Raw genomic sequence first — 234350 nt, forward strand, 5'->3', positions numbered from 1 at the left:
CGGTGAAATGACGAGGATGACACCTGAGTCCACACACCCCTCTCCACACCTCACCAGCTGGAGGATGCTCGGCTCTGATGGATTTAACGTGCAACAGACCCCCTTACACGACGGTTCTTCGGTGGAATCGGCTCTCGAACCTGAAACCCTCACGACCCAAGATCTTACCACCAGACCATCTTAATACCAGAGTGCAACACAATAGAACATAATACTTAAATTTTAACATATTAATATTAATAAAAATGAAGAAATAATTTAACTTCATTATTTTCATTTATTTAATTTCAACAAATTTATTTTCTTATTGTTCGATGCATGTTATTATTAATGAAAAGGAAAAATAAGAATAGAATTCATATGTATCACTTTTTTGACCAGAAAAAAAAATTATTTATTTAAACTTATTCTAAGCAAATAAAAAGTCTTTAAAAAGGATAAAAATGAATGGGGTCAGTGTTATTCCAAGTCAGAATATTCCAAATGATTAAATGTATTGCATAAAATTTTCCAATTTGACTTCTGTTGTTAGAACAGTTTTGCATTTAATTTAATGCAGCAATTACAATTTACTATTATTTCACCTCTGCATAAGTTTCATGAATTTAGTAATATTGGAAACAAATATGTCTAAACTTATTTTTTTAACAGTTTCTGTTCTACGCTTAGGATAAGATAGTGAAGGACCTGTAAACATATACCCGTTTTGGCCTTAAATTACTAGTTTTAAAATGATCTCCATATATTCAACATGTTTAACCCTTTGTAAAGCAATGGGAAGTATGTTTCCCACCAAATTCATCTATCTTTGGGTGAAGTTATGTAGATTGGCTTAAGTTCTGACAAATTTTTCAATAAGACAGAAACTTAGGTGCTACAGTTCCTTGTCTCACACAAAATGGTGTGGCTTGATTTGTTACTTAATTATTAACTAACACAATAAATAAATTAATCAAATTAAATTTATCTGATAAGTTAAATAAATCACTTTCCTTAAACCAGTCTCATTCCTAAAAATATTTTACTATATTATGACTAAAAAAAATTGCCTTTTAAAGAGTTAACATGATTTATGTTTGGAATATTTAAGTTCTTTTTTATCTCTGTTGTGATCCAATTAGAATAACCTGAATGTTTCTTTTTCTTGCGTTCAAACCGTTCCTTTTTTAGTCATCAGTGTTTAATTTCAGGTATATCATAAACCCTCTTTTTTGTAATTTTCCAATCATATATTATTTTTTTTTCTTCACACATTTTCTTATTTAAAGAATCTTTAAATCAATTATGGAAATTGACACTTTTAAAGAGCAAGACAATAAGGTTTTAGAAAGTAGGACATTCTTTTTGTTTGTTTTGTTTTATTTATAATTTTTTTTTCAAACCAAACGAAAATTTGGAATCAAATGAAAATTAAATCTACATGTAATGAAGTTACAAAACAATATTTTAACAACAGATTACCGCCATAATAAATATTTTTTAAATTTAATTTACTGAAGATAAAGCAAAAACAGCTGTTTATGGCACGGTATATTTTATATTTATAACAATTTGAAATTTTTCTGATATTCAAAATTTTAGATTCATATAATGTATTATTACTCTTGAAAAACTCTATTTCATTAAAAATGTGCTTCATTTTAAAACATGATATCGCCCTTCATTTTTAAAAATGTTTTAAATAGTTTAAATAATTTCGTTGTGTCTTACAATGCAATCATTTATTACCAAGAAAAATGTTATTTTATTCCATTTTTATTTTGGGAGTTTAAGATTAATAAACTGAAACTACTAATCGATATTTTCAGTATATGCATTTTTAAAAATTTGGAATTTGTTCTTCTAACAATGCTTTATTTAATTCCGTGACTCGAATAACCTTGGCCTATTTGATACATACTGATACATTGTTTACCAGTTTCGGTTAAAAGTAATATTATTTTTTTTACAAACGACATTTAATAAATGAACCTTCAGAGAAATATATGTGCTTGTATAGAATTAAAAAAATCCTTCAGATATTTTACATTCAAAACATTTTCTTCGTATTACAATGACACGAAGAATAAAATAAAAAAATATATAATATAATAATAAAATAATTCATACGAATCTAAATTTTATATTTTACTAAAGTTAAGAACTGTCAATACTTTCGCCTAGATTGATTGAAAAGTAGGTGATATTTTTAAGTATAAATAAAAGTCAAATTTTTCTTCAAGGAAAATTTTATTGCAACCTAAATTATGAATTTCTTTCGACATACTTTTAACATTTTTCACGCAATTTCTTGATTTTATTTACACTGAACATTTCATATTTAGAAAAATATCCCATTGTGATTTCATATTACAATTTATAATGTTCAATTTAACATTGAAAGATATTTTCTATAGAACGGAATAAACGATGTTCAGATCGTGCCAGCAATGGCGGCTTTTTCATTTGGGCTGCAGAGCCGTGGCAGCTCCTGAAAATATTTAAAAAAAAGCAAAGTTCAAATTTTTAAAATTTTTTTTTACTTTGCGAGTTCATAGATTTCACTTATTTTTTCAGTCTGAAAGTTCGATTATCAATAAAAATGGCAAAAGTAATTAAAAGTATCAGAAAATGAATCAACAAGCAAATGAAACACAATTCGGAGCAATTCATCTAGATATTCATGTAAAACTACTGAGCAAGCAACTAATTGATTGATTAAAGAATGAAAACAACTCTTTTTTTCCTTTTGAATTTAGAAGAGCTGGAGCTGCTATCAAAACAGACTCTTTTTGGAAAACTGATCTTTTTTTTTTTTTTTTTTTTTTTTTTTTTCACTCTCATCCAAAGTTCGCTTTCATTCTCTCGGTTTTTATTCCTATCTCGCTTCTAGGCAATTTTTGAGAGTTGACTTCGATTCTTGTTGCCTTGATAGAAACACGTTTGCTTTATTGAATATTCATTTTCTTTTGAAAATTGGATAAAGGCTGATCTTCCAAAATAAAGGTAAATGGATAATTTCCTAATATATTTATTATTGAGATGACATTTTTATGAGAGATCAAGTATTATTAATTTAAAAACGATGGACGTCACAGTTCATTCATTGCACTTCTTATTTGATATTCATTTTTGGACGAACAGTATCAAGCTGATTGGGCAAAGATAGAAAATGTGTGTGGGGGAGGGAGGCTCTGATTTTTGTATTTGTTTAAATATCACTTCAACCTTTACATAATTTTTTATGAATTAAAATATAAGGAAAATATCATACACCCGTTATTATTTTTTATGCAATAAACATAATTACAGATATATGATGTATCCGTTATACGTTTGAAATGCAACACGTTCCTTATGTGAACTTGAAATTTTTTTTTACGCTGCTTATGGATAAAATAGCATTTTTTTTAAAATTTCCAAACTTTTGATAAAAATTTTTATGGCATTATTAATTTCTGAGCTGATTAGATGCCATTGATACCAGGCCTGAAAAAAATGGTTGTAGTAACAAATTCATTTAATGTTCCTTCAAATTTTAAAGAATTTTCTTTTTTTAACGTAATTATTACAAATAATAGCACCTTATTTCTAGATTTATAATTAAATCTAAATTATTACAGGACGTATCCAAAATATTGATTTGTTTTCGCCTGTTTATTAATTGCCTGTTATATTGACTTTTGCCTGTTTACATTTCCAATTACCTCACGCTAAAAACATATCTTTCTGTTGTTGAATTTTTAGAATACATTTTGCTTATTTTGCAATTGTTTGTCCGTTTGATGCAATACGCAATCTATTTTCTATCGTCTGTTCTTGCGCATTTTAACACCAGAAGCTCAAAATTATTATATATCTCAAAGAAACTTAAACATCAACGGATTTTGTCAAATTTTTTTAAAACTCATAGGACACTAAATTTAAATGCTTATAAGTTTTGAAAAAGAAATGTTTTTTAAATCCTTTTGATTTTCTATACTTTAGTAAACATGTGCTCGTAAAAGTAGTTTTCGATCTTCTATATTGATACAATAACATTTTAAAATATCTTCATATCCCTTAGGTAAATTTTATAGAATTAAAATCCCGTCTTGAAGTTACAGTAGATCTGCTTTATAGACATATCTTAGAGCTTTGAACCGTTGTCAGATAACGATGACGATACCTAAGCTAGTATTGCTCTCTTCAAATTTTAAAACCCATAATATCAGCCAAAGAATTTTATCTTCTCTGATAGATTTAACTCACATCAGTCCTTCCTTCAGAATATCCAGTACGATGGATATTCTGAAGTTTTCGATCTTCTATATTGATACAATAAGATTTTAAAATATCTTCATATCCTTTAGGTAAATTTTATAGAATTAAAATCCCGTCTTGAAGTTACAGTAGATCTGCTTTATAGACATATCTTAGAGCTTTGAATCGTTGTCAGATAACCTTGACGATACCTAAGCTAGTATTGCTCTCTTCAAATTTTAAAACCCATAATATCAACCAAAGAATTTTATCCTCTCTGATAGATTTAACTCACATCAGTCCTTCCTTCAGAATATCCAGTACGATGGATATTCTGAAGTTTTCGATCTTCTATATTGATACAATAAGATTTTAAAATATCTTCATATCCTTTAGGTAAATTTTATAGAATTAAAATCCCGTCTTGAAGTTACAGTAGATCTGCTTTATAGACATATCTTAGAGCTTTGAACCGTTGTCAGATAACCTTGACGATACCTAAGCTAGTATTGCTCTCTTCAAATTTTAAAACCCATAATATCAGCCAAAGAATTTTATCCTCTCTGATAGATTTAACTCACATCAGTCCTTCCTTCAGAATATCCAGTACGATGGATATTCTGAAGTTTTCGATCTTCTATATTGATACAATAAGATTTTAAAATATCTTCATATCCTTTAGGTAAATTTTATAGAATTAAAATCCCGTCTTGAAGTTACAGTAGATCTGCTTTATAGACATATCTTAGAGCTTTGAACCGTTGTCAGATAACAATGACGATACCTAAGCTAGTATTGCTCTCTTCAAATTTTAAAACCCATAATATCAGCCAAAGAATTTTATCCTCTCTGATAGATTTAACTCACATCAGTCCTTCCTTCAGAATATCCAGTACGATGGATATTCTGAAGTTTTCGATCTTCTATATTGATACAATAAGATTTTAAAATATCTTCATATCCTTTAGGTAAATTTTATAGAATTAAAATCCCGTCTTGAAGTTACAGTAGATCTGCTTTATAGACATATCTTAGAGCTTTGAACCGTTGTCAGATAACCTTGACGATACCTAAGCTAGTATTGCTCTCTTCAAATTTTAAAACCCATAATATCAGCCAAAGAATTTTATCCTCTCTGATAGATTTAACTCACATCAGTCCTTCCTTCAGAATATCCAGTACGATGGATATTCTGAAGTTTTCGATCTTCTATATTGATACAATAAGATTTTAAAATATCTTCATATCCTTTAGGTAAATTTTATAGAATTAAAATCCCGTCTTGAAGTTACAGTAGATCTGCTTTATAGACATATCTTAGAGCTTTGAACCGTTGTCAGATAACAATGACGATACCTAAGCTAGTATTGCTCTCTTCAAATTTTAAAACCCATAATATCAGCCAAAGAATTTTATCCTCTCTGATAGATTTAACTCACATCAGTCCTTCCTTCAGAATATCCAGTACGATGGATATTCTGAAAAATCAAATCTTAAACTTCCCTATTTCGTTTCTGAAGTCGAGACCTTCCCAACAGATCACTGTCACATTTTGGGTTTATGCTCTGGTTATTGAAAGAAAATTACACGATGCATAGATGTGCAGATTTGTATGCCAAAGAGAGAGAGGCTTAATACTTTAAAATAACAAACTTTTTGAATTATGATAATAAAAATCATATGATATCATTACGCTGTTACAGTATTAGCATATTGAAAGTCTGAAACATTTATTAGTAAAAAAACATTTATTTAATTATTAAAAATTAAAGTCTTTTATAAGATTTAATATGTAATATTTCTAGTTAATACAAGTATATAAGTCCCAAATCGGAATTAATAAAAGCGACGTTTATTATTCACGTTTCTTTATTATGGCACAGATTTTCAGTAGGTGAATGCGATCATTTTTAATTCTTTTTTATAACTCCTTTTTTAACTTTGATAGCAGTTTTATTCAACTAAAATATTTTGGTCGATTTCAGGCTTTTATGAATGTTGGACTTTTTTACAACTAAAGTAAAATATTTAATATTTTTCTATCTATAGTGGATGTTATCACAGAATTAAGAGACTTTTTTATAATACAGAAATATGTTTTAATTTTTAAAACAAGAAGCATCAGTTATGCAGTTCTGAGGAATAAAATAAATCCAATCTGTTATTGTTCTCGCATTATGTTTTCCAAATCCATGCGAATGTATTTTTGAATACTAGAGGGCAGCACGAGCGTTTTGGAATTTCGAGAGGGGAAAAAAACATTATTGATAAAAACATTCCTTAAAATGTTGATATATTTCGAAAGTAATCGCTTTATACCTTCTTTTCGTTCCTGAACAAATAATACTTAGAGGAAAAAATATAAATTTGAAAATTTTAATATCACAATGAAAACGTAATATTCTCGTCGAATTTATTCTGCTTCTGTATTTAATCTCGTATTATACAAATTATTAATAAATAAATATAAATATACTAAATTGTTTGGAAAATGATTTTGATAATATAAGGTGGAATTGTAAATCTACAAAAACCTAGTGATTGCATTATGAAAAATAGGCATCAAGGGAACTTACTAATGATAGCTTAGCTATAGGATGGGAAAAGTTATGGATGCCCTCATAACAAGGATGTCGCAGCGAAAACAGAGCAATGACTCCCTAATTACAGATTTTTTAATCCAAATATATGAAAAATAGAGGGAAAAAATTCAGTATTTAAACATTTTGCGTTCCAAAGTATGCGTATTATGACGCCCTTATTTTAATAACTAGAGAATATTTACTCTCTTTTCACCATATTTTATTGGAAATTTATCTAAGAACAAAACTTTTATTTTAGTAATTTTGATAAAAATACATATTTCCATTTTCTTATTTTCCTAAGCACATCATGTAATAAATAATTATCCTATTATCAAAAAATGCCGAATAATGTCCTAACGATATCTTCATGATATTGTACAGTATTCGGAATATCCAGTTTAAATCGTAAAGGATATTGCACTATTAGGGTAAAGTAAACAAAATTCTTGAAAAATTAATCAGAGTAATTTTTTAATAATTTCCTTAATGAGAGATTAAAGCATAGATAGATTATAACGAAATAATAAAAATCGAAAAAATATAACATTAAAAATCAACATTTTCAGGACCTGTCAAGTGGAATATAAGCAGTTAAATGGATAATCTATACTCTATTATATTAAAAATACTTAAATAATTCTACTTTAATTCATTTAATAATGATTTTAATTTAAAAACACATTGAAGACCTAATATTTTAAAAACTCTCATTTTTCTTACAAATTTATTTTTTTTAGCAACTCGACTAAAATCATTTTTTTATCGACCAGCCAATGGACCTAAATAGTTGCCTAGTCTATCTAGATGGACATCGGTCACTGAAGATGCAATTGAACAGTGAAATTAGCTATATAGCTGCATGTTAAAGTATAAAGAAATCACGGAAATCTGTTTTTCGTATACTATTTATTTTAAGAATAAAAACTATGATAAACTGCAACATAACACACATATTTTGGTCATTCTATCTTAAAATATGTATTTTTTTTATTTTTATATATTTTTTATTGTAAAATATTTTAGTCATTGCTAGGAGAAAATATATGATATGATTAGTTGATATCAACCTTATATTTTTCTCATGAAATGGCAGTGAAATCGTATGAAATAAAATTAAATAATTAATAAAATGGTAAGTTACGTCATTCTAATTAGATATGCTACTGCGCAGATAACATTTCGAAAGAAAAATACTTTAATGAACAATTTCATTAAAACTTTGAAAATTTGGAGCAAAATATTCCATTTTTTTTGCTTCATCGTATATGAAGAGAAAGCATTTTAATTTTCAAAGCTTTCAAGCTCAAGCATCTAACCAATCTCCAAGTTAAAAACTTTCCTGGGTTAAAAAAAAAAGCACATTTTGGGAATCATGTCTGCTTCTTGCTGTGTCTCTCTATGAACGCAATAACTTCAAAACGCGCTGACGGTGACGGATGAAATTTGGTACATCAACCTTGAACCAAATTTGTAGACTTTTTTTTGATTTTGAAAGAAGTCCATTTCGAGAAAATCTGCCTATCCAGCTCTCCGAATTCAAGTAAATAAGATAAATACGAAATATAAAGAGTTAGATAAAATTTGGTACACAACTTCAGAATATAAAATACGAATCCGCATTAAAATTGTGGGCAAATCCCTCAAGGGGTTGACCATCTGCCGATTTGTACTTTCGCATGCATCTAAAAGCAATAATTCAAAATCATAATAGTTCAGATAAATGAAATTTGGTATACGATCATAAGTCTACAGTTGCAGTTCTGAGACAAATTTTGGCTTCTATATATCGGAAAAAATGTGTCTGTCCAAAATGTATGCGAGTTTCTGGTTCTTGTGTATTAATCGCATGCCAATGATTAACCACCAAAATTCCTGCGCAAGATGCAATTAAAATGCTAAATTCAATCAAAATGATAAATCTTTCGTTTGGTTCTATTCACTCGTTTCATGCTCCAGATTTCTTTATTATACTACTAAGCACATAACACTCATGTGGTGTGAAAATAAAAATCTGAGCATTCATAGCGTTCATGACCTTCCCTGAAGTCATGAACAATTTTATACGGAAGGAAAGGGGATAATAACTTTATTAGAGATTTTTTTTTGTTATAAACTAGATATCTCACTCAAAAATTACAAACGTATTTCCTTGTTTGACCACATTGTTTTAACTGTATCATTGTTTCAACTCTATCACCATTTATAATAGCTTAAGCTAGAAACGAAGAAGGCAGTCAGTGCTTCTCCTCTGGATATGGCATTCCATTTTATTGTGATATGATTCTGCTAAAGATCATAATGATAATTAGCTTTTATGTTATGGATTATATACCAATTACAGTTACGTTTACATTGAAAATATAATCATTCATTTACATGTTATGAATATACCTTACATTGCCTATTTCTATAGAAATTTCAGTGAAGTAAGTTTGCTTCTTCACATTATATAGTTTTTTTATAAACCCAGGGTGCCAGCTAGGTATCATTGACCACAACTCTCACCACAGTCCCTCCAAATGCTCTTTTTGCTTAGTGAAGTACAAAATAGGATATTTAATAATAAATAATATAGCATATTTAATAATATAGGATATTTAATAAATAATCATGCATTTTAAGAAGTTTCGAACTTTTGATTCAAAACATCATAGCTAATGATTGCAATACCGGTTTACCGGGATACCGAATACCGGTATTTCGAGCCATTTGTACAATTTCGTAATACCGGTATTCACAAGTTTAAATACCGGTTTTTCGGTATTTACTAGAAATTTTTAAAATTGTCTCCTCTATATGTTCAGGTATCGCGAAACATAGCAAAATAGTATACGTTTTTGTTTTTATGTCTCCCTAACGGGCGAAATTAATTAGCTAATTAATGGCTTAATTAATTGCTTAAATCTAAATTAGCGAAACATGGATTATCCCTGAAAGAAAATATTGTAACCATAACGACTGATGGCGCAACAATTATGAAAAAAATTTAGAAGTAATAGATGTATTATACCAAAAAAATAAAGAACAGAAGAATCCAAATATTGTGGATATAGAAATTTCGGATTCCAACTTTGAAAAGAGTAAGAGTGAGAGTGATATTGACAATGAAGATAATGACAATATAATTGTTGAAGAAGATATTGCTAATGAGGATGAAATATTAACCTATCAAGAAATGCTTCCTTTAATTTATAAAGTTCGAAAAATGGTTAAGATATTTAAACGTTCCCCTATAAAAAGGGACATATTACTAAAATATATACTAACTGAAAATAAAACAGAATATATGTTAATATTAGATTCTAAAACACGTTGGAACAGTTTACTCCTAATGATGGAACGATTTTTGAAACTGAGAAATCCAATACAAAAGCAATAATCGACTTAAACCTGTAAATTAATTTTTCAGATAGTGAATTCGACTTAATATCTAGAACTATATCAGCTCTATTTCCAATAAAACTGACTATTGAGGCATTATGTCTGAGAGATTCTAATTTATTAACAGCTAATGCAATAATAAATTTCATGTTGCAGTCACTGAAAGAACAGCACACGTCACTATCTGAAGAATTATATATTACATTGAAAAATTGCACAGAAGATAGGCATACCGAAATAGAAAATGTCTTATGGTATTTACATAATTATAATGATTTTAAAAATGAAAAAGAAGAAAAGAAAATAACCAATTCAAATCTGATTAAGTTTACAGTAAATTTTCTTACAATTTTTTACCCACAAACCTATCCACATTCAGAAGAATTCGGTTCAATTATCGAAGATTATGATGTCACTACTGTCGATAGTGAAAACTAATTGTCTCTTGAACAAAAATTAGAATGAGCGATAAATAAAAAAAATTAAACGAACCAAAATACAATGCAGAAATCAGCTATATCCAAAATCCTTTGACGAGAAATCCATTTATTTTATTTGAAGATAAGGGGTTTAGAGATAAATACTTGGAAAAAGTATATCGCGCATTGCTAACAGTACCACCAACTAGCGTAGATGCCGAAAGAGCGTTTTCGACAGCTGGTAATTTTTACATAAAATTACTTTTCAGGCTTAATGACAGTACAATTGATGCATTATGTTTTTTAAGATCACATTTCAAAAATTTGTGATAGTAACACAGACTGAATTTACACTTTTTATTTACACTTTTTTTGTGATTTAAATAAATAAGATGTTTCTTTACTTTTTTGTGATTATATACTGTTATAATTTATAAGTTACAAATTATTTTTTGTGACATTTACACTCTATAATAAAACTGGCAAGTAAAACAAAGAAACACCTGTGTTTTCTTTCTTTTTCTAAAATTTCTAATACCGGTATTAAAACCGGTATCCCGGTATTAAGATTTAAAAAATACCGAATACCGGTATTGATATTTTGGTCCGGTATTGCAACCCCTAATCATAGCATAATGACATTTTAGGTTTGACTCATCTTGCCCTACATTTTTTTTAAATCATTGGATATCGGTCCATTCAACGAGCGAATGTATAAATGCAATATCTAAAACAATATAATTTATTTTTTTTAAAAATGTGCTTAAAACCTTTTTAAAACTTATAAAAATTAGAGAAAAGCGTTGAACTGATATAAAGAAGGCGTCACTAAATATTTTTTTTGTATTTTAAAATAATATAAAAAAATTTTTATGCAAATAACACTCTATAAATATTGAGTGAAAAATATTACCTACTTCATTTGCCTTTAAATAAGAATTTGGGGAAAATGTTGTAAATTCCTTTTTTAACGAGCAAATTTTCCTCTTTCCTGTTCTGCAAAGATTACCCTTTTAACAAAACTCTTTTATAATGTGATTCCTTACTAACATGTTTTTCATTTGTACTAACATGAATATTGGAATTCAATTCCATTCTTAAAACGATTCAAGGCTTGGAAAAATTCTGAGTCACCACATTGAAACTTTCATTTCAAATTTTTTTTTTATGCTAAGATGAATGTGCCATTTGAACTTGTTGAATTTTAAATCCCTTTTTTCCATGGATTTTAAAGTACATGCATTTTAAAACTTTTTTAGTTCACTTATACACATATTAAAAATATTAAGATCAGGTTTTTGCATTTTGTTATGTATAATAAATTTACTTATCTTTCGGTATCCGTGAAATTTGATATGCCAAAATTAAATATCCTTTTACGGTCGTTGTTAAATCAGTAGGTCAGCTTTTATTAATTCAGAATTACATATTCTTTTACAAAAAATAAATTCAGGATGCAAGATTATCGTGAAAATGCTCGGAAAATGAAGTTATAATCAAAAAGAGAATGGTTTCGTTTCATTTATTAAAGCTAAGTAGCCATAAAAAAATATTTTGCTCATAACTAGCTACCTTTGGCGACCAGTTGTTTCATCATTATTAATTGCTGCTGCTAAAAATTTCATATTCAATATTTTGTGTAAATTGGTCTTAGTTACTTCTCAGTAAAATGTTTTTCGATTTCAAATTTTTTAGCGCCATAGGCATAAAATAACTCTAAATGGAAAAAGAAGTCGAAACTATATATATATAAATATATATATCTTGATCATTAAAAATGATTAAATAATGCCAGTATGAAATATTAGTACCAATAATGAAAACAGTTTGAGTTTTGCTTCAAAAATGAAATATATTGTTACAAAGTAAGCTTTAAATGCTTCTTAAAAGTCCATTTAAAAAATAATAAGTGAGATATTCAAAAAAAAGTGAGTATTTAAAAGAATTTTCTTGATTATTAAAATATAATAGTATTTTTTTATTTTTGCTAAAATATCAAAAATTTTAATAAAGAAGTAATTTTTTCAACATAATACCTCGAAAAGTTTTTCATATTTTGTAAAATTCTATGAGAGTTCCACATTCACTAGTTAAAGCGGTTAATAAACTCCACTACTCGCGTTTCTATAAATAACTTCTGAGTCGCTTCTAAATTAATCACAGAAGACCTTCAGATGGGATTCTAATCCTTTCGTTTGAATCTTTGAAACAACTATTTACTTTTGAACCATTCTTTTTCTAATCTGATTCATTATCCTTCACTGCCAATCTCAAATTACCTTAATCACAATTTTCCATTCCCTCTCATCTTTATTTTTGTAGTCAGACTATTTATACTCTTTTATACATTTTTAGAAACAGATCGTGAACAATTAATTATTCGCATTTGACAGAAATAATAGTCTTTAAAAACCCTTAAATATTTAACCTGATTTTTATATTTGTTTAGGCAAATACATAAAAATTTATTTTTAATCTTTTATAGAAACTGGAAATATTTAAAATTAGTTTAAATCGCATTAATTTTTATTCATTATTCTCTTTTTTTTCATCTTCTTTTTTGGCAGTGCTTTTTTCTACATTCGTTCACTGCAGACGATTTTGAACTAAAAATATGAAAATCTCAAGATCAGAATTTTAAAAAATGGAAATAAAATCTGTTTTATTGAAAATAGTTTTTTTAATGAGTATACTGAAGATTTTATGTATTACCAAGAATTAAATTATACCGTTGAGTTCGTCACCAAATGAAAATGGGGAACATTCTGAGAAGTGAGTACATTTTAATCAAATTACGCTTCTAAATTCAGCATTTTCAAAATAATATAACCATAAGATCATAAATTTATTCCATATTTAGAGAATTAATAATTGTTTTAAAACATAATATCACTATTTTAGATGATTTTAGAAAATTTCAATAGTCATTAAAAGATCTGCTAGTCAATAGATACTTTTTGGACAGACATTGAGAGTCTTAAAAATAATGGAACAGAACACTTTATAACTCAAGCGATTCTAATTCTACGAAGCGAAGAATAGCTACATTTTTCTTTCGTTTAAAATGTTAGAATGCCGAGAATAAGTTTAAACATCTATAATTAAACCAGGAAGCTGCATAAAATTAGATTTTTAAATGTTTCAACAATATGTTATTGTTTCAACAATTGAAGTTAAGAGCATTTTTCCAATTCACTGTATACGTATGTATAATGTTTTAAATATATTAAATATTGTATCAATACTGGAATGGATATTTATTATATAAATTACAGATATTGTTTAATGTTGTAAAAAATATACTTTGGATTGATTAAAAAAAAGTTGATTCTGAAATCTGATCCCTTGTTTTTCTTTTATAAATAGTATTTGAAGCCATATTAGAATAAACATTATTTGAATAAAATAATATTTATCTTTCATATTATCATAGGGTCACTTGATGTCACAATAGTATCATAAACTCAACATTAGAATTTATTGTCTCTTTTGATTTCGAACAGTTTGCCAAATATTTATATGCTTTTTTAAAGACTAATACTCACAAGCATATTCATGATTTGTTGTGAATGTCGTGTCTTTTTTCCCTTTTACAAAATGTTGTAGTGGTTACTAAAATGAAATTGGCGAGATACAATTGATGTGCATTTCGTGTGTATGAATAAACTACTTGTAATTTTCAATTGGTGGTTCCTCTTTTACAAATCTATTAACTCTTTAACTCTAATCTCTCTAAATCTATCTCTCTTAACAGTTAAAATCTAGTTTGAGCTACTTTAAATTTAATTACAGATAATTTCGTGCTGCCATCTATTACTACAATATTAACTTACCAAAGTTCGGTTGTTCGATATATGATGTTTAAAATAACTTGGAATGTAAAACTCAAGCAAAGGTCATTTCTTAAAAAAATATAGAAATCTTTTCTGATTTTAAATGAACTATTGATTTAAAAAGATTAAATTTTATTTATCTTTTTTATTTTTAATCCATAGCTTCAGAAATATATCAGTTCTCAAAACTTTTACAAGCAGAGATTCTAAAAATTAAATTTGTATAGTAAACTTAAATTAATTCAAATAAAAAAAAATATAAAGTTATTTTTTAACTTAAACTATTAATTTAACTTAGATGAGCATCGCTAAATTTTTGTAAAAATGTTTGAAATATATATTATAAACTTTGATATAAATTTTCTCATTACATTTGCAATATTTTAAATTATTTTTGGATTAGATATCGGACTAATAAACGTTTAGTATTTTCTTATGCTTTTTATTTGATATTTTTTAATACAAGTTCTTTCTTGACAAATAATTTTCATTATATTTTTTCAATGCGATTGTCGTTTTTGGTTGAGAAAAATACTAACACTTATATTTTAAAAGATATTTATATATTTAGGTTTAAAGAAGATGTTTGTTAATACTGAAACTATTTTATTTGTATCTTAACCCTACAATATGAAACATTAATTCAAAGTCATAAAAGAAAAATATCTTAACTATTTGTAATTATAACTGTTGGATACTAAAAGAATATACGCTCCATTATTGTCCATTAAAAAATTGTTATACTTAGTTAAATTGAAATAAACTTAATAATTAATAATCAATTGTATTATAAACTAGTATTTACAATGGCCGGACTGAACTAAATAAAGAGAACGTTTAAATGACATACTTTTACAAATTTAAAATTGTTCACGCATGTCGTTGAAAAGAGGGGATTTAAAACTTATGTGATTTTAACAAACAAAAAAAGTGTTTTTTCGATTTTCGGCGGCGATACTGCGAAAAAATGATAATCGCGTCTCCACTCAAAAAGAAACTATTCATCTAAAAGTCATTATTTTAAGAGCATTTCTTGAGTTCTCACTTCTTAGAATTGCGAAATTAAACTCGTTAGTCAGAGTGGTGCTTTTTTCTGCTATTCCAGAATGACTAATAGGGAAATGTTTCCGAACAGCTGCAATGTAAGCAATCTTGAGAAATCTATTAGTTCCTCGTTGTAAATTATATTCTTTTCCTTTTTTTTCAAAAATATTGTTACATCAAACATGATTAATTTATTATACCTTTCCAAGTATTTAAATATAAGATAATTAAATATATCGTAGGATTCATTTTATCTGGAAAATTCTATAATTCTAAGTATTTTATGAAACACTAAATTCATAACGCTTGCAAATGTAGAACTAATTTCAGAAGATTCTTTGGAAGATTTATCCCAACAGCTTGGTAGGGAAGATAATTTTATTCAATAAATTTTGATTACATATTTTAATGAAAATGATTGCATTTTTTAAAAAAAAATTCATATCACATATTTTATGATATTCATTAAGATTTAGGTTTTCGACTATTTCTTAGTATTTTCTAAGAAATAAAAAAAATTCTTTAAAAGAGAATTTTTTACTTGTTCAGAATCATTCATACACGATTTTATTAATTAAGTAATATATTTATAAATCCTCTCAACTAGTCAATACTAATACATCCAAGATTTGTATTATATTAAAATATGTTGTTTAAATTTTATGTAATTTTGGGATTATGTAAACTGTGAAAACCAATCAAGATTATATTTGCTTTCAAGTTGGGCTGTTTAATGCAACTGAATTTGAATTCTTTTACTTTCTCCGAAAATTAATTTAATTCATTAAATTAACTTTTGTATTATTAAATGAATTTCAAATGTTGGAAAAATAAGCAGGAATATTTTTAGTTAGAGCAAAAACAATTTTACAAAGTTCTATAATAATTCTAAGTTCTTATAATAAATTTATTTTATTAAATTCTTATTTAAAACTAGCCGCCTTTGGCGACCAGCCGGTTCGCCAATCTTAATGTTCGTTAAAATTTTAATAATTAAATATTTTATGCAATTCCAACTTTAATAGATTCTTCAGCAAAATATTTTAAAACTTCAAATTTTGATAGTCATATAATTCACTCATAATATTATAAAGGCCTTCAGTCATAACGTGATATGTATCTCTCTAATTTTCTGTTACCCCTCGTAGAATTTATGCTTTAAATTAAAGTGTAAATGATTAATCTGCAATTAATATAATAATATTTTTTACTGAAACAAAGCATTTTTTAATAATATGATTACTGATAATAGAGTCACTGAGCGTTTAAACTTTATGGGCACTAAAGAATATCTTTCTTAATTTATGTAATATCTCAAGAATTTGTCAACAAAATTTTCTCAGATTCATCATGAACAGATCGATTCATTAACAATGTTTCATTTTAAATGCATCAAACACTAAGAAAATAAAATGAATCGTTTAAAATAATCGGTCTAAAACAGGTTTAAAAAAACTACTTAAAAAACAATGTACTTAAAACTATAAGCATATCCAAAAGCATGCAACTAACCTAAAAATAATTTAAATCATTGAAAACAGGTTTAAAAAACTACTTAAAAAACAATGTACTTAAAACTATAAGCATATACAAAAAATATATAACTAACATAAATAAAATTTACTTACAAAAACATGCAACTAACCTAAAAATAATTTAAATCATCCGTTGATAATGGTTGTCATGACAACAATCGGAACACTGTGCATGCAGGAATTTTCTTCGTCTTTTACGGTAACGCAAATGCGTGAATTTTTCTACGCGAGTTGGGGTAACGCTATGCAGATTATACATTTTTAATTTCCTTTATTCTGTGTTATTTTAATTCAAAAGTACTTCAGAATGAATTTGAAACATGGATTCATTAACAATGTTTCATTTTAAATGCATAAAACATTAAGAAAATAAACAGAATCATTTGAAATAATCCGCCGTAAAATGTTAACCCTAGCCCTATTACTGTTGGGAGAAAAATAAACTGAAGCCTTACTCATTTGGCGGTGGGGAAAATGGAAGATTATTTTGGCGGAAAAGTTGGCGGTGGGGAAAATGGAAGATTATTTTGGCGGAAAAGTTGGCGGTGGGGAAAATGGAAGATTTTTTTTGGCGGGAAAGTTAGTTTTTAATTAATAATTAAAATTCTAATTAAAATTTCAAAAAAAGGGACCCAGGTGCACACTCCCGACCTCTAAGGTATACATGTACCAAATTTGGTAGCTGTAAGTTGAATGGTCTGGCCTGTAGAGCGCCAACACACACACACACACACATTGAGCTTTATTATTATAGATGTTCATTTTTACTATTTATCATATTAAAAATTGTTATGAATTTTTAACTTTCAAAAAATGAACTGACACTGAAATAACATGACCTCATTTCGAATTCCTGTATATTGCTACAATCTTTATTCGTAGAATTTTCCATTAAAAGGAAAACTTTTAAGATCAAAATAAAAAATGTGGGTATATATTAAAGTGACATATTTGGTTAATATAAAATTATCTTATTATTTCCTTCCATATTTTTTCAGTACTGAAGCATTTTTTTGTAAATGAAAAATCTAATACCATTTGGAATATGCTCGTATAAAATGACCTTTAGACAAAGGCAATAGGCAAAATATTTTTAAATTGGTGGTAATAATTTGAACAAAAAATTAAAGAGCTAATTAAGAATGAATCCAATGTAAATCTTCTTGTTATAATAAATAATGTTTTTTTTTTTATTTACATAAGCTATTTGAGACTTTATTATCTGAGGTAAAAGTATTGCAGGAGCCTTATTTTTGAAGCCCAATCTGACCTGAACTTCAAACCTTGTGAAAGAGAAAGCAGAATTTGAAGCTTCAATTTTTATAGAAATATAAAAAAATTTATTTTATGCCAACTTTTTTTGTAAGCAAATAAAAAGAAATCAAAATTAAAATCAATATATGCGAAATTTAAAGATTTTTTTTGGTTTCCAAATTTATAAGCAAAATGAATCGAAAAAAGGCAATGCTTTATCTTAAATATCAGCCTGGCCCATGTCCAACACATTTAGAACTATAAACCTGACCGATTAAGGCGCATAATACTGATCAATCCGAAGCGGAGGCCAATCTTAAAATCACTGCCGATTTGATTTTCCGCCTACAGCTTCTCGTATATCTCCACTTTTTCCTTTTTCTCATCCTCTTCCGTTTCCTTATTACAACCCTTCTGAATCAACCTCATTAATTGACTCCCTTTCATCGATTGCACGGCTCAGGGGTAACAATCGCCCTCTGTGTGTGTGTGCACCCCGTTCGATCCACTAATAAACAGAGTCGACTAATAATCCGAGCACCTCGACAACAACAACAGAGCTGCAAAGAAGATCAGAAGAAAAGAAAGAAAGCGAAAGGCAAAACGGCACAGCAAATATTTCGAAAACGAACTCGTGTTGCGGGCTACTATTTATACACATCGTCTTCCGTTTCCCCTTGTATATTGTTCTCCCGCTTCAGACGCGCGAGGCTGACAGGAAGAAATCTCCCGGCACCGTCGTCTGACCTTCCACTAACTCAACTCTCTTCTTCTCTGCAAGCAGCTGAAAATCCATCTTCGGCAAGGATCACTGAAGAGAAGAAAGTTTTTTTCGTTCCGGTGGCTCTATGGCCTATCAACAGGTGTCCTTGGAGCTCGTCCGGGATGGACAGTGCACCCCCTGGGGGTTCAGGATGACAGGGGGAGCGGATATAGGGACGCCCCTCGTAATCCAGAAAGTAAGTGGTTCGTAGTTCATTAAGATAAGTGGTTTCTTTTATCGATTTGAATTGTTCACATGGTATGTGTGAAAAAATGTAAAAAAATATGAGTTTTATGAGTTATGAGCATTAATAACGATGTGAAAAATGAGAGATTTGGTCCGGTTTTCCTTAAAAGACAATGTGATCAAATGACTACATTAGCAGAAATTTTTCTTATTTTTCTTATTTCTGGATATTTTAATTTTTTATCATTTTAACTGATGTTATTCTTTCTTATTTCATACAAAAATACAACAAGTTCAAAATTTTGAAATTTTATAAACTGTTTAAGATAAAATAATTTTGATAAATTTGAATCTCCGGACATATCAATTTTTGAATACTTGAAATCATACCTACCTATGGGCTGCATTTCTAGTGTTATTAAATTCAATGAATTAAATGAAAAAGAATTAAAATAAAAACATAAATTACTTTGTTGAATGATGTGAGAAATACAATTTTTATTGAAGTTTCTTCTCTTTGATTGATCATATTACTCAATCGATTGTAAATGGAGAATGCTATTGAATAAAATAGGAATTTATTTTTTATAATGGAATTATTTTATTTATAATAGAATTATCGAATGATTATTTCCATCCAAATTATTCTTAAAATTGCGAAAAAAAGAAAAAAAAGAAAAATGTTAATCATTAAAAATACAAAAGATAATTTGATTCAAAAATTAATTTTACTCTCTATCGATTATTTTCTATATTTGTATTTCTATCTATTTTATAAATATGAATTGTGAAAAAAATAGAAATAAATAAGTCTGTATAAAAATAACGGTTTAATTTCCATTTTTCCTTATTTGCATAAAGTGTGAAATGCATTTTTTTTTCCGAATGCAAATTGTTTTCTTTTAAAACTTTATTTCTTATTCTTAAGAAGTATATCTTAATTCCTGAAACATAATTTCAAAATATGTATCTGCAGTATCATTAAAAATATCAAATAGTACTCCTATCGATATAAAAAAAAATCATACTTCGAAATATTTATATTAACACGTTTTGAAAATAAATATGTCAATGAAATTTGACGTTTAAGAACCATTTGACAATATCTATTTTGCCTAGAAAACTCTCATTAAAATTTTTTTACAGATTTAATTATCTAACGTTTTACAAATTCGACAAAACTTATGTAGCATTAACTTTTTATCTTTCATTAAAATTTCGAAAAATTTGAGATATCTGTTCGCAATGGCGTTGCAAGCGGGAGTTGGAGGGTCACGCCCCGGGAGTCCGTCCTGAAGAGCTGGAATAAAGTATCAATTATTAATCTGACATTAATATCAATTTCTTGAACTGAAATACCTGAAAGGACAATAAAATTATATTATGCCCAGACGATAACTATATCTAATAATTAATTAATTTATTGATAATGATTTGGGTCGGTAAAAAGATATTATGTCCCTCTTTAAGCCACTGCTTATAAAGTAAAAGAACATAATTTTACACTAAAATATATTGATCATTAATCTCTTGGTGTATTATTCTGTTTCTTTAAAAAACGTATCTACTGTTCCTTAGTTGATACAGTAACAGATTCACAATGAATTGTTATGATTTTCCTTTGATACTTTATATTTTCATTGATCATTTCGCAACAAAAATTCTTTAGAAATGATCTAAAAGATTTTAATAATATATATCAAAATATATGTTATTGCATCATAATATAACTCAATTTCCAACATTTTAACCAAATTACTTTTTTATATAATTGCAAACACTAAAAAGGCGTTATAAAATGTTGACATGTTCTCTCTCTCTCTCTCTCTGTTTGTCTATCTTTTTTTTTTTTTTTTTTTTTTTTTCAAAAAAAGTTTGAATACATTTACATTGTTTGTTTCAGCAGCTTACATAAATTTAGATTTTTTTTTTTAAAAAAATTTAACAATATTTTTTGTATTGATCCGTGATATTTTTTTCTTCCTTGGAAAGATATAATTCATGTGGTTGGAGAAATAAAAATTGAAAAATTATATTTAATTTGTTTATTGAGATAAGAGAACGACCATGAAAATAAAATGAATAGTTAAAAAAATTATTTTCATTTGTGAACATAAGATGAAGATGTAAGTCGTTCTTTGTTTTCGGTTCTGGATTGAAACCAAGAAAGTGACTGCTGACATATAGTGAACAGCTGATGTAGCTGAATTGATATGGAATAGAATATATATATATATATATATATATATAATGTAGAATAGTTTTATATATTCGTATTTTTAAACTGCTTCAAATAAAAAATCAAATGAATTAAAATATAATAAATTTAACAAAAAAATGTAAAAATACTATTGAAATTTTGTATCTAACGAAATACTATCTAAAAGACGAATGTTCTTTTCAAATTATTTTATTCATTTTTAATTCAATTTACTCTTTAATCAAATTAATTAAAATTTTTAATTCATTATTCTAAATATAATGAAACCTTAAAACAGCTTTTGTGCTTAAATTCTGCACAAATAAGCACTATTCGTATGATATCAATACTTGTTTAAATTAATCGGTTAGCTGATAATTCGATTCTGAAAAGATTAAAATATTGCCGTGGCATCAAGAGTACGCTAGCGAACAAAATTTCAGAACCGTAACGTATCAGGAGGAGAATCTAAAATCAATTACAGAATTCTAGTTTTATTAAAGTGAAATACTTTATATTAAATAAATGTACAAAAAATGAATATATTTCAACTATAAGCAATTACTATTTTATTTAATTCCTTAATTTGTTTAATAAAGGAAAATTCATTGTTTTAAAAATTATGATAAATTGTAAAAAATTGTAAATAAATCATTGTAATAAAAAATAAATTTTAAGTTAAAATGAAAATATATATGGTAATGATATTTGATGCAACTATTCCCAAAAATAAAAAGAAACTAGTGGACTAAAATAAGTGAAAAGGAATTAATTTTTAATTTAATATCCTTAAATAAAGTAATTGTATATGAATGGAAAACAAAGTTCTTGGATTTGAAATATTCATCTTGTAATGAAAAATAAATAAAGTATAGAACTGACGACTAAAACATTCTAGGATAATACTATATAAATCACATTAAAATAAAAGTGAGATTTCAGCCAAAACATTGTTTAACACTGGACTGGAAACTCGAATCTCCGTTTTAAATGAAATCCTGCCTCTGAAAAGAGTTGGAAAAACACCTTAACCTATCCACGCTATCTGCTAACATAGACAGCTTGAGACATTGTGATGCAAACGCCATCTGTATAGGGTTTACCGTTTCAGTTCAGGAGGTTATTATTAAATCTTTATGAGCTTTACTGATTATACATGTGAGAAAGTTGAATTAAAGTAAAAGGTTCAATAAAAATAAGGTTGGTTAATATAATTTTTTGTTGACAAACTGATTAAAACTATAATGATGTGGAACAGGATTTAACACTGGACAAATTTATCCTGAATGTTTCCTTCCTATTGAAATTTGCACAGTATGGGACAAATTATTAATATAATTTTTTAAAAGATGTAAGAATTTTCTATAAAAATATTTTAATAAGTAAAAATTATATTTAGTAATCTTCTAAGCTCTTAATATATTTCAAAATTTCTAAACAAGCTAGTCTTAAATCAGTTTTCAACTTGACTCCATGTCAAATCTTAATAATTTCATTTTCATTCAAAGGTTAAAATTACTTCCAACAATTTATTAATTTTAATTCGCAAAATAATTTTGAATCCAAATTTATTAAATTCTTTTTTTATCAGATGGATCATGATTAAGGAAAACACTTATTAATCTTCCCCAAAGGTCACATAATATATTTATATGTGACGCTATTTTAATTTAAATGATAGAATTGCATTTTTACTCGAATCGGATTTCCAATTTATTTCTCATTTCTGAATTTCAAGACTGCAGTTTCATTGCAGTCAGCATGAATGTGTAATAATAATTTATTAGAAATTTTTAGCTTAAAAGAAAAAAAATGTCATGTAGAGATTATATTTTAAATCATATATAAATTTGAAATCTTTGCATCTTAAATCCAATAATGTATATATTTTATAAGTACCGTTTAGTGTTATGTTAATTGAAATTAATTATTATCAATTATTAAATGCAATAATGAATGTATTCTATAAGTATCGTTTAGTGTTATATCAATTGAAAGATGGGTGATTATCAATATGAAAACCTTTTTGTTTTTATTTTTTGCCTAATATGTATATTTTTCCACGCAATTTAATTATTCAGTTATTATATTTCATAAATTTGTGATAAAAAGTTAATTTACAGTTCTCAGTCACCTTCCTCTTTAAATCTGATGAAAATGCTTATTGAAAATCAAAAATCAAATCAATCAATCAATTACTCTAAATCAAAATTATGTTTAAAATAAGAAAATATCCCATCATTAAACGACTGATTATTGTTGAACACAACTTTTAGCGGTTATTAATACGAATGATATGCTTTTACAAATCTTCATTTAATGATGAAACACTAGAGACCTGCTGAAGCATGTTGCTTAAGTATATTTCGTATTTGTTTGAAGTGGCGAATGATTGATGCTTTTCGTTGAAGTGTGGGAAATTAATGACTTGTGACCCTTTCGAGATTAAATGAGGTCAAAGGTATTTATTTGAAGTTAGCATTGTATTCAACCGCTGGCAAATGATACTAATGTTTTACTGTCCTTTAATCTATAATTTGTGAAATGTAACGACAAATGACATTTCTATGATATTTTTAAAAAAGGGTTTTCACAAAAAGGCTCATTTTAATGTTATCTCATTAAATAATTAGATAAGAAGTTGATAAAAATCAACTGTCCGACAGAAAAGAAGACGCATTAATTCAAGTATGGTCCACTTCATCCTTAATGAAAGATAAGTATGGTCGGTTAATACTTAGAAGTCTAGTGGTCATAATGATTTTTGAGTGGCTAGTGGAAATTGGCTTTATATCTCAATCTAACTATGCCTATAATCGGCTTCCTTTAGAAGAAAAATAGAGCGGTTAATATAATATATTCATAGTAAACATTATTCGATTACTTACGTTTTTATTTATTTCAAACACAAATGTGGGTCAATAGCCTTCAGAAGTTCTGCCATATTGCTTTTTAAGTAGATGAGATACACAGACTTAAATATTGTAAAAAAAATAATGCATTAAAAATGAATAATATCGTATTACTCTGAAAAATATTCCTTTGACTAATTGTATATAATTTAAAGACGTATTTGTAAAAGCTATTACCGTTTCTATTATTTTGAAATTATTTCGGTTGAAATTTCCAAAAATTTCTTTAAAATCTTTCCGACTTTTTTTCGTTAATTTAATGTAAATACATTAAATTTTAGTGGTTGCAACGAAGAGTTCCATTAATTAATTTTTTCTTAATTTTTTTCATAAATTGCATGTGATAAATGGGAGAAAATATGGCAGTTCTAGTTCTAGTTTTCTTTCAAACAGTTTTCCTTAATTTCTTGCTTCCTCTAACAAAAATACACATTAATTCTTCATACTGAAAAAAATAGAGTGAAAATAGCAATATTTCTTGCAATTAGCACAAAAAAATGAGAAACATTTAGCATAAATAATGTTACTGCTTTCACAGTAGCGAGGAGAAAAATGGCTTACATCAGTATTTAATATTAATAACCATATAAATTACTAGGAAGGCTTCCTGTTTTTTTTTAAGAAAAAGAGAATAAATGTAATGTCATTGTATTAGACGATCGTACGAATCATGATTAATAATTAGATGATATACTAATCTTTGTTCAGTACTGTTTACAATTTGTGATTCGTCATTTACTTTTGAAGATGTCTATCTCCTGATTCAAAAAGCTTAAATACTATATTTCAAAATAAATAGCCAAAGCAAATTCACTTTTTACAAGTTTGATTCATTTGATTTTAGAAAATAAAATACTTGACAAAATATTTGATGGAAAATTTTCAAATGATTAGGAATTAATAAAAATAAGGGAAAAGTAATCTCACAAACTTATATATAAATCAAATTCAATTTCCAAAACTCGATGTAATAAATAAAATGATTTTTTAAATTTATTACATTAAAATATTTTATATGAAAAAATTAATTATAATGACCATTTGGCAAGTAAGGGATAAAATTTCTTCAATAATTAATACATCGGTTAATTTTAAATGTTTTATGAACTCAAAATCAAATAGTTATAAACTTTAAATAACAAAACAATAGACAGGAGTATTCTCCCCTCAACTTTCTCGTATTGGCAAACAACATTTTCTATTTCCACTTTGAAGTGTGTCGAAGAAAATTTTGTATGCATAGTGTAGTAACTAATTGAATTTAACTCAGTTAGTTACTCTTTAAACTAATTAATTAATAAACTTTTAAACTAACTGAGTTAAAAACGATAAAAATCTACAAATCTAATAATAAAACTATGCTCCGAATTTCATCCATCTTTATGATTGGATTTTTGGATACTTGCACATGAATGGACAGGTAAGTATCCCTATGACAAATATGATCTAAAATTAGATAAAAATCTACAGTTTTTTTTTTTTGTGTGTGTGTGTAAACTTTCGTTTTTTCATGACATTTCATTTGTTAGCCTCCTAGGCAGACTCATAATTAAGCCAGCAGGGGGGGGGGGGCTCAAACTTTCTCGCGTACTCTCTTATAAAGGATGTTATCACACGCATACACCTCGCATAGAATTGTGGATCTTGAAATATTTTGCATAGAATTGCACAGACAGTATTCATGTCATATAGATTTCTGGTGTGAATCTAGCATTTTTACTGAGTCTTTCCCAAGAATAAGTATCCTGGTCTTTATTTTTCTTATCGATTGAAACGAAAATATAATGTCCGACTAGTAACAAGATCACATACTGAATTTCATTTATTTGAACCATTGCGTTTATACGCATACGAAAAGTGCAAATCAACAGGTGTTCAACTCTATGGCAGGTTTGGTTCAAAATTTAAGACACTTCTGCATTTTAAATGCTAAGCACGTATACTGAATTTTATCCAACGATCTCTTTTTGTTTTATAGTTACAGAATTCATTTGTGCATGCACATAGTACAAACAGACCTCCTCTGAATGGATTTCTTTCAAAATTCGATATGAAACTACACATTTCATATTTCATTCATCTATGTCAAAGCGTTTTGGATTTATCGTGTTTACAGACAAACCGACTGACTGACAGACCGACTTAATGACAAAAAAAAAATGTCCATTCTAACTCATTGATTTTAAAACATGGAATCATTAAAATCCCGAGTTTGAAATACGATACGATACTTTCTCTATAGTTCGTATATAAAAGTAAAAACGAAACGATTCACATAGGTCTAAAACCTAGAAATTCATCAAGATCTTTCTATTTCTATAATTCGCATCAAAAAGGGGAAAAATGCAAAAATAAATTTGAAAAAAATGGATCGAAAAGAAAAAATATTATTTCGATTTCTAGTTACTTTTTCTTTTCACTTACTTATGACATTAACTTTAAAGTTCTAGTGTGAAAAATCGGAGAGTTAGATTGTTGGCTCAGATTCGTTGGATTTAGACAGAACTGTTTACTCATTTGACCAGAATTCAAAATAACGAAAGTCAATTCCCAAATAACTCTTTCTCTAATTTATATGCTAGATATCGGTGTACCCAAATTAAATAACACTTGATCTCATAAACTTGTTTATAAACTGCCTTTTCGAATTGTGATCTTAGTTTAAGAAACGTAGAAATTTGAATACGCCCGCAGCTTTTTTCATTATCTGCAACAATATTTTTTTTTACAAAATATTGTCGTTTAAATATTTTCTTCGGTTTACTTTTTACCTTTCTTTGCATTTGTATGTGCTGTAATATGAAGCAAATGGTATACATGATGTATATATATATATATAGCACACTGCAGTTTAAATTCCTGGTGACAACACTTAAAAGTGACTTATATCGACTTATTCCTGATTAGAATAAAAGAAAAGAAGATGTCAGTTTTACGTGTGAATGTAGATAGATTGTTTTACATTGTATTTCTCTTTGACTGCGCAAAACAATGAAATGTCGACGACCAAACAGAACGTCCATTGTGTTTTGCATTTTGCATTAAGTGCAAATCTATTTTAAGAGTTTAACACATCAAAAGGATTCAATTCATTATTCTGCGTAATACTTAACAAATGCATGCATCACATGATAATTTTGTAATTCGCGTGAAATGATGAGGATAAATTCTTTGTCCATTTCATACGAGAAAAAAGGACATGACGTCACAGTTCAGTGCAAGATATTGTACAGTTAGCCACTGAATGTCATGAGAATCATGTTTTCATTTTATTTTAATTCATGTAAATCGACTCAATTGCGCTTCTTTTTCGTTGTAATAATATCATAGAGACCTTTGCAATGGCCTTTTCCACTGCTTCATTGCTAGTCATAATAGTGGTCATGTGACCTTCAACAAAATGGCATCAACAATCGACAATCTTGCGTCAAAGTCGCACATATGTCCAGAAGATATGGTAAGTTGCTGCACAATATACATTCCCACTGGCCATCATCTCAAAGATCTACGCATGAGTTTGTCCTTTACATCAGAATGTCGTCTGATGACGAGAATTTTGTTGAGAATCACTTCACTTTCTCTTGCGACCACCGATTGTCCTTGTGTAAAATATGCCTTTGAGTAAGAATATGGAGGATGATAGGTACCTTTAGAGATTACTTTATATATATTCTAACTAATACGTAATGTGTTAACTGATATTTATATGATTTAACTTTATGTTTGATGTGCATGAACATAATTATATTAAATTGTATTTATAAAATACAATAACTAGGCTCTTAATATGGTGAATTAGAATTATTATTTCATGCTTCCTTCATTAAGTAAGTTTAAGAGAAACATTAACATTTTAATTCTTATATATGTATTGGGAATAACGGACCCCTTATAAAAATAAAAAAAATTTTCAGACATTTGGGTGCTTTATTTGAAGAATATTTGCAATTGAATAACATGTCTTACTGTAATAAATGAGAAAATAACCACTTATTCTACTTTTTACAGCCTTCCTCTTCTCTTTCTGTATTTATATGTTACAATCAATGTGTCGGCGTCCTGCATAGGGATAGCGCGTTTTCCCCGTGATTTGTGCGTCCCGGGTTTGAGTCCAGGTTCGGGCATGTTTGCTCTTCTGTGTTCTGTCTGTGAGGTGTGTGAATGTGCCCCCTTGTAAAAAGGGGTTCTGCAAGCGAATGTGATGCATGAAGTAGAAGTCGTACTCTTGGGCCTAGTTGGCACTACTGAAAAAAACCCATAGACGCTAACTCGGTTGAAATCGCTGACAGATAACTATCGGCGGGCTTGTAAAGTACCATGAGTCACAACAACGATCATTGTGAATAATTGGTTATTATTAATACTAACGGGTCATTATTATAATAACCAAACCGGCTAATATTAATAATGATAGTTGGTATTCATAATTATTACTACAAACTTATCATTATTTTTAAAAAATCCTCAAAGGTCCTTCAAAATCTAAAAATAAGCATGTCTTCAAAAATTTTATAGATAGAAATGTGATATAAATATAGATGAACGCAATAAAAGCATTTTATTAATAACACCGTTACACTGTGGGAGTCGTACAGAAATTTAATTATTTTACTACCAATTTCCATTATAAAGTAATAATTGAAAAAAAAATCATTTTTAATCTAATACACAATCAGGTTGATTAATATGTATTTGTTTATGACTTTATATTGTTAAATAATGTATTAAATAAGCATTAAAATAATGAACTGATTTATTAGAAAATAATTTTTATATTCTTATTGCACTACTATTTAGTTGAACTCTTATATGTTCTGTTTTACTTCAGTAATAGAAATTTCAAAATAAATTTGCTTTATAAATAATACTTGAATAATAATACATGATAAAATTTTGAAATATTTTATGCACAAGACTTAAAGATTGATATTTTGTACATACCTTACAAATTTTGAGAATATTTAAGCACATATTGTGCGATTAAATGTCTTAGGAAATTTAAGAATTAATAGATTTGACATTCTTTAATTCTTAAATTTCCTAAGACTTCCTAATCGTACAATATGTGCTTAAATATTCTCAAAATACTTATATCTTTTAACTAACTTTTCCAATACTTATATCTCATATCAATCATTAAAATTTGAGAAATTTTAATTAGTAAAAAAATTAATTCTTTATTAAGCTTAATACTGATTATTCGTAAATTTATCATTAGTCATATCGTTCATAAATAATCATAATTATTAATTTCCAACAAATAATTCAAAAAGAATTGGATAATTTATCGGAAAATTGCAAATAATCTTTAAAAATTATGTAAATCGCGTTGATTATAATCCTTCTTTTCAAAAAATTGAAACTTACTAAAGATCAATTATTTTATTTATTCCTTCACCACTATGACCTATATTTATTATTAATCAATACAATATAATTAGAATGAATTCGACATTTTTTCTGAAAACTTTCTTTATAAATTTAATTTGATGAATAATTTTATTTGGCATGTCTTAAAAATAATTTTTAAATTAAATGATAGCAAAATGTTATTTTTCATTTCTGTTATATAAAAAATAGAAATTTCATTAAAAAAATATTTTTAGGGGATTTTTTTTGAATAATTTGGGATAAAGTAGCTTTTAATCATTGTTATTTGTGTATGATGTGAAAATTACTTTAGTAAATGAGGTTTTGGATTTTTTTTATACTAAAAGATAAATTAATGTCTCAATGTTGGATTAAACTTTAGATCTTGTTATTATGACAACTTTATTACACAAAAATCATATGTGGCGATACTGGGTTGATAATTATAGAAAAGAAAGGGAAACAGTATCTTAAAATTTTACTTTAATTCATTAATATAATTTTCTTTTTCATTTAGATATTGTTGATGTATTAAATTTTACATTAAAGTAAAACTCGCGTATAAAATATTCAATTAGACATTAACTCTTTCATGATTTTTTTCAAAAGGTCCACGTTTTATGTTGCAACAAAATGTGTACGATAGAATTTGTATAGCAGTCTTCTGTAGAAAACTTCAAAACACACCCATTTTGATTATTGCAAATCTTCGATAATCTTCGCATAATCTGTTGAACAGAAAGCATTTGCTCATTTCATTATATAACAATTCTTATTAATAGCATATCAGATAATTATTTTGCAGCAATAATAAAGCGTGATATTATCGCGTAGATAAAAATCTATTCATTAAAGCGATCTTGTCCTTTATCACATGAAAGAAAACGTGATGTTTGATTTTCAGCGTGACAGAGCTATATGCAGTATCGTTTAGTCTTAAACGCGCCGCGACAAAGACTTATTGAATAAAAAAAACACATCAAAGAATCGGAAAAACGCTGTAGAAATTTTCATAAAAATCCTAACAGCTGTTATTTTCCACAATTTTGTGTTGTTATTGAAAATCCTTGTGCCCAATGTTCCTATACAAATACAAATATTCGTGTCTTTCGTGTACTTCGCAGATAACAACATAACACTTAGATTCCATTATCACTTCTTTAGGCAAACACGACCTTGAGATTCGACGTCTGGGTAACCCGCAAGCAAAGGTTGTAGCATTAGAAAAGGCGCGAGGAAGACTTTCTTCCTTTCGTAAGATCAACATGGTAAAGACAATGACATATATTTAACTAAGGTGCGCTACCTGTCAGAAATAGAAGAATGGCTTGGAAAAATGCCACTCTTGGAATTCCGCAGGAAATTCGCCAGTGTCTCTTCCGTGATGTTTATCATACGCGCCTCATCAGAATCCTCGAATGCTTCATTCATAAAAAGGAGACGGGCTTGCTCAGCCTTTACAGACTGGAAATATAATATTCACTTTCGATTCGTGTTAGTACAAGATTTTATGAATGTATTTACTTATCTACTTGAATGTGTAACTAATTAGTTAAGATATTAATTTAACTGAGCTCGTTTCATGTTTACCAAAATTAAATGTTTTAGCCGACTTTTTGAGAAGTAAGAGTTTTGAAATTGCGTGCATTTGTGAGTGAGAGATCAATGAAAAATGCATTCGTTCTATTTTTTATAACTTAATAATCATTTAATTAATTTGATTAAATTTTGATTCCACACTAGTGGTGCCATCTGGCTGTGGAATAGAGAAGAAAAATAATTTCAAGATATCATTATATTTATATTAATATTTGTAAAATAAAAGCAGAAAAGTAGTAAGTAATTCTAATAAAAATTATTATTTTTAGTTCTTTAATAGAAGTGCGTTTTTAAAAACTATTTTTACTCAATATTTCATGAGTTTTGAAATTACAATTATGTCTTTACTTTATATTGCTCCACATATATTGTATTATTCTTGCTGTGAATATGAAAACATATATAGTACAGATAATCATCAGATATGCATTAAGTAGTACTTGAAAAGTGTAAATAAAAATTTATTAGAAATACTTAATATAACTTATGCAGCTTCATGCAAAATTACCATCCGAATCGGCATCTTTCGTTTCATTATTACGGTATGTTTTATTATTAATTTTTACATAATATTGCTAAAATAAGCTAAAACATCTGAAATCAGAAAATTATTTGAAATTATTGAGATATTTTTTCATTATTATTCAAAATACAGTACATCCTACATATGAGGATGACATTAATATTAGTAGGAAAATTTAAAGTCTGATAGCTCTCATTAACTTCTGAAAATTGCCTTGCTTCAAAGTGTGGAAATATTTAACTGCCTTGCATCTTAAAACTCTACTCTAAATCTTAAATTTTAAAACATTGCAATTTTTGTATTAAATATTGTGGTGTGGATATTACTGTTTTTATAATAAATTGCTTTTTAAATAAAAAAAACTGAGATAAATCAAAATTTTTAAAAACCTTTTTCTAATATCATAGAATAGTGATGCGCACTGTTAAATAAAATCTATAATTTTCTTAATTTGTATGGCGATATATTGCTGGATTGTCCATTAAAATACATTTCTTCCAACAACTTCTGCATATAAGATTACCTAATTTTGAAAAAGATACCACTCGAAAGAACTTTAGGGTAGTACCGAACTCCACTTATGAACTTCAAGGAGGGATCGTCGATGTCAAGACCATTTCTTCAACAAACTTGCTGTTGCTAAGTTCAACCACTGGAGAGGCTTCTTTTAGAGCAGTTTAAATAAAAGATAAAGATGCCTCCATATGCAATTCACATTTAATGGAATACAAATTCAATTCAGCTAGAAAAATAACATACGGAACATGTACTATTTTAAATGATTAATCATTTGAAAACTGTGAACTCTAAAAATATGTTTGAATACTCTAAAGGCTTAAGTGTTGAGGTCGCGTCTTACTTGCGATTATTTTACTTGCCACATCGGGCACGACTTGAATTGTTGTTATTGCTATAAATGTAATTTTGTAATGTTGAGAAATCATATTCCATTAAACATTTATTGTATACTATATCTCGCGAAATCTTTTCTTTTTTTTCGTTCACTGTTAAAATTTGTTCTTTCTTGTTTTCTTCGTTCACTGTTTCTATTAAGGTTCTATTTAAGTTTTCTGCGACCGCATGTTATAACGTAGAAGTTTTTTTTTTTTTTTTTTTTGACTATTTACTCATATCTGAAATTTTTCGATGGAGTTTCAAACCTCTCTGTATAATCGAAAATACTGAATCTCATTTATCTGTGGAAATAAAATTCTTGTTTTGCTATATCTATGTATGAAACAGAACAAATAACGAGACTGCTATTTCCATTTTCTTGATAATTAATTTTTTAAATAATTATTTTATTATGACTTTTTCAGAGTTACCATACTTAAATACAATTTCTAAGCTAGAACTTTTTCGGAACATATAAAGATATTTCATATCTTTGAAAATAATGGTAGAATATGTCTAAATAACATTATGTAGAAATCTAATATATAATAAATCTCTATTTCTAACATTATGTAGAAATCTAATATGTAATAAATCTCTATTTCTAACATTATGTAGAAATCTAATATGTAATAAATCTCTATTTCTAACATTATGTAGAAATCTAATATGTAATAAATCTCTCGTAATCTCTAATAAAGATCTCCGTGTGTTGTATGTGTTGGTGTTCTGCAGGCTAGATTAGTTGATCTAAACCTATCAAACTTTTCACATACTTATTTTCGAAAGTAAAAAAAATGTCTTTTAAAGCGAATTTTTAAAAAACTTTCATTAGAATTTCAGTAAACGAAATCGCGTTTCCCGAGATAACTTCCGAGATTATTAGAAGTATAAAAATGATGTTTACATCAAAATTTTAAAAAATTACTTTTTCAATTAATTTCAATTTTTGTCATATATTTTTTTCTTTTTTTAAAAATATTTTAACTATATTTTAAGTAATTTATTTTATTGTTGATATGTAACTCAAATCATTTTCATTGTTGTTACTAATGATTTACCTTAACTTTCTTTTCCATCATCAATGATCAAAATATGAAGGTCCATGTTGAGTGAGTTTCGATACAGGACATCTTTAAATAAACAATTTTAAGTTCTGTTTTTATTATAAATAAGATAACTTAAGAGTCAAGCAATTGTGAAATTTTTTAGTTTGACAATTTTTAAACGCTGTTGCTTTTTTCTATAATATATGTATAAAGACATAGAATAACACAATAAAAAGATGAGTTATTTGCTTTTCAAGATTTTCATTCTTCAGCCATTAAACAGATTATGAAGTCAAAACTTCATCATTTTTTTTTGAGATAATGCAAAGAATTCGGAGGGAATATTTATCGATTGATATTTTATAATATTTAAAAAATGTTTTAACAAATCTATAAAAAATTTCTTCAATGATTTTGTTACCGATAATATTTCCAAAAATATTATTAGGAATTTAATTTTACTTAACATTTCCTTGATATTCTTAATATGAAACAATTTAACGAATTAATTAATCCTTGATACAAACACGAGTTAAATGAAATTTATTGAAAATTAATTTATTTACACTAATTTTTTTAAGTTCACAATAAAAGAATTAGCTTAAATCCTCTTTGTGACCAACTAATTAGTCTGAAGTGTTAATTGCTTGTGTATAATTCAAGTTTCATTTCCTTAGAATTCCTTTTATTTTCTGCAAAAGCGAACAGATAAAATATGAAATCAATTTAGCTAATACGCTCCAAATATTGATTATGATTAACTTAATTCGATTGACCCACGAATTCCCTGTTCTCTAATTTAATAAACTCGATAAGAACTACCTAATAATAAAAACTAGCGGAAGCGTTCTTTCCTCCATTTCTTTTGGCTTTTATTGATTGGATAAAAAAATTACGCATAATTTTAGCTTTAAAAAATTACAAATTAAAAATTTATCTGTCTTGCAACCCGCCACTCTTGAGTTATCGCTTTCTCATAAACACAAACAGGCAAACTGACAGACAATCAACAGCTAGTTGAAAAAATATCCTCCAAACTGAAAGCGACCTAAAATTCTGTTTGAAAACTCACAAGCCAGACTCCATATGACTGATTTGTTTTCTTTTGGTGTTAAGCCTAGTATTCAAGCTATGCAATTGCTGAGGGACTCACCGAAAAATTAATGGAAACGTTACGGTTTTGAATCCCAGGCCACATGCCAAATTTAATTTTTCTTCTTTGTTCCATTTTTATGTTATCCCTTTTAGACAGGAGAGAAGTTTTTGGGATTCCAAAGAAGTTTTTTCGTATTCAGAGAGATACGAAACGAAAAGATTCCTTAAAAACTTAAAGTCGAGTTTTAAAAAATATATATAATATGTAGGAAAACCATAGTCTGATGTGGTATTTTAGACAGATAGGCAACTTTTCAGATTCCAAAGAAGTTTTTCAAGATTTAGAGAGATCTGAAACGAAAAAGTTTATCCAAAACTAAAGGTAAATTTTCAATGTGCAGGAAAGTAAAAATTAAATTAATCCAGAACAAATTTTCTTATATTCTTCTAACAGTTTGTTTTTAATTCAAACCCACTAACTAGAGGTTGAATTATATTCAATCAAAAAAAATTCAGACAGATTTTAATCAATGCACTGAATTCTGTTTGAATTCTTCTAATATGATACTTGAGTTTAGTGAGGTCTTTCTTGTTTATTTTGCAACGCTTGAACTAAGTATTGAGTCCTGTGCCGCTTGTTGTAAGAACTAGTAAAGTGCCTAGTAGATCATTTGTTGACTTTGGCTCATTCTCACAAGTATTTTTAGCTAAAGGAGAAAGGTGCGAAGAAACTATCAGTACTTAAAGGACGCGCTTGCGGCTTGAATGAGATCGCTTAAAAGTAATTTACTGACACAATCTGAGATGATATCTCAGCTAAAAGCCTCAATTTAATAATTGTTTCGTAAGATGTATTTGATAATTTTCTTTCTGACAAATGAGAATTAATTCAATTATGCTAAAGTTTTAAAGATCTATGAACATAATATTCTCTTTTATCATGAGATTATAAACGAAAATGTTATCGCTGTTTACAAAATACTAGATTACTATTCTTTGTGAATTTGAAGTTAGATTATTTCATTCCTCCTGAAGATTAATTATTTCAAGTTGTTGATGTTTCGCTTTGTCACGATCCAAATTGGAATTTTGGATGAAGAATTGGTGATGTCTGCAAAAGTGCAAGGGCAAAAAAATGAAGATCTCTAATGTCTTCAAGTCAGCAAGACATCGAAATGCTTGCCAAACAGACGCTTCAGGAAAAAAAATGAGACTTCTTTTTTTCAGATATTGTGCTTTTAACTATTTTGACCTGAATTTGTATATATATTGCTTGTTGAAATTCATTTTAACTTTTTGGTTTCTGAAATATATGATTTATTCGGAAATTTTGCATTATTAAGGATTTTTAAATTTGCGAAATATATGCGTAAAAAATATGGAATATAGTTTCAGAATGAAAGTATGGGAAAACCGAAATTCACGCTAACATATAATTACTGAAATTTGCAACTGGCTATCTTATGTTTCATTCTAATTTGATTTTCATATTAAATATGAAAGGTTTCATTTCTCGTTGGTTTCACGCGAAAGATGCTGAATTACTTCTTTTTCAAGATAAACATTACCTGTCGCCAAAAGATAAAATATAAACCTTCGTTATAAATAAAAAAATAACCCTTTGTTAACTAAATGATGGTATATGTACATTTCAACTTTCACTTAAAAGGGTTTTTATATAAAAGAATGAATTATTTTTCTGTTAAATGTTAGTTTTCTCTCTCCGGTGGATTTCTTGATTAAATTCGCGGCTAATTGTGTCAACACATATGTACCACAAAAATATGCATACATACATATTTTTTTATAATGTTTAACTAACTTTTTGTAATGGCTTTTGAAATTTATAAATAAAAATTACTTAAAAGATTAATATCTCATAAAACCGCAGTAAGTATTTTTAGACATATTTCGAAAATGATAATATTTAATAAATTTAATAAGATATGAAAATGATAAAGTTTCAAGGCTAAAAATGGAATAGACTAAAAATTGTTAAAATTATTTTGTCTAAAAAATAAAATCATATTCGATCATATGAGAAAGAAAATTAGGTATTTTTCGTAATCATATCTATATTGTTATACGTTATATTCCTTTACAATATCACATTGAACATACTTTTGAACAAAACTCAATTAATATTTTTTTAAGTTATCTTCCTTCTTATAAACCACTTTTTGTATTCATTTTCCGAAACATCATTTCACTGATTTCTGAAATTTTAAATATATAAGCAGAGCCAATAAAAGTCAAAGATGTTTTTTTTAAATTGTATTTTGTCAAAAGCTCTCCACGATGTAAAGAAAGATATCAGAGTAGCATATTGTCTGAAAATAACAACTTATATTCGTTTAATGAATAATCAGTTGGAAGAGAATACTGTATTTTTTTTCAAAATTTATGAAAAAACATCGCCATTTAAAAAAATTTACATTTCTATAAATGTTATGCTATACTTGTTATATTTTAAAATTCCCTTTTTAGCATTTCAATTAATATCACCGAAAACTCTCTATGAATTACGAATCAAATCTAGGGATGCATATTTGTTTTAGATTTATTTCCTGCGGCGAACTTATCAGATAACCACATACCTAACTTATGTCTCAGTATGGAAACATCTCTCTGGAAAATGGTTGTGGAGGCTTCAAGAATATTTCTGACAGCCGCAAGCGGGCTGTCTACTTCCTTAATTGATGTCTCTAACCTTGGAATAAGTATATTGGAACCCGTGGGAGATGCTACAAGTGCCCTTTCTTAAGTGACGCATCGGTTTTGGAGAAAGAATTTTAACACTCAAAATGTGTTTTCCATATTAATTTTTGAAAAAAATGAGGAAAAATGTCCTTGTAATTTTTATGAAAACATATCGCATGAAATATCTTTTTATACTGTAAAAATAATAGACACAAGCTGAAATCTCTCTCAAAAATTTAAAATAGCTCAAATGTTAAAAAAAAATTAATTAATGTAAATTAAAATGAATTTTTAACTTAATACATAAACTGTTCTTGTTCATTTTTGTTTTATTTTAAAATTAATCATTTTTCAAAAATAAGATGTTGTTTAGCAATCCTTGCTTTATTTATAAAATTTACTGCCTGTAGTAACCAACTGTAGTGACCAACTAGTTTCAGACATCATGGCCTGTGAAAAATTTGAATAAAATATTTTATACATAACTTGTTCTTAATGCTTTTCCAATCAAAGCATTTTTAAATTCAAAATTCGAAAAGCATGCAATTGGCAGTTTTTATGAAATCTTAAACTTATTCAGTTTATTTTGTTATACACCTGCCCAATTCCCTCTTACTGTCATATCACCTGAAATCTTTAATCTGAAATCAGAAGTGGATAAGCTGCAATTACTTGCTTTATGAATTGAAATATGTTGTAATGTATGTAAGGATAAAAAGTGAAATCTTTCAATTGAATTATACATGTGGTGTGCGTGCGTGCGTGCGTGTGAGTGAGAGATAGAGAGGGAGATACCAAATTTTCTCGGTATTATTTTCTTATATCCTCCTATATATTATTTATTAATTCAAAAAAATTAGTACACGATAAAAAGTAATATTATATATTTTATATACCCTGTTATTAAAGAAAAAAGATAGTAGTATTTAGAAATTCAAAATGTAATAGATTTCCATCAAAGCTTACTTTGGATTTTAAACATTATTTATCTCTCTATAAATGTGTATTACATCCTACTCGCTATCAAAAAATAAGTCGAATTTTTATAACTTAATTATCAACAATGGGAGATAAAACAGAATGAAAATATTTATACTAATAATAAAAAGGATTTGAATCTCATTACAACAATTAAATGTATTGTTGTAAAATATATCCCCAATAATTTTATAAATTTATTAAAATTAAAGAGGAAAATAAATTTAATTAAATCAGGATGATTGAAATAATAATTCTTTGAATTTTAATATGATACAAAAAATAATTTTTGTTCCATAATATATTTGGAAATTACTGTGGGAAAATTTCAAAATTGCACTTAAATTTTTATTAAATAAATTTTATAAAAGACCCGAGGTATACATATCCAATTTCCAAATACGTATATGCCAAATTATGACATTACATGTGGCTATTATGTATCAAATTAACTAATTTTCATACGTCCTAAAATAAGCTTAATTTTTTTGTAATTTAAAAGTTTAAAAATTGTTCTAAAATTGCATAATTATATTAATAATAATAGTATTCATCACTTACAATTGTGAATAATATAATTAAACATAAAAATAAATCATGTTTAAATCAAATATTTTTTTTTTTTTATTATATAAGACTAGGAACACATAATTGGGAATATACAAGTGGAAAAGCATATTGCACATTATGATTATGTAAGTTTTTTTCACCTCTCGTCAGACAATCATGTAACTGGTTCATGGCTGCAAATTGCAGAATTTTTGACGTTCGAATTTATAATAAATCAGAGCATAAATTAATTTAAAGAAGAAAAATCATTACACATAAGTATCTTAAATATACTTTACATTCTCAAATGGATTGAAATACCAAAAATTGGTCCAAATTGAATTTATCAAGTTTTTAGGATATTAAATAAATTTTTTGGCCCAAAGTTTAAAGGCAAATATTTCCGGTTAGACAAATGCTTCAATTATGACATTAAAAAATTGTTTCGAAAATCATACTTTATTATTTCTTTGCAGTTGTGTAACACCAACTTTCCAAAGCGATACTAAATGAAAGCCAGGTCAGTGAGCCCAAGACTTGGTAATAGTCGGTCACGTAGGCTGGGCAATGAATTCTGTGAGAAAAATGAAGGTTCTCGAAAATATATGAATTGTGGCGATATCTTTATTAAAATACGAAAATTCTTCTAAAAAGTTTCACGTCCAGCCAGAAAACTTATATAAACGCTGAAGAGATAAAGCGAGGGAGTCAAGTGAATTCTCTTTTTGAACAGTGTACTCTGGTCACTATTGTGCTGTTACTATCGTTTAATAATGATTTGATGTTTATGTACGTAAGATTTATTTCTGCAAGTGTTTTGTGTACTCTTCTACTATGTTTTGTTACTTGGAGATATTTTGTGGAATAATGCATTGATGCTCGTTATCGAGCTCCTTAGATTTTTCACCATACACCTACTGGAACCATAATTTTGTTTAACAATATCTCAATAAACAAGATTTTGTTTCTTTTATCCATTATTTCTCCTTAAACTTTTTTTGATCAATTTCTCATCACTATGTGTAATGAAATTCATAAACGAGAACACTGTCCAGTATAATACTAATTGTCCGAATACCTGGATAAAATATCTAGATTCAGGATCTTTTCAAACCTATTCAGATGATGCACGAGAAATATTCAGTATATCATCACCCAAATCGAGCACACCGCTGCTAGGATCATCGAATCTACCGTATATAAAGAAACTTTCGAATAAAAATAATTTCTGGCTGTCTTAAGAAATATATTTTTCATGCCAACTAGAATAACCTAAAATACCGAAAATAATAATTCCGTACTGTTACATCAAAATGTCGAGTGTCAAATTTTTCCATATTTTATTGATGCAAAGCACTTGTGTAATCTAGCTATATTTGCTCTCAAATTGCTGCATGTCTGTATGGAATGAATCATATCTAACTGATTAAACATGACACCAGCTCACAATCTCGATTCAAACATCTCTTCCATCGTCTCGAATTATTAGCAAGATAAATAACATTCTTTTAAATAAACACATCCATAGTAAAAAAGTGAATCAATATCAAGAGACAAACAAAATACTTGGTTACTACTGCAGAAAACCATTCAAGGGCAGCTTCTGGATCATGAGCGTCACATTCGCAGTTGTTCATGAAAACAGAAGAATTTCCTTAAATAATCTGGGACTCAAACAGAAGGGAAAAAATGCAGGAAAACTCTCCTTTGGAACTAAACAATAATATTAAATAAAAACATTAATAGTAAAAAATTAAACCAATAGCAAGAAACGAACAAGATAGTTGGATACCACATGAAAATACAGTTCGAGGGCAGCCGGATAATGCTCGGAGTTCCCTTCAAAGTTCTAATATAAATGAGATGAACGTATGATCATAACCTGAAGAATAATTATGAGAGAAAACAATTCCAAAAAGAATCTGAAAAATGAAGAATTTCGGAAAATTTATATATTGAATTTAAACTCCTCTTCTCACATCACATTCCCGTAAGAGAACACGCCTTCTCATGGCAGCTACGCAAGCATTATGAGATTGTTTTATAGTGCCATATAAGGCTACTGTAGCTGATGGTTCTAAGTGCGATATTAAAATTTCTTTTTTTTACGCTGTATGGGGTTTTTGACTTGCGATATTTCGAAATAACAACAAAGATTTTTTTTATTTATAAAAATGTTATAATAATTATAATTTGTATTTTTTCAACATAATTATCTCTTTTTTGCTTATTAATTATTAAAATTTTCATTTCAGAAATACACATTTTATAAGCATTCTTCTTTTATTATCTGAAATAGCATGGTTTACGCATTTTAAGTACTCGAAATACAGTGATGCAATTACAATCTATAACTTCCTTTATATCTTGCATGTTTTATTTTATTATTTTAATTTATAGTTTTGATATCCAAACTAAGCATCATAATTAATTTATTTTATTATTATATTCTGGAGCTTTTTGAAAACAATTTATAGATTAATATAAACTGGGTAGCTAAATTATTATATCCACCCCCTAAATACAATATTGAAGCAGTTTTTGTTTTCAACACTACCGGGATTAGCATGGACTCTATGAGATGTTGGCAAATAGTATGAGGAATTTAAGACCACATCAGATGAACCGCATTTTCCAATTTCTTAAAATTTGATGGTACGGAATCCAGATGCATGATAATCCTTTCGATATTACCTCACTGACTCTCAAATGGATTGGGATCTGGAGATTGTGCAGGCCATTTAAACCAAACAAAATCTCGATCATGCTCTTTGAACCATCAGTGGACAATACCAGATTTATGACAAGGAGCATTGTCCTATTATAAATATCCCGACCTGGCAGGGTACACCATTAATATGACAGGATATACTTGACCTGCGATAACACTTGAATAACATTGAACATTCATTTTTCTACAGTAATGAAAGAAGCCAAGAAAATATCCCCGAAACCAGAATATGGCTTCCAAAAGTTTGAAGTATTTTTGCAATGAAGTTGGGGTCTATGCCTTTGTGCAGTTTTCTCCAAATTCACACCCTACCATATGCATGATGAAACTGATAACGGTATTCATTGGACCACGTGACTCTTTTCCAGTCATCTATTGTTCTGACCCTTTGCGAACAACTTTCTACATTTGCTCTTATTTAATGTAGACATCAAAGACTTTCCAACAGGTTGTTTTACGTTGTAATGTGCTGCGAACAGTTCGCTCAGAGACGTTCGTAGTTGTTCCTTGATTAAGATTTCCTGCATTTTGAGGTCGTATAACTCTTCTGTTCGGCTGGAAAACTCTGACAAGCATCCTTTTGGATCGAGCATTCAGTAGTATATGATGACCACAAGTCTGATGTTGAGACCCAGTTTTCTACTTTGTAATCCACTCTCTGTAAACATTATTAACTACGGTTCTCGAAGAAATCACAAGTGGAACCGTTTTGCTGATACTCATTACGATGCTTCGAGCGACTACAATCATTTCTTGTTCAAACTCAGTTAAACTCACATTTTTTTCTTCATTTCTTCCCAAGCAACACTATGCAACTGATGCTTCACTTGTCCTGCATTCCCTTTTTATTCCTATCTAGCCCTCTAGCGACAACAAAGTGAAATTAAAGACGATCTGCGTATAAGTATCAAGTAGTAATAATAATTTAACTACTCAGTTTATATTTATTTAATCACATTAGAATTATCTTCCAAAATTAAAAAGAGAATTCTAATTTTAATGTAAGGACTGAAATCTACCCATTTTGCTTTTTGCTGTTATGAGATCGCATTCCAATATAAAAGAAGTGTGTGAAGAACAAGTATTCCATCCTTTCTCGGATTAGATCCAAAATTTGATATATATTTATAATTCTAGTTTTTTTAAAACATTTTTTTAGCTGGGAGCATTTTTGAGATATCATGCTTACATACAAGCCATTGGACAAATTATCTTTAGATAAATTTCGTTCAAAAACTGCTGAAAATCAGTAATTTTTGTTTAAAAACTATTTACAAAATTTAACCCATTTACCTTGTAGTGTCTCTGAGTTATAGTGTTAGTCATAGATAGATGAATGTAATTCAAGAAATAGGTTTTAAAACTTATCGGTCAATTGACAGTAAGATTTCTGAAAATCTCGAAGTCGAACTTTTTGACGACTGCAATGATTTTTCCTTCTAAATGAAAAAGCAGAAATTTCTGTTAACATTTATTAAACATTTTTTTAATTCAATATATGTTGTATTATTTTGGAGAATATTGTTGATGTTGATGAACTTTCCGTAGAAGATTTCAATTGTAGAATTATTAATAGAATTAAATAAGCAGTATATTAAATAGTTTTAATCTTATTGAACCAAAAAAAATGTTTTAGCGAATGCATTAAAAAGACTATTTAATAAGCACATGTTCACTGAATAAAGGTTTGTTATTGAGACCCACAAAATAAGTTTATTTCTTTATATGAAAAATTGATTGCCTTAAAAAATAATGAAAATCATTTTACAGCAACTTATATTAAACTGGAAATATTTTCATTGCCTGAATATTGTTACGAATAAGTATTATTGTTTCTTTACATAGTTAGTCTCATAGTAAAGAATAATTTACAGCTATCTATAATGAATTCTTAGTGATATATCTATTTAGAACTGAGATTTGAGGATCTATCTATATATGTCGCCGAAACTATATAAGCGGAGACGTGTACTCAAGCATCGATTCTCTTTCGATGCAAGATCTTTAGCTTATGAGATAAATATTTACTGTCTGCTTGTGAATTACACAAGTGCTGTTCTCTCGATTCGCTTCTGTTGCGATTTTGCTAATTGTACGTCATAATTCTCATAGAAAAAAGCTTCGTTTTCCATTATCAGCCGTGTCAGATTTCTTCCATCATACACCCACAGAACGATTTCTGTAACAATATGAATCGAATTAAATAAAATTTAGAGAAATAAGAAAGGAAGCGAAAAAGAGATACGGCAACGAGAAAAGTGTAATTTACATAAGCACTTCACATCATAATTTGGGATAGGAGAATTTAATTTACAAGCTGCTCAATCGGAGAAAAAAAACTTTAGTTTGATAAATTTAATTGAAAAAATAATATACTCTTAAAAATTTTATTGATGAATATAATTATAATGATGTGAAATTATTTGAAGGAAATAAAAGAACACAATAAAAGTTCAATGCTCGTGCCTTAAATTTAAAGAATAGTTTTATACTTTATAATAAAAATGGAAGGAATTTTCGGTAAAGAATGCGTATATAGAATATCGATGCTATCTAAGATCTAAACAAGAAAATTCTTGATAACTTCTAATCCACCAATAGACAGAAGGCATTTTCACTTTTTTACAGACGTAAATATTATCCAACGCAGCTGTCGTTCTTTTCTTCAATTTGCGAATTCTATAAGCATATGCTGGTTTGTGAAGAATCTGCTGCAAAGCTGGTGTTGATAAATTCGAAGACCGGTTAGTTTTTTCGTCTAATTTATCGGGAGACATTAACTAAGTGTGTCAGTTGTATTTTGAAACAATTTGCAATTTTTCAGTTTAACGTAGCTATATCGAGAAGTTACGTTGTTGGGTTTAAAGTATATATAGCTTTGATGAGAATTCGCTTTAATCTGTTTAATAAAGCATTATTTTGCATTAGAATTTATATTGTTTTCCTTAGGGGATGATAAGCCAGAAATTTGGATATAAACTAAGGTGGGCATTCCTTCTTTCCTTATTAAGAGAAGGAACATGCATTTCGTTGGTTAACTTTAATTTTCCAGTTTACAAGCCAAAGCTGAAATTCGGTTGCATAGTCTTGCAAGTTTTCAGTGATATTTTCTGGTGTTTGTTACAATGCTAAGTTAAAATGGCAGTTTCATCAGCAAAAATCGCTAAATGACAGTTGAAGAATATTGAATATTGAAAAATATGAGAGAAAGCAAGCTTACTGGAGTGCACTCATTTGTTTAAAAAAGGGAATTATGTAATCATCAGACATCTGAAAATTATTAAAATAAAAGTACGAGCATAAAATTCTTGATAAATTGCGATCAAAACGGAGCTTAAAAATAAGCCATTATGCCAAATATTATCAAAATTTTGGTTACAACGAAAAAAAAAAGGGGGCATCTGTGGTTTTCGACTTCAAAAACCTATGCATCTAAGTTATTATTTTATACCAATTTATCCTTTTTCTCTGTGGTTAGGAATGTACTGGATTCAACGAAACTCGAAAATGACCATTTTCTCCAATTTTAGTGACACATCATGATACATTTTAAGAACAAACTAGGAACTATTCCATGTTTGGACTTTGGTAGCCCATAGTGTTAGCTTCCAGTATCTATATGGTTTGGGAAAAGACAACAGGTCTTACAGAGATAGCAAAAAGTAACTAAAGAAAGATTCAAAGGGGTATTCGTTCGTGATCATGAATCATCAGAAAGAAAAATTCGTTTAGCGTTAAGAAATAAGCTAATAATTAAGATTTTGAAATAATATAGGGAGTGCTGCAATTTTATAACCTAAAGGACAAGCCGTCTTAAATATATAATGAAAGGAATACGACAGAATAAATTACATATTGAATCGGTCTTCTATTCTACCAGCTGATCATGGGTGAGATGTAAAACATTCATATATTCTTAAGCAAGTTATTTGTGCTTCATTTCAACAGTCTGCCTTCTTGCGATTGCGATCGTTTCTGTTGGATTCATGTTTCTTACATAATATTCTGTATCTTTAAACTGTTTGCGTGATTTTCGCATGTTGTGTGCGTGTGAGAGGAGGGAGGGGGACTTATGACGCAGCGAATGAGAAAATTTACTGCGGGACATATTTTAGGAGTGATTACAAATTTACTATTGAGCTTCTTATGGGTACTGAAATTTCAATTGCTTCAAGAGGCTATAAAAGTACAGCAAACCGTTGGAATTAAATACCTTTGTTTATTCGAAATTAATTAAATTATTTCTATACTATTAATTGAAATACTTATAATTAAATATCCCATGGTAAATAAAGATCAATTTGATTTAATTTTAAGAAAAGATACTTAAGGATTTTTTTTTAAATGTTAGTTAAAATTAGAAGACAGTGAAAGAAAATCCGAGTGCCTAATTTTTGCTATTTTCTCTAATAAATTGAAATAAAAACTGGAGCTTCTAACTTCAAATGATCAGATCGTGATATCAGTACAATCTTGATTCTTTGACTCTTTTTTTAACGTATTGAATTATTTGAAACCATAACTTGAATTTATATTTTAGGCCTTACGTTCAAAAGTGAATATTACTTCTTTAAAACTAATAACCAGAATTAATATTAATAAAAAAGTACCTTCTGAAAAATTATAAGCCCTAATGATAATAATAATTATTCAGATATGACAAATATAGGGCGGAGGAGGACCGAGCGAGAAATAATGAAATTTATAACAAAATATAAATGCATTTGTTTATATTTTTCAGTTTTTTAATTATATTTAATAATTTTTAATTTTGTTTTCTTTATTAATTGGATTTGACTTAATTTTTACTTCTGCTAATCAGCGCCCGGAATTAGGTTGTTGTGTTGTGACTTATGGCACTTCACAACCCCGCTGTTTGTTATTTTTCAGCGATTTAAGCAGAGTGAGCGTCTCTTGTTTCTTCAGTAGCGCCAACTAGGCCCAAGAATACGACTTAGCTATTTCATGCGTCATATTCGCTTGCACAACCCCTTTTTACAGGGAAACATATTCACACGCCTCACAGATAGAACACAGAAGAAGAACAACCATGCCCGAACCTGTATTCGAATCCGGGACGCCCAGATCAAGGGGAAGACGCGCTACCCCTGTGGCAGGACCCCGGCCGGAATTAGGCATTCGAGCTTCAGACAATACCAGAATGAAAAGCAGAAAACTGGGCGCATGACTTAAACTGACCTAAAACTGAGACTTATTTACGAAATATACATTTGTTCTCGTTTTCTATTTCTCAGTGCTGCATCCTTGCAAATTCCCATTGTCTTTTTGTTGTTTTTTTTCGCTTATTTTCAAGACGCTTTTGGCATCATTATTTTTTCGAAACATTTCTAGACTCCTTCCTAAATAGAAATCTCATAAAGCGTTCTACATAAGATTTTTTCCAAAGAAATTTCGCTTATACAGGATGATTGCTTGCAGTAAGCACATATTTACGTTGGAAGACCACATTTGAGAACACTTCGTAGAATGAAAGTATTGCTGCTGAGTAGTTGACGTGCCAACACTAACACGTATAAATTGCAGCTGACAGGAAAAGCTGTTAACAAAACTTGGGAGGGAAACGACCCGGTGGAAGTAGGATTGAAAACAGGTTATGAGACAGTTTACGTACCCTATAATTCACCCGCTAAACAAATAATTTATCAAATCCCATTCTGAAACATAATTAAGAGTCAGATTTTAGTTAATTTGTATCAATCCTAATTAGACTATACAAATGTCAATCCTGAGAATTTGCGATTGCCAATTTTTATATAATGTTATAGGTTTTATATTAGAAAAATGAGCTAATATTTAACTGTTCTATATGCAGTGTGATCAAAATTAAAAAATTGGTGTTTGGCCAACTATAAAGAAAATACTGGAAGCGAATGTAATACATTCTGTTTACTGTCTGTACTGTTTACTATATAATGGGACTAATGGGGGACTAATTTATGAAAGAGAAAAAAATAGTACGTGATTTCGCCATATAGAACAAAAGTAGTTCTGCGGATAAAATTTGATCTATAAAATATGCTTATAAATAAAAAAGGAATGTTTCATTGATTAACTAACACAGAAATAAATTTTGAGAGTTTAATTTTATTTTTAATATTTAATTTAATGCTCTCATATTTATCAAAAAGTGTAAGAAATCTCAATAAGAAATAACCGGCGAAAGTGGTTTCGGCGAAACTTTGCGCATACTCTCCAATGCCGTATTCCCTGTTCTGGCATAAAATTGTGGCTATGAATGCTTTGTATGGTACTGATGGAAAATAATTAGGAAATATGGATATTTAGAGTGAATCTAACATTTTCATGGAATCTGTACTGAGTATATGTATTTTAGGTACCTTTTTGGCTACCGATAGTCAATCAAATTTGATCAATTGTAATCTTTGAACAATTGTCAGTCAACAGATCGTAAGTCAATCAAATTTGTACAATTGTAATCTGAAGATAACATACCAAATTTCATTGATTTAAATCACTGCGTTTATATGCATGTGAAAGTGCAGACCGACAGACAATCAACCTTTTGACAGGTTCGATTCGAAATTTGATAAATATCTATGTTTTAGGAACTAAATCTATCTACTAAATTTTTTCTACCTAGCTCTGCATTTTGTAATTATCGATCTCACTTGAATTGAAATACCAACAAAGATAGACTTCCCGTAAATGGATTTTCATTCCAAAAATCGATAGAAATCTACAAATTCGATCGCAAGTCAATCGAAATTTTATCTGTCTAGCGATATTTCAAAGCGTTTTTTTTTTTAGTTATTCCATTCACAGACGGACATAATACCAAAAATGTGTTTTACGAACTCAGCGAGATCTGAAAGTTGGAGACTGGGCGAAACAAGTTTTTAAACAACCAGAAAAGAGAGGTTTTAGTTCAATTATATTAATGTCCCGTTTAAAGCAACACTAGGGCTATTTTGGGACGGACGTCGTAATTTTGAACAGCTATCAGATGACGAGGACGACACATGAACTGGCACCCCCTCTCCAAACTAACGGGAGGACGTTTGGCCCTGACGGATTACCGTGCAACAAAACCCCTTACACGGCGGTCGGTGGAATGGGGTCTCTAACCTGAAACCTTATGACTCACAAGCCGAGACCTTACCACCAGGCCACCACGGCCCAGAAAAGAGAGGTATGAAAAGATGAAAATGATTCGCATAATCCAAATTCACTTAACTTTTGTTGTAAAAGACAAACTGACAATTAAAAAAAAAATTTAACATGCAAATGTAATGCTAAAAATATTTTTGTAATAAAATATCTATTAAATATAGATCAAATCGCCATTCCCTCTTTTATTACTGCTCGAAATCCACCTGCAGTATCATTTTTCCCACTTTTTGATTAAAATGTAAAATATTTTTCCTTTATAAATCAATACTTTATTATCTAAATAAATATGCATATGACATAACATTGCATTTGACCAATTAGTTCCCTTGAAATTGAACTCTAAACACCCATACTTTAATTATGCTTTCCTATATATTTATATTGAAGCCAGAACATATAAAATTCCAAACCAATATGAAAATTTAAAGAAAACAAAGCACATCTCGATACAAAATTGTACCAAATGCACAGATTTCTATCTTGTGGTGCAAGAATGTGAAAATTGCAGTTCGATTAGTGAAACTTTATTGCTATTATTGCCACTAATATGGGTTTTGTGAAAAAAGTAAATAGCTTAAAACTGTTATAACAATGACATCATTAGGTAGTGAGCTGATAAATACATTGCCACTTGGACTTCTGAAAGTTAAGTTCCTTCACGATTCACATTTCGTTTCAAATGCTTGTCTTAAGAAAAATGGTCTTTATACTCATTAACACATTTTACGAATAACAGCAAGCAAATTTCACTGATTTTGGCAACTAGAAACTTACAATAAAAATCCATTTCCATTGACTCCCAATACTAACTGACTCTTCCCTTCCATAGTGCTCAAAAGCATTTGTATGTAACACAACGCCGTTTCACTCATTTCATCAAAGTTTTCATTCAGTCTAAAATGACGTATTAATTCTATTTTTGGACATGAGCGGTATTATCTTAATACAGAGAATAAGAAGTTCTTTCTTTGGTCTCATGTTATGAAAACCACAATAAAGAGCCACCTGGCATGCCATCACATTTTAATTAGATAAATTTAATTACATATGTCTAACTGCAAATAATCTTAAACTGAATTTGCAGAGAAGAACGCGTTTTATTTTCCTCTCCTTTGCCGGCAAAATGCATTATTGATTCTAAAATTAAATTGATTTCGCTCATTTGACATGCATCACTTGGGCTTCACTAAATGGTTCCTAATTTATTTATTTTTTTAGTTTCAAAATTCGTATTAGTCTTCAAAAATAATATTTTTCATACGCAGTCTAACGAAAAAAAAATAAATTAAAAAGTATTAACACCATAATGTTTGTAGGCTGAATATTATATATACGACATGTGACAGACTGAAAAGCGCGTTGCAAAAATAATTAAAAATGTTTTACATGGCAGATTCTTAAACAAAAAAAAACGACCAAATTTGGCAGATAATTACATTCTAGGTAGTAAGTTATAATCAAAAAGGTGTTTTTATAAGTAGTATTTTTATTTAAAAATTAATCTAAATTTAACGTTTTTCAAAATATATTCAAAAAATATCATCTCATAACAATTATTTTTATACCACGGTATAAAAATAGTTTTTCAGCAGAACAAATGTTTTTTTTTCACAATTTTTTACTTTAGATTTTTTTAATGATTTTTTTAGTTTCTTTTACAACAATGTCTTTATTGTTTTAATTATTCGATTTTTTCCCTCAACTAAGCTTCTGATAACGTCAAAAAAAACCATTCTATTGGTCGAAATGCCTTTATCTGTCATTTATCACTGTCGTATAATTAAGAATAAATGTTAAAAATTAAATAAGAATTAAGGAATGAGGGTTGAATTATTATCATTGAGCCAGAGATTCGCGTCTTTTTTAACTTTTCTTTTTGATAATATAAATATATTCCAAAGCTAGTTAATTTTCATAATTAAATTTGTTTTATTCTAAAATATAAATTCATACTCCCTACTTATCTCTCCATTTTGTATAAAGAGATAATAGTATTGTGACAGGGGTGAAAAGGGGCGCTGGGGGAGTGGGTTAAAATGTTCGTATATCACTTCAAAAGCCAAAAATGATGAAAGAGAGAGTCTAAGATCATGATTAAGATACTATTTATACTTGTGAAAAACACGAATGAAAAAAATCATTTTATGCTTTAAACACCACTTTCTTTCGATACGCCCATAAGAAAAATCTTAAATAAAAACATATGTATGCAAATGCCTCTTTTCATCTAATATATAAATATGCAAACATTATTACTGCGTTTACGTAATTAAAACATGTAACAGTATGTTTGTGAATAAAAGCGTTTTAAAGTAGTTCTTAAGAAGATAATCGCCTTATTTTGAAACACTCTGTACATCATTTTTCTTAGTCTCTCTTTTTCAAAGGCGTATTAAAGAAAATACGGGTATTAGCAAAATTACGACACTTGATAATGATGAAAACAGATGAAAAAAATGAGTGCTCTGAATTTAAAAGGAAAATTCGATGTTTTGCTGCCTTTATATGTACGTCATTGACTGAAACAAAATTATAATAATCACACTTTCCCCCCTTTTCACTTATAAATCTCCAACAACAAAACATTGAGTTTCCCAGTAGCACAAATGCAACCGGATATAAACAACATAAAACTCTTTCCCGAGCGAATGGGAACTGCCAAGCGGGCCGAATGCCAAAATAGTTTGGCTTAGGTGACCCCTTCGTGGAACGATTGTCGAGCGGACTGCCTGTTTGCTGAGGCAGCCGAAGTTGTTGCCAATGACAATGGAAAAGCTGCTATTTCGATCTATGCAAAAACCCTTGCCGATGCTCTTTTCAGATGCCATTCTTCATTGAACATTTGAAATCTCCAAACAGCGATTGCTTTGTTGCAAGATTGAGATCCGTAGAAGATGATATCTCATTGAACAGTTTTTCATGCTTTTCTCACCCTTCTAATTTTTTTTTTTTTTTTTTTTTCAAATTCTACTTTTATTAAATTGCAAGAATGGGTTTTTTTTCTTTCTTTTTTTGACATGCTACCGTTTTCTAATCTCACACTCTTGTACGTGCACAACAATACACTATTTTTAATATTTTCAGCTCTTGATTATCAGTCAATAGCTTTAATATAATTAAATTTTGATTCCACATTAACCCATCTGATTTTATTTCTTTCAGAATCTAAGTTTTATTAAATTTTTTAAACCCTTTATTAAATATTTTTATTTAATCTAAATTGTTCCAGATATGTAAAGATGGATTTTTTTCATTCATTTTTTGATATGTTAACGTTTTCTAATATCTCACTCATGTATGTGCACAACAACAATACATTATTTTAATACTTTCAGCATTTGATTATCAGCCAATAGATTTAATATAATTAAATTTTGATTCCTTAACCTCTCTTTTTTTTCCTTTTAATATTTATGTTTTATTAATTTTTTAACCCGTTATTAAATTTTTTTAAAGAATCTAAATTATTCCAGATATGTAAAGAAAGGTGGATTTTTTACATTCATTTTTTGGCATGTTAGCGTTTTGTAATATTACATTCTTATGTGTATAACAATAATTTATTTTAAAATGTTCAGGACTTGATTATCAGCTGATAGATTTAATATAGTTAAATTTTGATTCCACATTAACGGCTATACCATGAAGTGTTTAATATATTATTTTGAAGATTGTAAAATATTTATAATAATGAATTATTGAAAACAAAAAGCAAGTGAAATGAAAGAAAAATCACCTTCTAAAATGTGAGTAAAATTATTCTAGAAACTGAACAAATGCCCTCGACTTTTTCAAGATACTGTTTCTTTTTAAAGATATTTATTTTTTAGTAAAGCTCATAGTATTTTTGTCCATTTTTTGTTTCTAACTAAAGAATTCCATCCCTCCATAAAAGGTAATTAGGAATCTGTTCCAAGTTGTACGCAACCTTCCCTACCTAAATGTCATAAATTTGGTAAACAAAGTTTTTAAGCAAATTTTGAGCTTAAATGTTTCCTCAAAACTAGTTCATTAATTAAAAGAAACGTCTCAATTGTTAAATAAAAATGTGTGTTTAAAAAAAAATTAGTTAAAAATTATCAACCAATGATGTAGCCTTAAATCTTAAATTTGTGTTTATTTAACCAGTCAATTATTCAGTATATGTACATTTAGTCATTGTATAAACGTTTAGTCAATAAATCCTACACACACACACACACACACACACACATATATATATATATACGGTGTTATTCAAGACATTATTTTGGTGCCAAATTAGACATAAAAAAGATTATTATAACTACATTTCATTGTGTGTATGTGTGTATGCGCGCGCTCTCGCACGCTATGCAAATCATTTATTATCAGTTCTTTTTCCTTCCTGAAGCACAAATACAAACATTTTTTTCTTGGAATACGATATGAAAAATCAGACTGTTTAAAAAATGGAGTTATATTTAAACAGTAAATCTTTTTTTTTTTAATCTTCGCATTAAGTTCCACATCAAATAAACTATGAGTGACACAAGGACTTAGTTGTCGTGCGGTTGATTAGCCAGCGCCTATTTGAAAGCTTCAACATTTACATTTTATGACAATGTCCTCCACTGCAGCTGTATCGGAAACAACCGACTGTATCCAAAAGAGAGATACGACACCAGCCGAACGTGGGCTTTGCGGAACGTTTATTCCGGGAAAATGCGATTAAGAGAAACATGGGAACTGTTGACCCTGAATCCTATTAAATTTAATACGCCTAGAAGAAAAAGAGGTAGACGTTCGAATCAATGGATTCTTTGTTAGCATCGCTTTATCGGGCGAATGTCGGTGCGATAAGGTTTAATGAGCGAAAACGTGTCGATTAGGCCAGATTCTCATCGCATTTCGATCGAATCAAGCGATAAGGAACAGCAGGAGCTATTTTGAAATGGGCTACTGGCACATTTTGAAATGTGGAATTATTAAGAAAAATATACAAAAGCAAGGAAAATTGATACGCTGATAGGGATATTAGCTTATCACTTTTCCCTGCTCTTAAGTTTGAAGATGCAAAATCATAGCGTCTGAAAAGGGATAAAAAATTCAAAACATCAAAGATTTTGCAAACTTACAATTTTCTACAAATTTGTATATCAGTTTCTTTATAAGACCATTTTTTAAAAAATACCTTAATATTTTTCTAGTGTCACTTTTTTCTATTATATTTATTTTCTTTAAAAAACATCGTAACTTGAAACAACATTAGGTATAATTGCTTCAACAAATCAATGCATGTTTAATACAGGGGAGGCTCGCCCATTAGTGCTATATAAATTTACACCCCTAAATTTATTTTTTAAAAAAATTTGTATCGAATTTGCTTGCTTATTCACTTTGAGAGTCTGATGATCAACAAATATATATATATATATATATATATATATATATATATATATATATATATATATATATATATATATATATATATATATATATATATATATATATATATATATATATATATATATATATATATATATATATATATATATATACAAAAGTATTAGAATCAAGTTAATAGGAAAAACAAAAACCAAATAAAAATTAAACCAAAAAAATTATTAAAAAATATTAAAAAAGAATCCGGCCTGAAGACTTTTTCAAGGGTCACCCTCAGGCAGGGATTCAAATAAAGGGATTTTTTCTGTGAGGACATACAGACATTAAGTCTAACAATGATTCCTCGTGACCCGAAAATCCCCCGAAATGATGCTCAAGAGATATACCATTTTAACAGAAAGGAAATACAAAATAACAAATTAGAAAAAAACCACAAAGTAAAAATACAATAAAAACAATAACAATAAAAACAAAAACAGCATTAAAATTAAAATTAAAATTAAAAACGAAAAGGCCAAGACATACCATCCAACAGTGAACGAAACTTTAAACAATCGATTGTGATTTCCTGTTTTTGAAAGTTAACGGTAAATTATGTAAACAGAGGTAGGCACCCAGCGCCATCTATTGAGTTATCCAATATGCAAGTAAATTTCTATTTTTATTTAAGCCAAAAGATTAATCCCAAACCATACCTTGTTTAATTAAAAAATTGACATTACAGTAATTTCTAGGAAAATCATTTTTAATTAAATTTTTAAGGAGGATATTTGATGCTTCAATATAAGAATTTTTATTATTGCAAACCCTTTTGATCCTGTTAACTTGTGAGAAAATAAGATTTTTTAAAATTTTTGAGTTTAGATTGGAATGGTAGTTACATAGTTTTGTTATTTTAAAGTTGAAATCATCCCTTTTATCGTATATACCAACTATTGTTTTATCATTAGCAATTTCGATTTTTAAATCTAGAAAGGTAGCCTCAAGTTGATTTATATTTGTATCTTTTAGAATTAAATCTTTTGGATAGCAATTAGTAATAATATTATTATTGTCGAAGTTAATCAAAAGTAGGTCATCAATATATCTCCACCCGTTTATTAAATTATTTTTAATTATTTTTTTCTCATAGTAATGCAGGAAAATATTAGCTAAAGCACTTGAGAAAGCTGTCCCCATTGGAATGCCCTTGACTTGTTTATAAAAATTAATACCATTAAACACGTAATTTTCAGTAATATTAAAATTACATAACTCAAGCCAGTTATTTTTAGGAATGATATTTTCATTTAAATATTCGTCATATATAAAAGTGCAGACCTTTATAAATTTTTCATGAGGTAGATTAGTGTATAAATTTTCGAAATCAAAAGTATTAAGTTTATTAATGTTGTTATCTTTAAGAAAATCCAATACTTCTTTGTTACTAGAAATAATAAAGTTGTCTTCATTTTTTATTTTGTCCAGGATAATTTTTAAGTATTTAAGTATATATATATATATATATAAGATGGAAGACGCAGGTCGGGGCTATGCGATATACGATATATATATATCATGAACGACCACTGCGAAAACAACTGATTGATTGAATTCTAGAAAAAAGTAATCCTTTACCTGCTTAGAATTTAGAGATGATGGAGCTGCTATCAGTGCAGATCGGTAAAGCGCTGAACTATTGTCCCCCTCCCTTTCAATCTTTCGTTTTCTCGGAGGGGGGGGGGGGGTCCTCTTCTTTTTTTCCCATTTTCTGTCTCAGCGCCATTTAATGCGTATGAGTATTCGTTTTAATCCTTTTTATATTGACAGAAACATATCTGCTTTATTGAATACTTATTTTATTTTGATAGAGATTATTCTTTGAAAAGGAAGTACATGAGAAATTTTTTTAAACGTTGCTCAAATGATAATTTTTATGAGGGATCCATTATTATTTACCATTACACATAAAAAAAATGAAAGATGCAGATCATTTATTGGACATCTTATTCCATATTTACTTTTGGGGTGAGTATGTCCGAACTGATTGGGCGAAGTCTGAAGTGTATAAGAGAAGGGATGTCTAATACTTTCCTCTATTAAATTATCGCTTAAACATACCCGTAATATTTTATTTACGAAGCTATAAGAAATTTATATCAGATACTAATAATTTAATAAGTTTAAAATGCAATAAATGTCAAATATGGATATGAAATCAAAAGTTAGGCTATTTATGGATAAAGTATCTTTCTTTTCATTTCAATTACTTGATAAATATTTTTTTCACTGTTTATAATTTCTAAGTTGATAGTCCGCCTCTGGTTTTATGAATAGTTACGCCCTTCTCCTACAGACTTATTTGACATCCTAAATAGATAAGGCATCCTTTCCGACACATTTATAACTATTTTAATCCTCTAATGACATAAAAGACATTTGAGAAACTTTTTGAGACCGCTGATTTGACTTAATTATTTAGATTAGTTTTTGAAATATATTTAAATATAAAATATTTTTTGTAGCTTTATGCATAATTCAAGTACATCATTGTTTGTAAAGGGGTTAAAATATTTAACATTTTTTGAAAATTTTAGAACTTATTTTCTGAAAACTTAAGATAGATGCAGAATCTGAAAACTTAAGATAGATGCTGTAAATATTTTCTTCTCATTATTATTATCATCATTTTTATTATTATAACGAGTGCATAAATCAAGCAAATAATTTCAAGTGAACTCCATTTGAGATAAATATCTATATTATAAAAAAATAAAACTTAATATCAATAATAAAGAAATACATTTACTCTTGACAATAAAAAAGGCAAATAAAAAAAATTCAAGAAAAATTATACTTTTCTTAATAATGTACATATTTATCACAACCTTAAGATAGTCTATAAATATGTGCGTGTATGTGTGTGTATTAATATATTGTGCGGAAATAGAACAGAACGGTAGGGGGACAGTAATATTAACAGAAAGGGTTGCGGGAAGTGATTAAACGTGGCATTGAAAAAGAATTATTTAATGTATTTTGAAAATAAAGCAAAAAAAAAAAAAAAAAAAAAAAAAAAACTAAAAAATTACAAAAATTTAGAAAAAGTTCTCTCGTTAATTAACGAGAGAACTTTTTCTGAATTTTTGTAGTTTTTTAAAGTTTTTTTTATAAAAATATAAGTTGGCATTATCAAAATATAATTTTAATTTTTTATGGCCTAAATGTCAATTTTGCGTAACCATATTTTTTAGATTTATTGCTGAAAGACATCAAAATTTTGCGTAAACTTTTATTATTTAAAATTTTAAAAAAAAACTCTTTTGTATATCTGGATCTGACAGTCTATCCTGTCGAGTATCAGCACTCACAGACAGATACACATGCTTCTTTATTATTAGTAAATACAGAGATATGGCGCTTATAAACGTGATATATTGTGCAAATATATTTTTTCCACAATATTTTCGATTGTTTTAAAATTTTACTTTTGGATGATAAAATCAGTAATGATACAAGTTGAAAGATGCATCCATTTAAACAAAACAGTAATCAAACTGCTTTATAAAAATGGAATTCTATTCAAAATTTACATTAACTTAATTTTAACTTAGTATTTTTAAATGGCAAATAGTAAAGTATTTTAAAGCGTGAACAAACAGAATACACTTCGGGTATTCTAAAAAAGGATAAAATTCCAAATGAAGAAATTTTCAAGAGATTATTCTGCAAATACGAATGATTTTTTGTTTTCTTGAATTGACAATGCGAATCATTATTTTCTTAAAATTCTGAAATATAATACTTATTTTATCTTTATTCTTTGAAATAATTAAGAATGTGTCTCCTTTGCAGATCACTTTTGGGAGCCCTTCGGAAGGTGAACTTTGCAAAGGAGATATTCTTCTGAGGATTCGGGATACAGATGCGTCTCAGCTGTCCCATCAGAAAGCCACTGACCTTATCGTGAAGGCCGGCAGCACGCTCAAATTAGTTGTAGCACGGTAAGCTATTCATTTTCTTTTATTCTCTTAGCTAATTCTAAAGATAACTAAGCAATACCCTAATCACAGCTAAGCTACACTGAAAACAAATGAAGAGATTCAGCTCCTTGAGATTTAGATTAAACTAATCCGCATATTTCGTTAAAATGAGCTACGCATAGCATTTTATAAAAACTGAAAGTAACGGTTTGAGAAATGTTGAATTCATTTGTCTCCCTTCCGAGTTTGCAACAAAGCATATTTCTAATCTTTATATAGTTCCTAGTTCAGCTTAATGGATTTGTTTAGTTCTACCTAGACTAAAAATAACAGCTGGTCTCATATTTTATTACCTAAACTATGAAACGCAATTATCGATAGTGTAGTGATTGGATTTTGAAGCGTTAAGAAAATAAACGTTCATAGATGGCGCTAGGCAACTAGCGCGAGTGTAATTCAAAGAGTGATGTCATTCGAATGTTGGCTCTTGGTGGAGAAGGAGTTACTGAGCAGAGTAACTCGAACGAATCTGAAATAAATCTGTTAAGTTTTCTATTTGCCTAATTTTTTTCAAAGCACTCACGAACCAGCCACGACAGATAGTAAGCAAAACTCCTGGAATTTCTCATCTTTCAAGAGGACCACGGTGGTCTGGTGGTAAGGCTTCGGTACTGGAGGGTTTCAGGTTCGGGACCCGATTTCACCGAAGAACCATTTCTGTAAGCGGATCTGGTGCACATTAAATCAATCGGGGCCAAATATCCTCCCAGGTCCGTCCCAAAGTAGCCCTAGTGTTGCTTTAAAACGGGACGTTACTAATACTAATACTAAACTAAACTAAACCCTAACTGCGTCTAAACTACACTGGAAACAAGTAAAGTTATTCGACTCCTTGAGAATTAGATTGAACCAATCCGTATATTTCTTTAAAATGAGCAAAACATCGCATTTTATAAAAATTGAAAGTAACGGTTTGAGAAATGTGGAATTCACTTCCCTCTTTTCTGTCTTGAAACAAATCATATTTCCAATCTTAATACAATCCTTAGTTCAGCTTAATGGAGAGTTTCACGTTGTCCAAGCTCGATTAATAGCTGGTCTTTCATTTTACTATCTAATTTAAAACTAAAACAATAAACGATAGTAAACAAAAGTCTATCCAATTTCTCATCTTTCAAGAAAGATAAATGAATTTCTAAAAAGTTACGAGGAAAGAAATGAAAGGATTCCAAAATATCCTGGCGTGATAATGTTTAAGGCTTAATTCGTCTATATTTTATTTTTATTTATTTTTTAAATTTACTATTAATGACAAAACGATAATATGCACGCACGCACACACACACACACACAAAAAAAACACCCGGATCGAATGCATGGCAAAGTATGTGAATGCCACATAATGTGTATGTGTAAAATATACTTGTAAGCATTTTTAAATATTTATTAAAATAAAAGGAAAACTGTTTTGATATACATTTAGTTTCATTTAAAGCAAAGAGGATAATTTTAAAAATATTTATTTTTACAATTTCTATTTATTTACCATTTTTGTTATAAATTTAGAAAAATACACTTGTTGGCAGCCATTTTTATGTGAAATAAAGGCTCCGAATACCAAAAGGCATGTTAATGCAAGTATATAACCTGTAATAATGAAGGAGAAACACATGAGTAGTTTGTACACTATAGAAATTCAAATTGTAGAAATAATTCTATGAAATTTTTCCTACAAATATTATTAAGTACAGAGAAGGTTTTAATGAAAGTTTCGAGATTATTAATTAAATAGGTAATTTAAAAAGATTATTATTATGTCTAATATTTAATCATGTAATTTTCTTCCGTTGTTGAAACCTAAGAAAGAGGAATTCAATTCAATATTTGTGTAGTTTATATGAAAAATAAGAATGTGAAGTTATTCAATATCAAGAAAATTAGAAGATAAATGAACTGGATATTTGCGTTTTTAATAGCACTATAATGTCGTGAGGCTTGGCTTATTAGCATACTTCGTATACGCAATGAACAGATAGATGTAAGACAGTTAAAATAAAACGGCTTTGATGCTTGATAATTTTAGAGAATATTGGACATAATGTCTAAGCGGTTTTATCGAAATTGCATATAATCAATATCCTCAGCAGACCAGCTGGTCGCCAAAGACGGATAGTTGTAAAATAAAAGTTCAAATTAAACAGCACACTTGACAAGTTCAAACTTTTTTAAAAAATGAAAAAAAAAATTATTGCTTCTTTAAATGACTACATTATAGAACGACGAAACCGTTGAACGAATTAAGAGCTTTAAAAAAATCATTGATTACTATTGCTGCAATATGGCATATTTAACTAAATAAAACAATTCAGAAATAAAAAATAATTTATCTCATTTTTTTGTTTTTTTTTTAATTAGTAAGAAAAATTCGAATTCTAAACGATATTTTGACTTAATGTCGATAAGAAATAAGGCGCCGTTCGAATTAAACAAATTCCATTGTTTTGTTTTTTTTTTTGTTTTTTTTTAGAAATCCAATACTTCATTCAGAATATGAACTTTATAAGCACATTCAAGCTGCTTTAAATTTCCCTGATTTTACAGTGGAATAAAAAAAAAAAAAATGGAAGACCAGCTAAGAAAAATTCTTTAAGGAACTATCTCCATACTCTTAGAAGCAAGTTTTAAGAAAAACACATTCTATTTTCGAATTCCGGGTTTTCGAAGATTCTGATGGATGACAAAATGATTTATTTCGGGTAAATTTGTCGTCTCTCTTTCTGTCAGTTACAGAGTTTCGAAACGATCTAAAAATATTCTTTTCCGGAAACAACGCTGCGTCATTTTGAAATCCCTCAAACTGAAATAATTGTTTGCGAAGGTATGCACTTTAAAAAAAATTATAATGACTTTTCTCGAAAAATAGGGAACAAAGGATGTGAACAAGTTTACTTTTAAAACGCATTTGAAATGAAAACTCTTTTTCAACCAAAGATAAAATTAAGTTGGATGTTAATTACTTTTTTTTTTTTTTTTTTTACTTTCTCATATATTTAGTATAGAGAAAGTATATAATTGTCAAAAATTTGGTATCGGGTAGAGGCAGCAAAATTGCTAAATTCCAACCAAAAGTTCATACTTTGTAACTATTGTACGCCAGTGCCATGTGAGACGTTCTAGGACATAACAGTTTATTAGAGTATGCGAGAAAGTTTTGGTGAGACTACTTCCGCTGGTTTACGTTATGCAAAGCAGTTGCTTTAATATTTTTGTTACAAGACACAGTTTAATGAGTGTGAAATTCTAATTCTGCAATAGATAGGGAACTAAGAAATTAAAATATTTATTCATTAAACTATTCACTAGTATTAATGCAGAAAAGATGGTTGTAAAGGGGAAAAGTAGAAGGCTCAATTTGTACGTATAAATACAAAACAAAAGAAAAAAAAGTTTTTCTTTTTTAAAACAATTTATTTGGGTAAAAACAAAGCAAAATAATAATAAAATTAAAATGAAATCTACGATCGCAAATTTCAAGTTATCTTGCGAGAACATTATTATTTTTAAGTCATTATTTGTCTTAATTAATTAAAGTCATTGCCGGCGTCCTGGCCAAGGAGTGTCGCATCTTCCCTGTAATCTAGACTTCCCGGGTTCGAATCCTGCTTCGGGCATGGTTGTTCTCTACCCTGTGTTCTATCTGTGAAGTGCGTGAATGAGCCCCCGCCCTCTGTGAAAAGGGGTTGTGCAAGCGAGTGTGTGCGTGTTTCTTCTTCATATGAGCTAGAAAGCAGACTTCTGCCCTCGGGTGTTCAGGGGTCTTTATCCTCAGAAGCTACTGTGCAAAAACTTAGCTTAAAATAGTCACAAGACCAAAAAAAAAAATTAAGTCACTAACCGTTTTAAACCGGTTTGGAGCTCGGCCGATTTTGAGATGAAATAACAGCTATGATGTCATAATTCTACGTCAACCTTTTAAAAACGCATCTGCTTTCAAAGAAGCATAAAGCAATACTGGTAAACGCAGGTCAACCTTTTAAAAACGCATCTGCTTTCAAAGCATGCATACATAATAATAATACAATACTGGTAAAAGCAGGTTAAAAAAATATGCGATTAAAAGATGATGATGAAAACTGCCATTTATGCTTTATTTATCACCTACGCGATTTCGAGCTTCAATATTCATTGCCTAAGCGATTTCAAACTTCAAAACAACATCATGTTCTCACATGATAATAATGTGTACCATCCCTCAAAGCTTTTAACAAGTACATCGTTGGAGTGTATGCTAAAACAATGATGGATCCAGGAGAAAAAATATAACAAATGGTCAATATATATATATATATATATATATATATATATATATATATATATATATATTGATCGTTTGTTATAGTTTTAGTTAAGTTACTGACCGTTATAGTTATGACCGTTTGTTATATAACCTTATTCGAATTCCAAATCCAAGACCATAATCTTTATTTCTTGAGACTTTTCCAAGAAATTTGATTCGCACAAGCAAGTTCAATAATTTATCTGGAAACATTTCACTGAGATAGAGATACATATAATAATTATTTCAAATTTTTCCAACAGCACAATTATCGAGTTAATAAAGAATTTGTCAAGTTTTCAATTAATTATATGCAACTTTATAATTGCCTGTAATAAATTGAAAATTTGGTAAATATTTTATTCTAATGAATGATGAATATAAACCATACCGATTTCACTGTGAAGTGTATCTTAAAATTAAATGTATGACTTGTTCTTTCAGTAGAATAATCTTTCGTATTTAAGATTATTTTACTTTACAGACACCTATAATACAATAACTACTGTTAGAAAAAGACAGTTTTAGAATTTTCGGACAATATTTTCTGTAAATAGGTGTTTTTTTTTAAAAATTGATTCCTAGTTGCGCAACTCCATTAATCAAGAGCATGTAATAAATTTAAGAAAGATTTTTCAAAGTAAACTTTTATTTTTAAAGTAAGAAAATAGAAAATAATTTATTTATTAAAAATATAAATGTTAAAACGTAATGCTAAAAGTTTGTCAAATTCGCAAGCAAATTGGAATTTTAATCCCAGAATAGTTTTTAATTTTAATTAATGTTTTGAAATTTTCTTTCTTGTTATATTCATCTCCGCTTTTTATCATTTTCCGCGTCTTGCACTTTCAGATTTTAATTTATCCTCTATATTTTTTTATTATTAGAAATTATGTTTTCTTTTTTTAAATACACTAATATAAGTCTGTTCAAAATATTTTTTTTTTTTTTTGCCTGCAATGTATTTTATAATTCCTTACCATAAAAAATATGGCGATTTAAAATCATTTTTCACAAATTCACTGCTAGATGGCGCCACGTAATGGAATAGAAATTTAATCGAAATGAGACGATTATTTAATTTCTGAAAGTATTGTAATATAAACCTTAACGCACAACTATACAAAATTTCAGAGTTCTAATACATCAAGAGTTGAGTGAAAAATGATTACAAAATTTCACCTTATTAAAAGGAATCAAATTTAGTAAAATTGCATATTAAATATTTTGTCGAATTTAATTAAGGAATCCCTTAATTAAATTCCTTCTGTTTTTCATAACTGAAGTAAAATCTGAAACTAATATGAATCACCATATACTGTTCGTCAAAAGATTCTGAGACGACCACATTTCGATGACTCCATCTCATTAAGGGGTGAAACGCGGAACGATGAGTGCATTTCCGGTATTCCCTTTGACCTTGGATTTCCCCTATTAGATACTAGTAAATGAAACATCTCCTCCTTTCAACTTTCCTTTCACCTATATTTTGACGGATTAAATCCATCCTAACGCATGCGCAAAAGCGCGGAGGGTTTTACAATCCGTTGCTGAACAGTATTCAATCTGTTTTCTTCAGCCCTACTTCACCGGCAGCTTATTCCTCGCCTACCTCACCTGTGCCCCAAGTCGGCCGCCCCGCCGTCGATGGCAACGCATTCCTCTTCAAGCCCCTGCCCACCACAAACTTCGGAAATCAGCAGCGCCAGAGGCGGTGCTCCACCGAGTCCTACACCAGCACGACGAGCAGTGACACGGAAAAAGATAACATCACAAACCAGGTGAGTTGGGAGATTTTCCCAATTATAACTTTGAGAAAGAAAGCATACAGAAATGTATGTACTATGGTAAAAGTGATTAATCTGGTGTTGTTCATAATTACCGGTGATTATTCATAATCACTTTTTTAGAAAATTGTGATGAAAGAATTACAAATAATCCTCGGTAATTATACATAATTATCAATTTATTACATTTACTGCAACATATATAAGACGAAAGACTAGAACTGTCAATAGCCATCTATCCTAACAGCTACAGAGTGAAGATGTTTATAATCGCCCAAAAGGAAAAGTAACAACAAAGTTAGAAATCATAAGTGCTTTATCTATTCCCAGAGCACAAAGAATTTAATTCATACCAAGCAACCAACAACAATTCGAAGATATTAAACCATATTTATAACTTAATATCACTTGGCTTGGGCTGACTAATTGGGTAATTGCTACTAATAGATTTTTGTCTGACAATCTTATTTGGTCATATTATGAGTAAAATACAACAATGTGCTCCTCAAACTGAAGGAATCTTTCAGAGAAATCTGATCCCTAGTGAGTTTTCGTGTAGGACCTGGTGTTCATAGAAATAATACTAATAATAACATCCACCATTTCCAATCAATAGTAAAAAATATAGGGTATTACTGAACCTATGTAAAAACTTGGAGAGGAAGGAAAAAAGTACAGGAAAGCAAAGTACCAAATGCTGCTCTCAAGTAATAAAAAGAGACATGAAGTCAAAGTACGGATATAATGCAGAAACCTGTAATAAACTGTTTATTACAGAAAAAAACGGTACAATATTTAGAAACATCGATGGAGGTGTCCGAAATTTCGCCTATCGACATTCAAGCACGATTGATATTTACATTGCATGGATTGGCGAATGTTTTCAAAAAGCGAATATCGACTCACTCGGCGTTACGATTCATGCAATGGAAATGTATAAAAATATACATTCGCATACATTTATATATATACATAATATATTTTTTGTGAATAATAATTGTAATAAGATTAGCAGTTAGCGTGCATTCTAAGTAATAACATGTGGAATAAGATGAATTAATCGATAAAATAGTCATTATTTTCGAAAGACATCGAAAACCAGAATTACAAATTCTATGATTTACTTAATGAGCGTACATGCTGCCATTGATGAAAAAGCTGAAAATATAAAAATACACGAGTTACATTTTTCAGAAGTCTCCACTGATTTGCGGTCTCCGATCTTTATAAATTGAAAATGTCGATACTTTCTGTTTTGTTGATAAAGTTGATCAAGATAACATTTTGAACAGATAATTGTGTGAGTCTGATTTACATCATAGTTCACGGTCTGCCCCAAGGATTTATTATTCATTTTTCTTTATCTTGTTTAGCCATACCGTTCAATACCTCTCATCCTGCCTGGTGCCAAAGTGACCAAAGACATCCCAACTGGTTCCTACCTTCGATTTGATCCTCTAAGCAGGAGAACGAACACTCCTCCAAATGTAGGGGGTCGTCTAGGGGATCCCTTCATGCTTTCAAAGGTAAGGATATTATCAAGTCAGTTATTTCTATCAATTTCAAAACACAGTAATAGTTCCAAACTGACTCTGTGACACGTACGCATCGCTTTTGTTTTCGAAATCACTCTAATTAAATTATTAAGCCATAAACAATTTAAACCTCGTTTATCTGCTTGTTTGTTCAGTTTTTAAAAATGTAAACATGGTTAAAAATGCTAAAAAAAATTATTTTTCGGATACAACTGACTAATAAAATTCCCCGAAAACTCATTTTCAATTCTTCAAATGAAAGATTTAGCTTGAAAGACATTTCTGCAGCGTATTTTCCAACTGTAAATGGCTCATTTAGAATGATCTATAATGGGCCAACATATAAAGGAAATGCAATTGGCTGTTCTTAATTTTGTTTATTTGAGATGTTTTTTAAACCTATTAAATTTTTTAAAAAACTCTCATTAGCAAACCATTCATGAAATTATATTAGTTAAAAAAGAAATATGCATACTGAGAAATTTCTGAGTTTCGCTCTTTTAGAACTATTTGTCTGGGAAAAAAGAGTTATTCTCTTTCAGTGTTTCCGCATTTCTTACAAATGTCATCTCGTATATTATTTGGGAAATTCGGCTCCAGTTTTTTTTTAATAGTTTTTTTTTTTTTTTTTTTTTTTTTTTTTGCAAAAATAATTATTTGTATTTTAAAAGTTAATTAATCTAAATATCATTTATATTTTTTTAAGACATATGATTTCTTTCAAAAAGCAGTAAAATTTCTTGTGGCCAACAATATTGAAGAAAAATGGAATCTGCTATTGCAAATTTCAAGTTATCATGTGAGAACAATTTATTTGGTAATACAAATTTTGGGAGCAAAAGTTGAATGTTTAAATCATCGTGCTTTCGACAAAATGCATTAATAAACTGAAACATCAAAATCATTTTGAAAAACAGGATTGAACTTCGCCCCATGGTCATTCTCCAAAGATGTTTTTAATAAAACTCTGAGATGTTTTGATTCAGAAACTAATATAAAACGTCGAGATTTAAAATATTTTCTCATATTTATGGTCCCGATTATAAAAAATTATTACAATTTATGAATTCCAACAATCATACTTTTTTATTTTTCTACTTGTGCATTTTGAGACTTCAAAAACTCCAAATCAAAACATCATATTCTCATATGATAAAATGACATTTTTGAAAGTATAAATTTAAATCCAAAATTTTAGACTATGAAATAAAGTACGTAATGTGAAGAGCAAGTATAGGTTTGAGCGGGCGAAATTGGTTCTGTTCCTGTCGCGTTTTTCCTTGATGAAAACGAAATAATCGAACATGGGCTGATGAAGGAGGAAATGATGATGAGAAGAAGAAGATGAGTATGAAGTTGAAGACGACACGAATACAAAGATAATTACATGAAAAAAAAGCAAACAAAGGATTTTGACTTTCATGTCATTGAAAAAGTATTATCAAAAATAATTTGACTCAAAAAGCTTAATAAGTTGAAATCTAAAAGCTTAATAACTAGAATGACATTTTTCTTGCAATTTTATCATTTTCCTTCAAGAAATGGGATTAATGGTTTTGTCTTTGCAGGTTCAAGAAGCTATAATCGAAGCAGCCCACACCTCTTCGAACGTATCTAGTCCTCGCAGAACTCCGACTCCTGACCTCGGCGTCTACAACGGAAATCAGATCGTCCTGAAGCAATACAACTCTCCTATTCACATGTATTCGAATCAAGCTATCGTAGAAACCATTGCGGAACAGACGATGGTCATGAAACACGCAGCGTAAGTAAATGGATCATACAGTTACAGTTTACGATGTAAATGGATGGACAGCATGTATTTAAAAATATATTAAAGGAGCACACGAAATCAAAAATTTTAAGAATAGTGTCGATATGCTAATGTCTAAAAGTGCCTAGGTAGAAATAGATTAAAAAACGAATTAATGTGCAAGGGGCCAAGTAGTAATTTTCAGCTTAGGGGATGTCGAGTTGCAGACTCGAAACCCAATTCCACTAAAGATTGTCGTGTATATGGACATAGCCAGGACCTCTGAGAAAGCAATAAAATCGTTTTATATCGTTATCGTTATAGAATGTATTTTCATCGCGGCAACCCCGTACTAGCACACTTCAGATCAGACATCATAGATGAAACAATCTCCCGTTGGTATCGTGCGAAATTTTAGAGGGGGAGGATATCAGCTCAAGTGTCATCTGACCATGATCCGAAATTACAAAGTCCGTCCCATATAGTCCTAGTGTATCTTTAAAACGGGATGTTAAAATAACAAAATTAATTTTATTTTTTTAAAGTTCCATATCAATAACCGAAATAATCGTTACATACCATTGTATTGTCGCATGTAATATTTATTACACATATATTAATATGGATTTTTTTTTCTATTTCAAAGATAATATATTGAAATACAATGTCAGGAACTTCTTTTTCTTTCGCTTTGGTTACTTTTAATAGTATACTGACAATATTTTTTACAGCTAATAATCAATAATAGCTCAATAATAGTTTCCATAATTTCCCCTCAAAATTCAAGTTGAAAAAAATCTGGAATTATATAAGAACATGGGCAATTTCAGTAATCGAAAATCTGTTTCATTTAATATGCTCATAATATATATTTGAAATATGTTTAAACCTGAATGCACTCGGCGACAATGTGGATGTTTTATTTTTTTGCCTCAAATCTCGTAGGATAGGAGTCGAGTTGAAATAAAAAAGCTCTGCCGGCGTCCTGGTACAGGGGTAGCGCGTCTTCCCCGTGGTCTGGACGTCCTGGGTTTGAGTCCCAGTTTGGGCATGGTTGTTCTATCTGTGAATGTGCCCTCCTGTAAAAAGGAGTTGTGCAAGCGAATGAGTGAAGCGTGAGTAGCAAATTCGCACTCTTGGCCCTAGTTGGCGCTACTAAACAAACAAGAGACGCTCCCCTAGCGGCTTAAATCGCTGTCTTCGTAACAGCGGGCTTGTCCATAGCAAGTGCCATAAGAAACAACAACAACGAAGTTCGATGAAACATATAGTAGTTAAAAAAAATTGCGTGTCATAATTTTCTTTTCTTTCTTTTTTTTTCAAATCATAGTAATACCTTTTATTTAAATTCAGCATCGTTTTTGCTAAATATTTTTTTATTAATTATACCACTTTCTAACCTTAATCAAAAACACCAATTTCTAATACCTTAATCAAAAGTATCAGTCAATGAGAACATAATATCACATAACGAAGTCAGGGTTTTTTGGATGTAATTTCTTGAAATTTGTTCTACAGCCGCAGTTCTTTTCTACTATAACTTTTTCATAACTATAGAAGCACTTTCAGTATATTTTTGAACTTCAGAGCTACTTTCATTTTCATTTTAGTTTCATTTGATAATTGAAATTAAACTTAAAAAGAGAAAAAGAAATGTATTCGGGTATCACTCATTCGCGACTCAAAATGCGAGTCCGTACCCTAGTCCCCTTCGAGTAACATCAAAACTAGTGTCATTTCAATAAACTACGAAAATGTTAACACGATAGCTTCTAAAATTACAGATTTGTAAATTCCTTCATATATACTTTTGTTATCGTTTTCTGTTGTCAATGCAGTAGAACGAAAAAAAAAAAAAAAAAATCGTAATGCAATTTTAATATGGTGTTGACGAACCAATGAAAATACAAATTGTGTGCATGTTTCCCTTTCATATTGTGTTGGCGAATTCAGAAGTATTGCTCGCACCTTTCTTAACTGCGTAGTGTATATAAGTAGTTCCACGTGGTCAGTTGCAAAAATACTTTCAGGCCTGCAGTAAAAATATCAATAAACTAAATTTAGCATGAAAAACAATACTCTCTTCACTTCTGTTTAACATTGTGTTAGTAAGTGTGTTCCTGTTAGTAATACAGGAAGCCCACCCCAGCTTTCCTTCCCTCAGCAGGTTTCTGAAAGGTTATGAAGACATTTTAAAATGTATTGATTTGATTCTAAACTGCAATAAATCGTCAAATCGCCTTCCATGAGCTTCCAAATATGCTTCAACACGAATAACGATAGATCTTAGACCTCTACACTTTTTAAGGAAAATCAATATCAAACCGCAGGAATTTTTGATTGATTGTTGAGTCTGCTAGGATCCGGTGTTTAAAAATATTTAGAGAATCAATCGTTAACAAATAAATCTTCGTTTAGAGAAGAATCAGTAACTTCTCTAAACGATTTGTTCCTCTAAAAATCAGGTAGTAACAAAGGAAAATGGACTTCCAATTTTTTCTTATGAATATAGCATTACAAATCTAAATTAGGCAAATAATACTGTTGAAAAGAATGAACCACCGTCTTCAAATCATCACTCACAAACACCACTGTTTTTTTTTTTTTTTTTTTTTAGCCATTGTTGTGTTGAAATGAATTGAAGTGATGTTGGAAAATGAAACAACTCCATCCCAGTCAAAATACCAATCGATATACATTTGTGCATGAGTTTTGGACATTTTCTATGGTGTTGGAAATGTGAACCACCCCCCTCCCCTTTTTCTTTACAAATAGGTTCCCCATAATTTAAATAAATATATTGAACACCTCTTAATGTGAGTGCGGCTATTATTACCATTCGTTTTATATTATAAAACTCCTCTGGTCCTACTAACGTATTCAGTGCGCACAAAAATATTCGTTTAATGGGATCGCTACATCATTTAATATTATCAATTTTGAAATAGATAATTAAACGGTCCTTTATTTCAAATATTATTTTTATATATTCAAATATTATTATTTCAAATATTATATTGACATTCATGGAATTTCTTACTTCCCTTGTAAAGAAATATCTGGAAGTTATCTATCCCATGCGGTGGTGTTCACATTCTTTTGTCTGGACTAGAGTGGTCTATAAAGGTTTAAATAAACAGCTAAATTGCTAGATATGTTGAGCAACCATTGTCACCTGAGAATGAATTATGCTAGCAAAATGAAAAGCTAAAAAAAAAAGAAATTGGGTTGAGTTTTAAAGACAAAATTGAAGTTCTTAACAGACATAACAGAATATCTAAAATCAACCAGCAGAACTTTGCGGCATATTTGAAAATATCACGGGCTCTTCTTTGTAAAATTTTGAAAAATAGAATATTTTTATTAGCAAAATCAAATCATAAGCATTAATGTTTCCTGCAAGAAAGAACGCATTATTATTAACGAAAGCCCTCCAACGAACGTCGAAATGAGTTAAGCTCCTTATATTTTGATATCGAGATGACAAAAATTAAATAAAAATTTTAAACAAACAATACAAATACGAACTATGTATAAGCGTACTGTGAAGAAATAATTATTTATAAGTAACGCTTACAGAATTTTAAATATTTTTTAGATAACTGGGAGGTAAGATGGTTTTTCCCCCTTTGATGTAATATGAATATTGTTGACTTTACCCAATTCAATTATAATTACCAATTAATAATAATGTGGATGTGGTGAGTTTTAATGCATCAGTCCACTTAGATAGCTTAATTTTTTTATTCTTGATCATAAAAGATGACTATAATGCGTTCTACAAGTGTGAATTCAATGATGAAAAAGGAATTTATATTACATGAGGAAGGACATGTGATGTTGTTTAAAATGATTTTTCCCATCTATGCGTGGTACATTGGATATTTGAAAAGGAATTATTTTACGCAAGAATTCCAGTTGCGGTTTTTTCAGAGGGCCATCTCCTTTCGAGCTCCGTTCCAACCTTCTCGGCTGACGTCTTTGAACTAGCTTCGAATACTACCTATCATCGAAAGAATACATATCTCCCTCTATTGGAGTGAAATGACCACATTAATTCTAAAATCATCATTTTAAACGACATTGTAGCGTTTTATTAAATGGCTTTGCGTTTAGCTTTACAGTAATATTTTCTTTGTGACTGAATTATAAACACCTATTCTTCACTTATTACCTCATTATGCATTTCCAGGAAAGAAGATGAATTTTAATATATAGCAAATAATTCAAGAACTATATAAAATAAATTAGGTGTTACATAAAGCGAGTTTTTTTTTAATTCCTTCTTTATATTTCTACAGTATGAATAATTTAAATTCCTACCAGTTGCAGGGTGTGTTTTTTTTATTTGCATTATATTTATTCTTAATTTCGACAATTATATTAACTTGTTATTTTGCTCTTTTTATCACTTTTTTAATTAATTCTTTTGTTCGTTTAAGTATCAATAATGCTGAATTATTGGAAAGGAAGAAACTTGCAAACATTGAGCAGTCTCCTACATATCAACTCATACAAGAAGAAGAATTGAGGAAAGGCAAAATTCAAGAATGTAGACCTCCCCAGGAGCATGTGTACAACGTTTTGCCAGGTGATGGTCGTTGCAAATCCCCCATCCACCAATCGGAGAGCTTCAAAAGTATCATGCATGACTTGAAAGGAGTCTCTGACTTCTAAGTGAAGTCTCGTACTTGTTGCTTATCAATCAATTCGATATACTTTGGGGCAAATTCAAAACCCGAACAGGGAAAAATTTTATATGTGAAATAATGCTTCATCTTTCTTCTGACTTAGATAAAAACATTTTGTATAAGCATCAGTTCTTCGAGTTAACCAAGAAACTAACATTTATAAAAGGTATTAATTGTCGGAGAAGAAGTGTTTACATATTGTTTGAGAGAAACCGAACTGCTTTTTCTGTGAAAAGATAGCCATATCTGATTCTTGCGCCATAAAAACCCAACAGTCACTCGCTCATTAAGAAAAAGAAATGCCTTTCTCTTCCCTTTGCCTTTTTGAAAAAGAAACGCGTGATGTTTTGATACATTGTATTAAATAAATAAACAGTAACTAAAAAATGTGGACTATATTATCAAGATTTTTGCTTGTATGTTGAAATATTATAAGGAAAAGAAACAGATTGCTTTCAATTTGTAATGTTTCTCATTTGAGAACTAAGAAATAATAATTTACTAATGATTGTTCCACTTCTGGATTAAGAAAAGGCCTATTTTATAAATATAAGAAATATATAAAATTCTTTTGGTATCATTTTTATTTTGAAATGAAAGCTTCCAAATTAACAAGAAACGATTTGTACCTAGTACAAAATTAGAAATATAAGTAAAACTTTTGTAAACTCTCTTGGTTTTTAGTTTTAATTCCTGTACCCTTTTACTAATAATTAGTATTATACGTGCCTTTTTATAGCAAATTTAGAGATATGTACATTCATGCTTCAAAAAGCGCTTAATTCGTTATCAATATCTTAGAAATATTACGAAATATTAATATTTTTCACTTTTAGAAATTTAATAATAATATTTCGAGTCTTTATAACTACCGTTTGTTTTATTCTAATATATTTTATTGTAAAAAAATAATTCGCTTGAATTTTATTGACGAGGTCAATAAAATTTTAGAGAATCATTTTTAATACAAATGCAAGAAATTGATGCCTAATGAGTAATAATATAAAAGAAAAAACAAATATTATAACAATTGCCTCCTAAAGAATTAATCCTATCGCGTTTCTGCAATTTTGCTGTCGTGTTTTTTTCTTGTTAAAACTTATAATAGGTGAATAATAATTCACCATGATTTTAAGAGAATAATTAATAAAATAATGCATTTGAATTTTTAATTCACACTAATTAAAATAACAATTCTTATTAACATTTCATGCTTAACAATGCAATAAAACTAATATTTTTAATGACTAATATACGTTTTTTATTTGAAATTATTACAATACGTGAATGATAGCTTACTGGAATTGTATATGTATGATCAACAAAATTTAAAAAAAAAATGATTGGCATTTTTAATCATTAATAAAAAAAAAACAGTAATAATCGTACTGCTTACAATACTATCATAGAAATTTTTCAAACTGAGGTATGAAAAAATTTTATATGTGCATTTTTTGTGTACTAATTTGTATGGACAACACTGTGACTGTCATGGCTGATTCTTTTTTCTTTTTTTTTCTTTTTGGAAAAGTGTGGATTACCATATCCATAGATTCCATATGTATAGTATGTATGTATTGTTGTGAAGGGTTGTTATGTTATCTATCAGTTTTATGTACTATAATTTATTTCAATAAATAATCGAAAAAAAAAGCCAAATTGTATTAATTTTGTGTTTCAAAATTTCAATAGAATTATTAAACTATAATTGTACCAATAAATAAGAAGGATTGAATTAATAAAACGAAGAATTACATGGAGGGCATGCATAACAAAAGACACTGTCGTACAACATTATAGTAATGAAAAACTAAAATTTATAAACAATTATTGTTATCTATGAATATGGTACAGAAAAAATTCTACACCATGATTTTTTTAGTTTAATCAATTCTTAATATATTGAATTATTTTCTCTGAAAAGAGGAAAAATTGAGATTTATGAAATATTTTAAATTTTCCCAATGTACTTACAGTACATATTAATTCTCTATAAATAACAATTTCAATATTTTGTCTTTCACTGCTTTCTTCACTATCGTCTTCAGAATCAATCATCCTCTATTTACATTCAAACTATCATCCTCTTCATTGGTGCTTGACGAGAAATATTCATAATCGTTATCGAATTCGTGGGCACTTTCGAACCATCATTCAACTCATCTTCACTTTCAGATTAAAGCATTCATCCATTTCAGAGAATTAATCAAATGCAGCAAATCCTTTATTTTTTACAATAGTACTTTTTTTCGTGATATTCAGAACATCCTTAGAATTAGAAATTAAAAAAAATACTTACGTTTTTTCGTAAAAAAAATAATGAAAATAATTTTTAGTATTACAAACAGTTTTAATACTTATATACATGCAATACTACTTTCAACAATGTACTTTTCAAATTTCTCACAAATAAAAAAAGCTCAATGCATGAACTGGAGAATAAAATGCGTTATTCATTTTTTTTTTAGAACTAATCACTGTAATGATCTACACAACATGGCGGAAAACGAGCGAATATCTTAGTTATGAGGCAATTTTTATATTTTCGGTTACAATAGAAATTGAAATTCTCTAATCTGATAAAATGCTGCAAATGGCATTGATATTTTTATGTAAAAGGGTTTAAAATTAGATACTACTACGAAATACTTAAGATATGAAAAGATACCTTATGGTAGAAATATGCACATTGTTAGATCCAGATTGATCTGGAGGAAAATGATATTGCTAAATTAATTAAAAAATTATTATACTAAAAGACAAAAATGTATCTGTTAAGAAATAATTAAACTTAGAGAATAATTTTAAGTTAATATATGAAAGGTGCTTTTTACCACCTCTGGGTAGAAAAGGGTAACGATTATTAATTGGTCAAATTCCTTGAAATTCTGAAAGAGTGGAAATGACCAAGCTGGTAACTTATTATTACTTATATAAGAAATAATGCAATTCAATTTAAAGGTAACACAAAAACAACTCGAATTCAAGTTGAAGCATTATTATAAGATATAAAGAACTGAAATATCTTAAATCCATTCTGAGGAAGGGGTTCAATTCTTCTCTTCGACATTTCCACTCTTTTCTGATACCGATCAATTTAATCAATTAATAATTAAGAAGCAATAATTTTTTTATGAATAGGGATTAAGTTTAATGAATTATAAATTGAATGATAGTTGGCATGGAATTTGGAGGTTAAAAGGAAAGTCACAACAAAAAACGCAGTTTGAACCAGGACGTTTGGAATAAAAGATCAGTTAATGAACGCAAACGCAAGAGACTCATTCACGTAAAAAAATGTAGTACATAATATAAAATAGCGTCCTCGTCCTGCCATCTATTGGAAGGTTTTGAGTTATTTTTTGTTTTTCATTTTATTAGTATGTGGCCTTTTTTTTATATTAAAATTAATTATTTTTAGAAACATTTTGCCTTTAATAGTTTAAATGTATTTAAAATTTTATTCTGATAGTAAATATTTATTATGTGTGCTTTTTTAAAATTATCTTTTTCTTACTTTTAATAAGAAAAGATTTTACTACGGAACGATTTATATATGTCGTTTATTATGCCACTAAATAAAGTAGTTGTAAATATTTTAACTTTCTGTAAATTAATTATCTTATATTATTATTTTATTATATAATAATATATAAATATTGGTAATAATTGTTAGTTGGAATAAACTTTACGATCTTGCCATTGTCCCTTCCTCTCACTTAAATTGCGTTCCTTTATTCTACTGGAATTTATATTATAGGTTCACCAGAAACCTGTCTCGAACACTGTTACGTAAGCACTGTGATATACATTTTTTTTAAAAAATATTTAAAAAAGAAAACATTATTGAGAATTCATTTCTTGATAGCCAAGAAGTGCTCTCTTTAGTCGAAGGGGCCGAGTATAATTTATCGTCGCGTCTCCCAATTGATCAGCCAGGTAGATTATATGTAAATTTGTTTGCTGTTTATTTTAGTTGAAAATTTCACGCAATTCTACATCTCACATTGGATTGTCCTTTTTTACAATTTCTATTTAAGGATGTAATTTGAAGTAAAAATTGGAGCAATTTTCCTCATAACTAAGATTTGCTATTAGAATAATTTATAGAAGTTAGTTTTAAAAAAAAATCGAAATTATTTAACACTTTTTGCACCTGATTACTTCATGAAAATTAATTTTTTTAAGTGAAATAAAGAACTCTGTAAAATAAGATTTGCTTATCAAAACTCTTGATAGTTTGGCTAAACATAGAGATTTTGGTACGTTCCTGTGTGTGTGTGTGCACGTGATAAAATTAAGTTTAAATAATTTTTTTCCAAAGTCTTATCTTAATTTAGTTTATTCGTCTTTTAAATGATGCAGATACTAAACAACATCTTTGTTCCTTAGCTTTCAACAATTAAAAAAAAAATACCCCAATTAAACAGCTTAGAATTTACATTAACAATGTAATATATTGTTGGAGATTAGGAAAGTAATATTAAAAACTGGCAAAATTCAGAGAAAAATTCATGAGTATTAAATTAGCATAATTGAAAAGATATATATATTTTTAAATTTTAAGATGACATGACAGACAATTTTGTACTCTAACATTATTATTATGGTGGTAAAATATCAAAATCTTGCTTAATATTTAAATAAAAGTTTCAAAAGGTTTTCAGCCACCAATGATTATAAGTGCCAAATTTGATACAAGTCAAACAGTCTCACCTGCAGAGCACCAACATACATTCATCTTTATTCTTAACAGTGATTACAAATCATTAGCTTGTTTTCATCCATAAATCGTTTCATTATTTTGTTAAGAGCCAAAAACTAGAGTCAAATTCATAGCTTTTGTTCATGCATAAACAAGTCTTGCATATAATTTTAAATTGATATGAAATGAATCAAGAAATTTTTTTAGATAAATTTTCACCAAAAGGTATAAATGCTCTGGTAATATATAATATTTTATAAATCAGTGATTTCAGCAACAATGGGCTATCTTAGAGACAGTTACATATAATTGGATCATTTTTTTCTGAATTGTATTTAAAAAAAAAAAAAAAAAAAACTTTTTTTTCCTTCCTTTTTCATTAAATTGTCTTCTTTACATAGTGCCCTCCAACCCCCCTTTTTTCACTTAAAAAGTGTATTACAGACTTTGGTGTTCCCCCCCCCCCCGCTTCCTGTGGTAGCTTATACTTCTTTTTTTCACCATCATTGAGAAGTTTATGCATACATAAAGTATTACTTATGTTGTTTTTTATAACATATTTATTATCTAGTTTATAACTTTATTCATTATTACTAGAGACCAAAGATAACCTGCTGGTCCGATTTAGGTATTAGATTTAACTCATGATAAATCATTTAGATAAGAATTCATATCCATGCTCCCATCAAATTGCTAGGCATTAAAGTTATTTTAATAAGCTTATATATGCTTTGTTTCTTAAGCATATGAAATTTCTCATGGAAACTACTTCATCATAGTGCTATTATGTCCAGTTTATCTATCTACCAAATTTATCGGTATAGTCACTTCACTTTTTTTATTTGTTCTGTAAACTACATAGACATTTAAAAAAAAAATTTTTTTTTAACTTTTAACAATGGAAAGAAATCACGCGATCAAATATGTGATAAAATAATGAAAGTGATTAAAATGAATTCATTCTCAAAAATGAAAATATTATTGTAAAATATACTTAAAAAAGGTTTAAAAATTAATTAAATCTAGATTAAAGAATTTTAAAGCACCTAAACTGATATCAATGGAAAGATAAATTTTTTCGACTTTAAAACTGCATAAAAATAATTTTTGTGCAGGAATATTTTTGAAAAATAATATTTAAATTATTTTTTAATTAAAATTTTTAAAAAAAAAAACATTGTTCTAAGGAGCCCATACCCACCCTCCAAAGTATATCTGGGCAAAATGCGATAGTTCTAGGTCAAATGATTAGACCTATAGAGTTAATAACACAGATTCCTATACACACATTCATCTTTATTATAAGTGGGCATTTTGTTTTCAGATACAGAAATCCCCCAAGTTTTTGTGCATGTCCCACTCTGGTGATTTCCCAAAATAAAAATGTGGAGATGCAGTAGAATGAGTTGTTTAATTTTTATCAAGAAATATATGTTAAACACAGAAACATAACACACATTTCGAATTAAAATGAAACCTGATGATTCAAAAATAGTCAATTAATATCAAAATCTGAAAAGAAAGAGAAATTAAGAACTTATCTAACAAAGAGCCCCAGAAATGTACTCTATTATGTATCTTTCTTCTACAGAATGAAATCATCCAAAACTAATAGGTATAGTTCTCTTAAGCAAACAGCAAATATAATTTATGTTTCTATATTTTATTAATAGCAGCCTTTAGCAACTAACTGGTTCATCGAGGATATTGGTTGTTTTTAACTGAAGTTAAATTCTTTGGATATAACTTCATATTCCTGATTCTGCAAGATTACAAGACAATAAAGTGGTATTATTTTAATTGTCTTATAAAGGCTTAGCTAACAGTGTGCATGGAGCTTTCTAATGGTGACCAGACCCATGACATCATGGTGCTATTAAAAATGTAAATATATGGTTTATCTATCAAATAAATTTTACAGTCTTGCACCTATCTAATACATATTAAACAAAATCTATCTTCTTTAATTTTCAATAATGGAAGAAAATCAAATTGAAAATGCAATTGTATAGTTGAAGAAATAATGAAAATGGTTTAAATTTCAGGACAACAATATAATCTATTGTTGAAAAAAAAAAAATTGTTTTCATCCCCCCCTTTTTTTTCTTGTCTATTAGAATCGATGCTTTTACATGCTTTGGGAAAATTGAATCAGCATAGAAAATAAAAATAAAAATTCAATTCACACCACAACTTTTTTCTCTCCTTCCTCTGCTAGAGAATTATATTTTGTACATTGACTAATTTTCAATTTGGTAGCAATGCTTTATAAAACTTACTTTTTGAACTTCCAATTACTAATATATATATATCCATTAATCAATAATAGAAAATTGAGTTTTCATGACATAACTAAGAAAGTACATGAAGAAATAAAATTTTGAACTAATAAAAACCTCTATTAAGAGAAATTAGTTCTAATAATTAATCTTAAGCAGGATAATTGTTGAAATATTTTTTTTAAAAAAAACTATTATATATTGTTATTGAAATGGTCAGTAAATATTAAATCCTAGGAAGATTTTCTCAACCAAGGGAAAAAGTTAAAAGAAAAAAGTGCATAGAGTTAAAAGAGATTTATCATTTTAAAAAATGAAAGTGATTCAATTTGATTGTTTAGTATAAATAATAGGATATATATTAAAACTATCTTCTTCCATAAAGAGAATTTCTAACATGAAATATAAATGCAAAATATAAAATATTTATTCAACAATAAACATTTTAACAACATCAAAATTTGGCTAATTTTCTCAAAAAACAAACAAATAGCATAATTCATTGTCATAAAACTCTACAGTGATTTTTTTTTTTTTCATAACAGCAAATATAAAATGTAGCTGCTAAGATTTTAAAAATATCAAAAATAAGATTTTCAAGTCAGGATTCATTTGTTCGGTCAATTGTTCCAAATTCCTGAAGGAGGGGGAAAAATCAAATATTATAATATAGTTTGTATATATAAGAATATAAAAATCAACATTAAAAATCAATTTGTCACTTTTACATAAAAAAATATGGCAATTCAAAATTTTTTATTGATACAAAATATCTGTATAAGTTAACTACGGTTACACTTAAATTGTTATATGTGATTTTTTGTGTGCCCTCACAAAATGTCCAGTTACAAATGATTTCATCTACTACGTCAAAATTTCATATTTGCTGTCAACACCATTCATTTTGGGCATAACATGAAGATTACAATTTTATATATTTTAAATTTTGGGAGTTTTACTAGACTTGCAAAATCTTTCATTCATACAATATCAAATATTACAAATGCAATTTCATCTGCTGAAAGAAATATTAAACAAAATGTGGATTCCATACAGAATAAATTTGCACCATTTTAGTCAAACAATGATGTATTCTTCAAACAGACAGCACAAAGTTACAAAATGGTTAAAGATATAGAATCTCTTAAGCAAGAGTACATTCATTTATATGATAACAATGCGATGAAGGCGAATCTCAAATAGAAATTGTCAAATTTGATATTTTTATCTTTCTGTGATTGGACATATTCAAAATTCTTGAAGATATTTAAAAAAAAAAAAAAAAAAAAAAAACCTTTAAAGGATTTAATTCAGCACAGTTTGCAAAATTAGCTTAATAATAATAAGAGATTATTAGACATGTTTATGAAGGCGTAGTGAAAGAAATTAAAAATCCAAATGGTCTCAAAACACACTATAAATAAAATAATGTTTTTTTGTTTTTAATTTGCCCCTTGGTCATAAAACTGTCATGTTAGTTCATTCAAAATTTTCCAAATATCTATTTGATTACCACTGATTGTGTTATGTGCTGCCATTCCAACCTCATTCTGCTTGAAATTAATAAAGGAAAAATAACTCTTTATATATATATATATATATATATATAAACATTATTAATTTCCAGATGATGTAGAATTATATTCGTCTGGTCTGATTTTAAGAAGTTGAATTTTAAGTCTATTTTTTAAAATAAAAAATTGCATTGAGAAGAGCTAGCATTAATATTAAGATATATTATTATGAATGAGATATTCTAATGTTTAAAGGAAATTAAATATGGTAAAGTGGTACTTTTTCGTTCCAGAGGGCCAAAGAAATATTGCCAAACTGATTACTTTTTGTTGGTGAATTGGCGAAAATAATTTATTTGTCGTCAACAGCCCTCATAAACGGAAAAGTACTGTTAAGTTTAAGGATCAGAAAGCTTTTGTTTTGGAAACTCCTGTTGATACTTATCTGCATTATACTTACAGTTGAATTATTTATATTCACTATTCAAAGCTCTTCCAATAATCATTCGTCGAATCTCACTCGTTCCAGCACCAATTTCATACAGTTTAGCATCCCGAAGTAACCGACCAGTAGGATAATCGTTTATATATCCATTGCCACCTGTAAAAAAAGTAGAAGATCTCATCCAGACATGATGTATTTACACATTTAAGGGTATATATATATGTATTAAAAACAGATTTTTTATAAAGATATTTAATAACTTTTAGATAATAATAATGAGTTAAAAGCATACCTAAGCACTGTATAGCATCCAGTGCCATTTGTGTAGCTTTTTCAGCACAGTATAATATGACACCAGCACAATCCTAGAAAAAAAAATTCAATTAATTTTCTAAAAATTAATAAGAATAAACTGACACTGTCTGCATACAATTTTGCTTAAACATATATCTCTCAATAAAGCAAAATATTCTTTATAAATTGAAATTATCTTTAATTTTGTGTTTGCATTCAATACAATTTATATTTTATTACAAAGCAAAGAATTTCCCTCATTGCACATTTAATTATTTATCATAAAAAGTTATTTTAAATTAGAACCCTTAATTACACACTCAGGTTAGTTATATCAATTCTACAACATCTACAGCTAATAAATTCTACAACATCAACTACAAAAATCAACATTTTTTTTATACAAATTCATAATTTGGATGTATTTAAATTAGTGTAATACAGCAAGTCATTAAGAAGCAATTAGCAATTAAATGAAAATTTTAAATATTGCAAGTGAAAAAAAAAATAAAATCATGCACCAATCATATAGAACTCTTTTAAAGTAAAGTTTCTCACTTAAAATGTCACAGTTAAACAGTATGAATCTTAAAATAGTTTTAAATTTAAAAATAAAAGTTATACAAAATGTTTAAAATCTATGTCAATGCCCAAGATATATAATCAGAATGACAACATTAAAAATACCTTAGAATTCACATGACCTTGGTCAACAGCTCTGGCAACACTATACAAATACGTTCTACAGGCATTCAGAGTTGTATACATATCAGCCAATTTACCTTGTATCAGCTAGTAAAAAATATAAATAGAGATGAATTCTATAAATTGGAGAAAAGAAAATATGAAATTTCAAACTCTTGCAAATAAATATTTTATGAGAAAAAATTTATAGATCTATATAATATAGGTTATATAATCTATTTGAAGCTCCAGGGCAAAAATTTTTCCCACAAAAAAATCATTCTTGTCTAAATGCATACCTGAAATTCTCCAATTCTTTGTCCAAATTGTTTACGCTGGTGAACGTAATCAAATGTTATATCACAGCAAGCTTGCATTATCCTAAGCAATTGAAAATCATGGCATTTCTATTATGTTCAATGTAATAAGTACAAATGTACAATTTTTGTAAAATAAAAATTTTCTATATTCCTAAATTTGTCCTCCTCCCCAGTTATTAAGCGACCAGATATGCCAGATATTAAATAATTCAAAATCTCTACTATTCTCATGTTTCAATACATTATTTCAAAATTTATTATCTTATCTACATGTATTTATAGTTTTGTTCATAATTATCATGTGTGCAATACAGAATTATTAAATACAGATATATTTACTTAATATTGAAGTAGGTGTCTTTTAATTTTGATTGCGGGGTTTAATAATAGTCATTTCAATTATGAAAAGTTAAGAAATTATTAAATTTGATATAATAAATGTTACATACATATAAAAAAATTTTTTCTTAAAAACAATTGTTTTAAAAACTCCATTTGCAACTTGAATAAATGGTATATATATTGAATTAGTATATTTAGAAATTTACTATTTATTTTCAAATAAAATTCAAAACAGGTTGTTGTTTTTTCCTTCTAATATTTCTACAAATAAATTGCATTTTACCCAATAGGACCAGCAGCTAAGATAAGCCTTTCCAAATCTAATCCACTCATCAGAACATAAACGCCTTTACCTTCTGCACCAACTAAATTTTCAGCTGAAAATAAAATTTGATGTGGTCAATTTCATTTGAAATGCAACACAATGTGGAATTTTGGCATTTATATTTCTGAATACATTATGCTAATAATGATATTATAATAAGTAACAAAAAAGAATTTGATTAAAAAAAAAGCAACTTTCTATTAAAAATTTTTTTTCTCTAGAAAATGCTTTTCAAGAGCATTCTCCTCTCAACTTTCTGATACTTACATTCCCATAAAAAATATTAGAAAGCGCAGTCTTTTGTAAAGATGAATATTATACTAACTACATTTAGTTGCAACAAAATATTCATATAATGGCCACAATTTGAAATTAATGACACAATTTACACCCAGATTTTGGAAACGTCCTTTTTCAATACTCAAAACATAATCCTTTATATGATCTCAATTTTCTAACAGTTTTTTCAGCTATAGGCACATTTTCCAACAATCTATGGGGGGGGGCATTTGCATGTTTTCTTGTTTTTTTAATGAAATTTAATATAGTTTTCTTTACATGCTAGAAAATCTTTAAATAACCGATAGAGAGTGATAAATAGATTGTTCCAATTCCACTAAGTTGCTCTATTTGCACCTTTAAATGCATTGTTTTAAATATGCAAAGAGCTGCCTATATTTAATAACTCAGTATGGAACTGATTTCTAATTTGTTCTTGAATCATGTGGAAGAATTTTCAGTTAACTACTGATCCATCCACTGAAATTTGCATCACCTTCTAATTTCTTTAATGGTATCAGTCAAATGCTTACAAAAAGTCTTCTGGCATAGAATGAGTCATAAAAATAGAATAAATTCCTTATTTCAGTTTTTTAGGCATTTGAGTACCAAAATCTCACTAATATGCTCAACTGCTTACTTAGTAGATTTGTTTAACAATTCCTCAATTAACAAAATATAACTTTCAACTTTGCATAATGAACTATATAACAATGAAGTAAAATATGGACCAATTCCAAAACAAATGAAATACTTGTTATTATTTATTTACTTTACACTTTATTTGGTTTGCAGATAAAGTGTTTTGCCATTTTACAGACAGGAAACATTTCTTTAAATGAATTAATGATGCCCGGCCTCACAAAATTTATAGCCCTTTTAAGGGCCACTAAAAAGATTTAATATTTAAGGCTTTTTTAAGCCCTGTGGAAACCCTGTCTACAAATAATATATATGTATATTTTTTAAGCACTCTACAAATATGCATGAGATTTCCTACTACAACTTTCATTAATTAATCTATGACAATCATATCCAAGATATTCTTAACAGGATAACAGCATATCTAATTTATCATATATTCTTTTAATGTACATTTAATAACTATTTTGAATCCAATAATGCATATACAAACTCTTTGAATTATTGTCAAGATAACTCACTTTGAATTATCATCAAGACATTCTTATAAAATTATAATAAAATAATAATCTTATAAAAATTTAATGCTTAAAATGGTTTACAAAATAACCAGGCAGTAACTTTAAGGTAAAAGAAGAATTGTGAGCTAAAAATTTTAATGATTTAGCTTTTGTTTGTTTTCTAAAACTACTATAAATACATATAAAGTGATAATTTTACCTGGGACTTTGCAATCCTCAAAGATTAATTCTCCAGTGGGAGATCCTCGCATTCCTAATTTATCAAGAGGTGTACCAACACTAAAGCCTTCCATTCCCTGAAATTTATAAAAAAAATTGTTAAAAAAACCCTAAATAAAAACAATAAACTCGTAAAATAAAAAATTCCAATAAAATATCTGTTACATATTATGAAATGCTTTAAGGTTTTTATAAACATGAATGTTATAGGAGTCATTACTAAATGGCAAGCCCATATACATCACATTATATGAAATTCAAAGCGACAGTCATCAATGTGTAAGACATTTATCACACTTTAAAATGTAAATAGATAATAAAGAAAAAATGACAGAAATCACATAATAAAAAGAAATACTAGATGAGTGTAATTAGTTTCAATACTAATAGCTTTTTTTGTAATATGTCTTATCTTATTATAATTACTTTAAATGCAACTATTTCACTGATCTTAAATGCTTTAGAAATAAGTCTACAATTTAAAAAAATTGGATGTTTTTAGAGTTTTTAAAAAGATAATATTTTCCATCCTTAATATTGCATTCAAAAAGTTTAGTCTCTATATGATGTCTTCAAATTTATACTTTAGGTAAATCCTACTAACAAAATGCATAAACCTTCATTTGTTCACATAATCATTCATATTATACTAGGAAATGAATCATGTTTTGAGATTGAAATTAATAAAAATATTAAAAATTAATAGAATCTCTATTCTTTATATATGTGTTTTATTAATAAAAGAAATGGAAGAATTCTGCTGAAAGAATAAAAACCAATGCTATAAAATTAACAAGTAGATTGTTAAATAAAATATTAGCATAAAATATTTACCTTTTCAATAATAAAAGTACTAATTCCATGCTGAGGCTTGGTATCAAAATTTGTTTTAGCATATACTATAAGAACATCTGCTATAGCAAAATTAGTAATCCAAAACTTTGATCCATTTAACAGATAATAATCACCTAAGGGGATTAAAAAAAACATCAGTATCATTAGCTAATGTTAGATATTATGCAAGAAATTGAGAATTCTTCATTGATAAATATATTAACATAATAAATGACCAATAATAATAAATTTGAAATTTTAACTAAATGATTTAACTGAAATTAAACATAACCAATATCCTCGGAGAATTAGCTGTTTGTGAAAGGTGGTTAAGCATGTGTCTAAATTCAAATCACTTCCACTCGAATTCCACCTGTACTAAATGATTTAACTGAAATTAAACATAACCAATATCCTCGGTTAATTAGCTGTTTGTGAAAGGTGGTTAAGCATGTGTTTAATTTCAAATCACTTCCACTCGAATTCCACCTGTACTAAATGATTTAACTGAAATTAAACATAACCAATATCCTCGGTTAATTAGCTGTTTGTGAAAGGTGGTTAAGCATGTGTCTAATTTCAAATCACTTCCACTCGAATTCCACCTGTACTAAATGATTTAACTGAAATTAAACATAACCAATATCCTCGGTGAATTAGCTGTTTGTGAAAGGTGGTTAAGCATGTGTCTAATTTCAAATCACTTCCACTCGAATTCCACCTGTACTGTCACTAGAGTTGCACAGGTTTTTAATTTTTTTCCACAGAATCAAAATATTGAAATTTGTGAAGCCCTTCTGAAACTATATAAGATTGAAATTCTTTATCACATTTGCTGTTTCATCCTTTCTGCTTATTTGATTTGGCATTCTGCTTTCACGACTATTTGAAAGAAATCTTCATCAAAATTAAAAATTGGATTACACCAATAAAATATTAAAAATAAAAGAATAAAAAATTAAAAATCTGAAAGACTGCTTCTTTACATATATTCTTATTTATATTATAACAAATGACAATCTATAAAAGAGGCACACCTTTCTTTTCTGCTTTCAGTTTCATTGATACAACATCAGAGCCAGAGCCAGCTTCACTCATTGCCAAAGCTCCAACATGCTCTCCACTAATGAGCTAAAAAAAAAAGCAGTTTCAAAATGAGAAAATTATAGATATACCACTGAAATATAAACTGATAAAAAAACTATATATTACTTCCAATATTTATATTTTAACTTATGCATATTCTTGTAAAATTACTCTATGCAAATAATTGTACCACTTGCATTTTTGTTTGGTTGCAACAATTTTAATAAAGCAACATTTAATAAAAGAAAAATTATTATATTTTAAAATTGAAAACAATTTTTTAACCAAGAGATTTTAATTACAATTAAGTTTTTAAACACAATTCCAATTTAAAAATTATTTTCATTCAAAATTTTAGCAAGAAATTCCCCTTTTTCTTATATTCCTACTACTCAATTATGTATTGAATTTATTGATATGAAATAAGATTGTGATCGAATTTACAAAAATTCCAAAACAGCTATTTAAAATGTATTACAACATAAATATGTCCCTATAGATCAGAGATTCTCAACCATTTTGGTTGTATGTACCACCTGTTATAATAAAAATATTTGGAGACCCATTAAATAACTATATAAGTAAATAAAATACAAAGACATAATATATACATTATTAATTAGTAAAGCATACTTTAAAAAAATAATGATTCATTGTTTATAAAAGGAAAAAAACAACAACTTATTATTAGTTAGCTGTAACAACGTACGAAAATTCAAAAACAAGGAATCAAGATTTTTAAAAAAATAACGATTTTGATACTGTTTATCTTTTATGAACGATTCAATATTTGGATTAAAATTTGACAGTTTCTACTCCAAAATATTTTCTACAATCAAATATCATCTCTGATTTTGACTCTTGGCTAATATTCTGTGGACATTAGACAGGGACTGTTGCTATGAATTAGAAAATCAGTAAAATGTGGAAAGGATAACAACTATGCAAGATTTTAGGAATTAATATTGCACTGATATTTATTAATTACAAAAAAGAATGAAAAACTAAGAAAAAATTATGAGACAATTTTTAATGCACTGTCCGATTGTTTTTAATGCATTTCTTTCTTGGCTTTTTTTTTGGGGGGGGGGGGGTGTCAATTATTTACTTCTGTCATCATTATTTATAAAACTCAAGTTCAGCAATTAAATGGCTCTATTTGATATTCTTGTGCACTCACATTTCAAGCCAACAGACAGCAATTTAAATTATATTTGAGCTATTTTATATATGTCTTCTTGTAATATTGAAGGACCTTCTAAATTTGTAAAACCATTCTCTTATTTTTCTTCACCAACCATGAACTTTTCTGTTGTCTTTCAGGACTGTTATCACTATCAGTAAAGTTGCTCTTTAACATGGATTTTCATTGCACAAATAAGAAATTAGAGAAAAAATTTGAAATAGAACAAATTTATGAGATTTATCATTTCAGCATCTCCAGAGATATTCTGATAATCATGAAATTGTGTTTGGCCTTTACACATCAAAAGACAACTTTTTTGTGTTATTAAAAATCACAGAAAGTCTTTTTTTTTTTCACTATACTATATATTACAGGTATCACTTATTTTGTACCTATCTAAAGAATTTAAGATACCAACATGTTCTCATGGGGAGAAAAAAAAAAAAAAACCCCATAAATCACACACACACACAAAAAGCTAATGAGTATCACTAAAAAGCAGCTACACATATTTTATTTCTTTAACATAAAATTATTTCTCTAAACACTAGTCATTTTAAAATAAATAATACACCATATATGGAATAAAACCTTAATATGAACATCAAACTGCATTAACCTCCAGTTTTTCAAAACAAATTTAGAATGGTAAAACTATATATTAAAAACTTAACAAACCCTTAAACAGAAAAAAAAAAATGACTTATTAAAAAACAAATTATTCTAATAAACAAAGAATAATGAAAGCAAAGTAGATAGCTGTGCTGTGTTCTGATCTATTATAATTGCAGATGCTTTAGATATATATTGAATGCAAACTCTAAAAGAATTATATTTTTCATGTTAACATGATAACAACCAAATTGTGAACCAACAGAAAAAACTCTGCCACCACTTTTGAGCGTAAAACAGATGCACTCATCATTTTTTCATACAAAATGGCAATAACCCCCCCTAAAGAGATAAGTGATGATTCACTAAGCATTTTTGTTGGACAATAGCATTTACTGACTAACACATCAAACATACAAACAAAAATCCCCCCATCAAATCTTACAAAAATATATTTAATACTTTCATAAATAACGCAATAAAAGAGATTATACCTTAGGTAAATATTTAGCCTTTTGTTTTTCATTACCATTTCTGGCAATCTGATTCACACACAAGTTCGAATGAGCACCATAGCTAAGTGCAACACCTGCAGCTGCACGAGAGAGTTCTTCCAATACAATACAGTGTTCCAAATAGCCAACACCAGCTCCACCATCTTTCACTAAAAAAAAAAAAAAAAAAAAAAAAAATTATTCATATGTATTGACAATTTAAACAATTTTTAAGAAATTGTATAATGAACAAATTTTAACCGAAGATAAGCTTCAGGAGTAATAAAATTGTTATGGCTTCAGCAAAAATTCTTAGTAATGATTAACAACTAAACAATTGTTGGAATAATATATTAGAATTGTTTTTTAAAACTAAAGACATTTTATTCATATCATCTATATATTATAAAACTGAAAATCTGTTTGTTTATAGATACGTTTTGACTTTAAATAATTCCACATTTCTTGGCAGATTCAGATGAATTTTGGTATACTTGTTCCTTTGCACTTAGAAGAATTTACAGAACCATTAAAAAGTTTCTAGGATCCTCTAAAAGAGGTGGAAGAGGAATTTAAAGATTTCATATTTTTTCCTTCCATAACTTCTAAATAAATCATTACCCTAAAATTATTTCAATACCATCTTAAAGTTTAAATAATTTGACTTTTTAATAACAAATTTCATTTCTATATCTCTAATCAAAATATTTTTTTAAATTAATTTAGATATACTTTATAACAATGATGTTTTTCTGTTGAAATATTATCAAACCTATACTACTTAATTAATTTATCACTCACATAATCTAGCTAATGTTGAAATTTAACTCCCCCCTTATTATACAGCTTTTTTAGTTGAGTTTGTGTTTAAATTTCTTACATAACAACTTTTGACACATTTTAAAATGTATTTTAAAGTTGTTGCAATTTTTTTTAAAATATATGATCTAATTTTATTTCATATTTTAGTAATTTCAAAATTTTAATGAGCCCAATCAGTATACTGTGATACTTTTTCTTCACTAATAAGTACATAAATTTATTTTTAAAAATGCACATATCTATATACACATTAGCCTTCCCAACGCTCACATTGCCTCTTAGTATGCAAAAATTATTTATTTGCAGGTTATCTAAATTTAGTAATTATTGGAATTATCTTTTAGTAGCAGTTGATATTTATATAATTTTTTACCACAAATATTTCATTGTGACAATCCTTCTCTTATCAAAATCATCTTATTAATTCTGTCTTAAGAGGACAAATTTTTGGTGATCCATCAAGCCATGGATGATTTTTCTGGAAATGATCTCTCAGGATCCATTCCAGAAAAAAAAAAGAGAGAGAGAGAGAGAGAAATAAATGCTATTGTTAATGTCTCTGGTTTTTTTTTTTTTTTTTTTTTTTGTTACTTCGTTTTGTTTTGTTTCTCTGTTTTTCAAGCCTTGAAAGATTAACTTTTAAATCAATGAGAATAACTAAAATAGAATAGCTAAAAATTTCTTGATTAGAGCAAAATACTGTTTACTGATCATACTGATTTGAACTCTAAAACAGTCAATATTTCTTAGAATAAAAAGGCATATTCTCTTCAAAAACAGTAAAAGAGTTTAAACCATGTATTGAAAGGATTGCAATGGAAGATTTATCACGTATTATCAAAAAATCTTACTTCAAAATATATATAACAAATTAACCAAAATCGCAAATGTCAAGAAATTCTAGGAGATATTCCTTCCATGTTGTCCGTCATTCTACAGCTTAAAAATAAAAAGAGCTATAATAACAAAAATTTTAATTACCTGTATGGTTAATATACTGATCCTACTAAACAAATTCAGAATAAATCCTTATTAACAAATTTGAAACCTAGAAAAGATCACTGATCCCCTTCCCTTGTTGTTCCTTCCCTAACTGTTTGGAGTATTCCATTGAACAAATCTATGGTGCACACATAATCTTAATCCCAAATTCAATTTGCTAATAAAATATTTTTACCAAAAATTTTTTTAGCACAATTTGCAATTTTTTTTAACTTTTAAATATTTTTAACATGATATTAATTTTAATATCTTAGCATTAGAAAATAGCCATTTTTTACTAAAGATCTCAATCAATGCCTTTTAAAAAGCTATTATGAGTCAAAGAAACTTAAGTGATCTTCTCTTAATATTGTTAATTTTTAAGGTAAAATTTAATCTCATAAAATTTTTACTAAGAAGTTAGAAATTACATGTTTCTCCCATGGCCAAATATATGCAGCTAAATTCTAAAGGGGATCTCAAAAAAAAAATTTTATATGTACATTTCAATCATTAACACTAAGCAATTTTTATTCAGGTTCATTAGAGTAGCAATTAATTAAATTCAAGCCTCTTTTGGACTTAACATAACATCTGTATGACAATGAATATGTAGATGTATTTCCCACTTTTTCTTACATACCTATTGAACAATTAAAATGCAGGTGGAGCTGTGTACAGTAGCTAGTATATTATATATTTAAATTAAATGCAGGGGCTTAGATTTTATTTTAGAGCTACTTTCAAAATAGACACTTTGAATAATTTGTCAAAAATAAATGATTCTAACATTTTGACTGGAGAAACAAATAAAAAAAGAATCTCTTATCATTCAGAAAATCTATTTTGTATCATACATGAAAAGTTATGCTGGCCTCCCTTTTTCTCATTTTCTAATAGTAGGAAATTACTTATAAATCATGATTGTAAGATACCATGTAAAACTGCTTAGAATTTATATCATAAGATGGCCTGCTTTTTATAATGATTTTATTGCTTCACTTTTTTTCTTTTTCTTCCTCACTTCTTTATTTGTAGTTTTTTTTAATACTTTGTAACAATTAATATTTTTATAGAATAAGTACAATCTGAATATTCACTTTACAGATTTTCAATGAAAAAAAATTTTTCAATTAAAAACTTCCAACTAAAATACTGTACATTCCTTAATGTACTGTCATATATCAAACTGAGATTCATTAATAAAATACGGGTAGTTATTTTAAAAATAAATGAATATTTACCAGGCACAGTTAAACCATGAACTCCCAAATTGCCAAGCTTCTTGAAAAATTCCTAAAAGGAGGGAAAAATCCATATTCAGAGAAAATTAAAAAGGAAATAAATAGTTTGTGGCAACTTTATAAAGGTTTAAAATACATTCTTGAATAAAAATAAACCTAGACATTAAAAATAATAATAAATAAATACTCTTCTCATGAAAAGTTGTTTTATTTTTGCAGACTCCGATTTTGAAACATATGCACACACACACACAAAAAAGAAAAATTAAGGCTAACAAATTTATTATAAAAACAAAAATTAATAAAATAAAAATAGTAAATAAAATATTAAATAATCTAAAAAAATATCTTTTACAACCTTTACACAAAATGAGGCATTTTAAATAATTGCAAAATGAAAAAGTCTGTTACTAGGGATTGCAATACCAGTATTTTGAGCCATTTGTACAATGTTGTAATACCGGTATTCACAAGTTTAAATACCGTTTTTTCGGTATTTACAAGAAATTTTTAAAATTGTCTCCACTATATGTTCAGGAATCGCCAACATAGCAACATAATATATATTTTCGTTTTTAGGTCGAACAGCGGTAGCACACATCACTATCTGAAGAAGTACATAGAAAAATTACACAGAAAAAAAGGCATACTGAAATAGAAAATGACTTATGGTATTTACATAATTATAATGATTTTAAAAATGAAAATAAAAAAGAAGAAAAGAGAGTAACCAATTCAAATCTGATAAAGTTTATAGTAAATTTTCTTAAAATTTTTTACCCACAAACCTATCCACATTCAGAAGAATTCAGTGCAGTTATTGAAGATTATGATGACACTAATGTCAATAGAGAAAATGAATTGTCTCTTGAATAAAATTTAAAATTAGCGATAAATAAAAAAATTTCACAAACCGAAATAAAATACAGAAATCAGCTATATCAAAAATAATCCGACAAGAAATCGATTTATTTGAAGTTGAAGGATTTATAGGTAAATACTTGGAAAAAGTATATCTTGCATTGCTAACAGTACCACCAACTAGTATAGACACCGAAAAAGCATTTTCGATAGCTGGTAATTTTTACACAAAATTACCAGGCTTAATGACAGTACAATTGATGCATTGTTTTTTAAGATCACATTTCAAAAATTTTTAATAGTACCACAGAATAAATAGTGATATTTACACTTTTTTGTGATTTAAACAAATAAGATGTTCCTTTACTTTTTTTGTGATTCTTTATATACTGTTATAATTTATAAGTTCCATATTATTTTTTGTGATATTTACACTCTCTAATAAAACTGGCAAATAAAACAAAGAAACAGCTCCGTTTTCTTTCTTCTTCTAAAATTTCTATTACCGGTATCAAGATCTAAAAAGTACTGAATGCCGGTATTGAACTCTTGGTCCAATACTGCAATTAGGGATTGCAACACCGGTATACCGAATACCGGTATTTTGAGCCATTTGTACAATTTTGTAATACCAGTATTCACAAGTTTAAATACCGTTTTTTCGATATTTACTGGAAATTTTTAAAATTGTCTCCACTATATGTTCAGGCATGATCAACATAGCAAAATAGTATACGTTTTTGTTTTATGTCTCCTTAAGGGGCAGAATCAATTAGCTAATTAATGATTTAGTTGCTTAAATCTAAATTAGCGAAACATGGATTGTCCTGAAAGAAGATACTGTATCATTTACAACTGATGGAGCAACAATTATGAAAAAAGTCGGAAAGTTGTAATGTATTATACCAAAAAAATAAAGAACAGAAGAATCCAAACACTGTGGATATAGAAACTTTGGATTCCAACTTTGAAGAGAGTAAGAGTGTGAGTGATATTAACAATGAAGATAATGACAATGTAATTGTGTAAGAAGATCTTGCTAATGAGGATAAAATATTAACCCATTAAGAATTGCTTCATATAATTTAAAAAGTTCGAAAAATTTTTAAGATATTTAAACGTTCCCCTATAAAAAGGATATATTACTAAAATATATACTAACTGAATATAAAACAGAATATATGTCAATATTAGATATTGGAACAGTTTACTCCTAATGACGGAACGATTTTTGAAACTGAGAAATCCAATCCAAAAAGCAATAATCGTTTTAAACCTGTAAATAAATTTTTTCAGATAGTGAATTCGACTTAATATCCAGAACTGTATCAGCTCTACTTCTAATAAAACTGACTATTGAGGCATTATGTTGGAGAGATTCTAATTTATTAACAGCTAATGCAACAATAAATTTCATGTTGCAGTCACTGAAAGAACACCACACATGACTATCTGAAGAATTATATATCATATTGAAAAATCACACAGAAGAAAGGCATACCAAAATAGAAAATGTCTTATGGTATTGACATAATTATGATGATTTTAAAAATGAAAATGAAAAAGGAGAAAAGAAAATAACCAATTCAAATCTGATTAAGTTTATTATAAATTTTCTTAAAAATTTTTACCCACAAACCTATTCACATTCAAAAGAATTCGGCTCAGTTATCGAAGATTATGATGATACTAATGTCGATAATGAAAAGGACTTGCCTCTTGAACAAAAATTAGATTTAGCGATAAATAAAAAATTTCAATAAAACAAAATACAATACAGAAATCAGCTATATCTAAAACCATCCAATGAGAAATCGATTTATTTGAATATGTAGGATTTAGAGGTAAACACTTGTAAAAAGTATATCGTGCATTACTAACTGTACCACCAACTTGCGTAGATGCCGTAACAGCGTTTTCGACAGCTGGTAATTTTTGCACAAAATTACTTTTCAGGCTTAATAACAGTTCAATCAAAGCATTATGTTTTTTAAGATCATTTTTCAAAAATTTGTAATAGTAGCACAGACTGAATAGTGATATTTACCTTATTTTGTGATTTAAATAAATAAGATGTACCTTTAGTTTTTTGTGCTTCTTTATTTACTGTTATAATTTATAGGTCACAAATTATTTTTTGTGATACTTACACACACTTTATAATAAAACTGGCTAATAAAACAAAGAAACACCTGTGTTTTCTTTCTTTTTCTAAAATTTCTAATACCAGTATTAAAACCGGTATCCCGGAATTAAGATCTAAAAAATACTGAATACCAGTATTGAAGTCTGGGTCTAATATTGCAATCTCTATCTGTTACTTAGATATCAACTAGATTAAAATTTAATTTAATGTATAAGGTATTTAAAGCTAAGGACAATAAAAATATTTGCGTGTATCTATCAGAATGAAATAATCAGAATACATTTGAAATTACGAATTTAGAAGAAAGAAAGCTAAATTTCATAAATAAACTGTGCTAAACATGAATATCTAGAAATAAAATAAGTGCAATGAATTGAACAATCCATTATTTAAATTTATACAGAAATTTATGAGTTAATAAAATATTACAGAATGAAATTTATAAGTTAATAAAATATTGCAGAATGATTAAATAAAAGAAAATTAATAATCTCAAGAATGATGAAATTCAATTCTAAAAAGGTTGAAATCAGCATTTCCACAGAAATTTTTTATATACATATTTGGTTTAAAATATATTTTATACATAAAAAACAGAATTTAGTACATGTAATTTGAGGTAATTTCTCAACTACTTACTTTAAATTCTGGAAACTTGTTATTCTTATCAATTTCTTGAGCAAAAGGAGCAAGTTCTTTCTGAGCAAACTGGAAGATGGTCTCTCGCAGCTAAGTAATGAGAGAATTATATGAAAAAAATATTTCTTTGCAAGAGTGATCTGCTTCCAACAAATTTATAATCTGATTTTGTCAGAAAACAAAAGTTTTGCAGTTAAATGACTTTTTAAAAAATTATGTCAATTTAGAACGTTACTAAACATTTTGATAAATGGAGCTTGTATTTTATTTAATGTAATAACGAAAATGATGACATTAATGTTCAAGATTTAAAAATGAGAATGAAATGAATTACATTTATTATTACTAAATAAAAGTCTCCAGAACTAGCATAAGTTCATGACTTGAGCAAATTTCACATAATGTTATCTAACCACACTTCAATATTGAAGACAAAAGACAGAAATAGAAAAGTGGTGTTACAAATATTATAAATAGATAATATACAGCAGTATGATTATACAATGTTGAATTAATCTTTATATAATTACACAAATTATAGCATTCAGAATTTTCCCCATATAATTTCATGTAGTTACATTAATAATATTACTTTATTCTTAAAGTCAAATAATTTTTATACGATTATTAGACAGCACAGTATCCAGACCATAGAGCTGAGATACTGATAGAGGGAGTGCAACCCTACTTTGATGTAGGACAAGATAAAATCACATTACCTGACGACAGAATTTGTGTTCACTGTAACCGCATTCTCCATTCCCCATTATATTTCAATGGCAGATTTTTTCTTACTTTCAACTTTCAGATTTAAAAGCTTATTTAAGCCATTGTTAACTATTGCTGTGCAACTGGATGCAAAGAAAAAGCTTCTAAGAATAGTCAAGTATCATTTTACAGGTATGTATAATAAACATATTCTGTTTATATCCATTTTAATTCAATTTAAAATTTCGTAACCTCCATCACTCAGTTATTTTGGTGTTATAACTGAATAATATTTCATAGTTTGGTTTAGTTATTGTATTAAATTTATTTAACTTGTTATTAAGCTTCATTTAAACTGATGTAACCGCATCATATTTTGCTACTTGTTTTATTTTAATCTCGAATGTGTTATAAGTGCTTGGTGTGATTTTTTTCTCGCCAATACAAGTGTTTGCATAAACATTATTGAGTGATTAATAATTCTGTATTTATTTTAGTGCAAATAAAGTTCCTTATTATTTCTAATATGTTGTTCTTTGCTTACCATAAATATTCAAATTGTATTATATCGTGAACAATATTAAAAGCAAAATATTATTTTCCTTATGTCTTATTAACCATGATTTAATGTGATAATTTGTGGTTCTTTTTATTAAAAGGAAAATTTTCTCAACTGTATCATAAGGTTTATTCAATCACAGAAAATTTGTTTATGGTCACACCAAATACACTGTATTTTTTTAATTTAACATTTTTATATTTTAATTTGATAATATATATTTTTGTCCAATGTTTATATCATAATTTAGAATTATATACCATTTTCTAATGAATGTAAAACCTTGACAAAATAAGAGTCAAGATCTTGCTATTTGATACAAATTTTATTGCTCATCTATGCTCAAGCTATTTTTTTTTAATTTTCATTCTGTAAAGAAAATAGAAAATTGTTTTAATAAAAATCTATTAGACAATAATTGTGATTTTTTATTTTAAAAGAAATTGATTTAAATATTTTACTCACCCAGATGTTTATAAATTTACAAGAATATATTTACAATTGTTAACTAATTTAAATTTTTATAAAAATAACTGCCTAAAATTAGATTTGCATCTTCATACAAATTTAATTAATTCTTTTAAATTGTTGTATGGCTCCATTCACTAAAATTACTAAAATGAACATTCTTCGGAATAATATTTAGAATAATAAATAAATATTTATTCTTCAGAATAAATATTTAGAATTATGATAAGCAAGGATTTTATCTTTCTTCAAAAATAATTAAGTAATCTCTGCTCAATTCTTTTAGTTTTTTAACTGAGGTACTAAAATAGTTTATATGGGTATTTCTTTTTATACAAAGAATCAACAGATAAGTGCTTTTAGAAAAGGTTTCCTACCAATTTTAAACTTTAAAAAATAACTGCAATAATAAATAAAATTGTAAAAAACGTTTATAATATATAGTTTAAGATTCTATAATTTCCAATAACATGGATAATATTGATATATGCATATGCACAGTATCTTGCAAAAAAAAAAAAAAAAAAAAAAAAAGAATTCTGTCACTTTTATAATCTGTTTTTATAAAAGTTTTTTTTATCTGTTTGAGATAATGATAGAAAGTAATTGAACATGTAATGTAAAATGTTAAGATGTTTTTTGGTAAGGAAAAGAAATAAAATGTTTACTTAAAGAAGAAAAATAATCACTTTTAATTAATGCACAAAAACAAAGTAAAAAACTAAACATAATTTAAATCAACAAACTCAACTACTTATAAAAAAAAGAAAACATTATTTTAGAAACCAGTTTGCTTAGAAGAATGAATATATATATATATTGTTTAGGAAATCTTTACCGGGAATGAAAACCGACCGGAGCCAATGCCGGGAAGCAAAATGTAGCGTGGCAATTTTTTGAGTATGCCAAGATTTTCGATATGGCGCCAAAAGAGGTCAGATTTCTCTCAAGTCACATGCCTCATGTTGTGTACACTTGTTTAGACTAGAAACAAGCGACTAGCTTCCACCATTTATATATCAGCTCTATGATCCAGACATACCTAACATAATTTCTTAAATAGTTGTTAGAAATTTTATTCGTGCTTTGAAGTTAATTAAGGTAACTAAATCAAAAAAAAAATTTCTATATAGTTCTTATTAAACAACTGACCGAGATATTTCTTTTTATAACCATTTCAATACCTGCATATAATTTATATTAGAAATTCTGAATAAAGCCTTTTCTCACATTTAATATTAAAACAAATAGCATGGAATTATACAATACAACATTCTCCAAGGTCATAAATTTTTACACATTTCTTCATATTCAGGGTAAACATGCTAAAACTCGCATCTTTCATATCTCTAACAGTCATTCTTTCAAGTGCGACTTAGAGATTTAAAATGTATATGGAAGAAAATTTTGTTGTAATTAAAGCAAATGTAAACTTTCCGAGGATAGACTTGAAAGTGAAAATTACAGAACAATTAATAATAAGAAGCAATAAATGCATCACAGTATATGTAGAATTTTCATTTTTATTTGAATGTTCTTTCTTAACACAGATTCAACTATATTAAATAATAAATGCAGGTTCGGTTGAAAAAGAGGCATACTTATTCATTAAATTAGAGGATACATCATTCAAAATTCAAATTGTGTTCAATGTAGCAAAAATTACTGCACATATTCAGAGTTCAAAACTACTTTCTCAATAATATGAAAAAGTAATAACTTAAAGGTAGCATCAATATCACATCCTTTCGTTTTTTACATCTGAAATTTTTATTAAAATAAAAATTATTAATTATAAATAATCAATTAACTATAAAATAATTACAAAGCAGACAAATCATAAAAGGCAATCAAAGGATTCAAATAAAGAAATAATATTTCATAACAGTGTTCCAATACCTGCTGTTGTTCTTCATTTAAACCACTAATTTTATCATCTATCGGGTAATGTGATAGGCTTCTTTTATTACATGCAGGATACAAACGTCTGAAACTAGAATTCAGTAGAAACCGAGAACCGCAATGAATGACATTCATTTTTTATTATAAATAATTACGACAGCATAGAAAAAAAGTAAAATAATTATCTTAACACAATTTTAGAATACAAATGAGTGAACAAGAATTAAATTTGCAATTCCCTACAAAAATCCTGAAAAAGGATGAGCCACAAACTTCCGTCTGTCGTCTTATTTATTTATAAAAACCGTAAATAATAAAATGTATTGCCATTTTAACGGTGAAATTTCAATTTCAATTTAGTCCACTTACACATCCATTCGGCGGTTTCTTAATTATATTGTTTTTGTGCCAAAAAAACCAACAATTTATTTTATTATTAGTATTAAGAAATAAAGTAAGAAATGAATAAATTATCAATATGTGTTAAAATGTGAAACAAAATTATCACATATTCAAAAATTAGTAAAGAAGAATCTCTTACTAGTTTATTCTGTATAAAAATTAAAGGTTTTCATAATGATTTTTAATTTAAAACTTATAATTTTTTTATTTTTACTATTCTAATTGTTCATCTACGAACATATAAAATCATCACACACTCACACACAAAAAAAAAAAACTGTTTTTAAAAAAACTGTTTATGCACTTCAACTTTGACTGTCGGTTGTCTGGGCAGTTGACAGAAAGCACGAGTTCAAATGAAGTTTTAGCATGTGCTGTTTTCACAATTTGTTTTAATAATATGATTTGTCAATTGTTTTAATGTATGAGCGTAGACAGCGTTTCAAAATTCTCCTGCAGCATTGTACATGCTTAAACTTTTTTTATATGCATACATGATGATTATTTTTTTACAATAAGAGACTAAATCATCTGGAAAAAGAGGAGAACAGACATTGTTGCTATAAATCTCAATCACCTATTTTTTTCAAGTTCAAGGGACTAAAGATTTAATTTGTTTTGGATCTTTATTGGAATATCAAATCGTGTATTAATTACGAAATAGCCATGTCGTGGTGGTTTAAAGTAAATGGAAGTGAAGCAGAGTCTAATGGAGTCTTACCTAGGCGTCCTTTCGTCGATCTACAAAATCGTTGTCAAGAAGCACCTTGCTGCAGGCAGCCGAAACAGCAAAGCGTTTACTTACCTGAAAAGGAAAACGTGTGTTCTATTCCACAGAATGAAATCAACAGAAGAAATAAGAGAGAATCAATTGAAAATTTTTTTACAGATCCTATACTCCTAAAAGAAATTTATTGTACCATGAAGGTAGCAGAAAGTAAAAGCTGCCCATTATTTCGCAGATCTGCTGATAAAATCAGCACTGATATGCGATCGTGCTTCATTGATTGGCTCATTTATAAAGCAGAGTCTTTTGCTCTGGATACTGCTACACTGCATTTAGCAGTGCATTATGCAGATAAATATTTCTACAAAGAAGAAGCTGGTGTGGAAGATCTACCACTTATTGGATCGTGTGCGATTTTACTTGCATGCAAACATGAAGAAGCTAGAGATCGTTTACCTAAGGTAAACGATCTAATTAGGCATGCTTCCAATGCTTTCAGTAGAAGAGAAGTTTTTCAAATGGAGCAAAAAATGCTGAAAGCATTAGATTTTAAAATGTCTTATCCAACAGGATATCTATTTTTACAAGTTTTTTGTAGTTTACTTAACATTAAGGACGAGGAGGCTTTTTTAGCCCAGTATTTATGTGAAATTGCTCTCATTTTTGAAGATGTATGTTTTTATACCGAGCCAAGTAAAATTGCAGCTGCCTCACTGATATCAGCTAGGTATCTTTTAGGTATTCAGCCCTGGTTTGATGATATTGTGGATATTTCTGGTTACAACATAATTGAGCTGATAGTTACTTCAAGATTATTATGTGCCAAGTTTGACAAAATCATGGTTACTGAATTTAAGAGAGTGATAGCTAAATATAGTTCTTCAAAATATAAAAATATTTCTGAAAAGAGCTATCCAAATACTATACACATTTAACTATTCTGTGATCTTCTTTGTTTTTTTTTCTACAGATGAACAAATAAACATTAACTGGACTTTAATATTTTTTACTTATGCATTTATATCATGATTGAATATTTCATGTTCCATTTTATATTTTCGATGAATATTTAGAGATCTGTTTATTCTATGCTGTGATCAGCTGTTAAGGATAACCCTCTTCTCTTCAGACTTTTATGCAAACAAACATAATGTTGTATCATTCCAACAACATAACGATATCTGATTTAAAGTGTGCCAAACCTATATAAGTGGAATTGGGTCTGAAAGACTATGCAAACTGTAATTCTATTTTATTATTTAAAAAGATTTGTGCAAAAAAAATACTCCACCATACAAATAAATGTAATATTGTTGAAAATGACATTTAACAAATTACAATTTGTTGAATTATTCATACCAAATTTATGAACCCTTATATTTTTCATAAGAATGTTTCTTATTCCAGAACATCAATCTATGGGTTGTTTTTTTTTAATTGTAAGTTGTCTTATACTTTTACTTATTTTCTTTGTACATACTGTTTGTTATAACTATTTATAATAAACAAAACAATTAGTGAAGTGTGTCAGTTTTTGTGCTGCAGGGACCTGATCATAAAGATTATTCTAGACATGTATTAAAAAGATGTATTAAATTATTTGTTTCTTGTAACATGTTTTTTTTATAGCTGAATTACACTACTCATTAGAATAAATCCGTCATATTAAATCTACGGATTTCATAAGAGTTGTTGATTGTGTCGTTAGTAACTTCCATAAATACATTTTCATTGTTATTTATACATAAAAAAATGGCTAGAATGCTACTGCACATTATGAGAAGCAAAATATTATTTTTTTAAAAAATCAGTATTTTATTAAGGATATGTATTAATAAATTCTAGAGAAACTGAGAAATTTATAATACTTTAATTTAAATTGCTGATATTTAAAAAAGTAACTACATCTGTTTTATTAATAATATATAAGTAGCATGACTTTTAAATATATGTCTCCAAGAAGTAATATAATTTACACTTTGATGGAAGATGTAAAGTTCTACGAGGCAACAATTTAAATTTATCCTTTAATGTCATTTTAAGAAGACAGTTTTATTTTGCAGTTTATTGTTTTTGTAAATTTATACATGCAAGAATAAGTTGAATAAGCAGAATGTAAAAGAATAAGTTGGCTGAAGCATTTTTTATGCTAAAATTACTTTTTGTGATAGTGTAATATGTGTAAAAGTCAAGTTATAAAAAGCATAAAGCCTTTTTCCACTTTTTATGTTGCAGTTCACAAATTTTATTATATTAACATATATGAAATTAGTAAATAACTAGAATCTTTCAGTATTAAATATCTATAACTGAAATAAAATTTTCTGGGCAGCATTTAAGAAAAAGATGTAAAATATTTGCTTCCATATCATTTAGCCTATAAAAAACCCCTCAAACTACCAATAATGAAATAGTAACTTACTTAACCAATTGCAGAGAAAGGAAAATTATTGATCCAATTTCAGCATACTGAATATATTTTCAAACTGATTTTAATCACTCTTCCTTGCATACAGAACAAAGTTGTTCAAATTTGATTTTTGTTATCTGATAGTACTTTTAATTTCAGCTATCGTTTTCTAAAGAAAAAATAATATGCACTACAAGTAAAAGTGGTTACTATGCTTTGGTTAATAAAATGAGAAAGCCAATTATTATTCACTAATGAGATTAAGTTTGTTTAATTCCGAACTTTACAAATTCATTCTTCTTTAAAATATTAATGGAAATTATTAGCTATAAGCACTATAAGAAAGTTCAAATTTAATTACTTGCAATTATTATTACCAGAACTGAAAAAGTAAATTGATAAAATTACTTTTTACCTGATTTAATAATATATTTAAATTAAATACGATTCATTATTTTTGAAAACATTACGAGCAAGAAATTACATTTATAACTTAGTGTGATAAAATTCATAGCTGATGTCGAGTAAGGTGAAATATATATGACTGAAAAAAATTAAAATATATCAAATAAGATTTCATAGTAAAATGTTTTACTTATATATTTTCTGTATTTAGAAATTATCTTTTAAACATTTCTTAACGCTTCTAATTATAAATGTTTTCACACAAATGAACTAAGAAGATAATTTGTAATGCTTAAAACATTAACTAAAATAGATGACCTTAAACTTTTAGAGGGAAACAAATTCAAAATGTTGTCTTTCTTTAAAAAAAAAAAAAAAAAAAATGCTTTACACCTCTAATGTAATTGAATGATTTTTTTTTTTTTTAGTTTTCTTAAACAAATTTAAGAATTTAAAAAAAGTTCATACTTAAAACATTCTAGTTTATCTTTTTTCAAATTTTTTGGAGTCATTATTTAAATATTTCTTGCTAATTTTAAACAAAAATGGTAGAAAATTTTCATCACAATTTGCATAACAGGAAGAAATTTACTTTACTGTCATTTATGATAACAAAGCAGAATTTATTTTATAGAAAATAGTAAAAAGAAGGGGAAAAAAATGCTGTCAATAAAAAAACATTTCAGAAAACTTTTAGGGATTTTTTTTTTTAATGCTCAAGTCACACTTTCACTTAAAATCAACAAATAAAATTGTCTAAGTAATTAAATATGACCTATTTAAACGACTTCAAAATTTAAATTGATCAAACCTAATTTTTTTTTTTACCCCTTTTCAGATTAATTTTGGATATGCATAAATTCCACAGAAATTATGTTTTTTGAAGTGTATGGATTTATTCGAAATTATTTAAAATTTCACTTTGGTTTCTTTCTATAACTTTTATTTGGTTTATAGATATTATAAAACTTTTTTTTTTTAAAAAATAATATATTGGAATGGTAATTTTAAATTACTCTGCTATGTGGTTTTAACTCAGAATAACTAATATTATATACATTATTAAGTATTTTAAGCAGCATGTACAGATTTTATTTCTGAATAAACTTGAACTTAAAGTGAATAATTTGATTGACTCCATTTAAGAAATGAAAAACAACTCATCATTCTAAGAGTCAAAAAAATTATTTTTATGCAATTACATTATAGTAGAAAATGGAATTCATTTCTCTTTTAAAAAAAATAAATAATATATCTATTTTTGTTGTTTTCATTTTCATCTGCATAATATTATTGTCAAAGAAAAGTAAACAAGCAGAACCATTCTAATTTTTTAATTATAATGGTTTAATAATTTGTCTCCCATAATTTTATTGTCAGGTGAGGGTTCACTCATTAAAACAGGAATAAGATACTAAAAATGTAGAATCTTTGATGATTTGAAAAAAAGAAAAAATGATGGAATATAATACACAAACATTATTATATTGTTAAATATATGAATTTTGATTAATTTTATATTTAAGAAAATTTACTGAGAATAAAATTTATTACACATGAGCAAAGATCTTACTAAAGTAATGAGTAATGGACAAATGAAAGGAAATAAATTAATCTAGTTTAAATTTTACCGATTTTCATTTTGTTGCAATATATGGATTTTCTATGCAATAAATAATTACAACAAAAAATACTTTGCCCAGTATTATTATTTAGCAATAGAAATTTTAATATTTAAATATAAGTCAAGAAATCCAAAATCAAATTTTACAAACATATTTTATTATGTGTCATGAGAAATAAAGGGATTTGGAATAGATTCCATTCCTTCAGTAGGGCAGATTACAACTACAGCAGTACCACGGCAAACAACAAGACCAAGATTGCGTCGGTCATCTGTTAATTTGTAAGCATCATCAGGATCTAAAATAAATCATAAGACATAATGTAACTTTTTTTAAAAACGTGTGTGACAACAAAAATATTTTCAAATCCGAATAGAACTCAATTAAAAAATGTAAGAAAGAAATGCAATTCCGGCATTTAAAAACAAGCATATTTGATTCAAACAAGTATTATAATTCCATTTTAAAGTCATAAGTAATTGTTTTTTATGGCACTAAATATAAAAAGAAAAAATTTAAATTCAAACGACTGCTCTGTCAATGTAAAATCCAACATCTGATTTTTAAGAATTCTCTACATGAATTTATTTTTAAATTAGTTTTGAAACTAGGTTACCATAAAATTGATGATTTAAATGATGTGAAGAATAAAAATAATTACCTTTTTCCTGTTTAAATTCAGATTCCTTTTATATTTTTTGAAGCAAAACAAATTCATAATAGAAATTAATTGTATGCTTTCAGATTTAAATTATATTAATATTATGGCAACATTAATTTCCTTTCCATGATTCTAACAATATTATAGTCATCAAAAAAAATTTTTTTTTTTATCATAATCACAATAATATTTTCCCCCTAAAATGTACTAAAATTATTTACAAAAAGGTTTTTTTTTTTTTTTTTTTTGCTTCAGAAACAGCAACACATTTTTTAAAAATAAATTCACACAACAAATTAAAATTACCAAAAACATAACCTTGAAAAGAAAAGATATCATCAGATCAAATATCTGCAGGTAGAGACTTAATGTTTGAGAGCAATTTTAAACTTTCTTTACTCATCATGACTTATCATATGGTCCCTCAAGTTTTTATTTTAGTTATTTATCAATATCACCTCACATCTAATTATAAGCTGATCGATTAACATTTAAACCATTATAATATTGGCAATTTTATTATATAAAAACAAATTAAAAGCAACCTAGAAAAAAGAAAACATTAACTAATGATGAAGAAAAATAATTAAAATTCAAACATTTATATAACAAATTTCTAAGAAATAGTTTGAATCATGGTTTTTAAAAAATTATTGACTGAAAGTAAAAGGAGAACTAGTAAATTTGCAATACACAACTCTAGGTGTTTTGTTTTTTTTAATTAATGAAAAATTGGTTTTGTTGCTTATGTATATAAGTAAAAGAAGGGAGGGGGGAATGTTTTAGAATGGTTACTTTGCACAGAAACTATTTTTCCATAAATGATCATCTTTCAATATAAAAAATAAATATGCACATTAAAAGTTATATGATTTTAAAAGTTTGTAGTTTGTTTTATAAATTATTTTCATTGAAATAAAATTCAGGGTTTCTCACAAAAAGGAGCACATTTAATATATTTATTTTTAATTTAGAACAATAGATAGAGACATATATTATTCATATCTGGATGGAAGAAAGTCTCAACGTTTTATTTTATGCTGTCAACACAAGTTTCATTTATTAAATGACAAAAATCAAACACAAATTTCCTGCCAACGTTATAACTGATCCTTGGTTATAGAATTCATTGCTGTAACAATTTGATCTCATATAACCAGAGGACTAGCAGGCAAAGGTAAAATATACATCCTATTTTTTATATATGTTCACAGATGGAACAATGTTTCTTAGCCCTACATTTGAAAGCAGTTTGAATAGTGCTCAGTATGTAAGGAGCACCAATATTTTTCTTTTGCATGCATAATAATACCAATGATACATTTTCTATGACAAGATGGTTCTTTGTTGAATGTACAATGAAATGCACACTATACACGACAATAAATTGAGAAATTCTTTGCATTCATCAATACTCCAAGTAACTTTTCCTAAGGTACCAAAATTTTTTTGCAAACAAACAGTACCATTTTTATTGGATTATTGAAATGCATTAAATAAAATTAGGATTATTGAAATTATATGAATCCACTTATTTGCAAAAAATATGGTACATTCTTGTTTACCAGGCACAAGCAATTAATCACCAAATACTGTCAAATATAACATTTTATTTCTTAAATTAAAAAAATAATAACTTTTTCATAAAACACTAATAAAAATGCATTAGAATACGAAGATTTGTAGTAAGAAATTTGATATAATATAAAAATTAAGCTTATATACGATATTTAAGAAAACCTTTGAAGTAAAAACACAATTTTTACTTTACATGGATTGACTTACATTCATTAATATTTTAAATCAGAATCTCCCCTCCCCAAAATCCTATAAATATCTGTCCAGCAGAGAATATCTTTATTTCTTATTATACTTTCCTTCTGTCATTTCTAAAATAAATCATTAGACTTCATTACTCAGATTTAGTCAAAATAAACATGCAACACTGAAGAAAGAGTTAAAAAAAGTTTTTTTAAATTTTATTTTATTTAAAATTGTTCATCATATTTAAAGTGGGAGTTTTAATATATTATGAGGCAATATTTTTAATATTATTTATTTTTATTACTTCAAGTATATCAATAATTTATTAAAATTTAAATTGGTATTATATTTTAAATTTTCCCCCCCTTCTTTGAAACACTATGAACAAATTTTTTTTATTTTCAAGAAGATCTAATTTCAAAAGCTAACTTTAAAAATGTAAACATATTACATCAGTTTTTTTTTTTTAATTTGTAATATAAAAAAGAAACAGGGCGATTTTAATGCAATTTAGTAAAGAAAACACTTTTAAAATGTCTTAAAGATATTTCTAAATAAAAATTTTTCTTATTTTTAAACTAAAAAAAGTTAATTTTTTTTTCCAATATCAAAACTTGATTTCTGAAATTTCTTACCTCGTAAATATTCTACTGTGTTATCCAATACAAGATTTAATAAAGGGTCATATCCCTTCAGAATGCCTGAGGCTAAAAGAAATAATAATTATGATAAGATGTAAAATATAGTTAAATTCAATATATAAATACCAGGAAAAGAGAAATCAAATAAATACAAAAACTGTACACCTTCATAAGATAATGGAAAGTCTTCTAATTATATTCTTATTTCGTTAATGCCTAAACTTCCATTAAATTCAAATAAGTTATATTAATAACATGATGATAATAAATTAAATTCTCTGTTTGTTAAAAAAATTGTTTCTATTTGTTAAAAAAATCTGCAGAAAATAATTTTATAGAAGTTAAAAACATTAAAATTAATAGAACTTAAAAAAAAAGCAACAAGAAATAACTTTTAACTACTTTAATAATAACTTTTAATTTTCTAATATTAGTTAAAAAAATTACTGACAGAAAAAAAAGAATACAAATTTCAAAACGACAGCACTTTTATACCTGAAGTCTATAATATATACTAATTGAAAACTAAGTAACATATTGATCTGCAAATAAATTGTACATTATTTGATAAAGCAAAAGAGGAGCAGTACAATTTCACAAATTTGACCACAGCAAAATGTTGAGGATATTGTGTAAAGAATATTTAAATAATAATAATTATAAAATATCAAATATTTAATGTGTAAAGAATAATTCTTCTTTTGTAAGAAAGGAGCAACGTTAAATACTTATTTCTAATAAAACCAAGGGCTTAAAAATAGAAAAGTGTTAGTAAATTCTTAAAAAAGTGCACATGTTTTTAAAAGATTATCAAGAAGTCAACGTACACAATACAGTAAATAAGATCAATTTGAATTTGCCTTTCAGAAAAATATTTAATTCAGAAGAAAAGAGATATATTAGCACTTTTTATTTATATTTACATAATAGCTCTTATTGAAAATTAAAATGACTTAAATATTTTTAAGGAATAATATGATATTCAGTCATGATACAGATCTGGAATAAAACAAGCTGATCTTTATACAATAATAAACATGCTAAAGATTAATGTTGTCAATAAAAATATGTATGGTTATTAACAATAGAATAAATTTACACAAAAAGTTTGAAATGTTAAAAATAATGTTGAATTTTCACATACTAGTCGCTTTTAGCGATCAACTCGACTATTCACTATATTTAGTTTCAGATAAGCCATTTAGATATAATTACATCCATTATTCAGCTAAATTTTGAAATATTAAAGATACGACATTATATCTCAGTTAAATTTTATTTCTTGTATATATAAATAATTCTAATAGAGAGCAATCCCATCGCATATAGCACTATTAAAAACATAAATATAAGGTTCAACTATGTTCTAAATTTCATGGAATTGTAACTTTACCGTTTTTATTTATTCATCTTGTAAACTACACAAGTATAAAACACAATCTTTCCTATTTAGTTTTTAATAATGGATGTAAAATAATGTAGTTAAATATTGTATAAAATAATGAAAACAGTTTGAATTTCAATGCAGCAATGTAATCTAATGCTGGGAACTGGACATCATTAGAAATATTTTTAAACTGCCAAAATTCAGGCTTGCACAGATAATTAATATTATGAAAAATAAGATTTTTAAATGGTGTAAAATTCACTTTATGCTATAATATCTTTTGAAGTTAAAATTTAAAAAAATAAGGCAAAATATGGCTAAATTTTTTAATTAATTAAAACTTAAAAAATTTGATATAAGGTGTACTTTTTAACACTCTGTGGTCAAATTTGATACCTGAATGTTAAATATCTTACACAATAGCAACAATACAAATTCATTTTTATTATTAATAACAGGGGTGTTTGTGGGACCCCAAAAAATCCCCTGAAACTTTTACGGACTTACTACCGACATTTTGGAGTTTCGAGAAGGGGGGGGGAGAAATTAAAAATTACAATTATGAAGTATTGAATGGCCTAATTATAAAAGTTCAATGAATTACTTTTTTTGCAAAATTAATAACCATAAATTTTCAAACGTATAAACTACTACATTTTATGTAAATATTTTAAATTACCTGAATTAATTCTTTTAAAAAAATTATCTAATTTCTGCTGTATTTTTTTATTTTCTGATGTTTGTGGGCTTGTCTTTCTTTTGTGGTGAATTTCATAATTGCAGGAAGGTTGACTTTTATTTTCCTCATTTACAGTTGAAGAAATTTCCTCGAGAACTGCACATGCAGAGGTAGAAGCACTTTGCTTTTCTGCTAATGTAGAAGATTTTTCAGAGACTTTTATAGGTGACTCATCTGAAATACATGTTTTTAAGTCCTCTTGATATGTTTTCCAACTTCTGTTCATATTCAGTAAGAGATCTTTGTGAATTGGATCAGTCATTGGATTTTTTTAGCCATATTTTTCACATAAGGCTTCTTTAGAAGTCATTAAATCATATTTAATAGTCTGCACTGCATCTAGGGAATCAATCTTAAGAGAGGTTCTATAGTCAGTGACAAGTGTATCCATTAAGTTGAATGCACTTTCCACTAATGGGCCATGGAAGCAGCTAAGGCAGGCTTTGACCAATTTAGCCAATGTAGGATACTTATAATCATTTGTGAAATCATCTTTTAAATTAAAAACTTTAGACCAATATTTATCAATTGTACACTTGACTTGATTTCCACTTTCATCAGATGTGTAGAGCATTTCTTTGGTGATATCAATATCACTCTGGTATAACCTTATTTCAGCTTCTACTTTTGACTTTTCATTATCACTAAAAATATGGGACATAAAAGATGATAATTTTTCAAAAGCTAATATTGTACTGGTTTTACCTCTTAGCTCTGGATCTAATGCTGTAAAACTAATTAGATATGAATTTTTAAGGGGTAATTTCTGTTTCATATGCTGTGCTGTATTAGTATAAGCTTTTATCAGAGAAATTTGGAATTTTTTTGCTATTGGATGATTTTTTGATAATTTCTTCAGGAGAGTGGAAGCTTCTGCACCAGTAAATATTACTTTGCTAGGTAGATGGAATTCTGGATTTGTGACATCAACCTTTAATAAATCATTATAAGATGTGCACTCTATATTTTCTGGCTTCATAAAAAAAGAGAAAAATATTGCCATCAATTTATAAATACTGGAATGTATTAAATGAAGCATTGGTTTTTTTGTTTCAAATAATTTAATATATGAGTTGAACTCTGGTAATACTGCTGAATACAATGCCATTTGCAATAAAGTTTTGTTTTGCATAACAAATAACCCATTTAGTATTCTTTTTTTCCGAGCTAAAGCATCCTTTGTGAGTTGTTGGGAATGCAAGCAAGAATACACCCCTTCAACAATTTTTTTCTGAGCTGCAGAAATATTTCTTTTATTGTATACAGTTTCAACATAAGAAAAATAATCCCCTTTATAAGTTTTATCCAAGTAGTGAAAATAAAATGCAATAAGAGCATCCCACAGATCTTTGTTTCTTTCTAAAACACATAAAATGTACACCCACCTATGGTCTGGTCTCTTCAAGGGCTTAAGGTTTTTAATGGCAAGGGATTCACAGATTTTGAAAACATTTTCTCTTTTACTGCAGCTTTTCATATCAAAATAGATGTCATCAAACAAATCTTCTAAGTATCTATCAAAACATGAAGCAAATTTTTTTGCACAGTTATTAGCTGTGTGACGTGTCACCATTAATATCTAATTAGTGGGGTACTTTGTTTGATCGTAGTCTGGTTTCAACACCCTTTTTTTTTTCCACGCATGATGTTACATGAGCCCATTAATACACTAAGTTTGCCCATGGAATATTATTATCTTCAATAGTATTAACAACTGCTTTAAAAACAGCTTCTGAATTGCAAGATTCCATCTTTAGAGATGCAAAATGATGAACTACAACTTCATTTTGATTGTTGTCATAAAACTGCACCAATATTGCCAGTATACTTTCTTGAGCATTGCTAGTACTTTCATCCAAATTTAGAGAAAATGGAGTCTCCTTTAAAGTTTTAATGATATTTTCCTTAATAGTTTTTGCAGCCCATATTTCATCTTATAGCATGCAGTAGTCCTGGACATTTCCAACGAGTTTAGTGCCGTCTGATCGCGGCTCAACTGTTTGCAGAGGTCAATTAAATTGGGAGCTACATTGAAAGAAAGAGAATTCTCGGCGATAAACGAAGTTATTAATACCCCTTGGCGTGCTTTTCTTGTCACTATATCCAATGGCCGAGCATCAGTCTTCATTAAGTCATCAGTATATTTGAATTAGCATAATTACTTAAAGTCATTGAATGTCTAATGCACTTTGAATATTTTATGTGCGTCACAGTTTTAGAATGATTTGTGAAAGCCTTGAATCCTTCCCCACCATACTACAGCAGTGAGTTACAAAAAACTCAATATGCTTGTCCAGCAACATTTATTTTTTTGCACCATGTGCCGATGGTATCCCCATTACCATCTCTCCGTTCAATCCAATTCCACCTAAATGCATTCCGGACACCTTCTTCTAATTGTATAATATCACTATTTATATCGAGAAATTTCATAGTGAAATTCTCTTGCGTACATAAATAAAAAAATATTTCAATAAACGAAACGAAAAATTTACACGTGCATCAATAAATGAAACGAAAATTTTACACAGCGGAGAAAAAAAAGTTGCGAAGCGATCAATGACAAATAGCTAATACGGCGAAAAATCCTCCTTCTCTACTTATTGGCGCCACGCCCGGAGAGATAAGACCTTTGAACCCAGAGTCACGTGATCGCACATCTGGTCGAACGAAGTCTCCCCTTTTTTTTTCTGCCGCGCCTACTTGCCGAAAAGAATCCAGAAGAGAATGTCCGAGAACCGGGGGAATGAATCATAACTCGCAATAAGTAAAGAACAAAAAAGAAGTTTTTTCCCCCTTTTCACGCATTATCACTGCCTTTGGAGAAAGAAAGAAAAAGTTTTCACCACACACACTGACCTTGCGTTTTCTGCTTTCAAAGCAAACAAAATTACCCAGATCAAAATAAATAATTCATTATTATTCCTACTTCCTTTTGAACAACAATCCCCGGAATTTCCGGGTATCGAAATTCAATATCCCCGGAATTCCGGGGTTTCCCCGGAGCACAAACACCCCTGTAATAAAGAAAACTGACATCAAGAATCATAACAATTCTGAAAATACTGAAATTCGTGTTTCCATGAAAACATGCCACATCTATACATTTCATAATAAATATAGTAAGGTTTTTTTTTTTTTTACATATATAAAATTGATTAATATTATTCTTAAATAGCTAATCTTCCTTAAAAATAATTGATAAAAATGTTTATAGGTACAACTAGAAGTTAATATGCCATTTTTTGTGTGTCATTTTTGGCTTTCTAACAGTTTTCTTGAAGTTGTAAAAAAGATATATTACAGTATTATACATCACCCAATATTTATACCCTATAGTGGTTCTTGGGTTTACAAGGCAGTTTTCAGATTACAAATCAAAATATATAATCAAATCATATATAATGGAATCAAAATTATTAGGTTCCATTATATATGATGCATTCATTACGGCTATGAAACCTGGAACCTCCTATAAGATACAAGTATCCTTCTAACCTTCCATAAGAGCACAATATATACAGTGGCTCAAAAAATTGAGAGCACACCTTACTTTTACTTGATAAATCCGACTTTCAATATAAATGATTACCGGGAAGTGCAAACATGCTTTTATTTTTACACATAACAAATGGTTTAATTTAGAGTAAACACATAGGAAAATCAACTAAAAACTTCTAAATTGAAAAGTTTCAGAAGCATTTTAAATAAACATACGCTGAATTTTGCCTCAAAAAATTGAGAATACACCAATGAAATTCTTGTAATATCTTGCATAGAAAGAACGTGTCAGTATTTAGTTGCATGTCTTTTGACTTTTATAATGGCCTCTAAACGTCATGGTACCGATTTGACCAATTTTTAGTGGTATCAGAAGACATTTTACCCCATTCTTCTTGCACCACTTGTTTTAAATGGGTTTTGTTTCTAATTTGTGTTTTTGGACCACTGTTTCAAGTGTGACCCACAGATATTCAATGATATTGATGTTGGGTAATGTGGTGGCGTGTGTAACTGCTGTTTACAATGAAAAAGACACCATATTTTGATGTTACATGCATTCTGTTTGGGGTAGCTGTCCCACTGGAAAATGAAATTTCCATCTGAACTCAAATTTTTAGCACTTTCCTTTAAATTGCTGTGAAGTATATCCAAGTAAACCATATCGTTTATAATGCTATCTATAAAAATTAAATTTCCTACCGCGGATGAAGCCATGCAACCTCAAATCATGACGGAGTAACCATCATGTTTAACTGTAGGAGGTAAATGTTTTAGATCCAAAGCAGTATTAGGCTTTCTCGGCTGTCACTGCCAAAAATGTTGAATTTTCTTTCATTACTAAATATAGCTTTCTTCCAAAGGTTATTGGTCTTCAATAAATGAGTTGCAAACTTCAGATACTTTTTCTGAATTTGCAGGCTGATGAACGGTTTCTCTTTAACATTGCTACTTTTATATCCAGCTTGTCTAATGGCATTTCGCACAGTTTCAGCATTTACACTTCTACCTATGATTTGAAAAGTTTCTGCAACAAGTTGGATGAACCACATGGTCGCAGCAATCTAAAGGAAAGTGTAAAACTTTGGGTTTAGATGGAAATTCCATTTTCCAGCATGACAACGACCTCAAACAGAATGCACAAAACATCAAAATATGGCACCTTTTTCATTGTAAACAGCAGTTACACACACGACCACAGTACCCCGACATTAATGCCACTGAATATTCTTGGGCCATACTCAAAAAAGTGGTTCAAAAACACTAAATTAGAAACAAAACCCATTTAAAACAAGTGGTGCAAGAAGAATGGAGTAAAATATCATCAAATGCCATTAAAAATTGGTTCAATCAGTACCATGACGTTTAGAGGCTATTATAAGAGCCAAAAGACATGCAACTTAATTGTGACATTTGTTTCAATATGTGGTATTGCAAAAATTTCAATGGTGTATTCTCAATTTTTTAAGGCAAAATTCTGCGTATGTTTATTTAAAATGCTTCTGAAACTTTACAATTTAGAAATTTTTCGTTGATTTTTCATTATTTTTACTCTAAATTAAACTATTTGTTATGTGTAAAAATAAAAACATGTTTGCACTTTTCGGTAATGTGTTATTTATATTGAAAGTCGGATTTATCAAGTAAAAGTAAGGTGAACACTCAATTTTTGAGCCACTACATATCTCTTTCTTTATATAATATAAAAACCGTAAGTTACCTTCTCGACCACCTTGGAATTTTACACGAATAGGTTTCTCAAGATATTTTGATAGATCTACAATACTTTCTTTTCTCTTCTTTTCTTTGTCAGTAGCATTACGATCTCCTCCACCTGACTGTAGCAGCAAAGGAAGAAATAATAGAAATTACCATACACACTATATAACATATTATACATCTTCTAGAAAATTTGCAAATTTTTAACACTACTAATTTTTTTTTCAGCAACTCTATTATATAATAATAACAGAATATCTGAATATTGATAATAGGTTTTTCATACTTCATAAATAATCTTTGTATGCAATATAATAAGAATCACAATGCGATATTTTTGTTAGACTAATCTTACCTTATCAATATACTAATACAACAATAAAAAAAAATTAGTACTTACATTGAACATATTGAAAAATTAAAACTTGAAATGATAATTGTTATAAATTTTCTGTAAAAAAGAAAACCTTTCGGTAATTAGAAATAAATTCTTAACCGTTAAAACACGATACAAACTTTAATATACCCGGCAAAATTACTAGCATTATTCGTTTCGAAACCACAACTATGAAGTTTAACAGAAATATGGTTACAGCTTATTTTTCTACAAAATTGTTATAAAAATAAAGTAAGCAATAGTATTTTTGTAAAGCTTGATGAATCTTGATCTAAAAAATCAGAAAAATCAAAACCAACATTTTTTTTTTCAAAAATGCGACATTTTGGAAATCAGAAAAACATTCGAAGCTTTAATTTTTGTTATTATGAATCTGACATTTCAATATAATGTCACTGTAGCTTTAACTGTCGGAAATTTGTTGTTCGTCGGTGAATAAGCATTTATTTGTATTCTTGTTTGAATTTGATTAGAAATTTCTAAGAATGGTATGTTATTTATAATATTATTGTTTTATATTTTCAGATAATTGTATCTGTTATTTCTAATGTTGAGTTTTCAATCTTTTGCACTTTCCGCATTATGAAACCAGTTTTTAACAGTAATCATTTGTGACATTGTAATAACTTTTTTTTTAATAATGGCTCTTAAATTTTATTCTTATGTTTGACTATATGTGATTTATGTACTTGAAAAGTTTTTTTTTTTATTAAAATTTAAATGGCATTGGTTTTATGTCTGATGTGTTATCTTCATTTCGGTTAAATTTACTTTTAAACCGTGATTTTGTCTTATCGCATTATAATAAAAAAATTTTTACTACTGATCTGCTTTATTACTGCTAAGTTTTAAAAATATATATATTCTGATAATAATTAATAAACAAACAATAAACTGTAGCATCAGTTGTTAATAGAACTTTATTATGTAGATCTTTTATAAAATACTTATGCTTCTTAAGTGACCAAAGTAGAAAATTTTGTGGATAATTATCTTAAAATTAATTCAACTTTAAACAAAAGAACTGAAAATATATTTTCTAAAGAAAAGAAGAGATAAATTAAGTAGTTATGTGGCTAAAAAGAAATTCTACTGAGGAGTTTTATAAATCTTGTTCTTTTATTAACTTATTATTAACATGCAAGTTTCTTTTAGTTTTTAAAATCTTTTTATCAGAGTTTATACCTGCTTTTTACTTTTGATTTATGTGATAAAACAATTTTGCTTAATGTTTTGAAGTGCAGCATGAATATATAAAATATTTACATTTTTCAAAAAAGGTATGATGAAATTTCTATCTTCTAACTATAAAATATTGTAAGATTTAAGATATTAATGTAGGATTTTTCACCAAGCATATCAAAATCAGGCTAATTGTCCGAAAACTTGCAAAATGTCTACCATCTCGTATGGGTACAAAAACAAAAACGGCATTAAGTTTACAATAAAATAGTGTCATGATTACTTGTTGTGATATATTGACTTAAAATAATTCAGCTTTGGCAATTGTGCATTAATCTTAATTCTAATCAAAATATTTTACATCTAAATAATTTTTCCTGCCCTTAGTTTTCTCTCAAAAAGGTGGGATAGCATTTGTCTCAAAGACTTTTACAGGGGCTTATGCATGTGTATGTAATTATAATGGAAATATTTTCACAATTGACATTTAAACTTGACCTTCTTTTACAATGTTTAGATGAATGTCATCCTTTTTGTAAGCTTTAGAAGAAAGCTGGCCATTTAGGCTAGGTTTTGCCTGCAATAAAATCTTGTATACAGGGGTGTTTGTGCTCCGGGGAAACCCCGGAATTCCGGGGATTTTGAACTTCGATACCCGGAAATTCCGGGGATCGTCGTTCAAAAGGAAGTAGGAATAATAATGAATTATTTATTTTGATCTGGGTAATTTTGTTTGCTTTGAAAGCAGAAAACGCAAGGTCAGTGTGTGTGGTGAAAACTTTTCCTTTCTTTCTCCAAAGGCAGTGATAATGCGTGAAAAGGGGGAAAAAACTTCTTTTTTGTTCTTTCCTTATTGCGAGTTATGACTCATTCCCCCAGTTCTCGGACATTCTCTTCTGGATTCTTTTCGGCAAGTAGGCGCGGCAGAAAAAAAAGGGAGAGACTTCGTTCGACCAGATGTGCGATCACGTGACCTGGGTTCAAAGGTCTTAATTTTGCAAAAAAAGTAATTCATTGAACTTTTATAATTAGGTCATTCAATACTTCATAATTGTAATTTTTCATTCCCCCCCCCCTCTCGAAACTCCAAAATGTCGGTAGTAAGTCCGTAAAAGTTTCAGGGGATTTTTTGGGGTCCCACAAACACCCCTGTGTATATCTCCTTTTTTTTTTTTTTTTTTTTTTTTTTTTTAGAAGGGAAGAAACGGGAATTTATTACTCATATATGTATTTCCAATTACTCATTTCAAGCAAAAGTCTGCTAATAAACACTTATCAAAGAAGTATTAATGAGAAAAGCCTCCATTTATAAATATTTCTAGAAAGAAAGGCTATGCCAACATTCGTTTGAAAATATTCAATAATTGAAATATTATGTAGAAAATAGTAGAGTGTGCATTGAGAAATATGGACCAGATTTTCAAATTAGAAAGAAAAGATAAAGGGACATCTGATCATTCTGCAAAATTGCTATGCTAATTGATAAATGCATACAAGCTAATAATTAATATAAATATAAATTCAATCAAAATTAAAAGCAAGTGATCCACAAACTCAAATGCTATTCTTATTGATCACAAACATTTCAGGGATGCGGTTACTTATGTTCCACTTTTTCCAATTTCAAAAATTGATTTAAAAAAATGTATTTCTGGTGATTCAGTTTGTTTTGAATATATTGAATCTTAAAATCTTTTTTTTGGCAAACATTTACTTAAAAAATTATTTTTAATAGACTTCTAATTAATTAACTATGGTGGTCTAATTTTTTTTTAATTAAAAGTAAAATTTGAATGTTAATTAAAATATTTCTGTGGTAAAATGACAAGCGCAAATTTATGAAAAAGATTTAAAAGAAAGATTAGAGCATACACTAGTCTACCATCCTTTTAAGTATTTAATAATCAAATGAAATTAACCTTTTTCATTCAGAAAGGGTGTTTCAGAAAGTTCTTTAACTTTTTAAAATATATTTTTACACTCATTTGAAATGTGAATTGCTGATGTACAGTAATGAAGTTTCTTTTATTCCTTTAGGCTCGTAGGTATGACTCCAGAACAACGATCTTTTCTCCTGAAGGTAAATTATAATTTCTATTAGATATGAAATAATTGTTTACAAATTTATCTAGTTCACTCTTTTTAATCTACTCTTTGAATTATTAAAATCATCGCTATATATATATATATTTTTAATTTGAAGTCTTTATGATAAATTTTTCTTGTTAGATTTAGTTTGAAGTCTAATATGCAATTGACAATAAAATGGAGAAACATGTATAAATTTAAAAATCATGTCAAGGAAAATTATAGCTTAATGTGCATTCTTACATTTTTTAATTATAAAATTTTTAGTTAATAATTTGAGAATTATAATAATTGGTACCTAAATATCTAAAGGATTTATAAATTTATATTTATTATATTATTTATATATTATTATATAATAAATATGTTATTATAAACAAATTTTTGTGCATCTGTTATAGTTAAAAAATGGCAATTCATTTTCATCAAAAGAAATAAATCTTGTTGATTCTTGTTTCATTATTTCAATGTAATAATGAAATTGTTTATGAAAAAGCAAATGCTTGCAATTTAGTCATATGATTTTTCTAATTTCTGTTTTATGATAACCTTTTCTAAACTGGTGTGAAATTTTTATTTTCAATTAAGTTTTGATTTCTTATAATGTGTATTGCCACTAAATGGCCAATTTTAAATCATATAGTTTTTAAAAATTGTATATTTCAAACATGAAATTTATAGGAAGAGAAAAAATAATATAATATTCATGTGTTATATCACACATTTCTAAAGAAATTTGTTTGTTTTTTTAGCATTTTTATAGTTGATATTTATTATACATGAGATTGATTCATTTTCTTTTTATCTAATAACATTACAGTATTTTGAACTATCTCAAGCACTTTTTATTTTAAGTTTATTCATTTTATTATTCAGTTTATCATGCTTATTTTACTTCATGTTATTTTTTTCCCCAATTAATAATTTTATAATAATACCCCCCCCCTTGACCTGGATCATGTCTGATATCATGATTATTAACTGATAGTCATGATTTAGTAACTGAGACTTTTGCTGATGGAAATCAAAAATGATTTAAATCTGTAAAATTTGAGAAAGTTGAGCATATAATTTTGAAATGGTTAAAAATGATACAAGAATATGCTTGTAACTGGACTATTTGTAAAGGATAAATTGGCTAAAGTTGCTGCGGATTTTGGAATTTCCAATTTTTAAGCTCTTACTTTCAGAAACCAACTGCGTATCAGAGGAATCCTGCCTTTTGGATTTGTAGTGTTATCAATTGCAAAACATTTCGAAAATTGTTATGGAAGATTATGAGACCAATAATGGGTTTAATATGGTTGAAACTAGTATTTTAGTTTAGTTAACTAGTTTTTTGCATGCATTAGTCCAATTAGACTTATTTTTAAAGAGGGCAAATATTTTGTAGGAAAGTAATTACAAGGATTTTATCATGTTTTTACTTGTATGAATAAAATCAGTAAGAGAAACTTAAAACTTTTTTGTAATAGGAAAAAATTAGTAGCCACTTATTTCAAAGGCATTAAATCACTTAAAGTTGACAATTTTAAAAAAAAGAATGACAAAAGAAAGTTGTGAGGAATGGATTTCTAATTTGATGAATAAATGCTTAAACAAACAACAACTCTTTTTATGGATGGTTGCCAGCTGACCTTAATTTAATTGAACCAAAAATTGTTTAATATTAAATTTAATTTCTTCCCACCAGATACAAATGCTAAATTATATTGCATGGACCAAGAGGAATTCAAAATTTAAATATTTCAGTGCTTGATCTTTTCATTTACACTTGTAAAATGTGCAGAAAAATTGGTACATTTTTTTTATTTGATTGTACAATTAAGGACTGATTGAAAAAACAAGCGATGAAAGTGTCAGGCATGCTTAATGTTACTTACAAAACATTTTGGCATATTTTTTTTTCCGAATAAAAGTTAATATTATTTGGAAATTACCCCATCAAAGGATTATGCGCCAAAATGCATTAGGAACTACTTTATTAAAAAAAATAAATTTAGTTTTATATACTAACTGTATACTATAATGGTATAATTAATACTGTAACCAAATTATATTAAATTTTATGTCTTCTTTAACCATAAAAAAAAATAACTATGAGTAGTTCTCAGTTAGTGAAAAGATTGTTAGAAATTTGGAAATTCTGTGTATCAATTTTTTTCTCAAAAATTTTCACGTTTGATTTATAATTTTTTTATATACAAAAAAAATTAATTTTAGTTTACAAATAAAACTAGTTTAGATTGTTAATAATTATTTTTTATTTGTTGCAACCAAGAATACCACCAGAAAAAGAAAAGGGGGAAAGAAACTTTTTTTGCTGTTGATAAAAGCATAAGAGAAAATACATATTTCAAATGAATAATCCTTTAAATTGATTTATGGAAACCACAGATTCATTTAATGACTTAAATTCTTGAATATCATTTCATTATACTTTGTTCATGTTTTAGTTTTTGTTGCAATAAATTGCTTTAAAAAATTGGTTTTGGTATTAATGTTTAAAAATCGAAGCAAAACTATTTTGGTACTTTTTTTTTCTTCTTTAACTTTTACCTCTTCAGAAAATAAAACAATCTTTGCATAATTCTAAATTTTGTTTCTGCTAGTTTATTGATTTTAAAATAACTGCAGAGACATAAAATTATTTTATATAATTCTGTAATAAATTAAAAGGAACTCATTGAATTATATTGTGATTGCCTGTTATTATGTTTAATATTTTTTCTAATTTTCCAAAGCCTTTGTATATTATTTTGTCCCTAAATGTATCTAGCAATTTCATTATGTGATGGAATATTCAACTAACTTTCAAATTTATACTTATAAATATTTTTTAAAACTTTAAAATTAAATTATAACTTTCTATTTACTATCCCCCCAGGGAGATTGTATCAAGTTGAATATGCTATGGAAGCCATTGGACATGCTGGAACATGTTTAGGAATTTTAGGTAATGATGGAATTGTACTTGCTGCTGAACGTCGAAATACAAATAAACTATTGGATGAAGTCTTTAATTCAGAAAAGATTTATAAGCTCCATGAGTAAGTTTTCAGTGTTTTTATATTTTTGAAATCTACAAATAAAATTTTGTTTCTTTAATCCTTATGGACATGCATCCATTTTTATAGCATTTGCACATGCTGGGGTCATTTAAACCCCAATATTTTAGTTAGTTACTCCATATTTTACTATATAAATAAACAAAAGTTAACCTTAGTTTATAAATATATTTTCATTTGTATAAATATAACTTTAAATACTGATATGGTTTTGTAAATATGGCATTTTCATTATCTATGTGAAAATTTGCTGGTTGATCTTTAACTTCATTTAACTCTGTCATGGACCTTAATAGGAAATATATCTAAAATGCTAGCACACATACACATGGTAAATCACATAAATTCAGCAAATTCCCTTCTCAATAAATTCATAATAAAAGATCTGTACTGCATGCCATTGGTGAACATTAATTACAAAAATCTATTAACATGCAACTTTTTTTTGTGTGTGTGTGTGTGTGTATTTGTCTTCCCTTTTCCAACAAACTCATAATAAAAATCTATATTGCATGCCATTGATGAACATTAGTTATAAAAGAGCCTTTTGGCATGCAATCTTTTGAGGGATGTTTGTGTGTTGAATTGCTGGCAGACAGTTACAATATTTAAAAGGATGAACCAACTTCTTTTTCTGTATTTGTTGCTATGCTCTAATCTCTTCCTTCTTGATCAAAATTAACCACCTCTTTTTTGTAAAGAGCCATTGGCAGAATTATATTTAAAAAATAAAACTTAAAGACCCACAACCCACCATCTTGAATTCTGAAACTTCAACTGCCTTAGGCAACCAGTTGGTTTGCCAGGATTAATGCTCTTCAAAATTTTCTGTTCAATATTTTTTGTAACCTTGTTTTTTGAATAACTTCTTTACCAAATAGTAACCTTCAAAATTTGATAGTCATATAATTCAAAGTATCGTAGTAGCCTTGTGCCATTCTGGTCTTTATACTATGTAGTTTTCTAATTTTCTGTGAGCTCTTATAAAAATTGAGTTTTAAATTCAAGTAGAAATGATTAAACTTACTACAAAGAACCATTTTTGCTGAAACCTAAAAAATAAGTACTGAAACTTGAATTGTTTAGCATTTATGTCTTATGTGCACTGCTTTCATTTTTATTTTAAGTAATGATTCTTTTTTGAAAATTATGCTTATAATATTTATTTTTAATGCTTTTTTTTTTCCTTCATTTAAAAATTCTATTTTTAGTGTAATATACAATTCAAAGAATTTATTATTAGTTTTTAAAAATAGCAATTTAGTTATAAAATGTAGAATTTAATTCAAAATTAAATGATTTTTTAAATTCTTAAAATTAAATTATTTTTCTTTTGGCAAATATTTTCCTGGGATTCCACATATTTTATGTTTAACTAGCATGCATAGTAAAATTCAAATAGATATAGCATAAATTATGAACAATATGCAGTTGCATATAAAACTTCTGTTGCTGAATTTCACACGAAAATGCATGAAATTTGATATTACTTTAATTTTCAAACAAGCTGGCTAATTTTTCAGTTGCTTTTTTTGCTTCGTTTTTAATAAAATACATTAAAAAAGGTCATAAAAAATATCAATTGAGAATTAATTCAAGTCCGAATGATTAAATTTTTATTTGAACATAAGTATCAAGTAAATTGTATCAAAACTACTGGATCTTGATTTTTAAAATTTTCTATTGCAGACTGTTCATGCTGTGCAGTTAAAGTAGATTTCTATCTTTCTAAGTTTTTTATTTCACCTGTAAGATTTATGAATTTTCTCTGTATTTCCTTTATCCTCTATATCTGACTGCTCTAATGGTTCTTTGTTTTTACATATGTATATGTATTGGTATGCATAGTATATTTGTTAATGTAAAAAGAGCTGTAGATATGCGAATTAACATACAAGATTTGAGAATTTCTATAGTTTTCTTAACTGAGAAAAAAATACCGGATTTTGGGGGGGGGGAAGAAAAAGAAATGAGATAAAATTATTTATTGGCCTTAAAATTAACAGCTCAAATATATTTTATTGTTAAAAATTGATTTGCTTTTATATGAACAATATATTCAAGTTGTTTTATTCATGTCTATCTTTGCATATTATGAGCCCTTTCTCTAATTATGATGAAATCTTAATATTTTTTATTTCCAGATATATGTTATTTATTCATTTTTCTTTAATAAGGACATATTCCTAAACTCATTGAATAATAATAATAATTATATGTATATATATAATTTTTTAAGGTGTATGTATACACTTGAAACTGCCAAAATGAATATTTTTTTATTATTTTAAAATGTTATCTGATTCTTTAGCTTTCAAAGGATGCAAAGATGTCAATATTTGGAATATTTCTCGAGTTATAATAATTTTTCTTGAGGTACTTTCACTAAAAACTCTAGTTTCGGTTTATAAACCAGATCTTAAAAAAAAAAAAAACAATTTTCATAAATTTTACTTGAAATTTTATGCTTTTTTTAAAGAATTATTTATTAAAAAAATGTTTAAAAAAAACAGTCAAAGAAATAGGAGGAAAAGGGAAGCTGACAGATATTAAGGTAAATACAATGCAAAATTATTTCGATCTAGCATTATGTAACAACACTGGCTCTGTAAAGGCATTGTCAGATGCAATTTGCAGCACATTTTACCACCTTAGTGCTCAGGATACTCATCCGCTGAAATGTAGTGACAGCTGGTGCTCATATCAACGTGCCAAAGCTCATGGGAAGCAAAATTCCTATAAGCATAAAGGAGGATTGCCATTGAAGATACTAAAATACATCAAACTGATTTATTCAAGATTAACTTCTGCAGAAATGCTAGAAAAGTGTCTTCATGGCAAAACGCAAAACACCAACGAATGCCTCTATTCCCTCATTTGGAAATAGTATCCAAAAACTAAATTTTCAGGTGCCGATGTTCTGAAACTTTCAGTTTTAGATGCTGTTCTTAACTTCAACAGAGGGTACAAACCAGAATTGGAAATTATGAAGCGGATGGGTATTAATCCTGGATTTATGGTGGAAGGCATAGACAACAGAGACAAATTAAGAATATTTGAAAGTTTGCGACAGTCGACACCACTTCAGAGAAAAAAATGTTTATGTGGCATCAAAAAAAGAAAGAAAGATAAAATAATTGAAAAAGGAGTGAGCTACTCTTCAGGAAGTTTTTAATGTTGTAATTAGTAATTTTTTAGCATTTTTTTAAAAAATATATCATGATGAAAACATGCTTTCAAAACTTTAAACTTATTTTATGAAGAATGATATTTTTCCACTATGTTGCTTCATTCAAACAATCATAACTCAACAAGAAATTAATCAAATACAATTATTTATATATCAAAATAATCTGTATGAAACAGTGGATGTTTTATGCCTCAATCAAAGTTATATTTATAGAAAAAAATTAATAATTATTTTAAATTACAGAAAAAATCTCACCTTTTCTATTCATTGTTGATGAAAAAAATTGTTTAAAAAAACTGTATATTTATATAATTTGAATGAGGCAGACAATATGAAGACTAATATTAAGCATAATTTCCAACTAGAATTGTGTGTTCTCTACAAATTAGAATTTAAGATATCATGTTTCAAAAAATATGCTAATTAGCTCATTAAATATTAATTAATTAATAATTAGTGTAATATGGTTTTTTCTCACTGAAATTAGTTTAAACATATATTTATGACCTACTGTGAAAAAATTGGATTTTTAAAGTTAAAAATTTTTTTAAAAAATCTTCTAGTAAGTATGTACACCTTAATGTAAAATTTCCTTGATATTATCCATGTGTGTTGATATGTAATTATTTTCATAACTAAAACATAATTTCTTGAAACAGCATAGAATATTTCTAATTCTAGCCTGAATTTCTGTATTATTTTTAGGTGAAAATTATCTTATTCTACAGTGTAGAAAGAAAGAATTTTTTTTTTCAGCTTTACTTTTCTTAATATTAGTTTACATATTTTAATTGTATTTGTAACAAATATTGAAGGTAACTTTTTGTGAAATAATTTATTATATATTTTCCTTTTAATAGTGATATGGCATGTAGTGTTGCTGGAATTACATCTGATGCAAATGTATTAACAAATGAACTACGCCAGATAGCTCAAAGGTGAGGCAATATATTAAAGAAATGCATATATATATATATATATATATATATATATATTGGGAGGGGGAATTAAGAAAAATTAACCCTCTTCCCCGAATATATTTAAAGCAATTCAGTATTCAAAGCAAAGTTATTCACTAAGTGTAGTAAATTCATAATGTTTCATTACATAACAAGTCAGACTGTTTTAATTACTTTGTGTGCAGTTTTTATTGCAATTATCTTTTAAATATGTTGCTATATTTATTATCTCTATTCTCTGATTTTATTTCTAATAATTAAAAAAAAAACAGTAAATTTTTTTCTCCTATACATTTATAAAATGCTTGTAATACTTGATAAATAAAATAAAAAAAAGTATTTTGCTAGAGAAAGTTAAGATTTTTTTTTTTTTTTTTTATTCAGTGTATTAAGTAATTTGAAAATTTTTATTCAGTTATAATTAGCTATATTTGTTGACCAACTTTTTCAACAAAATTATTTTTTGTGTTTAGATTTTTGCATAATGTTTACTGTAATATTTGTGATTTATCCAAGAAAATATTAAGTATTAGATTAAACTGTGACAAATATAAAAGCCATATTATTTTAAACACCTGTATGAATCATCCTATTAGACGATGTCCATTTGTTACATATAAACCCTTTGTAGTAATGTGTAAATTTTTTTAAACTATATTTTCACCCATCTCTCGAACTATCATCCATTATATTTACATTCGTCACAATTTAAACAATCCCCCTAATAGTGCTATTAAAAACATAAATGCTCAAATAATTGCTAATTTTTGTAGTATAACTACTTTCCTCACGTAATTTGCACAGATAATTAGCAAGATCTTTTTATCTTGCTTTCAATAAAGAAACTTATTTATAATCATTATGAAAAGAATATCTTTTTGAAAAACTATCAGAAGTCAAGAAAAATTAGCTCAATAATTAAATTGTCATGCAAAAATTACAATTTTTTAAATGATGTGAAAATCAAGTATATGTTGTTATATTTACAGGAATTGTTATGACAAAATTTTATTACATAATAAAAAAGCCAAATTATTACATAATAATTTATTACGCAATAAAAATAGTATAAAAATGCCAAATTTTATTTAATTTTTATTTAAAATGTTTAAAGGGGGGGGGGCTTTTCCCTAAGAAATTCCCACTCTCCTAAGTATAATCTGTGTCAAATTAGGCTGGTTGATGGACTTTCTTTTAAAGCAATAAATTACAGGCAAGCACATACGCTCTCCTTTATTAGTAGTAGAGATGGATATGCATCTATACTTTGAGCATTATTAATGGTTGGTTTAGTTTCTATTTTTTTCCCTAACTTTGTTTGTTATGAAATATTTAAAAACATATTCCATAACATTTATATGTATTTTATTTTTACTATTTCCATCTATATATTTAACTAATTTAAAACAATCTAATGTTTTCATTCTTATCAGATATTTACTTCAGTATGGTGAGTCAATTCCTTGTGAACGACTGGTGAGTTGGTTGTGTGATGTGAAGCAAGCTTATACTCAATATGGAGGTATGTTGACTTATAGCTTATATCTAATTTGGAGATATTTTCCTCCATCATGTGGGATTATACTATTATTAATTGTTTGCAGGTCTAAATTATATATATTTTTCCCACCTTTCTTGGTCAATCTAATTTCATTACAAAATATTCTTGTTATTATATTTTAGTTGCTTCAAAAGATAGTAAATCTCCATTTACTATCTTGTGTGTGTGTGTTTTCATATAATGCAGAATGTTCTTTGTACCAGGAATTCCAATTTGCATTATAAACTTTTGCTTTTTTTTGTTGATTATTTATTTATTTATTGATGAGGAATGTAAATTTCTCTATAAAAAAATAAATTAATTTATCTTTGAAAGTTTGTTTTTATATCTGTCATATAATTTATAGTTTTTCTTTTGTATCATATTGTGATTAATTATTTTCACCTGAATAAAACATTATACACTAGGAAAAAAAATGAATTCATTTCGACATGCTGTATCCCGTTAACGATATCTCAGATCTGATTGCTACAGATTATTTAACAAAAGTTGTAGAAAATATCATGCATATTTGCAGAATTTTAAGAAAGAAAAGAAAAATATTATCTGCTGTGTACCTTGGATGTAAATATATGATGGCATTAGAAGTTTGGTTTTCCTGCAATGATTGTCTTCTCTGGCCTTAATGTTCACGACAAATCAAAATTAAATAATAAAGTCAGATTAATAGAAATAGTAATCCTTTAAAAAAAATAAGAAATGCAATTCTTCATAAAAAATAAAAAAAATGCAGTAAAGAAATATTAGCAATATCCTTCTGACTAAAGTAAGAATACTATGAATCAGTATAATATTATTTATTCAAGCTTAGATTTATTTGTGCATTGATAAATCAGCCTTTTTAAACAATAAAAAAAAAAAATTCTGAATTGCTTGAGGCCAAAACAGAAGTTGGATTTTAAGCATTTGATAATGACACATGTAAAGAACTAGGATATTTTTGCAGTCCATTTAGTATTACAGATGGCTTTGGATGATATATATACACACACACACACTAAAACTAAAAATATGAATACAAATAACAAAAAATATATATAATAAAAACCGGAAGTAAACTGGAGAAAAGATAAAACAATTCTTAAAACGTATGAAAAGATTTAAAAAACATATACTAAACGAATTTGTAAAAAGCTTCAATTTAAGCAACTTGTGGAAATGGTTAATCAGGAATAAAAGTCAAAATATGTAAATGGAATATACTGTGCTTTATATTTTTTTTTCACTTTTACCATCAGTTTATGATATATACAACCTGATAAAAATAGTATGCTTATTTTCTTTTAATATTTTTTCATTACCATAATCATTTTTGATTAATTGTTTAATTTTTTCATAAGTTGCATTATTATTTGTGCATGTTATAATTTTCAAAGATTTTTATTTATCATTGTTTTATGTTTGAATTTTTCAGGTAAAAGACCTTTTGGTGTATCTATTCTGTACATGGGTTGGGATAAACATTATGGTTTCCAATTGTATCAATCTGACCCTAGTGGAAATTATGGTGGATGGAAAGCAACATGCATTGGTAACAATGGTGCTGTAAGTGAAAATTTGTAATCTCTTAATAGTAACAATAATTTAAACTGTACTTCCATTGTGTATGATTGATATTGTTGTTTCAAAACTAGCTTTTTAATTGCATACCTTTACAAAATTATACTTTTATAAAATGGATTTTCGTGGGATTAAAATACGTCAACTACAGAAAGTGTTCATTATTTTTTTCTTATCAATTAGTTTATTTTAAAGAAAAATGTACTGATAAATCAACAATCATTGTTGTTTGTTTTGATATCTCTCATATTTGCATGCTTTTTAAACTGAAACCGAGGTTGCATTTATTTATTTTTTAAATTAAAGATCTGAATACAGAATTTTCTTTCTATTAAAGGAAAATTCATATAACAGACACAATTTTAATATTAATTTCATATGCAATTAATTTTTCTGTTTCTTTGTATATATAATTTAATTTTATATATTTATTATCTGGATTGTTATTACTGCATGCTCCTATTCCTAAAATTTCTTTTATTTTATGTATTAAACATGTTTCTATTTTCTGCTATATAATGAATGAAATGAATGTTTTATTTTTTTTTTATTTATCTATGTAAAACTCTATTAATATTTATATTAAATTCTTTACAAATAGTAGTTAAATCTTTTTTAATGCATTTCATTTCTTTTATATATCCACATAATTTTGTTTTGTGCTTAGTTAAAATGTGTAGGTCTATTTTACTGTTGTCTTGTTCATTCAACTTGTAGAATGAACAAGATAAATAAAATGCTGGATATTCGAAATTAAATTGTTCTTTTATTGACATCTTTTTTATTGAGCATCAGTGGAGAGTTCTTTCTAATTTGCTAATTTTATTTATATTTTTTTAGGCTGCAGTTTCTATTTTGAAACAAGAATATAAAGAAAATGAAACCACTTTAAAGGATGCTTTAGCATTAGCTGTCAAAGTTCTTAGCAAGACATTGGATATGACTAAGCTTACTGCTGACAAATGTAAGGATTTTTTCCCTCTTTTTATTTCTAGCCTAAAAGTTTTCTTTTAAAATGGAGAGCTAAAATATATAATTATTTCTGAGAAGCAGTCCTTTTCTTATATTAGTTTATATTAAGAAATTTTTTTGCTCTTACAGTGGAAATGGCTACTCTCACTCGTGAAAAGGACAAAACTGTTATTCGTATCATGCCATCTTCTGAAGTAGAGGTTCTCATAAAGCAGCATGAAGAAGAAGAAGCTAGAAATGAAGCTGCCAAGAAGGAGAAAGAACGTGAAAAGGCTAAAAGCTAATCATCTTTAAGAGACTTTCAATTTGTTATTTTTTATAAAAATGTGTTTGGTCCATTGAGTTGCCCATTAAAGAATCTGTAATTTAAACTCACAAAAGTTTTTGGTTTTATTTCTTTATGAACACATCTCTTTGTTATTTGATTGTCATTTTTTTTTAAATCACAAAATAGCTCATTTAAAAGAAGATATTTTATATAAAACTAGCAGATACATAATAAAAGAAGAACAAAATACATGCAAGTTTATGTTGCTAATTAATTAAGATATGATATTAAATGTACTAATTAACATAAAATTAAAAAAAAATCATAAGTATTAATAATGCTTTCACCACTATTTTACTTACACATGTCAAGATTGTTGCAGTACCCTCCTTAAAGTGTACCATTACTCATTGAGTAAAGTGTCAATATTCAGAATAATTTAAAGTTACATTTTCTCTACTCATGTTTGTTTTTAAAGTTCAGTTAAATTAATGCATTTTTTTATTGGGGGGGGGGAGGAAACACAACTTCCATTACTTTAATCCATTCATATTCTCTAGTGATATTAGTTGCTTGAAAGTATTTTTCCTTGATCTCTTTTTGATAATATTTTAAGTTGTTTCTAAATAATAGAATAAGCAGCTTTTAAATTTCCCACTATCTTGCAAATGTTTTTAAATTTATCAGGCTTTGAATTCTCATATTTCAAACCTATTTATTTCCTTAATTCCCCAAAATGCTAAGTTAAGAAACTAGGATGACCTTTCTTATTAAGCTTCAGCAAAGAAATTTTATATTTATCAAATCTGTCTCAAACGATTTTAAAATGTATCTTTTCTTTATGTGTCTGCCTTTAGTGCTTGAGAAAGTAGTAACGCAACAGACTATTTAGATATCACTATAGTTAATTCTTTTCAAATATTCATCAAGAATGGCTTCAGAATGTTATATTGACTTAGTTTAAATTTTATTTATATTGATTTTACTTGTTGCTATTGTGTGGTTACATTATCTGTGTTGCTTATACTGGCATTAAAGAAATTCAATTTCTTATTTCCTTCACGTTCGTTTTGCAGAAGAGTTCAGATTTTTAAATCCATGGTGAATCTCTCTAGGTCCTAAGAAAATTATGTATTTTGTTTCAATCTATGAAGGTAAATGGAATTATATCAGATTTTTCCAAACAAACTTTTAAATTATCCATTTTTAGATTGTCTTAAAAAATATAACTGGAAGTATTTGGGAGAACATCAAAATAAAATTTAATTATGTTGTCTGTATTCTCAAATTATAATAGTTGTTAATTCAATGGAAATTCTTTTTTTAACATGAATTTGATGATGAAAATCTATTTCGTTTAAAATTATTATGAGCTATTTCATTCCATATTTAGTATGGTGTATATACTTGCATCTCTTTCAGATGTATTCCATTTACAGCAGTGCACTGCTTGTTAGCTTGTACGACTCCAAATGAAAGAAAGTTTAAATTTATATAATGAAAATATTCAGATTTTTTTTTTTAATAAAAATAGTTAGAAAATACTTGTGAAGAAAACCCTTTAATAAAGTGTGTCAATTCTAAGGCAATGTCTGCATGTTACAATTTAAAATTTTGCGTTTTTTCAATATAATAATTTTTAAAATTTTGTCCTTTTCATTGTTAACTTAGAAGAAAAAAAAAATTCAGTTTCTTTCATTCACAAATTGCCTCAAAGTATTTCAATTTTGGGAACCGTACATTCATTTTAAGTTTAGCCGTATCGTTATGACTTCTCTATAGAAATTGATATTCATATTTTGTAACATAATCATCTTTAAAAAAATTATCATTTTAATGATCCCAATTTCATTTTGCACAATTTCCTCTTTAAAAGAATTTTTAATTCAGTTTGCAGGGGTGTTTGTGCTCCGGGGAAACCCCGGAATTCCGGGGATTTTGAACTTCGATACCCGGAAATTCCGGGGATCGTCGTTCAAAAGGAAGTAGGAATAATAATGAATTATTTATTTTGATCTGGGTAATTTTGTTTGCTTTGAAAGCAGAAAACGCAAGGTCAGTGTGTGTGGTGAAAACTTTTCCTTTCTTTCTCCAAAGGCAGTGATAATGCGTGAAAAAGGGGAAAAAACTTCTTTTTTGTTCTTTCCTTATTGCGAGTTATGACTCATTCCCCCGGTTCTCGGACATTCTCTTCTGGATTCTTTTCGGCAAGTAGGCGCGGCAGAAAAAAAAGGGAGAGACTTCGTTCGACCAGATGTGCGATCACGTGACCTGGGTTCAAAGGTCTTAATTTTGCAAAAAAAGTAATTCATTGAACTTTTATAATTAGGTCATTCAGTACTTCATAATTGTAATTTTTCATTCCCCCCCCCCTCTTCTCGAAACTCCAAAATGTCGGTAGTAAGTCCGTAAAAGTTTCAGGGGATTTTTTGGGGTCCCACAAACACCCCTGAGTTTGATACATTATCTGAAAAAAATGTTTTTAAATGTTATGAAATTTAAATTATACATCAAAACATTCAATCGTGTGTTTTTACCAGTCATTTACTCAGTAGCAGGATTTTATTTCTTAATATATATATATATACTATTTTAATTTGCAATACACTGTTTGAATTCATGTTTTTCAGTCGTATAATATTACAACTTAATCATTTAACAATAATGATGGCTAGAAATGAAACATTATTTTAGCCATCTTAAACACAGTTTCAAATTGTTATTTCATATATTACTGTAAATTGGATTCAATGAAATCCTCATCATCCTTTAAATTGTTTTTATTATTTTCATTTCAAAATCGGAAAATATTATTTTGTATCCTTCATTCTTATTCTTCCGGATCTTATATGCTGGCTATGTGCGGAATGGCACTGACGCACGAAATTTTAACATCATTCCGTTATCAGTGCTAGAAATTTCCTGAGAAAACTTACACATATTGCGACAACTGCAGTAATCTTAATAACTTTCGGCTGGAATAACGGCACCCACGCCTCCTATTCGTCAAAGTAATACACGATAAAAACAAATGAAAAACCTACTCTCACATTTAATAAGCCATATGCAGTGGTGTTTTGAAAGAAAGTGTGATAATATGCTATTTAAACAGACGTAGCTCATCTTTAATACATATTCATCTGCTAGACTACAGCTAAGCTATGACTGCATGAACACTTTCCAAGAACAGGTAATAAAATTCGCATTCCGTGACAGTAAGGTATATACTGTTCGAGCCCTTTCATGACCCATCTATTTCTCTTTATAATTCCTCCTGTTTTTTGCTTTCTAATGTACGAAGTATAGAATAATCGTCAAAAAAAATCGAACTTGAGATTTTGGCGAATCTCGACGTTTTAGATCTCCCTGTGTTCGAAAAACACATGTTTTGAAAATGTCCGTCCGTCTGTGAAAAAGATAGCTCAAAAATCGCTTTGAGCTAGACGTATGAATTTGGTGTACAGGCTTCAAATCAAATTTGGCGATCTCTATCAAATTTTGAGCAAAATCCGTTCAATGAAAATGTGTGTGTTCGGCTGTTCGAAATAAGTTAGCACGATAACTACAAAACGAAGAGAGCTAGATAGCTGAAATTCAGTACACAGATTTAACATCTTTACTATAGGTGCTATCCAAATTCTGAGCGATATCAAACAAGAGGTTGACCGTCTGTCAGTCTAATTTTCGAAACTTGAATACTTAATATCTAAAAAAATGCAGTAACTTAAGTGTAGTAAATTTGGAATATGATTTTGTGACAAGTGTAGCTTTGTGTCAAATTTTTGTTTCAACAGGTTGAGAAGAGTGTATCTGGAACCCATATTCAATTTTTGACAGCATGCCAGGGATTAATCGCCAAAACATTCGGCAAGATCCTATCATGGATTCAGTAAAAATGCTAAATTTACGCCAAAGGTTAATATTTCGTAATTAATGTAAGCCAATGGCGTTCATTGGAAAAACATCTTTATTAGAGAATATACGAGAAAGTTTTGGGGTGACCATTCTCACTGGGGTTTGTGTGTGTGTGTGTTTTATTATCAATAAACAATAGCATTTAAGGAAACGTATTTTATTTTTCCGAATTTTGTTTACATTAAAATTCTAAGAAGTATTTTTCGGTGGCGGATTGTGATGAGCGAGGATAGAAACTGGGACTTTGTGGTTCGCAGCCCAGTAACATGACCACGATACAAAAGCAATTGCTCGGGTAGCGTAGCTGTTAACTGGCTTATAAGCTTTCACCACAGGATAAACCTGGGACCTTATAGTTTGCAGCCCAGTGACATGACCACGATACAAAAGCAATTGCTCGGACAGCGTAGCTGTTAACTGGCTTATAAGCTTTCACCATACTTCCAAGAATATAGTAATATACTGCCCACGGAACCATTTACAGCCACAAAGAAAATTCAATTTAATGGCGATTATTTTCCATAGAAAGATGAGAAACATGTTGTAGTGCACAAGGGTACTTTACATTCTTTACACATGTAGACAGTCCACTTTTCGTGGGCTTTTGAACTACATTTCCTAGCTCGTCTCTAGTTGGAAACCAACTATGGCATATGATTTCCTGCATTAGCTAATTGCACATCATTCTGAACCGCACACGTTTTTGCCTGGAAGCTAGCAGACCTTTCCTTTTTCTCGAGGAAACCTGTCTATTAGTTGACGAGCTAATGCTTTACGAAATATTAACTGGCTTAAACTTCTGTTTCTTTTATTCTCTATCAATATAATACGATTGCGATGATAAAGTCAATGAAAAAATAAAGGATACGGTGCCAACATTTTGCAGATCTTATCTGGTATCTTTTATTTATTTATTTATTTTTATCAAATTGATCAATCCCCCCAGGGGGGGCACCTCGGAATGAGGATGAGATGCTTCCGGCATGGTGGTTGGATCTCGCCACCCTGGAGGGTACACTAATAGGTGGGGGATCTGGCTCCTCCCATCGATGACGGGACGTACTTCCTTCGGGCAGGGTTGTACCGTGGCCGGTGACGGCCCTTAGGACTCAACCACAGTTCCCGCCAATGTTGCTGTTGCGGCGGTCCGGTCATTCAGTTTCTATGGTTTTAATCCGTGTGCCTTCGGGCGGGTCGGAGAGTTAGATGGTTGACTTATCAAATTGATCAACCCCTCCCATTTTTATATTCAGCGACAGATTTTGGGGCAAGATGCTTTTGTTTTAAAATATTTTTTTATTTATTTATTTATTTATTCATTCATTTTTTGTCTGGTTTACAGATGTCATGATCGCTGGCTTATGTGCAGCAGTCAACAAAGTAATAGTCTTATTGTCCATCCATTTTATTGCAGCAACATCCTCCTTCTTTGGGAATATTGATTCGCTTATTTTTAGTTTTTAAAAATTATTGCTCCCGACGGTATAATAGCTAAGCCAACATATTATAGCAGGATTTGCCCTTTTCACAGATGTATTTCTTATGTAGATAAGAAGTATCTTCCCAAGACCCACTAACGGGTTAACTATCTAGCCTCCCTATTAAATTACCTTAAATTAGTAACAATTTTTATAACAAAGAAATAATGAAATATGCGTTTTCAGCATTTAGTGTCTTTTGCTATTTATAAAATCCTAAGCATTATGTGCATATGGTAGGCAAAATGTTTGGAAAAACAATGATGATCTTTAAACGAAATTCAAGAAATTATAAATGTTGGAAATGGAAATTAATAGGCCAGAACAATAATTTTAATTCCTATTTTCTTCATCATATGCTATCAATAGGGGCTCTTTATTTCAAAAATTGTCTATCATTGAAAAATTGTTGGGGAACGCAAGACAATGTTCTCGAAATATTCATCACGCTTAGTAATGGTGTATCACAAGCATTATATCGCAAAATTATAGCGGCATTCTACAAGGTCGGCATTTGATTGGCTTCAAATTCATGACAGATGGTCTTCTTCACTGTTACAATCCTTGTTGAATTTTGTCGATTTTTTCCAATAATCTCACAAGAAAAAAATATTTGTATGGTTATCTCAAATCAATATATACTTTCAATATATATCAAGTATATATATCAATATTGTTACGAAATTTCCGGGTTCGTTTGGATAGCGGAAGTTATATGGTGTGGAGAACGTTCAATCAGCAGGCGGCAGTAGAAAAAGAAACAACGACGTTTATTTACACTAAGACACACAGGACAGCACAAAGACGACAACTATTTACAGCATAGAAGACAATTATCTTCACCCGAGACGTGTAGCATACAACCAGACTCTACTGCAGACAGTAGCGCACAGCTTAGTGCAGCACTAGCTTGACTCCGTCGCTGCTCCGCTTATCTCTGGAAGGCCAGTTCTTTACCGTCGATTCCGACTACTCTTCTCTGTCGTTTCCGACTACTCTGGCAGCTGCGGCTGCCTCCTTTTATAGGTCTCAGGAGGCGGGGCTAGAAGCTTCTCAACCAATCAGGAACGTTCGAGGCGTATCTCGGCTCCTAATGGACGGATCGGGAAAATTCTCGATGTTTCGAGTATAATCTATTTTGGTGCCAAATTCGTCGCCAAGTTTGTCGCCAAGCTCGGGGACCTCCGACGCGACACTCGGACTCCGTCCAATCCAGAAGACTGCAAAGCATTCTTTCTGATGATGGAACCAACTATGCTGTGAATATTGAAATATATATTGTTACAAACCTGCAGAATTGCAGGTTTGTAACAATATATATTTCAATATACATAATAATCAATATATTTGTATGGATAGATCAATTTATACTTTCCTTATTACTATAAGATTTTGTCCAATATCTCCACATTGATCTTCGATGTTCTGAATACCGGTCAATAATGTGAAGATATCGTAATAATGCTGTAGAGCATTTTGTACTAATAGGGTTTACTAGTTGGACTACTGGCACAGCTGATCCCATATAATTACCTAATTTATCCTTTGGGAAAGTTAAAATTTGGTGAATCCAATGGAGCCTCGCGCCTTATTTTCTTCATAAGCCAAAATAATCTTGATAAACTGAGCATTCCTTTAAGCATGGCCACAGATTTGTGCAAGATTTTTATATACCGGTTTTCCATAGCCACATTTCTTGCAACATTACATCAAATTGTGTTGGGCAAAACAGCTTATATAGCTACCTTCTGATCATAAAACCATATTCCAGCAGTTTTTTTTTTTTTTTTTTTTTTTTTCCTACAGCTTTTTAATGATTGACAATTTTATAAACTAGGGTCATGCTATGCATGCATTGGCAAGAGTAGTTTAAATAAAACAAAATAAATGCGTTAAAATAGATTTTTATTCTGCCTTGTTTTCTTGAATAAAAAAATGATTGTCATCCAAAAATCGGAATTTTAAAGTTTATTGTTTTTACTGAAATTATAATTCTATAATAATTGTAAAAAGAAAAAAATAATAAATTCGTACTTGGAGAAACGTCTTGGTATATGGTGCGCCATGCGTGAAATTTTTGGACAAGTGCCTTCCTGAATTGTGGAATGAAAACCACACACACACAAAAAAAATTATAATATTACCAAAACCAGCTTCTCAGGTTGAATAATAAAAAGGGAAGGACTTGTTGTCCGCTGGCGTATCACTCAAGAAGAAATCGTCCCTCCACTTCGGGTATTAGGATGCCATGGCATATTCTGGCATTGTTCATGATGAGAGGTCGAGCTGAGATCTACGAAGCTGTTCTTAATTAGGTCAGGTGATAGCAGAAGAGTGAGGTACCAACTTCCCAACTGCTACATGAAGGAATTTCAGTAGATGTGCGATGCCATGTTAGCAGCTGCTGCTAACAGATTTAAGGATCACGAGAGTTCGAGCAACTGAAAGGAAATGAGAAATTGGGAAAAAGACTGAAGATACCAAACTTGTAAACTGGTGTTAATTACTTCTATAGTTAGTGTTAATTACTACTATTTTTAAAACTTTTAGTCTGCGATTTAAGTTGTAAAGTTGGATCTTTACCAATAAAATATATCATTTGTAAATGATGTTTCAGTTAGATTAGGATGACTATGGAATTCTGAGCAAATGCTTTTAATTTACGAAATTATCTGTAGATAATCCATCAGATGATGTGATAATACTTTATTAGTGTGAGGTTGACTAATTTCGGGTAGAGAAATACGTTTCAAATTATTGTCGGAATGTCGATTTAATTAAACGTGCATTGTTTGTTAAATCTTTTTTATGTGTGTAAATTTATTGCGTGAATATGTAAAATTGAAAATCTTAAATATTAGTTGTGCTCTATCTTAATGTATATGTATTTGCTATATTCGTCTATGATATTTAACGAAGCAAACTTTTGATGAATAATAAAAGCCAAACTTATTTCTACGTGTGTCTGTGTTCAGTGATGTACTGATATTGCCCCAGGGGAGTGGTCTGTGAGCTTTGAAATAAAGAATTCCTTGGGCTACAATAAAAAAAAAACTGCTTAATGATATTTAAAATTCTACTATACGACCAGTGACGATTTGATTAGGCAACTCGATGAAAAAAAGTTAAATGAAACAGATGATTTACGATGTCTAAGGTTTCTGATGAATATATCAAATTTCAAAAATTGCTTTACTCAAAATTGTTTACTATACTGTACTGTACTGTATAGTAATACTGTACTTCGTAAAATTTACGTTTATAGAGCTAAAATTACATCACAACTAAAGAAAAATAATTGCACGAATTCATGAATTCATTCATTAATCTCTCACAACCGTAACAGAAAGTATACATTATAAACACAATTTATTACTATTTTAATTACTATCCATAAATTGATTCAGACGATTCTGGATTGTGGGTGGGAACAGCAGCTAACCAAATTCTTCATTATGCCTTTGAGTGACATTAGCTGTATGAACTTATCCTTTTGAAACTTTCTTGCCTACATTTTAATAAAAGTATTATCTCTCTTCCCCCTTCGCATAATATTTTTATCTCTTGGTAAATTCGTGAACGCCACGAGTACGCGGATATTTATGTTGAGAATCCCGCAGGTAAGCATTCTGTACTTCGTAATGTATTTAAAAAAAACTGGATATGCAATTTGCGCGCTTTTTCCCTCAACCAAATGAAACCGAAATTTGACAAGTAACTACAATTTTTGTATCAACATCACATACCAAACTTCATTTATCAAAAGTGATTAGTTTTTAATTTAACGCTTTTTTTCTATGAAAATGTAAAGACCGACAGATCCCTTGGAAGATTTATTCCAAAATTTGATAAAAATCTACATTTTACATGTTTAAACAACATCTAATTTCCTTTATTCAAGTTATTGCGTTTTTGAGTGACCGTGTTTACATGCATAAAAATTATAGACTAACAGAGAACAATCCCTTGTTATATTTAATTAAAAATCCATGCGAATCTACATTTCAGATGCCAAATCGTTGTACTAAATTTTATTCATCTAGTTCTTTCCATTTTCTAGCTATAATATTGTTACAAAAATTTTTCTCCTACAAATACCGTCAATCAATCGTAATAACGCAGCGCATTTTTAATCGCTAGTTCAGCAGCTTGCTTGCTGTCTAATCCTCCAGTTTCTCTACGTGACGGGGACTCTGACTCCTCTCACACACAACTTCTGACGATACACACAACTTCCTTGCAGCTTCAGAGTGCCTGTCTTTTATAGTTCCGGGAGGCGGGACTAGAATCTTCAGACCAATCAGGGCGTATCTGAGTGTATCTTGGTTCCTACTGGATGGATCGTGAAACTTCTCGAACTTTCCAGTATGATCCATTTAGTCGCCAAACTGCGCTAAATTCGTCGCCAAATGGCCGCTAAGCTCTCAGGTCATTGACGCACGGGGCAGATCTTACAACTTTTTTTCCACGATGACACTATTATTGCCGGGTAGCAAAATTACAGATTTGTAACAATATTCACCTGTTCTCAAACAGACGGACAGACAAACTTCCTCTAAATTGATTTCTTTCAAAATTTGATAAAGGCCTACAAATTTTGAGTACGAAATTTCATACGTTCAGCTCAAAGCGTTTCTGAGTTATTGTGTTAACAGAACAGCTAGACACAATTCTGAAAATGGGTTTTTCAGACTCAGAGAGGCTAGAAACAGGTAAGCAGACAGAGTCTAGACATAATTTCATAAATAATTTTTCAGACTCAGATCTAAAATGCGAGTATTCATAAACATCTGAAGGCAGAGGTTTATTTGCATGTTATAGAGTAAAATCAGTAAGTTCATTGGCAAAATACCTACATTCATCTCGAAATAATTGATAAACAATTCTAAAAAATATATATAATTTAATCTTAAGAATTAAAATTGCAATCAAAATTTGTATTTAACATACTTCACAGAAATAACCGATATGCTCAATCATTGAAGGCTGCAAAATGTAGAGGAATTAGACTGAAAAAAATAAGGAAATTATCATGAATTTAGAATTCATCGACTCTTTAAATATTCATGAAGATATTTAAATGTCTCGGAAAGTTCCAGTAAAATTCTTTTAAACGTCTGTTCAGAACACAGACGTAGATTATCACTTGTATTCTTTTGTAGGTAAGTCTTTTCTTTTACTTTTTATTTTTTCTATACAAATATAAAGTAAACTTTTCTCTATACGAAGTATAGAAAAAATTATTGTAATGGCCAAAAAATATGAATTCGAGATTTCATCGAATCTGCAGATTTTAGTATTACCTGAATCCGAAAAATAGACACTTGGCATTATATCTGTCTGTAATTCCCCCCCCCCCACCGTCAGTTGGTTTAAAAACATGGTTATTCAAAAGTACTTTGAGCTACACAAATGAAATCTATACTACTATTATGTGAAAATTTGGATGGATGGATGGATGTTTGTTAGTCAATCATGCCAGAACGGCTGAACAGAATTGGATGAAATTTAGCTGAGAGATAGATTATAGTCTAGAATAGGACATAGGCTACTATTTATTCCGTTTAATTGAGTGGTTAATTGCTTATTAATTAAAAATTAATTTTCCCGCCAAAAATCGCCAAATGAGTAAAGCTTCAGGGTTTGTTTGTTTTCCCCACGCCAATGAGATTAGGCTTAACATGATTTTGACTATTATTTCAAACGATTCTGTTTATTTTCTTAGTGTTCGATACATTTAAAATTAAACATTGTTAATTAATCGATCTTTCGGATTCATTCTGAAGTACTTTAGAATTAAAATAAAATAGAATAAAGGAAATTAAAAATTTATAATCTATATTACGTTACCCCAACTGGCGTAGAAAATTCATACATTTGCGTTGTCCCAATTGGCTTTGAAAATTCACGCATGCGCAGGAGTAACAAAAGATAAAGCCATTGATGCTATAAATCTATTTCCACGTATACGAAGTCGCGGGTAAAAACCTTTGCATCAAATTTATGGAAACCAAATTGGTCAAGACGTCGACCGTTTGTTGATCTGTTCTTTTGCAAGCATGTAAACGCGCAAACTGAAAAACGAAATGACTCAAATATATGAAAGTTGGTAACTGATTTTATGACTGTAATTATAACTCTTTGATTTTGATTTCCATTGGTTGGAACAAAAATTTCTGAAACAGAAATTCGGTTATGGTGTACTATTAACCACATGCCATGGATAAATCGCCGCAGAAAAAAAGTCGCCATGGATAAAAGATTCCTTAAAATTGCAAAATTCTAGCCACAGATCAATAGTTTGTAATTATTGCTAATCAATACCGTGCAGTATTTTTCGCCTTACGAACAGTCCACAGTTGTATGCGTAGGGACATAACACTTTTATTAGAGCGTATGCAAAAATGTTTTGGTTAGTCAATTCCCTGATTTTTGTTAAACAATGGCGAACGAAATTGTCATCAAGATTAATAAACATGCCTTTTTCTGAGAAATTTCTGAATAGAATCTATATACTACAGACATTTTGAGATGATACGTCTTTTTAGCCGTTGCACATTAACTATACTAAAATAAATAAATAAAAAAAAGTAAAAAATTGTTTATTTTTGATAATATACTAATGGTTATAATCCTGAAAACGGGTTGTCAGTAGTTTGTTGGCGATGATTCCTGATACTGCATTTACATTGTACAACAAAACCGAAATTTTGATATTATTTCCGAAAGTACCACGTATAGTGATTACTTGGCAAATGCATTAAGGCAAAGAAAAGAAATGTCTTATGCATTATGAAATTGAAAAGAAAAAAAAACTCTATGAATTACGTATTTAAAAGAAGAAAAGATATCGTTTATACATTAAAAAAAGGAAACGAAATTATTTATTCTAAAAAAAGAAAAGGAACGAAATAGTGTATGCTTCCTTAAAGTGAAGATGTATAAGTATCGCTCACGATAATGGAGATCAATAGTACAATGGATACAAATGCAATCCACAGCTGAATATCAAACGAATTTGCCTTGGAACTTCGTGTACTAAATAATTACAATCAAGGTCAAGGTGATGTTGTCTTCACTCAGGACTTTAGAAGGGAATGTTATGTAATAAGATAAAGAAGAGATTTACTGAACGTGACTGCTTGGATCTTGTTAGATTATTAGTAATAATTTAAGAATTATTCACACAATTATAAAATTTCAGACGAATTTGCCGGTCACAATCATTAAATAAAATATCTCATGTATCGATTTAAAAAATTTCCGTTTCTACAAGGCTCGTGACTACTAATCCATATGTCATCAGTCATTTCCATATCCAAGAGATTAGTTGAGTTTTTTTAGTTTTAATTATATTAACGTCCTGTTTTTAAAGTAACACTAGGGCTATTTTGGGACGGATTTCGCAATTTTGAACCGCGGTCAGATGGCGAGGACGACACCTCAGTTGGCACCACCACCCCTCTCCACACCGCACCAGCAGGAGGATGCTTGGCCCGGGCAGATTTAAAGTTCACAAAGATTCTTCGGTGGAATTGGGTCTCGAACCTAATACCCTCCAGTTCCGAAGGCGAGACCTTACCACCAGGCCACCACGATCTTCGAACTGTAGCATATTCCGAGAGATATAGCATTATAAAACTTAGCGAAAGCCCCCAAGCTCAACAACTGGACCGATTTCACTGAGAGAAATAACACTATAATTCATATACGATACGCTAATTGGTATATTAATAAAAGAATCATTTAAATAGGCTACTCTTCGAAGTTAAATATATTTTCAAAATTCCAATGTTCATAAAAGTGAATCCGTATTCTTCCAAGCACGAACATGCAAATTCTGAGTAAAATTTAAATACATATAATGATTGCACTAGCCTTTATGGCTTGAGTCTGGAATAACAGACATTTCTACGTTTCTTATTACGTGCTGCTTGGGAAGAAAATATCAAGAGAAGCAATGCTATTTAAACAGATGGAATTTCTTCTCTAAGTTATTTGATGTAAAAGATTTTTACCGTCCTTCCTTTGCTTGCCACTGAGTCAGGAATATCATCTTTGGAAGCATTTGCATCACACAGGTAATAAATTTTTCTATGTTTTAATTTATTTTTAATATTAATAATTTTCATATCAAGAAAATAAACAGAAAAAATTTAAAGAGAGCCGAACATCTAATTCGATTCGTTTGACTTGTTTGTCTTTGTATTATTTTTAAAAACAAGCCGCCTCTTGCGATCAACTTGTTTGCCTAGTCCTAGTTTGACCGTTGCTATCTATAGTTATAATGTTGTCTTGTATATAAGGAAGTGCTGTAAGCACATTCTCAGCAATAAAATGACACTGTTTTTATGAATGCACACGATACTTTTAATATATTTTTTTTTCTTTGTGATCCATGGAGAACTAAACTTTTGCCTTTATTTCTTTTTTAGAGAATTGTTTTCGTATTTATTTTCATGATGCACAGCTTCCTTCAAGTTTCTGTCTTCCTATTGGAAATAATATTTCTCCAAGGATATGAGGTTTGGAGGCCACCTCACATTATATTCATTTATGCAGATGACTTGGTATGTTGAATCAGTTTCATTATACTCACCCGATAATTTTTCTTTACAAAAAAGTATGGAATAAATATATTTATCTTTATTTTCAAAACTAGATATATGGTTACTGTTAAAATATTGTGAACAAATTCTGAAGCTTCAATATTTTGCAATTTCATTTTGATTGTTTTGCAGACAATTATTTTAAAATATAGAAAATTTAATTGTACTTTTGCATAACACGTGTGAATTTGACCAAAGCAAGTCACGTAGGACAATTATTATATAACCAGATAAAACTTCAAGTTTCTTTCTGCATTTTGTTAAAGATATGTTTTTTTCTGTCATCTTTATTTACTAGAAAATTACAGCCATTTGTAATTATAATTGTTATGAAAAACCTTGCATAGTGAGTTTCATTATTAGACAGAAATAAAATAATTTTGAATGGAATACATAGGTATATATTTTTACTCTTCAATAATTGCATCGTGCATTAAACAATGAAATTAACAGGAATTATCTAACAAGAATCTAATTATCTTAACATGAATTATCTAACAAGAATCTAATTATCTTAACATGGATTATCTAACAAGAATCTAATTATCTTAACATGGATTATCTAACAAGAATCTAATTATCTTAACATGGATTATCTAACAAGAATCTAATTATCTTAACAGGTATTATCTAAAAAGAATCTAACTATCTCAACAGGAATTATTTAACAAGAATCTAATTATTTTATCTTAACAGGAATCAACAGGAATTATCTAACAAGAATCTAATTATCTTAACGAGAATCAACAGGAATTATCTAACAAGAATCTAATTATCTTAACAGGAATTATCTAACAAGAATCTAATTATTTTTATCTTAACAGGAATCAACAGGAATTATCTAACAAGAATCTAATTATTTTTATCTTAACAGGAATCAACAGGAATTATCTAACAAGAATCTAATTATTTTTATCTTAACAGGAATCAACAGGAATTATCTAACAAGAATCTAATTATATTAACAGGAATTATCTAACAAGATGTATGATTGTGAAGAAAGCATGTGGTGAGTGATCCAGAACAAAAGATCTTATCAATATCTTCAATAACAGTGTCTGTGCTTCATTTTTACTCTCTCGTATATGAAGTACAGAAAAAGTACTGTGGATCAAAAAATTCAAATTTCAGATTTTGATGAATCTCCAGATTTCAGATACTCCTGAATCGAAAAACACATTTGTGGCATTATGTCTGAGTGTTAGTCTGTCTCTTTGTCTGTCAACACGGCAACGCAAAAAAGGCTTTGACCTGGATATATGAAATTCGGTAAATGGACTAAACACAAAATTTATAGATCTCTATCAAATTTTGAAAGATATCGCTTCACAGCAAGCCTGTCTGTCTGGCTATTCTAGTACAGGTGAACTCGATATCTATAAAAGGCAAATGGATAGATAGATAAAATTTGGTACACAAGTTTAGCATGTAAATTATAGATTCTTAAAGTTGCCAAACAGGTGGTTGTCTGTCTATTATATGTTGCAATGATTCATAAACATAATGGCTTTAATCAATGAAATTCGGTATGGTATTTTTTGTCTACATTTGCAGTTCTGTGTCGAATTCTGTACTTAGTCGATTCTCAAAAGCTGTGCGGAATACATATTCTCACGATAGACTCAATAAAAATTCTAGCTTCATGCCAATTATCTGTATTTTATAACTATCATTTACCAATCATACGTACAAAGTGTGATTTAGAAGCAACTGTGGCGAAGACAAATTAACCTTGAATTTTTTTTTTAGAGTTTCTTAAAGAGAATATAGTGAGAGAAGTAAGTTGTGTTTTGTTTTATAAATAGAAATCAGAGTGAAATAGTTTGCAAATTTTATTCCAACAAATAAGGAAGATCATAAAATGAATGCTTCAAGAAATGACCAGTTCTTGAACCATGCAGACAACAGTAATTTCTTTTAATCATCTGGATATCAAAGTTAGACTTTTGATCATAGATAGGTGACTGAGTACCATTTGAGGTTTGCATGATAATGAACTATGAAGCCAATATTTTTATTTTATCTAAGATAATATTTTGGTCAACTATTTTCGTCATGGCTACCTTTGGAGTTCATTTAGAAAGGCCAAATTGAGATTCTGAAAGCTATTGTTTGAACAAAATTGCAAAATTTGAACTGGATTTCAGGAAATTTATTGATGATTGAATAACTGTAAAGACAGCGGTAGTGGTCTCCTTGAAGCTTTCTCGCATATTCTCCAATAAACGTTTTATGACGGGCAAGTAATTATTATCATTAAATAATAATAATAATTATTATTATTATTATCAACATTAACTTCCTGACAATTTATATTCTTTATTGCTGATTTCTTAGGAAGTTTGATGCAGTTTCTGTGTTTTTCTACAGCCGTCATTTTTTAAATTCAACTTTAGGGTATGAATGACATCAGTTTGCGGGGATCCCCACAGATTCCAACACCGAATATCGACGCCCTCGGTCTCAATGGATTGTTCTTGGATAATTATTACGGAGAGTGGCTCTGCACGCCTTCCAGGGGTGCTTTTCTCACTGGAAAGTACCCTATTCGATTAGGTAAGGCTCTTTTTTCATATTCTCCTTGAAAAATAAAAAAACCTTACAGACAGCCATAAAGTAAAAGTCTTAAAAACCACTGCAAGTTATTTACCATTCAAAGAAAGGTGTACATATTGCTTAAAATTAAATATATGGATCAATCTTTATTTACGAAAATATTAGCAAGTAAAAGGGTATTTGTAGTTAGTTTTTCTTTAAGGGTTTCGAGATAAATAAAACAATGATGAAAGGAAATAAAAGAATTAGATTACACTTTTAATTTTGAATATGAGGAATTAATTCGTTATAATTGGGAAAAATATGAAAAAAAACTATTACATCAATTTAAAGTTGGAGCTTAGTATATGTACTGGTATGTAAAACTTAAATACATGTAGTTGGCTTTTTCTCCTTACTTTTAAAACAACGTCATTCAGAGGACTGAAAATTTATTTCTGTATTTAGGAAAAATTTTTATTTCACATCGGCAATAAAAATTTTTACTGATGGTAAATAAAATATAACAGCTCAAAATTGAAGTGACCAACAAATGTATTAAGAAGAATAAAAAGAGTCAATTCAAGTAAATTTCAAATGAAGCAACTTCACAAGACAAAACTTAATTTCTATGTATTTATTGGGAAGTACTAACGATTGTTTGTCTACGAGGAACAGAGGAAAATATTTGTTTCTTTGTGAGAGGTATAAAGATCTGTTTAGATTTCAAGAATGCTATTCCCAAGACTAGCACCATACATCTATATATTTATTTTCTGTTATTTTTGTGTTTGTACATAGCATTTATTTGTATTGCATTTTTTTTGTGTGTGCTGTTCCGTTTTTTTTTTTTTATTTCTGTCCTCATTTCTAATTTTTTGTTTGTTAATATTTTTTATTATACTTTTCTGAATTTTGTAATCACAAACAAACTGTAAGTATGTTTATGTAAATTAGCACAATTTGCAGTTTATCTCTGATAGTTTGCTTAACAAGCCAAAGTTACTTCCCATTTTTTATTTCAAACAGCCCATTGCTTTCGTTTTTTTTTATCCAATATTAAAATCCCTTAACTAAATTTCAATAAATAAATGTCAGACGTCGAACAATAATCACAGGGATGGACAGAACAGGAGCGTCTTTTCATGCCTCTCCCACTTCATGCTCATTACACTGTTTAAATAACCAGAGGTTTATAGTTGTAGCGGCATGAAGCGGTGTTGTGTGTGTGAGAGAGATATTATTAAGTGAATTTCTAACTGCAATGGTAGCATGACAACAATTATTCATACAGTTACTTAACAAGCAACACCACTTGTTTCAATCTGTTTAATTTTGCAAGGGAATGATTAGATCTTGACCATATGACTGACTCAACCTTAATACCATTTTTCAGTAAACATCGATTCAATCGCTGAACGTTCTCAGGCAGTTATGGTTGTTTCAATCGGTTCTTTCTAATGAATCTCATATATATTCTAAGATGTTTAAATCAGGAAATCTAATTGTTAAATTTATTTAAGAAATAGCATTACTTTCCAGCAATTTCTGAACTACACATGTCCGATGTGATACGATATTATCGTTCTTAAAAACGAATTAAGAGCCAAGAGCAGGTGTATCTAAAAAAGAATTTCTTGATGACACTAACAATCGCCAATTATGTTCATCATGATATCTTTCTAAAAGAGCATGTTAATATCAATACAAAGCTTTTCCCCTCAGTTTATTGGGATAACACCTTTTTGCCAGATATCTCTATTGCGGCTGTCAACCAGAGTCATTCGAGATATTGAAACGATTCTCCTCAGTAAATAAATTACGACTCCATTCTTGAAACTCCCCGTCTGTGTTTTCCTTTCACCAAAGTAAGCGGTGTGGCCTCTGATCAACAAGAGAAAGCAACACTGAGGTTAAGGTTTTTGTTAGTTTTATTGGCAGAAGAGCCATTCATTGGCTATACTGCGCAGACTTGATGCCGAATTTCTATACTTAAATTAAAGCACTTCAAAAATCAAAAAGGAAAAAGAAAGTGATAAAAGGATTTCTAATATGATTATATAATTTTGGCAAAAGCAATTTAAAGTATAACAAAGTATTCCTGATTTAAATGAGAGAATAAAATCCAGTAGATTTTTAAAAGGTGAAGGTGTGGTTTATTACCAATCAGCTCATTAAGAGTTTCTGAAATTGTTTAAAAGAAATGAAAATGTAATGATCTGAATAATGTGAATTGTATCAGAATATAACGTACAGTTACAGCTCATTTACAATGCGGTTATATAGGAGGCGCTGCTCTCGCAGTAATAAATGCCGGTGTGTGTATCGTGTATGGACAACACGCAAATGTGCAAACAACGCTGAGAACGAAGTGCAAATATATTACCTCAATGAAGGCATCTGGTATCAGTGAAATTGATATATTTGTATGCAACTGCTGAATTGTTTTGTATGCTGATTGGTACCTGTTTCTCTTTGCCAGCAAATATATTATCTTAAGGAATGCATCTGGTATCAATTAAATTGCTATACTTGTATGCAGCTGCTGAATTGCTTTGTATACTGATTGGTAACTGTTTCTCTTTTCCAGCAAATATATTACTTTAATGAATACATTTGGTATCAGTGAAATTGCTATACTTGTATGCAGCTGCTGAATTGCTTTGTATGCTGATTGGTAACTGTTTCTCTTTTCCAGCAAATATATTACTTTAATGAATACATTTGGTATCAGTGAAATTGCTATACTTGTATGCAACTGCTGAATTGCTTTGTATACTGATTGGTATCTGTTTCTTTTTGCCAGCAGAATGAGATATCATTCATCCATTGATATCTTGCTTCTAATCTGAATGCCGCCAAATTCCTCACAGTTGTATTTGAGCTTTAGATGGCAAACTCTTAGGCTGCGGTCACTATTCTATATATTTATTTAAATGTGGGAGAATAACAGTTTACCTAACATTTTTTTACATTTGAAGTCGCCAAGAAGATGTCTTCAAGCTGCGTTTCATGAGCAAGTAGCTGGAATAGATATCAGAGGCATTAATGCTATTTTTCATTCACTTTAGTTGATCATAATGCATTGGGGAGAAGATATTAAAGCGTTTTACATTTTCTTAATGTGTTCGGGCCATTTGCATGCGAATCCTCTTATGTTCCTGAAACTCATTGTTGTTAACTCCAATCCCTGGTTGCGAAGTTGCCTGTTTCAACATTTCGCTTGTGCTTAACATTTCACAGCTAGTGTCGCTTAATTTATCACTTCCGAAAAATAATTAAAGCTTCATGAAATAGTTACCAGGAGAGCATTATTTCTGTACAAAATATATCTATATTGAAATAACTTTACGTTCAACAGTTTGCTTTGCTGAGTTTAATAGACAAATTACCGAACTTTCTATTTTAATATTACAAAAAGCATGGCTTTTAATCTAAGTTAATCTAGAGATATGCTAAAATTTATCATTTTTTTGCAAGTCTAAATTACGACATTTTATTTTTTACTACACGATATTTACTAAACGCTCGTATTACAGGCCTGCAACATTCTGCTCTTCATGTTGGAGAAGCTTCGGGACTGCCTCTGCGTGAAATTATTTTGCCGCAATATTTGAAAAATCTGGGTTATCAAACGCATATGATCGGAAAGGTGAGTTTTATGGGACTTTTCTACAAGTATATATATATATATAGTATAAAAGGAGAATAGAATATAAAGAGAAATAGTAATTATAATATTGAAATTCAGAATTCAGTTACAATATTTAACGACATTTCATATATATTTTACTTAATTTATAAATTGATGCTTTTATTTAGAAAGAGAAAAGGAATTAAAAAAAGAAACAAAATTAACATTTTCACCATCAGGGACAAAAGTAGCATTACAAGCTGAATTTAAAAGGTAAAAACATGTGTAAAAACTTTAAAAAAATAAAACATTTTTAATGATTGATGAATGGTAATTTTATGTTTTAACACAAAAATATTTTTAAGTCACACTTCTTTTAGCTTTAAGTGTGTTTGACCTATATTCTTATACATTTAGCATTTAGTGTATTTCATTTATATTTTTATACTTACTGTATTGTACACTTGTTATTTCACTTATTGATTCTGCAATCAAAGCTTATATTTACTTTTTTTTTTTTCAATTTAGGATACTAAATATGTTTAATGCGTTTCCAGTGAGCATGCTCGACAATAAATATTGTATGATTGAAAATTACACAAATTTTCTTACACTTGATTTTAATTCTGAAGTTATTTGGTTGTGGAATAATTTAAATTTGCTTGTGGTCGCTGCAAATGCAAATAATTTATTCGAATCAAATGACTATGCACGAAGTGTCAACACCAGAGGTACCAACTTACGAAAGGGTTAGGTCACTTAGAAATTCTGAGTTGGAAATGTTTGCCAGATGCGGTAGATGCAAATGTGGAAGGATTCCGGAGTGTGTTCTAAAAGAATCTTCATTTCAGTGACCATAACAAATGATATCACTCTCTCTACAGAGAATGAAGTGTGATCATTAGGTAATGACGAAGCAATCATATCAGATCTGACATCATCAGATACAAAATTTATATATAAAGTGCACAATTCAAGTGCGAGTTGTGAAAAATATCTTCTACATCGACTCAAAGCTCACCGTATACTTTGACTGTGACAAAAATAAAAATCTTTCATAGAGAGAGATTCACTCCGCATAAATTTTTTTCCGAATTAAAAAAGGGTGTGAACGAGCAAATGAATGTCGAATTATGTTCTTTCAATTCAAATACTAATACATATGTCTTAATGAAAGACACCAACGATTCAAGTACTGATTTGCGTATTTGGGAGAGGAAAAAGATTTTTTTTCTACAAATGAAATATGATTAATGGATCATGTGACGTCAAGTCTGCCGTCATTACTACGCCATTGTTTAACAATCAGGTTTTGTCAGCTAGGACAACTGCGAGATCGGTAATTATGAATATTGAATATTGCTATGCTGAAAAGAAGAGTATCTGTTCTGGGGAAGCATGTGCATGTTCAACACTATCTATCGTGTTTTGCAAGCATTTCCGACCTAGCATTGCTATTTGATTCTGAGTCATATAGATCTATTCCTCCTAGAACTTTGTAACCCGGAGGCTGAATCGATACATTGTATAACAACTACTACCAATCAGTCAAATTGATAGCGATATGATACATTCCGTAATCGATAATTTCATTCTAGAAAAACAATTGTAGAACATACTAGAAACGCTTTAAACATATTTAGTATCCTGAATTTAAAAAATATATATATTAAGAAGGGAGGTATAATTATAAGCTTTGAATCATAGAGTTAATAAGTGAAATACATTTATGCAACATTACATTTATACATGAAATACATTTATACATTATACATTTATTGCAGGTGTAAAAATACAAGGGAAATACACTAAATGTAAGAAAACTTTAAAGTGTTAAAAATGAAATGCAACTACTCAAAAAAAAATCGTTTTGTTAAATATTATTCATTCAGTAAAAGATTTCTTTTTTTCTTTCTTTCTTTTTTATCCTGCCATTATTTGAAAACTCAAAACCAGTTTAGATCAGAAATATGAGCTGTTTTTCTTAATAAATCGATTTTTCATTGTCTAAACGGCACGTGTATGATATGGATTTCTATTTTGCCCAGTACTTTTTTTTGTAATTCAGCTCTGAATGATACTTTATAATAAATGAACTCTAATCTAAATATACTTTAACGATGATTTCCCTGAAGTTGAGATAAAGTGAAATGCAAAACTGAATCATGCAAATAGGGATCCAAGAACTAACTGTATGACAAATCGATAAAAATAGTATTCTATTCAGCCCAAACTAAACAGATATTTAAGTAATAATAAAAACTATATTTTAATTCAACTCTTTTTTAAAATTGTTACAGAAAATCTGTCTGGTAAATATGCGGAGAAATGTTCAACAATATTGTATCCAATCAGATCAGTAACGGATAACGATGAAACAAGAAAGTACAAAAGTCGAAGCGTACAAGAAAATAGCGAAAAAATATCAAAATACAAACAATAGATCGTTATGAAATAACCTAACAGCATAAGGAACTCGCAGAGAATTCACTGAAAATCAACATTCCAAAGAGATAGTTCCCAATTATTACTTTTCGTGTGTACGCACCCGTAACGGGACATAGAAAGATTTTGGGAGATCCCGAATCTTATCTGTTAATAGAGATATTATCAAAACATTCGCATGTTCGAGAAGTTTCATTTTTGCTATGAAATTTATATTCAAGCCGCCAAACGGTCTCGAGGTTTATCGCCAAGATGTATTTATTTAGCCTTCGCTAGAGTTATCGGTAAAAATATCTTCCTTATTGTGGGATTAATTGCGTAAGGAAGCAATATTACAGATTTTTTGCAATATAGAATGAAATTTACGGACACGTATTTGTATCACGAATTTTAGTATCAAGCTAAAAGCATAATCGTGGCAAGAAAGGATCATTTTCACATGAAAAGAAGATAATCAAGCTTTTTTTATCAGAAATCATATTTCAGATTTTTCAAAGCACACATTTCTACTATCTACATGGTAGAGTCAATAATGTGATGGCTGAAAATAAAAATAAACTAGTTTAGACAAATGTTTCTTTCCTATTTCAGTGCGGCTTTTCAAAAATATTTAGAATATTATTAAAATAGATGCATACTCTTAAGCTTTTAACAAGTAAAATAATATCTGAGGAGAACACAGAAAAAAAGTTCTTTCCCAATTTTTGAACTGTTATTTTGAATGAATTAACAGCGTAATGCTTTATTTATTTATTATTTTACTTTTCAGTGGCATCTGGGCTACCAAACTAAAGAGTTCACTCCTACCTACAGAGGATTCGATTCATATCTCGGATACTTCAATGGCTACATCGATTATTATGATCATACCATTTATGAAAAAACGAATTTAACTACTAAACCTGTGAGTAGCACCTTTCATGCGATCCTCTTTTATACTCACGCATACAAAGGAAGCATTGCAAGCTTCAAATAATTTGACTTATACAGTGGCTCAAACAATTGAGAGTACACCAATTGAGAGTACTTGATAAATCTGACTTTCAATATAAATAACACATTACCGAGAAGTGCAAAAATGATTTTATTTTTACAATAACGAATTGTTTAATTTAAAGTAAAAATAAAGAAAAATAAAAAAAAAAACCTTTAAACTGAAAAATTTTAGAAGCATTTTAAATAAACATACGAAAATTTTTGCCTCAAAAAATTGAGAATACACCAATAAAATTTTTGCAAAGAAAAAAAGTGTGAATATTTAATATATATCTTCTCACCCCTATCATGTCGAATTTCCTGAGGCATGCGCAAAATAGAAGAGGGCTTTAGAATCCATTGGCAAACAATATTGAAGGATGAACTCAGGTTATACCAAATTTGAAAATATTTTTTCAAATTTTAAACAAAATCCATTTAATGGAAATCTGCTAATCTGGCAATCAGAGTTCAAGTTGTGCAAGTTTGAGGTTCGAACTCGCAACGTTAGGGTTCATAGCCGAGTAACAAAGCCACTAGACAAAAATGATCACTCCAGTCCGGAGGTTGTTATCTGGCTTATGAAGTTACCACCACAAAGGGAACTAGGCAAATAAAATTTAGTACACAGGTTTAGCATCTAAAGTATAGATCCTTATCAAATCTTGAACCAAATCCTTAAATGGTTGACCATCTGTCGGCATAAATGTAAACATGTTAACTCAAAATCGCAATAGTTTACATAAAGGAAATTTGCTCCATAGCTTCAGCATCTGAAGTGCAAGTGCTTATCGAATTTCGAATTGATGTGTTAGAGGTTTGACCGTCTATTAGATTTTATTTTCGCATGCATATAAATGCAATGGCTCAAATATGAACCGACCGAGAAGAATAAAATTTATTATTTGATCTTGTAACTAAAATTGCTGCTCTGAATCAAGTTTTGTATTCAAACTATTAAAAAAAACAAAGAAAGCTTTTATATTTGGTTTTCTTTATTATTTTACAATGCACAGAACTCTTACGTAGAAGATGCGGAAAATAAAAATCTGAGCACTCGTAGTGTAAGAAAGAATAGTTGTTTTTCTATACTGGTCATCTTTTTCACTGTAATGTAACATTAGGCATTTGTAAATCTAAATATAAATATAGAAAAAAACATGAAATCTAACAAGAAGTTTTCTTATTCTTGTTTTTGAGCAACGCTAATGTTTTTTTTTTTTTTAATTATACTTATTATTTAGTTCTTTATTATTTTTTTATTTATTATATTTTAAATTATACTTTTTTATTTTTATTTTCTTGCAACTATGTATATAAAGAGAAAATATTGTAAATGTCAAAAACTCAAAGACCATACCTTAACGAATTGTTACATTTCAAATCTTCCTGGTGGCGAAAATTGCATTTTTGGAATTATGTCTGTGTGTCCCTTTCTCTTCCTCACTACTATCAAGAAATACAAAATTTTTAATATATAAAACCTTAATCAGATCAATACTTATCTATGGCTCAGAGACCTAGAACCTAACCAAATCTGAAGAAAATAAAATAGCCGTTTTCGAAAGAAAAATTCTGTGAGAGCCATTCTTGGTGGGATAGAAATCAACCATGTTTGGAGAAGATATAACTTTGAGCTATATAAAATATATAGAGAGCCAGATATTACAAAGTTTGTAAAAATAAATTAGATGAACTGGGTGGCTCATATATTTAGAATGGATGATGATTCCATATTTTAAAAAAAAATTCTTTTACATAAACCTCTAACAAATAGGAAAAGGGGTAGACACAAAATGACATGAATGGAGTCAGTGGGGACAGACTTCTTGGCTATCCAAGAAAGAAAATCTTGCACAAGTGTCAAAAATAGAATACGATGGAACAGAATTCAGAAGAAGGCACTGGACCACCCTAGGCTGTCTAGCCAAAATGATGATGAAGATGATGATAATGTTCCTAACTCAAAATCTCTTTGAGTTAGGTGGATGAAATTTACTAAATAATCTTTATACTTAATTTGCAAATTTCTATCAAATTTTGGATAAAATTCATTCACAGGATCTTTATCTATCTGTCTGTCCTAGTGCAAGTGAACAGTTTAATTATAAATGCGAATAGCTAGATGAATTACATTTGGTATACTGTTTTAAAATCTGGTGTATATTTGTATCAAATGTCGAATCGAATCTATTAAAGAGTTGATACTCTGCTGATTTGTACTTCCGCATACTTACAAATGTAATAAATTAAACATTCATCAACTTGAAAATGAAAATGAATGTATGATATTGTTTCTAAAATTGTACTTGAGTGTCAAATTTTGAGTTTCATTGGGTTATAAAGTTCGAGTTCTTATTTAGACTAATAAAGTTACCATTGGAATCATTTTTTTTAGAAATACTTCGGACTGGACTTTCAAATGGGAACCGACATCCTCAAGGGCCAGCAAGGGAAGTACGCAACGCATCTCTTCACCGAAACTGCCGAACAAATTATTTACGACCATGATACGACAAAGGTATGAGCAAAATGAAAGTTTCACATTTTCCATGTTGACTTATGCGCTGTTTCATCAAATTGTTCTATATTAGAGAAAAAGCTTTAATTCCTTTAATATGATTTAATTAAAGACGATATTCGAAAAAGTCGAGGCATTAACTTTATCCAAAAGAAGGAAAATGAAGAGGGACGAGACTATTTAGAACTTCATTATGAATGTAAATAAAAATAATAGACGATGTTTAGGAGAAGTTATTTAATTATTTTCTAAGTTCCACATTTCACAAGACAAAACAAACACGAACACGAAAATATAAGATATTCATTTAGAATACAACCTAATAATAACCCAAAGAAGGATCATGGGAAATACACCTTGATGTTAATAAGGTAACGCCATCTGTTGAATCAAAAGAGAAAGTAGTAAAGTTATGCAACCGTTACAAAAGAAAGAAAGGAACCATTCATTTTTATGTAGAGCTTAAATAATTAAACGGTTTTGTAAATTTCTGTTTATTCAAAAATGTGCAGATTATCTGGCTTTAAAATGACATAAGAAAGCCAATGCAAAAAATGTAAGAGATTACAAATTTTTCATCATCACGTAATCATCACGATCAGTGCACGCAAAAATCCTTCTTATCAAGAATTTAGAAAGCAAAACAAAAACTTATTATTTTCTTGAATAATTGTGTAATTCATAATTCATTCTTGTGTAATTCATGTTCTTTTTCAGCCACTTTTCCTGTACTTAGCTCATATAGCAGCTCATTCTGGCAACCCCTTCAAACCGGAACAAGCGCCTCCAGAAGTTGTTTCTAAATTTAAGTACATCAAACATTTAAACCGTCGAATTCATGCAGGTACTTTATTTTCTGTCATCTATAAATATTGTGGTCTTTTTAACAAAGGTTTATTCATAATTATTCTAGAGGTTACGTCATCAATACTATTATATATATTATATTTAAGTTTGTGTAAATACATATTTTTTTAAAGAAATAATCTTTTCTTTTCAATTTAAAAGATTTTCAGAATAAAGCAAAAAAGGAATTTTTAGGTTTTAAAATTGAAGAATTGCAAATACTTTTAAACAAGTACTTTTATACAACCTATTAGGGCTGAAATTATGTAAAAGTAAGTTTTTGCTGATGGAAGCAATCCTTATTAATTATAAATTTCAGATACATTAAAGATGGCAACATAAAAGCTAGTTACAATTACAACGAAGCAATTACGATATTTTCGACTAATACCTTCTCTCCCCCCCACCCCACGCCGGTGGAAAATCATCAACGCATTGAAAAACCTTAAATGACGTTCGAATTATATATATATAGTACAAAAAAATGGCAATCCAGAATACTTTGAGGGAAAAAAAACAGCATTGTAAACAATGAATGACAACAGAGAGATGAGGCAAACTGATGCAGCTTGTATTATTTACGACATAGACATAGTGGGAGCACCAATTCCTGAATATTATTACTAAATTTGTGAAAAAGTTGTTTTTAAATTCCCCCAAATTTCCAAGAAACAGTTAATGTGAATTAATGTGTGGGCTGAACTGTGTTGAATTTAAACTCTCATTTGCTATTTTTTATATCCGATGAGCAACGAGCTTGTGTTTTTTAATAGCCCGCAAAGACAGGCTATTCATTTATGATAATCTGTATACTTAAATTTATCAGTACCTTAAAAATTAATTATTTTAATCTGCGTCTTTGAAAGCTTTATATCTTGATTGATATTTTTCACCATCGCCTAATATCTAGAGCCTCACCCCTTAATTCGGCAATCCAACTCATCCCAGAGGGGTTTTTTTTATAGGATTTAAGTCTAGACTTTGAGCAGGCCAGTTCATTCGATTCACTCCATTGTTATCATACCAATCCATTGTGGGCCTCGCAACATGACAAGAGGCGTTGTCATCCGGGAAATAACAATGATCCAACCCGTAAAACTACCACAGCGAAAGACGCATATTGTTATCTGGAATAGTGGAATAGGAGTCGAAGTTGAGCTTACCATGAATTGGAATCAAGGGTTCCAGTCCATAATACGAGAAACATCCCCATACTGTAATTCCACCTTCTCCAAACTTTAATGTATGCACAATGCATTCTGGCAAGAGATATTCTCCATAAGCCAAACCCAGAAAAAGACATTCTACTGGTAGCGATGAAACCTTGATTCAATCACTCCAGAAAATCTGTTTTCACTCATTTATAGTCCAATTTCGACGAGCCTTGTGCCACCTGAAGATTTATCAAAGATTTATGGGCAGCAGCATGACCATGGAAACCAAGGAAACGTGCTCCCTTGTGGATGGTAGTTATCGAAACAGCACTCCCAGATGCTTATTGGAACTCATGGAGTATGTGGGCCATCGGCTTGGTGGGGTTTTTCTCAATTTCTTTGCACAGCACTCGTCGGTCTCTATCTTTTAGTTTCGTGGGTCTGCCAGATAGAAGCACATTTCTACAATCACCTCTCACCTCCCACTTCTTAATCACAAACGCCATTGTTAATTTTGGAATGTTTAACTCACTTAACATGTGCCTTAAGGATTGGCAATTTCGATGATATCCGACAATTACACCTTCCTGGAAATCAGGCAGCTTTGAATTTCGTGGCATCTTGCATACGACTAATGCGAATGCTGTTTCCTAGAAGATATTAAGGCACAGAAGGCGTGACGTAGATCAAGACCTCAGATATTCTCATTTGCATGGGTGTCCAAATACTTATTGTTATATAGTGTATTTAGAAAAATGTATTCTTTTTTGAAATTTATTAAACTAAAAATATTTATACATTGTGCTTTTTTTTCTCAAACTTTTTATTTCTAATTTCAATTAATATGTGATTTTTAATTGTTTTATTTTGATACCTTCTGCAATCCACCTATAAAGCACTGCATTTCAAATAAAATTAGTATTATTTAATTCGACAGAGTATTAGGATTATTTATTCGTTTAAATATAATCCAAATCGATTCAATTTAACCTTGTTTAACGAAATTGATTTATATTTTCACAACTAAAACGACGTTAAACCATTCCAAACTTAACAAATAAAATAATTTATATTTAATTGCATAATTTCCTAAAAACTTGATAAATGTGTGTAATTTTCTTTAAAAATTTAGACCTCCTACATATGTCATCCATGCTATTTTGTAGCCATTGTATCAGTTCTGGATGATGGCGTTGGATCTGTTTTCAGAGCCCTCCACCAAAAAGATATGCTAAAGAACAGCATTTTTTTGTTCGTTTCTGACAACGGCGGGGAAGTAAATCCGGAGGATGGTGGTTACGGATCCAACTACCCTCTAAGGGGCAAAAAGGAAACGCCGTGGGAAGGTGGCATCCGTTTGCCAGCAGTCATCTGGAGTCCGTTTCTGAATCTTAAAAAACCACGTATTTCTAAACAGCTCATGCATGTAACAGACTGGCTTCCAACTTTGTACAGAGCTGCAGGTAAGTCGTTACTTTTTTTGCAATTTGTTTTTTTGAAGAGATATTTACTAATAAGATTTAACTTTTTCCTGAATAAAGCGTAAAATATCGAAGGATAATATGGTTAATAGGTTTGAGTGTTGATTTGCACAAAAAGGGGCTCTAAAGTCCTGAAAGTTAAGCTATGAAAATGCTATAGTTTTTAATTTGAAACATTTCTTATAGGTCAGGAAATCTGCATTAACCTTTCTCCTTGCCGTTACTGAATTGGAGTACATCGTATACGAGAGAAGAATAACACTTAACAAGGCAGAAATGTTTTCTCTCTCATCAATACGAAAACAAAATAGTTTTAAAAAGTAAAAGAATCAGAAAAACAAGAATCAGCAAGAATTCTCTCTCTTAAATTTTCTTGCCCCCCCCTCCCACCCCCCAAATAACGGTGTCATATCTGTGCATGAAGACAGCAGACTATGGACAAGAGCAAGGTCGTTACGAATACTAAAATTTTTATTGCCCTCGGAAAGGGACAAGGGCAAGGGGGGAAAAGGCAATATCTGAAAATTATCAAAGTCTCAGCATACTTTAAAAAAATACTGTAGATATAAAGCTCAATATCTCAAAGTTATTGTAGATAACTTTGCTCATCTCACATCCACTGTAGATAAATAGCTCAATAACTGAAAATTACTATAGATATAAAGCTTAATAATAAGAAAACAATTTGCTTTAATATGTAAGCTACTCAAGAGTGAAAAACGCCATTGAGTTAATCTCCTCAAATCAAATTTTATTTAAAGAATATATTCTTTATAATCACAATATTGTTATAAAATTACAGGGGGAGATCCTCGTGATTTGGGCCCCATCGATGGTTTTGACATGTGGGACGCACTCCTGGAAGATTCTTCCTCACCAAGAACTTACATTCTGCAGAATCTAGACCCTGTTTTTGGAACATCAGCATTTAGACAAAGAGATCTGAAAGTGGTCAATGGAACCACGGGTATTGGTTTTGATTCCTGGTATGGACCTTCAGGATTCGAAGGTCTCAACGGTCCAGCCAACTTTGAATGGGTTTTCAAAGATGGAAGTGTCGTGGCAGAAGTCTTGAGGGAAATGGGAATGTGGATTGCTGAAAATCCGGACAATACATATGAACGTCTTCGAATAAAATGCCAAAAGCCACCCCCTCAGAGTGCTCATAGTAGTTGCCAAGCTGACAAAAGTCCCTGCCTATTCAATATCACCGATGATCCTTGTGAATATAAAAATTTAGCAAATCAATATCCAGAAGTAAGTAAAAGTTTTGCTTTTTCCTCTTTCTTTCTTTAAATACGAAATTAGCTATACATTTTAAAAGATAGCAACATATTCTAAAATGTTTACAATCTCTAGATGAAGGATGCAGGGCCAGTTATGATAATTTAGAAACTTTTTTGTAGATGTTTTGATTTTTTTCCATTTCAAATTGTTTTAAAAGAAGGAAAACAAGTCTAAAATTTATGTGAATGCATAATCATGCTTTGGAGAACTCATGAAACAATGCCTATTTTTTCAAATAAATTTATTAATTAAACAGTCTTAATTACAGCAACTTTCAGAACTACACCGATATGTTCCCAATTATCCCAGATATTATAAAGTAATTGAGAACATATACTTTGGCTTTTGACCATTGTTTCTAACTCATTAAAAAGACTTACTACTGTGATCAAAAAGCATCTGGTATGCTTAATTTAAAATACATCTATAGTAGATATAATCTTCAAATCATTTATCAAACCTTTTACGAATTCTTTTAACATTTGGCAACAGTCAAGAATTTGCTTCATTTTATCATCTGAAAATAAATTTATTTTTAATGAGATATGAATTTTAACTATATCCTTTTTCCAAAATAGCAAATGTAATTGAATAAAAATTATGCGGTAACATTCGTTTGCTCAAAGCAATTCTTGTGACATAAATATTTCATTTGCTGTAAAATGCCTTAAAAAAGGAATACTCCTTTTTAAGGCATGCATTACTTCAGTGGAGTAAAATGTTTAAAGAAGGTAGGGTATCTATCATACATAGATGATTCATGCTCTAGAAAACTCTCATCTTATCTTCAACGTGTCGATCATATTAGATAATTGCTCCCATGAGCTATTGATCGTCATTTAATAATCAGAGGAGAGAAATAAATGCTTATATGGAAAATGTTGAAAATAGTAACTACAGTTGGAAGAATAGCTCACAGGCATTGCAAAATGACAATGCGTCTTTTCATTATATCCTTATTATTCATGGATTTTTGCAATGCTTTCATTATATCCTTATTATTCGTGGATTTTTGACAAAAAGTAATCCTTAAATACGATTCTACAACTCCGTATTCGCCTGATATGGCAAATTGTGACTATTTCTTTTTTCATAGTTCAAAACGCGTCTAGAGCTCAACATAACCGATTTGGCCTCATTAATTAGATAAAACAAAATTTGCTACGATGGATTTCATAAATTCAACTACTGCAAAATGAATTATAACTTTCGCACACAACTACTAATAACACACAACTCACAACAACTAAATTCTACTCCAGCTATCGAAAGCATAAAAGAAAAATCAAATTTCGTCTGATAAGACAACTTTTTTTATTTGTCAGGGGATCGCTGCCATTGTTTATATACTTACTTCAAACGTAAAAGACAAAAATGTCATAGAATAGCAATAGAAAACTTAAGGATTCGATATAGCAAGTTCCATATCTAGTAATATCTTACGAAATGTGTTTTCCGAAACATTTCAGCTTTGCCTCGCATTAAAATCTGTGATTGTTCGAATAACTTAATGATAGCGATTCAAATGGAAAAACGCAACTGCCAATGATTTCCATTATATAAGGTAAGATGTGAACAAGCAGTGACCTAACACCTTCTGTTTATTCGGCAATTAATAATCCACTTGTCGTAGATACTAATACCCATCGCACGCGAACAGGTGACGTTTTGAAATGTTAGTTCTAAAACATCAGAGGACGGTAATCTATAATTCCTCGAAATCACTTAAATGATAACATTTGCATCGAAAGTATTCGAAATTCTTTTCAAGCATCAATTTTATTGCGCTTTCTTATCTTCCATTATCATTAAGTTCACATTACATCATCAAATTGCGCCAAGACTAAAAGATGTGGTCGTAAAATTTTAATCCTACAGTGCATATACCTAAGACGAATATGGGAACTAATTCCAACACAAATAACTCGTGAATTGAGTCTTACATACATAAATGTGAATCCGTGGTATTCTAAAATAATTGTTCGTAACTCAGTAAGGAATTTTGCCTCTTCTTAATGGTGAATTCCGTAGCTAGAGTTCGTATCTTGAAAACTGAAGATTTTTGTTTGGTTGTTTTGTTGGGTTGGGTTTTCATATATAAAAGGCTAATTTGACACTGCTGTGCTTAATACAAAGTAAATGGAGTTTTCATATTTAAATTACCAAATGAAAATTCATTTAAATTCTGGAATTTATATGATTTTTACAAACAATATATATGAGTATGAAAAATGTTTAAATGGTTTACTAAAAGTAGTATCATTATATGAAGATTCAACAACTGTAGGACAATAATTTATACAAGCTTGTGAAGCAACAGGAACTCCGAGTTAAAACATATATTGTACGAATATTTGGAATAGAAGACGTTCACCGTTCTTTCGTTTGCTTATGATTTTCAGTTCTTTTAAGCCACGAAGGTGGTACATCCATTCAATACACTGATACTTGCAATATCTGTTGGAGCATATTTGATGGACAGATAAAGACAACGTTTTGAGTATTAAACCCATGCAGTAAATATCGAAATCTTTAAAATACTGCCCTTAAGTACATATATTTACAACACAAAAATTTAGTTTTCAGATTTTAAATCTTTTAATTCTGCGTTTAGAATATTCTTTATTTAAAACTCTCTGGCTTCTAAATACCATTGTGATTGCATTCTAACTTTTGACGCAAAAAACATCATTATTTAGTAGAAAGTGCTGGAAAAATACAAATATGGAATAATTCTAAATATGTATGTCCAGTTATTCTTCTTGAAAAAACACCAATCCAAAACTTTCTAAGCTTTACTTTTATGAGGGCTATGTAGTTACAGGATTTTAAAATCGCATAAAGACTACTGATACACCCTAGTCATGAAAAAGCAACATACATAAAAAAATTTTATTATAATATGACAATTGAAAATGTTAATTTTATAATTAATTGGATGCATATATATTTAGGTGGTGGCCAATATGATGGACATTATCAACGTGTACAAAGCAGAATCAATGAAGCCTCAATCTAAAAAATGTGATCCAGAAGGCGACCCCATGTGCCATAATTTCCTGGTTGTACCTTGGCTGGACCCAGAGTACTACATTAAATGCGATTTCTCAGAGGGCAGTGTAATAAAAAAAGAATCACATCAACAATAGTAACAATTAATAATTTCGCACTTTTTCATTGCAGTAATAAAATTGACTCAATCGAACCCACAGCTATTTTTCCTTTATCATAATTTATTAAACAAAGCTATTCGATCTATTTTGTTGTCAAATCCTTGTGGAGAATAGCTAATCAAAAAATATTGAATGAATATCTTACTGCATATCATTATTATTTTATTGATTGGATGTCATTCAAATTCTAATAAAATAATTCACAAATTAAGAATGTGATAGTTTTCATTCATTTAATTTTCTAGTGATATATCCAGTGTTTTTTGGGATTATACCCTTTTCTTATGTAATTCTTTTAAATTAAAAACTACTTTTCTATAAAATATTATAATTATTTTATCTTCTACAATCTTCTCTTTTTGCAGTTCTAATCTAAAAAAACAAACATTTTTACTCTCTGACATAATTTTTAGTTAAATTTAAAATATCAATAATATCATTGAAGCAAACGATTTTAAAAGCAGATTGAATGTTTCCATAAGTTTATTATATTAGTGTTGCATATTTTCTTCACAAATACTGACGTATAAAATCGGCAGAGAACATTTTGAGAAAATGGAACAGGGAATATTTGTACCTTGAAAAAATGGATTTCTCAATTTTAGTGTAATAAAATAAAGACTTTTCACTGAATATAGAAATGTATAATTTATGGAGGTTTGAAATGGCTGAAATTGATCATATTACTCCTTAACAATGACTTTAACAGGAAATCTTATGATAGAAGGATCGAGTTTTTTTGCCATTTTTTCGAAATTTTTTCTTCTTCCAGATTTCGATTTGTATACAATTCCTTCTTATGCATTATGTAAAATGTATTTTTATTTTTTTCTACAGAATAGAACAAATTTTATTAATATGTTCTATTGTGCGGAACAAATTAGCAAAATTCGTCATTTATTATGAATATTTGCAATGAGTTATTTTTTTTCTGTACAAGCCTTTAGAAGCTATTTATTATCATTTAAAATATCATGTATTTTTTATTTTTACGATATTCATTATTTTTATATTATTATTAGCATATTTAAATAAAAATAAGTTTATTGTAATTACTAATACACATATATTATGTTAATTTTTCAGTGATTTATTCAAAATTATTTTTTTTAATGTACTGACTTGTGGTTTTGAACTTAAAAACTATCGCATCACAACACATTTTGGATTCGACAATAAAAAATAAATATTTTTCTACTGTTTTATAATTACTATAAATCATTCGTTCTGTTTGTCCTAATTTTTCTATCAGATATTAAACATTTCATGTAAAAAATCCCCTCTATTTACAAATGAAATTTCGGCCATTTCATTGTCGAAAACATTCTAGTCACCTTCATATCCGATTAAGTTTCGAGGCTTTTCTTTTTTTTTAAAAAAAAAATTGAGACATTCGTACCAATATTTTTCAAATGACATTTTGGAAAAAACTTGGTTAAGCTTATAAAAATACTTTATATATTTATTATTATTTTAAATATTAAAAAAAAACTGGTAAATATTGAGAATTTTTTTTCCCAAAACTTGACTTTTGTTGAAACTCAATCAAAATCAAATGACCGGAATGGTAATTGGGTATAAATTGAACATCGGCAAAAGAACAGATACATGTCATTGAATAGTGAAATAAATTTAATATTTCAACAAAAAAAAAAAAGGAATTGATAAAAATTATGCTCAGATAAATTTTGAAAAAGATATTGAATAATCAGAAAGAAAGGTATTGAAATTAATGTATCTATAAAGATAATTTTCCATTTTAAGATTGCAATTTTTAATATTAATTTTTATTTCAATGATGATGCTGTCTAAAGCAAATAACTTTTGTGCATTGATTTGTTCAAAAGGTATGACGATGCGACAAATTCTTTAACAACTATTTCACCCATTAAAAGGGGTTCAGTAAATTTTAATAAAGCAATTGATATTTCTAGATGCTAGGAATATATAAGACAAATTTTGTTTAAATCTGTCAAAAAATATGGAATTGCATAAGGTTCAAACAAACGGTATTCAATTATGCATATATATATATATCTGTGTGTGTGTGTGTGTGTGTAATGATATTTTTTCAATTTAATTAATTTCCAAGATTTTATCCTAATTTAGCCCATAGTAACTTCATTCTAAAAATATTCTCTTATTTCATGATCCAATTCCACTTTCGGTTTAATTAATTCCTCTGTAGAACTAATGCGCCATCAATACTACGTATCAAATGAAAGTGATACTTTATTTGCCCTTATCAGAAAACAAAACATGTATTCCGTTGGCGCGTGGCCAGAAATCCTTGTTTATATAAGACTGGTGATCATTTGTTCGTCCCTTTTCGCTTTCTTCTTACTCTGCTTTTGCCGCGCGCTGTGTCTGCTTGTAATTAAATAGCTTTCCCGAGATGGATATTAAAGGGAGAATAAAACGAAATTAAAAATACAACGTCTCGTCTGTGTCTTCAAATCTGCACTCTGCTTCAACCAAATGTAAAATTTTCAAAACAACACTTTAATTCCTATATCAATGCCAATATATCTGTTGTTACATTTTTTGCATATATATATATATGTGTGTGTGTATGTTTACTGATAGGTTTTTAAATTGAAATTAAAATTTCAATTAAATCAAACTGATTGATTTTTTTGACTTCATTCTAAGATCCTCTGAGATCTAATTATTTTCATAAGTTTCAAGTAACAAAATGGTGGCAAATAAATTAAATGATTTAAAGTAACTGTTATATTTTCATTAAACAAGAATAGCAAGATTAAAGATAAAGTAAAAGAATAAAAGAAAAATAAAAGCTCTTAAATAATTCGTAAACATTAGAAAATATGTTTACGAATTATTTAAGAGCTTTTACTTAGATTAAATTAATTTTTACATGTTGTTTGTAAACGGTACATGTTATTATTATTTTTTTTTGATAATTTTATATATTATTGAAAAAAAGAGGGCGGAGATATTCTTAAATCTACATACGGTTAATTTTACAAAATTATTAATTAAGTTTATTGTCATCGAAAAATCCGAAGCATTGCTTGTATTGCGCATGCGTATTGGAAACAAACATTTTTATAAATGTTTAAATAATTATTCATAAAACATGGAAACAAACATAAAAATAAATAAAAAAATAATTATTCATTTTCATGAAATCTTCTCTAAAAAATTCCATCTAATTCATAATATTTGATAAAAAAAATGAAAAAAAAAATCATTTGAGTACTTTAGATAGGCCGTAAAAAGAAAGCTGCCTTTGTTTTGGTTATAAAGATTTTCCTCTCAGGATTAAAAAATTTCTTAATTTCATTCTAAATTTTTATCCATAAAATGCTCTGATATTCATTACAGATGCCTCTAATCCGATACAGAAGCCTCTAAACAGATACAGAAGTTGTATTTAGTACTGTGAACGTGATTCACATTACTATATCCGTATTATCTTCAATGTCATTATAAAAATCATGAATAAAATGGAATCAGTACATGCTCACGTAATGACGCCAAATGCACATCATCAGTTTAATACTGACACTTTTTTTTGAAGAAAAAAAAAGAAATGATATTGCATAATTAGATACCTTGAGCTATAATTTTTGCCATGTATTTGTACTGAATTCATAGCACATATGAATCTTCTAATTTTAGCAAATAGTATTTCACTGTATGAACTGTCGGGCAAGGTACTAAAGCGCTGGAATCCATCTTCTCAAAGATTAGTCAAATTCTTCTGGAGATATTTAAAAAAAATTAAATATTGATACTGTTGCAGCTGCAATATTATTGCTAGCCTTTGACAGTCATTAAATAACCTATAGCAAAAATAACATAATCGATGCTTCGTAGATTCTAGAAAGCACTAAAAGAAAAGAAACCGGTGTTTAAACAAATGAAATTCTTTGACAGTCATTAAAGTACAAGATGTCCAATAATATCCATCTCATTATTATTGAAATGTAAGGGCTTCTATCGAGTCCCTCTTTCCTACAGAAGTAATACATTTAATATTGTGTAACAGTATTGTTTGTAATATATTAAACTATCTGCCTTTGGTGATCATTTGATCCTCATCGTATTAGTAATTTCTTTTCATATTTGTAATGCATATTGTAAATTTATTGTAAAATTTGCAATTACTCTTTGTTATACCGAAAACATTACTAGAAAAAAAAGATTACTAGAAAGAAAAACTCTTTATGGAAAATATTTGAATTCAATTTTGATGTATGAAAAGAAAGGAAGTGGAATGCATTTTATCATTTCTAATAATATAAATAATATGTGTGTGTCTATGTCTATGTTGGCACTCTATAGGACTTTGTGACACAGAGCTATCAAACTTGGTACAGATGTAGATTAGTACAACAGAGAGATTTTGTTCAAATTTCAATCATAGTTAATTAAAAACATTATTAAACATAACTGATCCCTCCTTTTAAAATATAAAATATTATTTTTTTAATATCACCAGTTTAATTTTCATGCAATTCCGTACTGAGTTTCGATAATTTTTTTTCAAGAAATTTCTTGTGTGCTTGTCAAAATTAGATTTTACTTTTACGTTAAAATTCAAGGCGTTCCCATTGTTTCATCAGATATGTAATCGCGTAATTTTCTTCTACTACTGAAGGCTTTGGAAGAAAAATTCTACTAATTGTCCGCTCAATTACAGCAAGAAAATGAAACTGTATTACCACAAAAAGACCTATGTATACTTTGGGATATATTTACCATACACATAGATTTTTAATGTTACGGGACATGAAAAATTTGAGAAGGACCCTGTGAACAATAAATGGAACGAGTGTAAGGCTATTGAAATAATATAACTTTATTTTCTATCATAGTTTGATGCTTAAAAATATTTTGTTGTATGGGTCATGAATACCAAGTTATGGATAAGAGATTTATCTGAATTCAACCAATATTCCTAACGAACTAGCTTGTCGTCAAAGGCGTCTAGTGAAGTTAATGATTTAAGCTATTAACTATAAGCATTTAACTATTAAAAATGTTAATGTAATGGCTTTTAAAGTAACAATGTGATGTTTATTAATGATCAATCCCTATTTATTGGTTCACATTGAAATTTACTTTACAATCATTACATACCGTTTAGTTAGTACAAAATTATAAATGAATAACTTATATCTATTATAATATTATATATTATATTATTATTATATTAATTATTATATTATATTATACACATTATAATATTATATTATAATAATTAATAATAAATAATTATAATATTAATATTATATTATATTATAAGATTATAATATTAAATCTAGGTTTATATTAAATAGAGAAAAGTATCTTCCAAATATATTTTAACCGAATCTCTTCTGAACATATGAGAAACAGCTAATCTAAACAACTTTTCAAATTGAATAAGAACAGAATCAATAAAAGGTTCATATTTTAATCATTTTAATGTTAAACTATATATAAAAACATCTCACAAAAAACTGCTCAGTAATGGAAATGAACTGCATTCTACATAGTCCAGTCACATTAATGTGGCCACCTGTCCAAATCCAGAATAAGCACCTTCCACAGAGCGGGCAGCTGCGATATGTACAGGAAGAGAGTCAATTAGGTTCCTGAAGATGGTCACTAGGATGTTGAGCCAGGCCAACTCCAGTGCCGTGGCCAGCTGCGCTAGGTTACGCGAGTGAGGATCCATGGTGCGAACGACCCGATCGAGGTAACCTCACAGATTCTTGATTGGGTTCAAGTACGGGGAATTTGATGGCCAAGGGAGTACAGTAAATTCATCCTGTTGCTTTTCGAACCACGCACGTATACTGCCAGCTTTATGACACGTGGTAGCTTTATGACTGCTGGTAGATGCATCATCCTGAGGAAAAACAATTCGCTTGTAGGGGTGAACATGGTCAGCAAGAATAGATGCATACTTGTGTTGATCCATCGTGCCTTTCACAATGATGAATACACCCAAAGAATACCACAGAAACATTCCCCAGACCATACTGCTCCCTCCTCCAGCTTGCACTCTTCCGACAATTGCTGCAGGGTGTTTGCTTTCAGACGTTTCACGCCGTAAATACCAACGTCCATTTGTCCGATGGAGCATAAAACGTGATTAATCGGGAAAAGTCACCTGTCTCCACTCAATGGAAGTCCAGTTGCGGTACTGGCGTGCAAATTCTAGCCTTCGTCGCCAATGAACAGCAGTCAGCATAGGTGCATTAACCAGGCGTTTGCTGCCGAGGCAAATATGCAGCAACGTTCGCTAAACCGTTGTTGTGGAGACACTGTTGGTAGCCCCTTGCTTCATCTGAGCGACCAGTTGCTCAACGGTTGTACATCTATTCGCCCAAACCATCTCCGAAGCCGTCGTTCACCTATACGATCTATGGCCCATGGTGCACCACATTTATCACTTCGCTGATTTTGGATAGTACCATTTTGCCATGCACGATATTTTTTTACCATGGCGAACAGTTTACAAAATTAGCCGTTTCGGAAATACTTCCAACCTTGGCTCGAAAGCCAATGACCATGCCCTTTTGGACGTCGGATAAATCACTCCGTTTCTGCATGACTGCAAGAACTGAAATGTTTTCCCAATGCCTACAACATACTTTATATATCCACCAAAGTTTCTGATAACACCGGCCTTCTGCGATTGGTTATTTTACGTTGATGTCAAAAGTTGGCGGTGGTCACATTAATATGACTGGACTGTGTATTACAACAAAACGTAATGTTACAAACTTTATTTCAGAACTATTCTTTTAAATGTGTAAAAAATATGCATAAAAAAATCACAGTACTGAAAGTTGTATCAATAACAAGAAACTTGTTTTAATTAAAGACCGATGAAAACTTTTATATAATTTATTAACAGATCAAAAACATGTGATTCAAGATTTGATGAAACAATGAAATCGTCTGACTTAGCAATTATAAAATATATTCTTGAAATAATATTTAAAATTTTTTAAAGAATAATTGTTAAAAATAGAGAAATTTTCACTGCAAAAACATTGGCCGTTTTGAAGTAATCATATTATCCGAAGTCTTCACCAGAAGACGCCAAAATTTTGTTTAATTTTTAATTACTTAATATATAATTAATTACTTAAATATTAAATATAAATTCTGATAGGCAAATTTCGACTGTTCTAAATTTATATATACCAAATTTTTAGCTCAATAACAAAAAATGATACAAGAGAAAATTCATTCTTTATTTTAAGTAGAGATATTTTTTAAAGTACATTTCAAGTTATATAAGCAAATGTTAGTTTAATTTTTATAATTTGCATTTTTTACATTAAGGCTGAATGCTAAGAACGATTTTAGTTAAAGAGGTTCATGAGCACAATGAAGAGAATCCGTGTAAGGTTTCAAAAATAATGCAGATTTAATGTCAGTCACAGTTTGATATAATTTGCTGTCGTTTCTTAAGACAAATTATTAAAACCAACTTAAGTGAAAATATATTCAACCAATATGTCACAAAAAAATGGCATGTTTTTTTTCAAAATCAATAAAAAATGTTTAATCAAAAACATTCAAAGATTTTTATCAGTTTATAATAACTTTATTATTTATTGATATCTGAGTAATTATTACTGATATATTTAAATGCCAGGAAATAGTAAAAAAATTATTAAATTGTACATACAGATAAATGAAATGAAAAGGAACCAAGTAAGACTTGAAATTGCTTTAGAGAATTACATACGAGATAAACAAGGACTAATGCAATTATCATGTCATATTCTTATCCTCTGGTAATCATTTAGTTTCATACGTTCTGCGTTTACGTTTACGTTACACAATTTTATACACTGCGTTTACAATTTTATACACTGATATGTTCGTGATACAAATACACCATTTTGGTACTTTATGAACTTAATAAATAGTTAATCAGGTCATGCCATTTAATTTTCATTCCATGCACTTGGAAGCACTTGGATTTTATAAAAATTTTCATTTTTAAATTCTGTAATATTTTTAATATTGAATTATAAATTAAAAACTGAAAGTCAGAAAATAGATAATAAGTAATTTTTTTTTGTAAGTACATTGATAAAAACGTATTTAATTAAATTGGTTTATTAAATTTTATTAAAAAAATTCAAAGATGTTTTTATTCATTTTCTAGTTGCTCAATCTTCTTATGTCTTATTAGTTAATCATCTCGTTACTATAAAAATTGAACGAAATTCGTTCTCAAATAAATTTTAATAATTTTCTAAATTATTTTCATAATTTTTAAGGCTAATGTAATAAAGTTTGATTAAATATTAAATGGTTTGGATTTTTAATGATTTACGAAAGGGGATTTAAAATTTTAAAAAGGAATTTTCTTTTTTCCTAATTTTCTTTTCTTTTATTTATTAATTTAATTTGTAGTATTTTGAAAAGAAAAACAAGCAAGTGCATTTTGAAAAATCAGATAATTAGAACCAAAATAAAGAATCAAACCTTAATATTTACAAATGCATTCCAAAAGATAAATAATATATTGTTAAATACAAAATTTACTGTCGTTACAACATCGTTGAAAGTACTATTTGCTTTTTTGTCGTACCAATTTTTCTTTGATAAATGATGTTTAATGACGAATTGTTTCTATAATGTTATACAATATTAAACAAAATGTGAGTTTTATTAAAAAATTTGTCCCTTATAATTTTTGCAATCACCCTGAACCAGGCTTTAAAATTTTTACTATAAATTTGGCATCACCTGGTATTAGAATTTAGACAAAAACCGAATTTTTGAAAAACTGGTTTTCGAATTCCATATTTCCAAAAAAAACGATTTTAGCCGGTTTTCGAATTTTTGTCAAAAAAATAAAATAGGGAAAATATTTTCTTTAAGTTATATAAAGTAACAAAAAACGAAATCAATATCAAATTCAATTAAATTAATGATTACATATACGTATTACTTACACAAAATAACGAAAACTTAAAAAAATTTTTTGGATAATATTTATATTGCTTTCACTAATTTTAATTTCTCCGAAGAAAATAGAATTTAAAAAAAAAACATAAAATTTCGACTGAACTTTAGCTAAGTCTTATTTTGGACACAATATTGCCTGAAATTAAAAATACTCGTTCACTAACTACTGAGTTTGGTTGTATAGTTTTCATGGCATCAAATAACAAATCTAAGATTTTTGTTCTTTTATTCGTTGCCTCAAATAATGAGAATTCAGCATTCATTGTCTTTGGATTCGTAAGTTTTTCTTCAGGGCCTTCAAGAAATTTATGAATTGATTTTTCCATGGCTTCTTTTAAAAAAGCATTACTCTGATGAGTAGTTTCTTCGATTTGCTCTTCATCAGAATCGGTTTCCACATAAGAATTTGGAAATATTCGATAATTGTTTTTTGAAGAATTGAAATATCTAGGCGTTCCGGAAAACCGGTTTTCTTACTTTAAAAATCGGTTTTCGAATGTGACAAATTTACTTTAAAAAACCGGTTTTTTAAAACCGCATTTGAAAAACCGTCAAAACCTACCTGGTATGCCTAGAAAAGCATCTCTTCGTTTTCCATTGCATGAATACATAAAATTTAAATATGTATGACTAAATACAATGCAATGCATAGATACAATAGCCTTGTTAACTTAAATCTGGAAGGCCTTTCTGTAATCCATATTACGAGGTGTTTTCAAAGAGAGTATCAAGAGGATCAGAACTGTTTAAACAGAAGGAGTCGCTTCTGTAAGATGTTTTAACCTCTTTTCCTTAGCTAGCCATTGCGCTAGCGATATTATTTTTGTCTAGCTGGAATCGTTTGAATCACACAGGTAATAAAATTCATGATGCTCTCATTCATTTTCAATAACATTCGTTTTTTTAAGGAAATAAAAATAAAATTTTAAAGGAGAGTCGAATATTTGATTCGAAACATCATGGAATGATTTTGTTTTAGGTTTATTTCACCTGTCTTGAACTATTTATAATAACGGGAGATGTCTCCCCCAAACTTTCACGTACTCTCTCTAATAAATGCGTTTTCCCTCCCCTCCCCCCATAAAATATGGATCTTGGTTATAGTTAAAGCTTGGTTAAAGCAAACTATAATTACGAATTGATATTTGGTGAGCATTAAATTTATCTAATGATGAGCATAATGGTGAGCATTAAATTTATCTAATGGTGAGCATTAATTTTATCTAATGATGAGCATAATAGTGAGCATTAAATTTATCTAATGGTGAGCATAATGGCGAGCATTAAATTTATCTAATGGTGAGCATTAATTTTATCTAATTATGAGCATAATGGCGAGCATTAAATTTATCTAATGATGAGCATAACGGTGAGCATTAAATTTATCTAATAATGAGCATAATGGTGAGCATTAAATTCATCTAATGGTGAGCATTAAATTTATCTAATGGTGAGCATTAATTTTATCTAATGATGAGCATAATGGTGAGCATTAAATTTATCTAATGGTGAGCATTAATTTTATCTAATGATGAGCATAATGGTGAGCATTTCGCATTTTTACTGAATCTCTCATGTAATCTTTGATGTCTTTTTTTAGCGATTAATCCCTAGTATGTGGTTAATAGCACACGAGAATCAAAATTACGTTTTTTGCCATTCATAAAAACCAAAATCTAATACAGAACAATAATTGTAGTCGCAAATTCACATACCAAATTTCATATATTCAAGCCACTGTGTTTTTGGGTTATCGAATTTACATGCTTGTAATAATACAGGCTGACAGACTATCAATCCTAAAAAGATTTTATTCCAAATGAGTCAGTTATCTATAATTTATATGCTACATCTAGATACCAAAATTTATCACTGTAACTCTTTGTTTTATCTTTATAGCCTTTTGTAATTATCGTGTTAACTTATTTTCGGACAGCCGGACAGACAGACTTCCTCTGAATGGATCCAAAATTTGACAGGAATCTGCAAATGTGACCATGTATCTAATTTCATATATCTAGCTCAAAACGGTTTTGAATTATTGTGTTCACGGAGAGACAGGCGTAATTCCAAAAAATATATTTTTCTGTCTCAAGAAGATCTGAAAGGTAGAGATTCGTCTCGAGGGTTTTTTTTCAGTTAGTTAACTAACTAATTAATTAATTTTTTTACTATTCGTGTACTTTTTATCCGAGAAAATAAAAATTAACATTTATTTATAAAGAAGTGATAATGCGTCTGAGATCGTCGCAAGGCGCGTGTGTATCGACGCAGTGATTAAAAGCATGAAGAGTGTAATTGTTAAAGTATATAAAATAGTTCTAAAATGAATCAAGATTAGAGGAAAAGCTGTTTGGAAATATCCCTCATGTTACTAAAAAGCTATATTTTGAATTTTAAACTATCGTAAAATGGATTTTGTGAGATAATGTATTCCGAAATTTTTAGAAAAAAGGAATGTTTAGATTTTAATTAAATATTTTATTAAAATTCTCAGAAACTCTTTCTTAGTGTGTACCTACTACTCAAGAAGAAACTACGTGTCAAATTGATAGATATAAACTTAGTAATCTACACTTAGAACTTTTGAATGAATTTTGTATTACACCCAATTTACAAACATATGTAAGTATAATTAGCAATGAATTCTTTTATTACTTATTAGATTTTGAAAATGTCTTGAACTCTTTTAAGTGAACAATAATTTAGAACAAAACTTCTGAACTTGCAATTTTATCTGACACTAGAACTTTACAAAAAAAAAAAAAAAAACATCGTATTCTATATCAGGCATTTTAAAATTACTCCGTGTAAAATTCCTCACTTTCGTATCCCAAATGGAAGAAGTCAAATTAATCTCGTTTTTTCTTAAAGGAATCAATCAATTTTATTTTCCTATTATTATACCTTTTAATGTAATCATATTTCAAACAATTCATTAAATAGCAGAAAATTAATATGGTAGAAGAGCAAACGAAAAAAGCGGAGCTTGAATACATCATGTCCTAAAACAAAAGACCTTTTTACCATAAACACCCCAGCAACATTGTAATGATATCTTCCCGATATTGTCCGGCATTCAGGATATCGATTAATGTCATGGAGACATCTTCTAATATCTTGTGCTTAATGAAGCCGCTTCCGAAGAAAACATTTCTTTGAATAAAGAAATTATCTCAAGATACAGAATAAAGAACGTATCTCCACATCCAACATTTCTTCTTTTCATTTGGTGCTGGACCAATGGAGATAAAACAGTGTGGAAGGTACTGATAAGGGTTATCCAAAAGGTGCCCTATGTTATTAACAAAAAGCATTCGATTTTCGCTTCTTTTTACGATTTCTAAGCCCTATACAGTGACAAAAGATATCAATTAATTTTATTAGCTTTTTTTCCCTTATTCCTTTTTTAATTTATTATTACATTTGGCAAGTTTTTCAGGTACTGCAGCATGAAAAAGATTTAAATGTTTTCATGTAATGGATATGTCAACTTAATGAACCTATCCATCATCTCTTTATATCTAATATGGCCTTTTTAATTAAAAAATAGCATCTTACAGAGGCTTTAAAAAATATCGAAATACCTTGTTCTCATTCGCCTTTCCAATATAAGATGTTGATTCGAGTTTTTCAGTACGGTTTATGATGACCAAGCAATGAATGGTGCGCTTCTTTGCTCTACACTATCCCGACGTTCGGAAGAAGGTTATTCCTGATTCAGTGTTTTATTAAATAATCAACGCTTTTATAATTCACACCAAAATTTAATTTTTATATATATTTATGAGACGGAATTCTCTATTAATTTGGGTAGGATGAATTTTATAATTTAAATACTCATTGACCCAACCAATTAATTGATATTCATTATATAAATCGTAGCAATTTGCTGTATGATTTCGTCACTGTTAGAAGGCTGGTGTTCTTATTTATCAGCTTTTTAAAATAAACCACTACGTTAAACATAAACCGTGGACTGTGACGAAAAAAATAATCTTAAAAATGGTGCCGAAATCATCTAATTACATATGACCAAACTCTTCTGAAATTTTCAAAAAAAAAAAAAAAAAAAAAAAATTGTAATTTTCCAGTATGAAATTTTTGGATTCAAAAAAATTTTTATCGTTTGCTTTATTTAAAGCATTTTTATAGCGTTCTATATTTTTTTTATATACATTCCATTCCCGTATATTTCTTATAGTAAGCATTTTTTATCTTACGCATTGATAAGAACTATTTAAAAAATTGTGTATTAAATAAAATATTGCATATTAATTAAGATAGGTTTGGGAGAAAGTAAACTTTTACCATTCATTTTTCTTTCAGACGATTCTTTTCTTGCTCATTTTTCACGATGCGCACTTTCCTACAAATTTCCATTCTTCTGTTGAAAATAATATTTCTCCAGGGATATGAGCTTTGGAGGCCTCCAAACATTATACTCATATATGCAGATGATTTGGTGAGTCTAAACATTTTCATTGCATTCCAGAAATAACTTTTATAACAAATTATTGAATGAACCCATTTATCTTTATTTCTTTAAACTTGAATATTCGGTGACAGTTAAAATTGAGAAAAGATTCTGCAACTTCAAGACTTTACTATTTAATTTTTATTGCTTTAAAAAATACTGTTTTTTTTTTTTTTTTGTTGTTATTGTTTTTGTTTTTTTTCAAAAAATTACTGCGTTTTTACATAATATAATTTGAATGTGACCAAAAGCAAGTCACATAATATAATTAATACCTACGCAAATAAAACCAAGTTTCTTTCAGTATTTTGTTGAGAATATTTTATCTCCTATCTTTATTTATAGGAAGATTAAAACAATTTGTAATTGAAATTGGTATGAACAATCTTGCACAATGAGTTTCTTTCCTGTCATTGGAATCAATAAAATAACATTAAATTAAATGAATAAGCATATAATTTAACCCTAACCGATACCTGCACCATGTATAAAAGGATATAAAGGAAATAAAAGAGGTAAGTGACAGTAAAGAAATCATTCTGTGGTGAGGGTTTTGGTTAAATTCTAAAAGCAGTAATGAAGACTTTCATCTGTTCTAATACAAAATTGAGACAAACTATTAAATTTAATGGGCCGAATTAATAATATCTATTTTCGAATACAATTTATAAAGAAGTGAAACTTCTTTTCGACTTTACGAAAACTCATTTTTCAATCATATTTTATAAATTTTCCCCGTTTTACTTATTCTCCAACAAACAAAAACATAAAAATCTTTTTTTTTAAATTCATGATTATCATTATTTTTTTAATTTTTACATGAAGTAAATAAGCAATTTTATCTCATTCGAAATTTCTTCTGCTTAAGAAATTGAAATTAAAAAAAAACTAAGAAATATTTAGGAGTATTTAAATGGCATTATCATACTCATACGATCAGAATATATCAAGAATGCTTCATTTAAAATACCTATGTACTAGAAATCGTTTGCAAATTTTTGTAATTTTATATAAACGATCAAAAATACTCAAAATATTATTTCGTATTATCGTCTGAAAATAAATTAGTTCTTAACCTGTCAATTTTTAAAATGGCGAACGTAATGAGTGCAGAATATGTATAAAGTTCGCTCCGCAATGTAATTTCTATTAAAAAAGTTTGAAATGCAGCAAACGCCTTTTAAAAAGAGGCTTTTTTATGTGAAAATCAGAATATTTAAGTAGTATAAAACATTTGAAGATTATAAAGAATTTCTCGTAGAAGAAACATATTCTGGGAGAACATTAACATCGAACTAAGATCAGCATGCCAATCGAATTGAATTTACTATGAAACAAGTTCCTATATTATTTGGCACATAGCAAACTAATTTCGAGAAATCATTAAATTCAGGACTCGTGATTTCTAGAGATGTTCCAAACATTTTTAATTTCTTCCAAAAATAACAGCATGCTGAAGGAGAACAAGCAAAATATTTCTCATCGCAAATTGTTTTTAAAACTCGTTGTTACAGGGAATGGATCTATGATCTGTGGTTTTGATACAGAAGCAGCTTAAACATCGAATGGCGGGAGCATGAAAAAGGATGTAAGACCAAAAAGACTCTGACAAATTTGCTCAGAAATCAAAGTTCTTTCTTTATTGTTGTGGAGTTATGCATTATGAATTTCTATCAAAGAGCCAAACTATCTATAAAGAATACCATTTGTGGACTATGTATGAAATACTTCATCAAAAACATCCTTTACCTTAAAAAGCCAATTTATAACTTTTTTTATGTTTACCTTTCCGCGGTCTCCGTTTTGCGATTATTAATGCAATAAAACAAAATAGACTAAAAACCCCCATTTCAGTGAAATTACTTTAATGTACATTTTGAGAAATAGGATAAATATTGGTATGTGTTCAATGCAGTAGCAAGAGATTATTTTGATAGAAATGTAGTAAATATTAATTAATAATTAATTTTTTTTTGTTTCATAGCAGCATTCCGATACCTTTCAAACGCAAGTAGTACACATGTTAAAATAACAAATATTATTATTTTAGTAATATGCATCAGTTATTTTTATTTTTAGCTTTGAGAAATGTTTATTCCTTTTTCAGTTGAGAAAGGAACAGTTTTTAATTATTAATGAAGCAACAATCAGTTTTAGGGCCGGGATAGCGTTGGATTCGCGTCCCGTGGGTTGCGAGTTCGATCTCCACCGGACGAAGGCTCTCCGTGTGAGCGGTGGCTGGCGCACGTATAAGTCTATCGTTGTCACAAAGTCCTCCATGTCGAGAGTAATACCACTGAGGGTACTGAATCAAAGGTGATCATTCTCTGATTCAGGTCTAAATTCGATCTGTGGATGAGTGAATGAAATGCATGAACGAAGTCCGTACTGTAAAAAGGATTGTGACGTGTATGTAGCTATGTCATACTCTTGGCACTAGATGGCTATGCTGAAAAGACAAGAGCCGCACCCTTGGCTTAAAATCACTGGCTTCTAAAGTCAGTAGGCTTTGTTAAGAATTCAGTTGACCACGTGATCTTCCTGGGCGGAACTGGCTGCCAATCATGTGTCACGTGGTCTCCCTGTTGTTGTTAAGTATTTTTTTTTTTCTAGTAGAAGCGAACTGGACTCCTGTACTAGAGGGAGTGTTATCTCGGCTCGCCCGAGAGAATTTTAGTGTTCTCGGATCTCGGCTCTCTCCGAGAGAGTTTTATGTGTAGTTCTCTAGGCTTTCTACACTAAGGCGTATTCTTGTGCCTTTTGTTGTTATTGTTACCAATAAACCCCATAAAAGACAACATGTGTCTTCAAGTCATTTCACCCAGACCACAATCTTCACTATCAAATGAATTATTGTGTAAACAAGAAACGCAACAGTAATTTACAGGCTTGTCTATGAGAAGTGCCATTAGAAACGTCAATCAGATTCAACAATTGATAGAAATGAGGTTATTTTAACTTTTTTTTAATCCGCAGCGTAAATTTGAGTGTAACTGAAAAAAGTAATTATTACTATTAAATAATAATAATTAATTGAAAGCAATAATCATTATAATACTTGTCATCCATATTTTTATGACAACTCATATTACATGCTTACTAATTGCTCGTGTTTGATGCATTGCCTGTGTTTTTCTGCACCTTTTATTTTTGAAAACTCGATTTTAGGGCATGAATGACATCAGTTTGCGGGGATCCCCACAAATTCCAACACCGAATATCGACGCCCTCGGTCTCAACGGATTGGTTTTGGACAATTATTACGGAGAGTGGGTCTGCACGCCCTCTAGAGGTGCTCTCTTCACTGGAAAGTACCCAATTCGATTAGGTAGGGCTCATTTTCCATATTCTCTTCGGATAAAAAAATCTCAAGTTAAAGTCTCAAATCTCAAGTAAAAGTCTCAAATCTCAAGTTAAAGTAAATAGACAATTTACCTTTCAAAAGAAATGCGCACATGCGTATTAATCAATATATAAATAATTTTTCAGTTGCAACAACAAAAGCAATAAAAAGTATATGTATAGTTATTTTTTCTAAAGATTTTTGATATGTATATCAAACAAGGAAGAGAGAAAATAAAAGAATTAAGTTTTAATTTTAATCCTTAATATGATAAATGGATTCATTGTAATACAAGAAAGCTTGAAAAAGATTATCTAATACACCAAGAGGACGTTGCAACTTAGGACACGATATGTTGTTGTTGGTTATTTTTTTCTCCCTGACTCTAAAGAAAAACATCATTTACGAGTAGAAGACTATAAATCAGAATGCAAAAATCAAATCCTTTATAGCCTTTATAAACCAAGTTACGCATTGATGTTTCTCTTATGACGTCCATATTTCTCGCCAAATCTGAATCAGTTACAGAAAAAATGAACTTTATAAGCTATTCTGTCACATGTTTGAAATCGTTGTGACTACCAGTATCGTTTAACTTTTTATTAATAAAGAATTAAAATTGCATGAAATAGCTACGAGGTGAATGTTGTTGCTGTTCAAATATTATGCACCGAATACAATACCAACGGTCTGCTGTACTGAACTCAGACTCCCAGACATTCTATTTTAACATTATAAAACGAGCATGACTTTTTACTTAAAGTTTATATAAGTGTGAAAAATTTTTCCTTTCTTTGTAATTGCAAACCTCAAACTTTATTAAAAACAATTAAATTGCATGATATTTACAAAACGCCCGTATTATAGGTCTACAACATTCTTATATTCATGTGGGAGAGGCTTCAGGACTACCTCTGCGTGAAATTATTTTGCCGCAACATCTGCAAAAACTGGGCTATCGAACACATATGATCGGAAAGGTGAGTTTTACTTTTTTCCCTTAGTAGTACATACAAAATAATAATAATAATAATTGCACTCCAACACAGAAATATATTTTGAGCAATTACATTTTATTTTTAACATTAAAAATTTTTTTACACCTATTATGTTTCGCTTAATTTTTTATGCTTATTATATTGTACATTTGGGTTTCACTTATTTGCTCTATAATTAGAAGTAATTAAGAGCTTGTTTCCCTTCTCTAATTACAAAAAAAAAATAATAGGAATAATATAAAGTCATTTCTTGTGCCTTCTATTTAGACTATAAACTATGAATTCATGAAGAAAAGTTAGCATTTTCACCACCAGGGAAAAAAGCAGCATTGCAGGCTGAATTTAAGTAAGAGAAATTGGTATAAAGACTTTAAAAGGAAAAGAAAAGTTTTAAATGATCAATTTGTAGTTATTGGCGATTTTAATTTAAATATATTTTTTTAGCAGCTGCACAATTTTTTAATTCTTGGGGATTCTCCTTCAATTTTTTTACTCTTATTTTAACTACCACAAATATTGTGTGAATGCGAATTATATAAATTAATTTTTATTCGTTTGATCTTAAGTTTCTTGGTTGCGGGGTCATTCAGATTTGCTCGTGGACTTTGTAAATGTAGAATCTACAATAATTTAGAGGAGTAAAGGATCTATATAACATTACACATCGACCGAATCACTAGAAATATGATCCTTTTTGTAAACGATAGTATGAATTTTGGAAAAGCAATGGTAGAAAACATGTTCAATAGAAACATACTGAATATATTTTGCATACTAAAATAAAAAAAGATGCAAATTGCAAACAAACTCTGAATTATAGAGTCAGTAAGTGAAATACAAATTTACAATACACTTTTTTTAAATACAGCCAGTCACCCTATTACCACAATACTAAGACTATAAATAAGGATTATTGTAATTGGCTGTTATGCTCATTAACTATCCAAATTTTGCAACGGCCAACAAAAGTTCAAAGTATCTTCAAACTGTTGGTAAAAGACTAGAAATCTTTTCCATCATTTCTTTTAATATTTTTAAAATTTCCAAGGTATTGTAATATTGTGTGTCTATGTCCTCACATATACATATGTTGTCCTGCATCCTTCCGAATCTGTGGAAGTATTCAGGAAATCTTCCATGTCCTTATATATTTTGTACTATCATCAAGTGAAATATTCTTTTTATAATTTTTGGTTCCGGTATTGTATAATACACCAAGTGTAAAAAATTAAGTGATATACAGTAATTGTGATCCATCCGCCTTTAAATGTTAAAAATGAAATGTAACGGCTCAAAATATATTTCAGTGTTGAAATACTAGATAAATATTTTTCATTCACCTAAAATATTTCTTTCTTTTAGTTCTAACCCTATTACTACTCAAATTCAGCTTCCCTTGAGACGAAACGTGAAACATTTTTCTCTTAATAAATCAATACTCTACAGTTTAAACGACACATATAAGATATGGTGTTGCATTTTACTCAATACTTCGTCTGTAATGAAGCTCTAAATACAGTATTTTAATTATGATCTCCCTCTAGTTTGAATGTGCCCGAAGGTTTAATAAACGAAGCAAAATTTAAGAATGAAGCAGAAGTATGGAAACTTCCGTAGAGCTACAAGGCAAATCAGTGAAAATGATAAAGTTCTTACACAGCCAAAACTAAGCAGAAATTAGAGTAATCACAAGAAATTATATTAAAAAATTACAATGAATCAATTCCTTTATTCGAATATTTTTGTATTGCTACAGAAAATCCGTTCAATAAATATACGATGAAAAGTCCAAAGGGCCTCGATAAAGTACAATAATGCTTTATTTCATTTGATATCTCAAAAACACAGGTAACAAAACACAGCCGAAATATTCACTAAAACACAGCTTGCAGAAATCAACCATATACAATCAGCGAATCTTTATTAAATAACCCCAACAGTACAAGAAACACAGTGATCTCGCTGGAAAGCAGCACTCAAAAGAGATAATTCGCTCAACTACCACTTCTTGCATATACGCATTCGCTTTTATGACTCAGTGAGGTCATTGAAAAATCTAGAAGGATCCCGTATCTTGACTCCTAATAGAGATATCGTCAAGATTCTTGCATATTCAAGAATATTCCCTTTTGTTGCAAAGGCTGAGCCTTATTGACCGGATCCATTCAGCATCCATTAGAAATATTCAGTAAAATAAACCTCCTTCCATAAGGACAATTACACTTGGAAGTAGAACTCATATCCGTGACAATGTAGAGTGAAATTTAGAGATAATTATTTGTGTAGTGCAGTATGCAGAAAATATATATCATCATAACTGTACTTTATGATTAGGCAAATTTATAGACAGATATTACAGACAGGTGTTTCAAATTTTTATCAGAAATCATTTTTATCTATTTCAAGACAAGCATTTTCGTTCTCTATGAATATGTCAATAATGCGGTAGCGGAAAGGAAAATTTAAAAAAAAAGTGATATCGAAAAATGCTTCTTATTTTATTTCAGATTTCCATTTCAAAAATATTTAAAATATTGTTAAAAGGGATTTACAGCATCTTAATGAATCTAATGTGCATGAAAGTAATATCAGATTTGTAATAATAATATTAAAGAGAATAGGAGTAAAAATACATTTAAAAAAATCTATTTTTTAAGCTATTATTTTGAATTAACTGATTGCATGAAGTTCTATTTTCCTTCCATTTTAGTGGCATTTGGGCTACCAAACTAAAGAATTCACTCCTACCTACAGAGGTTTTGATTCATTTCTCGGATATTTGAACGGCAACATCGATTATTATGATCATACCATTTATGAAAAAACGAATTTAAGTGCCAACCCAGTGAGTAGCATCTTTTATATATATACATCCATATCATCATATATTCATCCATATAAATAACATGCATCAAAAGTTCTTTGTTTGCGGCATTCATACTTAAACTAAAAAGATATCCTTGGAATAGTTTTTCCAGGAATTCTTCGGACTGGACTTTCAAATGGGAACCGACATCCTCAAGGGCCAGCAAGGGAAATATGCGACACATCTCTTCACCGAAACTGCAGAACAAATTATTTACGACCATGATACGTCAAAGGTGAGGACAAAAAATAATTTGTATTTTTCACCTCAATTTTTTAATTTTTTTTTTTGAAAGATTATTGTACATTTATACGATTAAATAAAAGATGACATTCAAAAGAATTGGGGATTTAATTTGGTCCAGAGAAGAAAAAAAGAAAAAAAATATTAATTTTTCCTTAATGCTTTCCTTAATCGACATAGAAATTTTTGTTCACTCAGTCAGAGAAATTTTGGTTAAACTCAGTTATTTGGTGATTATCTGTCTTTGACAAAACTTAATAAAGCCAATGCAAAAAAGGAAAATATTTCCTGAATCTCACGCTATGATCAGTGCACTTAAATGTAGAAAACACTTTTTTTATCTTTTAATTAACAAAAATCTTAAAAGCAAAATATAAATCTCAAAAAAATGAGACAATGATTAAAATTTTGTTAGAAATAAGTATCTCAATCAAATTTTTAGCATATTTTAAATATTTTTTCTAATATTTTGGATCTTTTTTGATATAATATTCATTGTAATTAAATTTCTTCAGCGTGATTTCTTCGCCTCTTCACACATTTAACAATTTTACTTCGAATTACACATTTTTGGTTAAAATTCGTTTTCTACTTTTAAGAAATAAGAGAGGAAGATACTAAGAAAAAAAGTGGTTTTAAAAGTTTTTTGAATAGTTATTTTATTGATTTTCTTCCAGTATATATTTACTTTTCATAATAATTTATATATTACTTACTTTACTTATTACTTTATATATATATATATATGTGTGTGTGTGTGTGTGTGTGTGTGTGTGTGTGTGTGTGTGTGTGTGTGTGTGTGTGTGTGTGTGTGTGTGTGTGTGTGTGTGTGTGTGTGTGTGTGTGTTCTTCCATCCTTAGTTAAAACATTTTTTAAAGATTCTTCAAATCTTACCTCGAAAATTGAATTCATTCAGCACTAGGTGAAATTTTCTGTCTTTGGCGCATATTTCTTTGTACCGTTAAGAGAACTTATATAACTCTTTTGTAAGAATGATGTCGAAACAACTCATTCTTTTTCTTAACATCGAAATTTTGATTTAATTACAAATCTAATTGAAATGAAGAATAGAAAATATTAAGTTATTATACTATCCCCTGGAATACAAAATAGCATGTGATTACAGAACTCTAGCGACATAGGAAGTGTGCGAAAAATCAATGAAAACGGGAAAGAAGTTAAATTAAATGAAAGTTCGTGAGAAGAGGGGCAAAACACATCACATGCATGCTTTTGCAAATGCTCAACACTATATATAAAGTGGGTGCTTTTAAATACTACTGCATATTTCATCTTTCTGAATATAAATCTTTGCAAATGAGTTACCACCTTAAAATGCATACTCGATACTTCGTTATTTCTCCTCCCTATATTTTGATTTACCAAATCTCAGATGCGTTTTTCTGAAAAAAAGAAAAAAACTGCGCGCTTGTGGCGTTCTCGTCTTTATCACCTTTCTTACAGAATATGCAAGAAAGGTACGATTGCACAACTCTGGCCTGTTTACCTTGGCAACCATATTTTGGCGACTTGGCATCTTTGGGCAATATGAAGATTTCCCAAGAAGTGAATTTCGACAAGCTTTCAAAAACTTATTAAATCATTTTTATAACCATTTTTTATAATCATTTTTTATACTTTTAACACCGTGAAAGATAATAAACATATGCTGCCAATCCATACTTTGTGCGTCAGAAAAAATGATAAATTTTGCTTGACAATAATTCTATCAGTAAAGTCAGGCGATCTTGAAATGGTCTAATAAAGAAAAATCGAATACTTCCATTTTCAGCCACTTTTTATGTACCTATCTCATCTAGCAGCTCATGCGGGAAACCTTTTCAAACCCCAGCAAGCACCACCAGAAGTTATTTCTAAATTCAAGTACATCAAAGATTTAAATCGACGAATTCATGCAGGTATATTGTATTTCTATCATCTATAAATGTTAGTATTTTTAATAAAAAGTTGCACAGATAGGCAAAATGTTTTATAGGTTGCGTTATGAATACTGTTACAGATGTCAAACATTTAAATCTAAGTACAGTACACTCCCGATTATCCGCGGAATTGGGTGGCGGGGCCGCCGCGGATAACAAAAATCTCGGATAATCCGAAAAAAGTTAAAAACGGGTATAGCAAAAAAGAAAACAGTCATTCCAACTTTGAAAAATCGTTTTATGTACAATAAAACGTAAAATAAACAGCAGGAAATGTTTAACTAACGCTTAATATTTTAGTATATCACTCAAAACTAACCTAAAATGCATTTTGTTAATGAAAACAGAAAAGTGCTTTGTATTTACGAGAGGCGTCAAGGATACACAGAAAAATTAATACATATGTACTGTTTTAATACTGTAATGTGTTATGTAATTACAAAAGCATAACTGTAAAACTGCACCTTTTTGAAAAAATCGATTAAAAAAAAAAAAAAAAAAAAAAAAACCTTTGTGCGGCAGGCGCGGATAATCCGCATCGCGGATAATCGGGAGTCTACTGTAATACATATTTTTGTGAAATTTTTTTCTCTTTTCGACTGAAAAGGTTTTCAGAATAAAGCGGAAAATAAATTTTAGGTTTTAAGACTGAAGAATTTTCAAGCAATTTCAACACTTTTATACAGTTATTAATGCTGTTATTACAAAATTAATAATTTATACGAAAAGAATCAAGTCTAATTAGTTATAAATGTATGTTACATTAAGGATGGCAATGTCTCGATTTTTTATTTTCTCGTATGCAAAAGTCGCAGAATGAAAAAATATAATCTTCCAAATATATAATTTTGATATTTTGATAAATTACACGCGTTAGGCCTCCTTGAATTCTAAAACCATTTTTTTAAAATTTGGTTTGCCAGTGGAACTGATATTTAAAAGTTTGGAGAATTAAATGATTGGAATTTCGTATGCTGCCTTTAAATCAATATTATATATTTATCTCAAATTTTGGACAAAATATGCCTAGGGAAGTGTGGAAAGGAGCGAGTTAGCTGGGTGAAATTTGGCTGAAAGCTTTAATTCTGAAATTTCATCATTAAAATTGTGAACTTTTATCAAATTTAGGGCCCAGAAGATACATGTTCAAAAGACGTACATAATTTTTTGTTATCATTATTTTGAAAATGCATCATGATGTATGAGAAATTGAAAAGAGAACATTACTACTGAATTTTACATATTAATGTAACCACTTTGTGGATTGAACTGATTCATTTTGTGCATGAATAAAGTATCAAATTCTTGCTAAGAGTTTAACATTAATTGTATTGTTATTAATTCTACTATGGTGGTGATAACATACAGTGTCACTTTGTACTTTTTTTCAGCTCGTGGAAGCTACAAAAGGAACGATAGTCAAAACCTTCCCAGAATTTCCATAAATAATCATTTACAGTTTTTTAAACATAAACCTTTAATTTTGATAATTTTAGGTCCGGTTACCTTATATCTGGACGGAATAAAACTTTAAATATGTGTGTGTGAATGCAAAACTAAAAGAAATGCTTTCTCAACTATTTTTTCGAATACGGAAGTACGAATGTGCTATCATACTCTTTATTTCTGTGTTAGCATTGTCGCTGACATTTTGGTTTCTGTTCATGGCATCCATTATCGTAAAATAGCTTTAAAATTATCTCATTTTTTTTTATCTGGCGAAAAAAACATATAATACAGCTAAAAAAACGTATTTCTTTGTTCATATGAAAATTTATCAGCTGGCGTAGAATTTTTGTCATATAATAACTGCCAACATCGTTTTTATAAACTTTTTGCTCTGCAAGCAGCTTTTGCAGTTTGCAGCACAAAACTACAAAAGCAATTTCATGTAGTTTAAAATTCAAAAGTAAATAAATTGATGTTGGAATTTAGTTAGGTTTAAAGGTGGATTTATTGAAAATTCTATTTGTTTATTTTTATATATCAGTATTGTTGCAAATGTTTCTAATCCTAATTGATTTATTATTTTACTTTCATATTTCTTGCTTGAGAAATTCGAATCACACATAATTTTTGTTTCTGTTCCAGGTATGTTTGATTCACTGTTACAATCAATGTATAAATTAAGATTAAAGTTTTATTAATGTTTTTACTAGTTTTTATTAATTTTAGTTCTTGAGGGTAAAACATTTTTATAAATTGAAGAAAACTCTTTAAAACTTATCTTTAAATGTATATAAAAGCTCTTTTAGTGTTTCTTTGCTATTTATTAATTGTTTTTTTCTTGCTTATCGGTTTCTCTACCAAAAATAATTTAATCGTTTTGTACATATTAATTACATAATGAGATTGTTGGGCTGGTTTTTTCCCTGTGGTGGTAAATACTATTCCATAATTTTTATTCTGATTTTATTGCCCAAAGCTTCGATTGTTATTTTTCAACTTGTGAGAAAACAAAGATTTTCTTTTCCTTTCTTCCGTTGACAAAACGTTGGATCACCTAGATAATACAAGGTGTTTTGTCCTAATCTGCCAAACGGTCTTTTGTTTGGCAGATTATACTAGAAGAGCCCTTATCGAATTTACAACATCATAACAACTCTTTCCTATTTATAAATATTCACAAGGCCGAGAATGTCATATAAAGAAAAAAAATATGTAATATTTGACGACTTACAAAAAAAAATAATCACATACTGAGAAAAATCAAAAATAATTCCTAAAAATATAACTCCAAAAATTTGATTCTAACTCCATTTAAAACACACAAAAAATCAACTTTTTAATAATACTAATTTAACTGTCGCACAAACGTTTTCTTGAATTTTAGCAATATTGAAAAAACATCGCTTACTTTTTTAATATCATATTTCATAGTTGAACAGAAGTTGAAACTGTTATCATTATTCTGTTAAATAAATTTCGGTTTTCTAATGCCGTGGTAAGTTAAGGAAGAAGGATTCTATTTAAAATTGTTTAATTTCTGTATAGTTTACATGGGTAATAATAAAATAAAATAGCGGTACCGAGAAAGCTTGAATCCTGAAAGCTTCCTTTTTGTTTACACTATTATGTGTCATTGAACTTGAATCAATTAGCGTTATTCACACACATAATAAACAGAACCGATATGGGATTATAGAAATAATATTGTTTTTATTTCCGTCATAATTTGATTCTTAAATATATTATTACAAACCTATAATGTTGCTTCCCAGTAGGAATAGTTTCACCGTAAGTAAGACCGTTTTATGGTGAGTCCTGTTGGGTCCTAATCGGGTGCAGCATCAGTGATCTCAGAGTTTGGCGATAAACTTGGCGCCCATATGGCAACTTGGCGACAAATTTGACCACTTTGGTGACAAAATAGATATTGCTTTAAACTTCGAGAATTTTAATGATTCATTGAATAGGAAATGAGACACGCCCAGAACCTTCTCGCTCCGCCTCCCGGGAACTATAAAGGCCCGTAGTCTCAAGCTGCAATGAATTGAAATTGGAACCGGTATCGGAGTTGGAGTCGTAAACAAGTAGCGAGTCGTCGAGAGGATAGCGAAGCAACGGCGGTATAGTCCGCCGAAGTGCAGCGTTGTGTGGAGCTCAAGCGAGTGTTGAACTGAGCTGTGTGCCGAGTCCTTCTGTTTATTGTGGAAGCAGCGTCGTGTCGTCTGAGGAGTAGCCAGTCGTGTAGTAGTGTGTTGGTAGCTGGATACAGCTAAAAGGAGGAGACAGTGGAGAATTTCAGCCGTTTGAAGAGACTTACGTGAGCGTAGATTGAATCTACGAAGATTCCCTCTCCTGCTGAATTCTGTCTGACCGCTTTGTGTGCTGTGGCTGTTATTATTACTGTTTACGACTTATAAGTTACTGTTTCCTGTAGTGTGCTGTCCTGTGTTCGTCTCAGCTGTATATATTTCTAATCTGTGTATTCTTTGCCTCTGTGTTAGTGTCTTCATGTTTAATAAACGTCGTCGTTGTTTTCTACTAAAGTACTGTTTATTTCAGCATCGACCATCAAATCTTAAAAGAACTCCAACGGAAGTAGTAAGTCTGTAACAATATTTTCTTGAAGGAATTAATATCTATAAGTGACACATCAGAAATTAAAAAAAAAAAATATTCCCACCGAACCAACTAGTCAGCAAAGACTGTTAATATCAAATAAAATTAATATTTAATTTTACAGAGAAATAACCCTGTTTAACTAAGTTTATTTATACTTTAAGCCAATAACAAAAAATAATGTAAAAACATTTAAAGCTAAAAAAAATGTAGAAGATGTAGATCTTAATAAAAATGTGATTAAAAAATTGAGTAATTTTTCGTTACTAAATTAGATTTTTTAATTTAATGCTTTTGTAGCCGTTATATCAGTTCTGGATGATGGCGTTGGATCTGTTTTCAGAGCTCTTCATCAAAAAGATATGCTTAAAAATAGTATAGTTTTGTTCGTTTCCGATAATGGTGGAGAAGTGGACCCAAAGAAAGGTGGTTACGGATCCAACTACCCTCTGAGGGGCAACAAGGCAACACCGTGGGAAGGTGGCCTTCGCTTACCAGCCATCATCTGGAGTCCGTTGCTGAATCTTAAAAAACCACGTATTGCTAAACAACTCATGCACGTATCGGACTGGCTCCCAACTTTGTACAGAGCTGCAGGTGAGTCGCTGCTATTCCTTATAATTTGTTTACTTAAAGAGATATTCAGCTAATAAGATTTTTTTAATGTATGAAGCAAGAATACATATAAAGATAAGGATTTTAGAAAATAGTATTTTAAGATGTAAAATAGCTTTTAAACGTATATTAAATGCAGAAATAAAACCAGCATCATTTCCCAAAAAATGGATTTAGAAAAGAAATTCAAACGGTTATGTACAAAAAATAAACTATTTAACATTAAGAAAATTAAATAAAAAAAAACATATTTTCGCAAAAAAAAAAAAAAAATCGATATTTAACCAAGTTTTCTGCATTAACTGACATATTCTCAGGATGGTGAATAAAGCAAGCAATTGCTCTACCAACAAGATTTAAGACAATTGAACGTTATATTGAGAAATAATGCATTAATTATTTCGCAGGATATTAGCTAAGTAACTATCCCCACTCCCTCGATCGCGCAACTCTGTGGGACTTCAAGGGTTGCGCGATCTTAGGAGTCGGTAAAATTAAGCTTTTCTAGATTTTATCAAAGCTCAGTTTCATTAGTGGAAAACGTAAGAAATATTGTACATTTTATTATATTGAAATAACTATTTAAAAATAAATAACAATATTAGAATTATATTGAAATAACTATTTAAATCTGAAAACAAATAATTATTTTATTTAATTTTATGAAATTAAATAAAATTATTTTATTATTTTATTTAATTTGAAATCTCACAATATTTTAATGCAATATATCGCTTCTTCCCATACAAGTTGATATTATGTTGGTAAATTTGTAACAGCATAAATATGATACTCATATAATAAATAATTTTAATGCAATATGTTCACTTCTTACTATATAAATCGATGTTACTAGTGAACGTTGGTAAATTTTTTTCAACATAAATATGATACTCTTAAATAAAACTGTAATGAAATAATTCCAGAATAATGGCGTAGAAATTAAGACATTTCATTTTGAAAGACTTTTGTATTCTTAACCCATTAACTGTTTTTGACGAGTATACTCGTCATGGAAAAAGTATAACATTTTGCTTTATGACGAGTTTATTCGTCAGGAGGAATAAGAAGAGACAATTTGCAGTTTGATTTACAGTTTTAGAAAAAACTCAAACATATTTATAAATTTCAAGTTGTTTAAAATATTTTGACGCCAAGACGAAATCAAAAGAACAAATAAAAGATCATTATGCGTTGCACCATACTTTGTTCAATACCATTCTCTAACAACCAATTAAAATAATAAATTAATTTTTTATGTTCCGTTTCATTCATATGTAAAAAATTTATGCTAGTTTAAGTAAATAAATAAGTGCGATTATTGAAATAAAAATAAAAACCATTTCGTTACAACATAATTTCATATTACACATACTCTATATTTGACGTGTGTACTCGTCATCGCTACATTTTTTTCGGCACAATTTAGATACGCATCTTCCGAAAAGTTCGAAACAGTTAACTGGTTAAACTAAACAAGAAAACTTCAACAAAAAAAAATAGAAATTATAAATAAAAAAAAAAAAGAATAACGATCACAGGAATGATCAAAATCAACGAAAAAAATTTCAGTCACAGGAATATCTTTCCTACATTTTCTTTCTAATCTTTATCTTGTAAAGTCTCGATCCAGTCCGATCCAATAAAGGGTAGCGTTATAATCAAATTCTTTATTTACAGCTTTATTTACACAAAATGACAGTTCATCATCTACGTTCTAGGTTAAATGAGTTATTAGTATTCTATTCGACACAACAAGGGTAGTTCCTCGAATACTTTCGGTGAAACCTCCCAAGAAAACAGCTAACCGACTCTTAGCGTTCTAGCAAAAATAGGCGTAGCTCCAGGGATCCACCGAATCTTCTCGGGTAGAATTTTCCTCCGTCTCCACGATTCTCCTTCGCTTCCAACCTCCTCGCACTTTTATTCTGTCCTCACCCCCATTCACATCGGACCATTTAACTCCCGGTTATCCAATAATCGTTCGGCAACAACTTCACTGATCTACCGTCGACCGTGGGAATCCGTTGAAAAGCTGCCCTCTACAATGTAAAGAATGCAGGTTTACATCTGTTTCAAATACCCGTTTTCTGCATGTGTGGTCCCTTATCTGGAGTCACACTAATTGCCCAGATGTCCTTACTTTAAAGGGGTTGACCACCTGGCACTCTGGAAGCACTTACACTGCGGTAAGGCGTCGCCATTGCTGATACTGTTGCCTGGATGCTAATTATGGAGCGTGGGAAAAAGAAGCGTCACCATGGTCAAGCAGGGAAGAAGCTGAATCATTACAATCTATTTTAATTTCAATTTCCCTAATATTTCCGATAACAAAACCGAAACTGAATCCACCGTTCCATCTGTCTCTAAGACATTCATTCGATATGTACTTTAGTGGATTACATGAACACAAGTCTGCAGTCTTAATGCCCTATTATAACTTTGCAAAATATTCTCAACTTAAATAATACTTTACAAGACTGAAGTATTTTTCTTCCTCATTAGTACAAAAACAAAATGTTTCAAAAATACATCGCTACAAAAAATTTTCATCTGTAGAAAAAGAAATTAAAATCAGAGGGAATGATTTGCCTTAATGTTTCTCGTACACACTCTATCAAAAGTGCCATATCTCTACATAACAAGCGCAAATCTTTGAAAAAAAACAGGGGAGCCAAGAGTATTCAGATTTTTATTGCCCTCGGCATAAGATAGCAGGGAAATAAACAAAGATAATATATGAACTCTGATCAATCTCAACATATATTAAAAAGAGATCAAAGAAATACTGTAGATTTAAAGTTCTGACAAAACGTTTCCTTTAGGGTGTAGGCAGCTAGGAATGAGAAAACAATTTCAGAGTATGGGCTACTTCAAATTTTTCCAGGTGTTGCGGTCCACTTAATGGCATAGTTGTGGTGAGCTAAAAAAAGGGTCTATAATATTTAGTATAACTCAATAATAAATACGGAATATCTACTTACCTACATAACTACAAATATAATAATAATAGCTATAAATGTAATAATATCAAATGATGCATTTAATATCAAATAATTCCAAATACATTAAAAAATAAATAATTTTCATCTAAAGTTAATTCTTGTAATTATATTTAGTGGAAAACTTAGTCTGCATATTATCCACCATTCTTGAATATCTCGGTTCTACGGAATATCTATGCGAAAATTGTACGTCTTTAACTGAGGAAATAATTTTAATTTTGTTCTTGAATGAATCAAATAATAAATCACTGGATTTCAGAAATGCTTTTTTTATCACATCTCCAGCTGCGAGAGGTTTCTTGTTTTGCTAACATATGACTCACATGAAAAAATACGACTGTTGCACTTTAGATATAATATCGGGTTTAATAAAATATGATATTTTTTTATTAATTGCGATTTAAATTCTTTTAACTTTTGTTTACGCAGTTCGCTTTTTAATGGAAAACTGTGCCAAAACTTCAACTTTTGAATTGTCTTCCTTTGAAATGTCCAATTCTCCAGTATAGCTGGCGTCGGTATTCCATAAATATGTTTCTTTTAGTATGCGCATCTTAGGGCTTAGTAAAGGCGGTCACCCAAAAATGGCGGTCCATCGATTGATCGCGGATCACGATCGACTTAATGCCCGCCCCTGATGTAGAATGTTCCATAGAGAGAAAAAAACCACTCAGTTATTCTCATCAAATTATATTTCTTTTAAAAAATAAATACTTTATAATTACAATATCATCATTCACTTACAGGAGCAGATCCTCGTGATTTGGGCCCCATCGATGGTTTTGATATGTGGGATTCACTCTTGGAGGATTCTCCCTCTCCAAGAACCTCCTTGCTGCAGAATCTAGATCCTATTGATGGAACATCAGCACTCAGAATGAAAGATTTGAAGATAGTCAATGGAACCGCGGTCGATGGATTAAATTTTTGGTATGGACCTTCAGGGTATGAAGGTTTCAATTCTCCAGCTACATTTGAATGGGTTTTCAAAAAAGGAAGCGTAGTGGCAAATGTGTTGAGGGAAATGGGAATGTGGATTGCTACAAATCCGCGGGATACATATGAACGTCTTCGAATCAAGTGTCAAAAACCACCCCCTCAAAGTGCTTTTAGTGACTGCCAAGCAGACAAATATCCCTGCCTTTTCAACATCACCGATGATCCTTGTGAATATAAAAATATAGCAAACCAACATCCAGAAGTAAGTAGAACTTTTGCTTATTTCACATTTTCCTTCAAATATGGATTCGGAATTATCTGTACATATAAAGAGACAGCCTCAATTGATTACAATTTATAGATGAAGATTACCATTATAAATATTGTCATCAACAAATTCCATGTAATAATTATATATTTAGTGGCCCATCGATATTGTTACTATAGGGTTTAAAATATTGCATCCGTCAGCCTGGTTTCCAAAAGATTAAGGGTGGGTTTTTTTTTTTTTTCAAATACCAAATAATGAATCATAAATAATAATGAATAATCAAATAATGATATCAGTATTATCCCGAATTGCCAAATTGCCAATCGAGTTTTCCTAAATGGGAAAAATATATAAAAAAAATTTAATTAGTATCACTTCCTCTTGACAACCGACCAGTGATTAAACTCAGAATAACTTCCATCGGGCATTCTTAAAAGATTTTCCTTCATACAGAGGGATATATGATGAATAAACACAACAAGATAGTAAAATATCTTCTCAGACATATTACGCCTAAGGAACAGTCTATTCAACTAAGGCAGGGGCATACGGGGCAGTTGCCCCGGGCCCCCATATCAGAGCCCCCTCCCTCCCAAATCGAATAGAACTTGTCGAGTTCTATGCTGGGTTCTTCATTACTAAAGTAGTGAAGCAGAGGGGGCCTCCAAAGACGTTTTTCTCACGGAACCCAATTAGGCTATGTCAGGCCCTGCCAAGAATGCGTTCAATAAGTTGACAAAAGTCCTCAAGACATGGCAGCAGCGCCTTTAGATGAAACTTAAGTCATTATGTGATGCGGCATCGCATTCACATTCGTGTTCGATCCCTATTTCTTCGATGAGGTCACTTTCACTGGCATAGAAACGCGCTCCATCATAAATATTTGGCATGCAATAATTTTACAAATAACATAATTCCAAAAGGCAGTAACACATTATTATTGATGTTTCACTAAGTACAGTAACGGTACTTTGGTAAAAGAGTTCTTGAAAAAGAATTCGTCTTAAAATTGAAAAACGTATCCTTAAACTCTCAACCTCTGCGAGTGCCTTTTCTAGATTTTTATTTTAACTTTCGTTTACATTCTTCGTTGTGTAACTCAGAAAAATTGTATGATAATTCCGAGGAAATTAAAAATTCCCGAAATTTCGGGGACCCGCTTCAATTTTAAATGAACACTTTCACAGAAAATTATAATTTTAATCGGAAATATCTCTGCCAATTTTACATGAAACTTTTCCTGTATTTTTATTATGGTATAGCGTACATTTTTATAAATGGACTTTTTTTTTATTGATATTCTTAATTTTTTATTATTTTTGTAACTTTTTGTTTTCGCTGCTAGGGGCGCTATAACCTGTCTTACTAAATTTAGCGTAGTCATTTTACTATAAGAGCACGTTACCTCTTTGGCTATACGATATGGCATTTTGAATTTGAAAAGCTAATTAATATATAATCATGGTACATTTCCATTAGCCGGGCGCAGGCGGAAAATCGCCAAATAATGTAGAATTCCGCCAAATTTCTTACGGCCACGTGTTTTGTCATTCGCTTCGCGTGGCGACTTGGCTCGCGTTTGGTTCACAATTGACGACAATTGCGCCGGGCTAACGGAAAAGTACCATAATCAATATACAAATAGAAAAAGAAAAACAAATTTTCAAAAATATTTTCTAAGTAATCCAGCTGTCACTTAAAATCGCTCATCCCTAATTATAAATGGGTGAATCATACAATATATAAATATAAAAAATAATTATAAATTGATTTAATCATAAATCACACTGGAAAAATAAAAACAATAAATAAATAGCTAAATTTAAATCAAATAAAAAAATTACGAAGTCCTCAAATTTAACACATGATAAATATTATTTTGAAATTATTAACAGTATAAAGTGATCACAGAAAAGAATTCAAATCAAAATCATAGGTAAATGTAAAATTTGACAGTGCCTGCTAAAGCTAATATGCCACATCCATTCAGTAAACACTACCTAGACGAATTTCTGGTGAGTGTTTGTAAGAAAGGTGAACTAAATGTCAGTGTCTATCTCAAGACACCCTACAGATACTCAAATAAACGAAGATAAGATAAAAGATGAAAGTCAGCCTTCTGACTCTCCGACCCGCCACGAAGGCACACGGATTTAAACGATAAAACTGAATGGCCGGACCGCCGCAACAGCAACATTGGCGGGAACTGTGGTTGAGTCATAAGAGCCGTCACCAGCCACGGTACAACCCTTCTCGAAGGAAGTACAGCCCGTCATCGATAGGAGAATCAGATCCCCCACCTATCTGTGTACCCTCCAGGGTGACGAGATCCAACCACCATGCCGGAAGCATCTCATCCTCATTTCGAGGTGCCCCGCCCGGGGGTTAGATAAAAGAGGAAATGAAATCGTTTTTCATGTTTCTTCCAAAGACACAAATTAGGTTTCATGGTAGGAATATTGTCCAATATGAAGATTTATTACTGTAAGCAATCATTTTCGTTCTGTATTTATTACTAATTTCATTTCCTATCCTATTTTTTCCAAATCTCATTTCCCATTTGAAGTAAATAAATAAATAATAATAAAAGAATCTGTTAATTTGTGTCAGTTAGGACTATTCTATGCTTTTTTTTTTTTTTTTTTACTTTCTTGCACACATAGTATCTCCTAGACATAGAAAAAAGTCTAATAAGCGCCGAAAAATTCAAATTTGAAATTTTGACAAATTTCCTAGTTTTGGACCTCCTTGAGTTAGAAAAAAACATTTTTGAAAATGCCTGCATGTGATAAAGATCTCCAAAACGTTTTGAATTAGACGGATTGTTTAAGATTTTTATCAAATCTTAAGCAAAATCCGTCCAGAAGAAGTCTGCCTGCTTGCCTGTTCGAATATATTTTAACACTGTAGCTACAAAACGAAGAAAGGTAGATGGATAAAATTCGACACACAGAATTAATTTACAACTACAGTGCAGACGCCTATCAACTTTTGAGTCTAATCCAACCAAGGATTGACCATCCGTCAGTCTGTACTTCCAGAAACATGTAAGAGTGATAACTCAAAAACACAGTGACTTGAATATATCAAATTTGGTATGGGAGTTTGTGACAACACTTGTAGTTGTGTGTAAAATTCTTATCTCAATCATTTGGGAAAAACCCTTCTAAAACACTAATTCGATTTTTGGGTACCATTAACTGCATACCAGGGATTATTCGCCTATACAACCCGCCAGGGATAACACAAAAGATTCAGTAAAAATGCTATATTCATGCTAATGTTTAATATTTCGTAGCTATTGTACGCCCGTACTACTATAAGCGTTCTCTGAGATGATACCTTTATTAAAGAATGTGCGAGAAATTTCTGGGGAGACTTCTCTTTCTCATTTAAAACTATGTACCAATTATTTAACAGAAATCAACGGTTCCGAAGCTGCAAGATTTTGCAATCGGATAAGGACTATTGATACAACTTGTTTAAAAAATACTCGTTTGCACAACATATATTTTTGTTATAATATATCGACTTAAAGTGCTAACTGTATACTTAATTGGATGCATATTTATTTAGATATTGGCAAATATGATGGACATGATCAACCAGTACAAAGCAGAATCGATGGAGCCTCAGACAAAACCAAGTGATCCTGAAGGTGACCCCATGTGTCATAATTTCCTGGTTGTACCTTGGCTGGATCCAGATTACTACATTAAGTGCGACTTCGCCGAGGGCAGTACAATCCAAAAAGAATCCCATTGACAATATTGTTTCTTATCAATAAATATTTCACAATTTTCATTCGAATAATAAAATTGACTGAATAAAATTCATAATTATCCTTTTTGTACTTTTTCGTACACGAATTATAGAAGATGTATTGTAATCGTCCAAAAATTCAAACTCAAGACTTTTACAAATGCCCACGTTTCAAATTTCCTTGAATTCAAAAATTACATTTTTGGCAATATATCTGTCTGTGAGCCCAATTCAAAAAGGGTTGAACAACACGAATGAAATTAATGTATGGTTTCTATTTTAAATTTAAAAGTGTCTGCCAAGTTTTGAACAAAATTCTTTCTGAGGAAGTCACGCTATTCGAGTACACGTGAACTTAATAGCTCCAAAGCACAAAAAGATGGATAAATAAAATTTTGTTACACTCTTTTAGTATCTAAAATATTAATTCGTATCAAATTTTGAACCAAATCTTTCAGAGGGTCATCTGTCTGTCGATCTGTACTTTCGCATGTAAGTAAACCCATAAACAGAATCACTTCTATCAATGAAATATGGTATGTGATCTTGAGACTATAATTGTAGCTCCGTGTCGAATTATGGTGCCAAACGGTCTTAAAAAAAGCATTCAAAATACATATTCGTACAATAAATTTAATGATGATGTTAAAGTCAAACCAAAAACCCATATTTTGCAGTTATTGTAATGTTATGCAAGACATTAGTTTTCTTACCCGGGTCATAACTTTATGCGGGGAGAAGGGAGAGCTTAATTGGAGTAAACTTCGAGTAGACTACTTCCATTGATTTATTATAAATTAGAAGACTAAACGGTATTGTTCATTTTTTTGACAAAACTTTGTGGAAAACTGCAAATGGAATAATACTGAGTAAATAACATACTGTGTATTTTTATTTTATTGATAGGATGTTATTCAAATTCTAATAAAATAATTCACAAATAAAGAAAGCTATATTTTTCATTTAATTTTATAATAGATTATATTATATAGATAGTTATTTTATTTAATTTTATTGTGTATATATTTTCCTGTATCGTGAACCTTATTTTTGGACTTTATTTTTAGAACCCCTGAACGAAAAATTTCTTGTTGAATGGTCTATTTGTTATGCCTTTCATGGCAAAATAAATTGGTTCATTCAAAAAGTATCTTCCTTTCGGTCATTTAACTGTATATATATATGTGTGTGTGTGTGTGTGTGTGTGTGTGTGTGTGTGTGTGTGTGTGTGTGTGTGTGTGTGTGAGCGCGTCATAATATTTCATAATCTAATTTAAATCCTAATTAATTTCCTAATTATCTTAAATTAGCATATATATACAATATAATAATAATAATAATATAATATATGGTAGACTCTGACAGAGCCCATCATGTTTCCATTGTTTTTTCGATCATGGCGTAATATGCTCTATTTAATTTCAGGAATCTTATGCTGAAATAATTAAGAATATAATAGTGGCAATTGGAAAATTAAGTAAATGTATCCTCAGCACGTGGAAGTTTTTTCAAATTATTTTTCCTTCCTCTGAAAATCTGTGGATTTCTATATGATCTTATGATTTCTCACACTCTTCAATTGTTACTATTGCAGAATTTTCGGAGGCAGACGTGAAATGTACTTTATATTTATCTCGAATTCAATTGATGTTCAACCCAGAAAAAATCGGACATTTACTTTTAAAGAAAAATTAAAAATGGTCAGAACTTGAAAGACTTACTCTTTCATCCTTTTTATCTTTTGCTAATGAGAAAGTATGAAGAAGCAAGATAAAAAATACTGCATTCAAATATAACATTTATTCCGGCATGATAAGTTTTCAAAAATCTTCAAACAGCTCACTAACGTTTAACATATGAATTTCAAATTAAAGATTCCAAACTAATATGTATTTTAACAGCTAAATTTGCAGTTAAGATAAATTAAATCGTTTTCAAATAAATTTCTGAGGTTAGACAAAAAAAATTAATACTTTTCTATAAAATTAGAAAAAATCAGTGTTCAATACAGATAAAACTTATTTTTGAAGTAAAATCTTTAACATAACAAAATTTTTAACTAACTTAATTTAATTAATTTTTTTGTAAATTTATAAAATTGCTACCTGGTATTAACATATTTTATGTCAGCCCACTTGCATCAAAATGCTAAAGCAAAGCAAAAGTTCCATCTTTTTGTTTTCAAATGAAACATATTAAATTGCAACATTAAAAGAATAATTCCTTTTAGAATTAGAATTAAAGAATATGAATAACTACATTTCTCAAATAAATTATAAAGGAATTAAATGCGTAAACATTGGGATACACTAACGAAGTTACATTAACTAGGTATTGTTAGAGTTTAAATTTTAAAGATTAAATCTACTTCTAAATGAATATTGCCAACTTGGGAAATAAAACAAATTAGAACATTAAACATTAATTTTTTTATTCTTAAAGCAGACGGTAATTAAGTGAATTTTTAAAATTTGTAGCTAAAATAAGTAATAAAAAACTGCTAGCAAATAAAAAAAAAAAGAAAGAATAAAAAATTGTAAAAAAGATGTAAATGAATGTTTTAAGAATTATAAATGTGAAGAACAAAGTTTCGACTGCAATCTAGTGAAAAAAGTCGCAGTTATTAAAAAAAATGTAAAAAAATGAAAAATTATTTCAACTTAATAATGCTTTATAGTTCCATGCTCAAGTTTTCTATCAACGACAATATTATGTAAAAAAACTATAAAAAAATTTAAAAATTGAAATCTGCTATCTCAAATTTCGACTTATCATGTGAGAACATTATTTTTTTAAGTCAAGTGGTATTAATACGACAGATAACATGAATCATATTTCGCTGTGACCGACGTTTAGTAAACGATGGTTTTTGAGCGTTGCAAAATCAATCGAGTTCTAAAAAATTTTTCTCAAGGCCAAAATTTTTTTTCGTGAAAAATTAGTTTGAAATAACCACGCGAATATCAGATTAAGCATGCGTTGATATTTAGAAAAAGATTTTTTTTTCATCTCAAAATCGTTCCAGCTATATATATATATATATATATATATATATATATATATATATATATATATAAAGTTAAATATAGTTATGTATAGATAAGTATTATTAAATGTACACCCAAAAAAAAAAACTATGAAGTCCGAATTTTTGTCCGTATCTATTAGTCACACTTGGCAAATTATCCTCGATCTACTAAAATTTTAAATTAAAAAGAAAAGTTTCATTCTTCTGTGAGCAAAACTGATCGAGTTATGAAATTTTAAATACTACTGTTTTTTAAATATTTAGATGATTTTTTTAGAGGAGCATTCACCAAATAACGCACTGTACGCCCTCGAGGATTGTCCTAAAATGATTTTCGTTGCAAAAAAAAGTGGAAGCTATTTTTTTTGGTTAGGTTGTTTAAAATATTGCTATGTGGAAAAAAAATATTTTTCTAAATATGATTGGCAAACTGATTAAAAACTTAGACTTTTGTAATATTTTTTGCATTATTTAAAATATTTTTCAAAATGGAAATATATACCAGTCTTGACGGATTGGAATTAGCTATTGGGACACGATAAGAGTGAAAACCCTATATATTAGGTTGTTCTTTGTCAGTGCGCTCCTTTCAATTATTATTATTATTATTGCCTGTAGAAAACAATTAATAGCAATAGTGTTTATTGTAAGGACCAGAACACAGTATTTTTCACTCGCTTCAATTATTTTTCTACTCAAAAATTTACAAAAACATTTCTTTTATCATAAAACTTTAAAAAACAGCATGAGTGTTTTCTTTTCTATAACTTCTCACCCTTTTTTTTTAAGCATAAAAATATTTTTTAAGGCTGATAAGAATCAAAATATGAATTTCTATCTTCCATCGATAAAAGCAAAGAAAATAGAAAAGTCGCGGCAACCTTGGAAATCACGATAAAAAATTCATATAAAAAATATCATGGATTTCGAAGATACATTTTATGCTGTATAATGCAGATAAAAGAGTTTTCCGAAATGCTCTTTGAATGTATTTATCATTTATTTAATTTGATTAGCAATAGAATAAAGCTAGTTTAAAATTCGCACTAATATAAGCTGAATTAATATATTTTCAAAAATTAGTTTTAGATCTATGAAAATAAAGTAAATGTGTTTGATAAACTATTTTCTGACAGATCTAAATCATCAATTATTTTCTCAAATGTTTTTATAAGCAAATTTTTTGTACGTTCTTTAAATTGTTATTCATAACAGCATATTGTTTTTTCTTTTTTTTTCTCACTCCAAATCATGTTATTTAAGGGTATGAAGACTGATAAAAAGAAAATTCTGGACCTAAAATATTACACTTATCCTGGGAGGATAGAAAACGTAAACAGAACGGAAAAAATGATTTATTCTATAAGAAACACAGCTGACTGTTAAACAAAACAATTTTTATAGAAATCATCAACATAGAGGCAAACACAAATCGCGAGTTAAATAGCAACGTAGCACATTAATACTTAGCGTAAAACAAATTAGAGCTCTACGGCCAACACTTCAAAGAGAGGATTCACTGGACATCCTGAGAGCTTCTTTTTATACAGTCTATGAGAAAGGTTATAGAATATTCTAGAAAGATCGACGGATCTCAAGTCCTTACTGAGATATCGCCATAATTCTTGCATTTTCTTGAACCTTCATTTTTGTCTCCGAAGTCACAAAGGTTGAGGACATCATCTTGACATTCATTAAAATACCTGACAAACTCTTTCCTAAATGATGAAATTTACCGCCTTAAAATTACAGATTCTTAATAATATACTTATGATGCTATTCGATAGAGATGAGAAATAAAAGCTTCACAACAATTTAAAACTACATATTTAAGCCAACTTCGGAGGAAAAAAAGCCTAAATAATTACATACATGATTAATATATATATATATATATATATATATATATATATATATATATATATATATATATATATATATATATATATATATATATATATATATATATATATATATATATATATATATATATATATATATATATATATATATATATATATATATATATATATATATATATATATATATATATATATATATATATAAGTAAAGTTAAAAAATAAATATTCATAAATAATATATATGTAATCTTAACCAGATGGGATAAGATACAAAAGATACCTGCAAATGAATACATCCTTTATATATACAAGAATTTCACTTTTTCGGAATTTCATGCTTTATTGACAATTCCCTTTTCCAATAAAGGAAATTTAGTATTCACAATATAAAACCGGAAGTTGACAATTTCCTGTTTTTATTTATTTTTATTTTTTTATTTTTTAAGGAATTCTAATGCCTGATAGAAAGCCTCTTGACTCAGAGACAGGCGGGCTGCTACTTCGAGAAAGGATTCTACCCAAAATATGTCATACTAGTTGACTTGAAAATTGCATACTTTAACATAGATGGCGTTTGGCGAATTATGTATTTCATGTGTACTTATTGCAGTAATAGGTTGTTCCAAATTTTGTACAAAAATTTAATTTGGCTTTCTGGGTTGTGGTTGAAAATTTTAGTAAATTATACCATCTGTTTTTTCATTGCTTTTACAGCTACAAGTTGTCGCCGTCACGACAATGTCAATCACCTTTCTGAATCAAAAGGCACCTAAAGTTTCGTTGTAGTCTAGAACATTTAGTAATGCTTGGAACTGCATGTGATTCCACATCAAGTGTACCAATTGTTAAGAAAGATAAGAAACATAAAAACAAACCAGAATCGCATCGGAAATTATTGCCGGAAATGGCATGAATAGAATGAAGAAAATTGACCGCTAGAGGGTGCTGTTGGTCAATACTATAACTGAATTGGTAGCAGTCGATTTTTCTGACTGCATTCTTTCCTCTTTTTTTGAATGGGGGAAATCCTCAAGAGCATGATGGATGGATCTGATGATCTGATCTGATGGATGGATGACTTGGATCTGATGATCAATCTTGTAGCAAAAATTTTCATCGCTCCTGCAAATGATTGTTGTTTTCTAAAATACTTTTTAATGCGTGCATTACCGAAAGGATACTTGCATAGCTGTGAATGAATTTCAGTAGCTCTAGTGAATATATATTTTTCGAATTGAAAATATCGCCAAATAAAGCAATATTATTTGTTATTGGCTTGCATAGGAAGGTTTAGACATTTTGCGGCCTCAGACAGTGCATAATGTCAGGTCCCTTTTTTTAATGAACTATTCAATTTAATTTCACATTTCAACATATTTTTGACTTACTAACCTGTTGGAAATTCATTTTAGGTAAATTTTTTTTTTCAATTTTGTTGGTTTTGTGATAGTTTTTTGGTTTTTCATTTGTCTATTATGGTTCAAGATTTCCCAGCATCCATGTTTGCCCACAATATTATTGAAGCACATGTTCGTTTTCATAAATATTTTCTAGTATTTACGTGAATGTAACGAAACGTACAGGAACTTGACCAATTGTACTTGATAAACACTTCAAATTATCCTAATATTTTACAATTATTAGAGTCCGTGTTTCTTATAAATTTATTTATTTGTCAAGTATGAAAAAATGGCTCTGAAACTGACCTGCCTGCAGCCTTCTCTCAGTTTAGCGGTTTTAGCTTTCTTTTCAAAAATTTGCCTATGATGACATCGATTTTGTATCTTCGTGTACCATCTAGCTTATTCGAGGGACGTTTTTAGTCATACATTCCTATACTATTCTGATTTTTTTAAGTTTAAAAGAAATAGAATTGAAAAATACAACCATAATATGAATATCTTTAAAATGGTAGAGTTGTAAGCGAGATAAGTAACTTATTTTCCTATTAATTGATACATTTCATAAACATTTAATTTGATTTATCTAAAAATATATAATTCATATTACCAATTAATTAACTCATTCATCTTAAGCTCTTTCCAATCTTCATGCAAGCCGTCAGTACTTGTAATAAAAATAAAATCTAGATTGAAATAAAATTATTCAAATTAATGAAAGCTGAGGATCATTTAGCAAAACGGTCTTGAAGTGGGAGAAAAACTCTTAAATATCGCACTGAAGATTTAGCATAAAGTTAACAGTTAGTGTATTGAAATGTTAGAAAATTGGGCTCAGAACTTCCCTAAATGCTTGCATACTATTCAAGAATATAGAAAGTAACAAAATTTTGAATTTAAATTTATAACCTTTTATTAAATTTATATTTGAAGCTTTAAAGAAATATATGCTCGGAAAAATTTATAATTCTTATCACCAAATAGCATTGAAAAAAAATTCAAGATACATATAATGCATCTAAATCTGGTTTTATCCGAGATAAAAACGTTTCATTGTAAGTAACAATGAAACTTACTTACATAACTTACATTATCAAGAAATGATGGAGGCTTACTTTTATTATGTAGATTAACAATTTCTTTTTAAATTGGAAATGTTCGCCCTTTCTTTACTTCTAAACCTTTCATATTTATGATCCATGTACTTTGGAGCTATTAATAAGCAAAATAAAGATTATTTTTGTCAAAGTAATAAAGTGACGCAGCAGATTATTAAAAGGCTCTGAGACCACATGCTTAAAAGAAAGATTCGTTCAGACTTTTAGGCTACTTCACAAAGAAATGGGATAAGTAAAATCGCAACAGATTGACATTTGCATTTCAAAGAAGTTTTAAACTTTTAATTCAAACATTATTTCTAAATTTTACAGTTTAATATTGCTTCGGATCTCTGTATAATAAAGGTAAGTGAAGATTTCGTGGGATTAAACCACATTCAAAAGTATTATATGTATGCAAAAATAATTTGATACATTTTAATCACAATAAATAAAATTATCGATCGTAAGTTTCAAATTTCAGTATTAAAATTTCAAATATTCTATTGCTTATCAAATATTTTCTTCTAATATATTTTCAAATGTAAATTTAAGAAATTATTTTAGTTGAAGATCGATTTTATACTGAAATGAATAATTCAATTTTTTTTCCAAATTGAAAATGAATTTATCTGTTTTTGATACTTTTTTATTATTGAATTTTGTACCACCGTATTCTTTAGATATTTGTTTCTTTTTTTAAATATTAGGATGTATCTCTATCCCCAAATTTCCGTTCTTCTGTTCCTTATCATAGCACTTCAAGGGAAAGAAATCCGGAAACCACCGCACATTATATTCATTTTCGCAGACGATTTGGTGAGTTAAATCTTCAATATCATCTGCTAATAAGTTCTACTTAAAATGCATTATCACATAATATTATTTTCCTTTTTTTTACCAAAATGAAATTTATAATAGTGAATAATGTTGCGGATATTTTTCGAAACTTTATTGTTTTATAGTATAAATTTCATCACACAACTGATCATTGATTATTATCACAAGGAGATAAAATAAAAATATTAAGCATGATTTTTAAAAGACATCTTTCTAAAAAAGAATAAAACTAAAATAATTAGCTGAACTAAAAAAAGAATATTGTTTTTTTAATCAAACCCTAGAGGTCAAAACAAAACACTAAAAAAAGTGGGAAACTGATAGAACGTTTAGGAATTTTCTTAAGGTATTCATTATGACTTAATTTAATTACTTATTGTTTTCGGCAACTCATATTTTCATGACTTTGTTTTGATAGCCATATTTTGATAAAATTATCATTTTCCTTTTTATATTCACTTATAAAAAGGTGTTTTTAAAAACAATTTTACTTTTATTAATTTCTACGTTCTAGTCTTTAGTATATTTAAAAGTCTATTAGTACAAATATTATGGAATCTTCGAAACAATTTTTCTCAAATTCTCTACAAAGTGACACCTCTCACATGTAATCAAAATCTGATCAAAATGAATGAATTAACTGGTGATGAAGTTATAAAAATATTAAAGAATTGAGCTGCCACTGAACAATTACACAAGATTTCATTATTTGCTCATTAAATGAATGAATAACTAAATTCATTTTTCGAAGCATGTAAAACATGATAATGAAGCAACATTTAAAAGATGTAAAAAATAACTACAAGCCAAAATAATAAAAAAAGCAGGAAAAAATTAAAAAATCGATCAAATTAATCTTATAGAAAGACCTCTGTCAAAAAAAGTCAACTTTTCCTAAAACTAATTCTGATGTGAAATTAATTCAATTAATATTCTTAACGTTACAAACAGCTCTCTTTATAACTGAAATTATTTTACTTACTTATTTATTTATTTCCTTTATATTTTATTTAGTAATATAATTCTTGTTTACACATTAAAACTTCATGCTATGACAGTCAAAAATACATAAGAAAATGAAAATATTAAACCAGTCATTGATTATTAAAATGTAAAATAATTTCGAAATATTATTGAGTTGCATAATGTTATTTAAACGCAAACTATTCATAACATTTTGTATCACAGCGAAAATGAATGTTATGGAAACATGAATTAGTCGATTTCATCCTTTATTAAATTTTGCTTAATATTTTCAATTCCTTGCTGTTTGAAATGACTGAAGAATATTTTCTTGATTAATTTCTTTGCTGATATAATTTTAATTCTTATATTAAATCTTAAATTAAATTTTCAGAGTTTATTTAAAATTTTCTAGTTTGTTTCCTTACTTACATTAGAGCTACTAATTTTCTTTAATATTATTAAACTGAAATTATCTACATTAATTCAACAATTTCGAATTTATAAGCAATTTAGTCAGTTTTTCTTAGTATATTATGGAATTGGTGCTTGCTTCAATTCATTTTCACCGACACGGTTTAGCAGTTATTAAAATTACATTATTTCTTCACAAAAATGATGGTTCTTGACTCAATAAAGCCTACAAAAAAAATTATTATTAATTTACACTTTTTGAAAAATAGTTTTTTGCATAAAGGAATGCTGTATAAGTTATCACTCTAATCGTGGCTCTATAGATAATTTCTAGACAGTTCGGATTAGGCTTACGCTTTCTTTTGAAAAAAAAACTGCTCTAAAGATTTAGGTTTTGTGTTACTCGAATCAATAAATGTACTGCTATTACAAAATTTAATTTTTTTTTCAGTTCCTTAATTTTAATAGTCACATGTATGTATATAACTTTGATCTACTACCGCTTTAAACGAATGAGTTTCATTTATCTGAGAACAAAACTGTCCAACTTATAAAATCCATTTTTTAATTTAATATTTTAAGCCATATTAAATTAATTGTAGGACTGTCTTCCAGTCAGACTTGCTTTCTCATAAACGCCTTTGATTATTCTAAAATAAAGAAATTCAAAACTCCATAAGTCTCTCAGTTTTAATCACAGTTACGCTCACTCATTGGGTCGCCGTCGTGATTATTTTCTTAAGAATGATTAATATTAGTAGGGCCGGAGGAGAGTATAAAATTTTAGTTTTCATATATATATATATATATATATTTTAATTATTAACCACTTTTGGTGACTACCTCGTTTGCCCTGATTGTATTAACTCTTCAGGCTGTAAAGTGATTATTATGGAACGCATTTAAAAAAAAATCTGCATTTTATTTGGTAAGACTGAAAGACACATATTTAATTAAATTGTTTGCAACAAATGACGAGAGAGCAAATTTTAAAAAAATGTATATAATACGAAATAAAAGCGGAAAAATGAAAATAATTAGAAACATTTAGAAGGTATTGTCCAAAGAGAATTTTTAAATCTTAGTTTAGATATTGATAAAAATAAGCGATTAACTGTTTTTATGGATGAGTTTGAATTTATCATATCATTGTTTTAGATTGAAATCACAAATATTTAAACTTAAAAATAAAATTCTTAAACTTAAAAGAAACTTAAAAATATCTATATTAAAAATATAAAAAATGTGCCAAAATGAAATTGATATTATTAAAAAAGTAACGTTTTGTATTATAAGTGCTGCAAAAATTACTTTTTTTTTTTAAGAAAGGAGTTTTGGAAAGTATGAACAAGTTTCCATACACATGGATATCCATAATATCCATCTGACGACGATTAAGTTTATTTCTGCTCACGTTTTTTTTTTTTTTTTTTTTTTTACGTTTGTTACGGTCATTTTTCCGTTTTCTACATATTTCTTTCTCACACTGAATGGAAGTTTGGTGAAGCTTACATCTGAAAAATTCTAATAACTTTTTGTAGCCTCCTTAATTATTTAAGCGAAGAGTTTAATTAAATGCAGCTATAAAAACGTTCAATGAAGTATTTAAAATATTTATATGACGCTTTGTTTATATTTGTTTGTTGCCATTTGACAGTAAATAATAAGAGCAATAATATTCCATGCACTTTAAAATTTTATTCACATAGAGATTTTTTTAAGTGGAAGCGTATGTCTATTTCTAACAATTTAGAAATCAATTTTTGGGTCACGATTGCTGAAAACACCTTGCATACGAAAGGATATATATATAACGAAATTAATCATGCATCATATAAAAGAAAATTTGAAAGAATATATAAAATGAAATATTTTCTCTGATTGTTTATTCATATCACTGTTTTTTCATAGTATTATTTCATAAGAAATATTCTTTTCCTGTTATATTACATATCAGGAATATGCATGTGGCAATTTTTTTTCTGCATTTTCTTATGCAATTGCTTACATAAGTGCATGTCTATCTCTAACAGTTTGATCATTTCAGATGGATTTCATTATTTCAGAACTATATATACTATATACGGTATAAAACCGCAAAACCGCTTTAAAGCTACAGTGTATGCAACATCACAAATTTACACTCTTATATACATTTTTAATTGAATTTTTTCAGCTAAATTCAAGTTTTTCGTTGAACATTTTATCAAAATAATTCATAATAAAATTAATATAAGAGAAGACGAAAGAGATTTATTTAAAATTATTTCTAGTTTCAAATGACGAAAGATTACTTGGACATTTTATTCTGTCTTTGTTTTTAAATCATAAAATCAAATTATTATTTTTCCTTTAAATCAAAAATTATTAAAATATACAAATTTTTATTAAATATTCGGTACGTGATGATCTTCTGAATAATAATTTATCCACAATATGGTCTCATGAAGTTTAAAAGAATTATTAGTATGGTTAATTAAAGCCAAATTATGATGCAAATCTGCTTCATTATTACATATAAGGTTAACATAGTTTATATCTCTTTTTCTTCTTCTGACCTTTTCTTTGCCATCTAATTTCAGGGTATGAATGACATCAGTTTGCGGGGATCCCCACAGATTCCAACACCGAACATCGATGCCCTTGGTCTCAATGGATTGTTCTTGGATAATTATTACGGAGAGTGGCTCTGCACGCCCTCCAGGGGTGCTTTTCTCACTGGAAAGTATCCTAGTCGATTAGGTAAAGTTCTTTTCATCATCTTTCCCGAAAAACTTTAATTACTATGGAATACCTGGAAATGCATTTTTGAAAAATATTGTTTCTTTTTGGGGAGTGACCCATTTTCGCAGTTCAGCTGGCCGAACATAGAACTGTTAATCTGCTTGATCCTTATTCAGGTTAATCTAAAAGATGTCATTTTATTTCAAAATGTTATTCATTTATTACTTGTGTTCGAGACAAATCTAGATTTATTTTTAATTCTAGAAAAATATTCTAGAATATTCCTTAATTGTGCAAATGCTGAAACAGACAGGAAATCTGTTCTCTTTTTTTTTACGAATTGCTTCAAAGTAATAAATTTAGATTATTGCTAAATTATACTGTATGTTTCCTGGCAAGGGTAAGCAAGGAATAATTTTTTCGCTTCAAAGAGCTCTGGCATGCATTTTTGATATTCCATATAAAATCAATACTTCTGATAATTCAAAAGATGCGTCTGATATTTTTTAAAAATAAAAATGAAATATACAGCTAGAAAACACATGTATGAAATCCCATTATGTAGTAGTATAAATTTTCAGTATATCATTCATTCATTTGAGCAGTGAGCTCTTGTAAACTACATATTTCATTGCAATGTACTTGCCAAAATAAGTAGAATATTCGATAGAAGATATATATATATATATATATATATATATATATATATATATATATATATATATATATATATATATATATATATATATATTGGCTAAAAGATATTGGATATATTGGAGAAAATTTATTAGCATCTATACTGTTAAAACTAAATTCTTCTAAATGTATCATCCAAAGTAGAAGGGCGACTAAATCAAATGCTAACAAACAGTTAGTATAAAAGTTTTTTTTAATCTATACTTATAATAAAACTCAACGTATATGTGTGTGTGTGTGTTAGAGCTCTACAGGCCAGATGGTTCGACCTACAGCTACGAAATTTGGCACATGCATACCTTGGAGGTCCGGAATGTGCACCTGGGGTCCCCAAAAAATCCCGCCAAAAATTCTTTTCATTTTCCCTACCGCCAAATCAGTAAGGTTCTTTTCCCCCACGCTAATGAGGCTAGGCTTAACATTTTTTGGCCGACTATTTCAAACGATTCTGTTTATTTTCTTAAAGTTTGATGCATTTAAAATTAAACAGTGTTAATTAATCAATCTTTCAGATTCATTCTGAAGTACTTTTGAATTAAAATAAAACAGAATAAAAGAAATTAAAAATTTGTAATCTGCATAGCGTTATTCCAACTGACGTAGAAAAATTCACGCATTTGCGTTACCATAACTGGAGTTGAAAATTCAAGCATGCGCATTGTGTTCTGATTATTGACAACTATTATGAACGGATGTGGACTTGATTTAAATTATTTTTAGATTAGTTGTGTGCTTTTGTAATTAAATTGTATTCATGTTAGTTTTATATTTTTTGTATATACTTATAGTTTTAAGTTGTTTTTTTTTAATGATTCTGTTTATTTTCTTAGTGTTTGATGTATTTAAAATGAAACATTGTTAATGAATCGATCTGCTCAAGATGAATTTGAGAAAATTTTGTTGACAAATTCTTGAGATAATACATAAATTAAGAAAGATATTCTTTAGTGCCCATAAAGTTTAAATACTCAGTGACTTTGTTTTCAGTAAACATATTATAAAAAAAATGCTTTGTTTCAGTAAAAAAATGTTATTATATTAATTGCAGATTAATTCTTTCCACTTTATTTTAAAGCATAAATTCTATGGGAACTAACAGATAATTAGAGAGATACATATTACGTTATGACTGAAGGCCTTTATAATATTATGAGTGAATTATATGACTATCAAAATTTGAAGTTTTAAAATATTTTGATGAAGAAGTTATTAAAGTAGGAATTGCATAAAATATTTAATTATTAAAAGTTTAACGAACATTAAGATTGGCGAACCGGCTGGTCGCCAAAGGCGGCTAGTAAATAATAAATAGAATCATTCGTTTCAGAAAATGATTCATTCGTAAAAGAAAATTTTAAAAATATGAATGATATATTCCAACAATGACCGTTAAATAGAAAAAGAAACAGATACATTTCAATTTACAGTTGGCTTAAGATTAATATAAATTCATATCGAATCAACAACGAAAAAGGGAACATCTTATTTGGCTTGAATGTTCGGATTACCATATTGGTATCGAAGTCATGGTTCTGCGATCTGAAATACAAACCTTTTTTATTCACAAAATTACCTTTTCTGCTACTAAGATGCGTGATTTTGAATGACTGCTCGTGTTTTAGGTCTTCAACATTCTGCTCTTCGACCGGGAGAAGCTTCGGGACTTCCTTTACGTGAAAAGACTTTACCACAGCATCTGAAAAAACTGGGTTATAAAACGCACATGGTCGGAAAGGTGAGTTTTGAGAGTGAGGCATTTATTATAGTAGGTACATTATAGCTTAAGAATGCTGAAAGAATGGAAAACAATATGCCGAAAGGAAGAGAAATAAACGCCTTGTTAAAATTATATTCTTCAGTTATGTATATAAAGGATAATGTTTTATACCATCCAATCCTGTATTATAAATTTTTAAATAATACAAGAGATGATTTAAAAGTTTCAGTTCCAAATGTTATTTCATGATTACTGTAATTCGATAGATTTTTTCTTCGATATGACGCATTTTTTGTTTTAAAAAGTTCGGCTAAATGAAAGATCGAGATAAAAAATATTGCATTTTTTTACTCAAAAAACTAGTGATCAAATTTTATTTAATTTTAGCTTGAAAAGCATAAAATGCAACCCAAATGCAAAAATTAAAGAGAAAAAAAATCAATGTACAAATTCCTTTTTATTTTAAAACAAATTGTCGCTCTTCCTATTTTTAGCACTTTTTTTTACGTTTTTTACTTTCTGATTTTATCACATGACATATAAATTTTAAATATAAACACTCCGAAAGTTGATGCGCCAATTAAAAACCAAATCGTTCGTATTTTTTTTAAATTTAAATCTACAACATCCCTTTCATAAAAATCCATCCATCTCCTCCGTATGATTATTATAAGTTTATAATTGGTGCAATTTATCTCAGCAGTTATGCACTGTGAGTTTTAATTAGCCTACAAATCTGAAATGAAATAGTTGTTGAGGTGAGCTATATTTTTTTTATTGAAAGATACATGGGAAATATATTTGTATTTAAAATAATAACTTTCAGTGGCAATACAATAACGCACATTGTAATCAAAAAATCTTTGTCTTCAAATCAGCTTGAACATAACAATTAGCCAATTTTCTTATAAAATATTTTCTTTAATTTTCATTAACTACTTAGTCTACCCATATCACATATTTATAGCATTTTTTTGTTAAATATAGTTTCAGAATGTATATCTTGAAGACTAATAAAGGTTAAGGAATCTTTGTCTTCAAATCAGCTTGAACATAACAATTAGCCAACTTTCTTATAAAATATTTTCTTTAATTTTCATTGATAGTTTCTTCAGTAAATTCACAATTCTATTAACATTGTTGACAATATCGAAGTAATACCCCATTTCAGGACCAGGTAAATCCTCCTTATAAAGAATCTTCCAAATGATAATGAAGTGGATAGTTTCCTTCAATAAATTATATTACCATTATTGACAATATCCAAATGGCAGTCCAATTTACGACCAGGTGAATAATTCTTAAAGAGAATGTTTTAAATTATAGTGAAATAGATAGTTATTTCAATAAGTTCACTATTTTATTACCGTTGTTATTAAGGAAGACATTAAAAAGAAATTTCGATATTTAACAACAAATTGAAAAAGCAAAAAAAAAAAAAAAAATGAAATCAAAAGATTTAGATGATTACATGCATAACTACTTAGTCTACCCATACCACATATTTATAGTATTTTTTTGTTAAATATAGTTTCAGTATGTGTATCTTGAAGACTAATAAAGGTTAAGGAATATGTCAAAGACTCTCGCAGAGAGCGCTGTGGAAAAAATGGTTATGAACATGTTTAAGAATATATCTGCAGTGAAATGGACTACATGGATGTTGAACATGTTAGCAAGCATAACTAGATAATACTATTATCACAAACGTAAATAAAACTTGTTCTTCTATATTTCATTCGATTCTTTCATTCATCGAGACCATTATTGTAAGAAAGTTAATAGTCATATGTAATGAAAGAAATTACTTTATATTTTCCTATATTAACAAATATTATTTTCGGATTTAAATTAAGTGCTGCACTTAATTAAGTGTTGCATTATTTTTTTTCTTTAAAATTCAGTGGCATTTGGGCTATCAGAACAAAGAGTATACTCCTACATACAGAGGATTCGATTCGTATTTTGGATACTACAGCGGTTATATTGGTTATTACGACCATACTGTTTATGATACCACGCATTTAGACAACAATCCAGTAAGTAACAAACTTTATGCAATTCTTTAATTTTCAATAAGAGGGATGCTAAATGATTTACCTAAAATGTTTTGATTCAAGACATGAGAATCAGGAGGACCTATTTTTGAAAAAGTTTTGCATCAGATTTTATTTTTTTCATCAACGTGATCTTTTTTCGCAAAAATAGTTTCATTGTACTAAAATATATCCTTGATCAAATCTATTTATGGATCACTTTGCTTTTGCAGTATTATTCCCACCAAAAATGTAAGATTTAGTTAAAATCTACTAAATTCATATGTAGGATTTTATAAATAATGGGAAAAGAAAATTATTTACCCATATAATTATAATAACATCAGTTTTCATAATTCGAATAAAACAGTTACAAACTGAGGATACCAAATGACCCGCCTTGCTCTGCAAAACATTATGCTTTTTGAAATATTTATTGCATGGATATTGACTGATGTTTCAACTGCCGTGATGAATCGGAATCAATAACTTGTTAAAGAAATAATCAGTTGCACATTGCACATTAGCACTATATAAACCTTTTGCTATTCAAAATTTTAATATTTTATAATCAAAATAAAGATAGCTCTGTTTTTACTCTATAGGTTTTAAATTATGTACCTTTAAATTATATCTAGAGTTTCATTTGAATTCATTGAAAGTTGCGGTCATTAGATTTGCGTTTATCGAAAAAATTATACCATGACTGGCTTCAAGAAAATCCTGTTTAACATCTTCGTATACAATTAAAAATCTGACTCGAGCATCGAATTAATGAATTTTAAATTTTAAATCTGCAATTAAATGAAACCATTTAATAATTTAAAATGCAAAAAATCATTTAGAAACGCTTCAATATCTCAAATAACAAGAAATATCCCAGATAGAATGTGTCATCTATTGGAAGTTAAGTAAATTCGCTTGTCAAGAAGTTAGGTGAGAAATTAAAAGAAATCTGTTCTTTGTGTAAATTAAAAGTAGTTTTGATCGGCTTTGATCGGATTTTTACTTTTAGGAAAATGGCATCTTTGTATATTTCTCACTTGTAGTAATGAAACATAACGTTGTTTCAATTTTTTTCAGGTATATTTTGGATTGGACTTTCATAATGGCACCGAAATTGTCACGGACAAGCAAGGGAAATATGCAACGCATTTGTTCACTGAAACTGCTGAACAAATTATTCGTAATCATGACGCATCGCAGGTAGGAACAAAAAAAGGGCTTAAATACTTCTTTAATAAGAAATTATTGCATGTTCATAAGATGAAGTAAACAATAAAAAGTGAAAGAACCGGGAATACACCTTTTAGAAGAAAGAATTCATCAATATTCTTTAGCGTTAAAAGTAATCTTATATTTCGTAAATTTTAATAGACTTTAAAGCTTTTAAATTATATAATAAGAACATAAAATATCATTTTCAAATATTCCAATTACAAAAAAATTTTCAACGAGGCGTTTCGTAACCAGAATAATCGTTATGACTTCACACTTCTTCTTGTGTACAGCTGACCACCCCGCCACCACTGAACGAAGCAGTATCGACAGGATTTGTTGTGGCCGACTGCTATCTTTAGCATTGTCCATCTTTGCATCGACCGATTTGTCAAACACATTCTCTCCGAGGGAATGACTTCACCCTAGCGGGACTTTCAACGTATTTTTAATTTCAATGCTAAGTAATCATTAAAAGATCAACATCTTTATTTTTAATCGCTTTCTGTTTTTTTTATTATTATTATTTAATTTTTAAAAGAAAAGAAACAGTTATCTTCTGTTTTATTTCTATTGCTCTGTAAGATCTGTAGTGTAAGCTTATAAGCCAGTTAACAGCTACTCTGCACGAGCAATTGCTTTTGTATCGTGGTCATGTTACTGGACTACGAACTACAAGGTGCCAGGTTCTATCCTCGCTCAATTCAATCTGCCACAGATCTATGGAACCTGAGAACGGATGCGCACAGGGAAAGATCATTTGCTGCTTACATTATTGCATCGATCTTTAAATATGATATAGCCGTGGGTTATGCACGGATACCGTTTACCAATGTATAGCACAAGAAGATCGAAATGTTCGATCTCCTTCTCTCATGTTATTAAAACGAAACCGCTTTTCCACTTCTCTCTATTACAGTAAATTAACTGTAATAAAGATAGAAGAAGAAGTTAATTGTAAGAAGAAATTAACTGTAAAGTTTCGTTCAAGATACGTCGTTGAAGAGGCCTTCGCCGCAATATTTAAATATCTGGTATTAATGTCTTGTCAGTCTGAAGCTATTGCTTGTTGACATTCTTCAGCGGAATGCAATGTTAAGAACGATGTGTGAATGAACTGTTCGCATGAAAACTAGTTACATTGTATTGTGATATTTCATGTCCTGCTGATACTGTAAGCAACTGCTGAGTAATTTTTTAAACGTCTAGGTACTTATGTCTTATCAGTTTAGAAGAATTGCTTATTGGCAGTCTTCAATGGAATCAAAGCTCATAACGTAGGATGAATGAACTATTCTTATAACATTAATTACACTGAATTGTGATATTTCACGTCATGAAGCTGAAGGCAACTGCTGAATATTTTTGTCCTTTGAATGAAATCTATTTTATATCGAAAGCAAAGTGATAAATCCGGCATCTGTGGATGTTATTTTAATTGGACATCACTTTCAATCTTTACCATAGTTGTATCAATATTTCGAAAGAATTCCAAGACGATACCTAAGTACGATATCCAAAACAATACCTAAGTACGATACCCAAAATGATACTTATATACGATACTCAAAGCGATACAAATACTAAAACGACATCGTGATAGACGCTTTCTTGGCCTGCTGTACCAACCCTATACCGTTTCCCAAGCAGCAGCTTATTTCCTTATCAATGATACCGTCGATATGATTTCTTTCCATTGGCATGTCATTGAAATATTCAGCAAACGCCTTTAACACCTCTTTTCATGCTTTCTTTGCGTATGGTAATTCACATTGTGCGAAGATTGTACTTGTTTCATGTGTTCTCACCTAGCGTGTGGTGCTTTATTTGTACTGTTTGCATACGAATAATCGTTCATCGAAATAATTATTCATTACTCTCTTCGCTTCCAGTACATACCTTTGATTTCTAAGTTGCAGCACATTAGCGGAAGCAATATTGCTTGATCATTTGATTTAAACTTTAAAAAATAGATGTAGTTGTGCAATTTGAAACCAACTACAAATAAACATTTTGAGATATTGTAGTTTTTGCAAAATAATATTTTAAGTTAATCGAATGTTACATATTCTCTTCTGTTGGATTAAAAGTAGTTAGTTGTGCAAAAGCTTGGAATTTATTCAATTTTAAAAGGCAAGCTACGCATTTTATTTTCTAAATTCTAAAAATAATTGCTCGTTCCTGATTACATAAACTAAGCTCAAATAATTTTAGCTATAAATTTTCTCTAAGAAGCCAAATATTTTTATGAATTGCTTCGAAGCTTTTTATGAGTTGATTGTTATTGACAAAATGAAATTCTAACAATTAAATTTGTTAAAATTCCAGTTTAGGGCAAATATGAAAAATAATTAATGTGATATTTAATTGGAATTTCTAAAGAAAATGTAACTAATGTGCTAATTAAACACAATTACTGAGCAATTCATATAGCTTTCAAATTATTAGTAGATAATACTGTATATAAATTACGAGTGTTCGAAAATGATACTGTGATACACTTTCAATTTTAAAAAAATGAAGTTTTGTTTCCATTTTCAGCCCCTTTTCTTGTATCTAGCTCACCTGGCAATTCATTCTGGCAATCCCTTTAAGCCTGCAGAAGCACCACCAGAAGTTATTTCAAAATTTAAACACGTAAAGGATTTTTATCGAAGAATTCATGCAGGTATATGTTCCATCTCCTTAGAAAACTTTATGCTGTTTTAATATTAAAAAATTAGATACTGTGCTTAAATTGTTAAAAAATTGCCCAACTGCCTTTCAGAATCTTACTAAATGACATCTTAGAATTGCATTTCTAGCAATGGCGACCCATAATCTTAATAAAACAATTCCCTGTTAGTACAAAATATTCCACAATAATGCTACGATATTGTCCTACATTCAGAATGTCGAACAATATCGTAGAAATGTTGTACAGTATCTTGTGTAAGATGAGATGATATCGCTGTTAATAGTTTTTGTTGCCTTAAAAAAGTTATAGTCATCAGATTTAGAAGTATTAATGAGTGATAATAAAGTTTTTTGTAAAAAAATTATCGATATAATTCTATAAGACACTATCAAATGACATTACCGAGTCAAACATCAAATTGGGCAAAAAGAAAATTGCCTTTTTTTTCGTGTTCTTAAGAAATAAAACAGAGGAGAGGCATTAAAAATTGATTGATATCACTCGATCATGCATGGGGCTAAAAAATTGTGAAACATGTCGAAAATTAACTGCATTACTTTACTCTTTCCTCTCTATATGCTTAATGCATCATTTGATGTTAAATATTCAACTTCTGGAAAGTAATAAGATTTTTAGTTTCTCGTATAATGAAAGTATTGCAATCGTTAAAAAATTCGAATTCGAGATTTTGACGAATCTCCACGTTGTAGACCTCATTGAGTTCGAGAAACACATTTCTGGAAAATGTCTATCTGTCTATGACAAAGATAACCCAAAGATACTTTCCACTAGGTATATGAAATTTGGTACAGTACACTCCCGATTATCCGCGGAATTGGGTGGCGCGGCCGCAGCGGATAACAAAAATCGCGGATAATCCGAAAAAAGCTAAAAACGGGTATAGCAAAAGAGAAAACAGTCATTCCAACTTTGAAAAATCGTTTTATGTACAATAAAACGTAAAATAAACAGCATGAAATGTTTAACTAACGCTTAATATTTTAGTATATCACTCAAAACTAATCTAAAATGCATTTTGTTAATGAAAACAGAAAAGTGCTTTGTACTTACGAGAGGCGTCAAGGATACACAGAAAAATGAATACATATGCACTGTTTTAATACTGTAATGTATTATGTAATTACAAAAGCATAACTGTAAAACTACACCTTTTTGAAGAAATCAGTCATTTGTGTTTGCTTTTTGCTTTGGAAGCATTTTCTCTTTGCTTGGAAGGAAAAAAAAAAACTTTGTGCGGCAGGCGCGGATAATCGGGAGTCTACTGTATATTGTTTTTACGCCAGAGTTGTAGATTTCTATCACATGTTGAGCAACATTTATTCAGAAGAAGATTGTCCCCCTGTTCGAATATAAGTTATTGTGTTAACTACAAAACGAAGAAAATTAGATAAATAAAATTCAGTACACAGATTTAATATCTATATTGTAGACGCCTATAAAAGTTTTAGTCAAATCCAACAAGGGGTTGACCATCTGTCTTTTCGTTCAGACGCATGTAAACGTGATATCTCGAAAACATAACGACTTAAGTATATCAAATTTTGTACGTGATTTTATGACCACAAGTGTAGTTCTATCTTAAATTTAAGTTGCAATTAGTTGGGGAAAAAAGCCCCAAACTCAAATTTTCTTTTATTAGAGAAAATACGAGAAAGTTTTGGTGAGACCAAAGGTTATTTAGTTCTAGAAATGTATTAGCATTAATCATACGCTTCTTCCAGAGTGAACAAAAAAAATGTGTGAATGGATTTGAAGATGCGAATTTTAATTACTGTTTATCACTATAAACTATACAAATCATCCTGCCAATTATGAATTGCAACAAGTCGATCTATTCACACAGTGAAAGGTTATTTAGTTCTAGAAATGTATCAGCATTATTCATTTTCATTATTTTTGGCAGCAGATTTCAAAACTAAGCTAGAAAGTTAAAATCTTATTTGTTACTTAAGAAAGAATGGTAAGAATACAGAAAATCTTTCAGAAAGCTCTTCAGCTATCCCTAAATCTGTATGTTTTTTCCGCGAATCTTTTTTTTTCCAAGTGAGCTGATATTTGGAAGTTCGATTTATAGAAGTCGATCATTGCGAGCCTAATCCTGATGTTGATCGAAATTCTCTCAATATCGAACAACAACTTTTTCTCAATACTTCAGTTGCCATAAAGTCGCCAAAATTTATTTCAAAAGTTGATATCAGCTATTCTAGTCATTTACCGGATTTCAGATGGTTCGCAAAGTAAAAAATGGTACTGAAAATGGCGCACTCATATGGATAATGACTTGAGGAAAAAATTATTTTGAAGTCGTCCACAACGCAATTGAGAAATATTAAAACTGTGGAATATTTAACAGAACCCGTAGCTTAAATGTTTAAAGCAGCTTTTTTTCCTTTCAAAAGACTTTGCTCCTTAAAAGTATTCAACCTGTGATCGACAGCAATGCATTTTTGGATATACTGGCTTTATAACATACTAGAAGTCAGAAAAACACATAAGAGGGCGTTGATGGAAGTTTAAAGGTAAAGTAGTCAATTCAAAAGGAAAAAAAATCGATTAGCTGTTTCAGACAATCAATATTTAATTTTTTCTTTCTGTGTATTTTGATATACAAAGTGGTAAGTCAACCATCTAACTCTCCGCCCCGCAACGGAGGCACACGGATTTAAACCATAAAACTGAATGACCGGACCGCCGCAACAGCAACATTGGCGGGAACTGCGGTTGAGTCCTAAGGGCCGTCACCGGCCACGGTACAACTCTCCCCGAAGGAAGTACGTCCCGTCATCGATGGGAGAAGTTAGATCCCCCACCTATTATGTACCCTCGAAGGTGGCGAGATCGAACCACCATGCCGGAAGCATGATATACGAAGTGGTAAATGCATCTAGAAGAATAGATTCCAATTTTCTCATATTATGATGGCATCATAACAACGCTGTTTATGCTCGAATTTTAAAGCACACAATCCTCATATTACTTTCGAAAAGTTTATTTACATTATTTGTGTTATTTATTGAATTCTACATAATCTTTTATCGTTTTTAAAGCATGTAACATAATATTGAATCATAATTTTCGGATTTTTTTTTTATTTCGGTCTTTGTATTTTCACCTTTACTTCAGCTTTAAGTTCTTTCTTGCACTCTCTGGAGACTCTTTTTAAAAAATGAATGATTCTAAATCATTACCAATTTCCAATAATGTATGTGTATTACTGACAAAAAAATTTTAAGAAATAATTATTTTGCGCAATTGATCTTAGCCTTACCTATTAAAGTCAAGCAAGCCAAACTAAACAAATAATTCAATTCATATCCAATTCCACAAATTTATAAAAAATTCAAGAGCTTCTAATTATGTTACTCATGTTATATTGTAGCCACTGTATCAGTTCTGGACGATGGAGTAGGAACCGTTTTCAGAGCTCTTCACGAAAAAGATATGTTAAAGAACAGCATCTTTATGTTCGTTTCTGACAACGGCGGAGAAGTCAATCCACGGGAAGGTGGTTACGGATCCAATTACCCCTTGAGGGGCAACAAGGAGAGCCCGTGGGAAGGGGGCATCCGTGTCCCAGCGATCATTTGGAGTCCTCTACTCAATCTTAAGAAGCCGCTTGTTGCTAAGCAGCTCATGCACGTATCGGACTGGCTCCCAACTTTGTACAAAGCTGCAGGTAATGTATGAAATTTTCTCAAAAAATATAATACTGTAAACATAATTGCGCTACCGGAAACAAAAACTTTCGGAATAAAATTCAAATTATTTTACCATGGAAATCATAATTTGTATAAGAGGAAGATGGATAATTAAGAGACAGATATGTTTACATCGCGAAACAAAATCAAAGTGTCAGAAATTTTTCCCTTCAGAGATTTTACTTAGAAATTCTGATAGGAATTTCTTTGACATATAGGAATGGGACACTTTTGGTGTAAGGATGTCGACTTACGGAAGGGAATCTTATGTATCTTTGAAAGGACTGCGTGGGTGGTAGCGGTTTTCATCCCTTTGCTCGGAGCGTGAGAAATTGCAGTAGTCATCAATTTTTTTGAGCGCGTGTTAGAAATAATTAAATAAAAAAGTGGAATTCAGATCAAGAAATTTAGAATAAAATAATATGGTCTAATTTAAGATAAAAATTAGGATATTAATTAGGATTTAAATTAAACTAGGAGATGCCATTACATACATGTGATTAATTAATTACAGCTAATAATTAATGGTCCATGGATTTTGATTTATTAATCAGGAGTTAGTGCTTAAATTGTTTTGCTTGTTTTCCCGCTCTAGAATCGTGGTACAATCGTTCTTTGAAGAAAAGCCTCAACTGATTTTAAAAGATAAGTTTTAAATATTTTAAAGTTTAAGTTTTAAAAAAGTTTAAAAGCTTTCATTTAGCCAATTGCTTATTCTATTTCAATGGCACGTTCAGAGAAAATGCCATTGGATTCTATATACAGCTTAACATTTCATAAGAATAAATTTATTCTGACTTAAATACAACTTATGTTACAGGAGGAAATCCTAATGATTTGGGGACCATTTGACGGTTATAACATGTGGGACACACTTCTGGAGTAACATCCCTTAACAATGACTAGCCAACTGCTTTTTCTAATTCATTGACGAAAGAGTGCCATTAGATTCTACATATCGTTTAACATTTCACTTGAATAAATTCATTCTTACTTAAGTATAATTTATATCACAGGAGAAAATCCTAATGATTTGGGGCTCATCGACGTTTTTAATATGTGGGACACACTTCTGGAAGAACATTCCTCACCAATAAATAGCCAATTGCTTGCTCAAATTCATTGGAGAAAGATTGCCATTAGATTCTATATATAATTCAATATTTTGAATAAATTCATTCTTATTTAAGTACAATTTATTTTACAAGAGAAAATCCTGAAGATTTGGGACCCATCAGTGGTTTTAACATGTGGGACTCACTTCTGAAGGAACATTCCTTACCAATAACTAGCCAACTGCTTGTTATAATTCATTGGAGAAAGATTGCCATTAGATTCTATATATAGCTTAACATTTCGATGAAATAAATTCATTCTTACTTAAATATAACTTATATCACAGGTGGAGATCCTCGTGATTTGGGCCCCATCGATGGTTTTGACATGTGGGACACATTTCTGGAAGATTCTCCCTCACCAAGAACTTACATGCTGCAGAATCTTGATCCCCTTCTTGGAACATCTGCATTCAGGATGAGAGATCTGAAAGTGGTCAATGGAAACACGAGCAGGGGTTTTGATTTCTGGTATGGCCCTTCCGGATTTGAAAGTTTCAACCGTCCAGCTACCTTTGAATGGGTTTTCAATGAAGGGAGCGTCGTGGAAGATGTGTTGAAGGAAATGGGGATGTGGATCGTCGAAAATCCTTACGATGTGTATGAGCGTCTTCGAATAAATTGTCAAAAGCCACCCCCTAAGGATGCTTATAGTAGTTGTCAGCCAGACAAAAATCCCTGCCTCTTCAACATCACCGATGATCCATGTGAATATAAAAATATAGCAGACCAGCACCCAGAGGTATGTTAAAATGCTATTTTTTCCTTTTTCTTTTTTAACAAAAAATTCGGAAAATTATTTCAATGCATTTAAACTTTCCGCAATATGATTCATTCGATTCCCGATGTTTCGAATTTCCTTGTAAGAAAGATATCAGAATAACGATAAATAAACTGGCGAGGATTATATTTTGTTATAATATTCCATTTTTTTTATATTTTGTCATCTGTAGGGCGGACGATGACGGAACTTCATCATCGCGATATGCCGTCCAACACATCGATATTTTTCGATATATCGTGGTACCATTATTTATTTACAGCTATTATAAGTTACAAATAGCATCTCTTAACATATTGACTGATCAAATAATATTGACTCCAAATAAAAGAAAGTTTCGCTTTATGAAATAAAAATATTTGTTTTCTTTTGAATAAAAATAGTTAGAAAATAATTTTGTTAAAACCTTTTTAATAAAGTGTGTCAATGTCAAAGCAATATCTGCATGTTACAATTTATAACATTGCGTTTAAAACAAGTACTTTTATTTATTAGAATATTTATAGATATATTAACAAAAATTCTATATGAAGGTGAAAAAGAACAAAGAGCAATAAAAATAAACACTAACCAGCAAACAAAACGTAATCGAAGACGTAAATGAATTGTGAATATCGATTTATTGTATCGCGATTTACCGTAAGCCGCTAGACGAAAGTGGAAGTAATAACAGATATTTTTTTATGCGTGTTCGCTTAAGTGAGAAAATGCAAGCTGCGAATAAAATTGTGAATTTAATCTGAATTAATCAATTTTGCTTTTATTTCTGAACATGAATATTTAATGATTAAACAAAGGACAGCGTACAATCTTCTGATAACCACAACTATTTTTCCATAATGGTATCATTCAGTTAAGGAACAGAAGACAGTTTGTTCCAAAGTGATATGCTGAAAACAAGTATTATTATATATTATAATATGGCAGTATTTATAGAAATATTATCACAAATTCTGTTTGAAAGTCAATAAGAATGGAGAGCAACAAAATTCTATATGAAGGTGAAAAAGAATAAAGAGCAATAATAATAAACACTAACCGATAACCAAAACGAAATCGAAAACGCAAGTTGTGAATATCGATTTATTATGTTGATTCATCGTGATCATGATTTCGATATTTTTCGAAAACTGGTTCCCTAACTGAATGATGCCATTACAGTAAAATAATTGCGGTTATCAGAAGGTTTTTGACTGTTCTTTATTGAATCGCTAAATATCCATCTCCAGAAATAAAAGCAAAAAGGGTTAGTTCAGATTAAATCCACAATTTTATTCGCAGCTCATATTTTATTAAAGCGATTTATTTCTTATGCTGACACAGTTTATTAAAGGGGTTTTAACATAATTATTTTCTAACTATTATTTTAAAGAAAACGAATATTTTTTTATTATTATATAATATGAAACTTCCTTTTATTTGGAGTCGTTCTGATCAGTCAATATGTTAAGAGATGCTATTTATAGCTGAGAGATGTTGTTATTAGTATTATGTTGAGAAAACTATGTTGAGAGATACTGATTAATGTATCTATATTTAGATGGTGGAAAAGATGATAGACATTATCAACATGTACAAAGTAGAATCTATGGAACCTCAAGCTAAACCAAGTGATCCACGCGGTGATCCCATGTGTCATAATTTCCTGATTGTGCCCTGGCTGGATCCGGAGAACTACAATGAATGCGACTTTGCTTTGGGCAGCAGCGTCACAAGCGATCATTGATACAGAGGATTTCTTGTTAATCAATGCCATCCCTATGAGCACAAAATGCCGAACAATATTCAACATCTTCCCGACATTGGCCAACATTCAGAACATCTAACATCCTGGGAATATCGCAAAATATCTTGTGCTAATAGGGATCAATATTTTGTTAAGAATTATTCTTCTAATGTAAAAAAAAAAAACGAAAGCAATATAAATATAATCATAAGTTGGATTACCGATGCCCATTCTGAAACACTTTCCACTCAATTTTCAGGCACGACATAAAGATTTATTAGTCTGGAAATATGTTTTCAAATCCTGCAGCCTTTAAACAATACCATAAAACCAGTTATTTCATTCTAATTTTATAATTTGGACTTATCAAAAGATAAAGGATTAATATTCATAGAATTAAAGACCAGATCAATATTTTGAGGTAAATTTTCAAAAAATAACTGTATAACTACTGAAACTCCAACGCTACACCACTGTTGTCAACGTACCGAAGGATAAACCTGGAAATTTCATTTCTTCTTTCTCGAAAAAAAGAATACTCGATTAAGATACTATTTTCTTTATTGTGGCGACATCTGTAATTTTTAATAAGAATCAAATAATAAGAAGAGTTAATATGATAATCAGAATTGCTTTCCAAATTTTCAAATACATTAACATCAATGTTTTTCCCCTTATTTATTCTATTTAAAATATTTCTTTTGATTATATTATTTAAAATGTCATCCATTACCCTCATTCTGACAACGTTTTCCGTTATACATTCTATACTAAGTTCAATTATGGTGTTGAATCCTTGAATAGTTCCAACTCTCAATTTAAATTTAAAAAAAAAAATCTCGAAACAATACAAAAAAAAATTTGCTACTTTCCACTAGATGACAGCTCATGTCAAAATTTTCAGTTTTAAAGTTTATAAAATATATTGTAACTGAAATATGATCTGCATTGGTCCAAATAAGTCTTCAATGACTCTACTATCTGTTAACAAAGGTAATTGAATAATAAACTTATTTTTCAACACTCATAATAAAGCAATATATAGGGTGAAACTATAGAATTCTCGAAACACCAAACATTCTGCCATTTTTCATGTTTGTCGAAATGTAGACTTAGCTATGCTGATGCCTTTTTGATAAATTACAAGAATTTTTGTCGTATCATTAAAAATATCCATTTCTTAAAGTGACCATTCGTGACATGTCATCTTGTAATATGTTGTTATTACAATAAAAAAAATTAAATACTAGTATGTGTCGTTTTTATTTTGTAATATTTTGATGACTGTTATTAGAATAAGAAATTTTTTAATTATTAAAAAAACTACATTTTACAGAGTCACAATAAAATATTTAGAAATTCAGAATTGATTTCTTAATGTAATTAACTTGTAATTAATTTTTTTCTTCACTTCCCATGTCTTTCGAACTGTCAGTATTTGTTTATTTTGAACTTGCAGGCTCTACTTATCCAACAGGTTGTAAGGAACATCTAGTCCGAAAATAAAAGAAATGATAGAACAATGCGTAAATGATAATGAACAATGCATAGAATTAAGAAAGAAATTTAAAGCGTTTTAAAAACGTTTAATGTTTTTTACTAACGTTTTTAACGTTTAACACTGTTTTAAAATTTAGAATGTGAAATTGGTATTATTAATTTAAAACTGACTAATATAAATTGAAATTTATTAACAATTTGTTATAATAATTCAAAACTCAATTCACAACGACATAAATATAGCATGGAACGTAAAATGCAATTTGGAATAAAGGAATTCTTAAAATGGAAATGGAAATAAATGTAACAAAAAATTTCAAGAATTTTTTTTAATTAATGCTGGGCCATTGCAACTTTTAAAAAATGTACGGAAAAACAAATCCAGAAAATTCATAATTCTATTTCACTAAAAAAAAAAGAATCTTTAAGATATTTTTTCTTTATCGTGGCGACATCTAGTATCTAATATATAAAAATGAATTTTTGTTTGTTCTTACATTTTGCCTTAACGTTCCGTTCAACTGATTTCGATGAAACTTTGCCAACTTATTGTTTGCTCTTGCACGAAGGTTATGTTTTGAAATTGACAAAAGACAAACAGTAAACGGCAAAAGGAACATGTCATTCGGTGTTGATCGTACATATATCAAACAAAATAAAATCTTTATGATTGTTGTCAATCCATGTGACTGAAATGAAATCGAAAATATTTTGTGCAAGCTCTAATTTTTTTCTCCTCATTAATGATCATCTACACAGAATGTTGTCATGCAGCATGTACAACATTTTGGCTATGGAGAACCTCACATATTATTCAGAGTTTATCTCACACATACAAAATAGAATTATTATTTTCGATTCCGATCAAATAAGTTATATATAATGGAAATTTTCCAGTGCAAACAGTAAATTTCTATTTATTTAGTGAATCGACAAACGATATTTCGGTTATACAAGCATATCTCGTGTTGATTGCTTCGACAAAAATATATTCGCAAACGTTTGTCACTTAATAGATTTGCGCTGCGCATAAAAATAAGCAAATTCGAGTTTCTCAAACAAACGAGGAACCACAAACAAGTAATGAAGCATATCATTTACGAATTGCAGATTCACGTGCTTCAGAATCTCACGATCAACATGTGGCAAGAATCGAAATACAATATTTATATGCTATCTGATATAAGCGAGGCAACTATTCTTAACGAAAAGTCGACTGGAGAAGATGTGCTCATTCCACGCAATCCCATTATTACCACCGACATGCCTTTTGATTTAAAACGACTGCAGTTCCCCATTCGTATTCTCGATGATCATGAAGAAGGCGCAAGGTCAATCAATTCAAGTGTGCGGATTGCACCTAGAAAACCCATGTTTTTTACAAGGCCAATTGTATGCTGGATCCTCACAAGTCGGACAGCCAAGAAATTTATTTGTTTTTATCGGAAAAACAAAACAAAAAAAATATTGTCTACCCTAAATCACTTGAATTATAAAGTAAAAAAAAAAATAGAATAAATATTATTTGTACTTCTCCTTTATATATATCATTAAATTTCAATGAATGTATTCATTGCCGATAAGAAGAAAAAAATATCCTACTTTCTATCATTCCTAATTAAACAAGACAGCTATTTTAAATTTCAAACGATATTTAAAAAATTATTTCTTCTCTGTGGCAGCAACACGCCGAATATAAATCACACATTCTTAATAAAAATCACGCATTCAGCCACTTTCGTACAATTTTGGCTTTAAGTATGTCAGTATTAGAAGCAAAGTATAAAACTCTGTTGGTATCAGAGTTCCATTTAAGGATTTCACGTTGTGATATTAATGAAAGCATCTCCACAATTAGGAAATCAGGAAAATTTTATATGCTTTCCATTAATTATTATTCTTTCCATTAATTAAAAAAAATTTGAAAGAATTCTTGGGTATATGAACTGTGATTTAAAAGGCGAAATTTAAAAAACTTATAGTTCATCAGATTAGCTACAAGCGAACTGAACATTCATCTTTTTATTGATGTGAAATTATATATGGTTCTAACACAATTCTCGGCAATTTTCTCAACTAGGATTAGCTATATTGTAGGCTGGTTTTTAAAGTAATTCATTAAAAATTTGAGTTTTTTTAAAAGAAATTTTTGAGATTCATTTGGAAAAATCTGAAATAGAATTCCTTTAGTTTTGAGATAAATTAATAGGATTTTCGTCTTACATACCAGAGGAAATTAGCCACGCCACGTCTATTGTTTATTTTTAAAAAACGTCATTCCCTAATACTAATTGTTGAACAAAGAATTTTAATTTGGAAAATGGCACATCATACCTAATCTTATTTCACATTTATACAGCAAAAATTTAAATACGATTAGTAGCTTATTCTGCCGAAAACTTCCTCTGATAATGTAGCTATAGTAAGGTCGTATTTAAAGAACTATAAGAACAACCTCAGTTATTTATACAACACTTTTTTAAATTATGCGAACAATTCAGAAATGCCCATTTTAAAACTTTACATAAGTGACCTTGACATTATATAGAACAACAAGTATTTTTGGATAAAATATGAAATAAAAGATTCTTATCTAAAAGATGCATTTTAAATGAGTTAGAATTATGGTACGGAATAACAAAGTTCTTCAACAAGAAAACTGACTTTGGTCTGCTTATTGCTATAAGGAATGGATTTGTCCGATAAGCACAAATCAAGCTATTTACATGCCAAAAAATCTGAATTATTCCTAGAAAATTATTATTCTTAGTATGAAAAATGATATAGATATTTCTTACTTTTCTTAAGTCTTATGCTGAATGCTTAAACTTAATTTAATATTAGTAACCTCAATTAAAGCTTACATTAAGTGCGATTTAATTTGTACTTGATAAAATGAGGGGAGGTAATTTATAAAAAAATAATATTAGAAATAGGGCTAAAATGAGCACAATAATGGTGTTTAAAAATAGAATGTTCTACCGAATGATGGATGCACGTTAATTTTGATGTGGTTTAAAATTGGTCGGTGTGGTTAATTTTGAGTGGTATGATGTGATTTTGATCATCTCAATGGTATGGAAGTTGAAAGTGCGTGATTCCTACGACATTTGACCATGTTCAAAAAGACATCCAAAAATCCAAAATTTAATTTAATATATTTAAATTAAACTAAACCTTATTTATTAAAAAATATATTGTTACAGAATGAATACGAATAAATACAGAATGATTACGAAAAGAATTAAAAATATTTAATGAATACGAATAAATACAGAATGATTACGAAAAGAATTAAAAATATTTAATGAATACGAATAAATACAGAATGATTACGAAAAGAATTAAAAATATTTAATGAATACGAATAAATACAAAATGATTACGAAAAGAATTAAAAATATTTAATGAATACGAATAAATACAAAATGATTACGAAAAGAATTAAAAATATTTAATGAATACGAATAAATACAGAATGATTACGAAAAGAATTAAAAATATTTAATGAATACGAATAAATACAGAATGATTACGAAAAGAATTAAAAATATTTAATGAATACGAATAAATACAGAATGATTACGAAAAGAATTAAAAATATTTAATGAATACGAATAAATACAAAATGATTACGAAAAGAATTAAAAATATTTAATGTTAAGAATAACATCATATAAGGTTTATACAGTCAGTTAAATTTGATTTCATTGTCAGTGAATGGAGACGCATGTAGAAAACAGTTAATATCTATAGTTTAGACACCTTTTTACTTTCCCCTATATGTAGTACTGAAAAAGTATAGCAATCGTCAAAAAATTCGAAACTCGAGATTTTGAAGATTCTCCTAGTTTTAAATCGCCCTGCATTCGAAATACACTTTTTTTAGAAAATATCCATCTGTCTGTCTGTAGCAAAGATAGCTCAAAAACACTTTGATTTAGACGTTTGATATTTGATATGTGGTCTTTATGGTAAATTTTTTGGAAAATCTGCTCAGAGTAAGTCCGCTTGTCTTACATACTTGTTAGAACATAAATCAATACGATAATTGCAAAACGAAGAGAGCTAGATAGATAAAACTTGGTGCAGAGACTTAATATCTATAGTTTAGACACCTATCAAATTTTGAACCAAATTCAACAAGGATTGATTGTCTGTTAGTCTGTACTTTCAAAAACATATAAGTCAACCATCTAACTCTCCGACCCGCCCGAAGGCACACGGATTTAAACCATAAAACTGAATGACCGGACCGAAGCAACAGCAATTGGCGGGAACTGTGGTTGAGTCCTAAGGGCCGCCACCGGCCACGGTACAATCCTCCCCGAAGGAAGTACGTCCCGTCATCGATGGGAGGAGCCAGATCCCCCACCTATTAGCGTACCCTCCAGGGTGGCGAGATCCAACCACCATGCCGGAAGCATCTCATCCTCATTTCGAGGTGCCCCCCCCCCCGAGGGACTGCGATCATTCAAAAACGCAATGACTTAAATATATCGAATTTTGTATGGGATTTTGTGACTAGTTTTGTGTCAAATTTCGGTTGCAATCGATTTGAAAAAC

At 29.0% G+C, this 234350-nt stretch overlaps 8 protein-coding genes across 11 annotated transcripts; 6 read left to right on the forward strand and 2 right to left on the reverse strand.

The window, feature by feature from the left end:
* The first annotated feature begins 18935 nt into the window (after window positions 1-18935).
* Window positions 18936-73729, forward strand: LOC129968821 (PDZ and LIM domain protein 3-like). The gene is made up of 6 exons (XM_056083091.1): window positions 18936-19231; window positions 58172-58320; window positions 64215-64416; window positions 65796-65948; window positions 67526-67722; window positions 72153-73729. The coding sequence occupies exons 1-6, from the start codon at window positions 19121-19123 to the stop codon at window positions 72385-72387; spliced, it is 1047 nt and encodes a 348-aa protein (XP_055939066.1). The 5' UTR covers window positions 18936-19120; the 3' UTR covers window positions 72388-73729.
* A 6061-nt stretch (window positions 73730-79790) lies between these two features.
* Window positions 79791-99841, reverse strand: LOC129969052 (isovaleryl-CoA dehydrogenase, mitochondrial-like). Its single transcript, XM_056083459.1, has 13 exons — window positions 99510-99841; window positions 95876-95965; window positions 92230-92281; window positions 89183-89352; window positions 86842-86935; window positions 85805-85938; window positions 84951-85047; window positions 83268-83361; window positions 82622-82703; window positions 82326-82430; window positions 81637-81709; window positions 81360-81500; window positions 79791-80022 (listed from the first exon to the last, which is right to left on the reverse strand). Exons 1-12 carry the CDS (start codon window positions 99645-99647, stop codon window positions 81367-81369), a joined length of 1263 nt encoding a protein of 420 aa, XP_055939434.1. The 5' UTR covers window positions 99648-99841; the 3' UTR covers window positions 79791-80022; window positions 81360-81366.
* Window positions 99842-100248: 407 nt separating this feature from the next.
* Window positions 100249-102203, forward strand: LOC129969053 (G2/mitotic-specific cyclin-A-like). The gene has a single exon (XM_056083460.1). The coding sequence runs from the start codon at window positions 100581-100583 to the stop codon at window positions 101574-101576; it is 996 nt and encodes a 331-aa protein (XP_055939435.1). The 5' UTR covers window positions 100249-100580; the 3' UTR covers window positions 101577-102203.
* A 3013-nt stretch (window positions 102204-105216) lies between these two features.
* Window positions 105217-116080, reverse strand: LOC129969696 (U6 snRNA-associated Sm-like protein LSm7). The gene is made up of 4 exons (XM_056084382.1): window positions 115894-116080; window positions 115495-115612; window positions 108142-108213; window positions 105217-105379 (listed from the first exon to the last, which is right to left on the reverse strand). The coding sequence occupies exons 1-4, from the start codon at window positions 115900-115902 to the stop codon at window positions 105240-105242; spliced, it is 339 nt and encodes a 112-aa protein (XP_055940357.1). The 5' UTR covers window positions 115903-116080; the 3' UTR covers window positions 105217-105239.
* A 205-nt stretch (window positions 116081-116285) lies between these two features.
* On the forward strand, window positions 116286-130850 carry LOC129969431 (proteasome subunit alpha type-4-like). Its single transcript, XM_056084000.1, has 8 exons — window positions 116286-116378; window positions 119110-119152; window positions 122048-122210; window positions 126279-126356; window positions 127811-127899; window positions 129353-129483; window positions 130339-130462; window positions 130600-130850. Exons 1-8 carry the CDS (start codon window positions 116376-116378, stop codon window positions 130752-130754), a joined length of 786 nt encoding a protein of 261 aa, XP_055939975.1. The 5' UTR covers window positions 116286-116375; the 3' UTR covers window positions 130755-130850.
* Window positions 130851-133865: 3015 nt separating this feature from the next.
* On the forward strand, window positions 133866-165020 carry LOC129968783 (arylsulfatase B-like). 3 transcript variants are annotated; one of them, XM_056083029.1, is made up of 10 exons: window positions 133866-133928; window positions 144567-144701; window positions 147137-147296; window positions 150815-150927; window positions 154124-154258; window positions 156728-156850; window positions 157568-157694; window positions 160017-160313; window positions 161134-161588; window positions 164573-165020. In XM_056083029.1, exons 1-10 carry the CDS (start codon window positions 133908-133910, stop codon window positions 164765-164767), a joined length of 1761 nt encoding a protein of 586 aa, XP_055939004.1. In that variant the 5' UTR covers window positions 133866-133907; the 3' UTR covers window positions 164768-165020. The 3 variants fall into 3 exon arrangements, with proteins under 3 accessions (XP_055939004.1, XP_055939006.1, XP_055939005.1); XM_056083031.1 differs by lacking the exon at window positions 133866-133928 and adding an exon at window positions 141266-141293 and having other exon boundaries at window positions 164573-165018; XM_056083030.1 differs by lacking the exon at window positions 133866-133928 and adding an exon at window positions 144073-144212 and having other exon boundaries at window positions 164573-165015.
* A 9469-nt stretch (window positions 165021-174489) lies between these two features.
* Window positions 174490-200324, forward strand: LOC129968785 (arylsulfatase B-like). 2 transcript variants are annotated; one of them, XM_056083032.1, is made up of 10 exons: window positions 174490-174600; window positions 178076-178211; window positions 181392-181551; window positions 182434-182546; window positions 185275-185409; window positions 185534-185665; window positions 187467-187593; window positions 191980-192276; window positions 196046-196500; window positions 200086-200324. In XM_056083032.1, exons 2-10 carry the CDS (start codon window positions 178104-178106, stop codon window positions 200272-200274), a joined length of 1716 nt encoding a protein of 571 aa, XP_055939007.1. In that variant the 5' UTR covers window positions 174490-174600; window positions 178076-178103; the 3' UTR covers window positions 200275-200324. The 2 variants fall into 2 exon arrangements, with proteins under 2 accessions (XP_055939007.1, XP_055939008.1); XM_056083033.1 differs by lacking the exon at window positions 174490-174600 and adding an exon at window positions 177403-177454.
* Window positions 200325-207890: 7566 nt separating this feature from the next.
* Window positions 207891-229478, forward strand: LOC129968786 (arylsulfatase B-like). Its single transcript, XM_056083034.1, has 10 exons — window positions 207891-208024; window positions 208369-208477; window positions 212458-212617; window positions 214918-215030; window positions 216917-217051; window positions 218132-218254; window positions 220808-220934; window positions 224344-224640; window positions 226065-226519; window positions 228099-229478. The coding sequence occupies exons 2-10, from the start codon at window positions 208370-208372 to the stop codon at window positions 228282-228284; spliced, it is 1704 nt and encodes a 567-aa protein (XP_055939009.1). The 5' UTR covers window positions 207891-208024; window position 208369; the 3' UTR covers window positions 228285-229478.
* Window positions 229479-234350: the final 4872 nt, after the last annotated feature.

Source organism: Argiope bruennichi, chromosome 5, assembly GCF_947563725.1.
Source record: "Argiope bruennichi chromosome 5, qqArgBrue1.1, whole genome shotgun sequence".
Lineage (NCBI taxonomy): Eukaryota > Metazoa > Arthropoda > Arachnida > Araneae > Araneidae > Argiope > Argiope bruennichi.

Excerpts from the sequence above, each read along its gene's own strand:
- LOC129968785 (XM_056083032.1), top strand. The coding sequence starts at position 178,104 with ATGCGCACTTTCCTACAAATTTCCATTCTTCTGTTGAAAATAATATTT. Across the intron at positions 185,410-185,533 it reads CGAATTTAAGTGCCAACCCA|TTTTTCCAGGAATTCTTCGG; the intron begins GTGAGTAGCATC and ends TCCTTGGAATAG. Across the intron at positions 185,666-187,466 it reads ACGACCATGATACGTCAAAG|CCACTTTTTATGTACCTATC; the intron begins GTGAGGACAAAA and ends TTCCATTTTCAG.
- LOC129968821 (XM_056083091.1), top strand. The coding sequence starts at position 19,121 with ATGGCCTATCAACAGGTGTCCTTGGAGCTCGTCCGGGATGGACAGTGC. Across the intron at positions 19,232-58,171 it reads CGCCCCTCGTAATCCAGAAA|ATCACTTTTGGGAGCCCTTC; the intron begins GTAAGTGGTTCG and ends TCTCCTTTGCAG. Across the intron at positions 67,723-72,152 it reads ATGGTCATGAAACACGCAGC|TATCAATAATGCTGAATTAT; the intron begins GTAAGTAAATGG and ends TGTTCGTTTAAG.
- LOC129969052 (XM_056083459.1), bottom strand. The coding sequence starts at position 99,647 with ATGAATGTCATTCATTGCGGTTCTCGGTTTCTACTGAATTCTAGTTTC. Across the intron at positions 92,282-95,875 it reads ACAAGTTTCCAGAATTTAAA|GAATTTTTCAAGAAGCTTGG; the intron begins GTAAGTAGTTGA and ends CCCTCCTTTTAG. Across the intron at positions 83,362-84,950 it reads TGAGGATTGCAAAGTCCCAG|CTGAAAATTTAGTTGGTGCA; the intron begins GTAAAATTATCA and ends TTTTATTTTCAG.
- LOC129968783 (XM_056083029.1), top strand. The coding sequence starts at position 133,908 with ATGAACACTTTCCAAGAACAG. Across the intron at positions 133,929-144,566 it reads TGAACACTTTCCAAGAACAG|AGAATTGTTTTCGTATTTAT; the intron begins GTAATAAAATTC and ends TTTCTTTTTTAG. Across the intron at positions 160,314-161,133 it reads AACTTTGTACAGAGCTGCAG|GGGGAGATCCTCGTGATTTG; the intron begins GTAAGTCGTTAC and ends ATAAAATTACAG.
- LOC129969696 (XM_056084382.1), bottom strand. Across the intron at positions 108,214-115,494 it reads ATTCCAAGGTGGTCGAGAAG|CCTCAGGCATTCTGAAGGGA; the intron begins GTAACTTACGGT and ends TATTTCTTTTAG. Across the intron at positions 105,380-108,141 it reads CACAGTAGAATATTTACGAG|ATCCTGATGATGCTTACAAA; the intron begins GTAAGAAATTTC and ends GATTTATTTTAG.
- LOC129969053 (XM_056083460.1), top strand. The coding sequence starts at position 100,581 with ATGTCGTGGTGGTTTAAAGTAAATGGAAGTGAAGCAGAGTCTAATGGA.
- LOC129968786 (XM_056083034.1), top strand. The coding sequence starts at position 208,370 with ATGTATCTCTATCCCCAAATTTCCGTTCTTCTGTTCCTTATCATAGCA. Across the intron at positions 208,478-212,457 it reads TCATTTTCGCAGACGATTTG|GGTATGAATGACATCAGTTT; the intron begins GTGAGTTAAATC and ends ATCTAATTTCAG. Across the intron at positions 226,520-228,098 it reads TAGCAGACCAGCACCCAGAG|ATGGTGGAAAAGATGATAGA; the intron begins GTATGTTAAAAT and ends ATCTATATTTAG.
- LOC129969431 (XM_056084000.1), top strand. Across the intron at positions 126,357-127,810 it reads CTACGCCAGATAGCTCAAAG|ATATTTACTTCAGTATGGTG; the intron begins GTGAGGCAATAT and ends CATTCTTATCAG. Across the intron at positions 130,463-130,599 it reads TAAGCTTACTGCTGACAAAT|TGGAAATGGCTACTCTCACT; the intron begins GTAAGGATTTTT and ends TTGCTCTTACAG.